General features: G+C 42.9%; 1 protein-coding gene and 1 long non-coding RNA gene across 5 annotated transcripts; one reads left to right on the plus strand and one right to left on the minus strand.

The window, feature by feature from the left end:
• Positions 1-40,772: 40,772 nt before the first annotated feature.
• On the minus strand, positions 40,773-44,452 carry LOC140195539 (uncharacterized). The gene is made up of 2 exons (XR_011885512.1): positions 43,858-44,452; positions 40,773-41,256 (listed from the first exon to the last, which is right to left on the minus strand). It is a non-coding gene; the product is annotated as an uncharacterized lncRNA (long non-coding RNA).
• On the plus strand, positions 43,715-242,625 carry vipr2 (vasoactive intestinal peptide receptor 2). 4 transcript variants are annotated; one of them, XM_072254019.1, is made up of 15 exons: positions 43,715-43,976; positions 44,360-44,496; positions 46,827-46,932; positions 85,972-86,079; positions 112,990-113,099; positions 158,501-158,598; positions 170,628-170,763; positions 196,342-196,492; positions 196,591-196,651; positions 197,690-197,749; positions 224,093-224,162; positions 225,378-225,469; positions 230,715-230,844; positions 230,934-230,975; positions 241,365-242,625. In XM_072254019.1, exons 2-15 carry the CDS (start codon positions 44,446-44,448, stop codon positions 241,521-241,523), a joined length of 1,374 nt encoding a protein of 457 aa, XP_072110120.1. In that variant the 5' UTR covers positions 43,715-43,976; positions 44,360-44,445; the 3' UTR covers positions 241,524-242,625. The 4 variants fall into 4 exon arrangements, with proteins under 4 accessions (XP_072110120.1, XP_072110119.1, XP_072110121.1 ...); XM_072254018.1 differs by lacking the exon at positions 43,715-43,976 and having other exon boundaries at positions 44,242-44,496; XM_072254020.1 differs by lacking the exons at positions 43,715-43,976; positions 197,690-197,749 and having other exon boundaries at positions 44,242-44,496.
• Positions 242,626-288,358: the final 45,733 nt, after the last annotated feature.

The raw sequence follows: 288,358 nt of genomic DNA on the forward strand, positions 1-288,358 counted from the left end.
CATTATTAAGTAGTGCTTGTAGGTCGTCTTCTGTTGTGGCTAGCAGGGCTGTGTCATCTGTGTACCTCAAGTTACTGATGTTTCTTCCTCCTATTTTAATGTCAGTGTTGCCTGGAATTGCCAGTCTCATGATCATCTCAGTGTAGATGTTAAAAAGGTGTGGAGAAAGGTTGCAGCCTTGGCGGACTGCTTTCCCATTGCAGAATGATTCAGTCTCGCCAGATGTGGTCCGAGGGTTGGAGGATTGTGTAGCATACAGTGTTTCTAGATGAGCCACTAGGTGTGGTGCCACCCCCAGCTGAATCATTGTCGTCCACAGTTTGGTGTATTGGACACAGTCAAATGCCTTTGAGTAGTCTGTGAAGCAGATGTACAGGGGGCTATTGACCTCTTTCATTTTCTCCACTATTAGGTGCATGTTGAAGAGCTGGTCCCTCGTACCTCGGCCACTCCTGAAGCCAGCCTGTTTGAGTGCAGTTTCTCTATCTACATAGTTCTTTAGTCTCCGAGATGATTATGAGTAGAACATTGCTGGAGTGTGATATCGATGCAATTGTTCTGTAATTACTGCACTGCAGGAGGTCCTCTTTCTTGGGAATTGGAATGTAGACAGATTTGCACCAGTCTATTGGCCATTTGCCAGACTTTAAGATGGTGCAGACAATGCGATGCAAGGTGTAGGCCATTGAGGTGCCTGTTGCTTTCAGTAGTTCTGTTGGGATGTTGTCTGGACCAGGTGCTTTATTCTTTTTAATCTTCTCGATTCCTCTTTCTACTTCTGACAATAGATTAGTTCCCTTATATAAGAGATATCTAAAGGCAGGTGTAATGTATTGTGTGAGTATTCGTAGCGTCAGAGTGCGTATGACGTCAGGATGTAGAGAGGTAAAAAACGGAAGTCTGTTGAATACATGTGGTTGTTCAATGTACAGCCGTGTCCGAGTCACATCAATATTACATGGTGTCAGAAGAAATTCTGAAGAAACAAAAAGGAAGAGAAGACACGTAAAAGATGTCACAGTTACAGCCACCGTCAAGTTTAAGCCTACAAGGTAATCTTGCCGAGAACTGGAAAATATGGATCCAGAAGTTTGAGCTGTTTTGCACCGCTAGTGGCGTAGCTGAAAAGACGGAGAAAGAGCAATGTGCTATGTTTCTGCATGTGGCGGGGGAAGAGGCAATAAAAGTATGCAACATGTTTGTCTTCCAAGATGATGAGCAAGATAAAATTGAAGTGTTGAAGAAAAAGTTTCAAGATTACTGCGAACCGAGAAAAAACCTACCGTAGATCCGACACGTTTTTCACGAGGGCTCAAGGACCAATAGAGACCATAGACGCCTATGTAACAGGTTTGAAGGACAAGGCAAAAGACTGTGAGTTCAGACAACTGCATGACTCTTTAATACGTGACAGGATTGTATGCGGCATACGAGATGATCAAGTGAGAGGCAAGCTATCGAGAGAGGCGGATCTTACTTTAGAAAAGGCGATTGATGTTTGCCGTGCCAGCGAGATCACATCAAGTCAGGTTAAAGTGCTCAATGAAGAGATTGAAGTGCACAAAATAAAAACTATGAAAACTGACAAGAGTAGGACAAAGTCAGCTCCACAGGATGATCAGAAGGAAGTTAACTGCAACAGATGTGGTTATAAACATGGATACAGAAAATGTCCAGCCTTTGGTCAGACATGCAAGTTATGCCAGAAAAGAAATCACTTTGCAAAGATGTGCAAATCAAAGGAGCATGCAAGGAAAATGCATGCTGTGGAACAGAGTGAGGGCAACAGTGACGTGTTCATTGGCACAGTTGAAGTGGAACAGGATGTATGCATCAAGAATATTGACAATGCAGAGATGGAGGATGAAGATGATTGGACTCAAGATCTGATAATAAACAGGAGGAATGTGACATTTAAGCTTGACACTGGGGCAAAGTGCAATGTAATGTCAGCAGAAACATTCAACTCACTGGACAGCAGAGGAAGACTAAGAAAATCCACCTGCAAGCTTGTTGCATATTTCGGCCACAAGACGGCGCCACTGGGCAAAAAAACACTCACCTGTGTGTACAAAGGACAAAAACACAAGATAGAGTTTTAAATAGTACAGCAACATGTTCCAGCAATACTGGGCAAAGCAACATGCACAAAGCTAGGCCTGGTGAAGCGAATCTATGGTGTTGAAAAAGAAAGTGACATTCTCAAAGACTTTGATGACTTGTTTTCTGGATTAGGATGTTTACCAGGGAAACACCATATCCAGATTGATCCAACTATTTCACCAGTCGTGCATGCCCCGAGAAATAATCCAGTAGTTCTCAGGGATCAAGTTGTGGAGAAGCTACACAGAATGGAACAGATGGGAGTCATAACAAGACAAATAGAACTGACCGACTGGGTGAATAGGATGGTGACAGTGGTCACAGAAAAAAAGACGAGGATTTGCATGGATCCACAAGATCTCAACCAAGCCATCAAAAGAGAGCACTATCCGCTGCTCACAGTTGAAGAGGTTGTCTCCCGCATGCCTAATGCAAAATACTTTTCAGTATTAGACGCAAATCAAGGTTTCTGGCAGATCAAGCGGGATGAAGAAAGTTCCAAATTATGCACTTTCAACACGCCCATAGGGAGATATCGTTTCCTGCATCTACTCTTTGGGATTTCTTCTGCATCAGAGGTATTCCAGAGATCTGTGGCACAAATGATTGAAGACCTGGACAGGGTGGTCAACATTATTGATGATTTGCTGATATGGGGTGATACAATTGAGGAACATGACCAGAGACGGAGGAAGCTCCTGGAGAGAGCATGTGAGTACAACCTAAAACTGAACAAAGGTAAATGTAAGATCAGAACTACAGAGATCAAATACATAGGTCATGTACTCAGCGCTGATGGGCTAAAACCGGATGATGAAAAGGTCAGAGCTGTGGTACAGCTACCACTACCTGAAGACAAGCAAGAACTATTGAGGTTCATGGGCGTGATACAGTATCTTGCCAAATTCATTCCCAACTTACCAGAGGTCAGCGCTCCACTCCGAAAGCTACTAGAGAGCAGCACTGAATGGCAGTGGGAAGACAAACAAAAGAAAAGTTTTGACACATTGAAGCAGTTGGTTACCAATGCACCAGCACTCAAGTTCTATGATGTCAATAAACCGGTAACGATGTCTGTGGATGCCAGTCCGGAGGGAATAGGAGCTGTTATACTGCAGGATGGGAGGCCTGTGGCATATGGATCATGAGCACTTATGGACTGTCAACGCCGATATGCTCAAATCGAGAAGGAATTACTCACCATAGTTTATGGGTGTGAGAAGTTCCACCAATATGTATATGGCAAAGAAATCCAGGTTGAGAGTGATCACAAACCACTTGACAGCATCTTCAAAAAGCCACTCGACCAAGCTCCTATGAGGCTGCAAAGGATGCTTCTCAGGCTACAGAGGTACACTCTCACAGTCACCTATAAGCCAGGAAAAGAACTGTACATCGCTGATGCTTCGAGCCGTGCTTACCTCAAAGAGCAAAAGGAATAGTTGCTAGGAAGATCTGGAGGTCAACTGGGTTACACCTCAGCTACCCATCTCTGAGGAGAAGTTGAACATGGTCAGGAAAGCGACTGCAGTTGATCCTGAAATGAAAATGCTAAGAGACATTACAATGAATGGATGGCCAACAGAAAGAAAAGATGTTCCAAAGGAAATGCAGAAATACTGGACATTTAAAGAGGAAATCAGCTATGCATCAGGACTAATGGTCAAAACGGCCAAACTCATCATACCAAACCAAATGAGACAGGAAATGCTCAACAGAATTCGTGAGTCACAGCTGGGGATAGTGAAATGTAAAGAAAGAGCAAGGGACATTCTCCATTGGCCAGGCATGTCAACTCAGATAGAGGACATTGTGTCTCAGTGTGCTGTCTGTAATGAAAACAAAAACAGCAGTCCAAGAGAGCCTCTGCTTCCCCACCCACTACCAGGAAGACCATGGGAGAAGATTGGCACAGATCTCTTTCACTACAATATCTGCTTTGTGTGGACTACTATTCAAAATATCCGGAGATCGCCAAGTTAAGTGACACGTCCAGTCGAGGTGTCATTACCACAATGAAGTCAACATTCGCAAGACATGGTATTCCAGATATTGTCGTTAGTGCCAGTGGTGAGTTCAGAGGGTTCTCGGAAAGCTGGGAATTTCAACACGTTACTTCCAGTCCAGGGCACGCTCAGTCTAATGGACAAACAGAGAGAACTGTACAAACTGTCAAGAACATGCTCAAGAAGGCACAAAGCAGCAACGGTGACCCTTACATTGAATACCGCAACACACTGATTGAGGGTGTGGGGTTCTCTCCTGCGCAGCTGTTGATGGGACGTCGTCTGAAGTCCAAATTGCCAACATCCACAACTCTACTGACTCCTGAAGGTAATGCTCAAGTACATGACAAGCAAAAGTACAAGCGAATAAAGCAAAGGAGCGACTATGACAGACGTACAAGACAGTTGCCAGATCTGCATACAGGTGAAAATGTCAGAATACAGAGAGGAGACACTTGGCAACCGGCTGTGGTTGTGAACAGACATCAGCAACCAAGATCCTTCATAGTTCGCACGCCGATGGAAGAGTCTACAGGAGGAACAGGAAGCATCTGCTGAAGACAGGCGAGAGGGAGTTTCCACGTACAGACGCACAGGACATTTCCACATATACAGACATGGAAACAAACGACACCAAGAGTGATGCAGAACGCAAAGACACAGAGGTCACTCGAGAGACTGACACTGATGAAGGACAAGCACAGTCACAGTTGTATCACACACGGTCTGGGAGACAAGTCAAACTTCCAGCTAGATACAGAGACTAGACATACACACAGTCTCACACAGCTGGAGGCAGTCACACATGTCATAAGTTCCAAGGTGTGAAATAAAAGGTTTATTAGTCTATGTTAGTAAAAGAAAATACACTGCTGTTAGTATTGTAAGATACAATGCAGTATACAGTACAAGAAGTTAAGACTTTTTCTAGTTTATCTCATGGTTGTTGCACTGTAAGAAGGGTACACCTAGAGGCATTGTTTTGGTAATTCACAGGGTTGTTAAAAAAAGTCCTGAGAAGCGGAGTGTAAGGTATTGTGTGAGTATTCGTAGCGTCAGAGTGTGTATGACGTCAGGATGTAGAGAGGTGAAAAATGGAAATCTGTTGAATAAACGTGGTTGTTCAATCTACAGCGGCGTCCGAGTCACATCAATATTACAGCAGGATTTCTAGCAACGAGGAGCAACAGAGGGATCTTGGGGTCCAAGTCCACAGATGCAAGTTGATACGGTTGTTAAGAAGGTGTGCTGGCTTTCATTAGTCAGTGGAATGAGTTCAAGTGCCAGAAGGTAATGTTCTAACACCATAAAACTCTGATTAGACCACACTTGGAGTATTGTAAAAACGCAAACAACAGGAATTCTGCAGACGCTGGAAATTCAAGCAACACACATCAAAGTTGCTGGCGAACGCAGCAGGCCAGGCAGCATCTCTAGGAAGAGGTACAGTCGACGTTTCAGGCTGAGACCCTTCGTCAGGACTAACTGAAGGAAGAGTGAGTAAGGGATTTGAAAGTTGGAGGGGGAGGGGGAGATCCAAAATGATAGGAGAAGACAGGAGGGGGAGGGATGGAGCCAAGAGCTGGGCAGGTGATTGGCAAAGGGGATATGAGAGGATCATGGGACAGGAGGTCCGGGGAGAAAGACAAGGGGGGGGGAACCAGAGGATGGGCAAGGGGTATAGTCAGAGGGACAGAAGGAGAAAAAGGAGAGTGATAGAAAGAATAAATAACGGATGGAGTACGAGGGGGAGGTGGGGCATTAGCGGAAGTTAGAGAAGTCGATGTTCATGCCATCAGGTTGGATGCTACCCAGACGGAATATAAGGTGTTGTTCCTCCAACCTGAGTGTGGCTTCATCTTTACAGTAGAGGAGGCCTTGGATAGACATGTCAGAATGGGAATGGGATGTGGAATTAAAATGTGTGGCCACTGGGAGATCCTGCTTTCTCTGGCGGACAGAGCATAGGTGTTCAGCAAAGCTGTCTCCCAATCTGCGTCGGGTCTCGTCAATATATAGAAGGCCACATCGGGAGCACCGGACGCAGTTTATCACCCCAGCCAACTCACAGGTGAAGTGTCGCCTCACCTGGAAGGACTGTTTGGGGCCCTGAATGGTGGTAAGGGAGGAAGTGTAAGGGCACGTGTAGCACTTGTTCCGCTTACAAGGATAAGTGCCAGGAGGGAGATCAGTAGGGAGGGATGGGGGGTACGAATGGACAAGGGAGTCGCGTAGGGAGCGATCCCTGCGGAAAGCAGAGAGGGGGGGGAGGGAAAGATGTGCTTAGTGGTGGGATCCCATTGGAGGTGGCGGAAGTTACGGAGAATAATATGTTGGACCTGGAGGCTGGTGGGGTGGTAGGTGAGGACCAGAGGAACCCTATTCCTAGTGGGGTGGCGAGAAGATAGAGTGAGAGCAGATGTACATGAAATGGGGGAGATGCGTTTAAGAGCGGAGTTGATAGTGGAGGAAGGGAAGCCCCTTTCTTTAAAAAAGGAAGACATCTCCCTCGTCCTGGAATGAAAAGCCTCATCCTGAGAGCAGATGCGGTGGAGACGGAGGAATTGCGAGAAGGGGATGGCATTTTTGCAAGAGACAGGGTGAGAAGAGGAATAGTCCAGATAGCTGTGAGAGTCCGTAGGCTTATAGTAGACATCAGTGGATAAGCTGTCTCCAGAGACAGAGACAGAAAGATCTAGAAAGGGGAGGGAGGTATCGGAAATGGACCAGGTAAACTTGAGGGCAGGGTGAAAGTTGGAGGCAAAGTTAATAAAGTCAACGAGCTGAGCATGCGTGCAGGAAGCAGTGCCAATGCAGTCATCGATGTTGCGAAAGAAAGGTGGGGGACAGATACCAGAATAGGTTTGGAACATAGATTGTTCCACAAAGCCAGCAAAAAGGCAGGCATAGCTAGGACCCATACGGGTGCCCATAGCTACACCTTTAGTTTGGAGGAAGTGAGAGGAGCCAAGGGAGAAATTATTAAGAGTAAGGACTAATTCCACTAGACGGAGCAGAGTGGTGGTAGAGGGAAACTGATTAGGTCTGAAATCCAAAAAGAAGTGTAGAGCTTTGAGACCTTCCTGATGGGGGATGGAAGTATATAAGGACTGGACATCCATGGTGAAAATAAAGCGGTGAGGGCCAGAGAACTTAAAATCATCGAAAAGTTTAAGAGTGTGAGAAGTGTCACGAACATAGGTAGGAAGGGATTGAACAAGGGGGGATAAAACCATGTCGAGGTATGCAGAAACGAGTTCGGTGGGGCAAGAGCAAGCTGAGACAATAGGTCAGCCAGGACAGGCAGGTTTGTGGATCTTGGATAGGAGGTAGAAACGGGAAGTGCGAGGTGTGGGAACTATAAGGTTGGTAGCAGTGGATGGGAGATCCCCGAGCGGATAAAGTCGGTGGTGGTGTGGGAGACAATGGCCTGGTGCTCCTTAGTGGGGTCACGATCGAGGGGTAAATAAGAGGAGGTATCCGCGAGTTGTTGCTGTGCCTCGGCAAGGTAGAGGTCAGTATGCCAGACTACAACAGCAACCCCCTCATCGGCGGGTTTAATAATAAGGTTAGGATTAGTGCGGAGAGAGTGGAGAGCAGAGCGAGGTTGGAATGGGAACAAGGTGCGGTGGAGTCGAGACGGTTGATGTCCCGTCGACAGTTAGCGATAAAGAGACCCAGAGCAGACAGAAAACCAGAGCGGGGTGTCCATGAAGAAGAGGAGGGTTGAAGACGGGAGAAGAGGTCATCGGTGGGGGTGGAAGAGTCCTTGCCGAAGAAGTAGGCTCGGAGACGGTGACAGCGGAAGAAGAGTTCCGCATCGAGGCGAACACGGAACTCGCTGAGGTGTGGGCGAAGGGGGACAAAGGTGAGGCCCTTACTGAGAACAGAGCGCTCTGCCTCCGACAGTTGAAGGTCGGAGGGGATGGTAAAGATCTGGCACGGATGAGAGCTGGGATCAGAGGGGGGAGGGGGGAGGCTGGGGGTGTCAATGGAGAGGGGAGGGTTGGGGTGAGAGGAAGATGGAGCCTCTGAGGACCCAGGAGCTGACGATGGGATCTGAAGGAGACGGGATTGCAGAGTATTGGTGGGGGAAGGGGAGACGGGAGTCACAATAGCAGCTCATAAAGACCCGGCCTGGAGTTCAAGGCTGGAGTCGCAGTTGGTTGCGCAATCGCTGTGAAGGTGTCCATGGTCGTTGCTGGAGTCCGGGTTTTGAATATGCCCTGAGGTGTTGGAGCCGGCGAGATCAATGGCAGAGGCCGCAATCTGAAGTTCATGCCTGCTAGTTTCAGGGCCAGCAGGCTCTGGAGTCCGTAGACGTAGGATCTTGCGATCTTTGCCTAACATGACTAAGTCAAAAAAACAGCGATTGCAGGCGTGAATCCGACGGAGGATGAAATAACGGTTGTGTTTAGCTCTGCTCGCCTTGTTTTAGGAATGATGTGGAAGTTCTAGGGAGGGTGCAGACAAGATTTACCAGGTTTTGCTCAGAGGAAATGTTAAAATAGCTTTTCTCTTTGGAACAAAGGAGGTGATTTTATAGAGATGAGTAAGATTATAAAATAACTAGATAGAGTGGACAATCAGCACCTATTTCCTAACGTGGCAATGTCTAATATCAGTAGATACCCTTTTAATAGAAGGAAGTTTAAGGGAGACGTCAGAGCTGTGCTTATTACGCAGAGAGTAGTGGGTACGTGAAACATGACTCCAGGGGTACTGGTTGAGTCAGATACATTAGGGGCATTTAAGAGTCTCTTTGATAGGCACATTAACGAAACATGGAAGACTATGTGGGAGGGAAGATTAAGCTGATCTTAGAACAGGTTAAAAGGTTGGCACAACATAGTGTGCCAACTGGTCTGTACTGTGCTGTGCCATTCTATGTTCTATAGGAGCTCCGGCCCATCGAGTCTGCTCCAACATTCGATCTGAGTGCTCTGCTTTCCTCCCAGGTTCCAAAGACGCACCGCTTAGTAGGTTAACCGGTCATTATAAATTGTGCTGTGAGTAAGCGAGAGGTTAAATATGTGGGGTGCTGGGTGGCATGGTTCGTTGGGCCAGAAAGGCCCGTTCCCCACTGTATCTCTAAATACATAAATTAATATTAATAGAGTGCAATGGTTCATCGACAGCGACGAACACTGCAACTCTTCTGAACAATCTTCTGAGACCTGTTGTTCTTCAACTCCCCCGAGCTAAACAGAACTATTGCCTGATTAACACTGAATGTTATTATTCTAACAAGTGAGGAGCAGGATTTTTGGCCTCAGTTCATATCCCTTGAGTTAATCCTCCATGAATCAATAAGTGGTGACCGTGGTAGAAACAGCCAAGAATGAACTGTATAAAAAACTTGTTTACATCTGTCATTGTCTGCAGTGTGTTTTGTTTGGCTTATTCGAAGATAAAGATTACAGTGAAAACGCAGCCTGGCTTCCAACATTAAAACTTGACAATGATAAGCAGATATTTTCCCATCCACCCGGAACACATCTGTGGAACTTCCATTTCTCATTAAAGGTTTTAAGGACTAACATCTGCAGGTATTTTTGACACATGAATTTATGCTTTGAAGTAAAAATAATAGATACATTTTTTAATGTAATTGATTTACTTACTTATATTTTTCTTTCCATATCATCACGTATTGTGTTGTACTGCTGCTAAGTTAAATTTCACAGAACATGTTAATGATAATTGCACCTACCCAGGACAGATCCTCTGAAAGGATCATACTGAAGAAGTTAAGGTTGCTGACCTTGTTCACCTCCGATCCCCTGATGAGGACTGGCTCCATTTTCCTGCTCCTGAGTTCAATAATCAGCTCCTTGTTCTTGCTGACACTGAGTGAGAGCCCTGTTGTTGCACCACCCCATGCTAATGGAGATTGTGGAAGAGAGATTAAAGAAGGGAGTGGTGGCATTACTAGGCAGGGAAAATGTCACGGCAGTGCTCAGTCAGGACAGACTGGAGAACTCATCTAGTGAGGCTTTATGGGTGGAACCGAGGAATAAGAAAGCTATGACTACATTCATGGGACTATATTATAGACCACCAAACAGTCCATGTGTCATGGTCCGGTCCGTGAAATCTGCATTCCGGTTCACGGTCCAGTTCATCAATCCTTATTCCAGAATTTCCTGTTTTCCCTTGGTCCACTGGGTGCCTTAATTGGGTGCCTGTGCTGGAGGTCCCATGTCCTGTGCTGGAGATCCCACATCCTGTCCAAGCCACATCCAAGAACCTCATCCTGTCCAAGCCACGTCCAGGAATCTCGCGTCCAGTCCAGGAGTCCCTCATCCCGTCCAAGCCACATCCGAGAACATCATCCTGTCCAAGCCATGTCCAAGAACCTCATCCTGTCCAAGTCAAGGCTTTATGTTCTCGATCTGTCCATGTGCCTCGTCCTGTGCAGGAGTTCCACGTCCAGTCCTGTAGCTACGTCTTGTCCTCGCCTAGATTCGGGGTCCAAGCCCAAGTCAAGACCCAGGTTCCGGGTCCCTGTCCAGTCTCTGGCTTGGAGTCCTAGCCCAGGCTCCTATTTTCAAGTTCCTTATCCCAATCCCGCTTTCCTTGTCTTAGTCCTAGCCTAGGTCCAGTGTCCTTGTCTCATCCAGGGCCTGTGTCCATGTCCAGCATTGTTTCTTCCTGACTCCCCTTCCTTTCTTGATAAACCTTGTCCTGTTCCTAGTCCTTCAGTGTCTGTGTTTTGCATTTGGGTCTGCTCCCATGCCCCCTTATGACAGAACAGCCCAGTCATACATGGACCCAGCAACACAGACACTGTCATTTAATTCCGCCATCCTGGGTTCCCTCCTGTTGAATACCAGCCCCCCACCCACCGGGGTCTTCCTTAGTCCTGGAGAGCCTGTTCGGTCGCCAGGAGGCTCCCATGGGGGATGGGGGGTGGTACCACCATGGTCCGATCTGTGAAATCCACATTCCGGTTCATCGATCCTTATTCTGGGTTTTCCTGTTTTCCCTTGTTCCAGTGGGTGCCTTAATTGAGGCACCTGATTCTTGTTTTGGGCTGGCACATAAATACCTCTGCAAACCAAGGATTCGCTGCTGGACTGTTCCCTTCCCCTCCCCATCTGAATCCCTGGCAGTTTCCTCAGCAGTTTCCTCAGTAGTTACCTCGGCAGTCACGTCAGCAAGTAACTTCGGCAGTCATCCTGGCCCTGCGTCCAAGAGAGGGTCCCGGCCCTGAGTCCAAGGGCCTAATCAAGCCGAGTCCAAGAACTGAGCCAAACCTAGTCCAAGAGCCTCGTCCTGTGCTGGAGATCCCTCGTCCAGTCCAAGCCATGTCCAAGAACCTCATCCAGTCCAAGCCAAGTCCTAGAACCTCGTCTTGTCTAAGCCTAGACCAAGAACCTCATCCAGTCCAAGTCAAGGCTTTGTCTTCTCATCCTGTCCATGTGCCTCATCCTGTGCAGGAGTTCCAGGTCCAGTCCTGTAGCCACGTCTTGTCCTCACCTTGATCTGGGATCCGAGCCCGAGTCAAGACCCAGATTCCAGGTCCCTGTCCAGTCTCTGGCTCGGAGTCCTAGCCCAGGCTCCTAGTTCCAAGTTCCTTGTCCTGGTCCTACTTTCCTAGTCTTAGTCTTAGCCCAGGCCCGGTGTTCTTGTCCCGTCCAGGGCCTGTGTCCATGTCCAGTGTCATTTCTTCCTGACTCCCCTTGCTTTCTTGATAAACCTTGTCCTGTTCCTAGTCCTTCAGTGTCGGTGTCTTGCATTTGGGTCCGCTCCCACACCCCTATGGGATTTAGAAGAAAAAATTTGTAGAGGGATCACAGACTGTTGCAGTAAACATAAGGTTGTTATAATAACCTTTTCACATATAGACTGGGTCTCTCATACTGTAAAAGGATTAGATGGGATAGAGTTTAGCAAATGTGTTCAAGAAAGTTTCCTTAATCAGTACGTCAAAGTCCCAATGAGAGAGTGTCCGATACTTGATCTGCTATTAGGGAAAGAGACTGCGCAGAAGGAAGGAGATTTTAGAAGGAAACATTTTGCATCTAGTGATCATAAAGCCATGAGTTGAAAGTCAATATGGAAGAGAAAAGGTCTAATCCGTGAGTTGAGATTCTAAATAGGAGAAAGGCCGCTTTTTATGGTATCCAGAAGAGCAAGCAAGTGTGCTTTGGGACAGGCTGTTTCTGGCAGAGGTGTGGGGGGCCGTCAAATATGAAATTTTGAGAGTACAAAGCTTGTAAGTGCCTATCAGAATAAAAGGTAAAAATGTCAGGTTTAGGAAACCTCGGTTTTCAAGAAATATTGAGGCTAAGTTAAGAAAAAAAGGAGACGCATAGCAGGTACGAGCAAATGAAGTGCTTGAGAAGCGTAAGAAATGCAAGAGAAAACTTAAGAAATGTGTCAGGGTGGCTAAAAGAAGGCATGAGGTTGCCCTAGCAGCCAAGGTGAAGGTGAATCCTAAGGGATTCAACAGATATGTTAAGAGCAAAAGGATTGCAAGGGATAAAATTGGTCCTCTGGAAGATCAGAATGGTAATCCATGCATTAAGCCAAAAAAGATGGGGGAGATCTTAGACGGTTTTTTTTTGCATCTGCATTTACTTGGGAAATAGACACAGAATCTATACAAGTGAATCAAAGCAGCAGTGAGGACATGGACTTTAAACAGATTACTGAGGAGGTGTCTCCTGTCCTTAGGGAAATTAGGGTGGAAAAATCCCTAGGGCCTGACACAGTGTTCTCTCAGACCTTGTGGGAGGCAAGTGCAGAAATTGCAGGGACCCTGGCAGAGATATTTAAATCATTCTTAGTGACAGGTGAGGCACCAGAGGATTTGAGAGCAGTTAATGTAGTTCCACTGTTTAAGAATGGCTCTAAAAATAAATCAGGAAGTTATAGGTTGGTGAGTCTGACATCAGTAGTGGGAAAGTTATTGGAAGGTAGTCTAAGGATATATAAGAATTTGGACAGACATGGGCAAATTGAGATAGTCAGCAAGGCTTTGTGCGTTGTATGTCAAGTCTAATCAGTGTTATAGAGTTTTTCGAGGAAGTTATCTCAAAAGTGGATAAAGGCAGTGGGTGTTAGCCACATGAAGTTTAGCAAGGCATTTGACAAGGTCCCACATGGGAGGTTGATCAATAAGGTTCGGTTGTCTGGCATTCAAGTTGAGGTAGTAAATTGGATTAGACATTGGCTTTGTGGGAGAAGCCAGAGAGTGGTAGTAGATGGTTGTGCCTCTGCCCAGTGACTGGTTGAGTGCCACAGGGATTGGTGCTGGGTCCATTGTTGTTGTCATCTATATCAATGATCTGGATGATAATATGGTTAACTGGATCAGCAAATCTGCAGATAACACCAAGATCGGGGGTGTATTGAACAGCGAGGAAGACTATCAAAGCTTGCAGCGAGATCTGGACCAGTTTGATAATGGGCTGAAACATGGCAGATGAAATTTAATGTAGATGAGTGCTGGTGTTGTATGTAGGTGGGACTAACCAGGGTAGGTCTTACACAGTGAGTGGTAGGGCACTGGGGAGTGTGGTAGAGCGAAGGGATCTAGGAATACAAGTCCATAATTCATTGAAAGTGGCAGCACAGGTAGATAGGGTCATAAAGAAAGCTTTTGGCACCTTGGCCTTCGTAAATGAAAGTAGTGAATACAGGAGATGGGCTGTTATATTGAAGTTGTATAAGACGTAGGTGGGGCCTAATTCAGAGTATTGTGTACAGTTTTGGTTACCAACCTGCAGGAAAGATGTAACTAAGGTAGAAAGAGTATAGAAAAAAAATTTACAAGGATGTTGCCAGGATTGGAGGACCTGAGTTATAAGGAAAGATTGAATAGGTTGGGACTTTATTCCTTGGAATGTAGAAGATTGAGGGGAAAATTGATAGTGGTATACACAATCATGAGGGGTATAGAAAGGGTAAGTGCAAGCAATTATTTTCCTCTGTGGGTGGGTGGGACTACAACTAGAAATCATAGCTTAAGGGTGAAAAGTGAGAAGTTTAAGGGGAACATGAGGGGGAAGTTCTCTCAGAGAGTTGTGAGAGTTTGGAATGAGCTGCCGACACAAGTGGTACATGCTAGCTCGATTTCAACGTTTAAGAGAAGTTTGGATAAGTACATGGATAGCAGGGGTATGGAGGGTTATGGTTCAGGTGCAGGTCAATGGGACTAGGCAGTTTATATGGTCCAGCAAGGATTAGATGGGCTGAATGACCTATTTCTGTAATGTACTTTCCTATGATTCTATGAGATATTATTGCCAATCCAAACTGACTGGGGTCTGCAAGAAAGGGAATCGAGGATCCAATTGCATAACAAGGCCAAGGTCTGAAGGTTATTGATAAGTTTTGATGGGATGATAGTATTGAGTGCTGAGCTGTAATCAATAAAGAACAACCTGATGCATGCAACTTTGTTGTCCTGATATTCCAGGGTTGAGTGAAGGACCAATGAAATGACATCTGCTGTAGAGTGGTTGTGTTGGTAGTCAAATTGAAACAGATCCAAGTTGCTTCTTAGGCAAGAGTTGATATGTTTCACCAGCAACCCCTCAAAGCACTTCATCAATTGCTTCCAGATAATCCTCATTGAGGCAGGTTACCACGTTCTTCTTCGGTACCCGTATAATTGAAGCCTGCTTGAAGCAGGTGGGTACCTCAGACTGCTGAAGCGAGATTTAAAGATGTCGGTGAATACTCCAGCCAGTTGATCAGCAGAGGTCTTTAGTACTTGGCCAGGCACCCCATTTGGGCCGGATGCTTTCTGTGGGTTCACCCTCCTAAAGGATGCTCTCTCATTGGCCTTAGATACTGAAACCAGAGTGTCATCTGGGGGGGCTGTGAGGGTTCATGAAGGTTTGTCCATGTTTTGATGGTCAAAGTGGGCATAGAAGGCAACACACACAAAATGCTGGAGGAACTCAGCAGGTCAGGTAGCACCTATAAAAATGAATTAACAGCTGACATTTTGGGCCAAGACCCTTCTTCAGGACTGGGAAGGAAGGGGGAAGATGCCAGAATAAAAAGGTGGAGGGAGGAGAAGGAGGATGTCTGGAAGTTGATAGGTGAAGCCAGGTGGATTGGAAAGGTAAAGGGCTAGAGAGGAAGGAATCTCATGGGAGAGGAAAACATTGAAGGCATTGAGCTCAGCTGGAAGCAAAGCCTTGTTGTCACTTAGGTTGTAAGAGGTAATAGCATTCAAGCCCTGCCGCAGCTGTTGAGCATTCTCCAGTGAGTTAAGTTTAGTCCAGAATTGCAACTTTGCCCATGAAAAATGCTGGAGGAACGTCAACTGTACCTCTTCCTATAGATGCTGCCTGGCCTGCTGCGTTCACCAGCATTCTTTATGTGTGTTGCTTGAATTTCCAGCATCTGCAGATTTCCTTGACTTTGCCCATGAGATAACACTCCGGAGAACGTAACTGGACCTCTTGGTCACAGATCTGAATGTCACTGAGCTGACCCTCAGCAGATTAAAGATCTCATGGTTTATCCAGGGCTTCTAATTGGGGAACTCATCTGCGACTGCATGTATAAAGGCCATGACAAGCATAGTGTATTCATTCAGATCCTTTTATGAGTGCTTGAACACAACCTATTCCACTATCTCGAAGCATTCGCATTGCCATTCCTCTTCCTTCTGCGACCACCTCTTTGTTGTTCTTATCTCTGGAGCCTTGATTTTTAGACTCTGCCTGTGTGCAGGTAGGAGAGGATTAGCCAAGTGATCAGATTTCCCAAAATATGGTTTAGGCATGGAATGGTAAGCATTTCTTATCGTAGTATAACAGTGGTCAAATGTGTTGGGACAATTGCGCAGAGGTTTCTTCAAACAAGCCTGATTGATGTCCTGGACTATGATTTGAAATGTGTTGGGGTGGGCTGTTTCTGATTGGTGATGGCAACATTCAATATCTTAAGTGCCTGATTACCAAGAAACACACAAAATGCTGGAGGAACTCAGCAGGCCAGGCAGCATCTATGAAAAAGAGTACAGTCGACATTTCGGGCCAAGACCCTTCATCAGTCCTGTAAGATATTCCAGTTTGCAGGAACAAGAATATGACAAAACTGCCACTTCATAGCACCACAAAGAGTTTATCATGGAACACAGACTTTTGCTTTCTCCGTATCAGCAGATGGTCCATCCTGCGTATCGAGAAGCCCTTGGTTCAGATTGCTGAATCCAGTTTGTCCGGAGTGAACCATGTCTCCATGAAATACAGGATGCAGCAATTCTTCATTTCCTTTCAAAACAGTAATCTTGCCCTTAAGCCCTCGGTCTTGTTCTCCAGCGACTGTAAATTTGCTAACAAGATGCTGGGTAGAGGAGGTCTCATCCCTCCTCCCTCTCTTCCAGTCATGGCGATGTACCTGCATTCACTTAAAGATGCCATACCTGCATGCTTGAGAGTTAAGTTCGCTGAGTCCTTCAGAAGATCATGAAATTCATTAATATGTATCAAAAGTACATTGCTTAAAGGGAAATTACATAGTTATTCAATAAAGGTATATTTAGAAGCTTTGTTAGCAGTCCACTGCACGTCACCATGGTTCACCAGCACCATCTTGGCTTGATCAGTGTAGTGCAGCTTTTAAAACAGTTATTGGACCAATGATTATATTTGTTCTTCCTTGTTCTGTTTAATGTCTTCACACACTTACACTACCTTGCTGCACTAACCTACTTCTCACTTCTATGGGCTAGATTGAACTTGATATCAATATGGGGAAAGGGTGAAGTAATAAAAACAGGAAAAAAGTGTGGAAATATGAAACAAAGCAGACAGCATCTACTTAGAGCTAAAGTTTCAGACTGAAGACCCTTCACCAGTTTTATCCCCTAGAGAAAAGATCAGAGGGATGTGTAAGACATAGGGGATAGAACTGAAAGGATGAGGCAAGAATTGTCATAGGGTGAAGATGTAGATGAAATCATCTGGTCGTAAGAGACAAAGAGCTAAAGATTCCAGGGCAGTTGACATTTCAGAAGGATAAGCTGAAAGGAGGAGCTCTGTTAATAAAAGATGAGATCAGTAATGAGTAATGATCTTGGCTCAGAATACCACCATACGGAGTTAGCTTGGGTGGAGTTGAAAAATAGCAAGGGAAGTAAATCACTAGTCGGAGTAATTTATTGGACCTCTTACAGAAAATGTGGAACACCGCTATATCAAGATAGAATGGGGGCTTTGCAAGAAAGATTATACAATGATTGTGAGGGACTTTTACCTTCAAGTCAAGTACAGTGAGGTAGAGGTTTAATGATAACTTGCTTGCAACAGCATGCAGAATGTAAATTATATGAAGATGGAGACATAAATAATAAGACTGTACAAAAACAAAACCTTAGTGCTAAAAAAACTGAAAACGCAGTGTTAAGTCCATGGCGGTGCAAGAAGTGGTCTGTAGCATTCTATTGCTGAGGTAGAGTTAGAGTTGTGCAGGTCACTTCAAGAACTTGATGTAGGGAAGTAGATGATTCTGAAACTGGTGGTATAGGACTTCAGATTTTTACACCTGCTTGATGATAAAATTGAAAGTAAATTTTATTATTGAAGTACATACAGCATAGGTCACCATATACAACCCTGAAAATCATTTTCTTGTGGGTATACTCAGGAGATTTATAGAATAGTAACTATGACAGGATCAATGAAGGATCAACCAGAGTGTAGAAGACAACAAACTGTGCAAATGCAAATATAAATAAATAGCAATAAATAACAAGAACATGAGATAATGAGATAAAGAGTCCTTGAAAGTGAGATCATTGGTTGTGGGAACATCAATGATGGGGCAACTGAAGTTGAATGTAGTCACCTCTTTTATTCAAGAGCCTGACGGTTGAGGGGTAGTAACTCTTCTTGAACCTGGTGGTCCTGAGGCTCTTGTACCTTCTACCTGATGGCAGCAGTGAGAAGAGAGCATGACTTGGGTGGTGATGATGGATGCTGATTTCCTACAGCCGTGTTTTATGTAGATATGCTCAATGGTTGGGACCGCTTTACCTGTGATGTACTGGGCTGAATCCACTAGTTCTCATAGGATTTTCCATTCAAAGGCAAAGGTGTTTCCATACCAGTCTGTGATGGAGCCAGTCAATACCCTTTCCACTCCACATCTATAGATATTTGTCAAAGTTTTAGATGTCATGTCGAATCTCCACAAACTCCTAAGGAAGTAGAGGCACTGTCGTGCTCTTTGCAAATCCACTTACGTGCTGGGTCCAGGGCAGGTCCTCTGACCTTTAGCACCTAGGAGTTTAGAGTTGCTAACCTTCTCCACCTCTGATCCTCTGATGAGGACTGGCTCATGGACCTCAGAGGACAGAATGTGAGCTGGATGGTAGGCATCCATAATAATAGATGCTACCTTCTTGAGCAGTGCCTGCTGTAACTGCTGTCAACAGTGGAAACAACTCTATCCATGATAGACCAGGCTGAGTCCACTACTCTTCAAAGACTCTTGCAATCTTGAGCATAGAATGCAAGAGGCTGAGGAGAGTAGTGGACAACCTGATCTCACAAAGGTTGTTTGGAGAACAAGTTCATAGAGTATATTCAAGGAACTCTCTGAACAATACACTGTGAACCCAACTACTGAACAGATTATTTGTGATCAGGTCATGCATAATAAGTCTAGACTTATTAATGATCTCATACTAAAGAGTTTTTACGAAGAGTGATCATAAAATGGTAACATTTTATATTCTATTTAACAGTGAGTAACATAACTTCTTTCACATGAAGCAGAGAAAATTGACCTGCAGGTACAACAAACGGCTAGACCTTCATCGCAAAGGAAGCGAAGCATATGGCCCTGTGTATAAGAAATAATATTAAATCATTAGAAAGGGATGACATAGGATCAGAAGGTGTAAGGTTTCTGTGGGTTGAGTTAAGAAATGGCAAGTGTAAAAGGACGCTAATGGCAGTTGTACACAGGCCTCCAAACTGCAGCCAGGATGTGGATTACAAATTACAACAGGAGATAGAAAAGGTGTGTCCGAAGGGCAGTGTCATCGTAATCGTTGAGGATTTTAACATGAAAGTGGATTGGGAAAACCAGGCCAGTACTGGACCTCAAGAGGGAGAATTTATAGAACATCGGGATGACTTTTTAGAACAGCTTGTTGTTGAGCCCACTAGGGGATCGGCTGTGCTGGATTGGGTATTGTGCAATGATCCGGAGGTGATAAGAGAGCTTAAGGTTAAGGAACCCTTAGGAAACAGTGATCACAATATGATCGAGTTCACTTTGAAATTTGAGAATGAGAAACTAAATTCCAATGTGTCTATATTTCAGTAGAATAAAGGAAATTACAATGGCATGAGAGGGGAACTGGCCAAGGTTGACTGGAAAGAGATACAAGCAGGAAGGACAGCAGAGTAGCAATGGTTGGAGTTTCTGTGAAAGATGAGGGAAGTGCAAGACAGATATATTCCAAATAAGAAGAAATTTTAGAATGGAAGAAAGACACCACCATGGCTGACAAGTGAAGTCAGAGCCAAAGTAAAAGCAAAAGAGAGAGCATAAAAGGAAGCCAAAATTAGTGGGAAGGTAGAGGATTGGGAAGCTTTTAAAAACTTGCAGAAAGAAACTAAGAAGGTCATTAGGAAGGAAAAGATGAATTATGAAAGGAAGCTGGTGACTAATATCAAAGAAGATACTAAAAGCTTTTTTAAGTATATAAAGGATAAAAGGGAGTTGAGGGTAGGTATAGGACCAATAGAAAATGACGCTGGAGATATTGTAATGAGAGATGCAGAAATGGCAGAGGAACTGTATGCATATTTTGCATCAATCTTCACAATGGACTCATCAGCAGATAACTAGACGTTCAAGAGTATCAGGGAAGTGAAGTATGTGCAGTGAAAATTATGACTGAAAAGCTGCTCAAGAAGCTTAATGGTCTGAGGGTGGATAAATCTCCTGGACCTGGTGAACTGCTACCTTGGGTTCTGAAGAAAGTAGCTGGAGAGATTGTGGAGGCATTAACGATGATCTTTCAACAATCGATAGATTCTGAAATTTTACTGGATGATTGGAAAATTGCAAATGTTACTCTGTTATTTAAGAAGGGTGGGTGGCAGCAGAAAGAAAACTATAGATCTGTTAGCCTAACATCAGTGGTTGGGAAGTTGTTGGGATCAATTGTTAGGGGTAAGATTACAGAATATCTGGAGGCACAAGATAGGCCAAAGCCAGCATGGTTTCCTGAAAGGAAAATTCTGCCTGACTAACGTACTGCAATTGTTTTAGAAAATTACAAGCAGGGTAGACAAAGGAGATGTAGTAGATGTGGTGTACTTGGATTTTCAGAATGCCTTTGACAAGGTGCTGCGCATGAGGCTGCTTAGCAAGATAAGAGTCCATGAAGTTACAGGGAAGTTATTTGCATGGGTGGAGCATTGGCTGATCGGCAGAAAACAGAGAGTGGGAATAAAGGGATCCTATTCTGGCTGGCTGCCGGTTACCAATTGAGTTCCTCAGGGGTCGGTGTTGGGACCACTGCTTTTTACGATGTATGTCAATGATTTGAACTATGGGATTAATTGATTTGTGGCTAAATTTACCGATGATACAAAGACAGGTGGAGGAGCAGGCAGTGTTGAGGAAACAGAGAGCCAGCAGAGAGATTTAGATAGTTTGGGGAATGGGCAAAGAAGTGGCAAATGAAATACAATGTTGGAAAGTGTATGGTCATGCACTTTGGTGGAAGAAATAAACAGGTGGACTATTATTTAGATGGGGAGAGAATTCAAAATGCAGAGGTGCAAAGGGACTTGGGAGTTCTTGTGCAGGATACCCTAAAGCTTAATCTCCAGGTTGAGTTAATGGTGAAGGCAGCAAATGCAATGTTGGCATTCATTTCTAGAGGCATATAATATAAGAGCAGAGATGTGATGTTGAGGCTCTAAAAGGCACTTGTGAGACCACACTTGGAGTATTGTGTGTAGTTTTGGGCTCCTTATTTTAGAAAGGATATACTGACATTGGAGAGGGTTCAGAGAAGATTCACAGAATGATTCCAGGAATGAAAAGGTTACCGTATGAGGAACATCTGGCAGCTCTTGGGCTGTATTCCCTGCAGTTCAGGAGAATGAGGGGGGATCTCATAGAAACATTCCGAATGTTAAAAGGCCTGAACAGATTAAATATGGCAAAGTTATTTGCCATAGTAGGCTAGTCTGGGACAAGAGGGCATGACTTCAGGATTGAAGGACATCCATTTAGAACAGAGATGCAAATAAATTACTTCAGTCAGGGGTGGTAAACCTGTGGAATTTGTTGCCATGAGTGGCTGTGGAGGCCAAGTCGCTGAGTGCATTTAAGGCAGAGATAGATAGGTTCTTGATCAGCCAAGACATCAAAGGGTATGGGGTGAAAGCAGGGGATTGGGATGGCTGGAAGAATTGGATCAGTCCATGATTAAGTCTTGGAACAGACACAATGGGCCAAATGGCCTGCTTCTACTGCTATATCTTATAAGACCTTATGGTCTTATAAAGGGGAAGATTAAACAAGGCATTGGTGAGAGAAGAGCTGGATACCTCATTTATTCTTTGTCTCTTCACTCAAGGTGTTAAAGACAACAGGAAAAGATTGATTTTTGAGACTATCTTATGAAGATAGGTTTTATAAGTTGGAGATATATTCATTGTGATATACAATTGGAATATTCAATTTATATTCCAATATTCCTCATTGAAATATATAGTATGTGATGTAATTAAACGTATAGCATTCTGAGGAGAATTGAGAAGGTAGTGTTATGTACCATACAGTTAGGTCTTCTAATATACAGTAGCAAACTACAACAAACTCAGGGTGGATCAAATTAATAGCACATTTATTAATTGCAAGGGAAAGTCTACCTCCACATGTTAAGTTGTTGACAGCTCAAAACACACCACTTTCATATATTTACAGAGTCCCATAATTCATCAACTTCATCCCTTTGAGGTCAGTCTATCCCATAATTCCATTTCTTCCTTATCTGCATCCATCTTAAAAGAGTCATATTTGTCCTTCATTAGTCCATTTGTCTCCTGAGGCTTCTCGTACCACACCCCTCCCCCCAGAACAGCTATGTCCTGTTTTTCTCTGTTGTCAAAACGCTCCCTTCTTGCAAGCCTTCCATCCAAACCACTCAACAACCCAGCAAAGCACTCTGGGATCGCACAGGTTCCATTTTGTCATATTACCTTGTACAAAAGTTATAAATTCATAAAGATTGCAGGGTTACAGATATATTTCCACAGTAGAGTCTGAAAGGATATTTCCTCATGTGGTTATAGAACCTATACTGAGGCAGCTTTGTTTTAAAATGAAGGGGGTCACCCACTTCTGGTGGAGTTGAAGAGGAATTTCTTCTCCCAGAGGATCATGAATCTTCATAATGTTCTACCCTAGGTATCTATGGAGGCTGATAGAAAATTAAACTTTAATTCATAGAATGTCAGTTGTTGCAGGGGATATACAAGAAGGTGAAGCTGAAGTCAAGATCAGGACACCAGTCATTGTATCGAATAATGGAGTCAGCCTGAAGGACCAAGTGACCTATCCTGTTTCTAATTATTTCATTCTCGTGGCTATCTGAGCCACACTTAACAACCGGTATTTGCACAGTAGAGTTAAACTCACATCACTTATGCAGCAGAATCTGGCCATGCAGCACATTTAAAAATAATCATTCAACACTCAACAAATGCACTTACTCAATATGAACGAGAAACGTCTGTAGGCTCGAATGAGCTGAAAGATCTTTTTTGTACATTGCAGTCTAAAGTAAAGTACAAAGGTTGTACTTGTATATTTTCCACGACTTTGCATTCAGAGCAAAATTAATCTCTTCTGGGAACAACCTGGTAGGACCTTTAAAAGACTAAAAAATGATTTCGAAACGGGGTCCAAAGGTATTAGTCTTCTTGTAGCTTTTAAAGGCATAAGGAATGGATCATTTCTGAGAGTCACTTTGACACACACTCTTGTTGTTTGTGGAAAAGCGATGGATTATGAGAACAGAACTCATCCATTTTACTAAGTCCTCAGGGGTGTATCTTGCACACCATGCCTTCCACCCCAAGAATATCAAGGCTTGTGAGACTTGTAAGACCCTTCCTAATACAATAGGATGCTTAAGGCTGAACAAAGTGTGAGCAGTTTGAAAACTCAGTGAAATTAAGCAGGATTTTCCTGTTTGTGTGACCTTATCTGAGAAGTATTGAACGTGCTCGGACTACAATGAAAATGGTACTTCAGTGAGCAGGGCACCCAATGCTGAAGTGTAATTTCGAACTGTTGAAAACAAAAATTGACCTTTCCCTGAATGTCTGCTGATGATATAAGAACAGGTACTGACTGTCCTGTTCTTATTGAATTATATTCATTCATTAGCATTAGTGAAGACCGTAAAAGTTTTAATTGGGTTTTCCCGCATCTACAGTAGGTATATATTTATAGGGCTTCCTAGAATTATGTTTAATAATTTTATATATTGACATATGAATACAAATGATAATATTAAACATATGTATCAGTAATTAACACTTAATTGCTATCTATTGTGAGGAACACCGGGATGTTGCTTGGTTTAGAGAATACTAACTGTAAGTAGAAGTTGGAGAAACATGGATTGCTCCCTCTGGAGTGTTGGAGGCAAAGTGGTAACCAGAGATAAGCTTATGAAATTGTGAGAGGCATAGATAGGGTAGTCAGAGGTCAGAAGAGTGTAATAAGTTAGAAGAGGGCATCCCCGAGGAGGAGTGCTGGAGAAGTGAACTAGGGTTATCAATAAAGTTCGAAGTTCAAAGTAAATTTACTATCAAAGTACATGTATGTCACCATGTACTACCTTGAGATTCATTTTCTTGTAGGCATTCACAGTAGAACAGAGAAATGCAATAGAATTGATGAAAAAGTACACAGACTGACAAGCAACCAATATGCAAAAGAAGACAAACAATGTAAATAAAAATTAATAAGTAGATAAAAAATACTAAGAAAATGACTTGTAGAGTCTTTGAAAGTAAGTCCAGGCAGAAGGTTATCAGAAAAGTTCAGTGTTGGGGTCAGTGAAGTTACCCATGCTGGTTCAGGAGCCTGATGGTTAAGCTGTTCCTCAGACTCCCCCCCTTCACCATTCCCATTCTGTTTCCCTCTCTCACCTCTTATCCTTACCTGCCCATCACCTCCCTCTAGTGCTCCTCCTCCTTCCCTTTCTTCCATGGACTTCTACCCTTTCCTACCAGATTCCCCTTTATCCATCCCTTTATCTTTTTCACCGATCAACTTCCCAGCTCTTTACTTCACCCCTTCCCCACCCTCCCGGTTTCACCTATCACCCACTACCTCGTTCTTCTTCCTCCCCTCCCCCCAACCTTCTTGTTCTAACTTCTCTTCTTTTTTTCCAGTCCTGATGAAAGATCTCAACCCGAAATGCCGGCTGTTGACTCTTTTCCATAGAGTAAACCCATAAGTGCCTGGCCTGCTGAGTTCCTCCAGCATTTTGTGTGTGCTGGTTGAGCTGTTCCTGAGCCTGCTGGGGTGGCACCTAAATTTCCTGTAGCTCCTCCCGATGGCAGCGGTGAGAAGAGTGCATGGCCTGCCATGTAGATTTGTAGTTCTGCTCTATGTTGTGCAAGGCCTTGCCCGTGACGGACTGGGCTGTGCCCACCACTTTTTGTAGGTTTGTCCGTTCATGGGCATTGATGTTTCCATACCAGGTGATGATACAGCCAGTACTGTCCACTGTGCATCTATAGAAGTTTGTCAAAGTTTTAGATGACATGCCAAATCTGCGCAAACTTCTATCGCAGTAGAGGAGTTCTTGTGCCTTCATTGAGATGGTATTTACATGTTGCCCTCAAGGCAGAGCCCCTGAAGTAATAACATTAAGATTTTTAAAGTTACTGACCCTGTCCACCTCTGATCCTCTGATGAGAGGGGAAAGTGTAAAGAAAACTTACAAGGCAAATTTTTTACACAAGTGTCAGCTGCCTGGTAGCACTGCTGAGGAAGTAGTGGAAGCAGATGAAATAGCAATGTTTAAGAGAAATCTGGAGACGTGAACAGGCGGAGAATAAAGGGATATGCACCACATGCATGCAGAAGGTATTATTTTAAACAGTGGTCAGCCCAGGCAGCGGCCTGTTCCTGTGCTGTACTGCTCACAGTCGAGTCTATTACCATCTGCACACATACTTGCTTACAGCAGCATCATCGGCTCAAAGCATCATATTAGCAGCATTCACAAATAAAATATAAATTACACTTAAATTGCACACAGTTTATACCAGAAAGGACACAACCACAACAAAAGGAAACAAAATCCATTTTAGTACAAGGGGATCAAGGTGTTGCTGAATTTTAGTAATTATGGTTTTGCTTGTTAGTCAAAGAATAGAATATTTGAAGGGAAGTAGCTGTTCTTGAACCTGGAATTCAAGCTTCTGTTTCTTCTGCTCGCTGGCAGCTGTGAGAAAATGGCTCTGATGGTGGGGATCTGCCCGATGGATGTCACCTTCTTGGGGCAGCACCTCTTGTAGAAGCTACCTATCATTTGCACGTGATATATTCATTGGGCAGGGTCCATTACTCTCTGCAGCTTTATATTCCTGTGCATTCAAATTGCCTTAACAGACCATGATGCAACCAGCCAGAATACTTGCAACAGTACATCTGTAGAATTTCTTTATATTCTACAGTTATGTAAACAGAATGAAGAATGTATTGGTCAATGAAAAGCTTCCAAGCATTTAGGAGGACATGTAATGACACTGGTAGAAATTGTTTAATAATTATTTAATTCCGGTCGGTCATCAATTTTGGATTGATTTACTTTCAAAAATCTAAACAGATAGTACTTTTAGTACAGATTTGAAAGTGATTCAATAATTAATGGCCAAATTAATCTTTCATGCTGACAGAATCACATGATACCCTCTAATCCAGCTCTCATGCAACCCACACATTTGTACATGGGATCAATCATTGCGCGTTTGCAAACATTGAAATGTTTGTCAGAAAGATCGGGTCACAGTCATACTGCACTGAAACTGGCCCTTCAGCTTCTCAGATAAACGCCACCCAAGATGAGCTTGTCCCATTTACCCGCTTTTGCCTCGTATCCATTTAATCCTTTCCTATCCATGTATCAGTCCAAGTGTCTTTTGAATGCTGTTAATCAGAGGCTAAATTCTACTGGGCCATTTTACAAAGAAATCTGGCTAATACAGAGAATTTATACATACTACAAGCAGACAAAATAGTCCAGCTTTAACAAAAAATATATCTCTGCAATTAGCACATATAAGATGCTGCAAGATTTCAGCAGGTCAGGCATCTATGGAAATGAATAAACTGTTGATATTTTGCGTTGAGACCATGCATCGGATGCAGTGGTCTTGTCACACTCTTGTTCCTCTGACCTGGGACATCCAATGATTAAGTGCTGATCATTCTACTTACCAAGAGAGTTCGTCTCCGTGATCCCGACCACAGTTTACAAGCCGATGTTAAGATGGCATTCGAGATACTGCCATCAGCAAACAAGAAACAGCCCATCCCAATGCCTCTCAAATCATTCAGGGATTTGTCTTGAAGACTTGTCTTGAAGAAACTTCTGCCCAATTATATATCACCTGCTGCACCAGGGGTCCCAACATGCTAGACCACTGCTATACTACAACAGGGAATGCTTACCGTCCCATGCCTTGATCGTGGCTGTCCTTCTCCGACCTGCATACAGGCGAAGCAAGAGAGCAAGGCTCGAGGGATAAGGACAACAAAGAGGGAGTTGCGGGAGGCAGAGGAACGGCTATGGATTGCTTTGAGTTGGCGGACTGGGCCGTGTTCAAGAACTCATCAGCGGATCTGAAAGGATACATCATGGTTGTCGCGGTCTTTATATAAAAGTTGTAGATGAGTGCATCCCCACAAAATGGTTCAGTTTTCCCCAACCAGAAGCCCTGGTTGAATCGTGAGATCCACAATCTGCCTGGATCAGTGATCACGGAGGTCCATGAGCCAGTCCTCATCGGCAAGCAGAGATGGAGAGGGTCGGCGACTTTAAATTCCTTAGTGTTATCATTTCAGATTCCTGGGTCCAGCATGAAATTTGCAATTGCAAAGAAAGCACATCAGCACCTCTACTTTCTTAGAAGTTTACCAAGATTCGGCATGTCATCTAAAACTTTGACAAACTTCCATATATGTGTGTGGTAGACAGTAGTTTGACTGGTTGCATCACAGGCTGGTATGGAAATACTGATGCCCTTGAATGGAAATGCTCACAAGTAGTGGATATGCCAACAGTTTTGGGCCCCACGTCTCAGAAAGGATGTGTTGGCATTGGAGAGAGTCCAGAGGAGGTTCACGAGGATGATTCTGGGAATGAAGGGGTTATCATATGAGGAACATTTGGCAGCTTTGGGCCTGTGCTCACTGGAATTTAGAAGAATGCGGGGGGGGGGGGATCTCATTGAAACCTGCCAAATGTTGAAAGGACTAAGGTGGATGTGGAGAGGATGTTTCCTATGCTGAGGGGTATCCAGAACTAGAGGTCACAGCCTCAAAATTGAGGGGTGACCCTTTAGAACAGAGGTGAGGAGGAATTTGTTTTAGCCAGAGAGCAGTAAATCTCTGGAATGTTCTGACACCTACTGCGGTGGAGGCCAAATCCGTGTATATATTTAAGGTGGAAGTTGATCGTTTCCTGATTGGTCAGGGCATCAAAAGGATATGGCGAGAAGGCAGGTGTATGGGGTTGAGTGGGATCCAGGATCAGCCATGATGGAATGGTGGAGCAGATTTGATGGGCTGAATGGCCTAATTATGCTCCTCTGTCTTATGATTTTGTGGTCTCATGGCCCAGTCTATCATGGGTAAAGCCCTCCCCACAACTGAGCACATCCGCTTGGAATGCTATCGCAGAAAAGCACCATCCACCATCAAGGACCCCAGGCCATGCTCTCCTCTTGTTGCTGCCATCAGGAAGAAGATACAGGAGCCTCAGAACCCACACCACCAGTTTCACAAAAAGTTATTATCCCTCAACCATCAGGCTCTTGTACCAGAGGGGATAACTTCACTTAACTTCAATCGCCCCATCACTGACCTTTTCCCACTACGTATGGATTCACTTTCAAGGACTCTTCATCTCATGTTCCATATATTTGTTGCTTATTTTATACTTTATACTTTATTGTCGCCAAACATACAATCATCACAGCGATATTTGATTCTGCGCTTCCCACTCCCTGGATTACAAATATTAAATATTAAAAATAGTAAAAATTAGTAAATATTAAAAATTTAAATTGTAAATCATAAATAGAAAATAGAAAAATGGAAAGTAAGGTAGTGCAAAAAAATCGAGAGGCAGGTCCAGATATTTGGAGAGTATGGCCCAAATCCGGATCAGGATCCGTTCAGCAGTCTTATCACAGTTGGAAAGAAACTGTTCCCAAATCTGGCCATACGAGCCTTCAAGCTCCTGAGCCTTCTCCCCGAAGGAGGAGGGACAAAAAGTGTGTTGGCTGGGTGGGTCGTGTCCTTGATTATCCTGGCAGCACTGCTCCGACAGCGTGCGGTGTAAAGTGAGTCCAAGGACGGAAGATTGGTTTGTGTGATGTGCTGCGCCGTGTTCACGATCTTCTGCAGCTTCTTTCGGTCTTGAACAGGACAGCTTCCATACCAGGTTGTGATGCACCCTAGAAGAATGCTTTCTACGGTGGATCTACAAAAATTAGTGAGGGTTTTAGGAGACAGGCCAAATTTCTTTAGTGTTCTCAGGAAGTAAAGGCGCTGGTGGGCCTTCTTGGCAGGGAACTCTGCTTGGTTGGACCAAGTCAGGTCATTTGTGATATTGACCCTGAGGAACTTAAAGCTTTTGACCTGTTCCACTTGCGCACCACCGATGTAAATTGGGTCGTGCGGTCCGCTACTCCTTCTGAAGTCAACGTATTTATATTTATATTTATTAATATTTATTTATTCTTATTAATTCTTCTGTTTTATAGTTACACAGTTTGTTGCCTCTTGCACATTCGTTGTTTAACCATCAGGTTGGATGTGATCTTTCATCGATTCTGTTGTGCTTTTTGTGTTTAGTGTGAAAGTTCACAAGAAAATGAATCTCAAAGTTATATATGGTGACGTATATGTACTCTGATCATAAGTTTACTTCAAACTCTGAGATTTGACTTTAATAGCTGGGAGCTACATTTCAGTCAGCAAATGGTCCGTTAGAAAATTAATTCCCTAAAATAACCTCCTCTGTAAAGTTTAGTATTTGCTGATCCAGTATACTTCATATTTCCTGTATACTTATAATAGTTTGAAAAGTCTGATATGTTGTTAGAGGACATAATAGAACAGAATAGCATTCTGATTATGACAGTGGGCAGATAGCACAAGAATGTAACAATCAACCAGAAAATTAAACTTTATTTAGGATGATCAATGTTAAGATTCTTTAGGACGTTAGGAATACCAGAGAACATTTTTTTATAGGTCAGAGGGGGTAAGTTTAAAGGCAATATGGAGGGGCAAGTTTGTTTAATACAGAGGGTGAGAGGTAACTGGAATGTGTACCAGGAGTACTAGTTGAAGCAGGCAGCTTGTTGGCGTTTAAGAGGCTTTTTGATAAACACAAGATAGATGAAGGGAATTGAGAACTATGGATGATATGTAGAAGGAGGGTACTTAGTATACTGTATATTGGCATCAGCAAGGGCATAATATTGTTGGCAAATGTTATGCCCGATGCTGTACTGTTCTATGTTCTAATATTAAATGCCTGCAAAATATAAGGTCTTCATTGGTCAGGGTCAACCATGGATATTGCATTCTCGCTGTCACACGCAAGTCAGTATGCAAGCCAGGGCAGTATGATATGGAAATCAAGCAGTCGCCCATGCAGCGGGCTCGCGCTCTCCACAAAGCTGCTGAATCCAAAGGAACAGCAGAGATGGATACAGTTCGGCACCAGCGACATCGAAGGAGTCGCCAGTCAGTGTTGAACTCAACGTAGAACTACCTTAGGGACTCCAGCTCCAGAGTTTTCCTCGGGGTTCACTCCTGAAGTCTTCCCCATGAGTGGGTACAGCCACAAGGCAGCGGAGTTTTGAGACCAGGGTTCTCTTTCTCCTGAATGAGCTGCCAACAATGGATGACAAGCCCAATCTGCCCAAAGTGACTGGTTTTAAGGTGCCAGTAACCTACCTTTGCCCCTTCTCCTGCTAAATACACCTTGTAGAACAACCTGATTTAAACAAACAAAAGTTCGTTCCAGATCCTACTAAAAAAAGCTGAACAAGAACTCCATTCATAAAGAAGAGCACAGCAAGTATGATTCATAGAACGAACTAAATTCTTGTAAAATCCAAGGATTAGAACTTCAAACTGAGCTCAGTGCAAGTTGACAGCTGTTGAAATTTGGAAGCAAATTTTCTGTGAGTGAACAAATTGGTACTTAAAGGCAGAAGAATTTAATGGAATTATTTTGAGGTATGAGATACTAAACTGTTATGTCGATTTCCAATGAACAATATTAGGAATACATTGTGATGTGGGAAGTTTACTGTTGTGAATCGAGCGCTGTAGCAATGTGATCAAAATAATCAGTCCTTGACTTTAAAGTCCTGTCAGGTTACTCACATTCAACACAATGTCAAAGTCGTTTTCATTATAACACAGTTGAACTATGCACTTGGCCAGTCAAGTTAGATCCTTACATTTTACAACTTGCTTGTAGTTTTGATTCAGCTGAATTTTGAAAATGCTACAAATAGTCCCTTACCAGAGAATATTACCAACAAAACCTACAGTGGAGTTAATTATGAAGATAAACAACTCTTATATTAATACTTATTGTGGTTTTTTACTGTGTTCTTTATGCTTACTGTGTGTTTTATGCTTCATCTAATCTGGATTAACAATCATTTTGTTCTCCTTTACACTGAAGAATAGCATTAAACAAACTTGAATCTTGATCTTGAATCTAAAGAGGAGCCAAAGCTTGCTGTGACTTGACCATTCTGTTCAGTTCATGCAATGCAAGCGGAGTGGTGCATTTTAGATGCAATTTCTCAACAATGCAACTCAACGTTTACCACACTCAGTAAATTGGAGAACAGGCATTCCTCTAATATTGTATGAGATATCAGTGTAACTTTGTGAGAGCTGGCTTGGTTGTATTGACAGATCCAAAAATGAGTGTATCATAAACCACAAGCTTGGAAGTGAAATTAACCAAAGCATATTTTCAGCTAGTATATACACAATGGGTCAAGTAGCCTCCTTCCATCCTATGAATGTTTATGATTCTGTACCTTGGCTCTGACAATTATAAGATAACCTTCATGACTTTGGCACCCTGTCCTCGCACTTACCTTACTAGCAGTCCAGTATTAAACATGAGGAAGTCTGTAGATGCTGGAAATCCAGAGCAACACACGCACACAATGTTGGAGGAACTCAGCAAATCAGGCAGTATCTATGGAGGTGAATAAACAGTCCAGACCCTTCTTCAGGTCTGGAAAGGAAGGGGGAAGAAGCCAGAATAAAAAAGGTGGGAGGAGGGGAAGGGGGATAGCTAGAAGGTGATGGTGAAGCCGGGTGGGTGGGAAAGGTCAAGGGCTGAGAGAAAGGAATCTGATAGGAGAGAAAAGTGGAACGTAGGAGAAAGGGAAGGAGGAGGGGATCCAGGATGAGGTGATGGGCAGGTAAGAGCCAGAGTGGGGAATAAAAGAAGAGAGGAGGTACAGAGATTTTTTTTTATCGGAAGTAGAAATCGATATTCATGCCACCATTAACTAAATAACATTCCCATGGACAATCTACTTTGTGTGAGCTGCAGCTCTGATAGTAATGGAAAGTTGGGAGTTCAAATCCTAGTCTGGAGACTTGTGGCAGAAATCTAGTCTAACACTTCAGTGTGATACAGGGTCCATTTTGCACTTCCACAGATAACATGTAGAGCAGGGGTTCCCAAACTTTTCTATGCCAAGGACCCCTACCATTAACTGAGGGGTCCATGGACCCCAGGTTGGGAACCCCTGATCTAGGGGATGATCAAATAATCGACAGATCGGAGCAACTGCAGTGTAGGAGACAGCTGGAGTTCCAAGTTAATAACAATGCTTATAGATCTTATTTTTGCTTTTTGATTAAATGTGAAGACTGTCTGCTCTCTCAGATTGTAATAGAAGCTTCTGGAATTCCTAAGGAAGAACAAGAGAGTTAGCCTCAGGGTCCTGTTGAATGAACGCCACTAAAACAAATCATTGTTGCGTATGGGAGCTTTGTGCATGTAAGGTTCTGTCATTTTTCCCACATTACAGCAGTGATAACATTTCAATAACTTCTTTATTAGCCTTAACATGTTTTCGGATTTTCCGAGTTCATGAAAACTTTACGTTACACGGTTACCTGCTTGGCAGTCAGAGCTAATCAGTGTATTTGTGGGCTGATAGCACCCTTTGGAATAAATATTGGATTTCGAACAGAAATACTGAGGATGTGTTTATTGATGGACTGATTGAATAATTCATCTTTTGAGACCGGGCAGAAAAGTGTGAACATTAACTCAGTCACCTGAGATGTGGGGGGGGCTCCATTCGAATCAGAGCTACTGAGGCAGTTACAAAAAGAAAACGTGAAAATGTACCCCAGCTCAGGAGAGTCCTCTTTAAATAAACATAGCCTCTAAATTAGACTGCAACTTCTTGATTTTAGACTGATGTATGAGCAATAAAACTGAGGTGTTTCTCTGCATAATTTACCACGGCATTCTCAATAAATTCCTGGACTGACAGCAAAAGCTCTAAACCACTGATCCAGAGTTCAAATCCCACTGAGATACCTGGGGAATTTGTATTCAAATCATAAAGTAAATCCGGATCTTTTTTAAAGTAGGGAGATTAGGACAAAACTATTGGATTCTTGCACTTTTGTTCATAATTGCCCTTAAGGGATGGAAATCTCTGCCCTGTATGCGATTCAGTGCCATCAGGATGGTTGACTCTCAGCTGGGAGTGGATGATAAATAAACATACAGTTTACTGATCATTTTGGAAATGGCTACAGGATTCATACACTCACATGGTCACACGGGAAGGGAAAGGGCCCTGTGATCCAAATGGTCCGTGCTGACAAAGTAAGCAAGGTGAAATAAGTTACTCGCCATTTTACGCCCTTAATGAGCTAGTGGTTAAGGATATCACAGTTTAGGATAATGAATGGAGTGCCAATCTAGCAGGTTCCTTTGTTCTGTTGACCTTTTTGAGTGTTGTTGCAGCTTCACTCATCCAGGCACAAAGAGAGTGTTCCATAATGCTCTTACTATTGTAGGCACATCCTCAAAATAATCAGGATGATTATCAGAACAGAGAATTTCCTTAGCCTTAGGGTAGGGAATCTGTGGAATTCAATACCACAGGTTGCAGGGAAGGTCAAGTTATTGGGTATATTTAAGGTGGAGATTGTTAGGTTCTGCATAGGTAAAACTTTTATGGAGAAGGCAGGAGAATGAGTTGAGAGGGATAATAAATCAGTCATGATAGAATGGGGGAGCAGACCCGATGGGTTGAATGGTCTACTTCTGCTCCTATGTCTTATGGTCTTGCTGTCCCACAATGATTTTGGGGTATCGGTAAATGAGCTTTTCACAGTACTCAGCATTCACAACAGACAAAGTTGACTTTGATAGCTGCCTCTATCAGTTTCATTATTATTGCATATTGAGAAACAGCACCTTAATTCTCCATGCTAATTGGTGTGCATTGACAGTCTGCTTGAGCCTTCCAGAAGGAATAAGTCAAATGTGATGTGTAAGCTCTCAGCCTTAGCTCAGCATTAGAGAATTTTGTCCTTCATGCTGAAGGTTATTGCTGAAGATGAAGTTTGATCTGTCAGTGAAATGTGAAGGAAGACTACACTTTCAGAGTTACTGGAGTATTAAACCCATGGTTTGCTCAGATCATTGCTGAATGCTCCAGTAATCACATGAATTGGAATAATAATTTTCTTTCTAGTACTTATACATATCCTTTCCTATCAGATTATCTAATTTTCTATATTCGAGCTCCATTGGGCCATTGCAGATTATATTTCAGTTGTTTTACTTTCAACATTCATTGTCAAAAAAATCATTTTTTAAACTGAGAATAACAAAAAAATCCGTATAAATCCAAATAACCAGTCATGGGCATATAAAGCACGGCAACAGGGCTTTTGGCCCAACAAATCCATGCTGACCCTCAAATACCCATGTAGACTGATCCTCATTTAATCCTCCCCACAATTCTGATCAGCTCCTCACACCTATGCACCAGGGGCAACTTAGAGTGGCAAGTTAACCTATCACCTCTTGTGCCTTTGAGATGTGGGAGGGGACCGGAGCATCTGGAGAAAACCTAGGGAGAACATGCAAACTCCACACATATAGCACCAGACGTTGGGACTGAATCCACTTTTCTGGTGCTACGAGGCAGACACTGTCTTACCTGTGCTGCCTCCTTCTTACATTCCTGGTTCCATGATTCACTGAAATTTCAAATACCAGAAACATTAATAGGATAGTTTTTTCCCACTAGCAATATGGTTTCCATTGTTTTTTTGCTCTCACTGGGTTCAATTAAGCTTACAGAGCAGAATAGTGTTTCTTCCCTCAGCTACAGTACGCATCTTCTCCTAAATTAAACTCCGGTATAAGATTTAAATTTTTTTTACAAATTAGAGATATAGCAGGGAATAGGTCCTTCGAGCCTACGAATGAGGGACGACTGCGCAAGCACGTTAAAGTTGGATCGTGAGGCAGCGGGAGAGTTAAAAAGTGAGCAGATTAATGGAGCGGACGACGGAGTAGTGGGAGACAGAGTAAGAAGGCTTTGGCTCAAGAGGCTTCAGCGAGCAGATGCTGAGGACCAACCTGCTCCCAGTGAGCTAAGGCCGGGTAAGTTCCTTTAATTAATTTAATTACCTTAAGAGTAGGTAATGGAGGCAGCAGTTAGGGCAGTTGAGTGCTCTGTTTGCGGTATATTGGAACTCAGGGAGAGCACAATTGTCCCTGATGATTACACCTGTAAAAGGTGCATCCAGCTGCAGCTCCTGACAAACCGAGTTAGGGAGCTGGAGCTCGATGAACTTCAGATCATTCGGGAGGCAGAGGCAGAAATAAACAGGAGTTACAGAGAGATAGTCACCCCTGAGAGTCAGGAGACAGGTAGCTGGGTGACTGTCAGGAGAGTGAAGGGGAATAGACAGAATGAGCAGAGCATCCCTGTGGCCGTTCCCATCAATAATAAGCATACCGTTTCGGATACTGTTGATGGGGACGACCTACCAGGGACAAGTTGCAGTGGTCGTGTCTCTGGCACCAAGACTGGACCCTCAGCTCAGAAGGGAAGGAGGGAAAAGAGGAGAGCAGTAGTGATAGGGGATTTGATCATTATGGGGACAGATAAGAGGTTCTGTGGAAGAGATCGAGAATCCTGGATGGTCTGTTGCCTCCCTGGTGCCAAAGTCTATAATAGCTCGGATTGAGTTGTCAGTATCTTCAGGAGGGAGGGTGAGCAGCCAGATATCGTGGTCCATGTAGGGACCAATGATGTGGGTAGGAAGAGTGAGGAGGTCCTGAAAGGTGAATTCAGGGAGTTAGGCGCCAAGTTAAAAGACAGGACCTCCAGGATAGCAGTCTCAGGATTGCTACCAGTGCCACGTGCAGGCGGGTTTAGAAATAGTAAGATAGCGCAGATCAACACATGGCTGAAGACATGGTGCAGGAGGGAGGACGTCAGATTTATAGATAATTGGGCAGTTTTCCAGGGAAGGTGGGACCTGTTCCGGCGGGACGGTTTACATCTGAACTGGAGGAGGACAAATATTCTTGCAGGTAGGTTTGCTAGAGAGGCTCCAGTGGATTTAAACTAGATACAAGGGGGGGAGGGGAACCAGAGTGTGGGAACAGATGTAGGAGAGAAGGAAGAAAAAGAAAATAGTAAAGTTGTTTGCACCGTTAGTGATAAACAGAGAGTAAGAGGTGGAAAATTTCTTAAATGCATTTATTTTAATGCTAGGAGCATTGTAAGAAAGGTGGATGAGCTTAGAGCATGGATTGATACCTGGAAGTATGATGTTGTAGCCATTAGTGAAATATGGTTGCAGGAGGGGTATGATTGGCAACTAAATATTGCTGGATTTCGTTGCTTCAGGTGTGATAGAATCAGAGGGACAAGAGGAGGAGGTGTTGCATTGCTTATCAGAGAAAATATTACAGCAGTGCTCTGGCAGGATAGATCAGAGGGCTCGTCTAGGGTGGCTATTTGGGTAGAATTGAGGAATGGGAAAGGTGTAGTAACACTTACAGAGGTATATTATAGACCACCTAATGGGGAGCGAGAATTGGAGGAGCAAATTTGTAAGGAGGTAGCGGATATTTGTAGTAAGCACAAGGTTGTCATTGTGGGAGATTTTACTTTTCCACACATAGACTGGGAAGCCCATACTGTAAAAGCACTGGATGGTTTGGAGTTTGTAAAATGTGTGCAGGATAGTTCCTTTGCAGCAATACATAGAGGTACCAACTAGAGAAGGGGCAGTGTTGGATCTCCTGTTAGGGAATGAGATGGGTCAGGTGACAGAGGTATGTGCTGGGGAGCACTTCGGGTCCAGTGATCACAATGCCATTAGTTTCAATATAATTATGGAGAAGGATAGGTCTGAACCCAGGGTTGAGATTTTTGATTGGAGAAAGGTTAACTTTAAGGGGATGCGAAAGGATTTAGAAGGAGTGGATTGGGACAAGATGTTTTATGGGAAGGATGTAATAGAGAAATGGAGGTCATTTAAAGGTGAAATTTTGAGGGTACAGAATCTCTATGTTCCTGTTAGGTTGAAAGGAAAGATTAAAAGTTTGAGAGAGCCATGGTTTTCAAGGGATATTGGAAACTTGGTTCGGAAAAAGAGAGATATCTACAATAAATATAGGCAGCATGGAGTAAATGAAGTGCTTGAGGAATATAAAGAATGTAAAAAGAATCTTAAGAAACAATTTAGAAAAGCTAAAAGAAGATACAAGGTTGCTTTGGCAAAGGGTTTCTACAGTTATATTAATAGCAAAAGGATAGTGAGGGATAAAATTGGTCCCTTAGAGAATCAGAGTGGACAGCTATGTGTGGAGCCAAAAGAGATGGGGGAGATTTTGAACGATTTCTTTTCTTCGGTATTCACTAAGGAGAAGGATATTGAATTGTGTAAGGTAAGGAAACAGGTAGGGAAGTTATGGAAACTGTGATGATTAAAGAAGAGGAAGTATTGGCACTTTTAAGGAATATAAAAGTGGATAAGTCCTGACAGGATATTCCCTAGGACCTTGAGGGAACTTAGTGTGGAAATAGCAGGGGCTCTGACAGAAATGTTTCAAATGTCATTAGAAACGGGGATGGTGCCAGAGGATTGGTGTATTGCTCATGTTGTTCCATTGTTTAAAAAGGGTCCTTAGAGTAAACATAGCAATTATCGGCCTGTAAGTTTGACGTCAGTGGTGGGTAAATTAATGGAAAGTATTCTTAGCGATGGTATATATAATCATCTGGATAGACGGAGTCTGATTAGGAACAGTCAACATGGATTTGTGCGTGGAAGATCATGTTTGACAAATCTTATTGAAGTTTTTGAAGTGGTTACTAGGAAAGTTGATGAGGGTAAAGCGGTGGATGTTGTCTATATGGACTTCAGTAAGGCCTTTGACAAGGTTCCACATGGAAGGTTAGTTAGGAAGGTTTAATCGTCAGGTATTAATATTGAAGTAGTAAAATGGATTCAACAGTGGCTGGATGGGAGACGCCAGAGAGTAGTGGTGGATAACTGTTTGTCAGTTTGGAGGTCAGTGACTAGTGATGTGCCTCAGGGACCTGTACTGGGTCCAATGTTGTTTGTCATATACATTAATGATCTGGATGATGGGGTGATAAATTGGATTAGTAATGATGCAGATGATACTAAGATAGGTGGAGTTGTGGATAATGAAGTAGGCTTTCAAAGCTTGCAGAGAGATTTAGGCCAGTTAGAAGAGTGGGCTGAAAGATGGCAAATGGAGTTTAATGCTGATAAGTGTGAGGTGCTACGTTTTGGTAGGACTAATCAAAATAGGACATGCATGGTAAATGGTAGAGCATTGAAGAATGCAGAACAGAGGAATGTAGGAATAATGGTGCATAGTTCCCTGAAGGTGGAATCTCATGTGGATAGGGTGGTGAAGAAAGTTTTTGGTATGTTGGCTTTTATAAATCAGAGCACTGAGTATAGGAGTTGGGATGTAATGTTAAAATTGTACAAGGCATTGGCAAGGCCAAATTTGGAGCATTGTGTACAGTTCTGGTCACCAAATTATAGGAAAGATGTCAACAAAATAGAGAGAGTACAGAGAAGATTTACTAGAATGTTACCTGGGTTTCAGCACCTGTTACAGAGAAAGGTTGAACAAGTTGGGTCTTTATTCTTTGGAGTGTAGAAGATTGAGGGGAGACTTGATAGAGGTATTTAAAATTATGAGGGGGATAGATAGAGTTGATGTGGATAGACTTTTTCCATTGAGAGTGGGGGAGATTCAAACAAGAGGACATGAGCTGAGAGCTAGGGCGCAAAAGTTTAGGTGTAACACGAGGGGGAGCTTCTTTACTCAGAGAGTGGTAGCTGTGTGGAACGAGCTTCCAGTAGAACTGGTTGAGGCAGGCTCAATACTGTCATTTAAGGTAAAATTGGACAGCTATATGGACAGGAAAGGAATGGAGGGTTATGGGCTGAGTGCAGGTCGGTGGGACAAGGTGAAAGTAAGCATTCGGCACGGACTAGAAGGGCCGAGGTGGCCTGTTTCTGTGCTGTAATTGTTATATGGTTATATGGTTACGCTGCTGTGGCATTCATTTTTCCATGTCAGGATGCTACAAGTCTTTCATTCCTCTTTGTATGCTGAAGTATTTTGCTGTTGAATGCTCTCCCCTAGTCCTCTATCCACATAACTCATTGAGTTGTGGTATAGAACATAGAGCATAGAAAACCTACAGCACAATACAGGCCCTTCGGCCCACAAAGTTGCGCTGAACATGTCCCTACCTTAGAAATTACAAGTCTTACCCATAGCCTTCTATTTTACTACGCTCCATGTGCCTATCTAAAAGTCTCCTAAAAGACCCTATCGTATCCGCCTCCACCACCGTTGCCGGCAGCCCATTCCACGCACTCACCACTCTCTGAGTAAAAAACTTACCCCTGACATCTCCTCTGTACCTACTCCCCAGCACCTTAAACCTGGGTCCTCTTGTGGCAACCATTTCAGCCCTGGGAAAAAGCCTCTGACTATCCACATGACCACTGCCTCTCATCATATTATACACCTCTATCAGGTCACCTCTCATCTTCCGTCGCTCCAAGGAGAAAAGGCCAAGTTCACTCAACCTATTCTCATAAGGCATGCTCCCCAATCCACGCAACATCCTTGTAAATCTCCTCTGCACCCTTTCTATGGCTTCTACATCCTTCCTGTAGTGAAGTGACCAGAACTGAGCACAGTACTCCAAGTGGGGTCTGACCAGGGTCCTATACAGCTGCAACATTACCTCTTGGCTCCTAAATTCAATACCACAATTGATGAAGGCCAATACACCGTACACCTTCTTAACCACAGGGTCAACCTGCGCAGCTGCTTTGAGTGTCCTATGGACTCGGACCCCAAGATCCCTCTGATCCTCCACATTGCCAAGAGTCTTACTATTAATGCTATATTCTGCCATCATATTTGACCTACCAAAATGAACCACTTCACACTTATCTGGGTTGAACTCCATTTGCGACTTCTCAGCCCAGTTTTGCATCCTATCAATGTCCCGCTGTAATTTCTGACAGCCCTCCACACTATCCACAACACCTCCAACCTTCGTGTCATCAGCAAACTTACTAACCTATCCCTCCACTTCCTCATCCAGGTCATTTATAAAAATCACGAAGAGTAAGGGTTCCAGAACAGATCCCTGAGGCACACCACTGGTGACTGACCTCCAAGCAGAATATGATCCATCTACAACCACTCTTCGCCTTCCATGGGCAAGCCAGTTCTGGATCCACAAAGCAATGTCCCCTTGGATCCCATGCCTCCTCACTTTCTCAATAAGCCTGGCATGGTGTACCTTATCAAATGCCTTGCTGAAATCCATATACACTACATCTACTGCTCTTCCTTTATCAATGTGTTTAGTCTCATCTTCAAAAAATTCAGTCGGGCTTGTAAGGCATGACCTGCCCTTGACAAAGCCATGCTGACTACTCCTAATCATATTATACCTCTCCAATTGTTCATAAATCCTGCCTCTCAGGATCTTGTCCAACAACTTACCAACCACTGAGGTAAGACTCACTGGTCTATAATTTCCTGGGCTATCTCTATTCCCTTTCTTGAATAAAAGAACAACATCCGCAACCCTCCAATGCTCTGGAACCTCTCCCCTCCTCATTAATGATGCAAAGATCATCACCAGAGGCTCAGCAATCTCGTCCCTCGCCTCTCACAATAGCCTGGGGTACATCCCATCCGGTCCCGGCAACTGTGATGGTCAATGTCTCCATTGTTTGTGACTGCAGAATTACAAAGCCAGGAATATAAAGTAGGTCAACAGAATATTACTCAATTATTATTAGTTCATAAATGACTGTCAGTGATATGATCAGAGAATGGCTTAAGTTCATTTGTTTGACACTCTTCCACTTGCAGTTCAAGCAACGATGTTCATCTGAAGTAATCCTTGCAAAATGGCATATTGTGCAATTATATTTTGCACTGGCGTCCTGATGTTAGCAATAATCATTTTCAGCTTCTGCCGCTCTTAAAGATGTGGATCAACAATTTGTAAAAGTCTTTCAGTTTCCTTAATTCATTTCTCAGAATGCAGTCACAGGCCCGGCATTATTACAACTCTATGTACCCTAGAGACATCGCTGGTGAGCTCCCTTCTGGGAAAGCTGAAGTTATTTTGGTTGCACTGAACCGATGGGCACTGAGTTCCAGGATTTAGTCAAGACGTTGGTGAGGACACATTTGGAATGTTGTGTTCGGTTTTGGTCACTCTGCTGTAGGAAGGATGCTATTAATCTAGAAAGGAAGCAGAGGAGATTTATGAGGATGTGGCCAGGACTCATGAATATCGATTTCTCCTTCCAGTATTTTTTTCCCTCCCCCTCCCTTTCTTCTATTCCCCACTCTGGCCTTTTACCTCTTCTCACTTGCCTATCGCCTCCCCCGGTGTCCTTCCTACTTCCCTCTCTCCTATCGGATTCTTTCATCTCCAGTCCTTGACCCTTCCCACCCCCTTGGCTTCACCTATCACCTAGCTATCCTTACTCCCCTCTTCCCACCTTTTTATTCCTGTGCCTTCCCATTTCGTTCAGTCCTGAAGAAGGATCTCGGCATGAACTATCAACTGCTTATTCATTTCCTTAGATGCTGCCTGACCTGCTGAGTTCCTCCAGCATTTTGTGTGGGTTGCTGTGGATTTCCAGCATCAGCAGAATCTCTTGTGTTTGTGACTACATGCAGTCCTTTTCCCAGGGAAGGGGAACTGAAAACTAGAGGACATCAGCTTAAAGTGAGAAGTGAAAGACATAAAAGGGACCTGAAAGATACTTATTCAAAAGGCGGTGCATATATGCACAGCACATATTGCCTAAAAGATGGCTTTTTAGAGCAGCTTGTGCTTGAACCCACTAGGGGAATTGCAATTCTGAGTTGGATGTTGTGTAATAGACCAGATTTGATTAAAGAAAAACAACCCTTGGTAGGCAGTGATCATAACCTGATAGATTTCACCCTGCAGTTTGAGAGGGAGAAGATAGTCAAATATATTAGTAATAAAGTGGAGTAAAGGGAATTACAGAAGCATGAGGGAGAAGCTGGCCAAAGTTGATTGGAAGAGGACAAAAGCAGGGATGATGGTAGAACAACAATGGCTGGAGTTTCTGGGGTCAATTTGGAAGTTAGGACAGATAAGTCCCAAAGGTGAAGAAGTAATCTAAAGGGTAGATAAACACCACCATGTCTGACAAGGGAAGTCAAGGACAGCATAAAAGTACAAGAGGGGGCATAAATATAGCAAAAATAGTGGGAAGTTAGAGATTTGGGAAGCTTTTAAAAACCAACGCAGGGCAACCAAAAAACCTATAAGGAGAGAAAAGTTGAAATATAATGTTAAACTAGCCAATAATATAAAAGAGGGTACCAACAGTTTTTTTTCCAGATATATAAGCGAATGGAACGTGGGCATTCATCTGGAGAGGACTAGAATATAAAAGCAAGGATGTAATGCTGAGGGTTTATGAAGCATTGGTCAGACCGCACTTGGAGTATTGTGAGCAGTTTTGGGCCCTTTATCTAAGAAAAAATGTGCTGGCTTTGATGAGGGTCCAGAGGAGGTTCACAAGAATGATACCAAGAGTGAAAGGATTAATGTATGAGAAGGTTTGATGGCTCTGGGCCTGTACTCACTGGAGTTTTAAAGGATGAAGGGTTATCTCATTGAGACCTATTGAATATTGAAAGGCCAATATAGAGTGGATGTGGAGAGGATGTTTCCTATAGTGGGGGAGTCTAGGACTGGAACAATCAGCCTCAGGAAAACAAGATGTCCATTTAGAACAGAGTTGAGGAGGAATACCTTTAGTCAAAGTGTGGTGAAGCAGCGGAATTAATCACCATAGATGGCTATGGAAGCCAGTAACTGGATATATTTAAAGTGGAGGTTGATAGGTTCTAGATTAGTCAGGGCATTACAAGGTTATGAGGAGAAGGCAGTTGAACGAGGTTGAGAGGGATACTAAATCAACTCTGATGGAATGGCGGAGCAGACTCGATCGCCAAATAGCCTAATTCTGCCCTGATGCCTTATGGTCTTATACGGAACAATGTGCAGCAGAAATACGTAGAGGAAAGCATGGATAGAAGGGTTTTAATGGTTATGGGCCAAATGCAGTCAGATGCGATCATCTTGGTGGGCATTATGATGGCATAGACAATTTGGGCCGAAAGGTCTGTTTCTGCGCTTTACTACTCTGAGTCTCTCAGCCATTTTGGCAGCCTCATTATCCAACAGGATGCTGTGTGTATCACTTTCTCTGATGGGACCACCTATATACTACTTCAGAAAACTTTCCTGGACACACTTAACAAATTCTCCCCCGTCTAATCCCTTAGCCCTTAGATGCAGTCCTGGACAATATTAGGGGAGTTAAAAATCATCTACTGTTACAATCAGATTGTTCCTATAGCTATCTGCGAACTCGCTGCATATTTGCTTTTTAATTCTCGTTGACTACTGGAAGGGCGTGCGGAATAACCCGTCCCTCCCGATAAAACAACAGTTCCTCGGAGGGGACAAAGCATCTCTCTCCGTCTTTCCCAAAGCTGATGTTATTCTCGATAGTAAACTGCCAGTGATGTGTTTCAGCGAGGGAGGCGCGAATGCCCGAAGATCGGCCAAGTATTGCGGTCGCGGCTCCCAGCTGACAGAGTGCTGGGGTGGTGCTTGGACTGGCTTTGATGTTGACTAGCATCTCGAAGCTCACGGCGCCCTATCCTGGACAGTTCCCTCCGCCTCCGAGACCGCAGCCCTCGGGGACTCGAGTGAAACTCGGCTGGCCGCGAGAGTGGACACACGCCCCGGGTTCAGAGAGGGATGGGGTTCGGGGGGATGAGACTCACCTACAGACGTGTCCCTGGTGCCTGATGCCGTGGAAGACAGCGCTCGGTCGAAATTGCCTGTGCTGAGGAGGACGGAAGGAGCCAAATTATTGCAAAGTGAAGGCGGCAAATCCGGAGAGGTGGGCGATGGCGGGAAGAGTGGGAATGAGGGTGGTAAGGAATAGAAGGAGACAGATGGAGAGGGAAACTAAGAAGAAAATGGACTGGGAAGAGGTAGGGAGGGGAGGAGGGCGAGAGGAGATGAAAAGAGAGTGGGAAGAAAGGAAGAGGTAGAGAGGGGAAGGAATGGGAGGATACAGACAGGAAGAAAGAGTATGAGGAGGCGGGGATTGGAAAAGAAAAGGGCAAGGCAGGGTGGGGTTAAGGAGCGGGGTGGGAGGGAGAAAATAGGGCGAGCCATGGACTTGTCTGAATGGATCACTGCTGAACTTTCCCTTCGCGAAGTTGCCCGGGGAGAGGTGAAGCGTCGGTTCGTTTCTGTAAACTCCCTCCTTCCCAACAGAGGTCTTCCTCAGCCGTGGGGTCGGGTAGTGTTGCGGCCAAGAGAAAGGAGAGACAGGACTCACGAAACAAGACCGAACCTTCGAAATGAGAGGCATCCTGCTGCACATCTCCCTCAGTCTCTGCTCTTTCCTTTCTGTGAGTATCAGGTCGAAACCGATGCACTTGTTGATAAGTCGTCACGGGCGCAGTGTTTAAACAGACATTGTCACCGAAAGTGAGAGAAGTTTGATCAGGAACGCGATTCCAACCCCCACCCCCCGCGTTTTACTGTCAACGTTGGTTAAATATATACATAGGTCTTCTTCCTGGTCAGTGTATTCCTAAATTTATCCACAACCTTATCCGTTTCCGTTGTGGATAATCTTCTAAAAACGGAAGAAATGCAGGAGCAAAATATCCGCTTTTTCAGCAAACAATTTTAAATCACCGAAATTTAATATTTCTCTCTTCACACGTACGAAGTAATTCAAGCATTTGTTGCTATGTATGTCTTTTTATTTCTCCGCCGCCCCCCCCACACCACCCGATCCTGTCTTTCGTACCGTTTCAACGTTGTTACATTTTGTGCGATTTCAGGTTATTTTGGGTCCCATTGTTGCAATTAAGCTAAATAGATAAGTTACAAAGATTCCAGCATCCTCGTATCTCCAGTTATTAATATATATTTGACAATCCCGTTCTGCGCTGCACTGTACAGGTCACGGCGATGACTGGCGTAATTTTTAGTTTGGTTCTGGAGACGCGGCAGCTTGTTCCCGGTGCAGAGTTAAACGTTCAGCCCGTTTTAGTCAGCTCCCCGTTTCCTTTGCAAACTGTTCCATCCCGGTCTAACCTCATTGCAACCACGCAGCTGTAAACTGTACACAGACAGGTCACTTTATTTACAAAGCATTGTGAATTCTTAGATCACCTGCTGAAATCATTTAATTGTGCGTATAAGACTGGGGAGCGAATGCGATTATTACGGGTGAGGGGAACTAAAACTTACACACCAGTGGAATTCCTTTGCATATAATGAATCCCAAATTAGGCAGATTGGGGATGTGCTGAGAGAGGGATATCAGAACCCTTTTATTTACTTGAAAAATATCACTGTGTGTTTGTGTGTGTGTGTGTGTGTGTGTGTGTGTGTGTCTGTGTGTGTGTGTGTGTGTGTGTTACCAGCGGGCAGGGTAGTGGGCTGATGCGTCGGAGTATCGATATACGGGTTAGACCATGCGACCCGACCATAGGACATAGTAGCAAAGTAGGCCATTCGGCCCGTCGCCTGTGGTCCGCCATTCGATCATGCCTGCTTTACTTTCCTTCTCAAATCCATTCTCCATCTCCCAGTAACCGTTCACGCCTCTACCAATCAAGAACCTATCAACCTCAGCTTTAAATATAAGACTATAAGCCATAGGAGCAGAATTAGGCCATTCGGCCCATCAAGTTTGGTCTGCCATTCCATCATGGCTGATGTATTATCCCTCTCAAGGTTCAAAGCAAATTTATTATCAAAGTACATATGTCTCGCCATATAAAACCTTGAGATTAATTTTCTTGTGGACATACTCACCAATTCTATAGAATAGTAACTATAACAGGATCAATGAAGGATCAACCAGAGTGCAGAAGACAACAAACTGTGCAATTGCAAATATAAACAAATACCAATAAATAACGAGAACATGAGATGAAGAGTCCTTGAAAGGACTTCTTTCCCCATAATCTTTATGAGTTGCTCCCCGTAACCTCTGACACCTTTGCAAATAAAGAACCCTTACCACACACGCAAAATGCTGGAGGAACTCAGCAGGCCGGGTAGCATCTATGGGAAAAAAAAGTACAGTCGACGTTTTGGGCCAAGAACTTTTGGCAGGACTCCAGCATTTGTTGGTTTTCTCTTGTCTGTGAAGAACTTGGCCTCGGCAGGCATCTGTGGCAATGAAACTCACCGATTCACTCCCTCTGGCTAAAGAAATTCCTCCCCATCTCTGTTCTAAAGGGAAGTCCTTCTATTCTGAGGCTGTGCCCTGTGGCTCCAGGCTCAACCACGAAAGGAAACATTCTCTCCACATCCACTCCATCGAGCCCTTTCGACATTCGATAGGTTTCAATGAGATCCCCCCCCCCCCCCGCCACCAATTCTTCCAAACTCCAGCAAGTACAAGCCCAGAACCATCAAGCTTTCCTTTCGTTCCCGGAATTACTCGTATGCCCAATAACTTGGCCTCCATAGCCATCTGTGGCAATGAATTCCACAGATTCCCCACTCTGGTTAAAGAAATTCATCCAAAATGTTAATAACTTGGCATATTAATCGCTTCGGAGAAAGTCTTTTGTTAACTCCGAGTCACCGGAGATATTCGTCTGGTGCGTAGACCCCCAGGCAGCCGCGGTACCCAGCTTGTGTGATGCGTGCGGGCTACAGTCTGCTCTTTGCGTGTGAAGTTTAACGATTCGTTCCCTCATCCTGTCCGCAGGTCAACGGGATCGTCAAGGATTGCCAGATAATGCTGGACATGCAGAGGGAGGAGCTTCGCTGTCTGACGAGACTGAAGCAGCTCAACGTTATAGATCTCTCTGAAGGTGAGGCGCTGTGTCTTTTTTACGGATCTGTGTCTGAAGTTCGGGAATTGATGAAAGGAAATGGAGGAAAGTTGGGAACAGGCCTTAATGTGACCCAAACGATGTAGAGTTTTACAGGAGCATTCCGAAAAACCAAAACTACATCACCGTCATAATCTGTAGACTCAGTAATGCCTAATATAACCGCAGAGATTAATTGTAACAATTATTTTAATAATTTTTAAAATATGGCCGGAGAGATAGCCGGTGATATTGGAATTTTCCCAAAGGTGGTGAGTAATGTAAATTTTAACAAGAACTAGCAGAGCAGTATTTGTGGGGAAAAAAACGCCCGCATTTAAGTCGCGCCATGTGCGGCCTTGAAAGACTCAATGTACTTACAACCAGTGAAGTTTTGTTTTCCAGTCAGTGTGTACTTATCAAATAATAAACTGGCTCTTTTTTTTTTAGTTGTCTTGCGTAAGTAAAAGGAAAAGGTGATCTCTTGGATTTTAAAGGTTTTACTGACAGACTTAAGTGCAGAGGAATAAAACCTTTGTCATCTTTATGACGATGTTCCTGATCTGTAGTTCAGGCACTGAACACCCACACAGACTGTGAAGCTCCGACTCCAGTGAGGGCTTGGGAGATGGCGTGGGTGTTAATTGTTCATACTTCCTCACATATTTTCCTCGGTATTCCACATGATCCGTTTGAGTGGCACAATACTGAAGACTCCCTTCACTTTGAACTGATGTAAGGATCAGTGCTGAGACCTTAACACACACAACATGATGGAGGAACTCAGCGATTCAGGCAGCATCTATGGACGGGAATAAACAGCCAACAATTTGGGCTCAGACCCTTCATCGGGACTGTTTGTGATAAATATTTAGATAAAAGTATAGGTTTCAGTAGGTACTTTTAATGTCAGAGAAATGTATACAATATACGCCCTGAAATTCTTTTTCTTCACAAACATCCATGAAAACAGAGGAGTGCCCCAAAGAATGAATGACAGTTAAAATGTTAGAACCCCAAAGATCCCCCTCACTTACAAGCAGCTGCAAGGCAACAACCGCCCCCCACCACCAGCAGCAAAAAAGCATCAGCACCCTCCACCAAGCACTGATGCGTGCAGCAAGGCATCAATAAAGATACAGACTTGCAGTACCCCAAAAACTACACGTTCATCCGGTCATTCGACATACCACTCTTTCCCAAATAAGGGAAAAAGAGATGTCCCCATTTCACAGCGGGAGGGGAGACATCACAAACAACTCGCTGATTTACGATGTTAAATGTCTGTTGTGTCACTTTTTCTGAGCTCTGCGCCCAGAGATTTGGCACCAAAAAGACTCAGATCTCCGGACACACGACCCCCAGCAGCTAACCCGCTGCTCCTGATGTTCCGTGTTCTCCCACGATGCTTCAGTCAGGGGCACCGCCTAGAATCAGCACGTTCCCAGACCCACAAAAATCTGCAACCCTGAAGGCGTGCTTTCCTTCCAGGTCGTGTCCTTGGGATATCAGGCCGCATCACAGTTGGTCTGATTAGTAGGTTTGTAGGCAACACAGAAGTTGGTGGAGTTGTGGACAGTGGGAAAGTTATCAAATGATGCAATAGGTTCCACTCCCCCCCATCTTCCATCCCCATTCTGGCTCCCCTTACCTCTTCTCTCCTTCTCATCTGCCCCTCCACCTTCCCTTTCTTTCACTATTCACTCCTCTCCTGTCAGATTTCTTTTCCTTCAGTGCTACCTTTTCCAACTATCACCAGCTTCTCACTTCATCCCCCTCCCCCACCCACCTACCTTCCCCCATACCAGGCTTCACATCATCTCCTAGCTTGTACTCCCTCTTCTCCCCCAATCTTTTTATTCTGGCTTCTTCCCACTTTTCACATCCTGATGAAGGGTCTTGGCCCGAAATGTCAACTGTTCATTCCTTTCCATAGATCAAAGTTCAAATTAAATGTTTTACCAAAGTACATATATGCCACCATATACAATCTTGAGATTCGTTGTTGTGCAGGCACACTCAATAAATCCATAGAATAATAACCATAACAGAATCAATGAAAGACCACATTGACCTGGGCATTCAACTGGTGTGCAAAAGACAACAAACTGTGCAAAGACAAAAAAAAAAGAAATAATAATCATAGATAAGTAAGCAATAAATATCAAGAACATGAGATGAAGAGTGAAGAGGTGAAAGTGAGTCCATAGGTTGTGGGAACATTTCAATGATGGGGCAAGTGAAGTTGAGTGAAGTTATTCCCTTTGATTCAAGAGCCTGATGGTTGAGGGGCAAAAACTGTTCCTGAACCTGGTTGTGTGAGTCTTGTACATTCTTCCTGAAGGCAGCAGTGAGAAGAATGCATATCCTTGCTGATGGGGGTCCCTGATGATGGATGCTGTTTTCCAGTGACAGCATTTCATGTGGATGTTCTCAATGGTGGGAAGGGCTTTTCCCTAGGATGAACTTCTTGTAGAATTTTCCGTTCCAGAGCATTGGTGTTCCCATAGCAGGCTGTGGTGCAGCCAGTCAATATACACTCCACTACACATCTATAAACGTTTGTAGAAGTGTTAGATGTCATGCTGAATCTTCGCAAACTCTGAAGGAAGTAAGAGCACCACCACAGTTTCTTCATAATTGTGCTTATGTGCTGGGCCCAGGCAGGTTGTCCAAAATAATGACAATTATTTAAGGTTGCTGACCCTCTTCATTTCTGATCCTTCAATGATACCTGGGTCGTGGACCTCTAGTTTCCTTCTCCTGATGCTGCCTGACCTTTTGAATTCCTCCACATTTTGTACATGTTACAATATACTACATAGATCAGATGGAAATTTGGGTGAAGAGGTGGCAGGTGTAATTTAATCCGGACGAGTGTGAAGTGCTGCACCTTGGCAGATCAAATGCAAGAGAAAGTATACAGTAAAAGGTAGGATCCTTGGGAGTGATCTTGGGTCTAAGTTCCCTGAAAGAGGCAAAGTCAAGTGGATATGGTGGTAAAGAAGGCTTGTGGAATGATTACCTTCATTGCTCAGGGCATTGGTAATAAAAGTTGGGAAGACACCTTGCTGATTTGGAGAGGCAGAAGCAGATGTTGACTGGTTTGGAGTGTATTAGCTTGAGGGAGGACTTGGATAAACTTGGATTGTTTTCATTGGAACAACCTAAGTAGAACTGAGTAAAGTTTTGAGATTCATAGATGGGGTAGGTAAACAGAATCTCTTTTTTCAGGTTGGGAATAGCAAAGACTAGAGTGCATAGCTTGAAGATGAGAGGGGAATGTTTAAAGGAAATGTGCAAGATGTTTTTTTTAAGCAGAGGGTGGTAGATGCCGGGAAGTGGTAGAAGCAAATAGTAGGGTAACATTTAAGAGGAATTTAGGCAGACTTGTAAACAGAAAAAGAATAGAACATAGAACAGCGAGGGCTGGTGACACACCACGTCGGCGAGTCCCCCCAGGCTGGCAATTCTCAGGATCAGAGGTCCGTGCAGTTAGAAGGCTCAGTAGCCAGTGACCCCTAGGTCAGTGGGTGCGAGGGAGAAAAGGGGCTTGTTTTTCTGTTGTTGTTTTGTCGTTGTTGCTCTGGTGGGTATGCTACGTCAGTGCCAGAATGTGTGGACATACTTGTGGGCCGCCCACGGCATTGCCTTGGGCTGCGTTGGTTGTTAATGCAAAACAACGCATTTCGCTGCACGTATAATAAGTAAGTGAATCTGAATCTGTACAGCACAGTATGGGCCTGAAGGCCCACATTGTTGTGCTGACCTATACAAACCTAGTCCATGAGCAATCTAACCCTGAACTCCTACACAGCCCCTAACCCTCCTTTTTTTAAAATCCCTATTTGTCACATGTGCGCTGGCAAAATCAGAACCCAAGTGCAGAGTAAAGTCAGAACACTGACGTATAGACGGCATCAAGAATTTATTCCGGAAGAACATCAAAGGCACAGTCGAGCGACAGTGTGATAAATAACATTCCCAAAACGTGCACTCTGCGATTAGCTGTCATGGTCCAGATCGGGGTCCCTTTAAATTTAGCTCATTTATGTTATGATCTGGACCGTTGGTTCCCTGTTTTCCTGTGTCCCTCGACTTTGCTGAATAGAGGCAATTAACACTGGACTGAACTGGTAGTTTATAGTCTCCGGCTTTCAGCCGTTCGGTGTGGGAGCGTCTACAAAGTCACGGCGTGCCAATGTCATCTGTCCGGAGCAAGCCTTGTCTCCGCCCAAAGTGCGTGCCGGTAATTCGCCTCTCCTCACTGGAGCAACCCTGTCCAGTTACCTCGCCGAAGTGAGCTTGCAAAGTTTCCTCATCAAGGTGGGTCCGTCAGTTAACCCACCGGAGAGAATCAAGAGCTGCTGTCTACTGTTCCCGGGCCGAGTCGAGAGCTCGCCACTACCCGGAGGCTCCAAGCACCACGTCCTGGCTCCAGCGGCATCCAAGTACCATGTCCACGTCCTGACTCCGGCGGCGTCCAAGTACCACGTCCACGTCCTGACTCCGGCGGTGTCCAAGTACCACGTCCACGTCCTGACTCCGGCGGCGTCCAAGTACCACGTCCACGTCCTGGCCCTGGCGGCGTCCAAGTACCACGTCCACGTCCTGGCTCTGGCGGCATCCAAGTACCACGTCCACGTCCTGGCTCCGGCGGTGTCCAAGTACCACATCAAGTTCTGGCCCGGCGGTCTGTGATTCCTGTCCTACCCCCTTGTCTGAATCCCTTTTCTGCCCCTCTCGCCTCTAGCCCTTGTCTGCAGCCCCCGCCTGCACTTCAGTCTAGTTCCATTACCGGAGCTAGATAGGTACTGTCTGGTGTTCATCCGTGTTGGTCTTGCCTTGTCTTGTCCTCGCCTCCGTGGGGTAAATCAGGCCGTCTTGCCGTTGCCCCGCAGAGGGTCATGAGTCCCAGCCCTATGACCTGTACCCAAGGAGGGGTCCCAGCTCTCTGTTCTGCGTGCGAGTCCCGGCCCTATGTCCTGTACCCAAGGAGGGGTCCTGACTCTGTGTTCTGTGTGTGAGTCCCGGCCCTATGTCCTGTACCCAAGGAAGGGTCCCGGCTCTCTGTTCTGTGTGTGAGTCCCAGCCCTATGTCCTGTACCCAAGAAGGGGTCCTGACTCTGTGTTCTGTGTATGTGTCCATAGTTTCATGTACTTGCTCTCCCGAGACCGAGGCTCTGTTTTCCATGTTCCTCCTCTCCCTAGCCTATGTCATGTCCATGCCTGGTTCTGGGGTCCGAGCCCGAGGCAAGACCCAGGTACTGGGTCCTTGCCCAGTCCCTGGCTTGGAGTCCATACCCTAGCCTCTTCATGTCTCCTCTAGTTCTGGGAGCCGATTCCGAGTCCTAGCCCAGACTCTTGGTCCCAGCCTAGTCATAGTCCTCAGTCCTTGTCCAGTTCACTACTCCTGCTCCTGCCTAGCTCTCCTGATATCAAACAATGAACTAAATTTAATTAACCTCACAAGAAGTGTCTTGCATTTGGGTCCACCCTTGCTCCCAATGCCCTGCCATTGTGACATTAGCGCTTATCGGGCATCCGGTTAAATAATACAAACACCAGGAATTCCTGAGCCTGTCAAAATAAATGTAACTAGCTTAAACTGAAGGTACCAGGAGACTGAATTACAAAGGGCAAGTCATTTGAGAAAAACACAAGGAACTCTGAATGATTAATGACTGTCATTAAATGACAATTAGCCAACTCAGGTGCTCAAAAAACCTTCAACCTCAGCACTCTCCAGTGCCCCCACAGGCCCAAAAAACTCATTACACTATGGTATCTACAACAGGGGGGTATTGACCACATGTGATGGGGTTAGTTTAGACTGGTATCATAATTGGCACAGACATAGTGGGCCATAAGTCCCTCTCTCGTGAGATACTGTTTAAGCAATAGGGTGGAGGTTTGAGCTGTACTCAATATTGCTGTTATCCACAAGGAACCCAGATTGTTAATTTTGTTTTAAGATCTTCATGCTATCAAGCTTGATAGTTCTGATGCTTTAGCTACATGTAAAATATATCTGGAGGGCAATTTCTTCGGTCTGGTACATTTGAAAATAATGCCAAGCAGGAAATGTAACAATTTAGTTACACAGAATTGGTTCTTCTTTCATATGGGGTGGGGGGGGGAGAAGGGGGAAGGGAGAGGGGGAGAGAGAGAGAGACAGAGAGAGAGAGAGCGAGAGAGACTGACTCAGAAAAACAGAGAGAAGGAGACCAGAGAGAGATACTGACAGAGAGAGACAGACAGAAAGAAAGAGAGACAGAAAGGGAGAGATGGAGAGAGACAGAGAGAGAAACCAAGAGAAAGATAGAGAGAGAAAGAGACAGAGAGGCAAAAGATTGGTTAAGACAAATGTAGGTCCCCTACAGACAGAAACAGGTGAATTGATTATGGGGAACAAGGACATGGCAGACCAATTGAATAATTACTTTGGTTCTGTCTTCACTAAGGAGGACATAAATAATCTTCTGGAAATAGTAGGGGACAGAAGGTCTAGTGAGATGGAGGAACTGAAGGAAATACATGTTAGTAGGGAAGTGGTGTTAGGTAAATTGAAGGGATTAAAGGCAGATAAATCCCCAGGGCCAGATGGTCTACATCCCAGAGTGCTTAAGGAAGTAGCCCAAGAAATAGTGGATGCATTAATGATAATTTTTCAAAACTTGTTAGATTCTGCACTAGTTCCTGAGGATTGGAAGGTGGCTAATGTAACCCCACTTTTTAAAAAAGGAGGGAGAGAGAAACTGGGGAATTATAGACCAGTTAGCCTAACGTCGGTGGTGGGGAAACTGCTGGAGTCAGTTATCAAAGATGTGATAACAGCACATTTGGAAAGCGGTGAAATCATCGGACAAAGTCAGCATGGATTTGTGAAAGGAAAGTCATGTCTGACGAATCTCATAGAATTTTTTGAGGATGTAACTAGTAGAGTGGATAGGGGAGAACCAGTGGATGTGGTATATTTGGATTTTCAAAAGGCTTTTGACAAGGTCCCACACAGGAGATTAGTGTGCAAACTTAAAGCACACGGTATTGGGGGTAAGGTATTGATGTGGATAGGGAATTGGTTAGCAGACAAGAAGCAAAGAGTGGGAATAAACGGGACCTTTTCAGAATGTCAGGCAGTGACTAGTGGGGTACCGCAAGGCTCAGTGCTGGGACCCCAGTTGTTTACAATATATATTAATGACTTGGATGAGGGAATTAAATGCAGCATCTCCAAGTTTGCGGATGACACGAAGCTGGGCGGCAGTGTTAGCTGTGAGGAGGATGCTAAGAGGATGCAGGGTGACTTGGATAGGTTGGGTGAGTGGGCAAATTCATGGCAGATGCAATTTAATGTGGATAAATGTGAAGTTATCCACTTTGGTGGCAAAAATAGGAAAACAGATTATTATCTGAATGGTGGCCGATTAGGAAAAGGGGAGGTGCAACGAGACCTGGGTATCATTATACACCAGTCATTGAAAGTGGGCATGCAGGTACAGCAGGCGGTGAAAAAGGCGAATGGTATGCTGGCATTTATAGTGAGAGGATTCAAGTACAGGAGCAGGGAAGTACTACTGCAGTTGTACAAGGCCTTGGTGAGACCACACCTGGAGTATTGTGTGCAGTTTTGGTCCCCTAATCTGAGGAAAGACATCCTTGCCATAGAGGGAGTACAAAGAAGGTTCACCAGATTGATTCCTGGGATGGCAGGACTTTCATATGAAGAAAGACTGGATGAACTAGGCTTGTACTCGTTGGAATTTAGAAGATTGAGGGTTGATATGATTGAAACGTATAAAATCCTAAAGGGATTTGACAGGCTAGATGCAGGAAGATTGTTCCCGATGTTGGGGCAGTCCAGAACGAGGGGTCACAGTTTGAGGATAAAGGGGAAGCCTTTTAGGACCGGGATGAGGAAAAACTTCTTCACACAGAGAGTGGTGAATCTGTGGAATTCTCTGCCACAGGAAACAGTTGAGGCCAGTTCATTGGCTATATTTAAGAGGGAGTTAGATATGGCCCTTGTGGCTACGGGGATCAGGGGGTACGGAAGGAAGGCTGGTGCAGGGTTCTGAGTTGGATGATCAGCCATGATCATAATAAATGGTGGTGCAGGCTCGAAGGGCCGAATGGCCGACTCCTGCACCTATTTTCTATGTTTCTATGTTTCTATGTTTAAATATTGAGAGCACGAGTTGTAGAGTTCTTGAAAGTGAGTCCATGGGTTATCAAATCAGTTCAATGTTGAGGTCAGTGAATTTATCCTCTCTGGTTCAAGAGCCTGAGGTGTAGTAACTGTTCCCAAACTTGGTGGTGTGGGAACCGGGGCTCTTGTAGCTCCATCCCGATGGCAGCAGTGAAAAGAGAGCATGGGCTGCGTGGTGGAGGATCCTTGATGATGGATGCTGCTTTTTTTGTGACAGCGCTCCGTCTAAGTGTGCTCAATGGTGTGGAGGGCTTACAGCAGGCTGTATCCACTACATTTTGTACGCTTTTCCATTCAAGGGCATGAGTGTTTCCATTCCAGGCTGTGATGCAAGCAGCTCGTATGCTCTTCAGTGCGCACTTACAGAAGTTCGTCAAAGTTTTAGATGGCATACCGAATCTTGGCAAACTTACAGGAAAGTAGAGGTGCTGCTGTGTCTTTGTAATGGTAGATAACTGTTGAACCCAGGACAGATTCTATGAAATGATAACTCTGAGGAATTTAAACTTGCTGACCCTCTCCACCTCCGATAAGGACTGGCTTTTGGACCTCTGGTTTCCTCCTCCTGCAGTCAACAATCAGCTCTTTTATTTTGCTGACGTTGAGTGAGATGTTGGTGTTGTGGCAACATTTAGCCAGATTTGCAATCTTCCTCCTACATACTGATTCGTCACCACCTTTAATTCAGCCTACAATCGTGGTGTCATCAGCAACCCTACGGACACATTAACGTGCAGAGAATAGAGTAATATGAATATTGTGTAGGCAGAATGGATTAATTTAATTAGGAATTTCATTGCTAATTAAATTAGTTCAGCACAACGTTGTAGGCCGAAGGGCCTATTCCAGTGCTGAACTGTTCTATGTTCGAAGATCTGAGGGAAACAAGAAGTCAAAGTAGAGTGGGAGGTTTAATAATGTGAGTAAAATTTCAGAAATTCAGCAGAAAAAAAGAGTGACCAATCCTCTTAAAACTGATGTTTCAAGTTGTATCTTTGCTTTGGACAGTGCAGCATGTACATTGACCAGTTTTATTTCCCTGGCCCCAAAGTAAAGATTGAACATAAAAATGCACCAGGGTGTTACAAACTGAGCGGAATGAGAAAAATGGAACAAAGGGTGTAAGATTCAAGTTTGTTATATTACACAATTTTTACTTGTATATATCTATGACAATCACCTTAATCAGTCCACAAGCAGTGACCACTTAGTGGAACCAAAATGTTTTCATTCAGGACTTGTCCTGTCTCACAAATCAGATTTTTCAGTTTTTTGAGGAGATATATAATAAGAAAGTTGATGAAATTAGGATGGTAGACATGGTTTACATGGACATTAGCGAGGCTTTTGATAAGTTTCCACGTAGGTTAGGGTACATGGGATCTGGGGTGTGTAATCATATTGGATCTCAAGATGCATTTGGTGATGGGAGGCAGAGGTTGTGGTAGAGGAGTGTTTTTCTAACTGGAAGCCTGTAACTAGTAGTGTACCACAGGCAAAGATGATGGGACCATGATTTTTTTTTGTCATTTATGTGCCTGACACCGGCCCCCTAGGCCTGAGTTGACGTAGTATTATTTATATAAGTTACTAAGATGAGAATGAAGCTAGGTCGCTGACAACACAAAACTTGGTGTGTGGTAGGTAGTGAAGAAGGTTGTGAAAAGATAAAAAGGGACATAGATCAATTGGAAAGTTTGGCAAAACAGTGGCAGACAAGTGTGAGTCAATGCATTGTGGGACATCAAGTATGAACAGCACATATACAACAAATGGCAGGGACCTTTGGAGTGTTGATGTACAGAAGGACCTTGGGATGCAAGTTCATCTCTTCCCGAAACTTGTGGCATATGTGGATAGCGTAGCAGAGGAGGTGTTGAACATGCTTGCCTTTGCATTCTGAGGCACTGAGTGTAAGGGGTGGGGTGGGACAATATGCTGCAACTGTACAAAAATGGTCCGTTTGCATATGGAGTGTTGTTTTCAGTTCTTCCCACTACAGGAGGAATGTGGCAGCATTAGAAAGAGTGCAGGAAAGATTCAGCATGAGGTTGCCTGGAATGGAGGGCTTTAATCTTAAGGAGAGATTGGATAGGCTGGGTTTATGGAAAAAGCCTGCTTTTGTTAACCCTATCTGTACCCCTCATAATTTTGTATACCTCTATCAAATCTCTATGCATTCTCCTATGCTTCATGGAGTAAAGACCTAACCTTTCCTTCTAACTCGTCCTTAAGTCCCTGCAACATCCTTGTAAATTTTCTCTGTACTCTTTCAATTTTATTGATATCTTGCTGTGGGTAGGTGATCAGAACAGTGCACAATACTCCAGATTTGTTTTCATCAATACCTTACAGAGCTTCAACATGACATCCCAACTCTTGTACTCAATACTTTGATTTATGAAGATCAATATGTCGAAAGCTCTCCTTACGACTCTGTCCACCTATGATGCCACTTTCAAGGAAAGTTTTCATTCCCTAGGAAACAAAAATTTTCTTCATCCAACTCTTAATCAAGATCCTCTGACCTTCAAGAGACCCTCACTTTCTCTGTCAAACTGTTGTGCCCATAATTCACTGAGATCTGTCTTAGAAATTTTGCCTGGAACTATGGGCATATTTACTGAGCTCATAACAATTGAAATCTTTAAGTCAGAATAATTGAATGATAAATATTATTTCCAGTTTTCAGCACACACTGCTGTTTCACTTTCCGCAAAGACAGGTAAAACAATATACATGAGTGTGCACATGCACACACTCACATTCTTACACAGATGGTTGTGCAAATTTATACACACATCATATGTTCATGTGCCTGCGTGCGCACACGCACACACACAAACATACAGAAAATTAAAAACACACTCATCCAATACACAATACAAATAGACTCATACAAACATATCACATGTCATTAGCGCATATCCATCCACCCAACAAAAACACAACAATAGCATTGATTTCAGTAACGCCTTTAATATAATGAAATGTCTCAAAAGCACTTAACAGGAGAATGATCAAGTAATGTTTGTCCAAATTTAACACTGATCCATGGAGAGAGGTTATCAGGTGACAATAGAATCAGGTTTATTATCGCTGACATATGTCATGAAATCTGTTGTTCGAGGCAGCGGTGCAATGCAAGAAGCGGAGTGAGATGGACAGAGCCGGAAAACTCCAGAATACAAAGCGAAGGCTGAAATATGTACAACCACATACCTCATACCCTATTGTCTACAAAAATGAAGTTCAGAAAATACTCCATTTCAAATGAGCACAGTTCAAACATCCAGTAGTCTAAACATTACATTATGGAATTGTGGAAACGAGTGGAGAATTAGAATTTGACCAAATAGGCACTGACATGAAAACAACAGAACTGAGGTTTTCGTACTCTATTTTTGTCAAAGCAGATGCTGCTTCAGAACTAGTCATGCCTAAGGGAGGATTTGCCATTTGTACCCATTATGTCCAAGACAGGCTGTTTAGCTGGCTACTCAGACCCTCTCTGGGCTTGACCACACAGAGAATGATCCTCATTAGAATTGATTAAGTGGCCATGCAGTTAATGTGTTTATTAATTTTCTCTTCCTACATGAAAATGTTACTCTTTCAGAATTATTGTACCATTTAGGAGAATAATTCAAGCATTTTGCCCCCCCCCCACCCCACAGAGTGGAAGGGTGATGATAATGTCTGCATCTTGGATGCAGGGAAAGTTGATCCTCCCCTTTGTTGGGTCCACAATTAAATCCTTTGTCTTACTGATGCTGAGTGCCAGGTTGTTGTTGAAACACCACTCAGCCAGATGATCTGTCTCTCTCCAGTACGCCTCCTCGTCGCCTTCTGAAATTCTGCCAGCTATAGTTGTTTCACTGGCAAATTTATAGATGGTGTTTGGGCTGTGCTTAGCCACACAGTCGAGAGTGTAGTGAGAGTGGGACTGTGGGCTAAGCATGCATTCTTGAGGTGCGCTGGTGCTGTTTGTCAGCGGGGAGGAGATGTTAGTTCTGATTCGCACTGACTGTGGTCTCCTAGTGAAGAAGACAAGGATCAAGTTGCAAAGGGAGGTACAGAGGCCTGCATTTTGAAGTTTGCTGATTAGAACTGAGGCTACGATTATGTTGTGCGCTGAGCTGTAATCAATAAATAGCAGCCTGACATAGGTGTTGCTGTTGTCCGGGTAATCCAAAACTGAGTGGAGAGCCAGTGGGATTGCATCTGCTGTAGACCTATTGTGGTAATTGGCAAATTGCATCAGGTCAAGGTCCTGGACCCATGAGCCAGGACATGCCCTCTTCTCTTTGCTAGCATCAAGAAGAGGTAGAGCAGCCTGAAGACACACACTCAATATTTGAGGAACGGCTTTTTCCCCTCTGCCATCAGATTTATGAATGGACAATGAATTCATGAACACTACCTCACTATTTTTTCTTTGCTTTTTTTTGCACTACTTAGTTAATTTTATTTTTTATATATATTCTTATTGTAATTCTTATCATTCTGCCAGCAAATTTTAGGAATTGGGAAAGGGGTTAAAATGAAGCACCTTAGAGGTGGTAATTTCAGGATTACTCCTAATGTTATGTGCTAACAAGTATAGGACATACAACATTACAGCACAGTACAGGCATTTTAGCCCACAGTATTATGCTGAACTTTTAACCTACTCTAACATTAATCTAACTCTTCCCTCCTACATAGATCTCCATTTTCCTATCGTCAATGTCTCATCGAAGAGTTTCTTAAATGCCCCTAATATATCTGCCTCTGCCACTAACCCGTCAGAGCGTATCACAGGCCCATCACTTTCTGTGTAAAAATATTACCTCTGACATTCACCCCCCCCCCCCAAACACTTTGCTCAAACTGCCTATATATGTTGTCTGAGCTCTGCCGAACGGTTTCAGCCTGGAACGTTGACTGTACTCTTTTCCATAGATGCTGCCTGGTCTGTTGAGTTCCTCCAGCATTTTGTTGCTTGGATTTCCAGCATCTGCAGATTTTCTCTTGTTTATGTATGTTGTCTACCTCTTAGCCATTTCTGCCCTGGGAAGAAGTCTCTTTCTATCCACTCTGTCTAAGCTTCCTATCATCTTGCATTTCTCTATCAAGTCACCTTAGATTTCAGTACAGAATATGGTCAGAGCCAATGAATTCATAGAAGATGCAGAAAGAAGTGCTTTGGATTTCTGAGACGCTCATCCCCTTCTTCAGCACTTGGGACCAATGTACTGTATTTCAGGTGGTTAACAGCTCAGGAGGAAGGACCAGGACCAATATCCTCACAGTGAGGTGGGTGTGCTCGTCCTTCGGGGAATGGGACCGCGTGAAAGCCAGGAAGGAGACAAAAGTGGAAGTGCAAGAAGAATGTAGGGGCCAAAAACTAAAGAGACATCAGAACAAAGGCAAACAGCAAATGTGGTCTGACTATAGGATAATGTCAAAGGGCCAGCTTTAAAGGCATTGTACCTGAATGTATGGCGCATCTATAAAGAGGTGGATGAATTAATGGCGCAAGTACTTGTAAATGGATGTCTAGTTGTCACTGCAGAAAAATGGCTTCATGGTAATCAACATGCTGGGAAACAAATTTTCCAGGGCATTTGATATTTTGAAAGTAAAATAATATGGAAAAGGAAGTGCTGTCGCTTTGTTATTAAGTGATGACATCAGTGCAATAGTTAGAAAGAATTTTGGCTTGGCAGATTGTAGTACTGAATTAGGATCAGTTATTTGCAGAGCTGAGAAGCCACAGGGAACAGAAAATAGACAGAATAGTTTATAAGCTTCCAAATGGCTGTACCATTGCAGAGTGATACAACCGATTCAATTAGAAAAGCATGTAATAGCGTAATGCAGTAACTTTGGAGGACTTATATCGAAACGTATCAACTGAACATATCAAATTAATGCTGACAATGTCGGAGATTAATTCTTGGAAGGCATACAAGATGTACTTCTGGATTAGCTACACTGAGGAACTGACTAGATGATATGTTATTTATAATTCAGTACTGAGAAAAGGATTCACTAATAATGTAAAGAGGCCTCCAGGTAAAAGCAATCCTAATGTGATAGAATTTTGCACTAATTTGAAAATGATGCAGTTCAGTTCAATCTGAAATAGGATTTTCAATCTAAGCAAAGAAACCTCTGGAGATATGAAAGGGAAATTATCTGGAGTTGCTGAAAGTAAAGAATAAATAAAAGAATAAATGGACTTGAAGGAAATATTATGTGATTTGCAACAAATACACTTTCCTTAAAGGCATAGGGACAATACAAAAAAATGTGGGTGAACTGTGCATTACATGAGAAATTAAATCAAATCTAGAGAATAGCTTGACAAAGTTGCCAGTGAAAGCAATAAGTCTGATGTTGAGAGTGCATTAGAATTCAGCAAGTAATGGTCTAGAAATTAATAAACAGAGAGAAGTAGAATATGGACCAACACACACAAAATGCTGTAGGAACTCAGCAGATCAGGCAACATCTATGGAAATGAATAGATAGTCAACGTTTCGGGCCGAGACCCTCCTTCAGGACTGAGAAGGAAAGCGTGGGGAAGGGAGGGAGGCTAGCTGGAAAGTGATAGGTGAATCCAGGTGGGCATGAAAGGTCAAGGGCTGGAGAAGAAGGAATCCAATAGGAGAGGAGAGTGGGCCATGGGAGAAAGGGAAGGAGGAGGGGATCCAGGGGGAAATAATTAGCAGGTGAGAAGCGAAAAGTCAGAATGGGGAACAGATGAATGGGGGGGGGGGGCAGAATTTGTTCACTGGAAGGAAAAAATTATGTTCATACCATCAGGTTGGAGGCTGCCCAGATGGAATATAAGGTGTTGCTCCTCCACCCTGAGGGTGAGAATAGAGAAGAAAACTAGCAAAAAACCTAACAACAGACTGATGACGCATAGGTTTGTAAAAGCAACAAGTCTAACAGTGGCAAATGCTGGGTCCCTGACTAACAGGGAATTTGGAGTATAAGACATTGAACAGAGCAGTACATGTAATGACCGTTCAGCCTACAATGTTGTGCCAAACTATTTAAGCACTAAGTAAATGCCTATCTAAACTCATCACTTCTCCCAATATAATGTCCATACCCTTCCGTTCTCTGCACATTGGGAGAGAGTTTTCTAAATGCCTCTATCTATTTACCTCTGCCACCCTGGCAGATCTTTCTTGCATGCTTGATTCACTGTGTAAAAAAAACTTGCCTCCACTCTCTTTAAATGTGCACCCTCATAGATTTAGATATTTCTACCCTGGGAAAAAGATACTGGCTGTCTGCTCTATTATTGCTTCCCGTATATTTATAAACTTCTATCAGGTCTCCCCTTACTCTAAAATTTATACTGATCATACAGATACAGCATGCAGGGGCAGTCCCTGATTAAGAAGAAAAATGGCAAGTTGGTATTTATTGTAGTAGGAGTTCCTTTTATCATTCATTTTTTTTTGTGATGAACAACATTGCCAACCAAGACTAGAATTTATTGCCCAGCCCTAATGTATCCATTTCAAAGGGCTTCCTTTCAGAAGTCAATAACATGGGGTGGCTATTCTGTAAGTCCATAAACCCATAAGACATTGGAACAGAATTAGTCTGTATGGTATATCGAGACTACTCTGCTATTCAATCATGTCTGATTTATTAAATTCAAGTTCAAATTCAACTTTAATCACCATCATCAAGCATACACATGAATTCATCCAAATGAAACCGTGTTTCTCCAGGGCTCTACGTCTTCCGGTGGTGAAATATGGCAATGCATTCCTCAGATTCACCAGCCTCTGGCTAAAGAAATTCCTCCTGATCTCTCTTCTAAAGGGACGTCCTTGTATTCTGAGGCTGTGCCCTCTGGTCTGAGATCCCCCAACTGTAGGAAACATCCTTTGCATGTCCACACCGTCCAGGCCTTTCAATATTCAATAGGTTTCAAATAGAATCACCCTCCCCACCACTTATTCTTCTAATCTCCAGCAAGTACACACCCAGAACCACCAACACTCCTCAAACATTAACCCTTTCATTCCTGGGATAATTCTTGTGAACCTACACTGGACCCTCTCCAATGCCAACACATCTTTTCAAAGATAAACAGCCCAAAACTGCTCACAATACTCTAAATTCAGTCTGACTAATGCCTTATAAAATCTCAGCTTTATGGGATTACTAATTTAAATTCCACAGTGGACTTGAACTTAGAATTGTAGCACAGTGATTTAACAACAGCACCACCAGCACAGAAGTGAGAGAATGTCTATCTATATTATAAAGGGATTGGGTAAGATCACACCTGAATCACCAGACTGATTCCAGGGATGAGTGCTTGAATAGGCTAGGCCCCAACTCTAGATTTACAACAATGACATACAGTAGAACCTCACTAAAACATAGACAGGATAGAACACATGTGCTGTGGATGTTTCAATGGCTGTGGAGACTATGGCATGGGGTCACAGACACAAATTACCTTCTAGGTCATGTAAGGTTCAGGGAAGGTTCAAAATGGTTCTTGAAGAGGTAGACATATGAAGAGAGGTTGAGTTAGTTGGGAGTTGAGAAGACTGAGAGATGATCCAATTGAGATGTATAAGATTCTGAGGGGATTGACCGGCTGAGTGCCAAGAGGAAGTTTCCCATCATTATGATATCAAGAACTAGTGGCCCACTTATGGTGAACATGGATAAATTGGTAAATTGATTTATTATTGTCATGTGTACTGAGTTGCAGTGAAAAACATCGTTTGCATACTGTTCATATAATTACATGAGCACATCAAAGTAGTACAGGAGGAAGCAAGAGCAGAATACAGATTAAAGTGTTACAATTACAGGGAAGGTGCAGTGCAGGTAGACAAAGAGACGCAAGATCATAACGAGATGGATTGTGAGGTCAAGAGTCCATCTTATTGTACAAGGGTTCAATAGTCTTTTCAATAGTGGGATAGAAGCTGTCTTTAAAGCTGGTGGTACAAGATTGTGGGTGTTTGTATCTTCTGTCATATAGTGAGAGGGAGAAGAGAGGAAGTCTGGGGTAGTTAGGGTATTTGGCTGCTTTACTCAGACAATGAGATGTATAAACAGTCCATGAGGGGAGGCTGGTTTCTGTGATGTGACGGGGTGGAATACCTTCCCTTACTTGCTCTTGACTCTTTGGAATTCACCTGACTGGCCTACTCCTGATCCCGTGTGTTTTTCGATTAGTTTGTTGTTTGTTGTTCTATTAGACCAAAGATGGATTTAATTGGGTTGAGTTGTTCTCTGATCTTGGCAACTTAAATTTTAATTGAGGTGTGTCCTCCGAATGTTTGGTCTTTATATACTTTTCAATCAGCTGATTAGTCGTCATTACAGAAACTCAGTTGTGATGTAGGGAGGAAGTCTCGTCGCCAATGTGTTGTGTGGCGAACTCTGTGCGCTGTGATCTGGAATTTTGCCTACATTGGCTCATAAATAGGTTGACTTCTCTTTGGCTGAGTGTTACAATATTATTGTATAAACTTCCTAAGGTGCAGCATACAGATTCAAAAACCCTTTTAGGTGAGTACTCCAGCAACAAGAAACAAAGCCTGACAGCTTTGCTTACCATTATTCAGTTTCTTTCTCTTGATTAGCCTTAAACTTGGACAAGATTCTTCATATAAATAAAGGCTCCATCAACAAACTGCCACTGAGTCAGCTAGTAGGCAGTGCTAAGCATGCTATTTACATCGTAAGGTGCCTCCAAAATTCATTCTCTGAAATGCCATAGTATGGATAGAGATTGATAGTACAGCACACTGACATGGCTGAATGGTGCCTGGACCACGACAGAGCAGGAACGATTCTAAGTTAATTGAACACAGATGATTCCTTCTAGAGTAAAACTGAGCAATGTAGTTGCAGTGGCTGTACCCTACAGTAACCACAAATCCAAATGATCTTTTGAGTTTATTTGATCACAGCACAATGAATTTTAGCCACAAGTTCTGGAATTCCCTTCCTGAATATTTGCTACCTGTATTTCCTTCTTTAAGAAGAGATGGAGTGAGCTAGGGCTTTTCTCTTTGGAGTGAAGCAGGGTGAGGGATGACTTGATAGAGGTGTACGAGAGAATAAAAGGCATGGATCAAGTGGACAGCCAGACTTTTTCCCAGATGGGAAATGGCTAATACAAGGGGGCATAATTTTAAGTTGATTGGAGGAAAGTATTGGGGGATGTCAGAGGTAAATTTTTACACAGAGTGGTAGGTGCATGGAATGTGCATCCTGGGATGATGGTTGGGGCAGATACATTAGGGACATTTACTAAACTCTTAAATCTACGAGTCTGTGGTGGCCATTGCTATCATGTTTGCTGTTGGGGGCTGGGGCAGCAGGCTGAGGGTGGCAGACACCAACAGAATCAACAAACTCATTAGAAAGGCCAGTGATGTTGTGGGGATGGAACTGGACTCTCTCACGGTGGTGTCTGAAAAGAGGATGCTGTCCAAGTTGCATGCCATCTTGGACAATGTCTCCCATCCACTACATAGTGTACTGGGTGGGCACAGGAGTACATTCAGCCAGAGACTCATTCCACCGAGATGCAACACTGAGCATCATAGGAAGTCATTCCTGCCCGTGGCCATCAAAGTTTACAACTCCTCCTTTGGAGGGTCAGACACCCTGAGGCAATAGGCTGGTCCTGGGCTTATTTCATAATTTACTGGCATAATTTACATATTACTATTTAACTATTTATGGTTCTATTACTATTTATTATTTATGGTGCAACTGTAACGAAAACCAATTTCCCCCGGGATCAATAAATTATGACTATGACTATGAAATGGGTATATGGATGAGAGAGAAATGAAGGACAATGGAGGATGGAAGGGTCAGATTGGGTTGAAAGGTCAGCCCAGCATCGTGAGCTCAAGCGCTTGTTTTATGCTGTAATGTTCTATGTTCTACGTTCCATGTTTTGTGTTAAGAAATTGAAGCATATCTCATGGACAAAACATATGGACAGTCTTCTTGATGTCTCTTGAAGTGACTGAATTTTTCCATTGTAACTCTTGGAACGTTTTCCCCTTTAAAAGTGCTTTATAAATATAAGCTGACAAAGAAAAAGCCCTACTTCATTAACATATCACTTTGTTAATTCAACTCATTACAAGCATCAGCAAGAAAAAAAAACATTTCAATAATTCAGTAGAGAAAGTTAGAATGCAGTATTGCCTGTAAACGCTTCAATGGCACTGTTTCAATTATCATCACAGATTATTAGTTTTGCATCATCACTTTCAAGAGTACTTCACTACAAATTTCTTCAGACATTCTGGGGAGGATTTGAAAAGCAGTAAATGAAGGTTGTTTTAACTTCTTGTTCTTTCTTGTGCACAATTATAAACGGCAATTTGATTTGTACCCTGCAAGATTTGCTCACATTTGTGCCCAAGCCCTGAGACCAACTTGCTGGAAAGTGCCAGCTCCAATGTCGGTGGCAAAATTCTGCACCGCAACAGCCCCCCACCCCCTGTGTTGAGATTGCATCACAGGTTGGACCAGGTCTGACCCTACCTACAGTATTGCTGACAAACATTGGCAGGGGGCTAAGCCACATCTCCTGCCTGTCAAAACAAGTGAATATCCCCGAATCTGATATTCTGACACATGGAATTATTATAAAATTAATCAAATGATTTAACAATACTATAACACTTAAATGTAGTTAAATTAACAATTCATAAAGTGTGAAAATATTAAAATTTGTATTTGGGCCTGTTATATTGAGTGGGCATGCTTCTCAGGTTCCTTTTAAATCTTTCCCCCTCTCAACCTAAATCTCTGTCCATATTCTGGATTCCCCTAATTTGGGTAAAAGTATGTTACCATCCACCTTATCTTTGCCCCTCATAAACCTCGATAAGGTCATCCCTTATTCTCCTACGTTCCAAAGAATAAAGACCTAGGCTGGCCAACCTCTCCCTGTAGCTCAGGCTCTCTAGTCTTGGCAACAAAGCCTATCAAACCTTTTAAAAATTTTGTAAGTTTTGATGTGATCCCCTATTCTTCTAACCTCTCCAGACAAAACATTCCCAAGCTGTTCAATCTCTCCACATTTGGTACGCCAGCCACCCTTGCAACTGGGCCTCAAGGTAGAGCAACTGGTTAGCACATTGCTTTACAGCACCTGCCTGATCAGTGTTCAATTCCTGCCACTGTCTGTAAGGAGTTTGTACGTTCTGCCCATGACCATGTGGGTTTCCACCAAGTGCTCTGGTTTCCTCCCACATTCCAAAGACATATGGGTTAGGGTTAGTGAGTTACGGGCATGCTATGGGCACTGGAAGCATGGCAAGATACTCCTCGCTGATTTGATTTTAAGCAAACAAATTGAATGCTTCAATGTACATGTGACGAATAAAGTTAACCTTTAGTCTTGCCTTTGAAGAACGAGTAATGAATCTTCCATTTTAATGTTTAATGTTATCTACTTAGAGTCAATTACCATGGCCTTGACTTGATGTTACAGAGGCTAGTGCACCCTCAAAATAGCAGTCTTACTGTCCCTTTGAGTACAGTAATGCAATCAGTTTCAATATGAAAGAGTTTTTCTTTTGATCTACCTGTTTTGGGCAATTAGACCTGTTTAATTTTCAAAATGAGATCTGTTGACCATAATAGAGTCCTGATGTCTGTTTTTTTTTAACTAAAAGCACAATAAAGATTTTGCTTAGATGAGGTTCTTCCCCAGAAATGACATCATCTGGATAAAAGTAATGGATAAGTCCAATAAAATAAGTACAGGAAGAGTGGGAGGCATTGTGATGTGACAACAAATTTAATGAAAATATTTCTTTGAGTTGAGTACTTGGTAAGCTGATCTTCTGCTTCCCCTTTCCTTGTATTCTTGAGCAAATGCTTTTTTTCTGACATACACTAATGCTCTTTCTGATGAAGTTCCAGCCCAGAACATCATAAATTTTCATAAATTCATCACTCTCCCCCCCCCAACTGAGTTATTGCCCATACTGCAACTGAGATACAAGAGACTGGAGATACTGGAATTTGGAGCTGCAAACAATGTTGACAGATACTCCCTCCTCACAGATGCTGCTTAAGCTGCTGAGTTCTTCCAGCAAATTGTTTGTTGTTCTTTCACAGCCATGCTACTCTGTTGATATCAGTGAAGAGACTCCTTATTCTAGTGATTTCTCTTTGACCGGATTCTCTGGAGTAGGTACCACAAACGTGTGCTGTACCCCTCGACTCCGTTTTCAACAAAGATTAATTCACAGGTCTGGGATTGCAATGCATTACAAGGCTAAATCCAATCAGTCAAGACTAATTGAAAAGTCCAAAAAGTTTCCAGAGTAGGACTGGACCAAAACATATGAGTTAAGGAAGCTATCTCCCTATGACATCTATCACAAAGAGGGTTCATATGAGGGTAAAAATGAGCTAATTTATCTTTAGACATATGTGCTCTATGAACAACTTTAAATTGAATTAGGGAATGTTTGGAATAGATAGAGGAAGTATTGACTAGTTGTAAAATATGCGCCCAGTCATCCGCCAAAATAGTAAAGCCCAATTCCTTTTCCCAGTTGGACCTAATCTTATCGAATGGAGCTAATGGACATTTTTAATATTATCTCAAAGGTATTGAATGCAGATATTTCTCCCCATCCTATTACTGCTATCTTTGGATTACCTAAACCCTCCAGTAATCTTTCCCCTTCAGCCCATAGAATGACTGCATTTCTTATTTTAATGGCGAAAAGATGTATTTTACAACAGTGGAAGGAGGTTAATGCCCCAACTACATTTTTTTGGTTTTCTCAAATGATACTATGTTTAAATTTGGAAAAAATCAGAAGTAATCTTTATGATACTTCAGTTAAATTTGAACAGACCTGGAGATCTTTTATTCAACATTTTCATTTAATGTAACTTTTTTTTTCTCTTTGACCATATTTACATTCCCTTCTTAGTTTTTAACTGTTATTAATGGAGGTCGGGTTTGAGGACGTGATTGTTTAAGTTATTTAGGTCTACTTGGTACCTAGTTAGCCCATTGCTTTGCTTTGCTTTTTAGGTTAGTTGCACGGTGGGTTTTTTTTGGGGTTTTTTCTTCTCTTTATTGATAGGAAGGTAGGCAGAGGGGGAGGCGTGGCTTTATTGGTAAGAAATGATATTAAATCATTAGACAGTGGTGATATAGGATCAGAAGGTGCAGAATCTTTATGGGTTGAGCTAAGAAATAGGGGTAAAAGGACCCTGATGGCAGTTATTTATAGGCCTCCAAACAGCTGCAGGGATGTGGACTACAGATTACAACTGGAAATAGAAAAGGCTTGTCAGAAGGGCAGTGTTATGATAATTGTGGGGGATTTTAACATGCGAGTGGATTGGGAAAATCAGGTCAGCACTGGATCTCAAGAGAGAGAATTTGTAGAATGTCTGCGAGATGGCTTTTTAGAACAGCTTGTTGTTGAGCCCACTAGGGGATCGGCTGTACTGGATTGGATATTGTGTAATGAACCAGAGGTGATTAGAGAGATTGAGGTGAAGGAACCCTTAGGAGGCAGTGATCATAACATGATTGAGTTCACTGTGAAATTAGTAAAAGAGAAGCCGAAATCTGATGTGTCGGTATTTCAGTGGAGTAAAGGAAACTACAGTGGCATGAGAGAGGAACTGGCCAAAGTTGACTGGAAAGGGACACTGGCGGGAAAGACACCAGAGCAGCAGTGGCTGGAGTTTATGCAAGAAATGAGGAAGGTGCAAGACAGGTGTATCCCATAAGACCATAAGACAAAGGAGCAGAAGCCGGCCATTCGGCCCATCGATTCTACTCCACCATTTTATCATGAGCTGATCCATTCTCCCATTTAGTCCCACTCCCCGCATTCTCACCATAACCTTTGATGCCCTGGCTACTCAGATACCTATCAATCTCTGCCTTAAGTACACCAAATGACTTGGCCTCCACTGCTGCCTGTGGCAACAAATTCCATAGATTCAGCACCCTCTGGCTAAAAAAATTTCTTTGCATTTCTGTTCTGAATGGGCGCCCTTCAATCCTTAAGTCATGCCCTCTCGTACTAGACTCCCCCATCATGGGAAACAACTTTGCCACATCCACTCTGTCCATGCCTTTCAATATTCGAAATGTTTCTATGAGGTCTCCCCTCATTCTTCTAAACTCCAAGGAATACAGTCCAAGAGTGGACAAGCATTCCTCATATGTTAACCCTCTTATTCCCAGAATCATTCTAGTGAAATCTTCTCTGTACCCTCTCCAAAGTCAGCACATCCTTTCTTAAATAAGAAGACCAAAACTGCCCACAGTACTCCAAGTGAGGTCTCACCAGTGCCTTATAGAGCCTCAACATCACATCCCTGCTCCTATACTCTATTCCTGTAGAAATGAGTGCCAACATTGCATTCGCCTTCTTCACGACGGACTCAACCTGGAGGTTAACTTTAAGGGTATCCTGTACGAGGACTCACAAGTCCCGTGGCATCTCAGAACTTTGAATTCTTTCCCCATTTAAATAATAGTCTGCCCATTTATTTCTTCTGCCAAAGTGCATAACCATACACTTTCCAACATTGTATTTCATTTGCCACTTCTTTGCCCATTCTTCCAATCTATGCAAGTCTCTCTGCAGACTCACTGTTTCCTCAGCACTATCGGCCCCTCCACCTATCTTCGTATCATCAGCAAATTTAGCCACAAAGCCATCTATTCCATAATCCGAATCGTTGATGTACAATGTAAAAAGAAGTGGCCCCAACACAGACCCCTGTGGAACACCACTGGTAACCTGCAGCCAACCAGAATAGGATCCCTTTATTCCCACTCTCTGTTTCCTGCCAATCAGCCAGTGCTCTATCCATGTATGTAACTTTCCTGTAATTCCATGGGCTCTTATCTTGTTAAGTAGCCTCATGTGTGACACCTTGTCAAAGGCCTTCTGAAAATCCAAATATACAACATCCACAGCATCTTCCTTGTCTAGCCTACTTGTAATTTCCTCAAAAAAATTGTAGTAGGTTTGTCAGGCAGGATTTTCCTTTAAGGAATCCATGCTGAGTTCTGCCTATCTTGTCATATGCCTCGAGGTACTCTGTAACCTCATCCTTGACAATCGACTCCAACAACTTCCCAACCACCGACGTCAAGCTAACAGGTCTAAAATTTCCGTCTTGCTTCCTTGCCCCCTTCTTAAATAGCGGAGTGACATTTGCAATCTTCCAGTCCTCCGGAACCTTGCCAGAATCTATCGACTTTTGAAATATCATCACTAATGCCTCTGCAATCTCCACAGCTACTTCCTTCAGAACACGAGGGTGCATTCCATCTGGTCCGGGAGATTATCTACCTTTAGACTATTCAGCTTCCTCAGTACTTTCTCTGTCGTAATTGTGACTGCGCACACTTCTCTTCCCTGACACCCTTGAGTGTCCGGTATACTGCTGATGTCTTCCTCAGTGAAGACTGACGCAAAATATTCATTCAGTTTCTCTGCCATCTCCTTATCCCCCATTACAATTTCTCCAGCATCATTTTCTATCGGTCCTATATCTACTCTCACCTGTCTTTTACTCTTTATATACTTGGAAAAGCTTTTAGTATCCTCTTTGATATTATTTGCTAGCTTCCTTTCATAGTCAATCTTTTCCCTCTTAATGACCTTCTTAGTTTCCTTTTGTAAGCTTTTAAAAACTTCCCAATCCTCTGTCTTCCCACTAATTTTTGCATCCTTGTATGCCCTCTCCTTTGCTTTAACTTTGGCTTTGACTTCTCTTGTCAGCCGCGGTTGCATCCTTTTTCCATTCGAAAATTTATTCTTTTTTTGGAATATACCTGTCTTGCACCTTCCTCACTTCTCGCATAAACTCCAGCCACTGCTGCTCTGCCGGCCTTCCCACTAGTGTCCCTTTACAGTCAACTTTGGCCAGTTCCTCTCTCATGCCACTGTAATTTCCTTTACTCCACTGAAATACCGACACATCAGATTTCGGCTTCTCTTTTACAAATTTCACAGTGAACTCAATCATGTTATGATCACTGTCTCCTAAGGGTTTCTTCACCTCAATTTTTCTAATTACCTCCGGTTCATTACACAATACCCAATCCAGTACAGCCGATCCCCTAGTGGGCTGAACAAGAAGCTGTTCTAAAAAGCCATCTCGCAGACATTCTACAAATTCTCTCTCTTGAGATCCAGTGCCGACCTAATTTTCCCAATCCACTCGCATGTTAAAATCTCCCACAGTTATCATATCACTGCCCTTCTGACAAGCCTTTTCTATTTCCTGTTGCAATTTGTAGTCCACATCACTGCAGCTGTTTGGAGACCTATAAATAACTGCCATCAGCGTCCTTTTACCCCTGTGATTTCTTAGCTCAACCCATAAAGATTCTGCACCTTCCGATCCTATATCACCTCTTTCTAATGATTTAATATCATTTCTTTCCAATAAAGCCACGCCTCCCCCTCTGCCTACCTTCCTATTCTTCCGGTACACCGTGTATCCTTGGACGTTCAGCTCCCAGAGACATGCATCCTTTAGCCACATCTCAGTGAGGGCCACAATATCATACCTGCCAATCTGTAGCTGTACGACAAGATCATCCACCTTTTTCCTTATGCTGCGTGCATTTAAGTATAACACCTTAAGACCAGTATTTGATACTTTTTGTTTTGATTTCACTGCAACTTTATTGCACTGCAACTCATCCCAATGGCTACAAATTTGCCCCACCACCTGCCTGTCTTTCCTGGCATCTTTACTGCTCACTATCTCAGATTTATTTTTGTTTTCCCCTTCCTCCGCTCGATCATTCCAGTTCCCATTCCCCTGCCAAATTAGTTTAAACCCTCCCTGACAGCTCTATTAAACCTTCCCGCGAGGATATTGGTCCCCTTCGGGTTTGGGTGTAACCTGTCCATTTTGAACAGGTCATACTTCCCCCAGAAGAGATCCCAATTACCCAAGAATCTGAAGCCCTGCCCCTCCACCAGTCTCTCAGCCACGCATTCATCTGCCTGATCCTACTATTCTTGCCCTCGCTAGCACGTGGCACATGTAGCAATCCCGAGATTACTACCCTGCTTCTCAGCTTCCTTCCTAACTCCCAGAAATCTCTCTTCAGGACCTCCTCCCTTCTCCTATCTATGTCATTGGTACCAACATGTACCAAGACAACTGGCTGCTCACCCTCCCCCTTTAGAATATTCTGGACCCGATCCGAGACATCCCGTACCCTGGCACCTGAGAGGCAACACACCATGCGGGTATCTCTATCAGGCTCACAAAATCTCCTGTCTGTTCCTCTGACTATGGAATCCCCTATGACTACCGCATTCCTCTTCTCCCTCCTTCCCTCCTGTACAACAGCGCCAGGCTCAGTGCCAGAGACCTAGTCACCGTGGGCATCCCCTGTCAGGTCACCCCCCTCAACAGCATCTAGAACAAGATATTTGTTGCTGAGGGGGACAGCCACAGGTGTGCTCTCCACTATCCGGGCATTTCCCTTCCCTCTCTTGACAGTCACTCAGTTTTGTGACCCCTGAAGCCTAGGGATGACTACCTCCCTGTAGCTCCTGTCTATCACCTCTTCACTTTCCCTGATAAGCAGTAGGTCATCAAGCTGCAGCTCCAGATCCCTAACACGGTCTCTGAGGAGCTGCATCTCGGTGCACCTGGCACAGATGTGGCCATCAGGGAGGCTGGAGGTCTCCCAGGATTCCCACATCTGACACCCTGAACAAAGCACTAACCCTGCAGACATGCCATCTAATTCTACAGGAATGAAACAGGAAAAATAAGTCTACTCACCCACTTACCTCGCCAAACAGACGAACTTTTTAAACCGTTAGCTGTGTGAACCCTGCTGTTCCTGTCTGTCCGGGCCGATTCGCGAAAGGTGGGGGGGGGGGGGAAGAAAAAAAAGAGTTGGTGCTTCGCTCTCGCCTCTTCCCATTACCGCTGAAGCCCATTGAAGCCAAAGCCCTACACTCTGCTACCGCTCACTTCACTGCCCGCTGTATAGGGTAGTCTCCTTTTTAAACTCTCTGCACTGTCCTATTACGTCACGCGCCTGCGCAGTCTCGTCCTTCTCGCACTCGAAGAAGTTTTTTAAAAAATTGCCTTCTTTCAGAATTCAGCTGTCACAAGGCTCTGTAGTCCCGATCCAAAGGACAGCTGTTGGTAGCAACCTACCTTTTTAAACTCTCCCCGCTGTCCTTTTACGTCACACGCCTGCGCAGTCTCGTCCTTGCATTCGAAGAAGTTTTTTTAAGAAACTGCCTTCCTTCAGAATTTAGCTCCCACGCTGCTCTGTAGTACCAATCCAAAAGAAATATCTTAAATGTCTAAACGTCTAAAGTCCTTAATATCTAAAGTCCAATTGATCTCTTGTGGCAGATGAGACCAGTGACTAAGCCTCCATAGCAGCCCTTCCACCCTTGGTACAGAATCCAAAGGTTCACCACTCTGTGCGAAGACATCTCTCATGTCTACCTCTCTGTTATTCCAAACTTGTGTCCCTTGGGAAACAAGGGAAAATACCCTCACAGTATCTAGTCATAGAGTCACAGATTCATGGGGTAATACAGCACGGATACAGACCCTTCAGCCCAACAAGTCCATGCACACCCAGCTAGTCCCAATTTCTGATGTTCACACCATATCCCTCTAAGCCCTGCCCTTTAACGTTCCTATCCAAGTGCTTATTAACTGACATTATTGTACCTACTTTACCTTAACCACTTCCACTGGCAGCTCATTCCATATATTCACCATCACTCCTCAGTTTCCTTTCAAATCTTTCATCTCAACTTAAATTGCTGCCACCTGGTACTGGATTCCCCTAAACTGGGTAAAACACTGTTACAATCCACCTTATCTTTGACCCTCATGATGTCATAAACCTCTATAAGGTCACTATTTATCCTCCTCTGCTTCAAGGAGTGAAGGCCTAGCCTGGGCAAACTCTGCCTATAACTCAGGCTGTCTAGCACTGGCAACAAAGTTTGTCAAACCTTTTGAGAAGTTAGTAAGTTTTGATGAGATCTCTCATCCTTCTAACCTCTAGAGAGAGCATACGTAACCTAATCAAGTTCTCCACATTTGGCAAACAGGCCGCCCTAGCAACCAGGTGGCATGGTAGTGAAGTAGTCAGAGCAACGCTTTACAGCAACAGCATCAGCAATCAATGTACAAATCCAGCCGCTGTCTGGAAGGAGGCTCTCCGTGACTGCGTGGGTTTCCTCTGGGTGCTCTGGTTTCCTCCCACATACCAAAGACATATGGGATAGGGTTAGTGAATTGTGGGCATGCTATGTTGATGACAGAAGTGTGGCGACACTTGCAGACTGCCCAGAACAATCCTTGCTGATCTGATTTGACACAAATGACACAATTTCCTATATGTTTTGATGTGCGTCTGGCAAATCAACCTATTCTTTAGTCTTGCCCATGAAGAACAAGGAATGGTTCTTCTGTTCTATTCTTCAATGTGATCAGTTAGAGACCATTATCAGGGTCTTTACTTGATGTTGCAGTGGTCAGCACACCCTCAAAACGAAAGACTTACTGTCCCTTTAAGTATGCAATGCAATCAGTTTCAATTTGAAAGGGGTTTCTTGTTGACCTACCTGTTTTAGGCAATTGGAACAGACCATCACGTCAAGTCAAGTCAAGTCAAGTCACTTTTTATTGTCATTTCGACCATAACTGCTGGTACAGTACACAGTAAAAACGAGACAACATTTTTCAGGACCATAGTACTACATGAAGAATACAAAACTACACTGACCTACGTAAAAAACAACACAAAACTACACTAGACTACTGACCTACCCAGAACTGCATAAAGTGCACAAACGGTGCAGGCATTACAATAAATAATAAACAAGACAATATGCACAGTAGAGGGCAGTAGGTTTATAATTATAAATAAATAGAGGTGTCAGTCCAGGCTCTGGGTATTGAGGAGTCTGATGACTTTGGGGAAGAAACTGTTACATAGTCTGGTCGCGAGAGCCCAAATGGCAGGAGGGAGATGAGGGGTGCGTGGGGTCCTTCATAATGCTGTTTGCTTTACGGATGCAGCGTGTGGTGTAAGTGTCTGTAATTGCGGGAAGAGAGACCCCGATGATCTTCTCAGCTGACCTCACTATCCGCTGCAGGGTCTTGCGATCTGAGGCGGTGCAATTTCCAAACCAGGCTGTGATGCAGTTGCTCAGGATGCTCTCAATACAACCTCTGCAGAATGTGGTGAGGATGGGGGGTGGGAGATGGACTTTTCTCAGCCTTCACAGAAAGTAGAGACGCTGCTGGGCTTTCTTTGCTATGGAGCTGGTGTTGAGGGACCAGGTGAGATTCTCCGCCAGGTGAACACCAAGAAATTTGGTGCTCTTAACGATCTCTACGGAGGAGTCGTTGATGTTCAGCGGAGAGTGGTCATTCCGTGTCCTCTTGAAGTCAACAAACATCTCTTTTGTTTTGTTCACATTCAGAGACAGGTTGTTGGCTCTGCACCAGTCCGTTAGCCGCTGCACCTCCTCTCTGTATGCTGACTCATCATTCTTGCTGATGAGACCCACCACAGTCGTGTCATCGGCGAACTTGGTGATGTGGTTCGAGCTGTGTGTTGCAGCACAGTCGTCAGTCAGCAGAGTGAACAGCAGTGGACTGAGCACACAGCCCTGGGGGGCCCCCGTGCTCAGTGTGATGGTGTTGGAGATGCTGCTCCTGATCCGGACTGACTGAGGTCTCCCAGTCAGGAAGTCTAGGATCCAGTTGCAGAGGGAGGTGTTCAGGCCCAGTAGGCTCAGCTTTCCAATTGGTTTCTGAGGAACTTAAAGTCCCCCCCCCACCACCACCACCACTGAGTGCATCTACACGGAGCATTGTCACAGGAAAGCAGCATCCATCTTCAGGAGCCCCCACCACCCAGGTCATGCTCTCTTCTCACTGCTACCATGAGAAAGCAGATACAGATGCCTCAGGTCTCACACCACTAGGTTCAGGAACAGTTATTATCCTTCAACCATTAGGCTCTTAAACCAAAGGGGAAAATGTCATTCAATTTCACTTGTCCCATCACTGAACTGCTCCCACAACATACGGACTCACTTTCAAGGACCCGTCATCTCATGTTCTTGATATTTATTACTTATTTATTTGTTATTATTATTGTTTCTTTCTTTTTGTATTTGCACAGTTTATTGTCTTTTGCACACTGGTTGTACACCCATTGACTCTGTTATAGTTATTAGATTTATTGAGTATGTATGTAAGAAAACAAATCTCAGAGTAGTATATTGTGACATATATGTACTTTGATAATAAATTTACTTTGAACTAATTTTGAAAATAAGAGCTGTTGACCAAAATAGGTCCCTGAATGTCTATCTTAATGAAGACCATAATGCTTAGATGAGGTCCTCCCCACTCTCTAGATAAAATTGTCTGGATAAAAAAAATCATTAAGTAGTAGGCAAGTCCAATAAAGCAAGTACAGGAAGAGTGGGAAAAGGCTCACTGTGATGTGAGCACGTTTATTGAAAACATTTCTTTGTGCAAGTGGGTTAACTATTTGGAGTACTGATCTCCCTTTTTTGCTCTTCCCCATATTCTTGAGCAAATGTTTTCTTTTCTGACATATGGTGACACTCCTTCTGATAAAGTTCCAACCCGGAAGATCGTAAACGTTCACTGATTCACCCTCCCCACCCTCCCCAACATCCCGAGTCATTGCCCATACTAAAACCAAAATATATGGCTGACTGAGTCTTTAATGAATGGTGTTGTGCCAAAAGTAAAAAGGTGAGGCTATATTTGACAAGGGTGGGATATGTTATTCTTACCTGGTAGATATCATGTTTGAATTTAATTTCACACACTACACAGTATCTACTGAAATGTTCTGTGTTAAAGTAGATCAACTTTTGCTTCTAATTTGCTGCAGAAATTCCACTGGTCTTTGAATTTTAACTTGTATATTAATTGCAGACAAAGCCAAAATTGTATTGCCTTTCCAATTATTTCCTTGAACCACTGCTGTCTATGTGATGTTGAGAAGGGAGTTATATGATCTTGTACTGTGAAAGAGCATATCTATACTTTTACAAGTAGGTATAGTATGTGATTAGAGAGGAACTGAAGGTGGTGGTGATGGTGATAGAGATCCCATGTGCTCACTGTACATTGCAATCATCACAACTTTGATAGGAGTTATTTAAATTTGGCAAGTTTGTCGATATCTTACTGAATTAGACCATGAACCTTACTCACCATTAAAGGTTAGTGAAAAATAATAGGAAAGGTATCAGAATCAGACTTAATATCACCAGCATATGTTGTGAAATGTGTTGTCTTTGTGGCAGCAGTACAATGCAATACATAGTAGAACTTGGCCAAGTGGTTAAGGCATTGAACTAGTGACACAAAGGTCGTGAGTTCGAGCCCCAGCCGAGGGAACGTGTTGTGTCCTTGAGCAAGACACTTAATCACACAGTGCTCTGTGACGACACTGGTGCCAAGCTGTATGGGTCCTAATGCCCTTCCCTTGGCTAACATTGGTGTCGTGGAGAGGGGAGACTTGCAACATGGGCAACTGCTGGTCTTCCATACAACCTTGCACAGGCCTGCGCCCTGGAGAGTGAAGACTTTCCAGGCGCAGATCCATGGTCTCGCAAGACTAATGGATGCCTTATATTTAGAAAAATCTGTGACTTATGTTAAGTGTTCATGGGTTCAATGCTCATTCAGAAATTGGATGGCAGAGGGGAAGAAACTGTTCCTGAATCACTGAGAATGTGCCTTTTGACTTCTGTACCTCCTTCCTGATGGTAGCAATGAAAACAAGGCATGACCTGGGTGATGGGGGTCCTTAATGATCGACACCGTTCTGAGGCATTACTCCGTGAATACTGTGGAGGCTAGTGCCCCCGATGGAGCTGACTGATTTTACAGCTTACTTTGATCCCGTGCAGTAGACACCCACCACGCGCACCGCGCCCCCCTTACCAGACGGTGATGCAGCCTGTTGGAATATTCTCCACGGTACATATGTAGAAGTTTGTGAATGCTTTTGATGGAGTTAGCAGAGTTCCTGCTCCACTGCTGCAGAGATCTGGGTTCAATACTGACCACCGGTGCTGCTCGTGTGCAGTTTGCAATTCTCCCTGTACAGAGTCATAGAGAAACACAGCACAGGTACCAGCCCTTCGGCCCATCGATTCCATGCCTACCCATCTGCTCCTAATTTCCTGTGTTCAGCCCATATCCTTCTCAGCCCCACTCTTGCATATACAAATCCAAGTACTTCTCAAATGACAATTCAAGGACAACATCCATACACAACTCTCCACCAACAACACACGCAGCTTATGGCAAGGTCTGCACACCACCGCAGACTTCAAAGCTAAACGCAGCGGTGTTTCCAACATTGTTGCCTCTCTCCCAGATGAGCTAAATCTTTTTGACTCTCGGTTCGATGTCGCCAACACTGAGCCCCCGAGGAGAGCCGCTGCAGCGACCTGCAGCTTGGTCATCTCTGAGGCTAGAGTACGCAGGCGCTTCCAATGAGTGAACAGTCGCAAGGCTGCAGGACCGGACAGCATCACAGGGCGCGTACTCAGATTGTGCGTGGCACAACTGGCTGGTGTGCTTGCAGACATTTTTAATCTCTCCATCTCCCAGTGTAGAGTGTCCTCCTGCTTCAAAACATCCACCATTGTCCCTGTACCTTAAAAAGACCAAGGTAACACGTCTGAACGACTGGCGTCCTGTTGCACTCACCTCGATAATAAGCAAGTGCTTTGAGAGGCTGGTCAAGGACTACATCTGCAGCATGCTGTCACCCACACTGGACCTCCTACAACTCGCCTACTGACACAACCGATCAACAGATGAAGCAATAGCCACAGCTCTACGCACCGTCCTTACACATTGGGAAAAGAAAGATGCTTCTGTGAGAATGCTGTTCTTGGACTACAATTCAGCGTTCAACACTATAATTCCCTCCAGGTTTGCTAAGAAGCTCAGAGACCTCGTCCTTCACCCTGCCTTGTGCAATTGGATCCTGGACTTCCTGTCAGATCGCCAGCAGGTGGTAAGAGTGGGCTCCCTCACCTCTGCCCCTCTGACCCTCAACACAGATGCCCTCAGGGATGTGACATCAATGGATCTGGGGTTGAGAAGGTGAACAGCTTTGAGTTCCTCGGCATAAACATCACCGAGGATCTCGCGTAGTCTGTACATACCGGCTGTGTGGTGAAGAAAGCACAAGAATGCCTCTTTCATCTCAGATGGTTGAAGAAGTTTGGTATGGGCCCCCAAAATCCTAAGAACTTTCTACGGGGGCATAGTTGAGAGCATCCTGAGTGGCTGCATCACTGCCTGGTATGGGAACTGTACCTCCTTTAATCGCAGGACTCTGCAGAGAGCCCAGCGCATCTGTAGGTGTGAACTTCCCACTATTCAGGACATTCATAAAGACAGGTGTGTAAAAAGGGCCTGTAGGATCATTGGGGTCCTGAGTCACCCCCAACCACAAACCGATCCAGCTGCTAACATCCCCGTAAACCTTCCCTGATTTCTTTCCAGTTTGACCTCAATTTTCCTATTTGGGTGACCAAAACTCGGTACAATACTCCAAGTACAACCTCATCAATGCAATATAATGTCGCAATTCCAATAATCAGTGCCCTCTCTGATGAAGGTCTGCATGCTGAACAGCTTTCTCAACATCCTGTCTACTTGCGATGCTGCTTTCAATAAACTGTGCTCCTTGTTCTCTCTTTGCCTAGTACTTCATCATTCGTAGCATAAGTCCAACACTGGTTTGACTTTCCAAAATGCGTCACCTTACACTTATCTGTATTGAAATTCATTTGCCACTCCTCAGACCACTCTCCTAACTGATCAAGATCTCCTTGTAATCTACAATGCCCTTCTTCACTATCAACAACATCTCCTAGTATCATATCATCCACAAATTTAATGATCAACCCTCGTGCCTGATACTAGTAGTAATTTAAAGCTGCAATATTCCCATAGCAGGGAACAATTCGATTGCACTTTTACTACGGCACACACATCACACGTTTTAGCAGTGATAATAACCATATAACAATTACAGCACGGAAACAGGCCATCTCGTCCGTGCCGAACTCTTACTCTCACCTAGTCCCACCAACCTGCACTCAGCTCATAACCTTCCATTCCTTTCCTGTCCATATATCTATCCAATTTAACTTTATAGTCATAGTCATACTTTATTGATCCCGGGGGAAAATTACAACATCGAACCTGCCTCAAACACTTCTGCCAGGAGCTCGTTCCACACAGCTACCACTCTCTGAGTAAAGAAGTTCCCCCTCATGTTACCCCTAATCTTTTGCCCTTTAACTCTCAACTTATGTCCTCTTGTTTGAATCTCCCCCATTCTCAATGGAAAAAGCCTATCCACATCAACTCTATCAATCCCCCTCATAATTTTAAACACCTCTATCAAGTCCCCCCTCAACCTTCTACGCTCCAAAGAATAAAGACCTTCTTGTTCAACCTTTCTCTGTAATTTAGGAGATGAAACCCAGGCAACATTTCAGTAATCCTCCTCTGTACTCTCTCAATTTTATTGACATCTTTCCTGTAATTCGGTGACCAGAACTGTACACAATACTCCAAATTTGGCCTTACCAATGCCTTATACAATTTCAACATTACATCCCAACTCCTATACTCAATCCTCTGATTAATAAAGGCCAGCATACCAAAAGCTTTCTTTACCACCCTATCCACATGAGATTCCACCTTCAGGGAACTATGCACCATTATTCCTAGATCCCTCTGTTCTGCTGCATTCTTCAAAGCCCTACCATTTACCATTTATGTCCTATTTTGATTAGTCCTACCAAAATGTAGCACCTCGCATTTATCAGCATTAAACTTCATCTGCCATCTTTCAGCCCACTCTTCTAACTGGCCTAAATCTCTCTGCAAGCTTTGATGAATGATAATAATGTGGTAATTATGTGATAAAATAGTGATAATGATGAACAGAAAAGCATAATCTGGTAACGTTTTACAAATTAAATCCGTGTGGGTTTTCTCGACGTCAAGGGTTGCCAACGCTTTTTTTAAGCGAGGTGTCTGAGGACCCCAGGTTGGGAACTTCTGCTCTAGGTGCTCCATTTTCTTCCGGCATTCCCAAGATGTGCAGGTTTGCAAGTTCATTGTCAGCTGTAGAATCCAGAGTGATTGATGTAAATGTGGGAAAATAAAATAGGATTATTGGATGGTTAGCTTAAATGGGCCCTCGATAGTCAACATGGACGCGATGGGCTGAAGAGCCTATTTTCGTGATGTATGAATCTATGATTCAGCCAATAAGTCAAGTAAAAATTGGTAGAACTTTGTCTGCGGGCTTCATAGGCAAAATAAATTTAAGGTCATGTCTACAGTTTCAGTAAGTCTAGAACTTTCAGTTTGGAGAGGTGGATGTGTGGGAATAAGAAATGTACACACCATTATTATCTGACAGGAAACATGGTGAAATCTCCTGAATCAGTCCTGTCATCCAAGGTAGATATTGTCTCCAAGCCTGATGGAGCTAATTAGCTTCTCAGTGCCTCTTTTTAATGTGCTCTCGCTCTCCTGTGTATCAATTAGATGGGTCTGTTGGAGTAACTTCATCACCCTGATGGCAGCAGCTCGACAAGTGTGACTCACAGATGTGTCAGGAGCAGCTGGCCTTGCCAATTATAAGCTGCATTGCAGCCTCCACACGCCCCGTCTCATTGCGGCCTGACTTAGGCGCAATGTTTCCCCAGCAGTGTTATATCAGCCAGCTGCTGGAGTGTGCTATTAAAGTAAATTTATTATCAAAATACATACTGTATATGTCATTGTGTTCTATTTTCAGATTCATTTTCTTCCAGGCATTTACAGGAAAATAAAATACAATAACACTCATGAAAAAGTATATAAAAGCAATGACTGACAATCATTGTGCAAAAGAAGGCACGTTATGCACGTAAAAAGATAATACTAGGGACATGAATCCTAGAGCCCTTGAAAGTGAGCCTGTAGGTCGTAGAATCAGTTCAGAGTCATAGTGAGTGAAGATATCCACGCTGGTATGGGAGCCTGATGGTTGTACGACCATAACTGTTCCTGAATCCTGTGCTACAGGCCTCTGTACCTCCTGCCCAATGGTAATAGCAAGAAGAGGCATAGCCTGGATGGTGGGGGTCTTTGATCACCTGGATGCTGCTTTCTTGTAAATGTGCTCAATGGTGGGGCAGGCTTTCCCTGTGATGGACTGGGCTGTATCTACCACTTGCTAGAGGTTACTCCATTTCTGGGCATTGGTGTTTGTGTACCAGGCCATTACGCAACTGGTCAGGAAACTCTTCACTGTGCATCTACAGAGGCTTGTCAAAGTTTTAGGTGACATGCTGAATTAACAATTACAGAATGGAAACGTCTGTGGTGGGAAAACTGTTGGAAAATATTCTTAGAGATAGGATCTATGGGCATTTAGAGAATCATGGTCTGATCAGGGACAGTCAGCATGGCTTTGTGAAGGGCAGATCGTGTCTAACAAGCCTGATAGAGTTCTTTGAGGAGGTGACCAGGCATATAGATAAGGGTAGTGCAGTGGATGTGATCTACGTGGATTTTAGTAAGGCATTTGACAAGGTTCCACATGGTAGACTTATTCAGAAAGTCAGAAGGCATGGGATCCAGGGAAGTTTGGCCAGGTGGATTCAGAATTGGCTCACCTACAGAAGGCAGAGGGTGGTGGTGGAGGGAGTACATTCGCATTGGAGGGATGTGACTAGTGGTATCCCACAAGGATCAGTTCTGGGACCTCTGATTTTCATGATTTTTATTAATGGCCTAGATGTGGGGGTAGAAGGGTGGGTTGGCAAGTTTGCAGATGACACAAAGGTAGGTGGTGTTGTGGATAGTGTAGAGGATTGTCAAAGATTGTAGAGAGACATTCATAGGATGCAGAAGTGGGCTGAGAAGTGGCAGATGGAGTTCAACGCGGAGAAGTGTGAGGTGGTACACTTTGGAAGGACAAACCCCAGGGCAGAGCACAAAGTAAGTGGCAGGATACTTGGTAGTGTGGAGGAGCAGAGGGATCTGGGGGTACATGTCCATAGATCCCTGAAAGTTGCGTCACTGGTAGATAGGGTAGTTAAGAAAGCTTATGGGCTTTTAGCTTTCATAAGTTGAGGGATAGAGTTTAAGAGTCGCGGGGTAATGATGCAGCTCTATAAAACTCTAGTTAGGCCACACTTGGAGTACTGTGTCCAGTTCTGGTTGCCTCACTATAGGAAGGATGTGGAAGTATTGGAAATGGTACAGAGGAGATTCACCAAGATGCTGCCTGGTTTAGAGAGTATGGATTATGATCAGAGATTAAGGGAGCTAGGGCTTTACACTTTGGAGAGAAGAAGGATGAGAGGAGACATGATAGAGGTATACAAGATATTAAGAGGAATAGATAGAGTGGACAGCCAGCGCCTCTGAGCACCATTGCTCAGTACAAGAGGACATGGCTTTAAGGTAAAGGGTGGGAAGTTCAAGCGGAATATTAGAGGAAGGTTTTTTACTCAGAGAGTGGTTGGTGCGTGGAATGCACTGCCTGAGTCAGTGGTGATGGCAGATACACTAGTGAAACTTAAGAGACTGCTAGACAGGTATATGGAGGAATTCAAGGTGGGAGGTTATATGGGAGGTAGGGTTTAAGAGTCAGCACAACATTGTGGGCTGAAGGGCCTGTACTGTGCTGTACTATTCTATGTTCTATGTTCAAGCCTCTCCATCAATCATAGCTGGTCTTGCCCAGCCATTACCTTATATCTAGAGACAAGAAACTGCAAAGGTTGAAATCTGGAGGAAAACACAAACTGCTTGATCAACTCAGTGGGTTGAGCTGTGGCTGATTCAATGTCTCTAATTAAACCATGAACCATCCCAAATTTACAAGGACTTGAGAACCTGAGTTATAGGGAAAAGTCGAATAGGCTAGGACTTGATTCCCTGGAGTGCAGGAGAATAACGGGAGATTTAATAGAGGAAAACAAAATAATGACAGGTATAAATAGGATAAGTGCAAGCAGGCTTTTCCTACTGAGCCTGGATGAGACTTGAACTAGATGTCATAGGTTAAGGGTGAAGGGTGAAATATTTAAGGGGAGCCTGAAGGGGAAATTCTTCACTCAGAGGGTGATGCAGGTGTGAAATGAGTTGCCAGCAGAAGTGGTGGGATGCAGGTTCAGTTGCAGCAATGAAGAGAAGTTTGGTTAAATGCCTGGATGGGAGGGGCATGGAAGGCTGTGAATCAGGTGCAGATCAATGGGACGAGGCAAAACAATAGTTCAGCATGAACTAGTTGGGCTGAAGGGCTTATGGTGCTCTATGACTCTATGACTGAGCCACAGACACTGCTTAGCCAGATGAATTTTCTTGTAGCAGAGACACAAGAGACTACAGGTGCTGGAATCTGGTGCAACAAATAAGATGCTGGAGGAACTCAGTGGGTCAGGCAGCATCTGTGGAAAGAAATGTGGATAGCTGAGGCTTTGGGTCAGGGTCTTTCATCCATATGGATAAACTACAGTAGTCTTCATTTTGCTGTCACCTCTTCTGTCAGACAATGAATTGAATGTTTAGAAGAGAAACTATAAATGACGTATATACTTCATCATTGATTTTCTGTCTGTTAATACTGAAAGATGTTTACACAAAAGAACCTTAATTACACAATGACACTAAAGGCGTGTTTGCTTTTCTTTTTGTTCCAGGATGTGCTGGGATTTGGGATAATTACACCTGCTGGATGCCAGCCAAGGTTGGAGAAACAGTCAGCTTGCCCTGTCCACTAATCTATAGGCACTTCAGCAGAGAACCAGGTCTTTATTAGAATCTGGATTGTTTCTTCTAATGCTAAAAATCTTAGGAATTTTTTTTAAAAAAAGACAAGGGGGAAGGCATTTGTGAATGGAGGAATTCATCCTAGGTGATGTTAAAATGTTTTTAGAGATGGATTCAAAAGGTTTGTCTAAATTGATAATAACCTGAATACGAATAAAATGTGACAAGTAAATCTACATTTTCCTCTCCCACTCTCCACACCACAATGTCTTTTTCCAGCAAACTTTCCGGAGCTGGTCTCCTTTAACCTGACCTAATAGCACATTCAATATGAGACCATAAAAGCTGCTAACAAACACTGCTGCACTTTAACATTGGTAATTTATAGTAATACCGTAATAATAATCTAAAGAAATGACATTCTGTGAGGTACTGTACACATTGTTTTGCATGAATCATCTATTTTCGTCAGTGAGGCCTTTTGTTCTGCATTAGGGTTCTGTCCAACGCTATTAATAAAAAATGCCAATTTTCTATTGACTTTCACCTGTGCAAACAATATCCCTGCCTATGTTGTGTAAGATGCTTTTAAGCCTTCAAGAATAGTGTTGACAATGCAACAGCCAGGGCCTTCCCATACTTAATGGGAGGGCCCTGGCTGTTGCCAGCACTAAGCAGTCACCATAGCATCATGTGTGGTGCTTCACTGGATTCAGTTAAGGTCCTGCTTGGAAGGCAAGTCCAGAAGGTGAAAGTACCCGGAATCCAAGGCAGGCTGGCTAATGGGATCCAAAGGTGTCTTGGTGATAGGAGGCAGAGGGTAAAGGATTGTCTGATTGTAAGTCTGTGATTGGGGGTATATCACAGAGACTGGTACTGGGATATTTGCTGTAAGTGGATGTTTATGTAGGAGGTATGATTACATATCTTTTAAGTAGGAGAATGATGAGAAGTTTACCTATGACACAACAACTGATGGGGTTGTGGATAGAAAGGTTGCATACATCCCACCTCTCCCAAAAATTTCAGGAGTCTCCCGCATTTTAGTAGTGGCTTCCTGATGCCTGCAAATTATATACAGTGTCCCGGAAATTGATTTTTTTGAGAGCAAGAGAGCGAGAGAGCGACCACAAGAGAGGGAGAGGGAGAGGGGGAGGGAGAGAGAGAGAGATGGGGAGGAAGGGGGGGAGAGAGAGAGAGAGAGAGAGAGAGAGCATGCGCACCATGGGAGAGTGTTCCAAAAGAAGAAAATATAAAACGTACGTCACCCCAGACTACCCTGAAGTGTACCCCTGCCTAATAGGGGTCAAAAATAATGACAATGTTGCTCGCTGCACTGTTTGCAACAGTGACTTTTCTGTTGCCCAAGTGACTGTAAGAGACATGTTGAGGTGAGTTTAACAGGTGTCATTCATTCATTAGCATAGCTAACGTTATTTAAACTACCTGGCTAGCTGCTAAGGAGCTACTCTATTGCAGACATCCCACCTCTCCTGGAAGTTCCGGGAGTCTCCCACAAATTGACGGTGCTACCTCCCTGAAACGAGTTTTTGCAGGGCGGGGTGTCTGAGGTTGTCCATGCAGTAACTGGTAAGTTACTAAAGAATGTTGACAAATTGAGTGACCTGAGGATCCAAGTCCACAGTTCACTGAAAATGGCACCATTAGTGGTGAAGAAAGCAAATGGTATGCTTGACTTCATAGATCAGGGCATAGAATATAAGAGTTAGGACGGCATATTGCAAGTTCACAAACACAGTTAGAGCGCACTTGGAATAATTTCTGAGGCCGTGCCCTCTGGTTCTAGACTTCCCCACTTTTGGAAACATCCTCTCTACATCCACTCTATCTAGGCCTTTCAATTTTTAATAGGTTTTGATGAGATCCCCCTTCATTCTTGTAAACTCCAGTGAGTACAGGCATTGAGAGGAAGAATGTGATTTCATTGAAGAGTCACTGGATGTGTCCTGGATTGGAGGATTTGAGTGATGTGGACAGATTTGATAAACAGGTTTGTATTCCCTGGAGCTGAATGAGGCAGAGGGATGACCAGCTGGAGTATATAAGATGATGAGAGGTTTAGATAGGGTTGATATTCCCATGGTACAAACAAGAGAGCATAGGTTTAAGGTGAGAGGAAAGAGTTTAAAGGGGATCTGAGGGGTAAGAGAATGGTGATAGCTGGAACATGCTGCCAGAGGAGATGGTGGAATAAAGAGACATTTAGATGAACACCAAAATAGACAAGACATGGAGGGCTATGGTTCTAAGTGCAGGCAAATGGGATGAGTGTAGATTGGCATGGACAGAGTCAATGGAAGAGCCCATTTCCATTCTATATGACTTTGCGTATGGATTTATATGTAGATATTAGGATATAATTTCAAACTAGTCTGCATGCAAACTCACTTGGTAGTTAAACTTAGATCACACCCTCTCTCTGTGAATTGTGAGGAGGACAGTACTGTAATAGATTGCAATGAGGTAAACACAGGGTAGTGGAATGGGCAGAGAAGTGAGAGTGTAAAGATTATTGCAATTATGTGATGAAGAGACCATTGTGCACAAGTATGGTCTCCCGGCTAAGGAAGGATTAGATTAGATTATGAGAACACTCAGTCCTCTTTTATTGTCATTTAGAAATGCATACATGCATTAAGAAATGATACAATGTTTCTCCAGAGAGATATCATAGAAGACAGGACAAACCAAAGACTAACACTGACAGAATCACATAATTATAACATATAGTTACAGCAGTGCAAAGCAATACCATAATTTGATAAAGAACAAACCATGGGCACGGTAAAAAGAAGTCTCAAATTCCACGAATCGATCGACTCCCGAGTCCCCGATAGCAGCCGGCAAAAGGGAGAAACTCCCTGCCATAAACCTCCAGGCACCGTCAACTTGCCGATGCCTTGGAAGCAGCCAACCACAGCTGACACTGAGTCCGTCCATCCGAAAACTTCAAGCCTCCAACCAGCCCCTCCGATACAGCCTCCCGAGCGCCATCCTCTGCCCAGCACCTTCGACCTCACCCTGGCCACTGAAATAAGCAAAGTCGAGGATTCGGGGCCTTCTGCTCCGGAGATTCCGGTTACCACACAGTTACAGTGGCAGCGAAGCGGGCATTTCAGAAGTTTCTCCAGATGTTCCTCCATACTCTCATGTCCATCTCCATCAAATCAGAATTGTGCACAGTCCTCTACTTGACAGGTTACAGATATTATTCACTGGAGGCCGCACCAGCTGCCGTCACGCCGCCATCTTCTCCTCCCTTTGTCCTCTGTGATAGAGGACAAAGTACAAAGGTTTACTATACTGACACATGTGATATGGATATTGTCCTATAAGGAGAGATTAAACAAACTAAGATGATAATTCTGTGGTTTATAAGAATTATCTAATTGAAATGCACAAATTGCTTTCTGGGGCTTGAATGGGCAGATGCGGATATGAGGCTTCTTCTGCCTGTGGCTATCTGGTACCAGTGAAAGCAATCTCAAAATAAAGAATCTGCTAATTGAGTCCGAGCATGAGATTGAAGATGTAAGGCTGAGGCTTTATAAAGCATTGGTCAGACCATATTGGAGTACTGTGAGCAGTTTTGAGTCCCTTACCTAAGACATGCCAAGGAGAGATGTTATGGATGCGATGGGAGGTGAGGACTTAGATACAACAGCTATCACTAATGAGATAGTGTTGAACAAACTTGAGGGCCTGAAGGTAGACAAGTCCCCTGCCCCTGATGAAATGCATCCCAGGGTACTGAAAGAAATAGCAGAAGTGATAGTAAAGGTTTTGGTGATAATTTACCAAAATTCATGGACTCTGAGCAGGTCCCAGTAGATTGCAAGATTGTGAATGTCACACCACTATTCAAAAATGGACGTAGGCAAAAGGGATGTAACCATAGGCCAGTTAGTTTAACATCTGTAGTTGAGAAAATGCTTGAAGCTATCATTAAAGAAGAAATAACGAGACATCTTGAAATAAATGGATCCATCATGCAGGTACAGCATGGATTCAGCAAAGGCAGGTCCTGTTTGACAAATTTAGTGGAGTTCTTTGAGGATATAATGAGTGCAGTGGATAGAGGGGAACAGATGGATGTTACTTGTATTTCCAGAAGGTGTTCAATAAGGTGCCGCATAAAAGACTTATCCATAAGATAAGGATGCAGAGTTTGGGGTGATGTATTATCATTGATAGAGGATTGGTTAACCAATAGAAAGCAGAGAGTTGGGATACATGGATGTTACTCTAGCTGGCAAACAGTGGTGAGCGGTGTGCCACAGGGGTCGGTGCTGGGCCTGCAACTGTTCACGATATGCATTAATGATCTGGAAGAGGGGACCGAGTGTAGTGTATCTAAGTCTGCTGATGATACTTAATTAAATGGAAGAGCAAATTTTGCAGAAGATACGGAGAGTCTGCAGAGAGATATAGTTAGGTTAAGTGAATGGGCAAGGGTCTGGAAGATGGAGTACAATGTTGGTAAATGCGAGGTCATCCATTTTGGAAGGAAAAATGAGAGAGCAGATTATTATTTAAATGGTAAAAAATTGCAGCATGCTGCCGTACAGAAGGATTTGGGAGTGCTTGTGCATGAATCACAAAAGGTTGGTTTGCAGGTGCAGCAGGCTATCGAGAAGGCAAATGGAATGTTGGCCTTCATTGCTAGAGGGATTGAATTTAAGAACAGGGAGTTATACAGGGCACTGGTGAGGCTGAACCTGGAGTACTGCATGCAGTTCTGGTCTCCTTACTTGAAGAAAGGTATACTGGCTTTGGAGGCGGTGCAGAAGAGGTTCACCAGGTTGATTCCAGAGATGAGGGGGTTAGACTATGAGGAGAGACTGAGTTGCCTGGAAATGTACTCGCAGGAATCCAGAAGAATGAAAGGAGATTGTATAGAAACATATAAAATTATGAAAAGGATAGATAAGATAGAGGCAGGAAAGTTGTTTCCACTAGTGGGTGAGATTATAACTAGGGGACATAGCCTCAGATTCAGGGGAGTAGAATTAGGATGGAGATGAAGAGGAGCTGCTTTTCCCAGAGAGTGGTGAATCTGTGGAATTCTCTACTCAATGAAGCAGTGGAGGCTACCTCAGTAAATATATTTAAGACAAGTTTGGATAGATTTTTTGCATAGTTGGGGAAAAGGCAGGTAGGTGGAGATGAGTCCATGGTTAGATTAGCCATGACCTTATTGAACGGCGGAACAGGCTCAACGGGCCAAATGGCCTACTCCTGCTCCTATTTCTTATGTTCTGTGTTCTTATGAAAGGATGTGATGGCATTAGAGAGGGTCCAGAGGAGAATTACTAAGAAAAATGTGCTTGGGAAGCAACAAGGCCAGAATGTAGATATGTCACCTGGACCAGATGGACACGAGAGTTCTGAGAGAGGTTGCTGAAGGGATTGTGGAGCCATTAGTAATGATCGTTCAATAATCAGTAGATTCTGGAATGGGTCTGGAGGACACAAAAATTGCAAATGTCATTCCACTCTAAGAAGGGAAAAAGGCAGAAGAAAACAAATTATAGCCAGTTAGCCTGACTTCAGTGGTGGTGGAAGTTTTTGGAGTCCATTATTAATGATGGTCTTTTAAGGTACTTGGAGGCATATGGTAACAGAGGCCATATTTGTCATGGTTTCCTTAAAGGGAAGTCTTGCCTTACTAACCTGTTTGAATTCCTTGAGGAAATAACAGGCAGGATAGACAAAGGAGAGTCAGTGGATTTCCAGGTGTTGCACATGAATTTGTTTAACAAGATAAGAGCCCAGATTATTTACAGGAAAGATACTAGCATGGATAAAAGATTGGCTTTTCTGGTTGGCTGTTCTTGACTATTGGTGTTCTGCAGGGGTCGGTGTTGGGACCCCTTCTTTTCACGTTATTCTGTACATCAATGACTTAGATGATGGAATTGATGGCTTTGTGGCCAAGTTTGTGGGAAAGGTAAATGGAGGGGCTTGGTAGATTGAGGAAGCAGGAGATTTTAGATAGATTGAGAGAATGGACAAATAAGTGGCAAATGGAATATAGGGAAGTGTATAGTCATTCATGTTGGTAGAAGGAATAAAGGCTAGACTATTTTACAAATGTGGAGAAAATTCAGAAATCAGAGGTGCAAAGGGAATTGGTAGTCCTGGTACAGGATTGCCTAAAGGTTAACTTGCAGGTTAATTTGGTGGTAAGGAAGCCAAATGTAATGTTAGCATTCATTTCAAGGGCACTGGAATATAAAACTCGTATGTAATGCAGAGAGCTTATAAGTTATTGGTCAGGCTGCACAAGGAGTATTGTGAGCAGCTTGGACCCCTTACCTGGGAAGAGATGTGCTCGCACTGGTGATGGTCAGAGAAGATTCACAAGATTGATCACAGGAATGGAAGGGTTGACGTTAAGGAGATTTTGATAGCTCTAGGTCTGTACTCACTGGCGTTTAGAAGTATGAAGCGGGATTTCGTTGAAACCTATTGAATATTGAAAGGCCTGGGTTAAGTGGATGTCAAGAGTATGGTTGCTATAGTGGAAAGCCTCTGACCAGAGGACACAGTCCCAGAATAGAGGGACATCTATTTAGAACAGAGGTGAGGAGGGATTTCTTTAGCCAGAGGGTAGAGAATGTGTGAAATTCATTGCCACAGACGGCTAAGTCATTGGATATACTTAAAGCTGGGGTTGATGGGTTCTTGATCAGTCTGGGCATCAAAGGATACAGAGAAAAGGCAGGAGAATGGGGTTGAGAGGAATAATAAGTAAGCCCTGATGGAATGGCCGAGCAGACTCAATGGACCAAATAGCCTAATTGTACTCCTATGTCTTAAGGTCTTATGGTCTAGGGTAAGGTTTTCTTGTATAAAAGCAATCCGAGGGATTTTAATTGGTTATTATTTAATGAAAGAACATAGATTACAGAACATAGAACAGTATGACACAAGAACAGGCCCTTTGGCCAACGATGTGGACCATAAGACGTAGGCGCAGTGGCAGGTGGAGGTCTACCTAGAGAAGTGTGAAGAGCTTTACTTTGGAAAGTCAAATTTGAAAGCAGAATATGGGATTTATTTCAGCGTTCTCCACAGTGTGGAGGAGCAGAGGGATCTTGGGGTCCATTTCCACAGATCACTCAAAGATGCCTTGCAAGTTGATAAGGTTGTTAAGAAGGCATATGGTGTGTCGGTCTTCATTAGTCGCGGAATTGAGCTCAAGAGCCACGAGGCAATATTGCAGTTCTATAAACCACACTTGGAATATTGAGTTCAGTTCAGGTCACCTTATTATAGGGAGGACGTGGAAGCTTTAGAGAGGGCACAGGGGAGATTTACCAAAATGCTGCCTCGATTAGAGAGCATGTTTTATGAGCAAGTTAGAGCTTATCTCTCCGGAGCAAAGAAGACTGAGAGGTGTCCTGACAAAGGTGACTTGACAGAGGCAAGATAATAAGAGCCATAGATCAAATGGATTTTCAGAGAATTTTTCCCAGGGCGGAAATAGATAATATCAAGAAACATAATTTTAAGGTGATTCGAAGGAAGTATACGTGGACTTCAGTGCGTAGAATGTGCTGACAGGTGTGGTAGTAGAGACAGATACATTAAGCTTCTAATACCTCCCCTGGCTGAGGCCTTAGACAACCATTTAAGAGACTCTTTGATAGGATGATGGGAAAATGGAGTGCTATATGGGAGGGAGCAGTGGATTGTGTAAAAAGTTCATCACAACATTGTGGGCTGAATCGCCTGTACTATGCTTTAATGCTCTATGTTCTATTTCTGCATCAGATACAGTGTCAAATTGAACTAAATCTCTTCTACCAGCACCAAGATCCATAGCCGTCCATTTCCTGCATACTTATACCCTCTTAAACACCATTATTGGAGCTACTTCCACCACTACCACTGGCAACCCATTCTAGACACATTTGCCACAAGCATCTCCTTAAAACATTGCCCTTCTCATCTTAAGTGTATATATTCTAGTTTTTGGCATTCTAACATGGAAACAAAATTTTGCTTCTCTATCCTGTCTATGTCTCTCCTCACTTTAAAAATATTTTGTCAGGTCTCCCTTCAGACACTGCCACTCTAAACAACCCAGGTTTGTCCACTCTTATAGCACATACACTTCAATCAAGGCAGCTTCCTAAGAACCTCTTCTACTCCTTTGCCAAAAACTCCATATCCTTTCTATTATTGGGCAACTAGAATTGGACACAATATTCCAAGCATGATCTAACCAAAGTTTTATATAGCTGCAACATGACTTCCTTACTCTTCTATTCAATACCCCAGCCAATAAAGGCATTGGAGAGAGTCCAGAGAAGGTTCATGAGAATGATTTTGGGAGTGAATGCAAAGAAATGGTGGATGAACTTAATAAATATTTTATCTCAGTCCTCACTGTAGAAGGCGCTGGCAGTGTGCCAGAAATTCAAGAGTGCCAAAGGGCAGAAGTGAGTATAGTTCTGTTACTAAGAAGAAGGTGCTTGGGAACCAGAAAGGAAGGAAGTTAGATCAAAATCAGAATCAGATTTAATATAATTGGTCTGGCATATGTCAATTTATTTTGTTTTGCTGCACTAGTGCATTGCAATACATAATAAAAACTATAAATTACTCAAATGTATATACAGACTTTTATATATACAACGCCTATAAAAATATTCACCCCCCCCAGAAGTTTTCATGTTTTATTATTTTACAACATTGAATCACAGTGGATTTAATGAGGCTTTTTTGACACTGACCGACAGAAGAAGACTCTTGTGTCACAGTGAAAACAGATCTCTGCAAAGTGATCTAAATTAATTACAAATATAAAACACAAAGTAATTGATTGTATCAGTATTCACCCCTGCCTCTTTAATATAACACACCAAGTCATCACTGGTGCAGCCAATTGGTTTTAGAAGTCACATGATTAGTTAAATGGAGAACTGTTTTTGGAGACCTGCGTGCAGTCAAGTTGTTTCAATTGATTGTAGTAAAAATACATTTCTATCTGGAAGGCCCAACTGTTGGTGAGTCAGAATCCTGGCAAAAATTACATCATGCAGACAAAAGAACACTCCAAGCAACTCCACAGAAAAGTTCTTGAAAAGCACAAGACAAGAGGTGGATACAAGGAAAGTTCCAAGTCACTGAATATCTTGGAATATCTTGAATAACTTGGAGTACAGTTAACTCAGTCATCAAGAAATGGAAAGAATATGGCACAGCTGTACATCTGCCTAGAGCAGGCCGTCCTCAAAAACTGAGTGACTGTGCAAGAAGAGGACTAGTGAGGGAGGCCACCATGACACCTATGACAAAAATGGAAGAGTTACAAGCTTCAGTGGACAAGCTGGGAGAGACTGCGCATACAACTTTTGCCCAGGTGCTTCACTAGTCGAAGCTTTATGGGAGAGTGGCAAAGAGAGATCCACTGTTGAAAAAAAAACCATGAAATCGCAGCTAAAGTTCCCCTGAAGGTATGTGAGAGACTCTGAAGTCAGCTGGAAGAAGGTTCTATAGTCTGATGAAACCAAAATTGAGCCTTTTTGGCCATCAAACTAAGTGCTATGTTTGGCATAAGCCAAGCACCTCACATCATCAAAAAAACACCTTTCTGATTGTGAAGCATACTGGTGGCCGCATCATGCTGTGTGGATGCTTCACTACAGTAAGCATTGGAAGGCTTGTGAAGAGAGAGAGTAAAATGAATGTAGCACAATACAGGGAAATCCTGGAGGAAACGTGATGCAGTCTGCAAGAGAAGTGCAACTTGGAAGAAGATTTGTTTTCCAGCAAGACAATGACCCCAAACATAAACCAAAGTTACACAGGAATGGCTTAAAAACAACAAAGTTAATGTCGTGGAATGGCCAAATCAGAGTCCAGACCTCAATCCAATTGAGAATTTGTGGCTGGACTTGAAAAGGGCTGTTCCCTTATGATCCCCATGCAACTTGACAGAGCTTGAGCAGTTTTGTAAAGAAGAATGGGGGGAAAATGCAGTGTCCAGATGTGCAAAGCTGATAGAGACCTATCCACACAGAGTCAAGGCTATAATTGCTGCCAGAGGTGCATCTACTAAATACTGACTTGAAAGGGGTGAATACTTGCGCAATCAATTATTTCCTGTTTAATAAATAGAATTTAACATAGAACATAGAATAGTACAGCACAGTACAGGCCCTTCGGCCCACATTGTTGAGCCGACCCTCAAACCCTGCCTCCCGTATAACCCCACACCTTAAATTCCTCCATATACCTGTCTAGTAGTCTCTTAAATTTCACTAGTGTATCTGCCTCCACCACTGACTCAGGTAGTGCATTCCACGCACCAACCACTCTCTGAGTAAAAAACCTTCCTCCAATATCCCCCTTGAACTTCCCACCCCTTACCTTAAAGCCATATCCCCTTGTATTGAGCAGTGGTGCCCTGGGGAAGAGGTGCTGGCTATCCACTCTATCTATTCCTCTTATTATCTTGTATACCCCTATCATGTCTCCTCTCATCCTCCTTCTCTCCAAAGAGTAAAGCCCTAGCTCCCGTAATCTCTGATCATAATCCATACTCTCTAAACCAGGCAGCATCCTGGTAAATTTCCTCTGTACCCTTTCCAATGCTTCCACATCCTTCCTATAGTGAGGTGACCAGAACTGGACACAAGTGTGGCCTAACCAGAGTTTTATAGAGCTGCATCACTACCTCGCAACTCTTAAACTCTATCCCTCGACTTATGAAAGCTAACACCTCATAAGCTTTCTTAACTACCCTATCTACCTGTGAGGCAACTTTCAGGGATCTGTGGACATGTACCCCCAGATCCCTCTGCTCCTCCATGCTACCAAGTACCCTGCCATTTACTTTGTACTCTGCTTTGGAGTTTGTCCTTCCAAAGTGTACCACCTCACTCTTCTCCGGGTTGAACTCCATCTGCCACTTCTCAGCCCACTTCTGCATCCTATCAATGTCTCTCTGCAATCTTTGACAATCCTCTACACTAGTGGTCACCAACCTTTTTAAGCCCAAGATCCCCTACCTTGACCTCAGTGAAAGGCAAGATCTACCTACTAAATAGATTAGAGAAAAAAAACCTCAGATTGTACTTCCAATTTGAGGCCTTTTATTTGGGTGAATTGTATTTGAATTACACAAAATACTTTTGTCAAACTTTCAAATTAATTCAAACAAGAAAACACTGCAACTAGCATATCAAACAGGCCATTGCTGTCTTTCTTTAGACAATAGACAGTAGGTGCAGAAGTAGGCCATTCGGCCCTTCGAGCCAGCACCACCATTAACTGTGATCATGGCTGATCATCCACTATCAGTATCCAGTTCCTGCCTTATCCCCATAACTTTTGATTCCGCGATCTTTAAGAGCTCTATCCATTTCTTTCTTGAAAGCATCCAGAGACTTGGCCTCCACAGCCTTCTGGGGCAGAGCATTCCATATATCCCCACTCTCTGGGTGAAAAAGTTTTTCCTCAACTCCGTTCTAAATGGCCTACCCCTAATTCTTAAATTGTGGCCTCTGGTTCTGGACTCGCCCATCAGCGGGAACATGCTTCCTGCCTGCAGCGTGTCCAATCCCTTAATAATCTTATATGTTTCAATAAGATCCCCTCTCAGCCTTCTAAATTCCAGAGTATACAAGCCCAGTCGCTCCAATCTTTCGACATATGACAGTCCCGCCATCCCGGGAATTAACCTTGTGAACCTACGCTGCACTCCCTCAATAGCAAGAATGTCCTTCCTCATATTTGGAGACCAAAACTGCACACAGTACTCCAGGTGCAGTCTTACCAGGGCCCTGTACAGCTGCAGAAGGACCTCTTTGCCCTTATACTCAATTCCCCTTGTTATGAAGGCCAGCATGCCATTAGCTTTTTTCACTACCTGCTGTACTTGCATGCTTGCTTTCAGTGACTGATGTACAAGAACACCTAGATCTCGTTGTGCTTCCCCTTTTCCTAACTTGACTCCATTTAGATAATAATCTGCCTTCCTGTTCTTACCACCAAAGTGGATAACCTCACATTTATCCACATTAAACTGCATCTGCCCACTCACCCAGCCTGTCCAAATCACCCTGCATTCTCATAACATCCTCCTCACATTTCACACTGCCTCCCAGCTTTGTGTCATCAGCAAATTTGCTAATGTTACTTTTAATTCCCTTATCTAAATCATTAATATATATTGTAAACAGCTGCGGTCCCAGCACTGAACCCTGCGGTACCCCACTGGTCACCGCCTGCCATTCCGAAAGGGACCCGTTAATCGCTATACTTTGTTTTCTGTCAGCCAGCCAATTTTCAGTCCATGTCCATGCCCCCAATACCATGTGCCCTAATTTTGCCCACTAATCTCCTATGTGGGACTTTATCAAAGGCTTTCTGAAAGTCCAGTTACACTACATCCACTGGCTCTCCCTTGTCCATTTTCATAGTTACATCCTCAAAAAATTCCAGAAGATTAGTCAAGCATGATTTCCCCTTCGTAAATCCATGCTGACTCGGACCAATCCTGTTACTACTATCCAGATGTGTCGTAATTTCATCTTTTATAATTGACTCCAGCATCTTTCCCACCACTGACGTCAGGCTAACAAGTCTATAATTCCCTGTTTTCTCTCCTCCTCCCTTCTTGAAGAGAAGGACAACATTAGCCACCCTCCAATCCACAGGAACTGATCCTGAATCTATAGAACATTGGAAAATGATTACCAATGCGTCCACGATTTCTAAAGCCACCTCCTTAAGTACCCCGGGATGCAGACCATCAGGTCCCGGGGACTTATCAGCCTTCAGACCCAACAGCCTATCCAACACCAATTCCTGCCTAATATAAATTTCCTTCAATTCATCCATTACCCTAGGTCTTTTGGCCACTATTACATCTGGGAAACTGTTTGTGTCTTCCCTAGTGAAGACAGATCCAAAGTACCTGTTCAACTCGTCTGCCATTTCCTTGTTCCCCATAATAAAGTCACCAGCTTCTGTCTTCAAGGGCCCAATTTTGGTCTTAACTATTTTTTTCCTTTTCACATACCTAAGGAAGCTTTTACTATCCTCCTTTATATTCCTGGCTAGTTTACCTTCGTACCTCATTTTTTCTCCGCATATTGCCCTTTTAGTTGAAGGTAACTAAACAGAAGGTTGCTCTTTAAAAGATTCCCAATCCTCCGGCTTCCCACTCGTCTTTGCTATGTTATACTTCTCTTTTATTTTTATGCTGTCCATTACTTCCCTTGTCAGCCATGGCCTCCCCTTACTCCCTTTAGGATCTTCCTTCCTCTTTGGAACGAACGGATCCTGCACCTTCCGCGTTATTCCCAGAAACACTTGCCATTGCTGTTCCACTGTCATCCCTGCTAGGGTATTGTTCCATTGAACTTTGGCCAGCTCCTCCCTCATAGCACCATAGTTCCCTTTGTTCAACTGTAATACTGACACTTCCAAGTTTCCCTTCTCCCTCTCAAATTGTAGATTAAAACTTATCATATTATGGTCACTACCTCCTAATGGCTCCTTTACCTTGAGGTCCCTGATCAAATCCGGTTCATTGCACAACACTAAATCTAGAATTGCGTTCTCTCTGGTAGGCTCCAGTACAAGCTGTTCTAAGAATCCATCTCGGAGGGACTCCACAAACTCCCCTTCTTGGGGTCCAGCACCAACCTGATTCCTCCAGTCTACCTGCATGTTGAAGTCCCCCATAACAACTGTAGCATTACCTTTGCGACATGCCAATTTTAACTCTTGATTCAACTTACACCCTGCATCTAGACTACTGTTTGAGGGCCTGTAGATAACTCCCATTAGGGTCTTTCTACCCTTAGAATTTCTCAGTTCTATCCATACTGACTCCACGGCTCCTGATTCTATGCCCCCCCTTGCAAGGGACTGAATATCATTGCTCACCAACAGAGCTACCCCACCCCCTCTGCCCATCAGCCTGTCCTTTCGATAGGACGTATACCCTTGAATATTCATTTCCCAGGCCCTGTCCGCTTGAAGCCATGTCTCTGTTATTCCCACAACATCATACTTACCAATTTCCAGCTGTGCCTCAAGATTGTCCACTTTATTTCTTATACTCCGTGCATTCATATACAATACTTTTAATTCATTACTCCCCTCACCTCCCATATCAGTTCCTATATCACTTGGCCATAATGTACGATCCCTTCTTGAGCTTTCTGCTCTGTTGATTCTGCTGTCTTTCTTAACTTTTCTTATTCTCTCTTTCCCTTTATCTCCATCCTTATGTTTCCAGTTCGTCCCCTCCCCCCCCACAACTTAGTTTAAACACACCTGTGCCGCAGATGCAAACCTGCCTGCCAGAATGCTGGTGCCCCACTTAGTAAGGTGCAACCCGTCCCTTTTGTACAATTGTTCTCCTTCACCCTTGAGGATTCCTTGTAATCAGTCCGTGACGTCCTGGGTCCCGGCACCAGGGAGGCAGCACACCATCCTTAAATCCCGCCTGTTGCCGCAGAAACCCCTTTCTGTACCTCTCACTATGGAGTCCCCTACTACCACGGCTCTGCCTGACGTCTGTCTCCTCGGGTTTGCCTCAGCGCCAATTGTTGACTCGCAGACCCGTCTGCCTCTCAGACTGGCACTGTCTTCTGTCTTTAAGAATGTTACAATACTTCACACCTTTAATTCTAAGTTTCATTATTTAATTTTATTTCAACACGAAAAATAAATGAATAAAAATTGACTGTTGCACTCAGTGTGATGACTAGGGCTGAATACTTTCTGCTAGTTCCCTGAAATTTGGCTCATAACTACAGACAGCCAGTCTGAGACAGTCTGTGAGCTGTAGGGTTGCCAACTGTCCCGTATTCCCCCCGCTAAGGTAGAGCGTTCCTATGGAACCTTTCGTGCTGAAATGCTTTATGCCGAAGAAGCAATTACCATTAGTTTATATGGAAAAAAATTTTGAGCGTTCCCAGACCCAAAAAAATAACCTATCAAATCAAACCAAATAACACATAAAACCTAAAATAACAGTAACATATAGTAAAAGCAGGAGTAATATGATAAATACACAGCCTATATAAAGTAGAAATAATGAAGATTAAGCCAAAACCGATTTGTGGGGTTAAAAAAATCGGCACATCACGCATGCGCACACAGGTGCCCGCGCAAGGCTTCATGGTCATGGCAGTCTTTCTCGGGGTAAATACATGCACACCGTGCATTGTTGGGCCCCATCCGTAGTAATTGCCACCAGTTTATGAATGAGGATGTCATTTTCACGGACATATTTTTTTAAAACTCATTGTAAAAATTAAAAAAGTCTTCCTTTGTTGTAAAATCCTGGAAAGCCATTCTCACAAATAGAACAAGCTGAGCTGTTTGCATTACATCCAGGGATTCATCAAACTGTAGTGAAAAATATTCACGTCCTCTGACGGTGACTCTACCCTCCTTGTCACTGTTGCAGGGCCATGCAGTATATTACGTATTGCGGTTGTGATGCCGTTTTTGTTTTTAAAGTCATTAAAACAGTCTCTGCAGTAATGACCATTGCTTCCTTGAATAAATTGCCATCTGTAAAAGGCTTCTTGTGTTTAGCCAAAAGGTGACTTACATGAAATGATGCTTCAATAGCAGCCTTATTTTGAGCAGCATGTTTTGTGGAAAACAGTTGCTGGGCCTTCAACCCCGATTTCAGCTCAACTTTCCAGCACGAATTGCGCTCTTTGGGGGGGGGGGGATAGGTGTCTTTAAATTCCTGGTGGTTGGTGTTGCGGTGCTCCTCCAGATTCCTTCTTTTAGTCAGTGCTTCTGTTTGGTGGCACAACGTACATACACACTTGTGTTTCACCAAGGTAAATAGAAATTCCTCTTCCCATTCTGGATGGAGTTTGTATGTTTTCGCCTTCTTTCGTGAAGCCTCCGTTATGCTATCAGGATATCACGAGCGATTGCCGATTGCGTCGCCTCTGATCTGAGCCGACATTTATGTGCTAGGCAGCACCTAATTAATTAGCTTGTTTATTTCGGCTTTTTTTCTTAAAAATGTGCTGTGTGCATCCCAACTACCGCTGCAGCACTGCCTGCTTCGCGGCCCGGAGGTTGGGGACACTGCCGTATATTGATGTTTGCGACAGACTGTACTCTTATCTAATCTCATTGGTCACTTTGATGCAGCACAGGCTACGCTGAAAACGCGGTGCATGGCGAGGGAACTACACACATGCGCACTGGGCAGAAAGGACAGAACTAAACCCCCGCAACCCAGAAACAATCTCCCTTTACAAACAGCTTTTTAGCAAAAATATTGCTATATTTCCATTATCCTAATTAGTATTACTTTTATAATGCTCACATTTCAACAGTATTTGTGTATTTATTTTTGATTTTACTTCGGGATCTACTGGGAAAGTCTCAAAGATCGACCGGTCGATCGCGATCGATGGGTTGGCGACCCCTACTCTACACTATCTACAACACCACAAACCTTTGTGTCGTCTGCAAACTTGCCAACCCACCCTTCTACCACCACATCCAAGTCATTAATAAAAATCACGAAAAGTAGAGGTCCCAGAACCGATCCTTGTGGGACACCACGAGTCACAACCCTCCAATCCGAATGTACTCCCTCCACCACGACCCTCTGCCTTCTGCAGGCAAGCCAATTTTGAATCCACTTGGCCAAACTTCCCTGGATCCCATGCCTTCTGACTTTCAGAATAAGCCTACCGTGTGGAACCTTGTCAAATGCCTTACTAAAATCCATGTAGATCACATCCACTGCACTACCCTCATCTATATGCCTGGTCACCTCCTCAAAGAACTCTATGAGGCTTGTTAGACACGATCTGCCCTTCACAAAGCCTTGCTGATTGTCCCTGATCAGACCATGATTCTCTAAATGCCCATAGATCCTATCTCTAAGAATCTTTTCCAACAGCTTTCCCACCACAGAGTAAGGCTCACTGGTCTATAATTACTCGGACTATCCCTACTACCTTTTTTGAACAAGGAGACAACATTCGCCTCCCTCCAATCCTCCGGTACCAAAACCCGTGGACAACGAGGACATAAAGATCCTAGCCAGAGGCTCAGCAATCTCTTCCCTCGCCTCGTGGAGCAGCCTGGGGAATATTCCATCTGGCCCCAGGGACTTATCCGTCTTAATGTATTTTAATAACTCCAACACCTCCTCTCCCTTAATATCAACATGCTCCAGAGCATCAACCTCACTCATATTGTCCTCACTGTCATCGTTCCCTCTCATTGGTGAATACCGAAGAGAAGTATTCATTGAGGATTTAGATCAAATTTAGATCAATTTGTAGAGATCTGTTTTCACTTTGACATGTAAGAGCCTTTTTCTGTTGAACAGTGTCAAAAAAAGCCAAATTAAATCCACTGTCATTCAATGTTGTAAAACAGTAAAACATGGAAACTGCCAAGGGAAGTGAACACTTTTTATAAACACTGTATATATAGAAGTATATATATATATACACATACACATACATATATATATACACACACACACACATATATATTTGTTTCCCTTCTCTTTTGACTACTTACTTAAATAAGAGGGGGAAACAAATACTGAGGTCATGTTTATGGGTTCATTGTCCATTTAGAAATCGGATGGTGGAGGGGAAGAAGCTGTTCCTGAAACACTTAGTGTGTCTCTTTAGGTTCTTATAGCTCTTCCTTGATGGCAGCAATGAGAAGAGAGCATGTCCTGGGTGATGGGGGTCCTTATTGATGATGCATACCACTTTTTTGAAGCATCACCTTTTGAAGGGGTCCGGATGCCAGGGAGGCTAATGCCCATGATGGAACTGGCTGAGCTTATAACTTTCTGCAACTTTTGCCAATCCTCTGCAGTGGCCCCTCCACACCATACGGTGATGCAATCAGTTAGAATACTCTCCATGGTACATCTGCAGAAATTTGCGAGTGTCTCCTCAAACTCCTAATGAAATATAGCCTTTGTAATTGCTTCAATGTGCTGGGCCCAGAATTGACCCTCACAGATGTTGACAGTCAGGAGCTTGAAACTGCTCACCCTTTCCACTTCTGATCGCTCAAAGAACACTGGTGTGTGTTCCCTTGACTTTCCCTTCCTGAAGTCCACAATCAATTCAATGTGTTAATGATGTTGAGTGCATGGTTATTACTGCGACACCACTCAACCAGCTGATCTATCTTGTTCTGGTATGCTTCGTGGTCACCATCTGAAATTCTGCCTATAGTAGTTGTGTGGACAATCTATTTATAGATGGCATTTGAGCACACAGTTGCGGGTGTAGAAAGAGTAGAAAAGCTGGCTAAGCAAGTATCCCTGAGGTGCACTAATATTGATTGTCAGGAAGGAGATGATCCCAGGTTTTGGAGCTTGTTGTTTAGAACTGAAGGTATGATTGTGTTGAAACCTGAGCCACAGTCAATAAACAGCAGCCTGACATATTACTATTGTCCAGGTGATCCAAGACCAAGTGGAGAGCCAGTGAGTTTGTGTCCGCTGTAGATCTATAATGGCAATATGGAAATTGCAGTGGGTCCAGGTACTTGCTTAGGCACGAGTTGATTCTATCCATGACCAACCTCTCAGAGCACTTGATAACCGTAGACCTGAATGGCACGAGCAATGGTCATTGAGGCAGATCAGGCTACCTTTCTTGTGCACTGGTATGATTGTTAACCCTTTTGAAGCAGGTGGGAACCTCCAAATGTAGAAGTGAGAAATTGAAGATGTCCTTGAACAGTGCAGCACAGGTTTTCTGAGCCCTACCAAGCACACCATCAGGGCCTGACGCCTTGTGATGGTTCACCTTCTTGAAAGATGTTTTAACGTTCCCTGAGGCAGATCATAGGGTCACCAAATGCTACAGGGATGTCCATTATGTTCTCGAAGGCACACACTCATCTACAAAGCTCTTGGAGACAACTGTGGAGTATTCATTCAGACTTGAAGATGAATCCATAAATATTGTCCAGTTGTCCAGTCCACCAACTCTAAGCAGTCCTGGAAGCGCTCCTTTGCCTCTCTTTACCAAACCTTTTTGTTCTTCATAACTGGTCCTACGGTTTTTAGTCTCTGCCTATATGCTAGAAATAGAAGTACAGCTGATGACTTTCAAAATTGTGTGTGTGAGATGGTATGGCAAATGTTCTTGGTGGTGGTATAAGAGTGGTCACGTATATTGGCTCCTCTGGTTCCACAGGTGATATGTTGGCGGTAGTTGTTCACTTCAAGCTGGCCTGGCTGAAATCTGCCACAATGATTGGGAGGGCATCAGGGTGCTCTGCTTCATGCCTGCTGATTACGTTGCTCAGCTCCTCCAGTAGCTGTCTGAGGCGGGATATACACCGCTACCAGAGTGAAGGCGGAAAATTCCCTGGGTGGATAAAATGGATGATGTTTGACCGCTAGGTGTTCCAGGTCATATGAACAGGACTGAGACAGAACCAGCATTTTGTGTGTGTTGCTCAGATTTCCAGGATCTGCAGATTTTCTCTTGTTTGTCATATGTAAACCTTTTCATTTCCTGAATCATTCTCGTGAACTTTGCTGGACCGTCTCCAGTGTCAGCACATCTTTTCTTAGATAAGGGGCCCAAAGCTGCTCACAATATCCAAGTGCGGTCTGACCAATGCCTTATAAAGCCTCAGCATCACATCCTTGCTCTTATATCCTAGTCCTCTGAAAATGAATACTAATATTTGCCTTTGTAAAACAGACTCAACCTACAAGTTAATCTTTAGAGAATCCTGTACAAGGGACTCCCAAGTCCTTTTACACCTCTGTTCTTTAAATTTTCTCCGCATTTATAAAATAGTCTAAGCCTTTATTTCTTCTACCAAACTGTGTGACCATACACTTCGCTACACTGTATTCCATCTGCCACTTCTTTGCTCATTCTCCTAATGTCGTAAATCCTTCTGTAGCCTCTCTACTTCCTCAAAACTGCTTGTCCCTCCTCCTATCTTTGTATCGTCTGCAAACATGGACACAAAGCCATCAATTCCATCATCCAAGACATTGACAAATAAGGTGAAAATAAGTGGTCCCAACACCGACCCCTCTGGAAATCCATTTGTCAGCGATAGCCAACAAGAAAAGGCCCCCCTTATTCTGATTATTTGCCTTCTGTAAATCAGCCAAACTTCTGTCCATGATATATCTTTCCTGTAGTACCATGGGCTCTTAACTTATTAAGCATTCTCATGTGCGGCACCTTGCCAATGGCTTTCTGGAAATCAAAGTAAACAGCACCCATTGACTGTCCTTTGTCTATTCTGCTTGTTATTTCCCCCTCAAGGAACCCATTCTGGCTTCGGCCCATTTGATCATAAGACCATAAGATACAGGAGCCGAATTAGGCCACTTGGCCTATTGAGTCTGTTCCGCCATTTCATCGTGGCTGATCCAATATTCCTCTTAGCCCCATATCCCTTCATGCCTTGACTAATCAAGCATCCATCAATCTCTGCCTTAAATATACATAAAAATTTGGCCTCCACAGCTGCCTGTGGCAAAGATTTCCACAGATTCACCACCCTCTGGCTGAAGAAATTCCTCTTCATCTCTGTTCTAATAGAATGGCCCTCTATTCTGAGGCTGTGTCCTCTAGTCTTAGACCCTCCCACAATAGGAAACATCCTCTCCACATCCACTCTGTCAAGGCCTTTCACCACTCGATAGGTTTCAATGAGGTCACCCCTCATTATTCTGAATTTGAATGAATGCAGGCCCAGAGCCATCAGACGCTCTTTGTATAACAAGCCGTTCAATACTGGAATCATTTTTGTGAACCTCCTTTGAACCTTCTCTAGTTTCAGCACATCCTTTCCAAGATAAGATGCCCAAACTGGCTCACAATACTCCAAGTGAGACCTCACCAGTGCTTTAAAAAGTCTCAACATTACATCCTTGCTTTTATATTCTAGTCCCCTTAAAATGATTGCTAACATTGCATTTGCCTTCCTCACCACAGACTCAACCTGCAAATTAACCTTTCGGGGAATCCTGCGCAAAGACTCGCAACTCCCTTTTCATTTCATAGAATCATAGAAATTTACAGCACATTACAGGCCCTTCAGCCCACAATGTTGTGCTGACTGTGTAACCTCCTGTAGAAACTGCTTAGAATTACCCTACCACCTAGCCCTCTATTTTCCTGGGGATGGAACTGGACTCTCTCATGGTGGTGTTTGAAAAGAGGATGCTGTCTAAGTTGCATGCCATCTTGGACAATGTCTCCCATCCACTACATAATGTACTGGGTGGGCACAGGAGTACGTTCAGCCAGAGACTCATTCCACCGAGATGCAACACAGTGTGTCATAGGAAGTCATTCCTGCCTGTAGCCATCAAACTTTACAACTCCTCCCTTGGAGAGTCAGACACCCTGAGCCAATAGGCTGGTCCTGGACTTATTTCATAATTTACTGGCAGAATTTACATATTACTATTTAACTATTTATGGTTTTATTACTATTAATTATTTATGGTGCAACTGTAACGAAAACCAATTTCCCCCGGGATCAATAAAGTATGAATATGACTATGACTATTCTAAGCTCCATGCACTTATCTAAGAGTCTCTTAAAAGATCTTATTGTATCCACCTCTACCACTGTTGCTGGCAGTGCATTTCACGCACCCACCACTGTCTGTATAAAAAAACTTACCTCTGACATCCCCCTTGTACCTACTTCCAAGCAGCACAAAACTATGCCCCCTCATGTTAGCCATTTTAGCCCTGGGAAAAAGCCTCTGGCTATCTACATGATCGATGCCTCTCATCATCTTATCAGGCCACATCTCATCCTCCTTCTCTCTAAGGAGAAAAGGTCAAGTTCACACAACTTATTCTCATAAGGCATGCTCTCCAATTCAGGCAACATCCTTGTAGATGTCCTCTGCACTCTGTCTATAGTATCCACATCCTTCCTATAGTGAGGTGACTAGAACTAAATTGAACTATTGAACTCAATGCCTTGGTTGATGAAAGCCATCACACCATACGCCTTCTTAACAACACTGTCAACCTGTGCAGCAGCTTTGAGTGTCCTATGCACATGGACCCCAAGATCTCGTTTATCCTCCACATTGCCAAGAGTCTTACCGTTAATATTATATTCTGTCTTCAGATTTGACCTACCAAAATGAACCACTTCACAATTACCTGGGTTGAAGTCCATCTGTCACTTTTCAGCCCCTTTCTGCATCCTATCGATATCCCACTGTAACCTCTGACGACCTTCAAGACTATCCACAACACCCCAAACTTTTTGTCTCAGTTGTTTGTATTTGCTTTCCATTTAGAAAATAGTCAACTATTTAATTTTTTCTATCAAAGTGCATGACCATACACTTCCCAACACAGTATTCCATCTGCCATTCCGTTGCCCATTCTCTAAATCTGTCTGTCCTTCTGTAGCCTCTCTACTTCCTCAAAACTACTAGCCCCTCTACCTATCTTCATATCTTCCGCAAACTTTGCAACAAAGCCATCAATTCCATCAACCAAATTATTGAGGTATAATATAAAAGAATCAGTCCCAACACAGAAGCCGATGGAACACTGCTAGTCTGTTCTGCTTGTTACTTCTTCAAAGCATTCCAGCAGATTTTTCAGACAAGGTTTTCCCTTGAGGAAACAATACTGACTACAGCCTATTTTATCATGTGCCCCCAAATAGCCTGAAACATCATCCTTAATAATCGACTCCAGCATCTTCCCAACCACTGAGGTCAGACTAACTGGCTTATAGTTTCCTTTCTTCTGCCTCCCTCCCTTCTTGAAGATTGGAGTGACATTTGCAATTTACCTGTCCTCTGGAACCATTCCAGAATCTAGTGATTCTTCAAAAATCATTACTAATATCACCATAATCTCTTCAGCTAACTCATTCAGATGATTTATCTACTGTATCTTCAGATCTTTCAGTTTTCCAAGCACCTTCTCCTTACTAATGGCAACCACACTCACCTCTGCTCACTGACACCCTTGAATTTCTGGCACACTGCTAGAGTCTTCTACAGTGAAGACTAATGTAAAATACTGATTAAGTTGTCAGGCGTTTCTTTGTCCTCCATTACAACCTCTCCAGCATCATTTTCCAGTGGTCCAATATCCACTCACATCTCTCTCTTACTCTTTATATACTTCAGATATATATACTGGTATACTCTTTTATATTACTGGCCAGCTTACCTTCATATTTCATCTTTTTTCTCTTATGGTTTTTTAGTTTCCCTCTATTGGCTTTTAAAAGCTTCCCAATCCTCTAACTTCCCACTAAATTTTGCTTTTATGCAAAGGATTTCCTTTATCTCCCATGGATGCGTCATCCTCCCTTTAGAATACTTCTTCATGTTCAGCCATTGCTGTTCTGTCATCATCCTTGCTAGTTTCCCCTTCCAATCAACTTTGGCCAATTCCTCTATCATGCCATGGTAATTTCCTTTACCCCACTGAAATACTGATACATCTGACTTTTTCTTTTCCCTCTCAAACTGCAGAGTGAATTATATCATATTATGATCACTGTCTCCTAAGGGTTCCTTTACCTTAAACTCCCTGATCAAATCTGGTTCATTATACAATACTCAATCCAGAATTGCTTTTCCTCCAGTGGAGTCGATCACAAGCTGCTCTAAAAATCCATCTCGTAGGCAGTCTACACGTCCACTCTCTTGGGATCCAACACCAACCTAATGTTCTCAATCTTTCTGCATATTGAAATTCCCCATGACTATCATAACATTGCCCTTATTACGTGCCTTTTCTATGTCTAATTGAAATTTATATCCCACATCCTGGCTACTGTTTGCGTGCCTGCACGTAACTCACATCAGGATCTAATAACCATAAAGCAGAGTGCACAGCATAAAGTGATCTTGTTCTGAGGCCTTCAGTTTTATTTTTCAGGGACTGTACATTCACCAGCATGATAATCAGGAGTGAAAGTCTAAAGCCTCTACTTTTCATTTGGACCAGGTGGACTACACTCCAGAGTTCTGAAAGAGGTAGCTAAAGAGATTGTGGAAGTATTAGTAATGACCTTGCAAGAATTTTCTGGAACGGTTCTGGAGGAATGGAACATTGCAAATGTCCCTCCACTCTTTAAGAAGGGAAGGAGGCAGAAGAAAGGAAACTATAGGCCAGTTAACCCGACGTTAATGGTTGGGAAGATTTTAGAGTCCATTATTAAGGATGAGTTTTTGGGGTACTTGAAGGCACAAGATAAAGTAGGCCAAAGTCCGCATGATTTCTTTTAACGGGAAAATCTTGCCTGAGGAAATGATGTGGAAGAAAGATGAAGAAAAATCAGTGGAAAAATATCCTTGGATTTTCAGAAGGCCTTTGACAAGGTACCAGACATGAGGCTGCTTAACAAGATAAGAGCCCATGGTTTTACAGGAAAGATACAAGATGGGCTGACTAAGCATAGGGCACAGAGTGGGAATAAAGGGAGCCCTTTCTGGTTGTCTGCCACTGATGTTCTGCAGGGGTCAGTATTAGGACTGCTTCTTTTTATGTTGTATGTCAGTGATTTGGATGAAGGAATGGATAGTTTTGTGGCCAGGTTTGTGGATGATACGGAGACAGGTGGAGGTAATGTTGATGGAGTCAGCAGAAGGACTTAGACAGATTGGGAGAATGGGCAAAGAAATGGCAGATAGAATATAATATAATGTAGGGAAATGTATGGTCATGCACTTTGATAGAAGGAGTAAAGACATAGAGTATTTTTTTAAATGGGGAGAACATTCAGAAATCAGAGGTGCAAAGGGACTTGGAAGTCCTTGGGCAGGATTCCTTAAGGTTAACTTGAAAGTTGAATCAGTGGTAAGGAAGGCAAATGCAATATAAGCATTCATTTTGAGAGAAATAGGATATTAAAGCAAGGATATGATGCTGAGGATTTATAAGGCATTACATTTGGAGTATCGTGAGCAATTTTGGGCCCCTTTACTAGGAAAGATATGTTGGCATTGCAGAAGGTCCAGAGGAAGTTCATAATAATGATTCTAGGAATGAAAGGGTTAACATATGAAGAGTGTTTAATGCCTCTAGGACTTTACTCGCTGGAGTTTAGAAGAATGAGGTGGATCCCGTTGAACCTATTCAATATTAAAATACCGAGATGGAGTGGGTATGGAGAGGATGTTACCTGTTGTGGAGGTGTGTAGGACCAGAGGGCACAGCCTCAGAATGGAGGGACATCCCTTAAGAGGAGAGCTGAGGAGGAACTTCTTTAGACAGGGAGTGGTAAATCTGTGCAATTCATTACCACAGATGCCTGTGGAGGCCAAGTCATTGGATATGTTTATAGCAGATGTTGGGAGATTCTTGATTAGTCAGGGCATCAAAGGTTATGGGGAGAAGGCAGAAAAATGGTAGAGAGGGATAATAAATCAGCCATGATGGAGTGTCGGAGCAGACTAGATGGGCTGAATGGCGTAATTCTACTCTGCTCCTCTATCTATCTTGTCATTCTAATTGCCTTCTTTCTCACAGTATCTACTTATGAGACTGCTTGCAAGGAGCTAGATTAGATTAGATTAGGAGGACACGCAGTCCTCTTTTATTGTCATTTAGTAATGCATGCATTAAGAAATGATACAATGTTCCTCCAGTGCGATATCACAGAAACACAAGACAGACCAAGACTGAAAAACTGACAAAAACCACATAATTATAACATATAGTTACAACAGTGCAAAGCAATAACGTAATTTGATAGAAGAACAGACCATGGGCACGGTAAAAAAAATCTCAAAGTCTCTCGAAAGTCCTAACGTCTCGCGCAAATGGTAGAAGGAAGAAAACTCTCCCTGCCATGAGCTTCCAGCGCCGCAAACTTGCCGATGCAGCAACCTGGAAGCACCCGACCACAGTCCGACTCTCAGTCCGTCTGAAAACTTCGAGCCTCCGACCAGCCCTCCGACACTGAGCACCATCTCTGCCGAGCGCTTCGGCCCCAGCCGCCAGCAACAGGCAAAGCCGAGGATTTGGGGCCTTCCCTCCAAAGATTCTCGATCGCACAGTAGCAGCAGCAGCGCCCCGAGCATTTCAGGAGTTTCTCCAGATTTTCACGTCCGTCTCCATCAAATCAGGATTGTGCACAAACCCTATTTAACAGATACGATATCATTTAACCGGAGAGGCCGCGCGCACTGCGTCGCGCCACCATCTTCTCCTCCCTCCTTATTTATGGACTGTACCTCAAGATTCCTCCTCTGTTAAGGGTCCTGCCATTAACTGTATATTTTCCCCTTACATTTGACATCCCAGAGTCCAACACTTCCCCAGATTGAACTTCATCTGCCATTTCTCTGCTCATATCTGGCTACAGCATTTGGCAATCCCTACAACGTCCACAGATCCATGAATCGTTTAGTCATTTGCAACCTTAACTACCCACCAATCTATATTTTCATCTCAGTCATTCACGTGTAACACAAACAAAAGTGGCTGCAGCACCATCCGCTTCATAACAGCACAACTCATAAGCCACATTACCACTCTTATACCACTACTCTCTGCTGCAATGGAGTCTCAAGGTGTATCTGTATAATTTACTAAGAGGGCAGACCGATACAAGGTTGACTGCTGCATCTGCATCGACTAAGCTTGAGATTATTTTGCACTCACAATTATTTAACACTGAAACCAAAAGGTAAATGTTGTGGTATATGACTCCTGGTCTGGAATATCATTCAATGGAAAGTCCTTTAAGAATCAAATTTAAAAATTTTGTGGAGGATCTTTATATACTTTTGCATGAAAATCATTTTCAAGTGCAAATTTGTTGCAATGTTTCAAAGAAAAGACTCTAAAATAAAATCTGAAGAAAATGTTCAAATTATTTACTCCACTTGGTATTGCTTTCAATATCCATGAACAGGAATAAATCCATTAATCTTTCTCTTCAAGGCAATGTAAGCAAGAAATGCATGGCTGACGGGTGGACAGAAACATTTCCAAGTTATGATGAAGCATGTGTATTAACCGCCGAATATAACATCAGTGAGGAAACTGAAAGGGTAAGCACACAAACCTATGTTTCTCACCTCCTCTGGTAAGCATCCATATGTGGACCTGCCTCTCCATCAGCTTCTGTCTTTACTATTAGCTGCATCCCACTGTGGGATGAACTTTGTCCTCATTCACACAAAGGCTCTTTAAAGTTGTCCTTTTGTTTTGAAAGAAAACAGAGTAGAAATGTTACTTCCTATTCTCTTATTTCATAACTGTTTAACCAGTTCTGTGAAAAAATAAATGAAAACTAAAATAATGTCTCATCGAAACTAATAGATCATCAGACTGATGAAGGGTCTTGGCCTGAAGCATCGACTGTTTATTCCTTTCCACAGATGCTGCCTGACATGCTGAGCTCCTCCAGTATTTTGTATGTGTTACTGTAGATCAGGGATTTGCAACCTAGGGTTCACAGACTCCACAATTAATGGTAGGGGTCCATTGCATAAAAGAAGGTTTTGACTCCCTGATCTAGATTATCATTCTGAAATTTTAATCCTGCTTCTCTTCACTAACCTGCCAAAAGCCTCCAGCATTCTTTTGTTGTTTTTTTTTTAAATTTTGGATTACCTGCACTTCTGTTTTTGGGTTTATTTCACAGTTTGAGTTAAATATTTCAGTAAAACTAGGGTCTACCTTGAGTAACTGAAGTTCACAGAAAGGTAGATTGTGATGGAGAGTGGCTCCAGTTTGAGCAGTTCATGTAAAGGAGGCAGCTTTTTGTTATTTAATTCATAGCTAAAATGTTTAAGAAACAGATAAACAATTGAAGTGTATGATGAAGGGGTCTCTGCCCAAAACACCAACTGTTTATTCCTCTCCATAGATGCTGCCAGACCAACTGAGTTCCTCCAGTGTTTTGTGTATATACTAGAAATGGTTTTGTTACTTTGGAGAATATGTTTGGATGCTGGAGTTCCTTAGTTTACTACTGTTCTATATACAAATCAACTCTGAAGATTATAAATGGATATTAGTTGTATCGATTGTATCTCTCTTTGCCTTATTAAACCGTTGTCTCTTGCCACAAAAGGTGCAAGGTAAAAGGTAAAAAAGTAACAGGTTTATGGATAGAAAAGATTTAGAGAGATCTGGATGAAACTGAGGCAAATGGGATTAGCTTGGATGGGAATCTTCATCAACATGGACCATTTGGGCAAAGGGCCGGTTTCCATTCTGTATGACCCTATAACCTCTAATTACTGCCTAATGTCCCTTGCTCCTGCAATACTTGACGTTGATGCCTATCTTTCAGTGCATTAGTCTGAGTGGCACAGCCAGCACGTAGGCAGTGCATTTCAGAGACTCCACCTGAGAAATATTAACAAAAACTTTGACAGACTGTGACGCTCCACCTTCACCTATATCAATGGGGGAGTTTAATGGTATTCTGAATTTTCCAATAGTCAACAATATTAAAACTTAATAAAATTGAAATAACTATTCAAAAACTAAAAGTTAGTCAAATGTTTGTAAGACATGAAGTTTTGTCCAAAACACCATAAACATAAATGATTTAAAATATTAATGCAAGGCAAATCATTCAAAGAATATAATATTCAATTTGCTTTGCTTCCCAATTCACTTTTAAAAATCCATATTGAGATCAACATGTTTGTGGACCCTGCACCAGGTCTGACTTGGTCCACAGAATTGGCCAAGATGCCTGCATTCAATAGGGCTGAGGCTTAACTCACTGTTATTTACATGGCTAAACACCAATGGTTCTCTTTAGAAACATCGACAAAACCAGCCCAACCTACATCTGTATTGAAGTAAAATGAACAAAATTAACTTTTATGAAAAGAACATGCTAAAACTTCTCAAAAATCAGCAGCGACTGGTGAGTGAAACCCTTTCAAATCATGTACGAAAATTTTAATGCAGTTACAGTTTACAATCTTTTCTATAACATTTTCTATAGCTCCCGATATTTTAAAAACAGTTTCTTATATTGTATACAAAAATGAGTAGTGAGGTGTATTCACAGGTACATGGATTGTTCATAAATCAGGTGGCAGAGGGGAGGAAACTGTTTATAAAACATCGAGTGTGCGTCTTCAAGTTCCGGCACCTCCTCCCTGATGGTAGCAATATGACGATGGCAAGTGAACTGCAGAATATTGTTGATGTGGGACTTTTGTTATGACATGGCCATCATGACATATAAATACACATACATAAATATATATATACATACATGCACACACACACATACAGCTCAAGCTGGGTATTCTGCACTGAGTTACTCACTTCCTTTCTACCATCAACAAAATACAAATTAATGGTGTGATGGAATACTTCCCACTTGTCTGGATGACTGCCACTCCATTATCTCTTAAAAGCTTGAAACAAAAATAACTATGATTCTTTGAGTCATGGAGTTTTTATGACTGAGTGGAATCCCAGAGAGAGCAGCTCACCAAACCGTTATCCCTTCCACTATTTTAAAGATTAATTCTATCCACCAACCCCACACCATGGCCGCAGTGTCCCCCTTCAAAATGTGCTACACCAGGCAGCTATCAAGGCTACGTTCTCTGTCACCAATACGAATGTGGGCAGCAGGCTCATGGGAACACTACGACCTCCTTGCTCCTCACAGTCTCACACCATCCTTGTTGAAAATTCTTCACTATTGCTGCCCATTTGAAGTCCCAGAATTCCCTCTCCTACAACAGAATGGGATTACCTTCACTAGCAGGATGACAGCAGCTCAAGGAGGAGAGTTAGCGTCATCTTAGCTACCAGGGATAGCTAATACACCCTGGCCTTGCCTATAATGCCAGTGAGTGTAGAAAAAGAAAATAGTATTTCAACATCATTGGCGGCTTGGTAGTGCAAGACTTTACAGTACAAGCAGCCCAGGATCAATTCCTGCCACTGTCTGTAAGAAACATAGAAACATAGAAAACCTACAGCACCATACAGGCCCTTCAGCCTGCAATGCTCTGCCGAACAGATGCTTACCTTAGAAATTACCTAAGGCTACCCATAGCCCCTTATTTTTCTAAGCTCCATGTACCTTCCAGGAGTCTCTTAAAAGCCCCTATCGTTTCCGTCTCCACCACTTGCGCTGGCAGCCCATTCCATGCACTCACCACTCTCTGCATAAAAAAACTTACCCCTGACATCTCCTCCGTACCTACTTCCAAGCACGTTAAAACTGTGCACTCTCATGTTAGCCAAGAAGGTTATACAATCTCCCCATAACCATGTGGGTTTCCTCCGGGTGCTCCAGTGTCCTCCCATATTCCAAAGGGTTAGTAGGTTAATTGGTTGCATGGGTGTAATAGGCCAGATGGGCCTGTTGCCGTGCTGTATCTCTAAATAAATAAAATAACTGCTGCCTAGAATCCCATATAAAAAGTCAATGATGTTTCAATTTGACTGCTGAACGGTTTTAATGGAAGTCATCACTCTAAAATACTAACACTTTCTCTCTCCAAGGCTGCTGCCTGATCTGATATTTCCTGCACAGTGTAGTTTTTTTTTCCCTTTACAAGGAAGTTTCTTAGATAAGCGTCATGTAAATGCTGTTCACCTCACTGGCTCATTTCAGCAGCAGGTCACTGCACAGACCATTGTAATCCACAGAACAAAATCAAGTCAGCACGTCGGCGATTCAAACTCACTGAAGTATGCCCAGGAGGTCACCTGAAAGGTGAAACAACATCAGGTAGAATGAGAGGCACATTATTGCACCTCATGATCAAAATTCAGACTTATTATCAGTAGTCCAGAGACAGTCCCCTCCTGTTCGGTGATGAAATCTAAGCAACACATACACAATGCTGGAGGAACTCAGCAGGCCAGGTAGCATCTATGGAAAAGAGTAAACAGTTGATGTTTGGGGCAGAGACCTTTGGGATGGGAATGGGATGGTCCTTTGGGATGGTCAGAATGGGAATGGGATGCCACACATTTGAATTTCACATCCCATTCCCATTCTGACATGTCTATCCACGGCCTCCTCTACTGTAAAGATGAAGCCACACTCAGGTTGGAGGAACAACACCTTATATTCCGTCTGGGTAGCCTCCAACCTGATGGCATGAACATCGACTTCTCTAACTTCCGCTAATTCCCCACCTCCCCCTCGTACCCCATCTGTTACTTATTTTTATACACACATTCTTTCTCTCACTCTCCTTTTTCTCCCTCTGTCCCTCTGAATATACCCCTTGCCCATCCTCTGGGTTTCCCCCCTTGTCTTTCTTCCCGGACCTCCTGTCCCATGATCCTCTCGTATCCCTTTTGCCAATCACCTGTCCGGCTCTTGGCTCCATCCCTCCCCCTCCTGTCTTCTCCTATCATTTTGGATCTCCCCCTCCCCCTCCAACTTTCAAATCTCTTACTCACTCTTCCTTCAGTTAGTCCTGACGAAGGGTCTCGGCCTGAAACGTCGACTGTACCTCTTCCTAGAGATGCTGCCTGGCCTGCTGCGTTCACCAGCAACTTTGATGTGTGTTGCAAGATATTGATGGGGCCTGATTTGGAGTATTGCATGCAGTTTTGGTCACCAACCTACAGGAAAGATGTGAATAAGTTTGAAAGAATGCAGAAAAAATTTACAAGGATGTTGCCAGGACTTGAGGACTTGAGTTATAGGGAACTGTTGAGTAGGTTAGGACTGTATTCCATAGAAGGTAGAAGACTGAGGGGAGATTTGGTAGAGGTATACGAAATTATGAGGAATAGCATTATGGCAAATGCATATAACCATATAACAATTACAGCATAGAAACAGGCCATCTCGGCCCTTCTAGTCTGTGCCGAACTCCTACTCTCACCTAGTCCCACCGACTAGGTGGGACTATGCAAGTAGGCTTTTTTCCCCCACAGAGGTTGGGTGAGATTACAACTAGTGATAATGGGTTAAGGGTGAAAAGTGAAATGTTTAAGAGCAACATGAGGCCATTAAAGTAAGAAATGCAATCATCCTACGTGATGAAGAGGTTAAATTATTTAAATCTATCATTGGTAATCCAAAGATAGCAGTAATTGGATGAGGTTGTAAGTCTATATTTAAGACCGTTGAATTAATATCAAAAATATCTTTCCAATATTTCTCCAACAAAGGACATGACCAAAACACGTGGGTTAAAGAAGCTATCTCGGAATGACATCTGTCACATATTGGATTAATATAAGAATAATAACGAGATAGTTTATCTTTGGACATATGAGCCATTTTGTTGAATTGGAAAGAGATTAACCCTCCTACTGTATTTCATTGGTTTTCACAAACTATGGTGTGTTTGAATTTGGAGAAAATTAGAAGTGCGGTTTATGACCCTTCCATTAAGTTTGAAAAAACTTGGAGGCCATTCATTCAGCATTTTCACTTGATGTAATTTGATCATTTCCAAACTTGTTTTATCTCTCTGTACTGTTGGTGGAGAGGATTGGAGTCGTCGACACTAAGGTTTTCTTCTTTCCCATTTTTAAGTTCTTAGTACCACCCAAGTCTTTTAGTTTAGTTGATTAACTCTGCTTTTCTTTGGGGATGGGGTTTGTTTTGTTTTGTTTTCTTTTTCATGTTTTTTTCCAGTTTTTTTTTTTTGCTTTGTATTATCCATTGTTAGTTCTATATGATTGGGAGCTTTGTTAATTTACACTATTTGGTTTTGCAATTACTTTTTTAAGTGTAACAATATATCTCCTACTATTTGTATTATTGCTATGTTTTGTTTCTATGTTTTGAAATTAATAAAAAGATTGAAAAAGAAAAGAGCAACATGAGGGAGAACTTCTTCACTCAGAGGGTGGTGAGAGTGTAGAACAAACTGCCAGCGCAAGTGTTGGATGCAGGCTCAATTTCACCGTTTAAGAGAAATTTGGGAAGGTACATGGATGGGAGTGGGATGGAGGGCTTCGGTCTAGCTGCTGGTAAATGGAACTAGTCAGATTATTGGCTTGGTACAGACTAGATGGGCCAAAGGGCCTGTTTCTGTGCTGTAATGTTCTTGGCCTCTATGATTCTATAACACAACATACATCAAAATAATAACAACAAAACAAGCCTGTTCCTCTCTACCACCCATCCAGCCCAACATAGACATTCCTCCAACCCCAGGACAGGCCTCCGGGTCTCCAGCAAACTCATGGAAAACAGACCTCCAACAGTGAACTTCAGATTCAGAGCTTGGGCTTTGGCAATCGGGCTTTGACTACCAGACTTCTGATCAACCTTGTTTGTCAAGGGTAAGACTCAGTCTTCAAGGATTCTCGATAGGCTAGGCCTGTAAGTGGAAAGGATGCACCAGGAGTATCTGCCCTATGTTGTGAGCAGTTTGATAGAAGCTCAGCCTCTGATAGATTGAGTGCTGGTGATCTCCATTCGTGTCACAGCAAAAGTCAATATGAGGATTGTGAAGGGTGGGGAAGGAGTGGGACAAAAGTCAGTCTGAGAGCTATTGTGGAGCCTGAGAGTTTGGAAGATTTAGAAAAGAATTTATCATGGTCAACTTAGCAGAGATATTCATAGTTTAATGGGGCTTCAACAGTGTAAGAAAAAAATAACTATTCCCATTGACAGGAGGATTGACAGCCAAGTAGCAGAGTTTCTAAATAACTAATGAAAAGAACTAAATGGAATTTACAAATATCTTCTCACTCAACAAGTTCTTGTGGAATGCTTTGGCTGGAAGTCTGTTGGGAACTCATTCAATCTCAACATTTCGGAGGAGAACTGGATATAAATTACAAAGTAATGACACTAATCAGATAGATAAGAGCTGTCAAAAATCATGATGGGTTGAACAGCCTTCTTTGGTGCTCTGTGATTCTATTTAAACACTCAAGGACACAAGATTGTTTTAGAAAAATATTTCACTGGGCAAAAGATCAGATCTGTGTTAGTTAGATTTCCCAGAGAAACTATACTGTACTTCACTATACTTCTGTCAAATTTGCCTTGGGCAGACAGGATAACCCCCATAGATGCTTAGTCCCTTTTATGTCAACGTGCTTATGCCAATTATAACTGAATTTCTTTTGCTTCATTGTCTATTTTATTTCAGGAAGCATCAACATTTAATAGTTTAATTCACTTTTTATCTTGTTTTTAATATTTTTGAATGGTTATTTTTGCTGCGATGTCATAACCCAAAGATATGACCCTAGATAAGATGGAAAAAAAACGAGGGGGAGAGGAGGGTTGAATCAAAGGATCTATTTTGGCTCCAAAATGCACTAATAAAAGATAGTTTTTTTTTTGCTGAACAGCCAGGTTCACAGGCTTGGTGAAAGAAAAGAGCAAGAGTTTTTATCTTTGGATATATGTATCTAAACAATCAACCTGTTCAACTTTCCCAGTTATACTAATTTTTGATCCATCAGTAAAAATGGTTAATACCTCATATATCATAATTTTCCTTAACATGTGATGAGCCTCAGGCATACCAAGATCCTTAGACTATTAAATCATGTAACCCAAAATCAACTAAGGTCATTGGAAAAAACCAAGGTGGGGTTACCGAGAAAGCTACAATGGGACATATTACGTAAACCAGTAAACCCATATTCCTCGCGTGATAAGAACCCAGCCACCCAAACCTAAAAGCACTCTTCTTGTGATGTTCCCAACAGTCTTCCAACACACTTAACAGGGTGATCATTTCTCTGGCCCCTCAAATTTAAGTGATTAATCCTGTATCTGAATATCAACTTCAACCTCTGCAACTGTAAAGGTAATTGTCCCATTTCCATCAGTAAAGTCGAAACAGAAGACTACCTTACTGCACCACAAAACAGTCCTAAAGCCTGTGCTTGTGTCACGTCCAAACATTGTAACTTTGAAGATGAAGCGGGTATTTAGTGCTCCTTTACATTTATCAATTATTTTGCTGGTATGGTGCTTCCATATCAGCTTATTATCCAGCCACATGATGAGAAATCTTACCACTGACACATTAAGAGTTTGACCATACAATTTCCAAATTCAAATGCAGGTCTATTGATCCCCTTTGTAAAACACATAACTTGGGTTTTAGCTTCCGAAAGTTTAAAACCCCACAGTTTAACCTGATTGATTACTAATTGCATCCTATATACATTTAAATTGAAATTTCTACTACGAATCCATTATCTACAAAATAAATTAAATTAAAGCTCCATTATCTACAAAAGTGATTCACCCACCCCAGTACCTATCTCAAAGAAAATATCATTAAATTATAATATTAAGCAACAAAGGGCTACAAATACTGCCTTGCAGGGTCCCATTCTCTATCTCATAGGAGCCCGAATATACCTTACCCATCCTTACCTGCATAGACCGTCCAAATAAAAAAGTTCAAAATTATATAACCTTCCTCTCACTCCCAATTTCCTTAATTTAAGGTAAGGACCTTCCCTCCATAGCACATCATATGCTTTTTCAGTATCAAAATTACTGCTATTACAACTTATTGACCTGGGCTTTCTTAATATCATCTTCCAAACACAAAACTGAATCCAATGTCATTCTATCTTTCTGAAATCTGCTCTGATATATCGCTGTATCACCTCTCTTTTCCAAAATATAACTGCTCTATTACCTTACATTCCATAAGTTTACAGAACTGGGACATTAATGATATTGGTCTATAACTAAAAGGATCCAATGGGGTTTTCCCAGATTTTAGTATAGGTACTACTACTGCTTTTTTCCATGAAGGGAAAAGATGGTTTAAGTTCCAAATATGAATCAAAAAATTTATTATCTTGAGAGTTGTCAGACATATGTTTAACCATACAATAACATATATCATCATTTCCTGGAGCCATGTGGCCTGTACTATCAATAACTTTCTTAAATTCACACAAAGAAAACTCTACAACACTGATACTATCATTGCTACAGCTGCTTCCAACACATCAGGGTATTCACTTAGAACCTTATTCCTACATTGTTTAACTCCTTTAGTTAAATTTTCTTGATTATGAATTACAGCAAATGACTGAGCTAGTAACTCAACCTTCTCTATTTCAGTAACAATTGTATTACAATCTTTCATCAATACTGGAATGTTATTACCCTATGAATCCTCCCCGCCACCCCCCAAACAGCTCCAAGTTTAATATCCCTACTAATACTATCACAATATGACCTCCAGGAAACCTTTCTCGCAATTTTCACCACTTTTCTTACCACGGCCTGTGTCCTTTTATACACAATAAGATCACTTGAAGAGTGATATTTCTTAACTTTCCTAAATGCCTTATTTCTCTCCATAATTGCCCCTGCACACCCCTCCGTCCACCATGATACGGCCTTTCTCCTATTAATGCCATTTTTAATAGGAATCACTTCCAACGCAGTTTGAAAAATAATGTGACATAATCGTTCATTACAGAAATTCACATCTTCCTCAACATTCAGCCCTGACAGACATTCATCACATAAAACCTTAAACTTTGCCCAATTTGCATTACCAAAATTCCGCCTCCTAAAAGTAGCCTCCTGTCCTCTAAATAAATCCAAACCCAAAGTTATATATATAGGAAAATTATCACTCCTGGAGGTTTCATCTGCCATGACGTCCCACTCATTCACACCAGAATGTTCAAAACTAAAGTTAAATCTACAGCAATTTCAGAACTATTATGAACATTAAATCTCATACCCCTCCCATCATTAAGACCACAAGATGAGAATTATCTACAAGTTCTTCTACAATCGAAACATTACCATCATTTTTCAAATAGCCCCACAGTGAATTATGTTAAAATCCCCACAACATACAACCCTTAGTGAGCTAGAGCTACATATATTTTCTGACAAAATCAAAAACTTTCCACAAGGGTTGTAAAAATTTACCACTTTAATACCCCTAACTGTTGAATCGAATATTTCTACTGCAAGTGCCTCATTGTACTTCATTCACATCCACAACTCTTATCCCTTCCCTTATAAAACTTGCAACGCCACCCCCTTTACCAACTAACGTATCATGCCTAATTACAAAATAATCCTGCAAAGAAAAACAAATGTGGCAACAACCGGTTTCCTGAATACATATAATAACAGGAGGATTTGATAAACCAAAAACAAACTTGAAGTCTTAACCATTGGGAATCAGGCTTCCAACATTCCACTGCAATATTCTTAATCCCATGACGTACATTTACAAGGAGACTGAAATACAGATACCCCATCCATCAAAGCTTCAATTACAGCTTCCCATGTAACTAGACATACCAAGATACTTATCAGTAGCTTTCACAATAGTTTTAATCTTCTCAATATGACTAGATGTCTGAGCAGTACAATTCACCACATTATATACATTACAAACTTCATTTTATCAACTAGTAAAGTATCTTTAGTAAGAGAACTGTGATGTTGACATGAAGCCACTGACTTCACTTTCTGTTCTCTGACTGGTAACATTTGGTTTAACTTTTTACAAGGCCTCTGCATACGAGGCACCTAACTGTACTTTAACCTGTTGAACTTCAGCTGCCTTCTTAAGCACTTCACATCCTCTAAGCTGCTTTATGTTCTCCTCCACAATTACAACAATTAAACTTTACACCTTCTTCACAGTCTTCATACTTACGTTCCCTCAACCTACTACCACAACATGCCCCAAATCTCTGACATTTGTAACATCTAAACAGTGGTGGAATATAAACATACCCCAAACTAACTTTATCAGGAAGCTTTACCTCAGCAAAATATTTCAATACTGATAGCTATTCATCTTTTCCCCATTTCTGACCACTTGCAATCTCTTTACTTCCTAACCTTGCCTCCAATAAATGAGATTTAACCTCTATCAAAATTTCCACTATAACGCCCGTGATAACACCCCTAGTACCTCTAATTTCATTTGGCAACATAGATGTCATCTTTTTGCCAAGTAAAGTCATCAGTCATAATGCTTTCTCACACTGGTTCTTATCCTTACAAACGATTAACACATTCCTTCATCTTAAAGTACAAGCACAATCTATATTCCTGATAGCAGATTTTAACTATGTAGTTAATTTAATGGGATTAATAAAAGAAGGCTGTTTTGGGATAAATTTAAACAATAACAAAGTCTCCTTTCTTTTATTCAAAATATCCCACTCTTCCTCTCCCATGACTTGAAATCATTCCAATATTTTTCCATTTTCCAGATTTAGATTCAACTTCGTTCTAACCTCCTCCCACACTCTCCATTTGCAGTTCATTTTTCAGATCCTCCCCACTACCTGAAACTACACCATTTCCCACCATTCACAGCCTGCACCACCAATCAACAGTTCAAATCCCTCCTTCAACTGAAGCTCTTAACCATGTCTACATGCTTTTACGCATTGAGTTGCTGCCACATGATTGGTTGATTAAATATTTGCATTAACGAGGTGTACAGATGCACCTAATAAAGTGGTCACTGATTGTACCTTCAATTACTGTGTCTCCACATTCTCGGGGATAGAGGATTCCAAAGATCTATGAGAGAAGAAATCTCCATCTGCAAGGGGAAACCTCACAGAACACAGAAGATAAAACAGAGTAGCTCAGGAACACGCCTTTCAGTCCACAATGTTGTGTCAAAGTATTTAAACTAGCAATTAGTCACCAAACTAGATGAAACCCTTCTCTCTACACAACGTCTGTATTTTCCATTCTCTGCACATTCATGTGCCTTTCTAGGAACCTCTTAACCACCTCTGTCATATTTGCCACCACCACCATCCTGGCAACGCACTCCAAGCACCCGGAACTCTCCGAATAAAAAACTTGCCCTGCTCTGCACATCTTTTTTGAACTGGTTCCCTCTCATCTTAAATGCATGCTCTCTAAGATGAGACATTTGAACCTGGGGAAAAGATATCAACAGGATACTCGATCTGTGCCTCTCTTAACCTCATAAACTTCTATCAGGTCTTCACTCAGCCTCTGGTGCTCCAGAGAAAATGACCCTAATTTGTCCAAACTCTCTGTATGCTGTAGCTCGTGCCCTTTAATCCAGGTAAACCTCTTCTACACCCTCACCAAAGCTTCCACACCTTTCCTGTAATGGGGTGACAGAAATAAAGGCAGTACTCCAAATCAGCCCAACCAGAGTTTTATAAAGATGTAATATAACTTCCTGGCTCATGAACCCATTGCCACGTTAACATAAGTAAGCATGCCATACGCCTTCCTTACCACCCTATCAACCAGTGTAGCACCTTCAGGGAGCTATCGACTTGGACCCCTAGATTTTTACCACACATCCCCACCCCCCGCCCACTCAATCTGCACTTCTTAAACTCTTGGTTATAGTTCACTACAATCAAACTGGTTTTTCGCTGGGACCAGAGACTTATCTCAAGTCATTCACATAGTTTGGGACACGTTGTAGCAGGTGTCAAATGGAAGTAGGTTTACTTAGCAGCCTCTTTTCACATCTGATCCCTCTGTTAGTCTCCCTGGCCCAGTGACACAATCTGTCTTGCATCACGGCTTTGTGATTATTGTGGCTGGAATACATACAGCCCTTTACTGAAGGTTTGGCTGACATTTTCGTGATAGTGTGTGATCCTCAGTTAAAAAAACTTTGGCAGACAGTTAGAACGTAGACCTCCATTCATTTGGACAACCACTGGGTTGCTTTGAAATGCATAATTAATTGGTTTTCAGCAGATACCATCACAGACTGGAAAATCTGGCCATCATTTGCAGTAGTTGCAGTTGCACAATACAAGAAACTAAAAAAAAATAGAATCAGGAGTTGATGCCTCATTCTGCTTGCTATTTCATCATCTCATTATCTTTTACCTCAGCTCCACTTTCCTGCATAAGCTCCATATCCCTCTTTCCCTTGATTTCTAAAAATATATTGATCATCCATCTTCAGTGTACTCGGTTAACAAGCTTTCACAGTCCTCCTGGGTAAAGACTTAGAAAATTCGCCCAGCCTTGAAGGAAGTTGCTTTGACCCCAGCATCTGCAGATTATTTTATGTCTTGGACGAAGTTTCTTCTCACTTGTTTCAAATGGCCAATCACTTATTTTTCAACTTTCTATGTAATGGCAGCAGAGCCCTGTGCTCAATTAATAAACATAGATTCTATTACCTTCATTTGAATTGAACTATGCACAATGGAATGGATGATGGAGATGGTGGCCATATTTGCAATGATCAGGGCTTAATCTTTTGCCCTTTTTTTGTTCATTTTTTTCCCCATTCTCTGTTGTTGTTTAGAAATTTTCCCTAATTAAGAAGTGATTGCATCAGAGGTGCCTAAGTTTCAGTTAAATTGAAGAGGTAATAACAATTACAGGTTCATTGTGGACCTTCGTTAATTACATCTGTGACAAAATCAATATTTTTACTTCGGTGATCATGATCACTTTTTGGGTTTTACCCCATACTGAGCAGAGAACAAAGTGGTCTTTGCATTCTTGTGCATGAATTACAAAAATTAGCATGTAAGTGCAACTGGCATTTAGCAATGCAAGTGGAATATTGGCCTTTGTTTGGAGATTAGAAATAGAGGATGGGACCAGGGCATGGACTAGATGGGCTGAAGGGCCTGTTTATGTGCTGTCATGTTCTATGACTCTGTGAGGAGTCCATAATAATTGGACCGGGGGTTGATGAAGTTGTATGTAGAGTACTGTGCATAGTTTTTGAAACATAAATGATCTGCTGGGGGGGCTTGACTAGGTAGATATTGCAATGTTTCTCCCTTTGTGAAAGTCTCTAACAAAAGGACATACAGAACTGTGTAAATCTCTTAGGCACCCTAGATTTTTTACAGGATTTCAGATGGTATGGCCTCCACTGAGACCTGATCTCAACATCATTGAGTCTGTCTGGGATTACCTAGAGAAAGAGAAGCAAGCAAGATAGCAAAAGTCTCCAGAAGAACTGTACAAGTTCTCCAAGATGTTTGGAACAACCTACCAGCTGATTTTCTTATAAAACTGCATGATAGTGTACCTTACAGAATTGATGAATTGAAGGTTTAAAGCAAAGGGTGGTCTCAGCAAATAATTATTTGATTTAGATTTTTTTTACTGTTTACAGCTCCTTATTGTAATTTTTTTTGATATTTAGTAACTTTTCATTATTTTTGAAAGCATCTTCACTTTACTGAATTTTTTATTACATGTGCATAAGACTTATACAAAATACTGTAGTTACAAGATGAGGGGTTGGATAAGTGCGGTGAATCTCTGAAATTCTCCGCACCGGATGGTTATGGAGGCAAGATCTTTTGGTGTATTTGGACTTAAAATTTCTGAACGGTTTCAGAAATAGGGGCTGCTTTGAACTATCACAGAAGTGGTGAGGCCTGGGGAAGGTCAGCCAGCTGAATAGCTGAGCAGGTTTGAGGGATTTGGTGACCTACTCCTGCTCCTGTTTTCTTTTATTCCGGGGCTTATGCTTATTCCTTTTGTATTGATTTTAATCCAGCCTTTTCCACTTCAGATCCATGACTGACATCGACATCCCACAAACAGGACAAGTCCGTGCTCTCTAAGAACACTTTAAAAGATCAAATTTCAAAGTAACTTTATTATTAAAGTGTATGTGCATCATTCCTTAAGCATAATGACTGAAAACATAAATTCTGCACAGTTGGAGTATAGTATCAGCATAGTTTTATTGGTGAAAATAATTTTAAATTATTTTCCAGGTAGAACTTCAGGGATCCTTTGAAGCTTTTATTTGTTAAAAGGGAAAGTATCAAACATATCAATGTGTTAATTTAATGTCAATGAGAGGATAAATGCTGGACTCCTTCATGAGAATGTAACAAAAGAACACCCTTTTTTAAAGATTAGCAAGTAGATGTGGTGCATAGAGTCACAGAGTCACTGAAACGGGCACTTTGGTCCATCTAGTCCATGCTGAAACATTTAAAGCATTTAAACTGCCTTCTCTCATCAATCTGCACCCGAATCATAGCCCTCTATAACCCTGCCATCTATGTACCCTAGGCAAATTTCATGTAAACGTCAAGATCAAGCTCGCATGCACCACTTGTGCTGACAACTCATTCTACACTCTCACCCACCCTCTGAGTAAAGAAGATCCCCCTCATGTTCCCCTTAAACTTTTCAGCTTTCACCCTTAACTCATTTGCCTCTAGTTTCAGTCCCACCCAACCTCAGTAGAAAAAGCTTGCTTGCTTTTACCCTATCTATACCGTTCATAATTTTGTATACCTCTATCGAATCTCCTCTCAATCTTCTACAGTCCAGGGAAAAATGTGCTAACCTATTCCATCTTTCCTTATAATTAAGGTCCTCTAGTCCCAGTAACATCCTTGTAAATTTTCTCTGTACTCTTTCAATCTTGCCTGCAGGTGGATGACCAAAAGTGCACATAATACTCCAAGTTAGGCCTCGCCAAAATCTTATAGACCCCATCTCTTGTACTCAGTACTGTGATTTATGAAGGCCAATGTCCAAAAGCTTTCTTTATGACCCTATGCCACCACTTTCAATGAATTATGGACCTATGTTTCTCAGTGCCCTACCATTCACTGTCTAGACCTACCCGGACTGGTCCTGCCAAAGTGCAATGCCTCGCACTTGTCTGCATTAAATTCCATCTGCCATTTTTCAGTCCATTTCTCCAGCTGATCCAGAACCTACTACGAGCTCTGATGGTCTTCCTCGCTGTGCACTACGCCCCCAATCTTGGTGTCAATCTTGCTGCATCTGGATGTCCAGAAGGTTGATTAGCACATGTAGTGGCACGAGCAGAGGAGTGGATTATTAGTCAGGGTGCCAAGCTGTGATTAGTGAGTTATCATCGTGATCAGTGCTGAGGACCTAGCTATTTACGATCTATTTTAAGCATTTGTCTGAGGGGACGAAATGTCAGAATTCCAAGTTTGCTGACAACGTTAGATTAAGTAGGATTGTGGATAGTGAGGAAGGTGTAAAGAGATTTCGAAAGGTGAAAGAATGTGAGGTCACCCACCTTGGTGCACGTAAATGTAAAATACTTGCTAAACAGTGGAAGACTGCGTAGTGGTGATTGTTAAAGGAATCTGAGTATGATTATACACACGTCACATGAGATGTGGTAAGCAATTATGGAAAGAGACAATAGAGCACTATGGTACTGAACGGGACCTTCAGCCCGTCTAGTCTTTGCTGAACTGCCCCATCGACCCACACCGGTACCATAATCCTCCATGTCCCACAAATCCATGCAGTTATCCAAACTTCTCAATCAAATCCACATCCACACTTTCCACTGGCAGCTTGTTCCACACTTGCACCACCCTCTGAGTGAAGAAGTTCTCCCTGAGGTTCCCCTTAAATATTTTACCTTTCACCTTTAACTTATGACCTCTAGTTCGAGTCTCACCCAACCTCAGTGGAAAAAGCCTGCTTGCATTTACCCTATCTGTACCCCTCATAATTTTGTATACTGCTATCAAATCTCTCCTCATCCTCCTGCTCCCTTGGGAATGAAGTATTAACCTATTGAACCTTTCCCTTTAACTCAGGTCCTTGTAAATTTTCCATGTCTCTTTCAATCTTATTGATAACTTTCCTCTAAGTAAGTGGCCAGAATTTTACACAATACTTCAAATTTGGCCTCACCAATGTCTTATACAACATCAGCCTAACATCCCAACTCCTGTACTCAATGCCTTGATTTATGAACTAGAGAGCAGGCCATTCTAGACTAGGTATTGAGCAACGAGGAAGGGTTAGTTAGCAATCTTGTTGTGTGCAGCCCCTTGGGTAAGAGTGACCATAATATGGTGGAATTCTTCATTAGGATGGAGGGTGATATAGTTAATTCAGTAACAAACGTTCTGAACTTAAAGAAGGGTAACTTTGAAGGCATGAGACGTGAATTAGCTAAGATAGACTGGCAAATGATACTTAAAGGGTTGACGGTGGATATGCAATGGCAAGCATTTAAAGATCGCATGGATGAACTACAACAATTGTTCATCCCAGTTTGGCAAAAGAATAAACCAGGGAAGGTAGTGCACCCATGGCTGACAAGGGAAATTAGGGGTAGTATCAATTCCAAAGAAGAAACATACAAATTAGCCAGAAAAAGTGGCACACCTGAAGACTAGGAGAAATTCAGAGTCCAGCAGAGGAGGGCAAAGGGCTTAATTAGGAAAGGGAAAAAAGATTATGAGAGAAAGCTGGCAGGGAACATAAAAACTGACTGTAAAAGCTTTTATAGATATGTGAAAAGAAAAAGATTGGTTAAGACAAATGTAGGTCCCTTATAGTCAGAAACAGGTGAATTGATCATGGGGAACAAGGACATGGCAGACCAATTGAGTAACTACTTTGGTTCTGTCTTCACTAAAGAGGACATAAATAATCTTCCGGAAATAGTAGGGGACTGAGGGTCTAGTGAGATGGAGGAACTGAGGGAAATACATGTTAGTAGGGAAATGGTGTTAGGTAGATTGAGGGGATTAAAGACAGATAAATCCCCAGGGCCAGATGGTCTGCATCACAGAGTGCTTAAGGAAGTAGCCCAAGAAATAGTGGATGCATTAGTGATAAATTTTCAACACTCTTTAGATTCTGAGGATTGGAGGGTGGCTAATGTAACCCCACGTTTTAAAAAAGGAGGGAGAGAGAAACCAGGGAATTATAGACCGGTTAGCCTGACATCAGTGGTGGGGAAAATGCTAGAGTCAGTTATCAAAGATGTGATAACTGCACATTTTGAAAGCGGTGAAATCATTGGACAAAGTCAGCATGGATTTGTGAAAGGAAAATCATGTCTGACGAATCTCATAGAATTTTTTGAGGATGTAACTAGTAGAGTGGATGGGGGGGAGCCAGTGGATGTGGTATATTTGGATTTTCAAAAGGCTTTTGACAAGGTCCCACACAGGAGATTAGTGTGCAAACTTAAAGCACACGGTATTGGGGGTATGGTATTGATGTGGATAGAGAATTGGTTAGCAGACAGGAAGCAAAGAGTGGGAATAAACGGGACCTTTTCAGAATGTCAGGCAGTGAATAGTGGGGTACCGCAAGGCTCAGTGCTGGGACCCCAGTTGTTTACAATATATATTAATGACTTAGACGAGGGAATTAAATGCAGCATCTCCAAGTTTGCGGATGACACAAAGCTGGGTGGCAGTGTTAGCTGTGAGGAGGATGCTAAGAGGATGCAGGGTGACTTGGATAGGTTAGGTGAGTGGGCAAATTCATGGCAGATGCAATTTAATGTGGATAAATGTGAGGTTATCCACTTTGGTGGCAATAACAGGAAAACAGATTATTATCTGAATGGTGGCCGATTAGGAAAAGGGGAGGTACAACGAGATCTGGGTGTCATTGTACACCAGTCATTGAAAGTGGGCATGCAGGTACAGCAGGTGGTGAAAAAGGCGAATGGTATGCTGGCATTCATAGCAAGAGGTTTCGAGTACAGGAGCAGGGAGGTACTACTGCAGTTGTACAAGGCCTTGGTGAGACCACACCTGGAGTATTGTGTGCAGTTTTGGTCCCCTAATCTGAGGAAAGATATTCTTGCCATAGAGAGTGTACAAAGAAGGTTCACCAGATTGATTCCTGGGATGGCAGGACTTTCATATGATGAAAGACTGGATCGACTAGGCTTATATTCATTGGATTTTAGAAGATTGAGGGGGGATCTGATTGAAACGTATAAAATTCTAAAGGGATTGGACAGGCTAGATGCAGGAAGATTGTTCCCGATGTTGGGGAAGTCCAGAACGAGGGGTCACAGTTTGAGGATAAAGGGGAAGCCTTTTAGGACCGAGATGAGGAAAAACTTCTTCACACAGAGAGTGGTGAATCTGTGGAATTCTCTGCCACAGGAAACAGTTGAGGCCAGTTCATTGGCTATATTTAAGAGGGAGTTAGATATGGCCCTTGTGGCTAAAGGGATCAGGGGGTATGGAGAGAAGGCAGGTACAGGGTTCTGAGTTGGATGATCAGCCATGATCGTACTTAATGGCGGTGCAGGTTGGAAGGGCCGAATGGCCTACTCCTGCACCTATTTTCTATGTTTCTATGTTTCTCTGAAGGCTGATGTGCCAAAAGCTCTCTTTGTAATGCTATCTATCTACACTTACAAGGAATTATGGATCTATATTCCCAGATCCCGTTGTTCTTCTGCACTCTTCAGTGCCTGGCTGTTCATTGTGTAAATTCTACCCTGATTGGCTCTTTCCACATGCAACACCTCACACTTGTCTGCATTAAATTCCATCTGCTATTTTTTAGCCCTTTTTTTCTAGCTGGTCCAGATCATGCTGCAGGCTTTGAAAACCTTCCTTGCTATCCACTACACCCTCAAGCTCTGGTTAACCACATTATCATCCAGATTGTTGATATCGTTGACAAACTACAATAGACCCAGCACCATTCCCTGTGGCACTCCACTAGTCCCTAGTCAGAGAGACAACCATCTGCTACCACTCTATGGCTTCTCCTGCTAAACTAATCTTGAATCTCATTAACAACTACATCCTAAAGTGATGTTAGCCTTCATTATGCGAGGAATGATAGGAGGAGGGAGGAAATTTTGCATTTGCATATTGCCTTGGTGAAACTACACATGGAATAGTTTTGATCTCCTTACCCAAAAGACGGGAGTAACTGCCATAAGGGGAAGGCAGTGAAGATTCACATGACTGGGTCCAGGGATGACAGTTCTGAAGATGAGCAGAGGTTACACTCATTAGAATTTAGAAGGATTGAGTAGATATATATGATGTTTACAAGAATATGGGGAGATCTCATAGAAACTTACTAAACTTTACACTTCCTCGCCTATTCCATCCATCTGTTATCCACATACTCAACCCATTGGGTCCCCTATCTGATTCCCCATTGTTCCTATCTAGTCCCCATTCTTTCATTTCCACTTCCCAGATTCCGTAACTCTTCCAACAGCCACCTTACTCCATCTGTCGATCTAGATTTCCTCACCTGGATCCACCTGTCACTTGCCTTACCCCATTCCTCCTTATAGTGATTATCTCCCCTTACAGTCTCAGTCAGTCCTGACCTGAAACATCGGCTATCCCTTTGCCTCCACAATTGCTGCCTGACTGGCTGTGTTCCTCAAGCAGCTTGTTTTAGATTCATACAGTTATGGAGCTATTTAGCACAGAAACAGGCCCTTCGGCCCAACTCGCCCAAACTGATCAAGTTGCCTACCTGAGCCTCATGATCCCTCAATGGGAGAATATCCCAGATGCCAGTGCTTGGAGTCTGGATGTTGCCTTGACATCTTGTGCTTGTACCTCTGAAGAAACGGGAAGCTCATCATGATAAGTCTATGATCAAGGGTAGAAGCCCATTAGAGTTAGTTTCCCCAACTTATTCCTTGCCAATCTCACCATACATCCTTTCTAACCCGGCACTGATGCCAATGACGGCAATCAGTGTGTCGCTTTTCATCAAGGTGGGAGTAGGTCAGGGGTTTCCAATCTTCTTTATGACATGGATCAACACCATTAAGCAAAGAGTCTATGGACATCAGGTTGGGAACCTTTGGAGTACTCCTTGGCCTCCACTGAAGTTTGCAGTGCTCTGACACTTTGTGGCATTTTCTGCATCAGAGGTGCGACACAGAGACAAGCTATTATTGCATCTGGAAATCTGAAATCCCTCACCATAACTATCTGATGATTGAAGGAGGTTTAAATATTTGGAAATGGTTCATAAATTAAAAGCATTCTTTGAAAAAAGATCACTCAAACTATAAGTAAATGAATGGATTTATTACAGGATGCCCACACAAGAGAAAGTAAAAATCACACACTGCTAAAACTACTCAGAGTTAATCCAAATTCACTGGAGCCGTACGTTAGCTGTCTCAATGTAAGAATATATAATAGGTTCTATTTAGAACACCAAAAAACGGAACGGAACAGCACAGGAATACGGAATGTGGTGCCCCTAAATGAAAAACATTGTCCTGCTCCTTGCATCATTTATGCTGTTTGAACTCTTAACTGAGAATAAGTTGAAATAACTGACCTACATGTTTAACGTAGTGAAAAAAAATGACAAAAAAAACATTTAGCACCTTGCATAATCTTGGAACGTTCAAAAGTGCTTTGCAGCCAGCAGAGTGTTTTATTGAAGTTTAGCTTGTGTTGTAATCGAGGAAATGCAGCAGCCAATTGGATGAGAACAAGATCCCAATGTGGCCTAGCGGCAAGCTCATGACATTTATGAAATACATATTGGCTTGGATATAAACATTCAATATAAATTTATCAAGACATAAAATCCATCGAGTCTATCCCAGCTCCCTTAAGTAGGCCATATATTCTCTTTTCCACACTCTGCATAAAGCCCTGTAAATTATTTTCAGTTTTGTTTATTCAGTTTCTGGAATGTAAGCATTGCTGGAAAAGCCAGCACTTTTGTCTCTACTGATTGTAAATGAAGTGGTGGTAAACTGCATCCTTGAACCACTGGCTCCCTGTGGTGCATTAACTCAAACAATGCTGCTCAGAAGGGAGTTCCACAAGAAGAGAGGGAAATAGGAGCACGAATAGACCCCCTGGACCCTCCAGCCCGTCCCACCACTCAGTGTCATCATGGTTGATCTACTCCACCCTAAACCTCATCTCCTCCTCTTTGTCTGACCCCAATGGTCTTCAGCCCCCCCAACTTTTTAAAAATATGTCCATCTTTACTTTAAATGCTTCTAACGGGCCAAGACCCTGCGGTAAAAAAATTTCCAGTAAATGCAATCCTCAACCCTAAAACTTCATGGACCATCTGATAATATTGGCAGTTTCAAATAGAAATTATATTTGTAGGGTTGTTCACCGAACCTGGGGATTAGGTCGTAAACATGATGTCACCAGCCGAGGTGACATCATCAGTGCGTATTTGAGTGTTGTTTCTGCCGAGTGCTCATGTAATTCTAACAACTTTCTACAGGGGCACAATTGAGAGCACGCTGACTGGCTGCATCACTGCCTGGTATGGGAACTGTACCTCCCTCAATCGCGGGACACTAACCCCAACAAAGCCCAATAACAGTCTGCCCAGCACAAAGTGACACAAAACATGGAGGAAGTAATTACTCAGAGCAGCAACTCTAAGTCATTTTATTTCAAAACCACACAGAAGTACTGAAAACACCCCACAGGTTTAAGGAGAGGGAGACAGAGTTAATGTTACAGATGGTGATCTGGCATCTAATAAACCTTATTAACCAGAAATATTAATATTGTACCTCGCTTCACAGATTTCCATCACTTGTGTTCTAAATTTCACATGCAGCAGTCTTTGAAAGCTTATGTTGTGAAGACAGCAGATTGTCACAGAATATGAATAGAAATGTATTTCTTGACGCAGAGCACACACAAAGGGTGACAAAGGAAATGGCACAGTATGGGCAACAAATGACACGACTGCATTGACTCAGTTTAAGGTGTATCAAAATATTCAGACTAAAAATCTTTGGTAAAGCAATGAAAAGAAGTTTATGTATGCATATATTGCCAACATCAATCCAAGATGTTCCATTAGTGACGGATAGAAACAATAGTTAGAAAATCCTCTGGCTTAGATGTTGGATAAGAGCTTTGCAATTTATTGGACTGGATCCCAGGAAAAGGAAATTGCCACTTTATGCAGCATTTACAAAATTTGCCATGATTAATAATTTATCAAAAGATGTAGGATCTTGGCGTTTGTTTCCATTTTCATCAGGAATGTGGATACCAAATGCCAAGACAAAGGTAAGTGGTAACAAAAGTGAAAGGAGATAGAATGCCCTGCGGGTGTGTTCTAAACCACAATATTGCTGGATGATATTAGAAAATGCCCAAACAAGTCAAAGTGGTTTGTGACCTTAATATTTCTACCAATAAGATAATCTATCTGTAAAAGCCTTTATATAACAAGTAATGTGTAGGTTTATGAAAGAAAATAAAAACAATATTATCATTATGGCTTGGAGCTATACAGACTTCATCACTTCTGGACCCAGAGAGGAACACTGTCCTTGCAGGCAGGTTTTCTAGAGTTGCCGGGGAGAGTTTAAACTGATTTGGTGGGGATGGGAACCAGAGTGATGGAGCTGCTGGATTACAAACAGAGACAGTGTGTAGTGAGACCGTGAGGAAAGACAGGCAAACGCTAGGGCAAAATTACAGTCAAAGGGATGAGTTGCAATGTAAAAAAAAAGTGGGACAAAATCGAAAAATAGTGATGAATACAGGACTGAAGGTGTTACATTTCATTGCACGCAGCATGCAGAGTAAGGTAGATGAATTTGTAGCACAGTTACAGATTGTCGTGTATGATGTTGTGGGAATCACTGAGCTATGGCTGAAAGAAGATTATAGCTGGAAGCTTAATGTCCAAGGATACAGATTGTATTGAATGGACAGGCAGGTAGACAGAGGAGCTGGCGTAGTTCTGTTGGTAAATAATGAAATCAAATCCTTAAAAAAAAGGTGATATAGAATTGGAAGATGTAGAATCCTTGTGGGTACAGTTAAGAAACTGCAAGGGTAAAAGGACCCTGATGGGAGTCATATACAGGCCTCTGATAATAGCCAGGATGTGGGGTACAAGTTACAACGAAGATAGAAAAGTCAGGTCAAAAAAGCAGGATTACAATAGTCATGGGGGATTTCAATGTGCAGGTAGATTGGGAAAATCAGGTTGATGTTGAATCCCAAGAGAGGGAATTTGTAGAATGCCTGCAAGATAGTTTTTTAGAGCAGCTTGTGGTTGAGCCCACCAGGGGATCAGCGATTTTGTTGTGTAATGAAATGGATTCAATTAGGGCAGGGATCCCCAACCTTTTTTGCACCGCGGACCAGTTTATTATTGACAATATTCTTGCGGACTGGGAGGGTGTTGCCAAGGGGCAAGAGTAACCGTCAAATACGCTGTGTTTACCCTGAGAAGACTACAATTACCATGAAGCCTTGCGCGGGCACCTTGGTGTGCATGCGTGTACATGCCGGTTTTTTTTCTACAAATCGTTTTTGGCGATTCTGTTCAGTGGGGGGGGTGTTAGTCACGACTAGAATATAGAAGATCAGTCAACTATAAGTCACTTTTTAGTGGCTAATACACTCAATTTCGTTTCTAAAAGGGTTTATCTAATGAATTTAATATTAAACACACAGCGCATATTTTCCTCACATGAATATAGTGATAAGTCAATTATTGTATAAGTCACTTATAAGTCAATAGCATCATAACATTTTAAATAACGATTAGATATTAAACACACAGCACATATTTTCCCCATATGAACATATAAAATCATTGCAACACACCAATATCGCTGAATCAGTGGGAGCCCTGGGCTTGTTTTCCTGCAACAAGACGGTCCTATCGAGGGGTGATGGGAGACAGCGATACTCGAACGGGGTTCCTTATGTCCGGTCTATTCTGCAATTTAGTTTTCGTTGCATCATTGCAGAGATATGTTGGAAATGGAAGCAACGTTTTCAGTGCTTTCGTGGCTATCTCAGGATATTTAGCCTTGACTTTGATCCAGAATGCCGGCAGAGATGTTATGTCAAACATACTTTTCAGCCCGCCGTCATTTGAAAGCTCGAGGAGTTGATCTTCTTCCCGCGCTGACATGGATGACGCATGCGTATTGACCGCGCGTGCGTTCAAGCTCAACAGAGGGCGTGACAGGGAATGAGGAAAGGTGCAGCTGACTCATATCGCCAAATCATAACGTTCCCTTGCAGCCCGGCACCGGTCCACGGCCCGGTGGTTGGGGACCGCTGATTTAGGGAGCTTAAAGTAAAGGAACCCTAAGGAGACAGTGATCATAATATGATAGAATTCACTCTGCAGTTTGAGAGGGAGCAGGTAAGGTCAGATGTAACAGCATTACTGTGGAGTAAAAGGAATTACAGAGGCATCAGAGAGGAGCTGGCCAAAGTGATTGGAAGGGAATGTTAGCTGGGATGATGGTAGAGCAGCAATGGCTGGAGTTTATAGGAGCAATTCGGATGGTGTAGGATAGCTACATCCCGAAGAAGAAGTAGTATTCTAAAAGCAGGATGATGTAACTATACCTGACAAGGGAAGTCAAAGCCAACATAAAAGCAAAAGGGAGGGCATATAATTGAGCAAAAATTAATGGGAAGTTAGAGTATTGGGAAACTTTTAAACACCAACAGAAGGCAAATAAAAAGCCATAAAGGGGGAAGAATGAAATATTAAGATAAGCTAATCAATAATATCAAGGACGATATCTAAAGATTTTTCGGATACATAAAGAATAAAAGAGAGGCAAGGGTAGATATTGGACTGCTGGAACATGACCCTGGAGAGGTGACCAGGAAATAGAAAAAAGAATGTAGTGCTTTCCCGGCGAAGATGATGAATAAACTCTTCTGGGGCTTCCAGCCAGGTACAGGTATCAATTATAACTGATGTTTCAATGACAAACTCTGCCATCTTCATTAGGGAAATAGCAGGTGAACTGAATAAGGATTTTGTTTCAGTCTTTACAGTGGAAGGCATTAACAGTATGCTGGAAGTTTGAGAGTGACAGTAAGCAGAAGTGAGTGCAGTTGCTATTACTGGGGAGAAGGTGCTTGGGAAACTGAAAGGTCTGAAGGTAGACAAGTCAGCTGGTCCAGATGGATAGACTCAGGTTCTGAAAGAGGTAGCTGAAGTGATTGTGGAGGAATTAGTAATGATCTTTCAAGAAACAATAGATTCTTGCATAATTCTGGAGGCCTGAACAATTGTAAATGTCACTCCACTCTTCAAGAAAGGAGGAAGGAAGATGAAAGGAAATTATAGGTCAGTTAGCCTGACCTCAGTGGTAGGGAAGATGTCGCAGTCATTTGTTAAGGATGTGGTTTAGAGGTACTTGAAGGCACATGATAAACTAGGCCAAAATCAGCACGGTTTCCTCAAGGGACAATCTTGCTGACAAATCTATTGGAATTCTTTGAGGAAATAGTAGGCAGGATAGACAAAGGAGAATCAGTGAATGATGTGTACTTGGATTTTCGAATGCCTTTGACACGGTGACACACATGAGACTGCTTAACAATATCAGAGCCCATGATATTACAGGAAAGATACTAGCATGGAAGAAGGGTTAGCTGATTGGCAGGAGGCAAAGAGTGGGAATAAAGGGAGCCTTTTCTGACTGGTTGTCAGTGACTAGTGATGTTCCACAGGGTCAGTGTTGGGACCACTTCTTTTTACATTGTATGTCAATGATTTGGATGATAGAATTGATGGCTTTGGGGCCAAATTTATGGATGATGTGAAGATAGGTGGGGGGGGCAGGTAGTTTTGAGGAAGTAAGGAGGCTACAGAAGGACTTAGACAGATTAGGAGAATGGGCAAAGAAATGGCAGATGGAATACAGGGTCGGGAAGTGTATGGTCATGCACTTTGGTAGAAGAAGAAAAAGCATGGACTATTTTCTAATCGGGGAGAAAATTCTAAAATTTGTTGTGCAAAGGGACTTGGAAGTCCTTATGCAGGATTCCCTGATGGTTAACTTGCAGATTGTGGTGAGGAAGGCAAGTTCAATGTTAGATTCATTTAGGGTGGACTAGAATATAAAATAGCTGGCCAGTGGTGTAGTGGCATGCACACTGGACTTTGAGGCGAGTGGTCCCAGGTTCGAATCTGGCTGGCTCCTTGTGTGCTTTCCATCCGTACTGGGTTGAGCATCGAACTAGCAACTTGGCCTTGTAAAAAACAGGCAAAGTGCTGAAGAAATGGCAAGTTTGCTGCCTGGTGCACCATAAGGCGCAGAAAGGAACGACAGAATATAAAAGCAAGGTTGTCATTCTGAGGCTTTATAAGGCATAGTGATGCCTCACTTGGAGTAATGCAGCCAGTGAAGACACTTTCTACCACACACCTAGAGAAGTTTGCCAAGGTTTTTGATGACATGCCAAATCTCCGCAGACTCCTGAGGAAGTCAAGGCACCGTCGTGCTTTATTCACAATTATATTTATATGGTGGGTCCAGGACAGATCTTCTGAGATAGTGACACCCAGGAATTTAAAGTTATTGACCCTCTCCACCTCTGATCCTCCGAAGGCTTTGTGCCTTTACTGGCTGGAATTTAGAAGAACAAAGTGGGATCTCGTTGAAACCTGTTGACTGTGGATGTGGAGAGTATGTTCCCTGTGGTGGGTGAGTCCAGCACCAGAGGGGAACTCCTCAGAATAGAAGGGCATCCATTTAGAATGGAGATGAGGAGGAAAGTCCTTAGCCAGAGGGTTGCGAATCTGTGGACTTCATTGCCATAGACACCCATGGAGGCCAGGTCATTGGGTGTATTTAAAGTGGAGGTTGATAGGTTCTTGGTTAGTCAGGTTGAGAAAGGTAGAAGAATGGGGTTGAGAGGGAAATGGATCAGCCATGATGCAATGGTGGAGCAGACTCGATGGGCTGAATGGCCTAATTCTGCTCCTTACTGTTTTATGGATCTAAATTCTGGAACATTGTATCCAGCTGCATTGTGAAAGGATTCTGCCAGCAGTACTGCACTGCAGCAGTTCAACAAGGTGCCTCTCATCACCAACTTCTAGAGGGCTTTTAGGACTGAGCATTAAATGCCAACTACACTGAATTCTGAAAAATGAATTTAAATAATTGATACATTCTTCAATATTCACCATATACCACCTTGAGATTCATTTTCTTGTAGGCATTCACAGTAGAACAAAGAAATAGAACAGAATCAATTAAAAACTACATACAAACAGCCGATGTGCAAAAGGAGGCAAACTGTACAAATAATAATAATCATAATAATAAGTATTTGATTCTGTTCTACATGCATGGTTAATAAAAGCTCTTAATATATATCAACTATAGCCAATGGTTCTGAAATTCTTATAACATCCAATGGAGCATTGGCCCACTATAATCACCCTAACTATTAAGAACCAAAAAAGAATAAGCAAGGCATTTTCCGGGGCAACCCTAAGTCTACTGTGGTTTAGTATAGCTTTAAACCCGCTCTCTAACTTACTGAATTGCATGAAAGTTGGGTATCAAATCAGAGACAACCAAACGAATCATACCTTGACACACTTTCTATACATGAATTAATTTGAAATTATACACTCCATCAGTAAAGCTAAAGCAATTAATTCAAACAGTAGAACTATTTTCAAAAGATATAAATATGAACTTTGGACTAGATTAGTGCAGAATTTTAAACATAAAGGAAGGTGCAATAGAGCTAGTAGAATAAAAACCAGAGTAGCAGAATACAATACAATCAATGGATGAATATGGAACATATAGGTAGCTGGGATACCAACAAGCAAATAAAATAGATCGTAGTGCGATAAATCGAAAACATTCAGCAGAATTTACTTTTAAGACTTGAGAAAATCTGCCAAGCAGAAGCAGAACTCAACAGTAAAAATGAAACAAAGGCAATAAAAGCTTTCACTATACTGATTTTAACGTATTCTTTTGGCATAATATCTTGATCCGAAACCAGTCTGGAACACTTACAAAGAAAAATTTGCAAAGACTTAGGAGTCCTCATGCAAGACTCCCAGAAGACTAATTTACAGATTGAGTCTGTGGTAAAGAAGGCCAATGCAATGTTGGCATTTATTTCAGGTGGAATAGAACATAAAAAACAAGGAGATAATGCTGAAGCTTTATAAGACACTAGTCAAGCTGCACTTGGAGTATTGTTAACAGTTTTGGGCCCCTTATGTCATAGTCATAGTCATACTTTATTGATCCCGGGGGAAATTGGTTTTCATTACGGTTGCACCTCAGAAAGGATGTGTTGTCATTGGAGAGAGTCCAGAGGAGGTTCATCAAGATAATTCCAGGAACAAAGTGGTTAACATATGAAGAGCATTTAGCAGCACTGGGCCTGTACTTGCTGGAATTTAGAAGAATGCAGGGGATCTCATTGAAACCTACTGAATGTTGGAAGGACTAGGGTGAATGTGGAGAGGACGTTTCCTATGGTGGGGTTATCCAGAAGTCGTGGGCACAGCCTCAAAATTGAGGGGTGACCCTTTAAAGCAGAGTTAAGGAGAATTTCTTTTAGCCAAAGAGTGGTAAATCTATGGTTTGCACTGCCACAGTCTGCAGTGGAGGTCAAGTCCGTGAGTATATTCAAAGCAAAATTTGGTAGTTTCCTGAATGACAAGCAACATACACAAAATGCTGGAGGAACTCAGCAGGCCAGGCATCATTTATGGAAAAGAGATCAGTCGACGCTTCGGGCCGGGACCCTTCAGCAGGACTCATGAAAAAAGACGATGAGTAGAGTTAAAAGCTGTGGGGAGGGAAAAGAGAAAGACAAGGTGATAGGTGAAACCAGGAGGGGAAGGGTGAAGCTAAATGCTGGGGAGTTTATTGGTGAAAGAGATACAGGGCTGGAGAAGAGGAATCTAATAGAGGACGGCAGAAGGCCAAGGAGGGGAGAAAAGTGGGGGGGTGGAGGAGCACTAAAGGGAGGCAATGGGCAGGCAAGGAGATAAGGTGAGAGAGGCAAAAGGGGGTGGGAATGGTGAAGGGAATGGGGCCATTACCGGTGGTTCGAGAAAGCGATGTTCATGCCATCAGGTTGAAGGGTGTTGTTCCTTCAAGATGAGTGTGGCTTCCATGACAGTAGAGGAGGCCATAGATTGACATATCAGAATAGAAACATAGAAAATAGGTGCAGGAGTAGGCCATTTGGCCCTTCGAGCCTGCACCGCCATTTATTATGATCATGGCTGATCATCCAACTCAGAACCCTGCCTGCCCCAGCCTTCCCTCCATACCCCCTGACCCCCGTAGCCACAAGGGCCATATCTAACTCCCTCTTAAATATAGCCAATGAACTGGCCTCAACTGTTTCCTATGGCAGAGAATTCCACAGATTCACCACTCTCTGTGTGAAGTTTTTCCTAATCTCGGTCCTAAAAGGCTTCCCCTCTATCCTCAAACTGTGGCCCCTCGTTCTGGACTTCCCCAACATCGGGAACAATCTTCCTGCATCTAGCCTGTCCAATCCCTTTAGGATCTTATACGTTTCAATCAGATCCCCCCTCAATCTTCTAAATTCCAACTAGTACAAGCCCAGTTCATCCAGTCTTTCTTCATATGAAAGTCCTGCCATCCCAGGAATCAATCTGGTGAACCTTCTTTGTACTCCCTCTATGGCAAGGATGTCTTTCCTCAGATTAGGGGACCAAAACTGCACACAATACTCCAGGTGTGGTCTCACCAAGGCCTTGTACAACTGCAGTAGTACCTCCCTGCTCCTGTACTCGAATCCTCTCACTATAAATGTGAGCATACCATTTGCCTTTTTCACCGCCTGCTGTACCTGCATGCCCACTTTCAATGACTGGTGTATAATGACACCCAGGTCTCGTTGCACCTCCCCTTTTCCTAATCGGCCACCATTCAGATAATAATCTGTTTTCCTATTTTTGCCACCAAAGTGGATAACTTCACATTTATCCACATTAAATTGCATCTGCCATGAATTTGCCCACTCACCCAACCTATCCAAGTCACCCTGCATCCTCTTAGCATCCTCCTCACAGCTAACACTGCCACCCAGCTTCGTGTCATCCGCAAACTTGGAGATGCTGCATTTAATTCCCTCATCCAAGTCATTAATATATATTGTAAACAACTATTGTAAACAGTTAGATATATTGTAGGAATGGGAAGTGGAATTAAAATGGGTGGCCACTGGGAGATTCTGTTTTTTCTGGTGGATGGGGGTTAGGTGCTTGGTGAAGCAGTCTTCCAGTCTTCGCCAGGTCTCACCGATACTGGCAGCACTGGACACAGTATGACCCCAGCAGACTCACGAGTGAAGTATCACCTCACCTGGAAGGACTGTTTGGGGCCCTGAATAGTAGTGAGGGAGGAGGTGTAGCACTTGTTCCGCTAGCAAGGGGATGTGCCAGGAGGGAGGTCAGTGGGGAGGGACGAATGGACAAGAGAGTCGCGTAGAGAGTGATCCCTGTGGAAAGCAGAAAGTAGGGGAGAGGGAAAGATGCGCTTAGTGGTCAGGGCATCAGCGATATGGTGAGAATGGGGTTATTGGCATGCGGGATCAGCCATGATGAAATGGCAGAGGGGACTCAATGGGCTGAATGGCCTTTTTCTGCTCCTATGTTTTGTGGTCATATGGTCTAAAAATAAGAACTGTAATGACAAATTTTAGATAACATTACGTACATTTGAATGTATTGGATTAACACCACCTGGGATGAAAGGTGGAAGAAGAATAACAGACATTAAAAAAATTACATAACAGTTAGATAAAACTTTTAAGGATATGTTTTCTTCAACGAAAACAGGGTTTAGCACTCCAAGCGAGCATTTGCAATTCTGATAAGAAGTACATACCACTCAACTTAAATGAAAACAACTAAACTTAAGCGAAAGCACAACCCACAATCTGAGCAGACTAAATGTTGACAAGGAAGCATTGAACGCCTGGCTTAGAGTTGGAGACCTCTTCCCAGAATCAGAAGGGTTCCTTGTGGCTTTACAGGACCAGGTGGTTAACACAAAAATATTATCAAAATACATAATAAAAGGCAAACAAATTGAAGATGATAAATATAGAAAATGCCAAGAGAAACCAGGAACAATCTAACACCTTCCAGAATCCAGCAGCAGTTTAACTCGATCTGATTACTTGCGCAGGCGCAATCAAGTGGCAAACATCATTCACCAAAATCTTGCTTTAAAATGCAAACTCATAAAAGATACCATACCTTACTATAAATACAAGCCTGATCTAGTTTTAGTCAGAATACTAAAAATTATATTATGACTTATCCATTATTACAGATAGGACAACCTATAGTAACTGTTCGGACATAATATTACAGGATAAGCAAACAAGAATAACTTACTTAATAGATACACCCATTCCAAGCTCATAACATAACCATCAATAAGTGAAAACCACCAGAAATGTGCTAAATTAAAAGAGGAATTTGAAATACTATGGATCATAAGCAGGGTATACATTGTCCCAACAATAATGTCTGCAACTAGTATTAACAAGTGTAAAACACCAGAAATATGCTAAAATTAAAAGAGGAAATTGAAAGACTTCGGAACATGAACAGGTTATACATTTCCCAATAGAAATATCTGTAACTGGTATCACCCAAAAGTCACAAAATTATTAAACAACTAGGCCGTACACAGCAATATTTATGTAAATCTCCAGATAGCCACTAGTCTACATTTTCCTAGCAATTGAGAAATGAGTGTGCTTGGCTATGCCCGCACCTCAGATTTTACTAGCTGAAAAAAATTTTAAAATATATAATAATAAAAAAAAAAACCAAAATAAATAAATAAATAAATATACTGAGAATACGAGTTGTAGAGTCCTTGAGAGTGAGTCCATAGGTTGTGTAGTAAGTTCAGGGATGAGGTAACTGAAGTTATCCATGCTGGTTCAAGAGCCTGATGGTTGAAGGGTGATGACTATTCCTGAACCTGATTGTATGGGAACTGAGGCTCCTGTACCTCCTTTACAATGGTAGCAGTGAGAAGGGAGATGGTGGTGGTTCCTGATGACGGGTGCTACTTTGTTGTGGCAGCACTCGCAGTAGGTGTTCTCAGTGGTGGGGAGGGCTTTTCCTGCGATGGACCTGGCTGTGCCAATCACTTTTTGTAGGCTTTTCCATTCCTGGGCATCGTCGTTTCTGTACCAGGATGTGATGCAAGCAGTCAGGATACTCTATAGAAGTTTGTTAAAGTTTTAGGTGACATGTCAAATCTGTGCAAACCTCTAAGAAAGTGGAGGCACTGTCTTGCCTGCTTAGTGATGGCACTTCTGTACTGGTCCCAGGACCTGTCTTCTGATATGATAACAAGGAACTTAACATTACTGACGCTAGTGTGTAGTATTAGTAGTATAATGGAATAGAGCCAATGCAGCCCAATAGTGTAGAGTGAACCATTATATTTATGTTGCCCAGTTAATTATGCCTCATTAACAAAGCCTAAATTAAGCTACACAAACAAATTTTGCACTGTACTATTTATATTCAATTATTTACACATGCTGACATTTGTTTAGTTGAAGGATTACATTTGAAAGTCACCGTGATTGCTGACAATCAAAGAAAACTGGAGATGCTGGAGGTCAGAATTAAAGGCAGAACGTGTTGGAAGTACCCAGATTGTGGAAAGAGAAACAGGGCTACAAAATTTCAGCAAAACCGTCTTCTGATGTATTGGAACAATGCAAGACTGGTTCATGATAAATTTCAACAAAGCTTTTCTGTACCACACACCTATAAAAATCCAGGGATGTAACTGCACACTGAAGAAATGATGTTTGGTTCAGAGAGTGTTGGCAGTACTATACATGACCAGAGCACAGCAGCCAGAGGGTGTAATGGCTACAGTTTGACCCTCAGATTTCTCCCTACTGCCTGGTTTGCTTAAGATAATAACAAAAGTATTTCCAAAAAGAACAAGAATGGGTTTGAATTAGTCTTTAAAGTTGCTGCAAGTGAATCACTTCAAGAATCACTGAGAGTTGAGTTAATTCATTAGCTATCGAGACTATTTTATAACAATCTGGTTAAACAGCCGATCCAACCAAGGGAAATGATTTGTCCTGACAGACTGGTGTCTGCATGGACAATTAGTTTCTGGATGGCAGGTTGTCTCCACATTAAACAAAACTTAAGGACAGTACTAAATGAGAGTTAAGCAACTGCACCTTTCCTCAGTTGGGAACTCCTACGCTGAGCACTAATTCTTTGAGTATCTTCCTGAGTGTACTATAAAGCTTTCTGACTGGAACATTCTCGTGTCACTTAAAATGCAGTTACTTTGCTGTAGTATGTCAGTATCCACATGATCCCTGGATTAGGTTTGATCATCTAGAAAAAACAGACTTCGTAGATTTAATTGCGCAAGTTGACCGAATTTATTCATCCTTTTGCCCCTCCAAGACTAGTCTGGAGTAGCAAGTGTCTGTGCAGTGATGTATCACTGCTTTGAAGGCCAGGCTGGATGGAATTGTTGGTATCTTCTGTAGTGTTACAAAGCTTTCCTTATCAATGAGACCATAAGACCATAAGTTATAGGAGCAGAATTAGGCCATTTGGCCCATCAAGTCTGCTCCGCAAGGTGTTACAGTTTCTTCCCCCAAGCCATCAGACTCCTCAATACCCAGAGCCTGGACTAACACCAACCTACTGCCCTCTACTGTGCCTATTGTCTTGTTTATTATTTATTGTAATACTGCACTGTTTTGTGCACTTTATGCAGTTCTGGATAGGTCTGTAGTCTCGTGTAGTTTTGTGTTGTTTTTTACGTAGTTCAGTGTAGTTTTGTATTGTTCATGTAGCACCATGGTCCTGAAAAATGTTGTCTCATTTTTACTGTGTACTGTACCAGCAGTTATGGTCGAAATGACAATAAAAAGTGACTTGACTTGACTTGACTTGTTAGCTTATTAAATTGTATGAATCTATATCATGTGACATGTCCATGCGAATAACTAAAATTATTGCCACAAACTGTATGGACAAAAATCAAACTATTCTTTGGTCCCCCATTCCACTCATTAAGTGTGAACTGAATCATCTGAGGCCACCTTTAACGATCCCAATAAATAAAATCAAAAGAATGGTTTCTTAATAAGACGGAAGATTCCAGCTATTCCCTTCAGTCTGGTTTGCAGAGCCATGCACATGGACTGTAAAATATAAGGGGTGGCTGGAATTTAGAAGTAGGAAAATAATATTATAGTTATGCAAGACGTTAGTGAGGTTGCACTTAGACTACTGTGTAGAGTTTAGCCCCCCTATTTAAGAAACTGGATAATTGCATTCAAGGTAGTCCAGAATAAGTTCATTAGATAATTCCAGGAAAGAGAAGATTGGCTTTCAAAGTTAGATCAATATTCTTTTGAAATTGAGAAGAATGAGGGATAATCTTTTTGAAATCTACAAGATTCCAAATATGATTATCTACAAAAAAATAAAAATAATCTTTAATACCTCTTACCTACGATTATATTATGCTTTGCAAGTTGGTGCTGGCATATTTAGCACAATGTCAGAATTTACTTGTTTGTATGATCTACTGATGAACAAGTTTCAATGTAAATTCTATCTATGCTGTTAAGTGATTCATTGTTTATCTTGATATCAAAGAGAGGCACAGGAAGAAAGATTTCGAGGTGCTGTAGTTACTTACCCCATTATCTTACCCTGTGACTGTTGGCAGGGTATTTAGTTCTAAAATAAAAACAGAAAATGCTAGAGATACTTGGCAGGTCAGGCAACATCAGAGAAAAAAGTGAACAAATATCAATGATCTTTCATCAAGTCAGGAATAATGAGGAAAAAATGTGTTTTAATTTAAATGTTTTAAATGTGTCTGTGAAATGGTGCAGACCAAGTAAATTCTCATGGTAGAATCATCCAAGAGAGGGTGATGAATTCTCATTAGTTCAATCTGCTCTGTATGGAGAAGTATAAATAGTGGGAGATGATATAACAAGCATATAATTAACACTGGAGAACGTCAGCATATAACTAAATATTATTTCCATCACAATCACAAAAGTAGCAGTAACACGCAAACTGATGAGGTTGAAGGTTGCTAAGTTCCCTGGCTGGCCTCAATGGTTTACAGCCTAGGAGTCTAAAAGAAGTGGATACATGGAAATTGATACTGTACATAGAATACGTAGAAAACCTACAGCACAATACAGGCCCTTCAGCCCACAAAGCTGTACCGAACATGTCCTTACCTTAGAACTACCTAGGCTTTACCCATAGCCCTCTATTTTTCTAAGCTCCATGTATCCATCCAGGAGTCTCTTAAAAGACTGTTCCCGTCTCCACCACCGCCGCCGGCAGCCCATTCCACGCACTCACCACTCTCTGCATGAAAAACATACCCTTGACATCTCCTCTGTACCTACTTCCAAGCACCTTAAAACTATATCCCCTTGTGCTAGCCATTTTAGCCCAAGGGAAAAGTCTCTGACTATCCACACAATCAATGCCTCTCATTATCTTGTACACCTCTATCAGGTCACCTCTCATCCTCCATTGCTCCAAGGAGAAAAGGCTGAGTTCACTCAACCTATTCTCATAAGGCATGCTCCCCAATCCAGGCAACATCCTTGTAAATCTCCTCTGCACCCTTTCTATGGTTTCCACGTCCTTCCTATAGTGAGGCGACCAGAATTGAGCACAGTACTCCTAGTGGGGTCTGACCTATATAGCTGCAACATTACCTCTCAGCTCTTAAACTCAATCCCATCGTTGATGAAGGCCAATGCATTGTATGCCCTCTTAACCGCAGAGTCAACCTGCATAGCAGCTTTGAGTGTCCTATAGACTCGGACCCCAAGATCCCTCTGATCCTCCACACTGCCAAGAATCTTACCATTAATGCTATATTCTGCCATCATATTTGGCCTACCAAAATGAACCACTTCATACTTATCTGGGTTGAACTCTATCTGCCACTTCTCAGCCCAGTTTTGCATCCTATCAATGTCCCGTTGTAACCTCTGACAGCTCTCCACCCTACCCACAACACCCCCAACCTTTGTGTCATCAGCAAATTTACTAACCCATCCATCCACTTCCTCATCCAGGTCATTTATAAAAATCACAAAGAGCAGAGGTCCCAGAACAGATCAGATATTAGTTATAATCTAGCAGAAAATCCTCAGATACCTAAGAAGTGCTAGGAGATCAGAAGAAGATGAGACTTCTGGTCACCAAAGTAACATCTATAGTTAGAAAAATGTTGGAGTTAATTGTTAAGGAAATAATGACAACAACTATGGAAATTCACAATCTAATCAAACAGGATCAGCGTGATTTCATGAAGGGGAAATAGTTTCTGAAGAATTTATTAATGTTTTCGTTCCGGAAAACCTCCAAGAGGATCACAACCTTGTCATAGGGTTTGGAGACTTGCGTTCCTCAGTGACCCAGAGAGATATGGGTGGCTGGAGTTGGGGCCTTGTGCTTTGACTCTTGGTCGGGTCACCTATGGCAAACAGCTGTAAGAATAGAGGCCAGACTAAGAGTGGCTCACTGGTCCTCCAGGTTCAGGCATTTGACTTAGGGATAACTTGTTAAAAAATTGTTATGAAAACAGCAACGAAGAATCCTTCTGTATCTATGTGCGATGTTATGGACAGACAGAGATGGAGAACCTTCATGCTGCAATAAATGGCAACAGCATAAAGGGTAGTTAGTGAGTAAGTTTAGGACATCTAGAGCAGAAAAGACAAAGGGAAATATATATTTTAAAATGAGATTTTGGAAATCCAAAACCAAAACAGAAAAAAAAAGCACTGAGTTCTGGTTGCAAACCCGGAAATGCTGGCTGTTTCTTTACCCACAGATGCTGCCTGAACTTCTGAGTTACAAATGGCATTTATGGGTTTTTTTTTGATAGATGGGGTCCAATGATTGTACTTGGAGTTGCAGAAGGCACTCAGCAAGGCCCCTTATAAAACGCTAAGCCATATAACATGGAGGTGGCACACCTGCATGGATGAAGAATAATCCAACAGGCAGAAATCAGTGAGTCGGAATAAGGGGATCATTTTCACACTGACAATGAGTGACCAGTGGGGTACCACATGGATAAGTACTGTGATCGCAACTGTGTACAGTAAATGCTGTAGAAAGTCTACAGTTGCCAGATATGCAGACAATATAAAAGCAGGTAAGACAGCAAGTTGTGAAGAGGATGCTGATAGTTCATAGAGATATATTAATTTGTTAGGGGAATAGGACAAAAATGGCATATGGAGGGTCAGATAGGAAAGGGTGAGAACAAAGATGAGGGGTGCAAGGGAGGAATATTTTGTGAACAGAATAACACTGGAGAAAGCTGCGCCATGAAGGGGCAATGGGCCTCCTCAGTAATCTCAGATTTCTCTTCTTCTGGATGTTTACATCTTGTCACATATTTAACCACCTAGTTAGGTTTTATCAGAAGAGCACCCCTGTGGCTGTCCACCTCAGCAACAAATATCTTCTTCTGGATGCCGTTGAGGGGGATGACCTGACAGGGGACGCCCACGGTGACCAGGTCTCTGGCACTGAGCCTGGTGCTGTTGTGCAGGAGAGAAGGAGGGAGAAGAGGAATGCGGTAGTCATAGGGGATTCCATTGTCAGGGGAACAGACAGGAGATTCTGTGAGCCTGATAGAGATACCCGCATGATGTGTTGCCTCCCAGGTGCCCTGGTACGGGATCTCTCGGATCGGGTCCAGAATATTCTGAAGGGAGAGGGCAATCAACCAGTTGCTTGGTACATGTTGGTACCAATGACATAGATAGGACAAAGGAAGAGGTCCTGAAGGGAGGTTTCCGGGAGTTAGGAAGGAAACTGAGAAGCAGGACCTCCAGAGTAGTAATCTCGGGATTGCTACCTGTGCCACGTGCTAGCGAGGGCAAGAATAGTAGGATCAGGCAGATGAATGTGTGGCTGAGAGACTGGTGCAGGGGGCAGGGCTTCAGATTCTTGGATCATTAGGATCTCTTCTGGGGGAAGTATGACCTGTTCAAAATGGACAGGTTACACCTGAACCCGATGGGGACCAATATCCTGGCAGGAAGGTTTAATACAGCTGTTAGGAAGGGTTTAAGCTAATTTAGCAGGGGAATGGGAACTGGAATGATAGAGCGGAGGAAGGGGAAAACAGAAATAAATATCTAAGATAGAGAGCAGTAAAAATGTCAGGAAGGACAGGCAGGTGATGGGGCAGATTTGTAGCCATTCAGATGAGTTGCAGTGCAATAAAGTTGCAGTGAAATCAAAGCAAGAAGTACCAAATACTGGTCTTAAGGTGTTATACTTAAGTGCACGCAGCATAAGGAATAAGGTGGATGATCTTGTCGTACAGCTACAGATTGGCAGGTATGATATTGTGGCCATCACTGAGACATGGCTAAAGGATGCATGTCTCTGGGAGCTGAATGTCCAAGGATACACGGTGTATTGGAAGGATAGGAAGGTAGGCAGCGAGGGTGGTGTGGCTTTATTGGTAAGAAATGATATTAAATCATTAGAAAGAGCTGACATAGGATCGGAAGGTGCAGAATCTTTATGGGTTGAGCTAAGAAATCACAGGGGTAAAAGGACCCTGATGGCAGTTATCTATAGGCCTCCAAACAGCTGCAGTGATGTGGACTACAAATTGCAACAGGAAATAGAAAAGGCTTGTCAGAAGGGCAGTGTTATGATAATTGTGGGGGATTTTAACATGCGAGTGGATTGGGAAAATCAGATCAGCACTGGATCTCAAGAGAGAGAATTTGTAGAATGTCTGCGAGATGGCTTTTTAGAACAGCTTGTTGTTCAGCCCACTAGGGGATCGGCTGTACTGGATTGGGTATTGTGTAATGAACCGGAGGTGGTTAGAGAGATTGAGGTGAAGGAACCCTTAGGAGGCAGTGATCATAACATGATTGAGTTCACTGTGAAATTTGAAAAAGAGAAGCCGAAATCTGATGTGTTGGTGTTTCAGTGGAGTAAAGGAAATTATAGTGGCATGAGAGAGGAACTGGCCAAAGTTGACTGGAAAGAGACACTGGCGGGAAAGACAGTAGAGCAGCAGTGGCTGGAGTTTATGCGAGAAGTGAGGAAGGTGCAAGACAGGTATATTCCAAAAAAAGAATAAATTTTCGAATGGAAAAAGGATGCAACCATGGCTGACAAGGGAAGTCAAACCCAAAGTTAAGGCAAAGGAGAGGGCATACAAGGGAGCAAAAATTAGTGGGAAGACAGAGGATTGGGAAGTTTTTAAAAGCTTGCAAAAGGAAACTAAGAAGGTCATTAAGAGGGAAAAGATGAACTATGAAAGGAAGCTAGCAAATAATATCAAAGAGGATACTAAAAGCTTTTTCAAGTATATAAAGAGTAAAAGAAAGGTGAGAGTAGATATATGACCGATAGAGAATGATGCTGGAGAAATTGTAATGGGAGATAAGGAGATGGCGGAGGAACTGAACGAGTATTTTGCATCAGTTTTCACTGAGGAAGACCTCAGCAGTATACCGGACACTCAAACGTGGCAGGGAAGTGAAGTGTGCGCAGTCACAATTACGACAGAGAAAGTACTCAGGAAGCTGAATAGTCTAAAGGTAGATAAATCTCCCAGACCAGATGGAATGCACCCTCGTGTTCTGAAGGAAGTAGCTGTGGAGATTGCAGAGGCATTAGCGATGATCTTTCAAAAGTCGATAGATTCTGGCATGGTTCCAGAGGACTGGAAGATTTCAAATGTCACTCCGCTATTTAAGAAGGAGGCAAGGAAGCAAAAAGGAAATTTTAGACCTGTTAGCTTGACATTGGTGGTTGGGAAGTTGTTGGAGTTGATTGTCAAAGATGAGGTTACAGAGTACCTGGAGGCATATGACAAGATAGGCAGAACTCAGCATGGATTCCTTAAAGGAAAACCTGCCTGATAAACCTATTACAATTTTTTGAGGAAATTACAAGTAGGCTAGACAAGGGAGATGCAGTGGATGTTGTATATTCGGATTTTCAGAAGGCCTTTGACAAGATGCCACACATGAGGATACTTAACAAGATAAGAGCCCATGGAATTACAGGAAAGTTACATACATGGATAGGGCGTTGGCTGATTGGCAGCAAACAGAGAGTGGGAATAAAGGGATCCTATTCTGGTTGGCTGCCTGTTACCAGTGGTGTTCAACAGGGGTCTGTGTTGGGGCCGCTTCTTTTTACATTGTACATCAACGATCTGGATTATGGAATAGATGGCTTTGTGGCTAAGTTTGTTGATGATATGAAGATAGGTGGAGGGGCCAGTAGTGTTGAGGAAACAGAGAGTCTGCAGAGAGATTTGGATAGATTGGAAGAATAGGCAAAGAAATGGCAAATGAAATACAATGTTGGAAAGTGTATGGTTATGCACATTGGCAGAAGAAATAAATGGGCAGACTATTATTTAAATGGGGAGAGAATTCAAAGTTCTGAGATGCAACGGGACTTGGGAGTCCTCATGCAGGATGCCCTTAAGGTTAACCTCCAGGTTGAGTCGGTGGTGAAGAAGGCGAATGCAATGTTGGCATTCATTTCTAGAGGAATAGAGTATAGGAGCAGGGATGTGATGTTGAGGCTCTATGAGGTGCTGGTGAGACCTCACTTGGAGTATTGTGGGCAGTTTTGGTCTCCTTATTTAAGAAAGGATGTGCTGACGTTGGAGAGGGTGCAGAGAAGATTCACTAGAATGATTCCGGGAATGAGAGGGTTAACATATGAGGAACATTTGTCCACTCTTGGACTGTACTCCTTGGAGTTTAGAAGAATGAGGGGGGACCTCATAGAAACATTTCGAATGTTGAAAGGCATGGATAGAGTGGATGTGGCAAAGTTGTTTCCCATAATGGGGGAGTCTAGTAGAAGAGGGCTTGACTTCAGGATTGAAGGGCGCCCATTCAGAACAGAGATGCGAAGAAATTTTTTTAACCAGAGGGTGGTGAATCTATGGAGTTTGTTGCCACGGGCAGCAGTGGAGGCCAAGTCATTTGGTGTATTTAAGGCAGAGATTGATAGGTATCTGAGTAGCCAGGGCATCAAAGGTTATGGTGAGAAGGTGGCGGAGTGGGACTAGATGGGAGAGTGGATCAGCTCATGATAAAATGGCGGAGCAGACTCAATGGGCTGAATAGCCGACTTCTGCTCCTTTGTCTTATGGTCTTATGATCTTAACTGTTCAGATTCATAGAGTTTTTCAGCATTGCCAACTTGTCTTTGCCAACCTTAAGATGGCCTACAGGTAACAGGATTTGGTATTGGTGACTGAGTCAGACTGCTCTTTGTTGCCTCTAATTACTGTACTTTAAAGATTTCCAGCTTTTCTTTTTGATTAACCTGTACCTCAATTTTAAAAAGACAACACTGAAATTCAAATGTAAGAGGATAAAAAGTGTATGTTTAGGTCATCTGGCCAGTCAATCTTTCTTCACCACTCATTAAGATTGTGGCTGATCTGACCACTCTCAAGTTCTTTCAGATCAAGTCAGTGTTGTATCTAAGCAAGTATCGCTTGATATTCACATTGGGAAACTGTTGTAACCCACTTCCCCTCTGCTGCATCTCCCACAAGATCTGCTTAATAAATAATATCTATAGCAGAATCATTGGCTGTTTGTTCGTTTACATGGTAGCTGCCTGGCCTGTTGAGTTTTCCAGCCATCTTGTGGGTGTTGTTTTGATTTCCAGCATCTGCAAACTTTCTTGTGTTTATCTGTAACAGCTGTTTTTTTTTGAGTTTATATCATAGATAGATGAAGTATTGGAATTACAAATCTGTTTGTGATGATGCTAGAGATAATGTGAGGCAATGAGTTGAAAGGAACACCAAAGAAGCACATTGGTTTACATTTAATATTATGAACAGTACATCATAGAGACATTACAGTTATTTGGGTCTGTGCTGCTCCCTTTCAGGCAATCTATAATGTGACCCAACTTGTTCGAGGCAGCTCTGCAAATTATGCTCTCTCAAATGCTTGTCCAGTTCCCTTTGGGAATCCAAACTAACTAAGGTCCCCTCGCCACGCTTAAAGGCTATGAATTCCTCATGGTACCTGCCCTTTGCTCAAAAGGTTTTTCCCGCATTCCCCATAAAGTCCTTGCCTTTCACTTTAGATCTTGGCACTTGAATCATCTGAATGTTTCATCTTCTAGAATGTGGGTACCATTGGTAAGGCTCCCATTTATTACTCATCCCCAATTGCACTGTATTCCCTCTTGTGAAGTTGTTCCCACAATGCTATTAGGGAGAGAGTTCCAGGATTAAGTTACAGTGTGACTTAATTGTGGTACTTTTCCCAATTCAGGATGGAGTGTGACTTGTAGGGGAACTTGCAAATGAAGATGTCCCATGCCCCTGAATCCCTTCTCCTTCTCGGTGATACAGATTATTGGAATGGGAACTCCTGGTCAAGTAACCTAGGAAAGCAAAAGTGCATGTGGAACAGTTCTTTTATACTTATCCTTTAATCTCTTCAAAATCTTGGAAATTTCTATCAACTCTCCTCTCACTATTGTTTAGACCATAAGACAGGGGTCCCCAACCTTTTCGCACTGCGGACCGGTTTAATATTGACAATATTCTTGCAGACCGGCCGACCCAGGGGGTGGGGGGGTGGTAGGGTTGCCAACGGACAAGAGTAGCAGTCAAATATGTTGTGTTTACCCAGAGAAAGACTACAATGACCATGAAGCCTTGCATGGGCACCAGTGCGCACGCGGGACCTGCGCATGCGTGTATCTGCCGATTTTTTTTCTGCAAATCGTTTTTGGTGATTCTGTTCGGGGAGTGGGGGTGTTAATCACGACCGGAATATAGGTGATAAGTGGCTAATACACTCAATTTCATTTCTAAAAGGGTTTAGCTAACGAATTTAATATAAAACACACAGCGCATATTTTCCTCGCATGAATATAGTGATAAGTCAATTATCAGGGGAGGACAGGGGAGCTTGAAGTAAGTGTTGAATGAACTTCCAGTAGAAGTGGTAGAGGCAGGTTCGATATTATTATTTAAAGAAAAGTTAGATAGGTATATGGACAGGAAAGGAATGGAGGGTTGTGGGCTGAGTGCAAGTCGGTGGGACTAGGTGATAGTAGCATTCGGCACGGACTAGAAGGGCGGAGATGGCCTGTTTCCGTGCTGTAATTGTTATATGGTTATATAAGTAAGTCAATAGCATCATAACATTTTAAGTAACGTTTGGATATTAAACACACAGCACATATTTTCCCCGTATGAACATATAAAATCATTGCAACACATCAATATTGCTGAATCAGTGGGAGCCCTGGGCTTGTTTTCCTGTAACAAGACGGTCATATCGAGGGGTGATGGGAGACAGCGATACTTGAAGGGGGTTCCTTATGTCCGGTCTATTCCGCAATTTAGTTTTCGTTGCATTCATTGCAGAAAAATATTGGACATGGATGATGCGTGGGTAATGACATGGATGACGTGTGGGTAATGACTTTGCGTGCGTTCAAGCTCAACAGTGGGCGTGACAGGGAATGAGGAAAGGTGCAGCTGACTCATAACGTTTCCTCGCGGCCTGGTAACACATGCTTTGCAGTCCGGTACCGGTCCACGGCCCAGTGCTTGGGGACCACTGCTGTAAGACTGTAAGACCATAAGACAAAGGAGCAGAAGTCGGCCATTCGGCCCATTGAGTCTGCCCGCCATTTTATCATGAGCTGATCCATTCTCCTATTTAGTCCCACTCCCCCGCCTTCTCACCATAACCTTTGATGCCCTGGCTACTCAGATATCTATCAATCTCTGCCTTAATTACACCCAATGACTTGGCCTCCACTGCCACCCGTGGCAACAAGATCCATAGATTCACCGTCCTCTGGCTAAAAATTGGTTTACCAATAAACCAAACCTATATCAGACCAAAGGATGGTTTGCCAACCAGAATAGATCATTTCGCAGTCACAGTAAGTTCAGAGCCTGAAACCATTCTGAATTTTGTTCTAATACAGGTACCCACTGGAGAGTTATACAGGATAGAAGTGTTGTTATTCATAGTTACCTGCAGTAATTCCATTTACCTGCATTAATTTCATACCCCTCTATGCCTTGTTCATTTAAGTACCTGTCAAGGTGCTTTTTAAAGCAATTTGCTTCCATCTGACATTTTATAGCAAATTCCAGTAACTGTGTATGCATTGCCCTTCCTGGGGTGTTGTCACATCAACTAGACAGTCAGCCAAATTTCATTCAAAACTGGCATGAGAGTCAAGGTGTAGCAGTCTGGCTCTTTGGTTTTATTGCAGACTCAGTGGCATGACATAGTGAATTAAGACTGAAAATGAAAACAAGCAAAATACAGTGCAATTATCATATTGTTCCATGTGCACAAGTAAATATACACAGATAAATAAGAACTTAGTTAAGTTTCTTGCAGGTAAATGTTATGTGTAAACCATTCGCATCTAAGTTAATGTCTAATAGACTCAAAAACAACATACTATTTCAGCAAAATCTTCTTGATACCTTTAAATTAACTTCTAAATAATATAACATCAACTTACAAGCAATGCTTCTGCTGGGGAAACAACAAGGTAGCTTTAGATAGAAACGTCTTTTGCTCCTAACATAAACCTCTGGCCTACTGCCAGCCAATGTGCTTTTCTACTTACTTCCTGACTGCGTAGGAAGTGACCAAATACAGATCTGAAACTTCTCCTTAGAATGAAAGTGTAATGTGCTTAACATAAATCAATTGCCTGAATGGCAAAACGATGTGAAAAATTACCCTACAGATCACCTTTAAAACCTCCTCCCTCTCCCCTTAAACATATGCCTTCAAGCTTTAGACTCTATCTGTCTATCCCTCTAATGTTTTTATATACTTATATGACTATTGATAATGTTGTTCCTTTATATTTGTCTATTATTTTTCAATTTATCTCTGAATTCTTTTGTTTCAAAAGACTGATTTTTACATGTCGGTGAAGATTATTTACACTCTGGGACACAGTTTCTCCTTGGTTGCTCTCACGACTGGATCAGCTATCCTTTGCTTCTGTAGGTGAGAAACGTTTATTCAGACTCACAGTAATTGCTTTCACGGTCAATGGGTGGAGGTGGGAGGAAGTAGGGTAAGTGAATGGGGGTAGACATCTTCAATAGAAGTACCTTTCTTGAGTTTGATGTGTCAAGTGGCCTTATCTTAAAAGAAAGCTTCCTTATACTCACCAAATTCATTTCCTTTTTGTTGAAAAATCTCTCCTTGCAACACAGATGTTTCATGTGTAATGTTTTGATCAACTGACGCATGCTTTTAATAATCAAGTGAAACACCTCGATCTAATGTTCAACGGTACTGGATGCAGATACATTAGGGGCATTTAAGAAACTATTAGATAGCCACATGAATGACAGGAAAATGGTGGGTTACGCAGGATAGAAGGGTTAGATTTATTTTAGAGTAGGCCCAACGTCGTGGGCCGAAGAGGCTATACTGTGCTGTAATGTCCTCTGTATTCTATGCATCTACAAATTATCCAAAAAACATGTACATTGGGATAAAAGTGATTGGCCACTTTTTTTCAGTGAATAAGGAGTGGGAGTGGGTGTAACACTCTAATTGATTCAATCATTATCCTAACGGGAGAGGAAGGTCATTTCATTGGGACACAATGTACAGTAATGCCTTAACAGCTACTGCTGGACTCTGATTGAAAATAGCCAAGGTTACTATGTCCCACATTTCAAAAGGTGAACGCTGAACCTGCTGCCAAACAAGAAAACTGTAGCTGTGAATGTGAACTTATGCAATGAACTGGAAAGGAAGAAATAAAATAATCAAAATAAGGATTAGAACAAATTTTCTCTAGTATGGCAATTTCCACCAAGCCCTGATAGCAACTAGTGGTGTAAATAAAGTTAGACCCTACAGTAAACCATTACTGTTCACTGCCTACAGTGGGACTTCAATATACAGTACTGTGCTAAAGTCTTAGGCACATATATATAGCTAAGGTGCTTAAGATTTCTGCACAATGCTGCAGTAATTTTATGCATTGCACTGTGTTGCTGCCACAAAGAAAAAGAACTAATTTCTTGACATATGTGAGTGATGATAAATCTGATTCTGATATGGGTCTCTATTGTGGATTGAGAGTGGGAAGGGGACAGAGAGAAGGGAATCATGATTGGGTAAAGGGGAAGGGAGAGCGGAGAAAGAGCGGAAAGCACCAGAGAGACACTATGTAACGATCAATAAACCAATTGTTTGGAATCAAATGACCTTGCCCGGTGCTCAGGGCTAGGTGTGTCTACAATGCACCCTCCTAGCAACCCCCCACCCCCGGCACACTCCTTCTCTGCCACCTGACCCACACTCCTCCTGTACAGCTCCACCCTAGTTTTTCCCAATATTGTTTGCTCCTGCGAGATTTACAAAGTCACTCTCCAATCCATGTGGACAAATACAGTCCCGTGCAAAAGTCTTAGGCACCCTGGCTATATATATATATATATATGTGTGCCTAACACTTTTGCACAGAAAGATACCTGCATCCAATAGCCATTTTTAAATAACTCAGCTGCCTTTTTGGGGATGAATTTATTGTTACACTGCCTTTGACTTCTGAATGGCTCCATTTGGTGAACAAACAAGTTAGAAAGGTTGTGTAGAAGCAGTAAGAAAAGTGTAAGCCAAAAGCACGCTGACTAACATTTCTTAATAATTTCAAAACTCACCAAATACTGCAGTGAGATTCATTTTCATGCGTACATTCACAGTAGTTACGTAGAAACACAATAGAGTCAATGAAATGTTGTATATTTGGACTTTCAGAAGGCCTTTAATAAGGTGCCAAGCATGAGGCTGCTTACCAAGTTACAAGCCCATGGCATTACAGAAAAGCTACTGGCATGGTTAGAGCATTTGGTGATTGGTAGGAGACGGCAAGTGGGAATAAAAGGATCCTTTTCTGATTGGTTGCCGGTGACTAGCGGTGCTCCACAGGGGTTGGTGTTGGAACCGCCTTTTTTAATGCTGTATATCAATGATTTAGATGATGGAATAGCTGACTTTGTTGCCAAGTTTGCAGATGATATGAAGATTGGTGGAGGGGGAGGTAGTGTTGAGGAAACAGGAAGGCTGCAGAAGCACCTAAGCAGATTAGGAGAATGGGCAAGACAGCGGCAAATGAAATACAATGTTGGAAAATGCATGGTCATGCACTTTGGTAGGAGAAATGAATGCACAGACTATTTTCTAAACAGGAAGAAAATCCAAAAATCTGAGATGTAAAGGGTTTTGGGAGTCCTGGTGCATAACACCCTAAAGGTTAATTTGCAGGTAGGGTTGGTGCTGAGGAAGACAAATGCAGTGTTAGCATTCATTTCAAGAGGTCTGGAATGCAAGAGCAGGGATGTAATGCTGAGGCTTTATAAGGTACTGGTGACGCCTCATCTTGAGTATTTTGAACAGTTTTGGGCTCCTCATCTTAGAAAAGATGTGCTGGCATTGGAGAGGGTTCAGAGGAGGTTCACAAGGATGATTCTGGGAATGAAAGGGTCATCATACAAGAAACGCTTGATAGCTCTGGGTCTGTTCTCGCTGGAATTTGGAAGGATGAGGGGGGATCTCATTGAAACCTTTTGAATATTGGAAGACCAAGGTAGAATACACGTGGAAAGGATATTTCCCATTGTGGGGCGGGATGGGGCCTAGGACAAGAGGGCAAAGCCTCGAGATAGAAGGGTGTCCATTGAAAACAGAGATGTGGAGAAATTCCTTTAGCTAGAGGGTGGAAAATTTGTGAAATTTATTACCACAGGCATCTGTGGAAGCCAGGGCATTGGGTGCATTTATGGCAGAGCTTGATGGTTCTTGATTGGACACAGCATCAAAAGTTACGGGGAGAAAGCTGGTGAGTGGGGTTGAAGAGGGCTAAAAAGGATTAACCATGATTAAATGGTGGAGCAGACTCCATGGCCAAATGATCAAATTCTGCTCCTATGTCTTATGGTCAAAGTACACAAAGATGGACAAATAATGTGCAAATCAAGACAAACTGTGCAAATACAAAAAATGATGATGCTGAATAGATAAATAATCCTGAAAATATGAGTTGTAGAGTCCTTGAAAGTAAGTCCATAAATTGCGGAATCAGTTCAACGTTAAGGTGAGTGAAGTTGCCCACGCTAAATGTCACCATGTATCACCAGTACCATCTTTGAATAGCTTCCCATAAGATGACCTATTACCCTGGGTCCAATTCCGACTCATTTTATGTTGTTGAGAAATCTCACCTTGCAACACTAATGTTTCATATGCAATTATTGAATAGATTTAAACATGCTTCTAATAATTGAGCGAGACACCTCAACCAAATGTTACAAAAACAGATATAGAACACGGTACAGTAGAAGAACAGTGATCAGCCAGTGTTGCCAGTGAATATGGGAAAAAAGCTTTCTGTTTGCTTTGATTCATAATCCTAACAACAAGAGCTGCATGCAATATCCTGATCAAGGGCTGATCCTTTGAGCATGTATAAGTAAGCTGAGAAGCACATGCCTTATGTTCTCGAGACTTTGAGGTCCAAGTTCAAAGTTCAAATCTAATTTTAGATGAATACTTCACAAGGCTTCTAAAACCCTTTAATCCTCATAAGAGGCAAATAACAAATTCCATTGTGGCATCTTCTTTCACTCACCTTAAAAAAAATACCATATTTTGCAATCCCTCTCCTCTCCCCAACATTTCTGATGTAGCAGTTACATTTCCCTTTTTGGCTGTATGGTCTGTTTCATGTAGATAAGAACCAGCTGCTTCCTTTACAGCTATAAGCAAGTAAAAGGAAATAAGACTATTAGATCATAAGAGTTAGGAGCAGTATTAGGCCATTCGACCTATCGAGTCTGTTCTAACATTCCATCATGGCTGATTTATTATCTTTCTCAACCACTTTCTCCTTCCTTCTCCCTGTAACCCTTGACACCCTGACTAATCAAGAACCTATCAACCTCCACTTTAATTATACTCAATGACTTGGCCTCCACAGTTCTCCATGGCAATTGATTCCACGGACTCATCACCTTCGAGCTAAAGAATCTCTCTATTCTGAGACTGTTCTCTGGACCCAGATTCACCCACTATAGCAAACATCCTCTCCATATCCTCTCAATCTAGGCCTTTCAATAACCGAACTCGTTTCTGCATACCTCGACACTGTTTTATCCCCCTTGTTCAATCCCTTCCTACCTATATTCGTGACACTTCTCATGCTCATAAACTTTTCGATGATTTTAAGTTCCCTGGCCCCCACCGCTTTATTTTCACCATGGATGTCCAGTCCCTATATACTTCCATCCCCCATCAGGAAGGTCTCAAAGCTCTTCGCTTCTTTTTGGATTCCAGACCCAATCAGTTCCCCTCCACCACCACTCTGCTCCGTCAAGCGGAATAAGTCCTTACGCTTAATAATTTCTCCTTTGGCTCCTCCCACTTCCTCCAAACTAAAGGTGTAGCTGTGGGCACCCGTATGAGTCCTAGCTATGCCTACCTTTTTGTTGGCTTTGTGGAACAATCTATGTTCCGTGCCTATCCTGGTATCTGTCCCCCACTTTTTCTTCGCTACATCGATGACTGCATTGGCGCTACTTCCTGCACGTATGCTGAGCTCGTTGACTTCATTAACTTTGCCTCCAACTTTCACCCTGCCCTCAAGTTTACCTGGTCCATTTCCGACACCTCCCTCCCCTTTCTAGATCTTTCTGTCTCTGTCTCTGGAGACAGCTTATCCACTGATGCCTGCTATAAGCCTACTAACTCTCACAGCTATCTGGACTATTCCTCTTCTCACCCTGTCTCTTGCAAAAATGCCATCCCCTTCTCGCAATTCCTCCATCTCTGCTGCATCTGCTCTCAGGATGAGGCTTTTCATTCTAGGACGAGGGAGATGTCTTCCTTTTTTAAAGAAAGGGGCTTCCCTTCCTCCACTATCAACTCTGTTCTCAAACGCATCTCCCCCATTTCACGCACATCTGCTCTCACTCCATCCTCCCGCCACCCCACTAGGAATAGGGTTCCCCTGGTCCTCACCTACCACCCCACCAGCCTCCAGGTCCAATATATTATTCTCCATAACTTCCGCCACCTCCAACGGGATCCCACCACTAAGCACATCTTTCCCTCCCCCACTCTGCTTTCCGCAGGGATCGCTCCCTACACAACTCCCTTGTCCATTCGTCCCCCCCATCCCTCCCCACTGATCTCCCTCCTGGCACTTATCCGTGTAAGCGGAACAAGTGCTACACATGCCCTTACACTTCCTCCCTTACCACCATTCAGGGCCCCAGACAGTCCTTCCAGGTGAGGCGACACTTCACCTGTGAGTCGGCTGGGGTGATATACTGCGTCCGGTGCTCCCGATGTGGCCTTTTGTATATTGGCGAGACCTGACACAGGCTGGGAGACCGCTTTGCTGAACACCTACGCTCTGTCTGCCAGAGAAAGCAGGATCTCCCAGTGGCCACACATTTTAATTCCACATCCCATTCCCATTCTGACATGTCTATCCACGGCCTCCTCTACTGTAAAGATGAAGCCACACTCAGGTTGGAGGAACAACACCTTATATTCCGTTTGGGTAGCCTCCAACCTGATGGCATGAACATCGACTTCTCTAACTTCCGCTAATTCCCCACCTCCCTCTCGTACCCCATCCGTTATTTATTTTTATACACACATTCTTTCTCTCACTCTCCTTTTTCTCCCTCTGTCCCTCTGAATATACCCCTTGCCCATCCTCTGGGTTCCCCCCCCCTTGTCTTTCTCCCCGGACCTCCTGTCCCATGATCCTCTCAGATCCCCTTTGCCAATCACCTGTCCAGCTCTTGGCTCCATCCCTCCCCCTCCTGTCTTCTCCTATCATTTTGGATCTCCCCCTCCCCCTCTCACTTTCAAATCTCTTACCAACTCTTCCTTCAGTTAGTCCTGACGAAGGGTCTCGGCCTGAAACGTCGACTGTACCTCTTCCTAGAGATGCTGCCTGGCCTGCTGCGTTCACCAGCAACTTTGATGTGTGTTGCTTCTATCTACGATAGTACCTTTCCAGTAATTCCATGGGTTCTTCTTTTGCTGGGTAAAATTCCAACAGATTTGTCAAGCAAGATTTCCCCTGATGGAAACCATGCTGATTTTGTTATCATGTACCTCCTAGTTCCCTGAAACCACCCATTTCCTTAATAATGGATTACAACAGAGAGACTTGGATAGATTGGGAGAATGGGCAAAGAAGTGGCAAATGAAATATAATGTTGGAAATTGTATGGTTATGCACTTTGGTAGAAGAAATAAACAGGCAGACTATTATTTAAATGGGGAGAGAATTCAAAGTTCTGAAATGCAACGGGACTTGAGAGTCCTCGTGCAGGATACCCTTAAGGTTAACCTCCAGGTTGAGTCAGTGGTGAAGAAGGTGAATGCAATGTTGGCATTCATTTCTAGAGGAATAAAGTAAAGGAGCAGGGATGTGATGTTGAGGCTCTATAAGGCACTGGTAAGACCTCACTTGGAGTACTGTGTGCAGTTTTGGGCTCCTTATTTAGGAAAGGATGTGCTGACCTAGGAGAGGGTTCAGAGAAGATTCACTAGAATGATTCTGGGAATGAGAGGGTTAACATATGAAGAAAGTTTGTCCGCTCTTGGACTGTACTCCTTGGAGTTTAGAAGAGTGAGGGGGGACCTCATAGAAACATTTTGAATGTTGAAAGTCATGGACAGAGTGGATGTGGCAAAATTGTTTCCCATGGTGGGGGAGTCTAATATGAGGGGGCATGACTTACAGATTGAAGGGTACCCATTCAGAACAGAAATGCGAAGAAATTTTTTTAGCCAGAGGGTGGTGAATCTGTGGGATTTGTTGCCATGGGCAGCAGTGGAGGCCAAGTCATTGGATGTATTTAAGGCAGAGATTAGCCAAGGCACCAAAGGTTATGGTGAGAACGCGGGGGAGTGGGACTAAATGGGAGAATGGATCAGCTCATGATAAAATGGTGGAGCAGTCTCGATGGGCCGAATGGCCAACTTCTGCTCCTTTGTCTTATGGTCTAACATCTTCTCAGCCACTGAATTCAGGTTAACTGGCCTATAATTTCCTATCATCTGCCTCCCTCCCTTCTTAAAGAGTGGAGTTACATTTGTAATTTTTCTTTTCCTCTGGCACCGTTGCAGAATCTAGTGACTCATGAAAGATCATTTTAAATGCCTTACAATCTCTTCAGCTAGCTCTTTCACAACCCTAGGGTGTAGTCTATCTGGTAGATTTATGACTTAACTGTAGTCAGATCTTTCACCTTCCCAAGCAACTTCTCCTTGGTAATAGTAATTATACTCACTTCTGCCCCCAACACTGTAGAATTTCTGGCATATTTCTGGATAGTGTCTTCCATAATGAAGATTGATGCAAAATACTTATTAAGTTCATCCACCATTTGTTTGTCCCAGCGTCATTTTCCAGTGGTCCAATATCTATTCTTTCCCCTTTTTTATATCTTTACACATCTGAAAAGACTTTTCATATCCTCTTTGATATGCTTGGCTTCATGTTCCTTTTTTTCAGTTGCCTTCTGCTGGTTTTTAAAAGCTTCCCAACCCTCTAACTTCCCACTAATTTTTGCTATATTATATGTCCTGTCTTTTGTTTTTGTGCTGCTTTTGACTTAACTTGGCATGGATTTATCCTGCACTTTCCGAATTGCCCCCAGAAATTCCAGCCATTGTTGTTCTGCCATCATCCCTTCTAGTGTCGCCTTCCAATGAGCTTTGACCAGATCCTCTCTCATACCTCTGTAATTCCTTTTACTCCACTATTAGACTGATACATCTGATCTGAAGTTTGCTTTTGATACTAAATTGAGTGGAAAAGCAAATTGTGCCGAGGACACGGAGAGTCTGCAGAGAGATATATAGATAGGTGAAGTGAGTGGGTAAATGTCTGGCAGATGGAATACAATATTGGTAAATGCAAGGTCATCCACTTTGGAAGGAAAATGAGAGAGCAGATTATTATTTAAATGGTAAAAAATTACAGTGTGCTGTTTTGCAGAGGGACTTGGGAGTGCTTGTACATGAATCCCAAAAGGTTGGTTTGCAGGTGCAGCAGGCTATCAGGAAGGCAAATGGAATGTTGGCCTTCATTGCTAGAGGGATTGAATTTAAGAGCAGGGAGGTTATGCTGTAGCTGTATAGGGTACTGGTGAGGCCATATCTGGAGTACTGCATGCAGTTCTGGTCTCTTTAATGAGGAAGGATATACTGGCTTTGGAGGCAGTGCAGAGGAGGTTCACCAGGTTGAGGTTAGACTATGAGGAGAGACTGAGTCGTTTGGAACTGTACTGGTTGGAATTCAGAAGGTTGGGAGGAGGTCTTATAGAAACGTATAAAATTATGAAAGGGATAGATAAGATAGAGGCAGGAAAGTTGTTTCCACTGGTAGGTGAGACTAGAACTAGGGGACAGAGTCTCAAGATTTAGGGGAGTAGATTTAGGATGGAGATGAGGAGGAACTGCTTTTCCCAGAGAGTGGTGAATGTGTGGAATTCTCTGCCCAATGAAGCAGTGGAGGCTACCTCAGTAAATATATTTAAGACAAGGTTGGATAAATGTTTGCATTGTAAGGGAATTAGGGTGATGGAGAAAAGACAGGTAGGTGGAGGTGAATCCATGGCCAGATCAGCTGTGATCTTATTGAATGGTGGAGCAGGCTCGACGGGCCAGATGGCCTACTCCTGCTCCTATGTTCTTAGGTTCTTATCACCTAGTCGAAGGAAATATGGAGAGTTTAACGTCTTGCGGTAGCAAAAATTATTGTATGCGACTTAATCATCTGGTCATTAACTTTAGAACAACTCTTTTGACAGCACTGTGTTTTAATTCAGAAAGGGCCATGAGCTGCTTTAACTTCCAACATCCAGAACACATAATTTTATTTTGTTTAGATATCCATCACCAGGCAGACCAACTTCACCATCTGTTAAAAGAAAATCAGTCCTTTGATCAAAAAGTCTCAATCTATGCCAGGCCACCAGAGCTGAAAATGCAGTGAATATTTCTGAGTGGTGCACTCAGCAAGATTATTTCATTATATTAAGGACTAAAATGGTTTTATTGTTATCTACAGTGGGGGGAAATTTTTAAATTTCTAGAAATGAATTTTATAAAGTGAAAGAAATAGCACAAACCAGAGAAGCTCTGCAGATGCTGGAAATACAAAGCAACATACACAAAATGCTGGAGGAACTCAGCAGGCCAGGCAGCATCTGTGGGAAAAAGTTTTGGGCCGAAACCGTTCAGCAGGACTGGAAAAATAAAGATGAGGAGTCGATTTAAAAGGTGAGGAGAGGGAGGGAGAAACACAAGGTGATAGGTTTTGGATCCAATTAGGCAGTCTGGATTGGACCCCATTTGCTTAACCATCAGGACAGACCTATATGTTGTACCAAGTGGAATTTCTTATTAATATCAATGAAAATGTTTACCACCTTGCCTTCATCAATCTTCTTAGTTACTTCCTTGAAAAATCTCAGAGAAATAGTTGGAACAGGATTTCCAAACCCGACTATTCCTGATCAGCTCCTACTTTCCCAAATGAACATAAGTTCGATCCCTTAGTATTTTCTCCAGTAAGTTCCCGATCTTGATGTAATGCTCACTAGCCCAAGTTATCTGGCTTATCAGAATCATAATCAAAGTCAGGTTTCGTGTCACCAGCATATGTCATGAAATTTGTTGATTTTGTGGCAGCAGTACAATGCAATGCATAATAATTTTTAAAAATCTGTGAATTACAGTAAGTATTAAATAGTTAAATAAAATAAGTAGGTCAAAAATAGAAATAAAGTAGTCATGAGGTAGTGGTCATGTGTTCAATATCCGTTCAGAAAATCTGATGGCAGAGGGGAAGAAGCTGTTCCTGATTCATTGAGAGTGTGCCTTTAGGCTTCTGTACCTCCTTCCTGATGGCAGCAATGAGAACAAGGTATGACATGGGTGATGGGGGTCCTTAATGATGAATGCCACCTTTTTGAGGCATCGCTCCTTGAAGATGTCCTGGATACTATGGAGGCTAGTGTCCATGAAGGAGCTGACTAAGTTCACAACTTTCCACAGCTTTCTTCAATCCTGCGCAGTAGCACCCCCCGCCCCCCATATCAGACAGTGATGCAGCCAGTTAGAATGCTCTTCATGGTACATCTGTAGAAATTTTCAAACGTTTTTGGAGACATACCAAATCTTCTCAAACTCTGAATGAAATATAGCTACTGTTGTGCCTCCTTTGTAGCTGCATCGATATGTTGGGTGCAGGTTAGGTCCTCAGAGATATTGACACCCAGGAACTTGAAATTGCTCACTCTTTCCACTTCTGATCCCTCTATGAGGATAGGTGTAGAATCCCTTATCTTACCTTTTCTGAAGTCCACAATCAGTTCTTTGACCTTACTGACGTTGAGTGCAAGGTTGTTGCTATGACGACCCTCAACCAGCTGATATATCTCACTCGTGTATGCCCTCTTACCACCGGCCGAAATTCTGCTGGCAGTGGTTGTATCAAGAACAAATTTATAGATGGCACTTGAGCTGTGCCCAGCCACACAGTCAAGGGTTTAGAGAGAGTAGAGCAGCGGGATATGTACACATCCCCGAGGTGTGTCAGTGACGAAGAGATACTGTTTTCGATCCACACAGATTCTGGTCTACCAGTTAGGAAGCTGAGGATCCTGTTGCAGAGGGAGCTTTTTGATCAGAATTCCTTCAGAATTGAAGGAATGATTGTATTAAATACTGAGCTGTAGTCCTGCTGCCCTTCTTATATAAAGAACACTCATTTTGGAACCTCATTACAAAAATCCTCATCAGTGTCCCGGGTATCTCCCTCCTTGCCTCCAATAGTAACCCAGTGGTTCTTACACTCAGTGGCTACTTTATTAGGTAATTCCTGTACCTAATAAAGTGGACACTGAGTGTACATTCATGAAATTCTGCTGATGTAGCCCATCCTCTTCAAAGTTCGATGTGTTGTGCATTCAGAGATGCTATTTTGCACATCACTGTTGTAATGCTCGGTCATTTGAGTTACTGTCACCTTCCTGTCAGATTAAAGCAGTCTGGCCATTCTCATCTGACCTCTCTCATTAACAAGGCATTTTCACCTACAGAACTGCCACGCACAGGTTGTTTTTTTTAAAATACATTTTTCACGCCATTCTCTGTAAACTCTAGCGACTGTTGAGCGTGAAAATCCCAGGAGATCAGCAGTTTCAGGGATACTCATTTCACAGTCAAAGTCACTTAGATCGTATCTCTGCCCCATTGTCTTGTCTGGTCTGAACAACAACTGAGCTTTTTCACCATGTCTGCATGCTTTTGTGCATTGAGTAGCTGCCGCTTGATTAGGTATTTGCATTAATGAGCAGGCGTATTTAATAAATGTAAGTTTGTCGTGCAGAGATATTGGCTACCAATTTTCCTGTTTAGAAAGATTCTTAAACTACGCTTTGGTGTTTCTAATATGCTGTGGCACATCCTGAAGTCATGGAAGGTGCTACGCAAATGCAAGATCTATTTCCTTGTTTTTTGAGATCGATTAAAAATGACAATTTCTGTTGCATTATTTGTAACCTATTTAATGTAAATTGGCTAACGCCTCAGTTAAAATGAAGTACAAAGGAATGGCATATAATGTGTTAAGTGTTAGCTCATTATTGTGGCGGTTAATGATTTTGGTCAATAATTTATGTAACATAATTCTCCCATTTAAATCTGATTTATAAGCCTGTGTGCCATTTGGCACTTAATTCCCGAGTTAAAAATAGTACTTGCTGCAGGTGATCAAAATTATGGCTGTTGCTGTTCATCACGTAACATCAAATGTTGCAGATCTGTATTTATAGAGCCCTTTTAGCACCACAAATCTCAGTGACAATTGTTTTAATTTTGGCAGTAATCAACTTAAATGTAATTGCCATTGGAAAAACAAGGTTAAAGGAATACCCTTCAGCTAACCAATTTCTTTCTGCATTTTCTGCCCCTCAATACAGGAAACTTCATTGCACACGGAATTACATCCACCTGAATATGTTTTTATCATTCATTTTCCGGGCAGTGTTTGTTTTATTGAAGGACAGGATACTGTATTCAGGTCATACTACTGATCAATGTAATGAAATAATACTGGTGAGTCACAGCAAATCTTTGTTAACATTCTTTTAAGTATAATGGGTGATAAACTCTCTCTATGGGGCAATGAGCTAATTGGTAGAATTTTGCCATGAATCTTGATGCAAATCATGCTCATTCAACTTCCCACATGCTTGCTTCATGGAAGTGCACCATAACTCTGCAGGTATATGATCGCCTCCCTTCAGAATTCTGAAAGGCCTAAATAGGATGGATGTGGAGAGGATGTTTCCAATAGTGGGAGAGTCTATGGAGGGAGTGCAGCGTCAGTTCACGAGGTTAATTCCCAGGATGGCGGGACTGTCATATGTTGAAAGATTGGAGCGACTGGGGTTGTATACATTGGAATTTAGAAGGATGAGAGGGGATCTGATTGAAACATACAAGATTATTAAGGGATTCCACACGCGAGAGGCAGGAAACATGTTCCCAATGTTGGGGGAGTCCAGAACCAGAGGCCACAGTTTAAGAATAAGGGGTAGACAATTTAGAACGGAGTTGAGGAAAGACTTTTTCACACAGAGGGTTGTGGTTCTGTGGAATACTCTGCCTCAGAAGGCAGTGGAGGCCAATTCTCTGGATTCTTTCAAGAAAGAGTTAGATAGAGCTCTTAAAGATAACGGAGTGAAAGGATATGGGGAGAAGGCAGGAAAAGGGTACTGATTGTGGATGATCAGCCATGATCACAGTGAATGGTGGTGCTGGCTCGAAGGGCTGAATGGTCTACTCCTATTGTCTATTGTCTATTGAGCCTTGGACCAGAGCACACAGCCTCAGAATAGAATGACATCCCTTTAGAATAGACAAGGAGGTATTTGTTTAGCCCGAGGGTGCTTAATCTGTGAAATTCAGTGCCACAGATGGCTGTGGAGGCCAAATCATTGAGTATATTTAAAATGAAGGTTGATAGGTTCTTGATTAGTAAGGGCATCAAAGATTATGGGGAGAAGCCAGGAGAGTGGGGTTGAGAGTGAAAATAAATCAGCTCTGATTGAATGGGGGAGCAGACTCGATGGGTCAAATGGCCTAATTCTGATCCTATGTATTACGGTCTTACGGACTTTCTCTATATGGAGGCTGCTGTTCGTTTGCACCAATGATGTCAAGCACCATGGAGGATATGTTGATGCACAAGCCCAACACTATATTTTTGCCTATGGCATGGGACTCAGAGGATGAAGATCCTGATCCAGTCTTATTCAGACTGCACATCTCTCCCCAGTTAAGGAAGAGCAATTGAGTCCATCACCGTCCATCGGGGTCACTTCTGACCTCTGTTACAAGTCAGGGTTCAGTCATCATGACCCCAACCCTCGGGTGCTCACGTCCAATGTTACAGTGTCCTCTCAACCTTCACAGGCACCATCATTCTCTCATCTTTGAGAGCATATCTGCCCAAAGCAGAGTCCTACTGCACTCTGAGGCCATGCTATAGTGGAGCAAAATTTCCCAGTACAGTGCAAGGCTTTAAAAATTACTATTAAGTTACAATAATAAATAAACTAATAGTTCAAAAGCTAAATGGTGCGTTAGTGTTTGTGGGTTCATGGACCTTTCAGGGGGAACAAGCTGTTCCTAAAACATTGAATATGTGTCTTCAGGTTCCTGTACCTCCTGTGAGTGATATGTTGATCTAACCTTGGCCCAACATATTGATACAATTACAAAGAAGGCACGCCAATGACTGTATTTCATTAGGTGTTTGAGAAGAATTGGTGTGTCACCAAAGACACTTGCAAGTTTCTACAGATGTACCATGGAGAGTCGCCCTACCAGGAGAAGCCACAGCAACAAGTTCTCTGGTACTGAGAAGAGGAGTGCCATAGTGGTAGAGGATTCCATAATCAAAGGAGCAGAAAGCAGATTCTGTAGACATGACAGAGCCACCTTAATGGTATATTGCCTCCCAGGTGCCAGGGTCAGGGATGTCTCGGATCAGATCCACGGCATTCTAAAGGGGGAGGGTGAACAGCCGGAAGTCGTGGTACATATTGGTACCACTGACATAGGTAGGAAAAGGGAGGAGGTCCTGAAGAGAGAATATAGGGAGTTGGGTAGAAATCTGAAGGACAGGACCTCCTGGGTAGTCAGCTCTGGCCTGAGCCAGTGAGAGTAAGAATAGGACGACTTGGCAGATGAATTTGTGGCTCGGGACAGGGTTTCAGATTCCTAGATCATTGGGATCTCTTCTGGGGAAGGTATGACGTCTACAAAAAGGACGCGTTGCACCTGAACCCAAGGGGATCCAATATCGTTGTGGGAAAGTTTTCTAGAGCTGTTTAGGACAGTTTGAACTAATATGGCAGTGGGATGCAATCAGGAGTGATACAGCTGAGTATGGGGCAATTGGAATACAACTCCAGTGGATGCAGTGTGTGGTGATACTGTGAGGAAGGACGGGCAGATAATAGGGCAAAATTGCAGTCAGTAGGGTGAGCTAAGCTGTAACGGGGGGGGGGGCAAAAGCAGAAAAAAAGGACGGAAGGTGTTACATTTGAATGCATGCAGTATACAGAATAAGGTAGATGATCTTCAAGCACAGTGATAGAAATTGACAAGTATGATGCTGTGGGCATCACTAATACGTAGCTAAAAGAGTATTAGAGTTGGGAGCTTAACATCCAAGGATACACCTTGTACTGAAAGGACAGGCAGGCAGGCTGAGCGGGTGGGGTGGCTCTGTTGTTAAAAATTCAAATCCTTAGAAAGAGGTGACATAAGATCAGAAGATGTAGAATCCTCCAAACCGTAACCAGGATGTGGACTAGAAATTACAACGGGAGATAGAAAAGACATATAAAGAGGGAAATGTTGCAATAATCATGGGGGGTATCGATATGGAGGTAGATTGGGAAACTCAGTTTGGTGCCGGACCACAAGAGAGGGAAGGTGTAAAATGCTTAGAAGATCGCTGTTTTATAGAGCAGCCTACCAGGGGAACGGCAGTTCTGGATTGGATGTTATGAAATGACCCAGATTTGATTTGTGAGATTAAGGTTAAGGACCCCTTAGGAGACAGTGATCATATAATGATAGGATTCACCCTGTAGTTTGAGCAGGAGGAACTAAAATTGAATGTATCAGTATTAAGTGGAGTAAAGGAAATAACAGAGGCATGGAAGAGGAGCTGGTCAAAGTTGATTGGAAGGGGACACTAGTGGGGATGACAACAGAATAACATTGGCTGGAGTTTCTGGGGTAAATTCGGAAGGCACAGGAAAGATACATCCCAAAGAGTTCTAAGGGAGGATGAGGCTACTGTGGCTGACAAGGGAAGTCAAAACAGCATAAAAGCCAAAGAAATGTCATATAACATAACAATAATAGTTGGAAAGTGGAGGATTGGGAATCTTCTAAAAACCAACAAAAGGCAACTAAAAAGCCATTAGGACAGAAAAGATGAAATATGAAGATAACCTAGCCAATAATATAAAAGAGGATACCAAAAAAAATTTGATATATAAAGAGAGCCAAAATTAGATATCAGATCGCTGGAAAATTACGCTGGAGAGGTAGTACTGGGAGACAAAGAAATGTCATTGCTATTACTAAAGAGCACGTGCTTGGGAAGCTGAAAAGTCTGAAGGTAGGTAAGTCACCTGGACCAGATGGACCTCACCCCAGGGTCCTGACACAGATAGCTGAAGAGATTGTTGTGTCATTAATAATGATCTTTCAAGAATCACAAGATTCTGGAATGGTTCCGGAGGACTGAGAAATTATACATGTCACTCCACTCTTTAAGAAGGGAGGGAGGCAGAACAAAAGAAATTATAGGCCAGTTCACCTGACTTCAGTGGTTGGAAAGATACTGGAGTCAATTATTAAGGATGTGGTTTCAGGGTACTTGGAGTCTCATTGATGCCAAGAGTTAAAAGTAAGATACAAGCTGAAATAGGTAAAGAACAATGTGGTTTTGTGAAAGACAAAGGTACAAGAATGTTAAGGATACTATCAGGACAGGCTATTCAAGTGTAAAAAGGTTTGTTTGTTTTATCAACCACAAAAGCATAAGATAAAGTGAAGCACAATAAGTTATTTGAAATATCACAGGAAACTCTCGATCTAGATTTGAAAGACCTCCACCTAATCAGAAATCTGTACTGGGAACAAACTGCCGGTGTAAGGATAGATGGAGAAGTGAGTCAGTTTACAAAAATAAAGAGAGGCGTTAGGGCAAGGGTGTGTTTTCTCCCGATTTGTTTAATGTGTACAGTGTGTTACGTAACCGGCAACAATGAATATCAACTGAGACAGGTTATATAAAAACAACCAAATATTTATTAAACACAGATAAACGATAAAAAAGTACAAACGAAAACCTTAACCGGAAGTTAACCGCTATGCAGCTGTTCAACAAATCGTTACTCGGCACTGTTCTTAAAGCGTTAAATGCAAAAACAGTTCTTAAAGCGGTAAAGTCAGATATAGTTCTTAAAATGGTAAATTCGAAAGTCCAACAAATTTATACGTTCAATTGGGAGAGACTTCTCTGGAGAAGGATTTCTTCATAGAGGTGACTTTCCTGCTGGTTCTGCCCAAAGGATTCACGATGCAGGGAATAAACAGTTTAAAACAACTGACCTTAATTTCTTTTAGAGAGAGCAAACCTTTGCATGAACTTTTCTCTCTTTTGGCAAGAGTTATCTTCGATGCAGGTCACTACTCCTTCAACGAAGACTCAATAAGGTCGATCCTTTGTTAAACTGTCGAATGAAACCGACTCCTCTCAATCCTTCGGGTACTGTACTTTGATAAAATCTTCACTCTCCCGTATTACTGCTGGAATAAGGTACATCAACACATCTAGCAAAAATTACCAATCCAGCACTATTGTACCTTGCAACAGAATGCAATACTCCGTTTTTTAAAAAATGAAACTGCGTCATAAAAACAAATACGCAACAGAAACGGAGACACAGACGCACGTTCTAGCTGGAAAACTAAAAACTAAGAAACTTATATACCCGTGGTGCACATGTCATCATGTGACCTCACATCGGCAGGAAAATTACATCAGGTGACCTCCAAAAGACCATTACATCATTCTAACAAAAAAAATCACAGATCTCCTTTAGGTATGTAACAAGTGAAACATTATTACAAAAAATAAGAGACATCTTGGGAATCAAAGTTGGCAGTGAAAACATCAATAATTTCAGATATGCAGATGACACTGTGTTAATTGCAAGTACGGAGGAAGAACTACAGAATTTAATTGATACAGTTGTTGAAGAAAGTGCAAAAATGGGTCTATCTATCAATTGCAAAAAGACAAAATGTATGGTGATATCCAAAAAGCAGGAGAATCCTATCTGCAGGCTGAAAATAAACGGGGAAGACATAAAACAAGTACAGAACTTTTCTACTTAGGAAGCTGGGTGACATCAGATGGCAGGTGCGACATGGACATCAAAAGAAGAATAGGGATGTCAAAAGACACCTTTAGAAGAATGAAGAGTATATTGACCAACACTAAACTAGGCATGACAACCTGCCTCAAAGTACTGAAATGTTATGTTTATCCAGTTATGTTATATGGCTCAGAATGTTGGACAATATCTAGTAACATGAGGAAAAGAATTGAAGCAGCAGAGATGTGGTTTTTGAGGAGGATGCAAAGAATATCATGGATGAAACGAATATCTAATGAGGATGTCATGAACAGAGCAAGCACAAAAAGAGAAATAATGTATGAGATCATGAAAAGGCAACATAACTTCATTGGACATGTGATAAGGAAAGATGAGTTAGAATGCATGGTAATTATGGGAAAGATTGAAAGAAAGAAAGCAAAAGGAAGGCAAAGACAAATGATAATGGAGACAGCAGCCAGAGAACTGGAAATGAATACCAATGAATTGATGCAGTTGACCTGAAACAGGAGTGTGTGGGCCATGGCAGTCAAAGCTCAAACTGGACACGGCACCTGATGATGGAGTCCCATGATAATATAGGCCAAAGTCAATATGTTTTTCTAAAGGGGAAATCTTGCCTGACAAATCTGTTGGAATTCTTTGAGGAAATAACAGGCAGGATAGACAAAGGAGGGTCAGTGGATGTTTATTTGGATTTTCAGAAGGCCTTTGACAAGGTGCCACACATACCATATAAGTCTGCTGAGCAAAATCTTGTGAGGTGTCCATTAAGAACAGAGAAGAGGAAAAATTTCTTTTGCCAGAGGATGGTGAGTTTGTGAAATTCATAGCCACGGATGGCTGTGCATGCCAAGTCAGGGCATCAAAGGTTACGGAGAGCAGGCAGGAGAATGGGGTTGAGAGAGATGATAAATCAGCTACGGTGGACTGGTGGAGCGGACACGATGGCCCATACAGTCTAACTCTGCTGCAATGTCCTATGGTCTTTTGGTCTTATAAGAGCTTTCTAACTGGTTGCTATGGAGAAACCACTGCATAGGATCAGAAAAAGGTGCGGAAAGTTGTAAACTCTGCTAGCTCCATCACTGATACTAGCCTCCCGAGCATTCAGGACAGCTTCAAAAGGCGATGCGTCAAAAAGGCAGCACCCGTCATTAAGGACCTCCATCACCCAGGACGTGCCCTCTTCTCATTGCTACCATCAAGGAGGAGGTACAGGAGCCTGAAGGCGCACACTCAACATTTCAGGAACAGCTTCTTCCCCTCTGCCATCAGATTTCTGAATGGACAATGAACCTATGAATACTACATCATTATTTCTGTGTCCTCTCTGGTGGTAATAAGAGAATATGTCCCAGATGGCGAGAGTCCTCATTGATGGGAGCTGCCTTCTTATTCAAGGTACCCTCGATGAGGGGGAGGTTTTTGCCCATGATGGATCTAGCTGAATCTACAACCCTCTGCAGCCTCTTACCGTTCTGTGCATCAGCAACTCCATACCAGGCAGTGACACACTTAGTCAGAAAGCTCTCCATAGTACATCTGTAGAAATTTGCTAGAGGCTTTGGTGACATACGAAACCTCTTTAACATTACATGACCTTTAAAATCTATTTTGTACAGCCGATCTGGGATTCACTATTTGAATAACACATGCTGCATCGTACTACAAGTATATTAGCGTATCATTACTTGCAACTTCCATGGAAATTAGCACAAGTCCCCCACGCAACACCATTTTAATATGTAATTTTACAAGTAAGGTAAACTTCTTATAAAGTGACTATTCACATGTTATTAGCAGAAGGAATGAGCAGAGGGTTGCCACCGTTAGTAAAACTCTTCAGCTGAGGCAGCTAGATTACATTGAAATACTCCCAAGTTCTTTGTCTATAATGAATTAATTTGATATGAAATGATAGATGTGTAAACTTGACCTACACTGCAGATTTGAAATGCCATGCTTAAAGAACAAATTTCGCACACTTAAGTAGTTACTTTCATTCCAAAAGGAATAAATATTTATCTATGTATCTTAATCAACTTAAAAACTGCATTTAGATATTAGTTCTGAGCCAAATTACCCTTGCTGTGCTGAGGTCATCTATAACATTGGCAATGTAAGCCTACGCCGGTTGTTCATTTTCTAGGTCAGAACAATCCCCTGTGGGACTTAATGTCCACAGTAGCCCACCTCTCTGGTCTGGGGCTCTCTGGTGTAGGTAAACACAGCCACAGAATGTGAACACTGGCAAGTCCCGTGGAGAGTAATGACTTACTTGAACACTTCCAATCTTCACTTTGGAGTTTTATTTGAAAGTGGGGTGTTGCGAACTGCTTACATGTATTCAGTTTCAGGTGTATGATCCACTGAACAGCTAGTCAGGGTTTAGCGCCTTCTTTGAAAGACAAATAAACCAGCAGGGAAACAAACTCATTGTGAAATTTTGAAGAATCAGGCCTCTCAAACCTATTCAGCAAATTGAGCCCTGCCGAGGGGTTTTGGCCCGTAACGTCAACTGTACTTATTCCGTAGATGCTGCCTGCCCTGCCGAGTTGCTCCAGCATTTTGCGTTGGTAGCTCGGATTTCCAGCAACTGCAGACGTTCTCTTGTCAGCAAATTATTTATTTAATAGGTTATAGAAAAGAAAGTATAGAATATAAGCACCAAAGTGAAGATGTGTAAGACCTTAAATAGACCTCATTTGGAGTATTACATAAAGTTTGTTACATCTTTGTACGAAGGTCTCTAGTTATTAAGGCTTGAACAGTGAGAGGTTGTCTACAAGAAGTGAGGGATGTGAGAGCCGTCTCTATTTCCTGAGGAGACTGAGGTCCTTTAACATCTGCCGGACGATGCTGAGGATGTTCTACGAGTCTGTGGTGGCCAGTGCTATCATGTTTGCTGTTGTGTGCTGGGGCAGCAGGCTGAGGGTAGCAGACACCAACAGGATCAACAAACTCATTCGTAAGGCCAGTGCTGTTGTGGGGATGGAACTGGACTCTCCGATGGTGGTGTCTGAAAAGAGGATGCTGTCTAAGTTGCATGCCATCTTGGACAATGTCTCCCATCCACTACATAATGTACTGGTTGGACACAGGAGTACATTCGGCCAGAGACTCATTCCACCGAGATGCAACACAAAGCGTCATAGGAAGTCATTCCTGCCTGTGGCCATCAAACTTTACAACTCCTCCCTTGGAGGGTCAGACACCCTGAGCCAATAGGCTGGTCCTGGACTTATTTCCTGGCATAATCTACATATTAGTATTTAACTATTTATGGTTTTATTATTACTATTTAATTATTTATGGTGCAACTGTAACAAAAAACAATTTCCCCCAGGATCAATAAAGTATGACTATAATTATGACTATATATATATATACACACACATACATACATACATATATATATATAAAAAGTTAAATGAAGTAGGTAGTGCAAAAAGAGAGCAACAAAAAATTAGCGAGGTGGTGTTCATGGGCTCCTTGTTCATTAGAAATCTGAGGACAACATTGAGGGTAGTACAAGGGAAAAGCAGTAACAGAATGCAGAACACAGAGTTAGAATTGCAGAGAAGGTGCAGTTCAGGGAGAATGTAAGATACAAGGTCAAGGCAGGGTATATTGTGAGATTAAGAGTTCATCATTCAACTTTACTCTCCAACAGGTCCATTCAATAGTCTTACGACAGTGGGATATAAACTACCCTTGAGCCTAGTGGGGCTTCAAGCTTCTGTAGCTTCGCCAGGGGATGAAGGGGGGGAGAACAAAGAATGCTGCGTGGCAGAAGACTGTCAAGTCAAACTGGAGTTTCTAGGAAGTACTGAGTCCTAGAGGCAAAAGAAAATGAAATTTAAAAGTGGTAGCAAGAATCCACTGATAGACCGGATGGAACCCACTGCCTGAGCGCTGCCTCTGCCCGCAACATCGGGAGGACCCGGCAGCATCACAGCGGCAGTCCGGGAGCAGCGTTGGAATCTGCGGTAAGACGCTGAACTTTAAATAACTTGAGAGACTGTTTCATGGAGAAGAGCACTGCTGTCACTGCGTTTTGGGTTAGCGCTAGCTTCACGTCACGGGGATCATCACGCGCAGGCGCTTCTGGGAGATGATAAACACGAGGAATTCTGCAGATGCTGGAAATTCAAGCAACACACATCAAAGTTGCTGGTGAACACAGCAGGCCAGGCAGTATCTCTAGAAAGAGGTACAGTCGGCGTTTCAGGCCGAGACCCTTCGTCAGGACTAACTGAAGGAAGAGTGAGTAAGGGATTTGAAAGTTGGAGGGGGAGGGGGAGATCCAAAATGATAGGAGAAGACAGGAGGGGGAGGGATGGAGCCAAGAGCTGGACAGGTGATTGGCAAAGGGGATATGAGAGGATCATGGGACAGGAGGCCCAGGGAGAAAGAAAAGGGGGAGGGGGGGGAACCCAGAGGATGGGCAAGGGGTATAGTGAGAGGGACAGAGGGAGAAAAAGGAGAGAGAGAGAAAGAATGTGTGTACATAAATAAATAACGAATGGGGTATGAGGGGGAGGTGGGGCATTAGCGGAAGTTTGAGAAGTCAGTGTTCATGCCATCAGGTTGGAGGCTGCCCAGACGGGATATAAGGTGTTGTTCCTCCCACCTGAGTGTGGCTTCATCTTTACAGTAGAAGAGGCCGTGGATAGACCTATCGGAATGGGAATGGAATGTGGAATTAAAATGTGTGGCCACTGGGAGATCCTGCTTTCTCTGGCGGACAGAGCGTTGGTGTTCAGCAAAACAACGCAGACTGGGAGATCGTTTTGTTGAACACCTATGCTAACATTGAATCCTCAAACTTCCACTAATGCCCCACCTCCCCCTCGTACCCCATCCGTTATTTATTTATATACACACATTCTTTCTCTCTCTCTCCTTTTTCTTCCCCTGTCCCTCTGACTATACCCCTTGCCCAATCTCTGGGGTTTCCCCCCGTCCCCCTTTTCCTTCTCCCTGGGCCTCCTGTCCCATGATCCTCTCATATCCCTTCTGGCAATCACCTGTCCAGCTCTTGGCTCCATCCCTCCTCCTCCTCCTATCATTTTGGATCTCCCCCTCCCCCTCCCACTTTCAAATCTCTTACTAGCTCTTCCTTCAGTTAGTCCTGACGAAGGGTCTCGGCCTGAAACGTCGACTGTACCTCTTCCTACAGATGCTGCCTGGCCTGCTGCGTTCACCAGCAACTTTGATGAGTGTTGTCTGGGAAATGGCGCGAGGTTTAAGAAGAGCTCGGGAACCTTCAGGAAGGGTCGCCCGGTTTGAAAACATAACAGTTTATTAGGGAGCAGAGAGGTGCAGGTCGGAATCCGTCTACAAAGTCCAGAGAGGTAGCCAGTTTTTTCACCTTGTTTGTTATGACTAGTGTCTTATGACTTATGACTAATGACTAGTGTCTAGTGACTAACGTCTAATGGCTAATGGTTGATGGAACTAATGGAACTATCAAACTGCCACACTTGCGAAAAATAAAAGGAGGAAAAAGGAAAAGTTGTTTGGTCATTGAGTGGAATCTAGTTTAAAAAAACCTTCGGGTAGACGCATTCAATCCCTTTCAAGTGAGGAAGTTGCACATGTTCAAAGAAGAAAAAGAAATGCTACTTGAAGGTGGAAAAACTGGTTGACTGGGAAACTGGAGAACCAGGAAACAGAAATCTGGGAGCTTTGAGCTGGAACAGCAGGAGCAATAACCAGGAATCCTGAAAAAGGAAGAAAGTCAAGTTAAGATAAAACAACATCAAAGCATCATTAAAAAGTTGTACTTACCTTTTCACCTGTGAACAGCCTGCAGAGGGAATCAAACATGGCTGATCAAGCTGTTGGGAAATCAGTTGAGCAACTCAAGGTAGAGTGAACGACAGCAAAAAGATTATTTTCTCGTCTGGTCAACAGTATTACCAGGACCTATGAAGACACGTCTGAAGAGGAGCTCAGAGTCAGTTTCAATAAACTCACAATAGAAGCCGAGAAAGCCATGGAAGCCAGTGATGATGTGGCGGCCGGATTCATTGCAGAACTGGAGGTGGAGCTGAACACAGAAGAAGTAGCTGTGTTAACTGAACATTAAAAAGCCAACCTGGCAAAGATGGCAAATGAGTGTGAGTTGAAACTAAAGGAGGTCAGAAGCCTAATCCAGGAGACTCTTTGGACCAACTTTGGAAATGTTGAATTGCTCACAGCACTACAAGCAGCAGAGGATGAATGTAAAAACGTCACTGCTGTACAACCCGATCGCCACCAGGAGGCGTATGAGTTCATGCTTAACCACCTGCAAGGACTGGTAAAGCCAGCAAAGGAGGTGCATGGTCAGTGGAAACGATGGATCCCACCAGGGGATCAGAAGGACCTTCAGAATCACCTAAAGGGGCTCGAACTCCACATCCCCAAGTTGGTTTCCAAGAAGGCCCACTTCATACAGGCAGGGAGAAAGGAGGATGCTGAAAGACTAACACCAACAGCGTTAGGCTTTTCCTCCAATTTCCCCACGCCAGCCATCAGATTGAAACTGACAGCCCTTCCCAAGTTTACTGGCAGCAAACGTGATTTTCACAGGTGGAGAAAGGACTGGGAAGCACTTCAGAGGCAGGGAGAGCCAACCGGTTCAAGAGAGGTGAAAAAGGTTCAACTACTGGACAGTCTTGACGACAAAATCAGAAGAAACCTTCCCCTCACTACTTATAACACTGCAGATGACATCTTCCGTGTTCTAGAAAACCGCTATGAAAATCAAACATGCATTGCTATTGAAATAGTGGAAGAGTTACAGAAAATGCCAGCTGTCAGAAGTCATCAGTCATGGAAAATAGTGGAATTAATTCAAGCTGTGGAGAAGGCACTTCAAGACTTGAGTGACCCTGGAGACACGGGTGCTATCAAAAATCCGCTGGTGACAAAATCAATTTAAAGTAAACTTCTAGAAACTCTCAAAAGGGAATGGCAGGTCTACATTGCTGACAGGAATAATGCTGTGGCACCATCTAATCGGTTTGACAGTCTCTTGGAATTCCTCAAAGGGCAAGAGAGCATATATGAGCAGCTCGAGCAACTGAGGGATGAAGAACCAGGTAGAAGAGAAGCCAGGGCTGAGCCAAGACATGCCAGAACCAAGTCTACCAAGTCAGGTGACGACCATGCAGGGTGTGTGGTCTGCGGTGATGGAAAGCACAAAAGGAAGCTCTACTTTTGCGAACAGTTTCAAGCGCTAAAGCTACCAGAGAAAAAGGCTGCAGTAAGAAAGTTGGGGGCATGCAAGAGGTGTCTCGAGGTTCATGATGACATCCGTTAGTCTTGTAAGACCATGGATCTTCACTCTCCAGGGTGCAGGCCTGGGCAAGATTGTATGGAAGACCAGCAGTTGCCCATGCTGCAAGTCTCCCCTCTCCCCGACACCAATGTTGTCCAAGGGAAGGGCATTAGGACCCATACAGCTTGGCACCAGTGCCGTCGCAGAGCAATGTGTGATTAAGTGTCTTGCTCAAGGACACAACACGTTCCCTCGGCTGGGGCTCAAACTCAAGACCTTCAGGTCGCTAGTCCAATGCCTTAACCACCTGGCCACGTGCCCACACACATGATGATAGTTCATACTGCAAACCCACCTATCTGTGTAAAAACCAAGGCTGCAAGGATGCGCATACTCCTGAGCATCATTACTATCTGTGCCCCAATGCTGAAATAAAGAAAAGCAGCGCAGGTCAGAAAAAGAGCAGATTTGGTCCAGAGGAAGATAAAGGCAGGAAGAAATATACAGAGGATCAAGAGGAGTTCTTCAGCAAACTTTCACCAGAATTGGCCAAACAATGTTGCGATGTATTTTCAAACACTGCATCCAGAGCCTTCAGCACTGTGAAAGATAAACTGGGCCTTCTAGTGGAAAGTGGATTGCAAGAGCTGCCAGTGATTATGATGCTTCTCGAGGTCACAGCTAACGCTGGGCAAAAAATCGGGACGTTAATTGACTTGGCTTCAGACACCAATTATATAACCCACAAGGCTGCAAGCAGAGGTGTGGAAATCACTTTCGTTGTCTATGGAGTTGGGGGGATGAAGATTCAGGTGAAGATAAAGTGGTACCTTCTAAAAATCAGAGTAAACACTCCCAAGGGCACTCGCAAATCACACCAGTTGGTTTGCTATGGACTAGACAGCATTGCAAATGTCCACAAATATGTGCCACCGAAGCAACTGCAGAAATTCTTCCCAGACACACCGCTTGATGAACTTGTGAGACCCAGAGAAATAGATTTACTCAAAAACCATAGGGAAGGTCAGCTAGCGCCTCAGAGAACCAGAGCTGTGGAGACCTCGTGCTGTGGGACAGACCACTGGGGAAGACGGTCGGAGGAGCACACCGGCTCCTCTTTGAGGAGCTGTCTGTGTCGGCCCACATGTCCAAGACACATTTTGCAAAGTCAATGAGAGCGGCTGCTGTAAAGTATGAGGAGCTCACCAGCAGAGTCCCAGAGCAACTTCCGCCAAACAAACAGGATGGCATCAAGCTCCAGGAGTCAGGTACTTCAAGCACCAACCGGGACTTCCTAGAGTGGTGGAAGTGGGATAGTATTGGTGCAGCATGCGAGCCAAAATGTGGAGGTTGCCGCTGCGGAAACCGTCAGCCGGGCGTCAAAGGAATGACTCTTGCTGAGGAGAGGAAACTTGAAGTTGTAAGAAGAGGCCTCACCTATGTCACAGGTGACTGCCACAGCAAGGAACCACATTGGCACGCCAGATATCCTTGGTTAGACGATCCAGTTTCCTTGCCAAGCAATAAGAGAACAGTCGAGGCTACATTTCTCAGGACAGAAAGGCAACTAGCCAAAGAACCCGAATGGAAAGCTGTCTACACTGCTCAAGTGCCTGACATGGTTGATCGAAGGGCTGCAATGAAATTGTCCAAAGACACAATCATCAACTGGAACGGGCCAGTCTGCTACGTGAGTCACCTTATTGCTCCAAACCCGCACTCTGTCACGTCCCAGTGAGACTCGTGTGGAACAGCAGCCAAAAGTTCAGAGGTGTGAGCTTGAACGACCTGCTAATGAAAGGTCCAGATGTCCTCAACCAGACCCGCACTGTCCTACTCAGATTCAGGGGTGGAGTATACGCTGCTCTGGGTGACATAAAAAAGATGTATAATTCGGTTTGGTTGGAAGACCGAGAAGTGCACCTGCATAGATTCCTCTGGCGAGACTCCGAGGATGAGGAGCTGGGGGAATATGCAATCACAAGAGTGAACATCGGAGAGAAACCAACAGGGTGCATTGCGCAGCTAGCAATGTGCGAAACTGCTAACCTCCCTCCTTTCACCCACCTCAAAGAGGAGCGGCAGGTGCTCCAACACCACAGCTACATTGATGACATTCTCACATCCCACAACGACCTTGACCAGCAGAAATCCATCACAGCAAATGTGGAGCAGGTCCTGAAGGCCAGAGGTTTCAAGCTCAAGCCTTGGGTCTTTTCTGGGCAAAGTGGGAGGAAAGAGTGCAATGACAAGCTGGAGAAGTCCAAGGCAGAAACCATGGTCTTGCCAAACCAAATGCGCGATGATGACAACAAGGCACTTGGCCTGGGCCACATGGTAGAAGAGGGCAAGCTCCGTGTCATGATTGCAATCAATTTCTCGAAGAGAAAGAAAAAATGAGACTTGGCCAAGATCTTCCACAAGAGCAAATCAGAGACCAGACGCCAAACCCCCTGACACAAAGAGAACTGCTCAGCCAAGTATCAGGGCTGTATGACCCAGTTGGCCTGGTAACTCCTGCTAAGCAAAAGGGAGCTATTCTGGTACGAAGGGCGTTCCAAGAGGCAAAGGGCGAAAGGTGTCCAGTCAAAGACACATGGGACATAGCTCTCTCAGCTGGCCTCAGGGAGGATGCAATTAAGCTCTTCGAGGAGTACGTTCAACTTGGCAAGGTAAAGTTCACCAGGGCACTGACTCCCCCATGCTTCACTGAGGGACCCTGGGCAATCACGTTCTCTGATGGAAGCGAGTACGCCTATGGAGCAGTGAGGTACCTAAGGTGGAACTCGGACCAGGGCTCAATCGTCAGGCTGGTGGAATCTAAAGCCAAATTAACTCTCTTGGATCACAAAGGTGATGCTGTCAAAGCAGAGATGTGTGGAGCAGTGTTTGCCTCACGCCTGAGAAAGTACTTTGAGCTGCATAGCCGAATCCAAATTGGGAGGTGGTACCGTTTCGTTGATAGCCAAATAGTCCTTGGTGCAGTACAGCGAGAAAGTTATGGCTATCAAACATTCTTTGCAAATAGGATCAGAGGGATTCAAAACAGCACAGGGATCCAGGACTGGCAGTGGATTCCTGGTCCACAAAATATTGCTGACATAATCACCAGAGGAGCCAGCCCTCAAGACCTGGATGAAGACTCAGAGTGGCAAAATGAGCCAAAGTTTTTGAGTTTACCAGTGAATGAGTGGCTGATGAAATCAGCCAAAGAACTAGCAGCCACTGCCAAGGAAAGCATCAACAAGTTGCAAAAGAAGGCATTTGTTGCTGCTTTGACAAGGGCCAAGGCAAAGAAACAAGAACCAGCACAAAAACAGTACCAGGTCAAATCAGAACAATGGAGACCACCTGCAGCGTCAGCCATCCAAAGCTTTGTGGACGTCAAGTGGTTCAGTGTTCTAACTCGAACACTGATCTGGAGAGCAGCAAAACAGCTCATTGGACGAAATCAAGCCGTGGACAGTCCAAAGCGGGAGGCAGTTTCTTTGGCAGGAGTCATATCAATAAGGGAACGAAAAGATGCTCTAAGAGACATTTTTCTAGCAGCACAGAAGGGCGCAACCTTCCCAAGCACCACTCGAGACAGGCTGGTAGTCTACAAAAACCAAGGCTCTGGGCTGTTGGTTTGCAGTGGCCGAACGCAGATCTTCAAAGAAGATCAAGTTGGTGCCCCCATCTTGCCCTATGATGCCTGGGTGTCCACACTGTTAACTTGGGAGGCCCACAACGAGAGTCATGACGGAGTGGCTGGAACAGTGCTCAAGATGAGAAGAAAGGCATGGGCCATAAGGGGAGGAAAATTGACCAAAAAGTTGTCGATGGCTACATGCTCTGCAGGAAGGCAAAAGCAAGGAAGTGTCAACAAGTAATGAGTGACTTGCCACCAGAAAGAACTGAACCTGCTGCACTGTTCCAGTTCACAACGGTGGACCTCTTCGGACCCTACCAAGTAAAAGATGACATCAAGAGAAGAGTAACACTGAAAGTCTGGGGGGTGGTCTTTTGCAGCATGGCCAGCAGAGCCATCCACACAGAGTTGGTAAATGCCCTATCAACTGGAGGATTCCTGATGGCCTATCTAAGGTTCACAGCAATCAGGGGACATCATTAGAAAGATCTGGTCAGATCCAGGCACCAATTTCATTAGAGCAAAACCAGTCTTGGAGGAGCTGTACAAATTCTTCGGCGGCCTGAACGAAGCAGCCCTGCAGGAGACCGCAGCAAAAAATGGAACAGAGTGGATGTGGAAAATCCATCCGCCTGATTCTCCACACAGGAATGGTGCTGCAGAAGCCGCTGTACACATTGTAAAGAGAGCACTCCAGAGTCTTGGGAAGGAGTCTGGGCTCAGTTACAGCGAGTTCCAGACAACTCTTCACATAGCAGCCAACCTTGCCAATGAGCGCCCAATCGACGCCAGGGTACAGAGCCGGGAAGACTATTCCGTATGTCACACCCAACACTCTTCTACTCGGTCGAGCATCTCAAAGCGGGTATTTCCAAACCTTTGACTTTTCCAGCTACCCCTACAAAAGACTCCGAGCAATGCAGTCAGAGGTGGCCAACTCGCTGGTCCTAATTTGTTTGTCAGGAGCAAGTGACATACCGCACAGAGAAACGTCACTGTTGGGGACGTCGTCTGGTTAAGCGACCAAAATGCACTGAGAGGACATTGCAAGCTTGGCAGAGTTGTCAATACTAACCCAGACAGCAAAGGCATCGTGAGGGACGTCAACATCAGGATCTTCCCAAACTACGGTGTTCCTGTGACAAAAGCTCTGAAAGTAACAACAAAGCATCCAATCTCTGATAGGGAAAAAAGACAGGATTCAAGTCATCATCCTTCACAGGGACGTCAGGCGGCTGGTTGTCTTACTACCTGCTGAGGAACAGATGGAAAGTCAAGTCAACAATACATCATATGAACACCAAACTGGGACCACCAAGTTTGTCTTTGAAGCTGGCGATCTCCCCAGTGTTTCCGTGGGAAGATTGAGTAGGGGGTGTCAAGTCAAACTAGAGTTCCTAGAAAGTATTGGGAACTAGAGGCAAAAGAAAATAAAATTTAAAAGTAGTAGCAAGGATCCACTGATAGACGGGATGGAACCCACTGCCTGAGTGCTGCTTCTGCCCGGAACATCGGGAGGACCCGGCAGCATCACAGCGGCAGTCCGGGAGCAGCGTTGGAATCTGCGGTAAGATGCTGAACTTTAAATAACTTGAGAGACTGTTTCATGGAAAAGAGCACTGCTATCACTGCGTTTTGGGTTAGCGCTAGCTTCGTGTCACGGGGATCATCACGCGCAGGCACTTCTGGGAAATGGCGTGAGGTTTAAGAGGACCTTGGGAACCTTCCGGAAGGGTCACCCAGTTTGAAAACATAACGGTCTATTAGGGAGCGGAGAAGTGCAGGTCGGAATCTGTCTACAAAGTCCAGAGAGGTAGCCAGTTTTTCACCTTACGTCTTATGACTTATGACTAATGACTAGACTAGTGTCTAGTGACTAACGTCTAATACCTAGTGACTAATGTCTAATGGCAAATGGTTGATGGAACTATCAAACTGCTGCACTTGCAAAACATAAAAGGAGGAAAAAGGAAAAGTTGTTTGGTCATTGAGTGGAATCTAGTTAAAAAACCTTTGGGTAGACGCATTCAATCCCTTTCAAGTGGGGAAGCTGCACATTTTCAAAGAAGAAAAAGAAATCCGACTTGACAGAGACTTTGATTATGTTGGCTGCTTTTTTGAGTCAGAAGGAAGTGTAGGCAGAGTCCATGGAGGGGAGTGTGGTTTCTGTGATGTGCTAGGCTGTGTCCACAACTCTCTGCAATTTCTTGCGGTATTGAGTAGAGCAGTTTTCATATCAAGCCAACATCAGAATAAGAATCAGATTCATTATTGCTGACATTTGTCATGAAATGTATTGTTTAGCAGCAGCAAGACTTACAATTAATGTAAGTTACAAAAATAATAGGACATCAGACGAATGACGAAGAGGTGTTCATGGTGAAGCACCTTCAATAATTCCAAAAGACTGAAATAGGGTAAATACTGAAAGGCTTTCATTTGCAGTAAGACGTGACCTCCATGCTGAGTGTCTGCCCCTGGTCTGAGGCAGAGGAGCAGGGCAAAATCGCCTTTATTCTTGGATCTGTGGGAGAAGCCACAGGGGCAGTCAGCAAAGGGGCGTGTCCAGACATGTAACCCAGTTACAACATATAATTGGTTTACCACACATGGGTTCATGGACTGTTCAGGCATCTGATGGTGGAGGGGAGGAAGCTATTCTTAAAATGTTGCTGTGTGTCTTCAGCATCCTATACCTCTACCTCAACCTCAATGGTAGTAAGGCAAACAGGTTTCAATGAGATCCTCCCTCATCCTACTAAATTCCAGTGAGGACAGGCCCAGAGCCATCAAACCTTCCTCATATGATAACACAGAATCATCGTTGTGAACCTCCTCTGGACACTCTCCAATACCAGCATATCTTTTCTTAGATAAGGAGCCCAAAACTGTTCAAAATACTCAAGGTGAGGCCTCATCAGTGCCTTATAAAGCCTCAGCAGCACATCCCTGCTCTTATATTCTAGGCCTCTTGAAATGAATGCTAACACTGTATTTGCCTTCCTCACCACCTACTCAACCTACAAGTTAACCCTTAGGGTGTTCTGCACAAGGACTCCCAAGTCCCTCTGCATCTTAAAAATAACGATGGGTGTGTTTAATTTAGGCAGCGCGTTTGGAGAAAGCTTGATGGACAGATAAGTGAGTTCTAAGTCAGTGTTTTCACACGTTAATTTGTTCAACATTTAATTTTAGAAATTTTAGAAATTATTTAAAAATAATGCAAACTCAACCTTGAGAAGTTATGCTTATTGTTAGAAGTACAAAATACTTCAAAATCAGAAATGATTATAGTTGGAAGGGATTTAATCAAGTAAATGTCTTCCCAAGGAGACAAATACTATACATACAGAATCTGAATCAGGTTTCCTATTCCTGACATTATGTCATGAAATGCCTTGTTTGGAGACCGCCTGCAGTATCAGCCATCCAAAGCCTTGTGCACATCAAGCGGTTCAGTGTTCTAACTCGAACACTGATCTGGAGAGCAGCAAAAAAGTTTATTGGACAAAATCAAGCCGTGGACAGTCCAAAGCGGGGGGCAGTTTCTTTGACAGGAGTCATCTCAGTAAGGGAACGAAAAGATGCTCTAAAGGGACATTTTTCGAGCAGCACAAGAGGGCGCAACCTTCCCAAGCACTACTCGAGGCAGGCTGATAGTCTACAAAAACCAAGACTCTGGGCTATTGGTTTGCAGTGGCTGAATGCAAATCTTCAAAGAAGATCAAGTTCGTGCCTCCATCTTGCCCTATGACGCCTGGTTGTTTTGTGGCAGCTGTACATGGCCGTACATAAAAAGTACCACAAGTTGCAATAAGAACTATTAAAAAATCAATAAATAGTGTGAAAAGAGTGCAAAATAGTGAGATAGTGTTCATGGGTTCATGACCCGTTCCGAAATCTGATGGTGAGGGGGAAGAAGCTGTTCCTGAAATGTCAAATACGCATCTTCAGGCACCTGTGCCTCCCTGATGGTTGTAATGAGAAGAGGGCATGTCCTGGATGGTCCTGGAGGGTTCTCATTGACGGGTGCCACGTTCTTGAGGCATCCCCTTTAGAAGATGTCCTCGGTGGTGCAGAGGCTAGTGCCTATAGTGGAGCTGGCTGAGCCTACAACCATCTGCAGCTTTAAATTATTTTAAAATTGCTGGTAAGGGATGTTTACACAATACACAGTCTGTTTCTTCAGCTTCTGCACATGATGATGAGTGACTTTAGCTAGAGAATGAATACAAAGCAGCTTATCACCATCAAAGCGATGGTGAGAATCATTCAACTCCGTCTCATAGGAAGCATGTCTGCATCTATCATGCCACAGCTCAAATGGATGAACCTTGACCTTTTCAGTTTTTAATGATTTAAAATCTTTTAATTGCTAAATCCATTACATGGTAGATAGTTCTAAGTTTTAATCAACTTCAATGCTAAAATCTGCACTTTCAGACTATTTCTGTAAATCAGATACTTATCACTATGAAGTGGATTAAGGACCCACTGGAGCTTTCGGATTATAGGAGATATTAATGTGGGTGAACAAAACTAAGCTGAACAGATTGTGAACACGAGGAATTCTGCAGATGCTGGAAATTCAAGCAACACACATAAAAGTTGCTGGTGAACGCAGCAGGCCAGGCAGCATCTCTAGGAAGAGGTACAGTCGACATTTTGGGCCGAGACCCTTCGTCAGGACTAACTGAAAGTAGAGCTAGTAAGAGATTTGAAAGTGGGAGGGGGTGGGGGAGATCCAAAATGATAGGAGAAGACAGGAGGGGGAGGGATGGAGCCAAGAGCTGGACAGTTGATTGGTAAAAGTGATATGAGAGGATCATGAGACAGGAGGCCTAGCGAGAAAGAAAATGGTGGGGGGGGAGCCCAGAGGATGGGCAAGGGGTATAGTGAGAGGGACAGAGGGAGAAAAAGGAGAGAGAGAAAAAGAATATGTGTGTATAAATAAATAAATAACAGATGGGGTACGAAGGGGAGGTGGGGCATTAGCGGAAGTTATTTATATGCACACATTCTTTTCACATACATAAATTCCCATTTATCCAAGCTAAATTCCATCTGCCATTCCTTGGCCCACTTTCTCAGTTGATCTAGATTCCGGCCTAGATCCTAGAACACTGTCCTAAATCCTGACCCGGATCTGGGCCGTACCCTCCAAATATCTGGACCTGCCTCTCGGTTTTTTTGCACTACCTTACTTTCCCTTTTCTATTTTCTACTTATGATTTATAATTTAAATTTATAATTTAAATTTTTAATATTTACTATTGATTTGTACTCCAGGGAGTGCGAAGCGCAGAATCAAATATCGCTGTGATGATCGTACGCTCTAGTATCAATTGGTTGGCGACAATAAAGTATAAAGTATAAAGCTTTCAATCTCTTCACTGTCTACCATGGCACCAATTGTGGAGTCAGTCATTTGCAAAGTTACTAACTTGGCTGTGCCCTTGTGAACTTGCAGTGAATATTTTCCTTGTGTACAGGATTTTTTTGGTTTGTTTTCCGGGAAAGCTGACGTTATGTTGTATATGAGCTGGTAGACTGCATAGATCTTTTCCTTGATCTCTGTGTTTGTTTTTGTAGTGGCTTAGACCAAGTTAATTTCATTGGTTTACAATGGGTAGCTTGTGTCCTTTAATAGTCACAGTAAAACATGGGCTGCCCCACATGTGCTACGTGTTTGCAAGGAGCCAGTAGAGTTTATGCTGTGCTCTGTTAGAACCAAAAAAGAGCAATAACCTTTAAAGAGTGAAAGCTGGTAAATGGAAAGTCACTTTATTGCAGGTAACATTGACAGAGAAATGTGTAGACCGTTTATTATAATGTCAGTGTTAAATCATTTATAGAAGTAACTTCCCGGATTGATCAGGGGCCCTTCCATTAATCACAGTGTGAATAATTGTTGAATGCACTCCCAACCTGTCAAACACATGACAGGATAGACTGACATGTTGGTCACTGAACTAGACCATAGCAGTGACATGGCAGAAAAACCAAACCTAAACTAGACTTGACTACAGCATTAAAACCAAAGACAACTGCTGTTCAAAGTTCAAAGTGTAGTTTTTCATTGATTCTATTGTATTTCTTTGGTCTACTGTGATTGCCTAAAAGAAAGTGAATCTCAGTATAATACTTGTGACATATATATTCTTGGAAAATAAATTTACTTTGTACTTCATACTTATCGATGGTGACCAGCAAGTACCTATCTACGAGTAAACACAAAATACTCTGCAGATGCTGGGGTCAAAGCAACACTCACAACACGCTGGACGAACTCAGCAGGTCGGGCAGCATCCATGGAAAAGATCGGTTGACGTTTCGGGCCGGAACTCTTCATCAGGACTGTAGGGGGAAGGGGCAGAGGCCCTATAAAGAAGGTGGGGGGAGGGTGGGAAGGATGGTAGGTTCCAGGTGAAAAACAGTAAGGGGAAAGATAAAGGAGTGGGGGAGGGGAAGCAGGGAGATGATAGGCAGGAAAGGTGAAGAAGGAATAGGGGAAAACACAATGGGGTAGTAGAAGGAGGCAGAACCAAGAGGGAGGTGGTAGGCAGCTGGGGGAGGGGGCAGAGTGACATAGGGATAGGGGAAGGGAGGGGGAGGGATTTACTGGAAGTTGGAGAATTCTATGTTTGTACCAAGAAGCTGGAGACTACCTACACGGTATATGAGGTGTTGCTCCTCCAACCTGAGTTTAACCTCATCATGGCAGTAGAGGAGGCCATGTATGGACATATCTGAATGGGAGTGGGAAGCAGAGTTGAAGTGGGGGCAACTGGGAGATCCTGTCTGTTGTAGCGGACAGAGCAGAGGTGCTCAACGGAGCAGTCCTATCTACAGTGTACCAATATTGGTTCCTAGCTGGCACTCCATAGCCTTCCATGTCGTAGCATTTCAAATTCTCATAAAAATATTTCTTACAATAATTAGGGACCCTGAATACATACAAGATGACGGAAGCCTAGGGTAGTTCTAGTTCAAGACAGTAGCTCATTTGGCCTGCCACAGATATAAACAGTACATCTAAAATGACAGTAGAAGGTGCTGGAAATATTCAGCCACCGTGTGTGGTGAGAAAAACCGTTCATCAGAACATTCCCTTGTGTGGTCTTGGAGTTATGGGATCATAGATCACAGAAGTGTGTCCTTCATCTCACCCACTCACTGCCGATAATCAAACACACATTGATGCTAATCCTGTATTAATCCCATTTTTTTTTCTCCCAACCCTTCCCGGGTTCTATCACTAATACTTATCTCAACCAGACGCTATGGGTAAGTTACGTTGACCGATGGAGTCATAGATTGGTATAGCACAGAAAATAGGCCCTTCAGCCCCAATCATGCATGTCAACCAAGTGCCCTAACTGAGCTACTCTCGTGACACGTGTCTCTTTAAACCTGTACAAGTGTCTTTTAAATGTTATGATTGTACCCGCCCCTGCCAGCTCATTCCATATGCACACCACTCCGTGCCTGGCTGGTCGCATCACAGCCTCGCCTGGAAACAACAACGCCCTAATGTGGAAAAGCCTACAAAAAGTAGTAGGTGCTGCCCAGTCCATCACAGGACAAGCCCTCCCCACTACTGAGCACATTGCTGCCTCGAGAAAGCAGCATCTATCATACAGGGCCGCCACCATCCAGGTAACGCTCTCTTCACGCCGCAGCCATCGGGCAGGAGATACTGGAGCCTCAGATCCACAACATTAGGTTCAACGACAATTATTACCCCTCAACCATGAGTTTCCTAAACTTCATAACTTCACTCGCCTCATCACTAAACTAATTCCACAGCCTAGGGACTCACTTTGAAGGACTCTTACAACTCATGTTCTCAGTCTTTGTCTCTCTATCTATTTACTTATCTATTGTATTTGCACAGTTTGTCATCTTTCGCATATTGGTTGTCAGTCAGTCTTTGAAAGTAGCTTTACATTGATTCTATTGTATTTGTTTGTTCCTGAGAATGCCTACAAGAAAATAAATCTCAGAGCAGTATATGGTGACATGTAGGTACTTTGATAATATTTACTTTGAATTTTGAACTTCGAACTAATAAATTTACTTTGAACCCTCTGTGTGAAAAAGTTGCCCCTCATAACCCTTTTAAATCTTTCCCCTTTGACTTAAAGCCGTGTCTTCTTGTGTCAGACTCCCTTCTTCTAGGGAAAAAGACTGTGGCTAGTCACCTTAATACCACTGGCATGTGTTATAAAATGTGTTATTTTGCAGCAGCAGTACATAGCAATGTGTTGTCGTGTGGCCAAGTGGTTAAGGCGTCGGTCTAGTGACCTGAAGGTCGCAAGTTCGAGTCTTGGCTGAGGGAGCGTGTTGTGTCCTTGAGCAAGGCACTTAACCACACATTGCTCTGAGACGACACTGGTGCCAAGCTGTATCGGCCCTAGTGCCCTTCCCTTGGACAACATCGATGTTGTGGAGGAGGGAGACTTCCAGCATGGGCAACTGCCAGTCTTCCATACAACCTTGCCCAGGCCTGCACCCTGGAAACCTTCCAAGACTCATGCGACTGCCTATAAAAAAAACATAGCAATACATAATAATAAAAGCTAGGAATTACAATATAAAGTATATATATAAAAAAAGAAAATTAAGTTAAGCAAGTGGTGCATATAGAGAGGAAAAAATACTGAGGTAATGTTAATGGATTCATTCTCCATTCTGAAATCTGATGGCGGAGGGGAAGAAGCTGTTCCTGAAATGTTGAGTGTATGTCTTCTGGCTTCTGTACGTCCTCCTTGATGGTGGCAATGAGAAGAGGGCATGTCCTGGGTGAGGGGGCTCCTTAATGATGGAACTCACTGAGTTTACAACTTTCAACAGTTTATTTTTCCAATACTATGCAGTGGCTCTTCCACACCAGACAGTGATGCAACCAGTTAGAATGCTCTCCACGATACACCTGTAGAATACCAGTAAGATTCTCATTAAAAAGCAATCCGCCTACCTATACTTCTCTATCGCACTGAAAGAAACCAGAGCAATTAGAGAAAACCCAAAAGTTTACGGTGAGAACAAAGAAACTGCAGAGCAGAAGTTGCAATGGAACCCACGTCACTGGAACTGTGAGACAGGTGCTCTGTTAGCAGCAGTACTAGGTCTTTGAGATGAAGCTATAACCCTGTTTATCTCTCTCCATGGATGTGGCCTGACTTAAGAAGCATGCCATTTCCAACATGCACAATGTAATTTTAATTCTACATGTTTAAAAAGTATCTTTTTCTGATCGCAGCTCAGGGTGATGCCTGTCTGTTTCATTGTAGGTTGGCTGTAAGATTATTCTGGTTTTTTTCCATTACTTCATCACAGCAAACTTCTACTGGTTGATGGTGGAAGGTTTGTACCTGCACACACTGCTCACGGTCTTTTTCTCTGAAAACAAATATTTTGTACTCTACATGCTGATCGGCTGGGGTAAGTCATTTTCTGAATTAATTAGAAAACACTGTCAACAGATGAAATCCATCTTCAACCTATTTCGACCTTAATTGAATGCATGGTATCTTCTGCAGGTATGCCAACGTTCATCACAATTATATGGATTATTCTGAGAATCTACTTGGATGACGTTCAGTGAGTATGAACTGTGGTATAGAAAAAATGATTGATTGCTGTCAGGTTTCTGCTTAAATTCTAAACCTTGCTCTTGGTCTGAGCAAAGTATCATATAAGGAAATGAAAATGCATCTCTCTCTCTCTCTCTCAGTTTATCTATCCATCTATCTCTGTCTGTCTGTCTATCCAATATATCTATCTATCCATCTGTCTCTCTGTCTATGTGACCTCTTCATTCCTCTCTCTATGTCTTTCACCATCTCCCTGTCTCTCCTTCTCTCTTCCCCCCATCACTCTCCTTCTCTCTCAGTTTCTGTCTCTCGCTCTCTCTCTCACACACACACACACACACACACACACACACACACACACACCTTAGCTTTTTCTTCTTTCTGCTTTTATTTATCTAGTTAGTTGACACCTATCAAGTTAAGAAGAAAAGAAAAGGTATGCTCAGCCTCTCACTAGCAAATATAATTGCTGCTTGTAACTAGGGAAAGGAAGACTTGTACTTAAATGATCATAGTTTATTGCAGGCAATTAGGTTCTTTTTCTAGCTTTTTGAGGACCTTTTAAATCCACTTAAGAGGAAGTTCAGATTAACATGATACCCATAAGGCAACACCTCCAACAATACAGCACAGCCTCTACACCGCACTGATCAACCAATGCTATGGACTTGAGAATGGGTCTTGATTTCACCATATTACAACCCAAAGGCAAGTATACCACGCACAGGGCTAGGTGCCTTAGCCTGTTTTATTCTGGACTGGCCAGATGTTTATAGTAATATTAATCACCATACCATAAAAGGCAACAGGAATTCCAACAGGGACTTTCAGAATCAGAACCAGGCTGACGATCACTGATATGTCATTAAGAGTGTTATTCCATAGCAACAGTATAGTGCAACACATGAGAATTACAATAGGTTATCAAAATAAATGAACATTCAAGAGACAAATAGCGAGGTAGTGTTTACAGGTTCATGGACTGTTCAGAAATCTGATGAAAGAGGGGAAGAGCTTTTCCTAATAAACTCATTGCTTGTTTTAGGAGCAGCTCTTGTACCTTCTCACCAACGTTATTAACACGAAGAAGGGATATCCCAAAAAGGTGAGGGTTTTTGTTGATGGATGCCAACTTCTTCAGGCACCTCCTCTTGATGATGTCCCTGGTGGTGGGGAGGCCTGTGCTCCTGAAGGTGGGGAGGCCTGTGTCCCTGATGGTGGGGAGGTCTGTGTCCCTGGTGGTGGGGAGGCCTGTGTCTCTGCAGGTGGGGAGGCCTGTGTCCCTGATGGTGGGGAGGCCTGTGTCCCTGAAGGTGGGGAGGCCGGTGTCCCTGATGGTGAGGAGGCCTGTCTCTCTGATGGTGGGGAGGCCTGTGCCCCTGATGGTGGGGAGGCCTGTGTCTCTGATGGTAGGAAGGCCTGTATCCCTGAAGGTGGGGAGGCCTGTGTCCTTGATGGTGGGGAGGCCTGTGCTCTTGAAGGTGGGGAGGCCTGTATCCCTGGTGTTGGGGAGTCCTGTGTCTCTGAAGGTGGGGAGGCCTGTGCCCCTGGTGGTGGGGAGGCCTGTGTTCCTGAAGGTGGGGAGGCCTGTGTATCTGATGGTGAGGAGGCCTGTGTCTCTGATGTTGGAGAGGCCTGTGTCCCTGGTGGTGGGGAGGCCTGTGCCCCTGGTGGTGGGGAGGCCTGTGTTCCTGAAGGTGGGGAGGCCTGTGTCCCTGATGGTGGGGAGGCTTGTGTCTCTGATGGTGGGGAGGTCTGTGTCCCTGATGGTAGCGAGGGCTGTGTCCCTGATGGTGGGAAGGCCTGTGTCCCTCCCTGATGGTGGGGAGGCCTGTGTCTCTGATGGTAGGGAGGCCTCTGTCCCTGATGGTGGGGAGTCCTGTGTCCCTGGTGGACACTGAAGGAGCTGGCACAGTATATGACCCTCTGCAGCCTCTTGTAATCCTGTGTAATGGAAGCCCCATACCAGGCACTGCTACAACTAACCCAAATGCGCTCCACAGCACATCTGCAGAAGATTGCAAGAGTCTTTTGTGACATATCAAATCTTTCCCTCTGGAGTTGGGAGTGAGGGTGCAAGAAACTACAGCAGATGTGATCTCACTGCCCCTTCAGTCAGACCTAGAATATCTGGGCAGCAAAAATGCATACATCAGGATGCATTTGATCAACTACAGTTCAGCATTCAACAACATCATCCCCTCAAAACTAAGCTCCAAGACCTTGGCCTTACTACTTCCTTGTGTAATTGGATGCTCAATATCCTCACTTATAGACCCAGTCATTTCAGATTGGCAACAGCATCTCCTCCACAATCTCAATCAGCACAGGTGCACCACAAGGCTGTGTGCTTACCCCCCTGTTCTACTTGCTTTATACTTCTCACAGTTCCAACGCCATATTCAAGTTTGCTGATGACACCGCTGTCTTTGGCCGAATCAAAGGCAGTGACGAACATGCATAGAGGAGTGAGATTGAAAATCAGGCTGAGTGGTGCCATAACAACAGTTTACTCGCAAGACCAAGGAGCTGATTATCAACTTCGGGAGAAGAAAACCAGAGGTCCTTGAGCCAGTTCATTGGAAGATCAGAAGTGGAGAGGGTCAGCAAATTTAAATTCCATCGAGGGGTACGTAAGCGTGTTAGTGCAAGAAGTACAGCAGTATCTTTACTTCCTTAGGAGTTTGCCAAGATTCAGCATGACGTATCAAACGCTGACAAACTTTTATAGATGTGCAGTGGAAAGTATATTGACTGGTTGCATCACAGCCTGGTATGGAAACACCAATGCCCTTGAAGGGAAAATCATACAAAAAGTAGTGGATATGGCCCAGTCCATCATGGGGAAAGCCCTCTCCACCATTGAGCACATCTCCACCTCAGGGCTCACACCAGCAAGTTCTGGAACAGTTATTACCCCTTAACCATCATGCTCTTGAACCAACTTTACTCAACTTCACTTACACCATCGTTGAAACGTCCCCAGAACCTGTGGACTCACTTTCTAAGACTCTTCATCTCATGCTCGCGATATTTATTGCTTATTTATTTATTATTTCTTTCTTTTGTATTTGTGTAGCTTGTTGTCTTTTGACACTGGTTGAACTCCCAAGCTGGTACATCTTTCATTGATTCTGTTGTGCTTATGGATTTATTGAGTACGCCCACAAGAAAATGAATCCCAGTGTTGTATATGGTGATATCTATGTACTTTGATCATAAATTTACTTTGAACTTAAAGCCCCTGCCTCGACGCAGCCCAGAATGGTACGGTATAAGTTACTTATACCAGGTATATCTAGCCGAGATAAGTTACTTGCCCTTTAACAAGGGGCATGGGTAACCACACTAGACACTAGTTCAAATCCCATTGTTACAAGTAGAATTTCATATTAAAGTAATTAATACCATCTGCAATGTTAAAAAGCTTGTCTCAGAAATGATGAATGTGAAATTACTGGATTGTTGTTAAAGACTAATGGGATTTTTATGGCTTCATGGAAGGAAATATGTGTCATTACTCATCGGGCCTACATGTGACTCAACTCTCGCTGCAGTCTGGGTTTCTCTTAACAGAAGACCGGGCAAGAGACTCAATTTAGGGTCAATTATGAGTGGGCAGCATTAATCATAACAGTGAATAATTTAGTCTTTTTCCCACTTAGCAAAGTAACAGGACGTACTGGGTTAACAAAGCCTCTGCTGCCCAATTACACCCATGTGACCAATTAGCCTGTGAACCCCTATGCCTTTGAAAGGTGAGAGGAAAGAAGAGCACCATGTGGTTTCAGGGAGAATGTACATACTCCTTACAGTGGCAGGAATTCAACCCGGGTTGCTAGCACCGTAATAGCGTTATTCTAACTGCTTCTTTACCATGTGCCCAGGAAACAGAAACTGCTCAGAGCTGATGGAAACTTAATCTCTGAGACTTCATTTGGCATTGAACTACAGTAGGAGCTGACAGTGTGCTCTTACCCTGCTCCCTGTCGGGCTTAAGGTCCCAGCTTCACTTTCTCTTAACAGATCCTGTGACATAAATAGAGTGTGAAGTAAAGCAAATGCTTCAGGTCCAGGTTGACTCTGTGGTTAAGAAGGCATACAGTGCATTGGCCTTCATCAATTGTGGGATTGAGTTTAAGAGCAGGGAGGTAATGTTGCAGCTATATTGGACCCAGGTCAGACCCCAGAGCACAGTTCTGGTCGCCTCACTACAGGAAGGATGTGGAAGCCATAGAAAGGGTGCAGAGGAGATTTACAAGGATGTTGCCTGGATTGGGGAGCATGCCTTATGAAAACAGGTTGAGTGAACTTAGCCTTTTCTCCTTGGAGCAACGGAGGATGAGAGGTGACCTGATAGAGGTGTACAAGATGATGAGAAGCATTGATCGTGTGGATAGTCAGAGGCTTTTCCCAGGGCTGAAATGGCTAGCACGAGAGGGCATAGTTTTAAGGTGTTTGGAAGTAGGTACAGAGGAGATGTCAGGGGTAAGTTTTTGACACAGAGAATGGTGAGAGTGTGGAATGGGCTGCTGGCAACGGTGGTGGAGGTGGAAACGATAGGGTCTTTTATAAGACTCCTGGATAGGTACATAGAGCTTAGTAAAACAGAGGGCTATGGGTAACCCTAGGTGATTTCTAAGGTAGGGACATGTTCGGCACAGCTTTGTTGGCCGAAGAGCCTGTATTGTGCTGTAGGCTTTCTATGTTTCTATGTTTCTAAGATGTTTTTTTAGAGCAGCTTGTAGTTGTGGCCACTCGCAGATCTGCTATTCTGGATTGGGTGTTCCACAATGAACCAGTATCAATTAAAGAGCTTAAGGCAAAGGAACCTTTAGGAGTCAGTGATCATTCTATGATAGAATTCACTCTTCAATTTGAGAAGGAGAAGCTAAAATCAAATTACAGTGGAATAAAGAGAATAACAGAGGCATGAGAGAGGAGCTGGCCAAAATGGATTGAAAGAGAACAGTAGCAGGCATGACAGCAGAGAAACAATGGCCAGAATTTCTGGGATCAATTCATAAAATGCAAGATAGATAGTTCCTAAAGATGAACATATATTCTAAAGGGAGGATGAGGCAACCATGACTAACAAGAGAAATCACACTCAATTTAAAAACCAAAGCGAGGGCATATAAGAGAACAAAAATTGGAGGAACTTAATGGATTGGGAAGTTTTTAAAAACGAACAGAAGGCAACTAAAAAAGTCAGAAAGTAGGAAAAGATGGAATATGAAAGTAAGTTAGCTAATAATATTTAAGAGGATACAAAAAGTTTCTTCATATATACAAGGTGTAAAAGAGAGGCAAGAGTAGATATCAAACGCTGGAAAATGTTGCTGGTGAGGTAGTAGTGGGGGACAAGGAAATGGCAAAAAACTGAATAAGTATTTTACATCTGTCTTCACTGTGGAAGACACTAGCAGTATGCCAGAGGTTTGAGAGTTTTAGGGGGCAGAAGTGTGTAAAATTGCCATTACTAGGGAAAAGGTGCTTGGGAAACTGAAAGGTCTGAAAGTAGATATGTAAATCACCTGGACCAGATGTACTCCCCAGGGTTCTGAAAGAGATGGCTGAAGAGATTTTGGAGGCATTATTAATGATCTTTCAACCATTAATGGATCCTGGCATGGTTTTGGAGGACTGGAAAATTGCAAAAGTCATTCCACTCTTCAAGAAGGGAGAGAAGCAGAAGAAATGAAATTATAGGCTAGTTAGTATAAGTGGTTAGAAAGATGTTGGAGCTGATTGTTAAGGATGTGGTTTTGGGTCTTGGAGGCACATAATAAGATAAGCCGTGGTCGGCACAGTTTCCTTAAGGGAAAATCTTGCACACAAATCTGTTGGAATTCTTTGAAGAAATAACAAGCAGGAGGGACAATGGAGATTTGGTGGACATTGTGTGCTTGGATTTTCAGAAGGCCTTTGACAAGATGCCACACATGTGGCCGCTTAACAAGTTAAGGGCCCATGGTATTAAGGAAAAATGCTAGCATAGATAAAGCAATTACTGATTGGCAGGAGGCAAAGAGTGGGAATAAAGCAAGCCATTTCTGGTTGGCTGATGGTGACTAGTGGGTTTCCACAGGGGTGTTGCAAGGAGAAAGGGTGAACTCAAACACAGGACACTGACATGGAGGTAGCGTAATCTGAAGAGTGTTTATTAATGGTTGCAGGGAAGGCTGGGGAACAAGGATTAGGCAGAGGAAAGCCAAGGAGTGAGCAAGGCTGGACCAGGGATCGAACCCAGGTCACTGTGGTGAGAACATGGCGTTTAACCACTGAGCCAGCGGAGAGTGTAAACAGATGGCGGGATGAGGCAAAGCAGGGATGCGGACAAGGGGATGAGCGTGGCTGGGAGAGAACAGCGGGTGGCATGCCATGCTCCTGTTAACACGGCAAGACAGAGTTAACACGGAAGAAACAGTGCGGAAACAAAACTTAGAATACACAATTCTAAGCAGCTGAGCGACAGGGCTAACACAGGCAAACAGTGTGGAAACAAAACTTAGAATACGCAATTCTAAGCGGTTGAGAGACAGGGTTAACACAGGCAAACAGCATGGGAACAGGGCTTAGAATACACAATTCTAAGCGGTCGAGAGACAGAGTTAACACAGGCAGACGGCGCCGATGAACAGACGAGCAGGAGGCAGGCAAGACTTTTCTTCACACAGGGCGCTGCTGGAGCTGAACGGCAAACAGGAGACTGGCGGCAGGCAACACTTATCTTAACATGGAGTGTTAAATGGAAAGGCAAACGGCAGGCAATACTTATCTTGACACAGAGCGGCAAATGGAAAGGCAAACGGCAGGCAATACTTATCTTGACACGGACAGACAGAGTTACACAGGTAAACCTCGGTACTGAAGTAGAACTTAGAATACACCATTCTAAGTGGCCGGGAACATGAATTACCACACTGGCTGAAGCCACGGTCTGGCAACAAGTGGATGCAAAGCCAGGGTTTTTATGCTGCAGGTTTAGATGAGAATCAGGTGCCGCAATCAAGGAGCCCAGCAGAACACAGGGAAAAGGGAATTAGGAAAATAAGAGGAATTAACGGTCGGGACCGTGACAAGGCGTCTTTGTTGGAACTGCTTCTTTTTACGTAACATGTCAATGATTTAGACGATGGATTGATGACCAGCTTTGGGGACGATACAAAGATAGGTGGAGAGGGAGGTAGTTTTGAGGAAACAGAGAGGCTACAGAGGGACTTAGATTAAGAGAATGGGCAAAGAAGTGGCAGGAAGTCATGCACCTTGGTAGAAGAAATAAACATATCAATTATTTTCTAGATGGAGAGAAAATTCAAAAATCTGAGGTGCAAATCTTGGAGGTCTTGTGCAGGATTCCCTAAAGATTAATTTGCAGCTTTAGTCATGGAAGAAGGCAAATGAAATGTCAGCATTCATTTTAAGAGGACTAGAATATAAAAGCAGGGATGTAATGCTGAGGCTTTTTAAGCACTGGTGAGGCCTCACAGAGTATTGTGAGCAGTTTTTGGCCCCTTACCTAAGAAAGCACATGCTGACATTAGAGAGGGTACAAAGGAGGTTCACGAAAATGATTCCAGGATTGAAAAGCTTGTCACATGAGGAGCATTTGATGGCTCTGGGTCTGTACTCACTGGAATTCAGAAGATTGAAAACTATCAAAAATTGAAGGGCCTTGGTAGAGTGGATATGGAGAGAATGTTTCCTGTGGTAGGGGAGTTTAAGAACAGAGAGCACAGCCTCAAAATAAAGGGGCCACCTTTTAGATGAGGAGGAACATCTTTACCCGGAGAGTGGTAAATCTGAGGAATTCATTGCCCCAGGCTATCACAGTGGCGGGGCATTGGGAGCAAGGGTGGACCCAAATTAAGACACATCTTGTGAGGTTAATTAAATTTAGTTTATTGTTCGATATCAGGACAGCTAGGCAGGAGCAGGAGTAGCGAACTAGACAAGGACTGAGGACTACGACTAGGCTGGGACCAAGAGTCTGGGCTAGGACTCGGAATTGGCTCCCAGAGCTAGAGGAGACATGAAGAGGCTAGGGTATGGACTCCGAGCCCGAGACTGGGCAAGGACCCAGTACCTGGGTCTTGCCTCAGACTCGGACCCCAGAACTGGGATCAGACCCCAGAACCAGGCATGGACATGACATGGGCTAGGGAGAAGAGGAACATGGAAAACAGAACCTCAGTCTTGGGAGAGCAGGTACATGGAACCATGGACACATACACAGAACGGAGAGCTGGGACCCCTCCTTGGGTACAGGACATAGGGCCGGGACTCATTACCCTCCACAGGGCAACGGCAAGACGGCCTGACTTACCCCACGGAGGCGAGGACAAGACAAGACAAGACCAATACGAATGAACACCAGACAGTACCTATCTAGCTCCGGTAATGGAACTAGACCGAGTGCAGGCGGGGGCTGCAGACAAGGGCTAGAGGCGAGAGGGGCAGAGAAGGGATTCAGACAGTGGGATAGGACAGGAATCACAGACCGCCAGGGCCAGGACCTGACTCGGAACTGGGAAGCCACTAGGGCCAGGACGTGGACGTGGTACTTGGATGCCGCCAGAGCCAGGACGTGAACGTGGTACTTGGATGCCGCCAGAGCCAGGACGTGGACGTGGTACTTGGATGCCGCCAGAGCCAGGACGTGGACGTGGTACTTGGATGCCGCCGGAGCCAGGACTTGACTTGGAACCTCCGGGTAGTGGCGAGCTCTCGACTCGGCCCGGGAACAGTAGACAGCAGCTCTTGATTCCCTCTGGCGGGTTAACTGACGGACCCAACTCGGTGAGGAAATTTTGCAGGCTCGCTTCAGCGAGGTAACTGGACAGGGTTGCTCCGGTGAGGAAGGGCGAACTACCGGCACTCGCTTCGGCAGAGACAAGGCTTGCTCCGGCCAGATGCCATTGGCATGCCGTGACTTTGCAGATGCTCCCGCACCGAACGGCTGAAAGCCGGAGACTATAAACTACCGGTTCAGCCGAGTGTTAATTGCCTCTAATCACCAAAGCCGAGGGACACGGGAAAACAGGGAATCAATGGTCCGGATCTAACATAAACAAGCTAAATTTAAAGGGACCCCGATCCGGACCATGACACAGGCAGCCATGGAGGCCAAGTCATTGGGTATATTTAAGGCAGAGGATGGTAGATCCTTGATTATTCCAGGCATGAATAGATACAGGGAGAAGGCAGGAGATTGGGTCTGAGAGGGATGATAGATCAGCCATGATGAAATGGTGGAGCAGACTCAATGGGCCAAATGGCCTAATTCCGCTCCTTTATCTTATGGTCTTTAAATTCTTTGAGCCAACCACTAATGGAAACAACATGCTTCTGCCTACCCTTCTCAACCACTTATCTTCTTGTGCACTTCTCATCTTCAGTGAGAACCACTTTTCCAGTCATGGAACCTCTCCCATGGTCTAATCTCTCTAAGGGGAGAAGACAAGGGACTGGGGCTGAAAGGGAAATGGATGAGCCATGATGAAATGGTGGAGCAGACTTGATAGGCTAAATAGCCTAATTTTGCTCCTATGCCTTATGGTCTTAAGGAGTACATTGAGGGGAGGTTGATTTCTGTGATATGCTGAGCGGTGCCCACAACTCTGTGCAGTTTCTTGCAGTCATGTACAGAGCAGTTGCCATACAAAGGTGTTGTGCATTCTAAGCACAAGCGATTCTGCAGATGCTGGAAATCCAGTGCAACACACACAACATGTTAGAGGAACTCAGCAGGTCTGGCAGCGTCTATGGAAGGGAATAAAGAGTTGATGATTCAGGCAGAGAGCCTCCATGGGGATGGTCAACTCTTCATTCCTTTCTGTAGATGCTGCCTGACCTGCTGAGTTGCTCTAGCATTTTGTGTGTGTTGTATGCACACTGGTAGGGTGCTTTCTATGGTGCATCGATAATAAATGGCAGGAAGTGGGTGAGAGGAAATACCAGTAATGAGGATGTTTGGAAATTGGTGGTAAGGGACAAGAAAAGAAATGAAAGATGGGTCCAGAGAAACTCTCATGAATAAAACAGAATAATTATCATGAAATAGCAGCAGCAATTCTCTTCTAAATTGTTGAGCTCAATGTTAAGGCTCAAAAGCTGTAAACTGAGTATGTGAGAAATGAAGTGTTTTTCCTCATGCTTTCCTTAAGCTTTGTTTCTTTTCCATTAGTTAATTGATAAATTCCCATCAATCCAGTAAATAAAAGACAACGTGAATTAAGCTAAAACAAACTCATGGCCCATTACTTCTAAAGGCTTTGTGGCTGTCCATCAATCATCAGACCCGGAATTAAAAATGAGGTTAGTGTCAGGGTAGTAAGAATTGATGGAAGTAATATGCTGATCTTCCTGAAGACAGATATTGACAGGGGCACTCAGAGATCACCATAGAGATTGAATACTACCAGCTTATCTCATCAGTTTAAGCACTGCTGAGCCTTGGCAAAGGGATGATCCATTGTGAATGTTACTCAGTATCATTATAAAAGAGCAAAAGATCTAACTGGCTGCAAATGGAGCAGTTGGTCTAAAGTTAAAGTAGTAAAGCAGAATAACAGAACTAGTTGGCAATCTCACTCCAGCTTGTCAAATACCAAGTACAGAGGGTCCGCTGCTAGGCTGGTACCATAATAGGACATTTCTGTCCCTTAAGTTAGAAATGAACACTTTTAAAAGTTTTATTAGGTGTTAAACTGATGTTTCTATGTTGCTATTACTTCAGACAGAGACTAATCCTAAAAGCTGGATTAATTTCCACTTTCACTAGTTGGCAAAATGCCATCTGCATCAGTAATAAGACCATAAGGCCATAAAACCATAAAACACAGGAGCAGAATTAGGCCACACGGCCCACTGAGTCTGTTTCACCATTCCATCATGGCCAATTTATTATCCCTCTCAACTCCATTTTCCTGCCTCCTCCCAATAAACTCTGATGCCCTGACTAACCAATAACCTATCAACCTCTGTTGTAAATATACTCAATGACGTTCCATCCACCAAGTCTGTGGCAGGGAATTCTACAGATTCACCACCCTCTGGTTAAAGAGATTCCTTCTCATCTCTGTTCTAAATGGAGGTCTCTCTATTTTGAGGCTGTGCCCGCTGGTCCTACACTCAATAACGATAGGAAACATCCTCTCCACATTCACTCTGTCTAGACGTTTCAATATTCGATAGGTTTCAATGAGATCTCCCATCATTCTTCTAAACCCCAGAGGGGACAGGCCCAGAGCTGTCAAACTCTCCTCGCAAGATAACTCTTTCATTCCCAAAATCATTCTCGTGAACCTCCTCTTGATTCTCTCCAATGCCAGCATATCTTTTTTTAGATAAGGGACCCAAAACTGCTTGCAGTAGTCCAGATGTAGTCTGACCAGTGGCTCATTAAGCCTTAGCGTCACGTCCTTGCTCTTATATTCTAGTTCTCTCAAAATGAATGCTAACATTGCATTTATCTTCCTTACCACTGACTCAACCCAGAAGTTAACCTTTAAGGAATCCTACACAAGGACTCCCAATTCCCTTTACACCTCTGATTCTTGAATTTTCTTCCCATTCAGAAAATAGTCTGTGCTTTAATTCCTTCTACCAAAGTGCATGACCATACATAGTCATAGTCATAGTCATAGTCATACTTTATTAATCCCGGGGGAAATTGGTTTTCGTTACAGTTGCTCCATAAATAATAAATCATAATAGAACCATAAATAGTTAAATAGTAATGTGTAATTTATGCCAGTAAATTATGAAATAAGTCCAGGACCAGCCTATTGGCTCAGGATGTCTGACCCTCCAAGGGAGGAGTTGTAAAGTTTGATGACCACAGGCAGGAATGACTTCCTATGACGCTCAGTGCTGCATCTCGGTGGAATGAGTCTCTGGCTGAATGTACTCCTGTGCCCACCCAGTACACTATGTAGTGGATGGGAGACATTGACCAAGATGGCATGCAACTTAGACAGCATCCTCTTTTCAGACACCACCATAAGAGAGTCCAGTTCCATCCCCACAACATGACTGGCCTTACGAATGAGCTTGTTGATTCTGTTGGTGTCTGCCACCCTCAGCCTGCTGCCTCAGCACACAACAGCAAACATGATAGCATTGGCCATCACAGACTCGTGGAATTCCCCTCTATATTCCATCTGCCACTTCTTTGCCCATTTTCCCATCCAAGTCCTCTTCAGACTCCCTGCTTCCTCAAAACTGCCCACCCCTCCACCTATCTTTGTATCATCTGCAAACTTGGCCACAAAGCCATCAATTATGTCATCCAAATCATTGATATGTAACACGAAAAAAAGTGGTCCCAATACCAACCCCAGCGGCACACCAGTTGTCAACAGCAGTCAACCAGAACAGGCCCTCTTTATTCCAACTCTTTGCCTCCTACCAATCAGCCAATCTTCCAGTATCTTTCCTGTAATAGAATGGACACTTATCTCGTTAAGCAGCCTCATCTGCAGCATCTTGTCAAGACCTTCTGAAAACCCAAGGAAGCAACATCCAAACACTCTCCTTGCTCTATCCTGCCTGTTATTTCCTCAAAGAATTCCAACAGATATATCAAGCAAGATTTCCCCTTAAGGAAACAATGCTAACTTTGGCCTACTTTATCATGCGCACGTAAATATCCTGAAATCTTATACCTAATAATAGACTCCAACATCCTCCCAACCACTGAAGTCAGGATAACTGGCCTAAAATTTCCTTTCTTCTGCTTTCCTCCTTTCTTAAAGAGTAGAGTGACATGTGCAATTTCCAGCCCTCCAGAAACATTCCAGAACCTGGGGATTCTTGAAAGATCATTATCAATATCTCCACAATTTTTACATCTACCTCCTTCAGAACTCTGGGGTGTAGTCCATCCAGTCGAGGTGACTTATCTGCCTTCAGACCTTTCAGCTTCCCAAGCTCCTTCTCCTTAGTAATAGCAACTACCCTCACTTCTGCCCCCTTACATTGGAATTTCTGGCATACTGCATGCTGCTGGTGTCTTCCACAGTGAAGACTGATGCAAAATACTTTTTGTCCACCATTTCTTTGTCCCCCATTACTACCTCTCCAGCATCATTTCTCAGCGGTCCGATATCCACTTCCACCTCTTTTACTCTTTGCATATCTGTAAAATGTTTTGGTATCTTCTTTAATATTTTTATGTAGTATACCTTCATATTTCATCTTTTCTCACCTTACAGTTTTCTCTTAGTTACCTTCTGGTGGCATTTAAAAGCTTCCCTATCCTCTAACTTCCCACTAATTTTCAATATATTATTTGCCCTCTCTTTTGCTTTCATGTGTCTTCGACTTACCTTGTCACCCAAGGTTACCTCACCCTCCCTTTAGAATACTTCATTTTGGAATGTATCTATCCTGTGACTTCCAAGTTGCCCCTGAAAACTCCAGACATTGCTGTTCTGCCTTCAATTCTGCTCATGAGCCCTTCCAATCAGCATTGGCCAGCTCCTCTCTCGTGACTCTGTACTTCCCTTTACTCCACTGTAATACTGATACATCTGACTTTATCTTCTCCTTCTCAAACTGCAAGGTGCGTTCTATCATATTATCACCACCTCCCAGGGGCTCGTTTACCTTAAGCTCCCTAATCAAATCTGGTTCATTACATAACATCCAACCCAGAATTGCCTTTTCCCTAATGAGTTCAACCACAAGCTGCTCTAAAAAGCCGCCTCATAGGCATTCCCTCTCTTGGGATCCAGTTTCAATCTGATTTTCCCAGTATACTTGCAAAATGAAACCCCCCATGACTGACTGTCATAACATTGCCCTTATTACAGGTCTTTTCTATTTCCCATTGAAATTTATATGCTACATTCTGGCTAATGTTTGGGGGCCCATGTATAACACCCTTCAGTTTCTTAACTCTACCCACAAAGATTCTACATCTTCCGATCCTTTGTCACCTCTTCCTAAGGACTTGATTTCATTTTTTACCAACGGAGCCACCTCTTCTTACAGGATCATCTACATTATTCCATATACTGTGTGCATGAAATATAAGATCTTCAGTCCTGTATTCATCACCTTTTTTGATTTTGACTCCATGTTACACTTCACCCATCATCCCTCTGGCTGCAATTTTGCTGTATCGTCCATCCTCACTGTCCCAATGATCCAGAAATCTGAAACCCTGCCCCCTGCACCACTTCTTCAGTCACTCGTTCATTTCTACCATCATCCTATCCTTGCCCTGATTAGCACATGGAGTAATCCAGAGATTACAATCTTGGAGGACTTGTTCTCCTGCCTTTTCCTAACTCCTTATACTTGTCTCTATCTCCTTTCTACCTATCTCATGGATGCCAACGTGCACCGTGATGTCTGACTGCTCACCCTTCCTCCTGGGAATCTTCTGCAGCCGGTCTGAGACATCCTGGACCCTCGCACATGGAAGGCTTCCTTTTCGCAGCCACAAAACCGCCTGTCTGTCCCCCTAACTATCAAGTCTCCTATCACAATTGCTCTGCTGACTTTACTCTTCCCAGCTGAGCCTCAGAGCTGGCCATACTGTCACTGCCCTGTCTGCTGATGCTGGGTCCTGATGGGTCATATCCCGAAGCCATATCCAAAGGGATATATTTGTTGCTGAGGGGAATGGTCCCGGGGGAACCATACACCATACATAATAGTGGGTATCATTTTTCATTGGAGCAATCAGACGAGAAGAGCAAACGGGGCAGATGTGATTTAACAATGGCTACCAAAAATAAACAGTTTTGCCAATAGAACATGGAAACATTTATAACAGCAGTACCTAGTCACTGGACCAAAAGCCACATTCCAGACATAATGAGACAGAAGAAGAGATAAAACAGAAAGTAGCTGCTAGAAGGAATTGAGCTCGGGGTTTATACCCAACAGCAACTCGTGTCAGAGGATACTTTCGTCTCTTGCCTTAATTCAATACAAACTGAGGTCCCAGAGGGGAAGTCATAACTGGTTGTTTTACAACCTGGATGGTGAGTGGACTGTGTGTTGATCCTTACCTTTGTAAACAATAATCCATAACCAACAGGTTAAAACATACCACGTATGTGCTTCTAGAACCAAAAGCAAATAGAGTAGACAGTGTAACAGGTCCAACAAACTGTACAGTTTGATACATTTGAATTTATATAATTTACCTTGAATTTATAGCCTGGCTCAAAACTTGAAATGTGTAATGTGCAGCATGTGGGTGTTCATGCATTCCTTTTCACTGACTCGTTGAATACAATGTATATAAAGAAACATGAAGTGTCACGGAAAGCTGCTAGAATGATTAGTACTGATTTATTCAAACCTCCAAATTTAAGATGGATATTTGCAGGTACTTGCAGGATATTTCCTCCTTTCAAAAAGACAGTGGTTCATGTATTCGCCTCACGACAGACGTAACATTCAGATTTCTTTGATATTCTCGAAGAAGCATACATTAGCATAGTGTCTACATCTTGAATAAGGAGCAACTTCATGACTCTGTTTAGTTATCCTTGTGTTATTTCTTCCACAGTCTCCACTGGATCAACTTCAGAATGTACTCATTATCCCATAAGTCTTTGATATTTTCTTCCACGTTTCTTGCAGGAATTTAGTGAACACTTCCAAGTACAGTATATCCTATTTCCACATGACATCGCTTTGTACCACAGGGTTCAGCTATCATTCTGAAATTCCAGCTAACTGTCAGATGACATTAGCATGCAAACTTGCTCACATTGTTTAAATGTCTTCTCTCCATAGCTTGAATCCTAATTTCCTTTCTCTTTCAGCTGCCCTTTTATCTTGCCCTCCACGATATTTTACTGAACCACAATTGTTCTCTGAATCTTTCACGCCTTAGTAAATCAGCAGGAATAATTGTGGAATGTGGAATTGTTCTGTACGTTAGCAAAAAGTTTACTGATTAATATTTGACTGTTAAGCTTTTCTAATTGGTAATACCTATTTGTTGTATCATTTCCTTGGCTCTTCAACTGTTTTCCCCATTTTCCCAACCACACCAGTTAATAGTGAATGATGTGAGGTTTACTATACCCTGACATGTAAATACCGACATAATGAAATTAAACACTCTTGCAGGGATCTTTGCATATTTTCCCAATACGTTGTCCATAGTTGATTTGCTTGCATCGACTCTTTGTCAATTAACATTGGCTGATTAGTTTAATCTGTAATTCATATTATTAATTCTATTTACTGATCATCCTGACAAACTAAACATTTCACCTGCCTTCATGTCTTAATAATGCATTGAAATACAGGTTTCCCCCGCCATCCAAAGGTAGAGCGTTCCTATAAAACAGTTCGTAAGCCAAAATGTCGTAAAGCGAAGAAGCAATTACCATTTATTTATATGGGAAAATGTTGTGAGTGTTCGCAGACCCAAAAATAACCTACCAAATCATGCCAAATAACACATAAAACCTAAAATAACAGTAACATATAGTAAAAGCAGGAATTATATGATAAATACACAGCCTATATAAAGTAGAAATACTTTTCCACAATCATTGCCGGCACTGTTCTCCGAAGCGAAAATCTCACGCAAGCGCTGTTGACAAAAACATTCTCTCCAATAACGTTTAAGCAATGAAGCTGCCAAATCTACCAAATAACACGTAAAAATACACAGCCTATATAAAGTAGAAATAATGTATGTACAGTGTAGTATCACTTACCGGAATTGGGAAGACAGCACCGAGCACACTGATGATGGTGTGTTAGACTGAGTCGTCGCAGGTTGGAGTGGTGCAGTGGCCCCCAACCTCCAGGCCGCCGACCGATACATTGCCGCGAAGCATGCAGCGGTAGCCGGGAGGCACACAGCATATCTTTAAGAAAAAAGCCGAAATAAACATGCTAATTAATTAGGTGCCGCCCGACACGTAATTGTCGGCCCAGATCAGTGCCGATTGCCGATTGCATCACCTCTGATCTGGGCCAACATTTACGTGTGGGGCGGCACCTAATTAATTAGCATGTTTATTTCGGCTTTTTTTTAAAAATGTGCTGTGTGCCTCCCGGCTACTGCTGCATTCTCCGCGAATCGACATCTGTCCGGGGCCTGGGGGTTGGGGTGGTAGGACACTGGGGTGTCATCTCATCGTCGTCTTTTTCCATTAGAGCAGGCGGCTCATCTTCTCCTATGACTACCTGCCTCGATGTCGAAGGTTGAGGTCCATCGTCTGCTGTGGCTGATGTGGAAGGCTTGCTTGACTGCCTCGCCTCGCGCATTTTTCTATCATACAGTTCTTTGTAAGCACTCAAACCATCCTGCAAATATCCCCTAAACCTATGTACCCTTTCAAAATTAAAGTCGTACTTTATCATTGCAGCGAAAATCTCACACAGTTTCTTCACGTTCATTTCGCTACTGCATTCGGTTTCGATTGTTATCCTTTCCTCTTCCAATTGCATCAGCTCTTCATCTATCAGTTCTTGGTCATGGGATGCCAAAACCTCTTCAACATCATCTTCGTCAGCTTCCACAAGCCAAACTCACGTTGTCCTTACTTCGTTCACCACGATCGAGACGGTTAATTATGTCTAGTTTTACGCTAAGTGTAACACCCTTATGAGCTCTTTTAGGCTTTTCCAATACCTTATAACTCATCTTGCAAACGGCTGCTCACAGGCACGTGTTTCAGCAATGCCGTTCCGAATCTGGGGGAGGGCCACTGCTCGGGGCGCGCGCTGCCTTTTATCGCACGCTGATTTTATCGCACGCTGATTTTTTTCGTAACAGTGAAAACACCTTCTGTTAGCGAAAACAGGGTACCAATGTAGGTCTCTCGTAACAGTGAGGTTTCGTAAAGCGAACGTTCGAAAAGCGGGGGACACCTGCATGTTTTCAATGTCATTGTAATCTTCATTAAAGATGACTAGCTGAACTGTTTTAAATACATATTCTTGGTTCTAACATTTCCATTACTGACATACACCGATACCTCCTGTACCTAATAAAGTGGCCACTGAGTGTATGTTCATGGTCTTCTGCTGCTGTACCTATCCACTTCAAGGTTCAACATGTTGTGCATTCTGCACACCACTGTTGTAACACATAATTTGAGTCAGCTTTCTGTCAGCTTGAGCCAGTCTGGCCATTCTCCTCTGATCTCTCCCATTAACAAGGTGTTTTTGCCCACAGAACTGCAGCTCACTGGATTTTTTTTTTTTGTTTTTTGCACCATTCTCTATAAACTTTGTGTATGAAAAATCCTTGGAGATCAGCAGTTTCTGAGATACTCGAAGCACCCCAAATGTCACCAACGATCATTCTGTAGTCAAAGTCACTACGATCACATTTCTTCCCCATTCTGATGTTTAGTGTGAACAATAACTGAACCTTTTGACCATGTCTGCATGCTTTTTCATGATCAGCAATCATGTGTCGCTGCCACATGATTGGCTGATTAGATATTTGCATTAACAAGCAGGTGTACAGGTGCACCTAATAAAGTGGCCACTGAGTGTATGTCCCATCCTACACATTGGCTTCACTAGCACAGAAATGTCCTTTATGTGTGCGGCTCCTTACCAAGAAAACTTCGCTCCTATGGAAAACGACACCACAAGAAATGTCCCTACTTCATTATCTTGGTGTTATACTTGCACGCTGAGGAAATACATCCTTTTTCTGGAAATTAAAATGTGTTACCTTTTCATAAATTGGCCTTCATGTGGATGACTTCCATCAGATGTACAGCAGATCTAAAACACTGGTTTTAACCGAGTGGCCTCATTTTCAATGTGGGACTTCAGCTTTCAGTCTATGGCTATAAAGCCCATTCAGATCTGTAATCTGCACTGGACAAAATGCTTTGCTATTCTGAAATACTACCTCCATTGATACTGTAGTTCAGTGCTGTGATAAGTTCTTCAACTCTACAGTATACTTTCTGGAGCCACAATGCCTTCTGTATCCTAATTTCACATTCATTGCTTTCCACAACTTCAGACATTGAGAGTTGTTCCAATTCAGCATAGAAAATTTCTTACACGGCGTTAAGATTTGTCACTGTGAAGTACATTTGGAACCATTTTGGAACCATTTCAGCTAGGATAGTATTTTATTTGTTTCTTTACGAGATAGCTACACCATCGGTGTCACTTATTATGAAAAGCAATTCCATGCATTCTTTCTATGAACTGAAAAGCTTACATACACAATCAGGGATTCTTGTGTAATTGGTACATATATAGAAACATAGAAAACCTACAGCACAATACAGGCCCTTCGGCCCACAAAGTTGTGACGAACATGTCCCTACTTTAGAAATTACTAGACTTACCCATTGCCCTCTATTTTTCTAAGCTTCATGTACCTATCCAAAAGTCTCTTAAAAGACCCTACCGTATCCGCCTCCACCACAGTTGCTGGCAGCCCATTCCATGCACCCACCACTCGCTGAGTAAAAAACTTACCCCTGACATCTCCTCTGTACCTACTCCCCAGCACCTTAAACCTGTGTCCTCTTGTGGCAACCATTTCAGCTCTGGGAAACTGCCTCTGACTATCCACACAATCAATGCCTCTCATCATCCTATACACCTCTATCAGGTCACCTCTCATCCTTCATCACTCCAAGGAGAAAAGGCCGAGTTCACTCAACCTATTCTCATAAGGTATGCTCCCCGATCCAGGCAACATCCTTGTAAATCTCCTCTGCACCCTTTCAGTAGCTTCCACATCCTTCCTGTAGTGAGGCGACCAGAACTGAACACAGTACTCCAGGTGGGGTCTGACCAGGGTCCTAAATAGCTGCAACATTACCTCTCGACTCCTAAATTCAGTTCCACGATTGATGAAGACCAATACACTGTACGCCTTCTTAACCTGTCAACCTGTGCAGCTGCTTTGTGTGTCCTATGGACTCGGACTCCAAGATCCCTCTGATCCTCCACACTGCCAAGAGTCTTACCATTAATACAATATTCTGCCATCATATTTGACCTACCAAAATGAACCACTTCACACTTATCTGGGTTGAACTCCAACTGTCACTTCTCAGCTCAGTTTTGCATCCTATCAATGTCCCTCTGTAACTTCTGACAGCCCTCCACACTATCCCCAACACCTCCAACCTTTGTGTCATCAGCAAACTTACTAACCTATCCCTCCACTTCTTCATCCAGGTCACTTATAAAAATCATGAAGAGTAAGGGTCCCAGAACAGATCCCTGAGGCACTCCACTGGTGACTGATCTCCATGCAGAATATGACCCGGCTACAACGACTCTTTGCCTTCTGTGGGCAAGCCAGTTCTGGATCCACAAGGCAATGTCTCCTTGGATCCCATGCCTCCATATGGTCCTGCTCCCCTCTCACAATGATTCAATTTGAGAAATATTTTCCCAGCAGGAGATAAAAGTCATCACTTGCTCCACACTGTGAACCCCTGTAAATAAAACGGTGCATTTTTCACTGAAACAGCACACATCAAAGTTGCTGGTGAATGCAGCAGGCCAGGCACCTAGTCCTGACGAAGGGTCTCGGCCCAAAACGTCGACTGTACCTCTTCCTAGAGATGCTGCCCGGCCTGCTGCGTTCACCAGCAACTTTGATGTGTGTTGCTTGAATTTCCAGCATTCGCAGAATTCCCCGTGTTTGCATTTTTCACTGAGATCATTTCGTCATCGTCTTTTAATCCAGAAAGCATAGATCCAGTCTAGTTACATTCTCCTCATGTATCCTTGAGCATCTTCGTAGCACTCAAACTACTAGAAGCCCTCAAGAAGGTGTCAAGTGATGTGTGTGTGTGTGTGTGTGTGTGTGTGTGTGTGTGTGTGTGTGGGGGGGGTGCAGGGCTGGATGGTGAGGGAAGAATGATAGGTTCTGAGGATGAGGAATTTTATAAAGTTCAAGACAAAAAACAGGATAGTGTGCACGGGAGCAAAATAGACCATTTTAACCAACATCTTTCGGAAAAAAATGGTCTGAGCAGATATTTTCAAGTCAATAGTAAAATGAAAAAAAATTAAAGGCTCATTATCTAACTGCACGCAATGTTCATAGCAAGGCAGACAAATTAATAGCACAAATATAAATGGGTACAGTTAAAGACACGCTGCAAGGTTGGAAATTAAATATTCCAGGGTACTTTTAGATGAGATAGGCCAAATGGAAAATTGCAAGGATTATTTTCATAATAACAGATTAGATAAAGACAATAAGGAAGGTCTTAGCTTGGAAAATCAAAACATAGAATCAGTTTAAGTGGAGTTAAAAATTAGCAAGGTTCAGAAAGCAATAGTGAGTGTTGTATAGAAGTCACCGAACAGTAATAGTAATGCACATTATCAATCAGGAAATAAGAAGTGCATCTAGCAAGGTTAGAAGATTTTAATCTATTTCATAGGCAGTGCAAATGAGATGAGCAAGAATGGATGAACTTATGAAGCGTTTGAGAGATGGTCTGCCTTATCTCTGCATTGAGGAACCAAAAAGAGAACAGGTCATTTTAGAGCTCATATAATAGGAAATAGCTAAATTGGTAAATTAAGGGGATTATAGGGAAGAATGATGATAATACAATAGGGGCTTATGTAACCTTCAATCTGAAATGATGTTTACTCCAAATTTGATGCAGCATGGACAATAAGCATAAAGAACACGATAAAAATATAAATACATAAGATTAGCTTATATACATAATCTGAATGTACAGAAAGTGACACTAGGTACAGGAGTATCTATACATAAGGTGAGTCCGACAGGAAATGATAAAGAGGTGGTGCTAGAGTAGGTTCATGGCAGAAGGTGTTGATCAGCTGGATGGCCTGTGGGAAGTAACTGTAATAAATTGGACAGAATCCAACAACCAAGGTGGCTATCAAAAGGAAAAGGCAGTTAAAATATCAAGAGATTGGACTTCACCCTCTTTAAGCAGAGTATGTGTGTGTGTTTTATTCAAGATTCAAGATTGCTTCATGTCATTCCCTGTAAAGGAGGACAGAATAATTGTTACTCCGGGTCTGATGCAGCACAAAAAAGCTCCACAAAAGATAAAGAACATAGTAATAATTTTAAGAACACAATAAATATAAATACATAAGATACCTTATATGCATAGTTTGTCTATAAAGTGAGACTAGGCTGTGCATAAGGTGACTGACAGGAAATAATAAAGTGGTGGTGGAGTTAGTGGGTGGAGGCGTTGATCAGCCTTACTGCTTGGGGAAAGGGTAACTATTTTTGGGTCTGGTGGTCCTGGCGAAGTTGCTACATAGCCTCATCCAAGGTGGGAGTGGAAACCAGACCATGAGTAGGATGGCTGGGGTCCTTCATGACGCTAGTTGCTCCCTTTCCAGCACCTTTCTGTATATATGTCCTTGCTGATGGGGAGGCTGATGCCAGTGGTATGTTGGGTAGTCTTGACTACCCATTGTAGAGCCTTCCTGTCTGCCACAGTGCAGCTTCCACTCCAAGCAGTGATGCATCTTATTAGGATGCTCTCTACTGCCAGTCTGTAGAATGACGTGAGTATGGATGTGCAAAGTCCAGCTCTCTTCAGCCTCCTCAGAAAGTAAAGGCATTGGTGAGCTTTCTTGACTGTGTAGGGTGTGTTCTGGGATCATGAGAGGCTGTGCGAAGATGTGCACTCCTTGGAGTTTGAAACTGCTTCCAGTTTCCTCTGGTGTGTCGCCGACTTAAAGCAGAGTATGAGTGGCACAAATTCTCCTGAAGCCGATAACCATCTCCTATGTCTTGTTGACATTAAGGAAGAGGCTATTTGCCTGGCACCAGGACTTGAGCTCCTCCACGTCCACTTGGTGGGCCATCTCATCATTGTTGGTGATGAGCCCCAGTCGCATCACCAGCGAACCTGATGATGTGATTGCTCAGGTGTTTGGCCGTGCAGCCGTGTGTGAGCAGAGTGTACAGCAGTGGATTCAGCACACAGCCCTTGGGGGGGGTGGGGGGTGGGCACCAATGTTGAGGATGATGGGAAAGGAGGAGTGGTTGTGCATTCTGGCTGTCTGAGGTCTGTTTGTTAGGAAGTCCAACACCCACAATGGTGTATTTAGACCGAGGAGTAGGAGTTTGTTCTCCAAGCTCTGTGGGACAATACTGTTGAATGCCAAAAAATGCAGAAACAGCATTTACAAGGAGGTATTGAGGCCAAGGTAAGTGTCTTTGTTTTCTAGGTGTGTCAGGGCCAGGTACATGACAGATGCTATGGCATCTGTTGTAAAGTGGGCCTGTTGGTAAGCATATTGGTGAGCATCCAATATGGCAAGAATGGAGTTTTTGATATGTGTCATTATCAGTGATTCAAAACACTTCAGGATGATTGGCATCAGTGCCACTGGCAGTAGTTGTTTAGTTCTGAAGGTGTAAAGTTCTTCACTACAGTGATGATGGTGGTTGATCTGAAGCTTGTGGAGACTGCAGCCAGGATGAGTATTGAAGATGTCCATGAAGATGTCACAAAACTGGTATTCCCTGAGTACTCAGCCTGAGATGTTGACTGGCCCAGCTGCTTTATGAGGATGACTTTCTGCAGACACCTTCTCGTATATGCTGCTGTTGCAGACAGTGGTTGTTCAGCTGGGGGGCGGGGAGAGGAGGGGTTGATTAGGGCAGCTTTGTGGCTGGTGATGTGTTGCATGCCTCAAAGTGTGCATAAACGTTGTTCAGAGTGTCGGGGGGGTGGGGGGTGTCGATGCCATAGTCACAACCACTCCCCCATTCCCCTCATCCTCAACATTGGCTGTGCCTGGGCAGTCTTTGCCTTTTTAATGCCTAAGATGAGGTTTCTTCTGGTTGCTTTGATAGCTGTTTTGTCACCGGACCTGAAGGCAGTATCCCAGCCTCTGCAATCAGCAGTGCTTCTGGTTTATTTGTGTATGGCACTTGCCAACTGCAAATACCACTTGCATTATAGCTATGATCGCACAACAATATTTTATTTTTATTTGTTCATGGCACGCAAATATTTCAGGATTGATTCCTCATTCTTACATGCTCCTAAACTAAGGAGATATTTTGGAATCTACTACACTACCACATTTGTGCTCCTGGAGTTAATTATAGGCTAAGGAGGTCTTATTTCCTTCCCTGAAGAACACTTCAATTTTGATTCTGACATATTGGTACATGGTCTTCTCTTTTGCCAAGGTGAGGCTACCTTCAGGGTGGAGGAGCAACACGTTGTTTTCCATCTGGGTAGTCTCAAATCTGATGGTACAAATATCAATTTCTCCTTCTGGTAAACAAATGTTCCCTCACCCCTCTTCCTCTGTTACCCCCTCTAACCTTTTACTGCTTCTCAACTACCTATCACTTCCCCCTGGGTCCCCTCCTCCTTCCCTTTCTCCTATGGTCCACTCTCCTCTCCTATCAGATTCCTTCTTCTCTAGCGCTTGACTGTTCCCACCCACCTGGCTTCACCTACCACCTTCCACTCCCCCCAACTTTTTATTCTAGTATCATCCCCCTTCCTTTCCAGTCCTGAAGAAGAGCCACTACACAAAATATTGGCTGTTTATTCCTTTCTTAGATGCTGCCTGAGCTGCTGAGTTCCTCCAGACTTTTGTGTACGTTCCATTCTTTAATTTGTTAGGATTTTATATCAACTTTGTGGTTTGTGGCTATAATAACTGAAACTAGCCTTTTCCTAAATGCCTGTTTTTAGTTCATTCCTCAAACTTAAATTACCAAGCACCATGCCAGACTTCAAACACACACCACTTCATCAATGGTCCAGAATCCTAGCTGCTTGTCCAGAAGTTTAAACATTCCAGAATGGCCTAAGATGTAAAAGGCACTAAATAAATCCAATATTAGTTTCTCGTCCTTGCTTTCATGTTCAAACCATGGAGAAACCTTCACAGCCCCTGAAGACCCTGTGATTTCAGTCTCTGAGGCAGACCTGAGGGCACCCTTCGGGAGGGTGAACCCATGGAAATCATCTGGCCCAGATGGAGTACCTGACCGCGTACTAAACACCTGTGCTGATCAACTGGCTGGAGTGTTCGTTGATATCTTTAACACTCACTTCAGCACTCTGAGCTACCCATCTGCTTCAAACAGGCTTCAGTTATACCAGTACTTAAGAAGAACACGGTAACCTGCCTCAATGACTCTCGTTCAGTTGCACTTACATCTACTCTGATGAAGTGCTTTGAGGGGTTGGTGATGAAACATATCATATCCTGTCTGAGAAGTGACTTGGATCTTCTCCAATTTGCTTCTGGTACAACAGATCAACAGTACTTGCCATTTCGTTGGCTCTTCACTCAACCCAGTCCTCTTTATTGGCTACAGCTTGGCATCACTACCATCAACCCTTCAAAACGAATCAATAAACTTCAGGACCTTGGCCTCAATACCTCCTTGTAAAACTGGATCCTCAATTTCCTCTCTTGCAGACTCCAGTCAGGTTGGATTGGCAACAACATCTCCTCCACAATCTCCAACAGTACAGATGCATCACAAGGCTGTGTGCTTAACCCCCACTTCATTCACTTTATAGTTATGATTGAGAGTCTAAGCACAGCTCCAGTGCCATATTTGCGTTTGCTGATGACACCACTGTCATTGGCCAAATCAAAGGTGATGATGAATTAGCATATAGGAGGGAGATTGAAAGTCTGGCTGAGTGGTGCTAAAACAACATTCTCTCTCTCAATATCAGCAAGACCAAGAGCTGATTATTGACTTCGAGAGAAAGGAAGCAAAGGTCCATGAGCCAGTCTTCATTAGGGGATCAGAAGTGCAAAGGGTCAGCAACTTTGAATTTCTTGGTGTTTTCATTTCAGAGGATCTATAATGGGTTCAGTATGTATGTACCGTTACAAAAAAAAAGCACACTGGCACCTCTACTTTCTTAGAAGTTTGCAAAGATTCAGAATGTCATTTAAAACATTGAAAATTTTCTATAGAGGTGTGGTGCAGAGTATATTGACTGGACACATCACGGCCTGGTATAGAAACACCAATACCCTTGAACAGAATATCCTACAAAGTGTAGTGGATATGGCCCAGTCCATCACAGGTAAAGCCCTCCCAATTATTGAGCATATCTACATGGCGTCCTGTCACAAGAAAGCAGCGTTCACCTCAGGGACCTCCACCATCCAGGCAATGTTCTCTTCTTGATGTTGCCATCAGGAAGAAGGTACAGGAGCCTCAGGACCTACAGCACCAGGTTCAGGAACAGTTATTACCCTTCAACCATCAGACTCTTGAATCCGAGGGGATAACTTCATTCAACTTCACTTGCCCCATGTCTGAACTGTTCCCATGCCCTATGGACTTCAAAGGTTCTTCATCTCATGTACTCAATATTTTTTGCTTAATTATTCAGAATCAGAATCAGATTTATTATCACTGTGTCATGAAATTTCATATTATTATGATTTTTTCCTTTTTGTATTTGCACAATTTGTTGTCTTGTTGTTTATCTGCCCTGCTGGGTGTGGTCTTTCATTGATTCTATTGTGTTTCTTGGGTTTACAGTGTATGCCTGCAAGAAAATGCATCTCAGTATTGTATATGTTGACATACATGTATTTTGACAATGAATTTACTTTGAACTTTGACCTTTGGTGGACTTTTGTAACAAATGTGTAATATACTTTACTTATCAGGCACTGACCCATTTTTAAAGTAATGCTTAATTATCCATATGTTGGCATAGAAAGACCAGTCATGTGAGTATATAACATGACTTTGCCAATTAGAAGTTCTTTCCTAAGTAACAAGAGGGCAATTCACTCCAGGCAGTCTCTACTTTGCAAGTTAATCTTTCTATTCAGATAAATGTGAGTAGAATCTCTGATGTGTGCTTCTAAGTTTATTTCCATTGAAGTCAAAATACCTTAATATGACTATCTCCTATTCCATGCCAAAGCAAATTTCAATTGCTCTGAGTCAGATGTGAAAGAAGTTCTGAGGGATCTTAATACAGTAAACAGGAAGAAATTGTTTTTGTCTCGTGGGTGAGGTCAAAGTTTAGGGGGCACTTGTACATTTATAAATTAACTTGTGGAATGAGAAGGGGGGAGAAATATTTCAGCCATTGGGTGATGGATCGGGAACTCACTCCCCGTAAGGCCAGTAGATCTAGAGCACAGCAGTTAGCATAATTCTATCACAGCACGGTGGACGCTAATTCAATCCACTCACGGTCGTTAAGGAGTTTATTTATTCTCCCCATAACGACATGGGTTTCTTCCAGGGGCTCTGGCTTCCTCCCACATTCCAAAGATGTAGAAGTTAGTAGGTTAATTGGGTGTAATAGGGCAGTGTGGGCTCATTGGGCCAGAAGGCATTCCGCTACAGATGTCGTGCGTAGGATTAGAACTGGACTGGGTAACTCTTTCTTGACTGGCAAAGGCATAATAAGCAGAATGGCATAACTCTATTGTAAATATTATACTATTCTTCTATAAAATGCATGTATTTCTTTGGATTTAGATGCTGGGATACGAATAATCACCCCATTCCATGGACAACACTCCGAGTATTCATCATGGTATCGATCGCGGTAAGTTCATGAATTAAATCTTGCATCTCATCAAACAATCTTATCTTTAGCTGATTCTTTTCACATCAGTGTGTGCCACTGATTGTTCTAAGAATAACAGAGAATGATATAGTCTTTACGTCATTGTATTTTGAGGCCCAGTGCTAAAATACAGGTTAAAAATTGAACAGAAGTTATCAATACCATGTTCTCACCATCTGTGATTTACTGTATAATATAGCACATGGTGACAATCTGGTATTGAGATGGCACTTACTATAAGCTTGCGTTGGATAGGTAGAAAGATTGCAGTAAGGGCTCAAACCATTGGTCCTTGTACTCTTCTACCACCACAATGAGGCCGCCCTCAGGTTGGAGGAGCAACATCCTCCAGCCTAGATAGCCTCCAACCCGATGGCGTGAACATTGATTTCTCTAATTTTTTCCCCTCCACCTTCCGTCTTCTTCAATTCCCCACTCTGGTTCCCCTCTTACCTCTTCTCTTCTCCTCACCTGCTTATCACCACCCCATGGTTCCCTTCTTCCATGGTCTCCTCACCTCTTCTATCAGATTCCTTCTTCTCCAGCTCTTTACATCTTTCACTATCTCTTCTCAGCTTCCTACTTAACTTCCCCACCCACTTGGCTTTACTATCACCTTGTATCTTGTATTCCATCCCCTCTGCCCACCTCCTCATTCTGGTTTCTACCTCCTTCCTTTCCAGTCCTGATCAAGGATCTCAGCCTAAAACACGGACTGTCTATTCATTTTCAACGACTCTGCCTAACCTGCTGAGTTCCTCCAGCATTTTGTATTATAATCATTATTTGTTTATTTTTGTATTTACACCATTTGTCTTCTTTCGCACATTGGTTGTTTGTCAGTCTTTGTGTGTAGTTTTTCATCGATTCTACTGTATTTCTTTGTTCTACTGTGAATGCCTGCAAAAAAAGAATTGCAGGGTAGTATTTGGTGGCATTCACGCACATTGATAATAAATTCACTTGGAACTTTTGAACTTTGAACTTTTAAATTGCAAGTTTGAAGTACAAATGAGTTCAATGTATGCCGAGTGTTAAATGTAGCAATGTTATAGCATTTTGTTGTACAAGCTTAATATTGTGAAGTACTAAATAACATGCTTGACATTTAAAGTTAGAAAAAGCCAAAAAAAAGCACCTTTACATCCTCGGGAGTGAATGCAGTTCATCTGTTATTTCTTATTTAATTCACAGGTAACCTTCCTCCTATTTACTAATATTACACGAATACTGATGCAGAAGCTCAAGTCCCCGGATGTTAGTAGCAAGAGCAACTCACAATACGTGTAAGAAAGTTACCTGGTCTTTCATGCTGAGCTCGCAGTAGAAAATATTGAGTTGCACATTCTAGGGTTGTACCTCTGTATCATAAACATCAAAATCAGAATCAGCAGCTGTGCTACAGGAGGTCGACCTCTGCTGTGCCACCGACAACAGGCTGCAGCTGTGAAAGGAGAGACTGAGCAGTCAAAAGGCCCAACCACTAACCACAGTTTCCACTTTCTCTTGACCACACTGCACTAGAATACGTTCAAAGTTCAAAGACCATTTATTATCAAAGTACGTATGAGATTTGCCTTCCCACAGACAGCCATGAAACAATCTGGATCCTGGATCAGCCTCTGCAGCCACTTGAGGACCCACCAATAGAAAATCCCTTAGGAGAACATCATCCTCGACTCGAGTGATTACATTACTGCTATTAACACCATTACTGTCTTACATGGCATGACATTCGTTGTTTTGTGGCAAAGTACCGTGCAAAGTACCGTGCAAAGTTACTAAAAACTGCAAAATAGGTAGATAGTGCAAAATAGAAAGGACTAGTGAAGTATTGGTCATGGATTCATGGACCATTCAGAAATCCAATATCAGAGAGTAAGACACACTATTCCTCAAGATAAAAAAAAATCCATGGACTAACAAAGCATATCCTTTTATTGTACTGACGATATCAAAATTAGTTGTTGTTGTCATAACATTGTTGGAAAATTAAATGCAATATTCTAGTATTCTGGCAAACAAATCTGTTCTTGGCTAGTGGTGCCTTATTTGGTTGCCTGGTGGGCACAGGACTATTGTTGGCCGTACCATTAACTTTATCAAGACGATGGGACATAAGGACAGAGTGTTTAGTTCAGCTCCCAATAAAGGTGCTAGCATTCAATAGTGTTTCAAAGTTTCCAGGCAGGCATTTCAGTCATCCAGCACCCCAGGAATACAGCGCTGCTGAACGTCTAGTCCTCCGGCAGCAGAGTCAATGGTGGTGCTCAGTGGACTAGGGGCTCGACCTGACCCGGAGTCAGTGACCTGGCTGAAGTGGCTCAGCAGAGGCAGGCAGTGAGAGAGGAAGCAGAAATGTGGAAGTGTGCTAGGGCACTAGCTAGGCTGAGAGCTAACCTGACTAGGCTGGCGGGACCATCATTGTCTCCTGGCACAACATCCGCTCACTAGCAAATAAAATGGATTCACTGAGACTGAGAATGAATGCACAGAAAGACACGAGAAACTGCTGCACTGCGGTGCCCACCGAGACGTGGTTAAACAACAACACACCCGACTCGGCATTTCAGTTCGACGGGATGACACAGACAAGATCTCCCTGTCAGGGAACTGCAAAGAAGGTGGACTCTGTGTGTACATTAACGACGACTGGTGCACAAACTCATCTGTAGCTAGCAGTCACTGTTCTGGGACAGTTGAACATCTTACCAGCCACATTCCCCCCTCAGTGAGTTTACTGCTGTGCTCATTACCACTGACTACATCCCTCCAAGCACGAATGCCAAGGATGCACTGGTAGAGCTTTACACTCTCATCATCTCTCTACAAAATAAGCATCCAAAAGGTCTCTTCATAATTGCCGGAGACTTCAATCATGTTAACCCACAGAGCATTTTACCCAAATTCCACCAAAACGTCACCATGGTCACCAGGGGAGAAAACAGACCGGACCGTGCATATACAAACTGATGTGGTACTTACAAAGCCATCCCATGCCCTCTCCATGGCCTCTCTGACCATATCTCCACAATGCCAATCCTAGCATACCAACCGCTGATGAAAATGGAGAAACCAATCAAGACAACCGTCACTGTACGGCTTAATGAGGCAGTCTCTATGCTTCAGGTCTGCTTTTGAATGGACGAACTGGCAGATGTTCAAGGAGGCCGCCACAAATGGAGTAGACACAGATCTTGAGGAATATGCCTCACCTGTCATCGGCTACCTCAGTAAGTGTGTAGACAACGCTGGTACCTCAAGACCGGTCATCTCATAGCCCAATCAGAAACCCTGGTTGGACTCGGACGTACACTCCCTACTAAAAGCCCGAGACACTGCCTTCAATTCAGTTACAGAACAGAGCAACGAGGCAAAGCCTCATTTTAGGCATCAAGAGGGCAAAGACTGCCAACAGACAAAAAATCCAGGAACACCTGTCCGATAGTGATCCCCGGTGTATGTGGCTGGGCATCAAGCACATTACTGACTAGGCAAGGAAAAAGAGCGTCGACTGTACCAACGATGCCTCCCTAATGCTCTAAACAACTTCTATGCACACGTCCAGGTAAGTGACACAACACCGGCCACCAAAACAACTCCTTCCCCCCAGGTGAGCAGCTGCTTTCTGGAAGAGCAGCAGATGTGAGAAAGACTCTGCAGAGAGTCAAACCCCATAAGGCAGCCAGGCCAGACAAAATTCCAGGCCAAGCACTTTGGGAATGTGCACACCAGCTTACCGCCGTCTTCATGGACATCTTCAACACATTAGTCATCTAGGCTTCTGTTCTCAAATGCCTCAAATAAGCCACCATCAACCCTGTACCAAAGAACTCCACACCTTCAGAACTAAACGACTCTACCCAGTGGCGCTGACACCAATCATCATGAAGTGCCTTGAAAGGCCAATAATAATCAAAAACTCCATTCCATAAGAGACCATAAGATATAGGAGCAGAAGTAGGCCATTTGGCTCATCGAGTCTGCTCTGCCATTCAATCATGGGCTGATCCAATTCTTCCAGTCATCCGCACTCCCCTACCTTCTCCCCATTCCCATTGATGCCCTGGCTAATCAATAACCTATCTATCTCTGCCTTAAATGCACCCAATGACTTGGCCTCCACAACCACTCGTGGCAACAAATTCCACAGATTTACCACCCTCTGACTAAAGATTTATGACCGTCTGACGTTGGAGATGGTACAGAGAAGATTCGCTAGAATGATTCCAGGAATGAGAGGGTTAACATATGAGGAACGTTTGACCGCTCTTGGACTGTATTCCTTGGAGTTTAGAAGATTGAGGGGGGACATCATAGAAACATTTCGAATGTTGAAAGGCATGGACAGAGTGGATGTGGCAAAGCTGTTTCCCATGATGGGGGAGTCTAGTACGAGAGGGCATGACTTAAGGATTGAAGGGCGCCCATTCAGAACAGAGATGCGGAGAAATCTTTTTAGCCAGAGGGTGGTGAATCTGTGGAATTTGTTGCCACGGGCAGCAGTGGAGGCCAAGTCATTGGGTGTATTTAAGGCAGAGATTGATAGGTATCTGAGTAGCCAGGGCATCAAAGGTTATGGTGAGAAGGCGGGGGAGTGGGATTAAATCGGAGAATGGATCAGCTCATGATAAAATGGCGGAGCAGACTCGATGGGCCGAATGGCCGACTTCTGCTCCTTTGTCTTACGGTCTAAGGTAATTTCTCTGCATCTCTGTTCTAAATGGACGTCCTTCAATCCTGAAGTTGTGCCCTCTTGTCCTAGACTCCCCTACCATGGGAAATAACTTCCTGCCACACTGGACAGTATGCTTACTGATAGAACAGCTCTATGGCAGATGCTCTGACTGGTTGTATCACCATCTGGTAGGGAGAAGCCACTGCAGAGGATTGAAAAAAGCTGCAGAAATTGTAAACTCAGCCAGCTCCATCCTTGGGACCTAGCCTCCCCAGCATTGAGGATGCCTTCAAAAGTTGATGCCTCAAAATGGTGGCATCCATCATTAAGAACCCCCACCACCCAGGATAGGTTTCAAATTTCACAACGTATGCCAGTGATATTAAACCTGATTCTGACTATAAGAACAGCCCAGACAGAAAAATTAGGTCTTTGGTGTGGTCACAAGCACACAGATGATCGGTATAGTCTTCAGATCTGGGTAACAACTCTTAGAAGAGAATACTAATTTGTTATTTGTGTTCCACTCCCATCAGCGAGGAGGCCACCTAACTCCATACCAGGACCACCAGACTTAAAAACTGCTATTTTTCCCAAGTCGTCAGGCTGATCAACACCCCCACTCGTTAATCCACCCCTCCACTGCTACTTTATCATTTCCTGTCAGAGTCACCTTACGTACATACATTCCTATGCCTAGCATCACTCTATGGATATACAATTAATCTATGTATATAAGCTATCTTATATATTTACATTTATTGTGTATTTTAATTATTGTATTCTTTATCTTATTGGGTTATTTCCTGCTGCATCAGATTCAGAGTAACAATTATTTTGTTCTTTGCACTTATGTACTGAAAATGACATTTAAGTGATCTTGAATCTTACTAATCTTTAAGCAAATTAAAACAGAATGCCAATATCAACCGAGTCATTGTTGATTGCCATCCATCAAAGTATTAATGAGGTTTTACTTGATTGCAGAAGTATTTGGATTAACCTTGAGAAAATATTGGAACAGTTTGTGCTCCTGCACTGTGCACATGAATTAACCTGTAAATTTAGGGTAGTGTCCAAAAACCAAAAGCAGGCAATATTAAAAATCATACTGAATCATTCTTTCCTCTGTTGTGGGTAACTCAAAGACTGTTCTTATCTGCTGATCATTTAGTAAATGTTGGTCATGCATAAATCCCCTCCCAACTAACAGTCAAACAACAGACCATGTTGGAGAGGGTTTAGAATCATTCCATTGCAACAGCAACCAGGCGATAAAGGACTTCAGTTAAATTATTTTCCTTCCCCACAGTTACCTCTGCATGACCGCTCAAGTTAGGTTAAAATGGATTATGTTTCACAGACAATTGTGCGTGAATAGATGTTGATATCATTGCAGAAATTGGAGTGGTTCTCCACGAGACACCACAAAATACTGCACTATTGGTTCAACTGTCCGAGCTGCCTTCCCAAAATGTTCACAAGGCGTCTTCATCAGCCCCCACAACAACTCCTCTTGTTACTCCCATGGGCAGACAGAGCCTTGTTAAAACTGAAACAGACCAATCTTGGAGAGGTGCCCAAAGACAGTTGCTAGGGACGGAGTGCTCGACTACACTATTTAAGGTCTTCTCTCTCTGTGGCAGCTACCTGTCCTACCAGCTGATGTAACATTCCCAGTAGAATATTTGAATATCAGCCAATTTATTGACCTTAGTCCTGAAGACTTATAACAGTGAACAAGTGTTTGCTGTTTTCTCTGCTGTGAGCAATTCTTTTCCTAAAGTGTGCCACTGCTGCCAGTTTAATCTTCGTCAAACTGATGATTGTTTCTCTTCTCCCCAATTAACCAGGAGACTTGCCAAATCCTTGCTGCTCCTGATCCTGTTACTAGGAATCCATTACATCATATTTGTCTTTCTCCCAGACGAGATTAATCCGAAGTTTAAGATCGTATTTGAATTATGTCTTGGATCTTTTCAGGTAAAAATCATTTCTTTCCCCTTCTATTATTTAAATTATTATGTCAACAGACTTCATATGTTTTTAAAACTAATTTGTTCCTTTTGCAGGGCTTTTTTGTTGCTGTTTGGTACTGTTTTTTAAATAGTGAGGTGAGTTAACCTGCTGATTTGAGATATTGCTGCTCTAAAATTTCTCAGTAATTCATTTGAAGAATCTACTGGCAAAGTTACGGAAGGACGTATGTCAATGACAGAGCCTTAAACCATTGGCTTATTGAATATCTTGAAGAGGTAAAAATCTCAAACAAAACATGACATTTTAATGTTTAGGTTGGGTATCTTTTTAACTAGTTATTGCTCATTTCAATAGAAGCAATGAACTATACAAATCATTTGAAGTTCAAAGTAAGCTTATTGTCAAAATACATACATACTACCTGAGATTTGTTTTTATTTATGTGTTTATTTATTTATTATTTATTGAGATACAGTGCAAAATAGGCCCTTTCAGCCCTTTGAGCCACGCTGCCCAGCAATCCCCCGATTTAACCCGAGCCTAATCATGGGACAATTTACAATGATCAACTAACCTACCAATTAGTACATCTTTGGACTGTGGGAGGAAACCGGAGCACCCAGAGGAAACCCACACAGTCACGGGGAGAACATACAAATTCCTCACACTCAGCGGCAGGAATTTACTGTAGAACAACAAAAAAACAATAGAAAAAATGGAAAATTACATATAAATAAGGACAGACAACCAGTGTGCAAAGACAAAAGAATAACAATCATATACAAAAAAAGTAAATAAATATGAGCAGTGGAGACTTTGAAAGAGAGTCTATAGGTTGTGGAATCAGTTCAGTGTGGAGGTGAGTGAAGATAGTCCTTGAAAGTTAGTCCATAAAAGGAAGATAAATGATTTCATAGCGGTTTGAATATTGTTATTTCAGTCCAGCAATCAGGGACCTAATTCTCCACCAATACCAAATCTGGAATATCATATTGACACACTTATTCTCCCAGGCAGTGCTCCCAGCCTGGATCCATACCATAAACAAATAAGAACAATACTTTTCATTTTGTCACAGCATTCCTGGGCAGGGAACACAATGCCCTTTGATCTCACCTGCATTTGAAAGTTCTGGCATGCACATTGTGTGATCCTCTGTCCACTGAATTTAATGGTCTTCAGGACCTCCCCCATAATCACCAGTCTGCACTGGAGGTTCTGCGTTGTTGAATCGTGCACAAGAATTCCTCCCAAATGTGATCATAAACGTTTTACCAGTGTCATATTTGTGATTAATTATACAGACTGGCTGCTGAGCACAATATTAAACAATGGCTTTCCTTTGCGTCTATACACTAGACAAAGGGCTTGCTCACAATTATACATGGTCTCAGAGAAAAAGAATTACAGAGTGCTCTTAAAAGAGGAATATAAAAACATAGCATAACAAAAATATATCTTAAGAACTCCACTGAGAATTCACTGTACAAAAATGATCACTATTGATAAAATTGGTAGCATTCTTAATTCCAACATTTTGTTTCAAAAAAATAGCAATCTATATATGAATTAGTAGCATATTCTCTTACGATTAAGCCAATATTCCTGTCACATTAATGGTTCAAGTTGTTCTATTGAAATATCTTCTTTCAGGATATTAACTCAATTTCTTTGTTTCCCTCTCAGTGATGCTCTATAACTACTGACTATTTCTAACTTTTTTTTCAGATTTCCGGCCCATAATTTGTAACTTTCTACCATTCATTGAACTTTCCTGGGCAAACTGCCCTGCATTTACTAGATGAATTAGGTGTAGTTTTTCTTCCTCTCTGTTCATGAAAAACATACTGCTTTCCAAATAAATTGATCATTCTTCAATAAGGGACATTTTGCTGTATATCATACGGGATGACCCACCTCCAGCAAGTTAGCAGGGATGGTTTTGTCAACAAAAATAAACAAATTTACATTGACTTCTCAAACTTCCGCAAATGCCCCACCTCCCCCTTGTACCCCATCTGTTATTTATTTATTTATATACACACATTCTTTTTCCTTCTCTCCTTTTTCTCCCTCTGTCCCTCTCACTATACCCCTTGCCCATCCTCTGGGCTTCACCCCTCCCCCTTTTCTTTCTCCCTGGGCCTCCTGTCCCATGATCTTCTCATATCCCTTTTGCCAATCACCTGCCCAACTCTTGGCTCCATCCCTCCCCCTCCTGTCTTCTCCTATCATTTTGGATCTCCCCCTCCCCCTCCCACTTTCAAATCTCTTACTCACTCTTCCTTCAGTTAGTCCTGATGAAGGCTCTCGGCCCGAAACGTCAACAGTACCTCTTCCTAGAGATGCTGCCTGGCCTGCTGCGTTCACCAGCAACTTTGATGTGTGTTGCTGGAAATTTACCAAATTACCAGTTTTAGTGAACAATTTGGTAAATTTGTTTACTTTTGTCCCATGTATTGAGGTGCAGTGAAAGACTTTGCTTTGCATGTCATCCGTGCTGATCATCTATTACGATAATCCATTGAGGTAGTTTATGGGAAAACAACAGCAGAATACAGAATAAAGTGTGATGCAGGCAGGAAATCAATAAGATGCAAAATCCATAACAGGTTTCTTGATCGTGTGATCAAGAATCCATCCTCATTACACTAGGGTGTCATTCAATAGCCTTATAACAGTGGAACTGAAGCTGTCCTTGAGCTTGGCTGTATGTGCTTTCAGGTTTCCTGTGTTGTGCAGACCTAAATCCACAATTCTCTGCAGCTTCCTGAGGTCCCATGCAGAGCCTCAAGTAGCAAGTATTGTATCTGCATATGCGTTTCAGAAAGAGCTGTTAAATTGGAAATGAAATTGGTCTATCATTGTTGCATGTACTGAGGTACAGTGAAAAGTTTGACTTGCGTACTATTTATTAGGGTCAGACAATTACACAATGCATCCAGGCAATACAAGGTAAAACAATAATGGAATGCAGAATAATGTATAAGAGCTAAAGGGAAAGTACAGTGCAGATAGACACTAAAGTGCAAGATTATAACGAAGTCAAGAGTACCACCTTATCATATTAGGGAACTGTTCAATACCTTTATTACAGTGGGAAAGAAGGTGCCCCTGGGCCTACTGGTACAAGCTGTCAGACTTTTGTATCTTCTGCCCGATGGAAGATGGGAGAAGAGGGAATGTTCATAGTGAGTGATGTCTTTGATTATGCTTGGCTGCTTTACTGAGGTGGCCATAGGCAAGGCCAGAGTCCATAGAGGGAAGGATGACTTATGTGATATGCTGAGCTTACTGCAGTTTCGTGCAGTTACATGCAATTGATAGGGGTCAACGGCAATATGCCAGATTTCATTATGCCCCTGAGCAGGTAGAGGCACTGCTGAGCTTTCTCAATAAATATCACCTCTCTCAATAAATATCACCTCTCTCTAATAAGTATCACCTCTCTCAATAAATATCACCTCCCTCAATAAATATCACCTCCCTACAAATTCAAATACAAAACTGGTGTACTCTCTAAAGGAAGTTATCTACTCATTTAGAGTTTTACAATATTCCATCAAGTCCTCTAGTAAAAAGAGAAAATGGTGGAAATGCTCAACAGGTCAGGCAGTATCTGTTGAATTAACATTGAAGACCGATATTTTACTTTACTTTATATACTTTATTCGCCAAACAATTGATACTAGAGCGTACAATCATCACAGCGATATTTGATTCTGCTCTTCATGCTCCCTGGAGTACAAATCGATAGTAAATATTAAAAATTTAAATTATAAATCATAAATAGAAAATAGAAAAGGGGAAGTAAAGTAGTGCAAAAAAAAACCGAGAGGCAGGTCCGGATATTTGGAGGGTACGGCCCAGATCCGGGTCAGGATCCAGCATCTACTGATCTTTTTTCCTTGATTTTCACAGTCACAATTTGTATTCCACTCTCTCCAGCCCACCCAATCTTACACAATCCAGGATGTGAAATTACGGTTTCAAAATACTAAATGCAGTAAAGGGGGAGGGGGTGGTGATTTTAGAAAGGTAACTTTGGAGCAGGAAGAGCAAAGGGAAGAGTTAATATAGGGGTGTGCTGCAGCAAGGGCATGGGATGGAATGGCAACTCTGTTTGAAAAGATGAGGCTTTTGCATTGGTCATAGGTTCTACTGGCGCTCAGTGAGCTTAAAGTTAATATGGTGATCTAAAATGGGCAAGATGAAGGCAGAAGCAGTTGAATTCAGGATGAGGGAGCTTTGGTGGCTGGTGTAGACAATGTCATACCAAGAAACAATGGATATCAGCTTCACTTCTAGGAATGACAACAAATGTGTTGTACAGACCTGTAAACTGACTGAACCATGTGGATTTCAGCCCTAATCTCCTCAGACTTTTTTTCTTCCGTGTCTATAATTGGGTCATCCCAGTATGCTGATTTGAAATGATTTGTCCTATTCGGAAAGTTCTTACGTATTTATTTAGAGATACCGGATGGAACAAGCCCTTCCAGCCCAATGAGCCGCAGTACCCAGCAACCCACCTATTTAACCCTAGCTTAATCACAGGACAATTTACAATGGCCAATAAACTGACTAACCGGTATATCATTGGACTGTGGGATGAAACCAGAACACCACATTCTCCCCATGAACTCCCAGGCAGAACGTATAAACTCCTTTCAGACAGCGCCGGATCACTCTCAGATATTGAAATCGTAAGACCATAAACCTATCAGACATAGGAGCAGAATTAGATTATTCATAAGGGTCTGAATCTTCTCTAGGATTCCATCATGGCTGATTTATTATCCTTCTCAACCCCATTCTCCTGCCTTCTCCTTTGACACCTTTATGAATCAAGAATCTATTAACCTCCATATAACCGTATAACCATATAACCATATAACAATTACAGCACGGAAACAGGCCATGTCGGCCCTTCTAGTCCGTGCCGAACTCCTACTCTCACCTAGTCCCACCGACCTGCACTCGGTCCATGACACTCTATTCCCTTCCTGTCCATATATCTATCCAATTTAACTTTAAACGACAACATCGAACCTGCCTCAACCATTTCTGCTGGAAGCTCGTTCCACACAGCCACAACTCTCTGAGTAAAGAAGTTCCCCCTCATGTTATCCCTAAACTTTTGCCCTTTAACTCTCAACTCATGTCCTCTTGTTTGAATCTCCCCCACTCTCAATGGAAAAAGCCTATCCACGTCAACTCTATCAATCCCCCTCATAATTTTAAACACCTCTATCAAGTCCTCTCTCAACCTTCTACACTCCAAAGAATAAAGACCTAACTTGTTCAACCTTTCTCTGTAACTTAGGAGATGAAACCCAGGCAACATTTTAGTAAACCTCCTCTGTACTCTCTCAATTTTATTGACATCTTTCCTATAATTCGGTGACCAGAACTGTACACAATACTCCAAATTTGGCCTTACCAATGCCTTATACAATTTCAACATTACATCCCAACTCCTATACTCAATGCTCTGATTTATAAAGGCCAGCATACCAAAAGCTTTCTTCACCACCCTATCCACATGAGATTCCACCTTCAGGGAACTATGCACCATTATTCCTAGATCCCTCTGTTCTACAGCATTCTTCAATGCCCTATCATTTACCATGTATGTCCTATTTTGATTAGTCCTACCAAAATGTAGCACCTCACATTTTTCAGCATTAAACCCCATCTGCCATCTTTCAGCCCACTCTTCTAATTGGCCTACATCCACTGCTTTACCCTTGTCAACTTTCCCAGTAACCTCATCAAAAAATTCAATAAGATTTGTCAAACATGACCTTCCACGCACAAAGCCATGTTGACTGTTCCTAATCAGATCCTGTCTATCCAGGTAATTATATATACCATCTCTAAGAATACTTTCCATCAATTTACCTACCACTGACGTCAAACTCACAGGCCGATAATTGCTAGGTTTACTCTTGGAACCCTTTTTAAACAATGGAACTACATGAGTAATATGCCAATCCTCCGGCACCATCCCCGTTTCTAATGACATTTGAAATATTTCTGTCAGAGCCCTGCTATTTCCACACTAACTTCCCTCAAGTTCCTAGGGAATATCCTGCCAGGACCTGTAGACTTATCCATTTTATATTCCTTAAAAGCGCCAGTACTTCCTCTTCTTTAATCATCATACTTTCATAACTACCCTTCTTGTTTCCTTTACCTTACACAATTCAATATCCTTCTCCTTAGTGAATACCGAAGAAAAGAAATTGTTCAAAATCTCCCCCATCTCTTTTGGCTCCACACATAGCCGTCCACTCTGATTCTCTAAGGGACCAATTTTATCCCTCACTATCCTTTTGACATTTATATAACTGTAGAAACCCTTTGGATTTATTTTCACCTTACTTGCTAAAGCTGCCTCGTATCTTCTTTTAGCTTTTCTAATTTCTTTCTTAAGGTTCTTTTTACGTTCTTTATATTCCTCAAGCACCTCATTAACTCCAAGCTGCCTATCTTTATTGTAAATCCCTCTCTTTTTCCAAACCAAGTTTCCTATATCCCTTGGAAAACCATGGTTCTCTCAAACTTTTAACCTTTCCTTACAACCTAACAGGAACATAAAGATCCTGTACCCTCAAAATTTCACCTTTAAATGACCTTCATTTCTCTAATACATCCTTCTCATAAAACAAATTGTCCCAATCTACTCCTTCTAAATCCTTTCGCATCTCCTCAAAGTTAGCCTTTATCCAATCAAAAATCTCAACCCTGGGTCCAGTCCTATCCTTCTCCATAATTATATTGAAACTAATGGTATTGTGATCACCAGACCCGAAGTGCTCCCCAACACATACCTCCGTCACCTGCCCTATCTCATTCCCTAACAGGAGATCCAACACTGCTCGCACACATTTGACAAACTCAAAACCATCCAGCCCTTTTACAGAATGGGCTTCCCAGTCTATGTGCGGAAAATTAAAATCTCCCACAATCACAACCTTGTGCTTACTACAAATATCTGTTACCTCCTTACAAATTTGCTCCTCCAGTTCTCAGTCCCCATTAGGTGGTCTATAATACACCCCTATAAGCGTCACTACACTTTTCCTATTCCTCAATTCCACCCAAATAGCCTCCCTGGACAAGTCCACTAATCTATCCTGCCAGAGGGCCGCTGTTATATTTTCTCTGACAAGCAATGCAACACCTCCCCCTCTTGCCCCTCCTATTCTATCACACCTGAAGCAATGGAATCCTGGAATATTTAGTTGCCAATCATACCCCTCCTGCAACCACGTTTCACTAATAGCTACAACATCATATTTCCAGGTATCAATCCATGCTCTAAGCTCATCCACCTTTCTTACAATGCTCCTAGCATTAAAATAGATGCATTTAGGAAACTCTCCACCTCTTACTCTCTTTTTATCCTTAATGGAGCAAACAACTTTGTTATCTTTTTCTTCCTTGTCCCCTACATCTTTGGTCTGAGTGCTCCTGATCTCTGTCCCCTGCCTATCCTCCCTCACACACTGCCTACTAGCTTTCTCTTTGAATATAGCCTATGACTTGGCTATTATAAACCTTCACCAGTCACAATAGACAATTCAAATTCCATTTGAACTGCAGTATTTTATTAACCATAATGCTAATGACTGGAGACTTTAGATCAAGGTCAGGGAGACCAACTCCAAGTACAGAACTTATTTATTCTTGTGCATTGGAACATAGATCAGGACCACACAGGAATAAGCCCCTCAGCTAACAAACTCAATGCTGCCATGATGCCAAATTAATCGGAATCTTTATATACCTCTATGAGATCTCCCCTCATTCTCCTACACTCCAGATTGTAAAGTCCTAACCTGTTTAGCCTTTCCTCAACTCCTGGTAACATCCATGTAACTATTCTCTCCATTCTTTCAAGCTTATTTCTAGAAGGTAGGTGACCACACCTGCACACAATACTCTAAATTCACCAAGATCTTGCACAACTTCAACATAACATCCCAACTCCTGTCCTCAGTGCCCTGATTTACGAAGGCCAATAAGCCAAAGCTCTCTTTATAATCCTATCTACCTATGATGCCACTTACAAGAAATTATGGATCTATACTCCCAAGTCCCTTTGAGCTATGGCACACCTAAGTGCCCGCCCATTCACTGTGTATATCTTAAATCCAAAAGTTTCTCTAGACGCTGCAAATCCAGAGCAGCACACCTGCCTGAACTCAGTAGGCCAAGCAGCATCCATGGAAATGGATAAACAGTCAATGTTTCAGGCCGAGTCCTGATGAGTCTCTGGTGAGGAAGGCAATGGAGTGTTGTGAGCAGTTTCAGGTCTCTTATCTTAGAAAGAATGTGTTGACATTGGAGAGGGTTCAAAGGAGGTTCACAAAAATGCTTCCAGAATTGAATGGCTTGTCATATAAAAAGCAATTGATGGCTCTGGGCCGTATTTACCAGAACTTAGATGAATAAAGGGTAACCTCATTGAAGGCTATCGAATGGTGAAAGGCCGTGACAGAGTGGATGTGGAGAGGATGTTTCTTATGGTGGGAGAGTCTAAGACCAGAGGACACAGCCTCAGAATAAAGGTGAGGAGGAATTTCTTTAGCCAGAGAATCGTGAATCTGTGGAATTCATTGCCGCAGGCATCTATGGAGGCTAAATCTTTATGTATATTTAAGGCAGAGATTGATAGATTCTTGATTAACCAGCACATGAAGGGATATGGGGAGAAAGCAGGAGATTGGGGATGAGAGGAAAGATAGACCAGCCATGATGAAATGGCAGAGTAGACTCAAGGGGCCAAATGGCCTAATTCTGCTCCTGCATCTTATGGTCTATTGGTGTAAGACCTACCCTGATTTGTCCTTCCAAAATGTAACAGCTCACATTAGTTTGCATTAAATTCTATCTGCCATTTCTCAGCCCAATTTCCCAGCTAATCAAAATCACCTTGCAAGCTTTGATACACTCAATCACTGTCCACTATGCCCCCAATATAGTGTCATCAACAACTTCATTGTTCCAATTTACCATAATAGTAACTAAATCACTAATATAGATGATGAAGAGTTATAGACCCAGCACTGATCCCTGAAATGTAGCCGTCCAATCACAGAGACAACCATCTCCTATTGCTACTCTCTCCCTTCTCAGGGTAAGCCAATGTTGAATTCAGTTGACTACTTTATCCTGAAGATCGAGTGAGTTAACCTTCTGCATCAGAATCCTATGTGTGATTTTGTCAAAGGCCTTGTAGACAATATGGACCACCTTTCCTTCATCAACCTTCTTGGTGACCTCCTTGAAATACTCTACAAGATTGGTTAGATATGACCAACCATGCCCAAAGCCATGTTGACTGTCACTAATCATGCCTTCTCTATCCAAATACTTATATATCCTGCCCCTTAGTATATCTTCCAATAATTTAGCTACAACTAACATCAGCCTCTCCAGCCCATAATATCTCCTGGATTATTCTGAGAGCCTTTCTTGAACAATGGAAAGACATTAGCTATACTCCATTCCTCCAGCACTTCACACATGGCTAAGGACGCTTTGAAAATCTCTGCAGCGCTCCTGCAGTTGCTGCACCAGCCTCCCACAAGGTCAAAATGGACACCATGTCAAGCCCTGGGGATTTATGCACCCTAATTCTTCTCCATAAAGCCAGTATCTACTCTTCTACAATCTGGATACGCTCAATGACCTCACTATCCTTTTGCCTCATTTCCATAATGTCTGTGTCTGTCTCCCACAGCTAAAAGACTATTTCAGATCTGGTTTGAAGTTATAATTGAGCATTTTAACACTGGTGTCAGTTCAATTGGTACCTTTGGAAATATTGCACTCGGTCTTAGCTCCTGTAATGTCAGACAACTAAGCTTCACCTCGAACTGTTCTTCACTAAACTGAGGAAGCATTGTTAAAGTTGACAGGTGTACGAATAATAATTGTTTAAACAGTGTAACGCAGCAGTCAGCGTAACACTATTGCAGCTCCTACAAGGTCAATTCCTGCCACTGTCTGCAAGGAGTTTGTTGTTCTTCCCACGACCAGATGGGTTTCCTCTCGGTGCTCCAGTTTTCTCCCGCCCCCCGAATACGTATGGGTTCACAACTTAATTGGTCACATGGGTGTAATTAGACAGTTTGGGTTCTTTGGGCCAGAAAGACCTGCTACTGTGCTTTATCTTCAAAAAATATATATGATTATGACAAATATTGAGAGAGAAGATAAGGATTCATCCAGTTTGTTCCCACAGTCCAAAGACTGCGGTAGGTTAATTGGTCATTGTATATTGTCCCTTGATTAGGCTAGGATTAAATCGAGGCTTTGCTGAGCGGTGTGGTTCGAAGGGCCAGAAGGGCCATGCTGTATATCAATAAATAAGTAAATACAGCTCAAATACAAATTGAATTTATGTGTTTGTATTTTTTTAAATACATAGTATATTCAATGTTATAATAAGAACCATGAAAATAGGTGTATTGTATTGTATCAGGAGATTCTCCATTCTTCATCTACAGGTTCAGGTTGAACTGAAAAAGAAATGGCGAATTCTGACTTCATGCAGTCAACTAAGATCCAATTACACTCTGCACAGTGGGTCAGTAACTGGGAATGGCACTGCCCACAGGAATATCCGAGCACAGTCCATCCTCCAGACAGAAACGTCTTTGGTATAAATGACTATGTGGAATCCAGAAGCTTATTATATCTGTGTGGTTTGTCAGGAAGCTCGTGGGAAATTCTGGCACATTTTTTTTCTAGAGTCGCAACATGTGAATTTTGGAACATGTCTGTTTATGAGAAGTATATCAAAAGGTTTACAGCTAAGCAAATTGTCTTCAAGTGTAATGCCTTTTAAGGATTCCTTGAAAGCAGTTTTAATATGTTTTTCTGTATGCCTAATAAGCTGCTTGAACATTGCATTTGCTAAGTCCTTCAAGTTCAGGTTCTAGTTCAAGATCAAGCTTATTGTCATTCAACTGTATACATGTATACCACCAAATGAAACAACTCTCCTCCAGACCACAGTTTACAACACAGCACATATAACTCACACACAACATATAAAGTAATATTTACACAAGTAAATTAACAAATAATAAAATATATTCCAGAAGATTGACATGTAGCAAAAGGTGTATTTATGACACAAGTTAGAAAGTAAACAGTATAACACTGCTGACACTTCATACGTGATGGTAGAGAGTTCAGTAGTCCCCTGGTCTGGGGGTAGGAAGTTGTTTCCCATCCAATTAGTTCTTGTCCTAATGCTGCTGTGATGTTGACTGCATTTGCCACCTAGAAAATAGCGGTAGATCACCAGTTCCTAGAAGCTACAGCTTCCTGGCATCAGAAACCCTAAGCACTCATAACTTTGAATATGACTTTCACTGATCCCTATCAATTTCGCTCAATGGAATTCTGCCATGTTGCATGTATTAAATATGTGGGATTTTTTTTCAAACATTCCCATATTTCAGGTTGGTTAAAGTTGTGTTCTACTGGTACGGTAACTTGTTGTTTCTGTAAGTGAATTTTTAGCAATAAAATTGTGCAGAACTATGTGGCAATGAGAGAGAAGTGCTGAATTCAGTGAGAATTTAGTACTGGGTGGGGAACTTAAGCCTGGAAATAACTGTGGCCGATCTCTCTAACAGCTCCCCTCTTTTTTCCCCACCTCATCCCCTGTTTTCCTCAAGTCCTGCCCATTGCCTTCATCTTCTTTTCTCTGGTTCCTCACCTCTCAAATCAGTTTCCTTCTTCAGCCCTTTTGCCTTCTCCACCTATTACCTCCCAAATTATCATCATATTCCTTTTCTGTCCGTTTCCCCTTTCCACACCCTCCTGCCTTGCCCCATGACCTGGAATCACCTATCACCCACCAGTTCCAGATCCTCTCCCTCCCACTGTCCTTTTATTCTAGCTTCTGTCCCCTTCCTTCCCAAGCCTGGTGAAGGGTCGCTGTTCGAAATATCAATTATACTGTCTGACCCGCTGAGTTCCTTTTGCATTTTGTACGTCTTGATTGAGTTAAGAGATAAAAATTATAGGATTTGGAGGTGTTGAGTTCATATCTTAACACAATAGCTCAGGATCTTATACTCAGTGATCACTTCATTAGATACACCTGTACACCTGTTCATTATTGCAAATTATCTGATCAGCCAATCTCATGGTAGCAACGCAATGCATAAAAGCATACAGACATTGTCAAGAGGTTCAGTTGTTGTTCAGACCAAACATCAGAATGGGAAAGAAATTTGATCTAAGTGACTTTGACCACTGTTGCGAGGTGGATCTCCTAGGATTTCACACACAGCAGTGGTACTGATAAGCATCCAATGCTTTGTGGGTAAAAACACCCTGATAATGAGAGAGGTTAGAGGAGAATAGCCAGACTAGTTCAAGCTAACTGGAAGGTGACAGTAACTCAAGTAACCATGCATTACAACAATGGTGTGTAAGTGTGAGGTGGTTCATTTTGGTAGCTAAAATATGATGGCAGAATATAGTATTAATGGTAAGACTCTTGGCAGTGTGGAGGATCAGAGGGATCTTGGGGTCTGAGTCCATAGGACACTCAAAGCAGCTTCACAGTTTGACTCCGTGGTTAAGAAGGCATATGGTGCATTGGCCTTCATCAACCATGGGATTGAGTTCAAGAACCGAGAGGTAATAATACAACTTTATAGGACCCTGGTCAGAGCCCACTTGGAGTACTGTGCTCAGCTCTGGTCACCTCACTACAGGAAGGATGTGGAAACCATAGAAAGGGTGCAGCATATAGTATTAATAGTAAGACTCTTGGCAGTGTTGAAGATCAGAGGGTTATTGAGAGCCGAGTCCATAGGACACTCAAAGCTGCTGCACAGGTTGACTCTGTGATTAAGAAGGCATACAGTGCACTGGCCTTCATCAATCATGGGACTGAGTTTAGGAGCTGAGACGTAATGCTGCAGCTATATAGGACCCTGGTCAGACCCCACTTGGAGTACTGTGCTCAGTTCTGGTCGCCTCACTACAGAAAAAATGTGGAAACCATAGAAAGGGTGCAGGGGAGATTTACAAGGATGTTGCCTGGATTGGGGAGCATGCCTTATGAGAATAGGTTGAGTGAACTCAGCCTTTTCTCCTTGGAGCAATGGAGGATGAGAGGTGACCTGATAGATGTGTATAAGATGATGAGAGGCATTGATCATGTTGATAGACAGAGGCTTTTTTCCCAGGGCTGAAATGGCTAGCACGAGAGGGCACAGTTTTAAAGTGCTTGGAAGTAGGTGCAGAGGAGATGTCAGGGGTATGTTTTTTACGCAGAGAGTGGTGAGTGTGTGGAATGGGCTGCCGGCGACGGTGGTGGAGGCGGATACAATAGGGTCTTTTAAGAGACTCCTGGATAGGTAATGGAGCTTAGAAAAATAGAGGGCTATGGGTAACCCTAGGTAATTTCTAAAGTAAGCGCGCATTTAGCACGACATTGTGGGCCAAAAGGCCTGTATTGTGCTGTAGATTTTCTATGTTTCTATGTTTCTAATGGTGTGCAGAAGAACATCTCTGAACACACAGCATTTCAAACCTCAAAGTGAATGGGCTACAGCAGTAGAAGATCACAAACATACACTCAGTGGGTCAGAGTGTCAGAAGCTGTTGAATTGTTGTGAATAGAGCTAAGGAACTGCAAGGGTAAAAATTCCCTGATGGGAGTTATATACACACCACCAAACAGTAGTAAGGATGTGGCGTACAATTTTCAACAGGAGGTAGAAAATATATGCCAAAAGGGCAACGTTACAATAGTCATGGGGGATTTCAATGTACAGATAGATTGGGAAAATCAGGTTGGTGTGGGATTCCAAAAGGGAGAATTTCTATAATGCCTATGAGATGGCTTTTTAGAGTAACTCATGGTTGAGACGACTAGGGGATCAGCTATTCTGGATTGGGTATTGATCTTTCAAGGGGGAGGGAACATCGACTCAGACCATGAGAGGCCTGCATCAGGCATTTTCATGCCTTACAAGGCGCATATTGGAAGTCTATGTGGGGCTCCACTCCTTGCACAGACTAGAGCAATGTGTGATTAAATGCCTTGCTTAAGGGCACAAACACGCTGCCACAGCTGAGGTTCGAACTAGCGACCTTGAGGTAACTAGACGAATGCCTTAACCACTCGGCCACATGCCCAACACTTTCAAGAATCACTAGAATCTGGAATGGTTCTGGAAGATTGGAAAATTGCAAATGTTACTCCACTCTTTAAGAAAGGAGGGAGGCAAAAGAAAGGAAGCTATAGGCCAGTTAGTCTGACCTCGGTGACGGGATCATGTTGGAGTCAACTGTTAAGGATGTAGTTTTGGAGTCCTTCGAGGCACATGATAAAAGAATAGTCAGCATGGTTTCCTCAAGGGGAAATCTTGCCTTACAAGCCTGTTGGAATTCTTTGAAGAAGTAACAAGCAGGATAGACGAAGGAGAATCAGTTGATGTTGTGTACGTGGATTTTCAGAAGGCCTTTGACAAGGTGCTGCACATGGGACTGCTTACCAAGCTACAAGCTCATGGTATTACAGGAAAGATTCTAGCATGGATGAAGCAGTGGCTGATTGGCAGGAGGCAAAGAGTGGAAATAAGGAGAGCCTTTTCTGGTTAGCTGCTAGTTACTAGTGGTTTTCTACAGGGGTTTGTGTTTGGACTGATTCTTTCTACATTATATGTCAATGATTTGGATGATGGAATTGATGGCTTTGTTGCAGTTTGCAGATGATATGAGGATATATGGAGGTAGTTTTGAGGAAGTAGAGAGACAACAAAAGGATTAGGAGAATGGGCAACGAAGTGACAGATGGAATATAGTTTTGGGGAGTGTATGCTCTTGCACTTTGGTAGAAGAAATGAAAGGGTTGGCTATTTTATAAATGGAGAGAAAATACAAAAATCCGAGACACAAAGGGATTTGGGAGACCTCGTACAGGATTCCCTAAAGGATAATTTGCAGGTTGAGGCTTCGGTGAGGAAGGCAAATGTGATGTCTAGAAATGTGAGGACTAGAACATAAAAGCAAGGATGTGCTTTTGAGACTTGTGATGCTTCACTTGGAGTATTCTGAGCAGTTTTGGGCCCCTTATCTCAGAAAGGATGTGCTGAAACTGGAGAGGGTCCAACGAATGTTCACAAAAATGATTCCAGGCTCTGGGCCTGTATTCACTAGAATTAAGAAGAATGAGGGGTGACCTCATTGAAACCTATTGAATGGTGAAAAACCTTGATAGAATGGATGTGGAGAGGAAGTTTCCAATGGTTTGAGTGCCTAAGACTCGAAATAGAGGGGCCTCCTTTTTGAATAGAGATGAGGAGGAATTTCATTAGCCAGAGAATGGTGAATCTGTGGAATTTGTTGCCATAGGCAGCTGTGGAGGCCATGTATACTTAAGGCAGAGTTTGATAGATTCTTGATTGGTCAGGGAAGGTAGGGATATGGGGCAGGAGGTGGAGGGGAAGACAGGAGACTGAGACTGAAAGGAAAAATGGATCAGCTATAAAGAAATGGTAGAGCAGACTCGATGGGCCAAATGGCCTAATTCTGCTCCTATATCTTCTGGTCTTACGGCCACTTTATTAGGTGAACTGGCACCTGAGTGTACATTTCATCAATTATGTGCTCTGGAATAAAATTGCAATGAGCAACCTGAAGCTTCTCAGTTTCTGGAATCAGTACTGTCTTTTAGAAAAGGAAATCCACCATCCTTTTTAGGCTGCCACTGATCTTGTGCAGGGCTCTCAATTGCACTTTGAAATGGCCCACTAGATCATTCACTTCAGTGACAATCAGGAAGGGCAACAAACCAGAGACAAGAAGGGATATGGAGAGAAGGCAGGAGATCAGGGCTGAGAGGGAAATGCGGATCAGACAAAATAGGCCAATGGTTTAATTCTGCTCCTATACATATCTTACGGTTTTATGGACATATCCAACCACCCCCATGGAATCTAAAATTCGAAGTATTCTGGCTCTGTACCTCCCACAGCACTCTCTCTGTACCTATGCAGTTTCATTTCCTAAGCTGAGTTGAATTAGAACTACTTCTATGATAGGATTATCGACATACTGTCCCATAGAAATGACAAAATATAATTTGGCATCCATAGCCATTTGTAATCCTGAATTCCACAGATTCACCACCTCGCTTCTCCACATCTCAGTCCTAAACGTTTTGTGCTGAATCCTCAAATATACCCCTGGTTCTAAGCACCTCCAATCTAAAGATGTATCCTCCTCACATTCCGTCTCGTGAACCCTGTCAGGATTTTGCACATTTCCATTTAGGGTCTTGCATGTTTCAGCCAAATGCTTTTGTCCTGACAATATGATTCTTAGTTCTGTTCTAGGTGAAACTACCTGTCAACAGTTAACCTAAAATGCCAGCAATTTGCCATTATGTTACTTTACCAAAATGAGAATGTACAAGCCGTTCTTGGGGGTAAGAACACCTGACTTGTTGGCACTTCCACATGCCAATGGGATCCCATAATATTATTCAAATGTCTAAAATATTTGCATATACTTGTTCTGAAATTAGTTTCTTCTCTCACCCCACTTTTGGTAATTATTATTTCTTAGCAATCATATGCCTTTTTAATGCATTTTATTACAACATTGTGGAAATATAGACACTGAGGCCACTTTATTAGCTATACCTGTACACTTGCTCGTTAATGCAGATACTAATCAGCCAATCAGCAGCAATTCAATGCATAAAAACCATGCAGGTATGATCCAGAGGTTCAGTTGCTGTTCAGACCAAGCATCAGAATGGGGAAGAAATGTGATCTAAGTGACTTTGACTGTGGAATGATTGTTGGCACGAGACGGGATGGTTTGAGTATCTCAGAAATTGCTGATCTCCTGGGATTTTGTGCACAACAGTCTCTAGAGTTGACAGAAACGTGTGAGAAACAAAAATCCCATGAGTGGCAGTTCTGTGGGTGAAAACACCTTGTCAATGAGAGAGATCAAAGGAGAATGGCCAAATTGGTTCAAGCAGACAGGAAGGTAACAGTAACTCAAATATCCACGCATTGTGACAGTGGTGTGCAGGAGAGCATCTCTGAACACACAACATATTGAACCTTGAAGTGAATGGGCTGCAGCAGCAGAAAGCCACAAGCAGACACTCAGTGGCAACTTATTATGTACAGGAGGTATCTACTTAAGTGGCCTCTGAATGTGGTTACCATCCCAAGTAATTTTTGTGTTTTATGCAAAAGATCACCTTAGGGACGCCTGTGAAAATGTAACTCATTCATCACCTGGGACCATTCTATATAATGTTTTTTTCTTCTGTAGCATTGTTATAGTCCATGTCTTTCATTAGGGCTAAACAGTGACCTAATGAAGTGTTATTTTCTATGATTACATTTATCTCCTTCATAAATTATCTAAAATGGCTCCTACTACCACTCCATTCCAAGGACGTCCCCACAAAATGGAATTTGAAATGATAATCCTGTTTTAATTAGAAGTTCCTGAAGCATTTCCAGGCAGCCCAACCATTCCTAAAAAGGTGACTGAAATGCATTAAAGCTGTTTCCTGGAAGGATATTTACCAAAAGTTTATTTAGGTAGTGGGAATGTTTTATTGGACTGCAAAATGGAAAGTATCATTTGAGCAGATAAAAACTGATTTGCCTTGTGTCTACAATGTAGTTCCTTGCAATTAAGAGACTTTATACAGAATAAAGTAACATAATGCTAGAACTTCATTTCGCAGAGACAGAAAAATATGAATTGTCAACAGACTGTTCACACAGTATACAGAGATTGTTAATCTTTGTGAGTTGGTTGCCTAGCTGAAATATAACATTAAACAAATGAACAGGCCTCCTCTACTGATCATAGAATAAAATGGAGTGTCTGTGTTAAATGGGAAATAAGTACAATAGCTTTAATTAGACTATTACCTGATCTAAGTATTTACAGTTGTCAAATAAGTCACATACACTGATATAAAGAGTTTGGGATCACAAATGAAGATTGTATTTTATTCTTAAGCAGCGCCCACTTACTTTTTAAGTAATGTTCACATTGCCAGCTGTTTATCTTTATTAAGACCTTGGTGGTCTTAATAAAGAGTAAGCCTTGGGATTGACATCATTCCTACTTATTGGAGACTAGGGAATCATAATCATCACAATTCTTGATTAGTCAAGCCATGAAGGAAAATTGGATCAGCTATGATGAAATGGTGGAGCTGACTCGATGGGCCAAATGGCCTAATTCTGCTCCTATATCTTATGGTCTTATGGAACCTCTGAGAAATGAGACTGGGTACAAGTCTACAGCTCAACACTGTTACAGATTTTGAACATAGGACAGTACAGCACAGGAAAAGGTCAATCAGCCTGCGATGTTGTGTCGAACCAATTAAATCAGTAATCAAATGATCAGCTAAACTAAGAAACACACACAAAATGCTGGAAGAACTCAGCATTTTATGCATGTTGCTCAGATTTCCAGCATCTGCAGGTTTTTTCTTGTTTGTGATCAACTAATCTTTTTTTGCCTACCAAATGTCTATATCCATCCATTTCCTTCACATTCCTGTGCCTATCTAAATGTCTCTTAAAAGTCCCTGATGTATCTGCCTCTGCCACCATTCCAGGCAGCACATCCCAGGCACCCACCACATTCTATGTAAAAAAAAACTTGCCCCTTACATCGCCTTTCAATTTACCCCCACTCACCTTAAATGCATGCCCTCTGGTATTAGACATTTCAACTGAATCAGATTTACATTTACCAACCCTTCCTTCCTCCGTGAGCATCTCCAGCTCTGGAAGACTGCAAGGTATCTTCCTCTCCATCTCTGGAAGATCTGGCCCTGATATTGCATTAGTATGTTACATCAGTTACAAAATGTAATTCTCTAAAAAGCCAAGGAGAAGGATGTGGGGACAAGGAACAGTATCAGGGGAAACCATCTGTTCCTTCAACCCTGCTCCACCATTCAGCAAGATCATAGGTGATCTTCTACCTCATTTTCCTATACCATCCACACATCCCTTGACTTAAGACCTATCTAGCGTTTGATGGCTCCAGCCCTGTAGTCACTGGAATTTAGAAGAATGGGGGAGAGTGGAATCTCGTTGAAAGCTATCAAATATTGAAAGGTCTATATAGAGTAGGTGTGGAGAGGAGCCTTAAAATAGAAGGACGTCCCTTTAGAATAGTGATGAGGAGGAATTTCCTTGGCCAGATGTTGGTGAATCTCTGGAATTAATTTGCACAGATGGCTGTGGAGGCCAAGTCACTAGGTATATTTAAAGCAAAGTTTGATAGGTTCTTGGTTTGTAAGGGTGTGAAAGGATACAGGAAGAAGACAGGAGAATGGGTTGAGAGGGAAGATAAATCAGCCATGATGGAATAGTGGAGCAGACTTGATGAGCTGAATGGCCTAATACTGCCCCTGTGTTTTTAGATCCAATGAACTTGTCTGTCTCTAGTTTGAAAGAAATCAGTGACTGAACCTCTATAGCCCTCAGGGTAAAAAAATTTCTAACGTTTCTCCTCGTACGTGTCCTGAATGGCCTATAACTTTTCCTGAGATTGCAACCCCTTTGCTAGACTCCTCAGGCAGGAAAAACTTTCACCCTGTATCTCGCCTGTCAAGTCCTATGATCAGAATCAGAATCAGGTTTATTATCACTGGCATATGTTGTGGAAAAATATATAAGACCATAAGCCCACATGTTATAGGAGCAGAATTAGGCCTTTTGCCCTTTCAAGTCTGCTCCACCACTTCATTATGGCTGATTCAACTTGCTTGTCAGCCACAATCTCCTGCCTTCTCCCCATATCCCATTGTGCCCTGACCAATCAAGAATCTATCAACGTCTGTCTTAAATATGCATGAAGACTTGGCATGCACAGCTGCCTGTGGCAAAGAATTCCACAGATTCACCACTCTCTGGCTAAGGAAATACCTCCTCATTTCCATTCTAAAAGGACGCCTCTCTGTTCTGAGGCTGTGTCCTCTGGTCTTAGACTCTCCCACCATAGGAAACATCCTCTCCACATCCACTCTATCAAGGCCTTTCACCATTTGATAGGTTTCAATGAGGTCACCCCTCATCCTTCTGAATTCCAGTGAATACAGGCCCAGAGCCATCAAACACTCTTCATATGAAATGCCATTCAATCCTGGAATCATTTTTCTGAATCTCCTTTGAACCCTCTCCAGTGTCAATACATCCTTTCTAAGATAAGGGGCTGGAAACTGCTCATAATACTCCAAGTGAGGCCTCATCAGTGCTTTATAAAGTTTCAACATTACATCCTTGCTTTTATATTCTAGTCTTCTTGAAATGAATGCTAACATTGCTTTTGCTTCCTTCCCACAGACTCAACCAGCAAATTAACCTTTAGGGGAGCCTGCACAAGGGCTCCCGAGTCCCTTTGTACCTTGGTTTTTGTAATTTCTTTCCAGCTAGAAAATAGTCAACCCTTTCATTTTTTCTACTAAAGTGCATGACCATACACTTCCCGACACTGTATTCCATATTCCATTTATTTGCCCATTCTCCTAATCCATCTAAATCCTTCTGTAGTCTCTCAAATTTGTCTGCCCTTCCACCTATCTTCATATCATCTGCAAACTTTGCAATAAAATCATCAATCCATCATCAAAATCATTGACATACTATGTAAAAAGAATCAATCCCAACACAGACTCCGTTTATTCCCACTCTTTGCCTCCTGCCAATCAGCCATTGCTTTACCCATGCTGGAATCTTTACTGTAATACCATGGACTCATTGCTTGTTAAGCAGCCTCATGTGTGACACCCTGTTGAAGGCCTTTTAAAAATCTAAGTACACAACATCAGCTGATTCTCCTTTGTCTATCCTGCTTGTTATTTCTTCAAAGAATTCCAACAGATTCGTCAGGCAAGGTTTTCCCTTGAGGAAACCTATTTTATCATGTGCCTCCAAGTACAGTGAAAACACATCCTTCATAATCGATTCCAACATCTTCCCAACCAGACTAACTGGCCTATAATTTCCTCCCTTCTGCCTTTCGCAAAGTGTCGAGATGTGATCAAGTAATGTAACAGTTTCAAGTTCCTGGGTGACAAGATCTCTAAGGATCTAACCTGGTCCCAACATATCGATGCAGCTATAAAGAAGGCAAGACAGCAGCTATATTTCATCAGGAGCTTGAGGAGACTTGGTTTGTTACCTAAAACACTCAAAAACGTCTACAGATGTACTGTGGAGAGCATTCTGACTGGATGCATCACTGTCTAGTATGGGAGTTGGAGGCGGGGTGGGGGGGAACTGCACAGAATTGAAGTTGCAGAAAGTTGTAAAATTAGTCAACTCCATTGTGGGTACTAGCCTTTGTAGTATTCAAGGCATCATCAAGGAGTGGAGCCTCAGGAAAGTGACATCCATCATTAAGGGCCTCGACCACCCAGCCTATGCTTTCTTCTCATTTTTACCACAAGGAACAAGGTACAGGAGCCTGAAGGCACACACTCAGTGATTCAGGAACAGCTTCCTTCCCTCTGCCATCCGACATCGAATGGACACTGAACCTATAAAACACTACCTCACTACTTTTTAAAATTTATTTTTGTTTTTTTGCACTACTTATGTTAACTTTACTATTTAATATTCATATATATAATTACATATAACTCAGTTCTTTTTTTCTATATTTATCATGTAATACACTGTACTGCTGCTGCAAAGTTAACAAATTCATGACATGACAATGATACTAGATCTGATGCTGATTCTCAGTAGTTTCACGATACATGCAATGGTTATGCACAGAGGGTGGTGGGGCAGGTAGAATTATAATTTGTAAAAGATATTTAGATAGGTACATGGTTAAGGATGGTTTCAAGGGATATATGGCAAATGGTGGCAAATAGGACTAGCATAGGAAGGTAGGAATGAACAAGTTGGCTGATTCCTGGTTCCATGGAATCTATGACTCCAGTTACAGAGACTTGATGATACCCAGGTTTCATATTACAATCCACATAGCCATCAATACTCCATTGGCTTCAGAGCTTAATCTGATAATGATAGAAAGCTCATTTGTGGTACGAATATGCCAAAAAATGGAAGTAGGCAAATCTCACGAGGTGGAATCTAGAATACAGATCTGAATGGGCAAAGAAAACAAGTTCATTATAACTCACCAGAGAACACCAGTTAGAAGAAGAAAGATATGCAAAGTTAAGGAGAAAGAACGGGTTGGGAATAATTTGTACTTTTTTCCAAAAAGCTAGCACAGGTATGATGGGTCAAAAGAATTCTTATGTCACTGTGTGTTCAGGATTGCAGTTTTCATGGTTTATGTTAAAGGTTTGTATCCTATTCGACACCTTATATTTTAGCACTGTAAAGTAGTGACCTGGAGTACTAGCATCACACAGTCATAAAAGAGCTTTGACCAGCGGCCAATCTGGACAACAGAAGTTTAGAGAGGAGGGGACTTCAATCAGGTCCACTGCTCGAGTAACAAAAGGCAGCAGTGGGTCAGTACGGCGATAAAAGAGCAATGCCTAATCAGCATTTGTGATTGATTAGCAAGAGCAAATTAAAGGAAGGCAGTGACAAGGGCAGGGCCATCATCTGAGTGGGCAAAGTCAAGAGTGGTGATCTTGAGGCTTCAGTCAAAGAAGGCAAATGAAAGAAAAGCTTGAGGTTAAGTTTTTTATATTCCCTTCTTTATATCTGCTCAGCTAGCATAGTAAAGATGCCAGGTGGGTAGTTGAATGCTCCTCTTGTGCGATGTGAGAAGGCAGGGAGACTTCCTGTGTCCCTGACGACTACAACTGCAAGAAGTGCTGTATTTAAATGCACGTAGCATTTGGAATAAGGTGGACGAACTCGAGGCGTAATTAAAGATTTGTTGGTATGACATTGTGGGCATCACTGAGTCATGGCTGAGAGATGGCCACTGTTGGGAGCTTAACATCAAAGGGTACATTTTGTATCAAAAGGACTGACAGGAAGGCGTTGGCGGTGGTGTGACTCTGCTGGTAAGAGATGGAATTACATCTTTAGAAAGAGGTGATATAGGGCCAGAGAATGTCGGGTGGAGTTAAGAAATTGCAAGGGTAAAAAAAAACATTATGGGAATCATATATAGGCCTCCAAGTAGTAGCTAACATATGGGGTTGAGATTGCAAAGGGAGCTGGAAAGGGCATGTAATAAGGGTAATGACACAATTGTAAGGGGGGACTTCAATATGCAAGGGGATTGGGAAAATCAGGTTGGTGTTGTATCGCAAGAGAGGGAATTTGTTGGATCCCTATGAGATGGCTTTTTAGAGCAGCTTTTCCTTGAGCTGACTCAGGGAAAGAGTATCTTAGACTGAGTGTTGTGTAATAAACCACATGTTATTAGGAAGCTTAATGTAAAGGAACCCTTAGTAGCAGTGATCATAATACGATTGAATTCATACTGCAATTTGAGAGGGAGAAGCAGAACTCACATGTATCAGTATCGCAATGGAATAAAGGGAATTACAGAGGCGTGAGCGAGGAGCTTGCCCAGGTGAATTGGAGGAGGATTCTGGTGGGAATGACAGCAGAGCAGAGGTGGATGAATTCCTGGAAATAGTTCATAAGGTGTAAGATAGATATGTCCCACAGAGGAAGAAGTTCTCAAATGGCCGGGGTAGGCAACCATGACGGACCAAGGATGTTAAGAACGGCACAAAAGCCAAGGAAAGGCCATATGAGGTAGCATAAGTGAGTAGGATGATTGGGAAGCTTTTGAAATCCAACAAAATGCAACTAAGGAAGCTAACAGAAGGGAAGAGATGAAGTATGAAGACAGACTAGCCAATAATATAAAGAAGGATACCAAAAGTTTTTTCAGTTATATAAAGAGCAAAAGGGAGGTGAGAGTTGATACTGGACCACTGGAAAATGATGCTGATGAGATAGTAATGGGGGACAATGAAATGGCAGATGAACATAATGGGTACTTTGCATCTGTCTTCACTGTAAAAGACACTAGCAGTGTGCCAGTAGTCCATGAGTGTCAGGGAGCAGGAGTGAGTGCCATTGCTATTACAAAAGAAAAAGTGCTCAGCAAACTCACAGGTCTTAAGGTGGATAAATCACCTGGACCAGATGGACTACATCCCAGAGACCTGAGAGAGGTCATTGAAGAGATAATAGATGCATTGGTCATGATCTTTCAAGAATCACTTGATTCTGGTATGGTCTCAAAGAACAGGAAGATTGCAACTGTCACTCCATTCTTTAAGAAGGTAGGAGGGGAAAAGAAAGGAAATTATAGGCCGGTTAGTCTAACCTCTGTGGTTGGGAAAATGTTGGAATCCATCACTAAGGATGAGGTTTTGAGGTACTTGGAGACTAACGATAAAATAAGTCGAAGTTAGCATGGTTTCTGTATAGGGAAACCTTGCCTGACAAATCCGTTCTTCAAGGAAGTAAAAGCAGGGTGGACAAAGGAGAGGCAGTGGATGTTATTTACTTGGATAAGGTGCCACACATGAGGCTGCCTAACAAGATAGAATCCTATGGCGTTACAGGAAAGATACTGGCATGGATAGCAGAATAGCTGACAGGCAGAAGGCAGTGAGTGGGAATGAAAGGGGTCTTTTCTGGTTGGTTGCCAGTGATAGTGCTGTTCCTCAGGGGTCAGTATTGGGACCACTGCTTTTTACATTTTTTGTCAATGGAATTGATGGCTTTGTGGCAAAGTTTGTGGATGATATAAAGATAGGTGGAGGGGTAGGTAGTGCTGAGGAAGCAATGCGATTGCAGCAGGTCTTAGACAAATTGGAAGAATGGGCAAAAAAGTGGCAGATGGAATCCAGTGTTGGGAAATGTATGATAATGCATTGTGGAAAAAGGAACAACAGTGCAGATTATTATCTAAATGGGGAGAAGGCTCAAATATCAGAGGTGCAGAGGAACTTAGGAGTCTTCATGCAAGACTCCCAGAAGGTTAATTTACAGATTGAGTCTGTGGTGAAGAAGGCAAGTGCAATGTTGGCATTTATTTCAAGGGGAATAGAATATAAAAGCAAGAAGATAATGCTGAGCCTTTATTAAGACACTAGTCAGGCCACACTTGGAGTATTGCCAACAGTTTTTTGCCCCATATCTCAGAAAGGATGTGTTGTCATTGGAGAGAGTCCAGAGGAGGTTCATGAGGATGATTCCAGGAATGAAGGGGTTAACATATGAGGAACATTTGGCAGCTTTGGCCTGTACTCACCGGAATTTTGAAGAATGTGTGGGGATCTCATTGAAACCTATTGAATATTGAAAGGACTAGATAGGGTGGATGTGGAGAGGATGTTTCCTGTGGTGGGGGTATCCAGAACTAGAGGGCACAGCCTAAATATTGAGGGGCAACCCTTTAGAACAGAAGTAAGAAGGAATTTTTTTAACAAGAGAGTAGTAAATCTGTGGAATGCTCTAACACAGACAGTGGTGGAGGCCAAGTCTGTGTGTGTATTTAAAGGCAGAAGATTATCATTCCTGATTGGCCAGGGCATTAAAGGATACCGTAAGAACCATATAACAATTACAGCACGGAAACAGACCATCTCAGCCCTTCTAGTCCGTGCCGAACTCTTACTCTCACCTAGTCCCACCAACCTGCACTCAGCCCATAACCCTCCATTCCTTTCCTGTCCATATATCTATCCAATTTAACTTTAAGTGACAGCATCGAACCTGCCTCAACCACTTCTGCTGGATACTCGTTCCGCACAGCTACCACTCTCTGAGTAAAGAAGTTCCCCCTCATGATACCCCTAAACTTTTGCCCTTTAACTCTCAACTCATGTCCTCTTGTTTGAATCTCCCCCACTCTCAATGGAAAAAGCCTATCCACGTCAACTCTATCTATCCCCCTCATAATTTTAAATACCTCTATCCAGTCCCCCCTCAACCTTCTACACTCCAAAGAATAAAGACCCAACTTGTTCAACCTTTCTCTGTAACTTAGGTGCTGAAACCCAGGTAACATTCTAGTAAATCTTCTCTGTGCTCTCTCTATTTTGTTGACATCTTTCCTATAATTCAGTGACCAGAACTGTACAAAATACTCCAAATTTGGCCTTACCAATACCTTATACAATTTCAACACTACATCCAAACTCATATACTCAATGCTCTGATTTATAAAGGCCAGCATACCAAAAGCTTTCTTCACCACCCTATCCACATGAGATTCCACCTTCAGGGAACTATGCACCATTATTCCTAGATCCCTCTGCTCTACTGCATTCTTCAATGCCCTACCATTTACCATGTATGTACTGTATTGATTAGTCCTACCAAAATGTAACACCTCACACTTATCAGCATTAAACTCCATTTGCCATCTTTCAGCCCACTCTTCTAACTGGCCTAAATCTCTCTGCAAGCTTTGAAAACCTACTTCATTATCCACAACTCCACCTATTTTAGTATCTTCTGCATACTTACTAATCCAATTTACCACCCCATCATCCAGATCATTAATGTATATGACAAACAACATTGGACCCAGTACAGATCCCTGAGGCACACCACTAGTCACCAGCCTCCAATCTGACACACAGTTATCCACCACTACTCTCTGGCGTCTCCCATCCAGCCACTGCTGAATCCATTTCACTACTTCAATATTAATACCTAACAATTGAACCTTCCTAACTAACCTTCCATGTGGAACCTTGTCAAAAGCCTTACTGAAGTCCATATAGACAACATCCACTGCTTTACCCTCGTCAACTTTCCTAGTAACCTCTTCAAAAAATTCAATAAGATTTGTCAAACATGACCTTCCACGCACAAATCCATGTTGACTGTTCCTGATCAGACCCTGTCTATCCAGATAATTATATATACCATCTCTAAGAATACTTTCCATCAATTTACCCACCACTGACGTCAAACTCACAGGCCTATAATTGCTGGAACAACATGAGCAATACACCAATCCTCCAGCACCATCCCCGTTTCTAATGACATTTGAAACATTTCTGTCAGAGCCCCTACTATTTCCACACTAACTTCCCTCAAGGTCCTAGGGAATATCCTGCCAGAACCCAGAGACTTATCCACTTTTATATTCCTTAAAAGCGCCAGTACTTCCTCTTCTTTCGTCATCATACTTTCCATAACTTCCCTACCTGTTTCCCTTACCTTACACAATTCAATATCCTTCTCCTTAGTGAATACCAAAGAAAACAAATTGTTCAGAATCTCCCCCATCTCTTTTGGCTCCACACATAGCCATCAACTCTGATTCTCTAAGGGACCAATTTTATCCCTCACTATCCTTTTGCCATTTATATAACTATAGAAACCCTTTGGATTTATTTTCACCTTACTTGCTAAAGCTGCCTCGTATCTTCTTTTAGCTTTTCTAATTTCTTTCTTAAGATTCTTTTTACATTCTTTATATTCCTCGAGCACCTCATTTACTCCATGCTGCCTATATTTATTGCAAATCCCTCTCTTTTTCTGAACCAAGTTTCCGATATCCCTTGAAAACCATGGTTCTCTCAAATTTTTAACCTTTCCTTTCAACCTAACAGGAACATAAAGATCCTGTACCCTCAAAATTTCACCTTTAAATGACATCCATTTCTCTAATACATCCTTCCCATAAAACAAATTGTTCCAATCCACTCCTTCTAAATCCTTTTCCATCTCCTTAAAGTTAATCTTTCTCCTATCAAAAATCTCAACCCTGGGGTCCAGACCTATCCTTCTCCACAATTATATTGAAACTAATGGCATTGTGATCAGTGGACCCAAAGTGCTCCCCAACACAAACCTCCATCACCTGCCCTATCTCATTCCCTAACAGGAGATCCAACACTGCCCCTTCTCTCATTGGTACCTCTATGTATTGCTGCAAAAAACTAACCTGCACACATTTTACGAACTCCAAACCATCCAGCCCTTTTATAGTATGGGCTTCCCAGTCTATGTGTGGAAAATTAAAATCTCCCACAATCACAACCTTGTACTTACTATAGATGCTATCTCCTTACAAATTTGCTCCTCCAATTCTCGCTCCCCATTTGGTGGTCTATAATACACCCCCATAAGTGTTACTACACCTTTCCCATTCCTCAATTCCACCCAAATAGCCTCCCTAGACAAGCCCTCTAATCTATCCTGGCAGAGCACCGCTGTAATATTTTCTCTGACAAGTAATGCAACACCTCCCCCTCTTGTCCCTCCGATTCTATCACACCTGAAGCAATTAAATCCAGGAATATTTAGTTGCCAATCTAGTAGTTGCCATACACAAGAAGACAGGTGTATGGGGTTGAGTGGGATCTGGGATCAGGCATGATGGAATGGCAGAGCAGACTCGATGGGTTGAATGGCTTAATTCTGCTAAGGGCATCCAAATGCAGCCTTTAACAATCCGCTTTAAGGAGTTGGAGCTGGAACTGAATGGACTCTGGATCATTCGAGAGGCTCAGGCAGTGATAGATAAGACATATAGAGAAGTAGTTACTCCCAAGGTGCAGGACACAAGAGACTGGGTGACAGTCAGGAAAGGGAAAGGGTTTAAGGGGCCAGTGCAGAGTACCCCTGTTGCCATCTCTCTCAACAACAGGCATAACACTTTGGGTACTGTCAGGGGAAATGACCGAACAGTGGACAGTCACAGTGGTCAGGTCTCCGGCACTGCGGCTGCGTCTGTGACTCAGAAGGGAAGGTGGGATGAACAGGCATGCTGTGGTGATAAGTGATTCGTTAGGGTAACAGACAGGTTCTGTGGGTTAGGACTAGATTCCCAGATGGTACATTGCCTCCCAGGTGCCAGGGTCCGGGATATCTCCAATTGAGCCCTCAGCATTCTTAAGTGGGAGGGTGAACATCCAGAAATTGTGGTCCATGTAGGTACCATTAGTTCTGCATAGGGAGCTCAGGGAGTTAGGTGTTAAGTTAAAGGGCAGGACTTTCAGGGTGGTGATCTCAGAATTGCTACCCATGCCACATGTTAGTGAGGCCAGAACTAGGAAGATTATACAGTTTAATATCTGGCGAAGGAATTGGTGTAGGAGGAAGGGCAAAATAGTTTAGAACCATTGAGCTCTTTTCCAGGGAAGGTGGACCAGTACAGAAGGGACGGTTTGCACCTGAACTGGAGGTGGACTAATATCCTAGTGGGAAGGTTTGTTAATGCTGCACAGTGGAGTTTAAACTAGAGTCGCAGGGGGATGGGAACTAGGGTGTAGTACAATTAGTGGAGAGGTTGTGGAGACGTGTCTGTGGTAAGACCTCAGACAAAGTTAGGAAACAGAAGGTTTAGCCATGTGTGGCTAGTATCCTGAGCTGCATATACTTCAATGCAAGAAGTATCGTAGAAAAGGTGGGTAATAGTGCTGAAGATGAGGTAGCTGGTTTACAAACAGAGGCAACGCATAGTGAGGAGAGGCTGTTGATAGGGCAAAATTGCAGTCAACAGGATGAGTTGCCACATATTTATTGATTTAATTTGTCTACTCATCCTCACATCCCAGGAGTGTGAGGGCTGACGAATTGCTGATTGAAAACATTTATAAACTAACTTTGATCATTGTTGTATGATATAATAATTAGCTTTTAATACGCTATCGAAGTACTGCATTTTAATCTGTACAATCAAAAGACTTGAATGAAATGTAAGAAGCATAGATGTGTTGTTGAGTTTTGGCCGTAGGTCAGTGAGAGGCAGTGACAGTTCCCTTAGACTGGAGCCTGGCTTACAGGGTGCGCACTTTCGAAAAGGACTAAATAGGGGGTGGCATGATAGTGCAGCAGATAGTATAACGCTATTACATCGACAGCGACCAGGTTCAATTCCCGTCACTACCTGTAAGGAGCTTGTACATTCTCCTCGTGACCACGTGGGTTTCCTCTGGGTGCTCCGGTTTCCTCCCCCAGTCCAAAGACCTACTGGTTGGTAGGTTAACTGGCCATTTTTTAAATTGTACCATGATTAAGCTCAAATTAAATCAGGAGATTGCTGGCAGTATGGCTCGAAGATCCAGAAGGGCATATCTCAACAAGCAATAAGTAAATTACCGTGTTTTATCATTAAAAAAATAAATCAGAGCCAATTAATCTATCAGCCTGACATCTACCATTGAGAGGGAGCATGAAGGTGGTTGAAATCCCCTTCATTAAAATGGTGAAGAAGATTTTAAGTTTCCAGACAGGAGGATTGACTGGAGTGTTTGAGAAGTTGTTGGTATAGTTGATGAGGGAAAAAAAAAATCCTTTAATATGATGCCTCAATCTATGCTACTTCACAAGGTCCTTATGGTATTAGCGGGAGTTGATAGCTATTGGATTCGAACCACCACTGAAACATTTCAATCAACAGCCACGGTTAGCAGAAGACAGATTAAGCCTGCTACTGTTCTCTGTTATTATTAACGACCAGGATAGTTGTTAGAAGCATTTTAAAAGGCTTAACAATGAACAATGATATTAATATTGTGCAAGTTTTAAGACAGTGGAGGCAATATATAGAGAGTATATGCATGTGTGTGTGTGTCTGTATGTACATTAATACAAAAAGACTTATATGCATTATGGAATAAGGCCAGTCAATGACAAGTTGGATTTAACCTATCTAAATATAGGGTAATGGAAGTTGGTGCAGCCAACAAAGAATGAAACTATCATTTACAGAAAGCAGCTGCAAGGGGAGTGAATCTTGGTTTTGCTTCGCATTGATCAGCAAAGATTCATGAGCAATCCAAAGGAGTATTAAGTACAGGAATCTGAATCATGTTTAATATCACCAGCATATGTCATGAAATTTGTTGTTTTGCCCCAGCAGTGTATTACAATATATAATGATAAAAACAATAAATTACTATTAGAAGTATACTGTATATTATTCAGTTACACCTGAACTCAAAAGGGTCCAATTTCCTAGCTGACAGGTTAGGCTATTAGGGCTGTTAGGGAAGTTTTAAACTAATTTGGCAGGGGGATGGGAACCAGAGTGATAGGGCTGAGGAAGGGCATAACAAATAAATCAAAGATAGCCTGCAACAGATATGATAGAAAGGACAGGCAGGAGGTGAGGCTTAATCACAGCCAGTGGGATGAGTTACAGGGCGATAGAGGCATGGTGCTGTTAAGACAGAATGCAACAAACACTGGACTGAAAGTGTTATACTTGAATGGACGCAGCATAAGAAATAAAATGGACGATCTTGAAATTCAGCTACGGACTGGCAAGTATGATGTTGTGGCCACCTCTAAAACTTGGCTAAAGGATGGCTGCCATTGGGAGCTGAATACCCAAGGATATACGGTGTGTTGGAAAGATTGCTTAGTAGGCAGAGGGGATGATATGGCCCTGTGCATAAAAAAAATTAAATCATTAGAAAGGGATAACATGGGATCGGAAAGTGTAGGATCTCTATGGGTTGAGTTCAGAAATGACAAGGGTAAAAGGACCCTAATGGCAGTTGTATACAGGCCTCCAAACAGCAGCCGGGATGTGGATTACAAATTACAGCAGGAGGTAGAAAGGCGTGTCAGAAAGGCAATGTCATGATACATGTTGGGGATTTTAACATGAAAGTGGATTGGGAAAACTAGGTCAGTACTGGACCTCAAGAGAGAGAATTTGTAGAATGTCTAAGGGATGTTGTTGAGCCCACTAGGGGATCGGCTGTACTGAACTGGGTGTTGTACAATGGTCCGGAGTTGATAAGAGAGCTAAGGGAACAGTGATCACAATATAACTGAGTTCACTTTGAAATTTGAGAAGGAGAAACCAAAATCCAATGTGTCAGTATTTTAGTGGAATAAAGTTAATTACAATGGCATGAGAGGGGAACTGGCCAAAGTTGACTGGAAAGGGACACTAGCAGGAAGGACAGCAGAGCAGCAATGGCTGGAGTTTCTGTGAAAAATGAGGGAAGTGCAAGAATGATATATTCCAAATAAGAAGAAATTTTTGAATGGAAAAAGGACACTACCATGGCTGACAAGTGAAGTCAGAGCCAAAGTGAAAGCAAAATAGAGGGCATACAAGGAAGCCAAAGCTAGTGGGAAGGTAGAGGATTTGGGAAGCTTTTAAAAACTTGCAGAAGGAAACTAAGAAGGTCATTAGGAAGGAAAAGATGAATTATGAAAGGAAGCTGCTGACTAATATCAAAGAAGATACTAAAAGCTATTATAAATATATAAAGGGTAAATGAGAGTCGAGGATAGATATAGGACCAATACAAATTGATGCTGGAGATATTGTAATGAGAGATGGCAGAGGAACTGAATGTGTATTTTGCATCAATCTTCACAGTAGAAGACATCTTCTGTATACCGGACATTCAAGAGTGTCAGGGAAGTGAAGTATGTGCAGTGAAAATTACAACTGACAAGGTGCTCCGGAAGCTTAATGGTCTGAGGGTGGATAAATCACCTGGACCTGATGGAATGCACCCTTGGGTTCTGAAGGAAGTAGCTGGAGAGATTGCGGAGGCATTAACAATGATCTTTCGATTGTACCGGATGACTGGAAAATTGCAAATGTTACTCCGCTATTTAAGAAGGGTGGGAGGCAGCAGAAAGGAAACTGTAGACCTGTTAGCCTGACATCAGTGGTTGGGAAATTGTTGGGATCAATTGTTAGGGATGAGGTTATGGAGTACCTGGAGGCTAAAGCCAGCATAGTTTCCTGAAAGGAAAATCCTGCCTGACTAAACTACTGCAATTTCTTTGAGGAAATGACAAACAGAATAGACAAAGGAGATGCAGTAGATGTGGTGTACTTGGATTTTCAGATGGTCTTTGAAAAGGTGCCACACATGAGGCTGCTTAGCAAGATAAGAGAGATGAGGTATTAACTTCAAAACTTTCTGCATAATCGTTCAAAGAGTTGAACTGCATGTGCATGTAACGAGAGCTGTATAACTCATCTCCGTCTCCCTTAGGCCACGAACTTATCAATCACCCCTGCCGTGGACACTTTCTGGAGGCCCAGGATCCGTATGCTCCACGACCGCTGGACTAAGTGTGTAAATATAGGAGGGGACTACATTGAAAAATAAATGTGCTAGGTTTTCTAAAATTGACCCCTTCTACCTTAGGCCATGAACTTATCAATCACCCCTCATATTCCACGTGTGTCTTCTGGCTCCTGTTCCTCCTCCCTGATGGTAGCAATGAGAAGGGGGCATGTCCTGGGTGATGGAGGTCCTTAATGATGGATACCGCCTTTTTGAGGCATTGCCTTTTGAGGGTGTCCCGGATGCTGGTGAGGCTGGTGCCCATGATGAAGCAGGTTGGGTTTACAATCTTGTGCTGCTTTTTTGACCTGCGCAGTGACCCCTTCATAACAGATAGTGATGCCACTAGTTAGGATGTTCTCCACCGTACAGCTGTAGAGATGTGCGAGTGCCTTTAGTGATGTACCAGTTCTCCTCAAATTGCTGACGAAATATAGCCACTGTCATGCCTTCTTTGCAATTGCATCAATATGTTGGGACCAGGAGAGATCCTCAGAGATGTTGACACACAGGAAGTTGAAACTGCTCACCCTTTTCACTTTTGATTCCTTGATGAGAACTGCTGTGTGTACCTTTGACTTCTCCTTTGTGAAGTCCACAATCAATTCTTTGGTCTTACTGATGCTGAATGCAACTCGTTGCTGCAACATAACTCAACCAGCTGATCTATCTCAGTCCTTTTCACCCCCTCGTCACTGTCTGATATTCTGTCAGCAAAAGTAGTATCATCGGCAATTTTATAGATGGCATTTGAGCTGTGCCCAGCACACAATTGTGAGTGTTGAGAGAGTAGAGCAGTTGGGTTAAGCACACATCCTTGAGGTGCACTAGTGCTCATTGTCAGCGAGGAGGAGATGTTATTTCCCATCCACACAGAGTATGCATTAATAAAAAGATCAAGCACAAATTGGAGCATTGGTGGTGCAAACGTCAATTGTTAAAGCAATGCTGGAGTACTGCACCCTGTTTTTCTCTTGCACTTGATAGTTCAGATGGGAGCTGTACAAACGACTGCTAACTAAAGATCTTCAGTCCAATTGTCTTCAAAAGCTAGGTTTATTTCCTGAAACATAAAACAGGTGTGGAGTCATATAAACGAAATGGGAGGACTGATAGTATGTCAACGGACTGCTGGTCTTGGTTTGCTGTCTACACAAAAGCTGGAGTGGACCAGCTAACAAGTGGGTCTGAAGTCAAGGGAATCAAACTGCAATTGAAACTTTTAAATAATCATCCGCCTCAGCATATTGTGCAGTTTGAATAGAGAAGGCTCTTGTCCTGAAATGTCGGCTCTTCATTATTCTCCATAGATTCTGCCTGACGTGCTGAGTTCCTCCAGCTTTCTGTGCACGTTAATCTGGATTTCCAGCATCAGCAGAATCTCTCATGTTTAAAATTAATTCCTTGCTTTGCTGAGGCCTTACTTGAAGTGAGTAATGATTCAAGGAATCGTCAGACACTGGGATCTGCAATTTCCACGTGAGGGAGGATGGAATGTCCCACAGCTTTCACACTGCCTGAAGTGCTTGTGGAAGGGTTGCAGTTCAACAAATTAATGTTTCAGTGTTTGCTTGGGTGTAGCAATCGGAGCAAAGTTCATGCTGAAGAGATGCACTACCATCGATTTTTATGGATGTTTGTTGAGTTCATTCTGGTTCACCAATTGAGCTTATTCGAGGCTATTTTAATTTCCTCCCATATATTTCTCTCTAAAGGCTCATTAGTTAGGCTTAAATAAACAACTTTGGGCTCTTGTTTAAATCTCATTGCTAATTTTGCCTTCCCTTAAATGAAAAAAAAATAGGAAATAAGGTAGAAATGGAAAAAGCAACACACACAAAATGCTGGAGGAACTCAGCAGGTCAGGCAGCATCTATGGAAAAGAATATAGTCAATGTTTTGGGCCAAGGCCCTTCAGCAGGACTGAAGAAAAAAAGATGAGGAGTCGATGGGAGAGGGGAGAAGAGAGAATATCTGGGGTAGGTGGAGTCTTTGACTATGCTGCCTGCTTTACTGGGTCAGAAGGGATAATTAGATTATGAGAACACTCAGTCCTCTTTTATTGTCATTTAGAAATGCATACGTGCATTAAGAAATGATACAATGTTTCTCCGGAGTGACATCACAGAAAACAGGACGGACCAAAGACTAACACTGACAAAACTACATAATTATAACAGCAGTGCAAAGCAATACCATAATTTGATGAAGAACAGACCATGGGCACAGTAAAAAAAAGTCTCAAAGTCACAAGTTGATCGAATCCCGAGTCCCCGATAGCAGGCGGCAAAAAGGAGAAACTCCCTGCCATAAACCTCCAGGCACCGTCAATTTGCCGATGCCTTGGAAGCAGCCGACCACAGCCAACCCCGAGTCCATCCATCCGAAAACTCAGAGCTTCTGACCAGCCTCTCCGATACAGCCTCCCGAGCGCCATCCTCTGCTGAGCGCCTTCCACCTCTCCCGGCTGCTGAAACATGCAAAGCCGAGGATTTTGAGGCCTTCAGCTCCGGGGATTCCGGTTACCACACAGTAGCAGTGGCAGCAAAGGGGGCATTTCAGAAGTTTTCCAGATGTTCCTCCACACTCTCACGTCTGTCTCCATCAAATCAGAATTGTGCACGGTCCCCTACTTGACAGATAACAGATATTCATCACCGAAGTGGACATGCGCACTGCCGTTGTGCCGCCATCTTCTCCCCCCTCCTGGGAGGATTATAATTAGAATCTAAAGAATATAATATGATCAGCTGTGTCCACAACTCTGGGTAGTTTTTTTGTGGTCACTTACAGAACAGTTGCCATACCAAGCTGTTTTGAATCCAGATGGGATGCTTTCTATGGTGCGATAAAAATCAAGAAACATTGGGAAGAACCAACAAGGACACGGCAAATTTCTTTAGCCTCCTGAGGAGTTAAAGGTAAGGATGAGCTTTCTTGACCTTGACATCTACATTGTTGTTCCAGGGAAAGGTATTGATGATATTCACTACTAGGAACTTGAAGATCTCAACCTCAACACTTTACATGAATACTGCACTTTACCCTTTCCTGAAGTCAATAGCCAACTCTTTTGTTGATATTGAGAGAAAGGTTGTTGTCATGACACCATGTTACTAAACTCTCTATCTCCTTCCTGTAGTCCGACTCATCCTTATTTGAGATGTGGCCCACTACACTAGTACCACCTGCAAACTTGTAGATGGAGGTGGAGCTGATTCTGGTCACCCAGTCATTAGCAAACAAGGAGGGGGCTGAGGAGACAGTGGAGGACCAGTGCTTGGAATAATCATGGCAGGAATGTTAATGAAGTTAATGCTTAACAAGCATTATATTTGCAGCAGAAGTGTGTTATATTTCCATTCATCCAACTAAACTGAATGAATTTTGCACCATGAAGAAAGTAAAGATTGCTTACCTTGCAAAATGTTGCAGTAGAAAATAAATACAGTATGTTTCCATTTCTTTTTTTTAACCATATAACCATATAACAATTACAGCATGGAAACAGGCCATCTTGGCCCTTCTAGTCTGTGCCGAACTCTTACTCTCACCTAGTCCCACTAACCTGCACTCAGCCCATAACCCTCCATTCCTTTCCTGTCCATATAGCTATCCAATTTAACTTTAAATGACAACACCAAACCTGCCTCAACCACTTCTGCTGGAAGCTCGTTCCACACAGCTACCACTCTCTGAGTAAAGAAGTTCCCCCTCATGTTACCTCTAAACTTTTGCCTTTTAACTCTCAACTTATGTCCTCTTGTCTGAATCTCCCCCACTCTCAATGGAAAAAGCCTATCCACGTCAACTCTATCAATCCCCCTCATAATTTTAAATACCTCTATCAAGTCCCCCCCTTTTAATGCAAGTTTGGTTGTGTAGCAGTACTCCAGTGATCTAGAACGATTAAATGGTCATTTGCCAAAGCTGAGAAGCTGACAGCTTCAAGTTCCAGGGGTGTCAACATCCCTGAGTATATCGATTCAAGTACAAAGAAGGCATGACAGTGGCTATTTTTCATTTGCAGTTTGAAGAGAATTGGTATGGCACCAAAGACGCTCGCAAATTTCGACAGATGTACCGCAGAGAGCATTCTAACATCGTTGCCTGGTATGGAGGGACCACTGCACAGGATCAAAAAAGGATGCAGGAAGTCGGAAACTCTGCCAGCTCCATCACAGGCACTGGCCTCCGCAGCATCAAGGACACATTCAAAACGCAATGCTTCAAAAAGGTGACATCCATCGTTAAGGACTCCCGTCATCCAGAACATGCCCTCTTCTCCTCAATACCTTCATGGAGGAGGTAAAAGAGCGTGAAGACACACACTCAACAGCTCCTTCCCCTCCATCACAAAATTTCTGAGTAGACAATTCAGAAATACTTCCTCAGTACTTTTTCCTAGCTTTTTGCAGTACCTATTTAATTTAATTTTTTTTAAAGATATGTTTTCTTCCTACTGTAATTTAGTTTTTATTATTATGTATTGCAATGTACTGCTGCTGCTGCTGCATAACAACAAATTTCACCACATATGTCAGTGATATTAAACCTGTCTCAAATTCTGATCTTGAATATCCCAGAGAGGATTCTTAATGAGGAGTATGCAGTGATTACCATCACCTCATCAAACGTTGTTATCTTGAAATGCTCACTGAAGATGGCACCAAAGACTTCTGACTATTGTGTTGGGAGGGTCAGAATGAATCATGGAAAGAGTCTCATACACAAATAGTGCTGACTATCCACTTTGTCTCTATACATTTTATGTCTGGCCTTGGGTCACATATACTCATGCTGCAACTGCTTCACTAACTCCAGAGCATAAAGTTAATTTGTCTATTTCTATCCATTACGTCGTACATTCTTCTGTTACTTGACCAATTCTTTTAAGGATAATGATGAGATTTGGTCTCCATCATAGATTTACCTGCTAATTTAAAAACTCTACCTTAAGTTGGAAGAGAAATGCTGTTCAAATACTTAATTGATACTATTCCACATTCAAAATTATAAACTTGGACAGTGACCATAGTGTGTAGCAATGTTCCCTCTAATTTGTAAGGACCAATGTGCACAAAAATCTTGGGCTGTGCAATTTTTGTTTGGTCAGTGACAACAACCTATGCACACTGAATTTGATACGTGGAGGTATTCATTTTAATAGCGAGCAAATCACTGTCAAAAGAACTTTGATCTCCTCTGGGTTTGATTGTTTTCGCTCTTGTTCATCTGCCCTCACAAAACATACAAAACAGGCCTGTAGTGGGTAATGAAGGATTTTCTTGTTGGAGCTTTTGCACACTGTCCATATGTGATTTGCTTGTTAAATGACACTTTAAAAGTTCAAGTTTTCAAATATCACTCCACTTCTTCCCACTTGCAAATTCTCCAGCAACTTTTCCATCGTGACAATACACACCACAGGCAACACCAGTTTCTCTATTGTACATTAATATATCTCGTGGCTGCACGTTCCTGACCTCATGAGCTTTCGGTGTAGCAGTTTCTACTGTTTCATTAAGCCATTCTGCTTTAAATGAACTGGTAGCTCTTTTGCGCTTCACGCCCTTTGCTTCTTTGGAATTCATCATATTGAATCAATAATTTATTCAATAAAAATACTATAAATAAGCCAGTTATAAAATCAACATCATCCGCGTCAGAAACTGGAAGAGGAAATGTGATTGTGTACAGTTGTGAAATATACTTAACATGCTAACGAGGTAGAGGGTGACAATCTTCCTTCGTGCTCTAGTAGCAAAAAATATGTGCATGTGCACTTGTGCACACCTCAGAGGGAACACTGGTGTGTAAATCTGAAACAATACTAACTGGAACCATTTGAGATTTATTTTCCTAAGAATTGCAATAGAATCTGGCATTGTGGGGTTCTGAACTCATCTGTGTCAGATTTTAATATCGTCCTAAACAGGAAAAATCTACCTTGCATTTGCAAGGATATTTGTACTCAAGGTCCAATTATGCTCGAAGTTCAAAATAAACCTATTTTCGAAGTACACGTATGTCACCATATACTATCCTCAGATTTATTTTCTTGTAGGCATTCACAATAGAGCTGCGCCTACCTTCACCTTTTGCCTCACCCAAACAGCAGTTAATTCTTATTTTTTAAGTGACTGAAGTAGGTTGTAACGGGCTGAACGAAATGACGAAGCCAGGTAAAGGGAAGAAACAAGAAAAGGGCGTTAAAGTAGAAGATTCTGGCAAGGGCTCCACGAAGTTAGCGGGCCCAGAAGAAGCTAAAGCCAATGCTTCTAGGGCCCCGGTCCCAACTACCATTGAAGAAGTCCTTGTGGCGGTAAACAAACTGTACAGTTTGGTAGACGGAAGACATGCAGAGGATAATCCTCGGTTAGAGGATGCAAAGGCTCTAGCCGAAATCAGTAAGCATGTTTCTTTAATGAAGGATGCCGCCGAATCGTATGAAAGATGAATCGAAGAGTTGGAGAGGCGGCTTGAAAGCCTGATATCCCAAAACATGCAGCTACAGGCTAAGGTGGATGACCTTGAAGCTCGGTCTTGCCATCAAAACATTCGCATTATCGGGAAGAATAAGCCGATGGAACTTGTAGCCACGTTGCTTCCGAAGTTGCTGGGGGAAGAACATTTCAATCAGCCGATTGAAGTGGACCGTGCCCACCGGAGCCTAGCACCTGCTAAAAATGGTAGGCCAAGAGCTATTATTGCGAGGCTACACCACTACCAGGTTAAAGAGCTGGTGCTACGGAGAGAGCTCCACTGCTATATGATGGGCATCCGGTGTTCATTTACCCGGATTTAACCTCGGCTACGTCAGGATTTTCAGCACATTAAGGAGAAATGCAAAGCCAGGAAAATTAGGTGTGGGTTCCGGTATCCGGAGAGGTTTGTGGTTACAGTTAACAATACCACCAGTACATTCAGCACTGCAGCCGTAGCAGAGGAGTTCCTGAGCCGAGAAGTTAAAGATTGGCATTCGGACACCGTATCAACCTAAAAACAGATAAACGCTGGGTTACTGGATTTGTCGTTGATCGATAGCTGCTTCATCTGGAGACTGTTCGTTATGTTCAGCGCATGAGGAACTGAAAAATAAGCTCACACTAAGATGTGGGTGAGGACTGACTGTTATTGTTTATTTTTATATTTCAGAGTGTATTTGTGAAGAGGTGTTTCTCGAGTGTTTAGTGAGTAATGGGTAGTTATCTCACTATTCCGGGCCATGTGTTGGCTCTTGGATATAGCTTTGACTCTAGATTAGGAGTATGGAAGTACTACTCCCAGTGTGTTTTTATTTTTGGGAGGGTTTTTTGTGTTTCTCAACGGGTTGTTACAGCACATCTATTTGTTTGAGTTACAGTTTGTGTTATGCCACGACCATACAGCATATTTTTTTGTTAAGCAGCAGATATGACATCTAATTTGCATATGCACAGCACTGGTGAGACTAAACTTGTCAGCTGGAATGTATGGGGGATGAATAGTCCGCTGAAGAGAGGGAAGGTGTATGCACATCTTCATACACTCAAAGCTGATATTTGTTTTCTTCAAGAAACACACGTTAGGAAAACAGCAGCGAAAGTGTTTTGTCCCCCCTGGGCATCTCAGGTCTACCAGTCGAATTTTAGTACTAAAACTAGAGGTGTGCAGTCCTAATAAAAAAAATATACTGTTTATTCACACACAAACTATCGCTGACCAGAGCAACAGATATGTAATAGTAAGTGGAATATTAAATTCTATACCATTGACACTAGTGAATGTGTATGGGCCCAACTTTTATGATCCAATTTTTTTTCAGAACCTCTTTAAGGTCATGCCAAATCTGTCTGACTCTAACATAATTGTAGGTGGAGACTTTAATTGCATCTTAAACTCCCTCTTAGATAGACAATGTCCCCAAGTTTGTTCACTTAAAAAGTGTAACACTTAATAATCTCATGCAATCATATAACATAGTGGATATTTGGAGACTCCTTAATCCCACGAAGAAGGATTTTTCATATTTCTCCGCAGTACATAAATCCTACTCTAGGATTGATTATTTTCTGTTAGATTCGAAATTGGTCTCGTCAGTAGTCGGTTGCACCTACCATAATATACTTGTATCAGATCATGCTCCTGTCTCCCTTATACTCAAACTGAACCACAAAAGAGGTGAATATAGTTGGCATTTAAATAACGCTTTGCTAAAGGATAAGGATTTTTTGCTCTGATCTTTCACGTAAGATAGATCTATACTTAAACACCAATGATGTGGGCGGTGTTGATGATTCCACTCTTTGGGAGGCCATGAAGGTGGTTATTAGAGGTTGCATAATAGCATATGAGACAGCGGAAAAAAGAAGATTCAAAAAAAGGTTAACTGAAATAGATGATCAGTTGGCAAATCTGGAAGCTTCTTACAAAATAAACCAGGAAGCAGAATTACTTAATAAGATTACTGCCTTACGGTATGAGTATAAGTCTATAATGTCCAAGAGTGTCTCAAAACTACTGACAAAAGTCAGACAGAGGTGTTTTGAGCTTCGTGAAAAGCCCCATAAGTTATTAGCCCGTCAGTTAAGACAGATGCAGGCCTCCAGGGCTATACATCGTATAAAGGCGAAAGATGGCTTTTTATGGACGGACCCGGAAAAAATTAATGTGTTTTGCGGAGTTCTATGCTAATGTTTACCAATCACAAGGCGGTCCGGACGTTGAAGCTATGGAAGCATTTTTTGATAATCTGAATCTGCCCACACCGTCAACAGATTCAGTAAATTCACTTGATGCTGATATAAGCCGAGATGAGATCAAGAAGGTCATCTCTTCCCTCCCCAATAATAAGGCAGTGGGTCCTGATGGTTTCAGCTTGGAATTCTTTAATGTATTTGTTCAAAATTGTCATCTCTTCTCTTACGAATGTTTAATCACTCTAGGACAGCTTCCAGATTGCTACCCACTTTATGTAAAACCAATGTTTCTCTGATTCCAAAAGCAGGCCGTGATCCCGAGGTGATTTCATCATATCGCCCCATTTCGCTGCTGCCCATTGAAACCAAAATTCTTGGGAAAGTCCTGGCCAATAGGTTAAAAGAATGCATTTGTTCTATTATTCATCCGGATCAAACTGGTTTTATGCCAGGTAGACATATGCATTTTAATTTGCATCATCTTTTCAATATTTTATATACAAAACATGCAGAAGAGGCTGTAGTCATTTCATTAGATGCGCAACGTGCGTTTGACCAAGTGGAATGGCCATATATGATGTTTGCACTTAAGAAATTTGGATTTGGACCATCTTTCATTAAATGGATTTAGATAATTTATTCACACCAATCTGCTTCTATTATCACTAAACAGAATATTTCCCCCCCTTTTGCAGTTCATCGTGGGACTCGTCAAGGCTGCCCCCTTCCTCTGTTTTTGTTTGCAGTTATCATTGAGCCACTGGCTGTTAGCATCAGACAGGACCCTTTGATATCTCCCATTGATATGCATGGACATAAACATCACATTTCGTTATACGCTGATGATGTCCTTTTATATATCTCCAGCCCACAAACATCAACACCCGCCCTTCTGACTCTAATTAATAATTTTGGTAGTTTCTCAGGTTTCTCTATTAATTGGGATAAGAGTGAACCAATGCCAGTCACTGCAGTGGTTAATACAGCGTATTTACAGTCCATTCCCTTTAAAATAATTTTTCCCATCTTGGTGTGACTATTACAAAAAACCCAGATGACTTTTTACAAGTGAATTGGCGAAACAAAGTTCAGCAGGTTAAACGCAATATTGACTTTTGGAAAACCCTTCCAATTTCTTTAGTGGGGAGGGTTAACGCAATCAAAATGATTTTACTGCCACGATTTCTTCATCTTTTCCAGTCAATTCCATGTTTTATTCCTCTGTCATATTTTAAGCAATTGGATTCAATTATTATACCCTTCATTTGGAATTATAAAGCCATTAGAATTACTAAAAAGCACTTGTCAAAGCCCAAGGAAGCAGGTGGTTTTGCCCTATTGGACGTTAAAATGTATTACTGGGCTGCCCACCTATCCATTCTTGCATGGTGGAAAAAAGGCCCACCTTCTACCTCAGACTCGTGCCCAGCATGGTTACTCATAGAGCGGGTGCTTTGTAAGAAGACTTCCTTACCAGCTCTCCTTAATAGCCCCACTGCAGTTAATGAGTCGCGTTTTAGTAACAGCTTCGTGGTTGGCAGCACTATAAGAATTTGGAAGCAGATTCAACACACATTAAGGCCCCAAAAATTTATATTAACACTCCGATTTGTGACAATCATTCCTTTTTGCCTGGCCTGAATGATACTGTTTTTCCTACCTGGAAACAAAGAGGCATCTGTAGTGTAGGTGACCTATATATTAAAGGAAACTTTGCCTCATTTACACAGTTACAAGCAGTTTACAATATCCCTGCATCTAGTTTTTTTAGATATTTACAAATTTGAGATTATGTAAGGAGATATATACCTAACTTTGAAGTTTTAGACAAACATGAGTCCCTGGAGGCAATAAATAAATTTGATCCTGATACTCGTAGTGCGGTTTCCTATTTTTACCAGATCCTACATAACAGAGCTTGGGTGAATACTGCAGGTCTTAAACAGGCATGGGTGGATGCACTGGGTAAAGAACTGACAGAGGAGGTCTGGGATGAGTGTTTAAAGAGTATGCATGATTGTTCGGTCAACGTCAGACACAGATTTATACAGTTTAAAACAATACATAGACTTCATTATTCCAAAGAAAAGTTGCACGGTTTCTACCTTGATGTTTCACCAGTTTGTAATAGATGTAAATCTGTGAACAGTAACTTACCACATTCATTCTGGTCATGTGGTAAGCTTAATGCATACTGGAAAAGTATTTTTCACTGTTTCTCTGAGGCTTATGGGAAGCGACGGGAACCAGACCCGCTTATAGCCATCCTTGGAGCAACAAGCTCCCTATCTTCAGCCAATAAGTATGGAAAAAAGGCTGCATTGTTTGGCACAGTGATTGCTAAGAAGTTAATCCTGCAAATGTGGAAAATGGACTCTGTGCCTACGTACGATCTGTGGCTGAGAGAACTGGCAAATACTTTACATTTGGAGAGACTGAGACTATGTATATAGAAACATACATAGAAAATAGGTGCAGGAGTAGGCCATTCGGCCCTTCGAGCCTGCACCGCCATTTATTATGATCATGGCTGATCATCCAACTCAGAACCCCGCCCCAGCCTTCCCTCCATACCCCCTGACCCCCGTAGCCACAAGGGCCATATCTAACTCCCTCTTAAATATAGCCAATGAACTGGCCTCAACTGTTTCCTGTGGCAGAGAATTCCACAGATTCACCACTCTCTGTGTGAAGAAGTTTTTCCTAATCTCGGTCCTAAAAGGCTTCCCCTCTATCCTCAAACTGTGGCCCCTCGTTCTGGACTTCCCCAACATCGGGAACAATCTTCCTGCATCTAGCCTGTCCAATCCCTTTAGGATCTTATACGTTTCAATCAGATCCCCCCTCAATCTTCTAAATTCCAATGAGTACAAGCCCAGTTCATCCAGTCTTTCTTCATATGAAAGTCCTGCCATCCCAGGAATCAATCTGGTGAACCTTCTTTGTACTCCCTCTATGGCAAGGATGTCTTTCCTCAGATTAGGGGACCAAAACTGCACACAATACTCCAGGTGTGGTCTCACCAAGGCCTTGTACAACTGCAATAGTACCTCCCTGCTCCTGTACTCGAATCCTCTCGCTATAAATGCCAGCATACCATTCACCTTTTTCACCGCCTGCTGTACCTGCATGCCCACTTTCAATGACTGGTGTATAATGACACCCAGGTCTCGTTGCACCTCCCCTTTTCCTAATCGGCCACCATTCAGATAATAATCTGTCTTCCTATTTTTGCCACCAAAGTGGATAACTTCACATTTATCCACATTAAATTGCATCTGCCATGAATTTGCCCACTCACCCAACCTATCCAAGTCACCCTGCATCCTCTTAGCATCCTCCTCACAGCTAATGCTGCCACCCAGCTTCGTGTCATCCGCAAACTTGGAGATGCTGCATTTAATTCCCTCATCCAAGTCATTAATATATATTGTAAACAACTGGGGTCCCAGCACTGAGCCTTGCGGTACCCCACTAGTCACCGCCTGCCATTCTGAAAAGGTCCCGTTTATTCCCACTCTTTGCTTCCTGTCTGCTAACCAACTCTCCACCCACACCAATACCTTACCCCCAATACCGTGTGCTTTAAGTTTGCACACTAATCTCCTGTGTGGGACCTTGTCAAAAGCCTTCTGAAAATCCAAATATACCACATCCACTGATTCTCCCCTATCCACTCTACTAGTTACATCCTCAAAAAATTCTATGAGATTTGTCAGATATGATTTTCCTTTCACAAATCCATGCTGACTTTGTCCGATCATTTCACCGCTTTCCAAATGTGCTGTTATCAAATCCTTGATAACTGACTCCAGCAGTTACCCCACCACCGACGTTAGGCTAACCAGTCTATAATTCCCCAGTTTCTCTCTCCCTCCTTTTTTAAAAAGTGGAGTTACATTAGCCACCCTCCAATCCTCAGGAACTAGTCCAGAATCTAATGAGTTTTGAAAAATTATCACTAATGCATCCACTATTTCTTGGGCCACTTCCTTAAGCACCCTGGGATGCAGACCATCTGGCCCTGGGGATTTATCTGCCTTCAATCCCTTCAATTTACCTAACACCACTTCCCTACTAACATGTATTTCGCTCAGTTCCTCCATCTCACTGGACCCTCTGTCCCCTACTATTTCTGGAAGATTATTTATGTCCTCCTTAGTGAAGACAGAACCAAAGTAATTATTCAATTGGTCTGCCATGTCCTTGCTCCCCATAATCAACTCACCTGTTTCTGTCTGCAGGGGACCTACATTTGTCTTTACCAGTCTTTTCCTTTTTACATATCTATAAAAGCTTTTACAGTCCGTTTTTATGTTTCCTGCCAGTTTTCTCTCATAATCTTTTTTCCCCTTCCTAATTAAGCCCTTTGTCCTCCTCTGCTGAACTCTGAATTTCTCCCAGTCCTCAGGTGATCCACTTTCTCTGGCTAATTTGTATGCTTCTTCTTTGGAATTGATACTATCCCTAATTTCTTTTGTCAGCCACGGGTGCACTACCTTCCTTGATTTATTCTTTTGCCAAACTGGGATGAACAATTGTTGTAGTTCATCCATGCAACCTTTAAATGCTTGCCATTGCATATCCACCGTCAATCCTTTAAGTGTCATTTGCCAGTCTATCTTAGCTAATTCACGTCTCATACCTTCAAAGTTACCCCTCTTTAAGTTCAGAACCTTTGTTTCTGAATTAACTATGTCACTCTCCACCTTAATGAAGAATTCCACCATATTATGGTCACTCTTACCCAAGGGGCCTCTCACAACAAGATCGCTAATTAACCCTTCCTCATTGCTCAAAACCCAGTCCAGAATAGCCTGCTCTCTAGTTGGTTCCTTGACATGTTGGTTCAAAAAACCATCCCGCATACATTCCAAGAAATCCTCTTCCTCAGCACCTTTACCAATTTGGTTCACCCAATCTACATGTAGATTGAAGTCACCCATTATAACTGCTGTTCCTTTATTGCACACATTTCTAATTTCCTGTTTAATACCATCTCCGACCTCACTACTACTGTTAGGTGGCCTGTACACAACTCCCACCAGCGTCTTCTGCCCCTTAGTGTTACGCAGCTCTACCCATATCGATTCCACATCTTCCCGGCTTATGTCCTTCCTTTCTATTGCGTTAATCTCTTCTTTAACCAGCAACGCCACCCCACCTCCCCACCTCCCCTTCCTTCATGTCTATCCCTCCTGAATATTGAATATCCCTGAACGTTGAGCTCCCATCCCTGGTCACCCTGGAGCCATGTCTCTGTGATCCCAACTATATCATAATCATTAATAACAATCTGCACTTTCAATTCATCCACCTTATTACGAATGCTCCTTGCATTGACACACAAAGCCTTCAGGCGCTCTTTTACAACTCTCTTTGCCCTTATACAATTATGCTGAAAAGTGGCCCTCTTTAATGCTTGCCCTGGATTTGTCGGCCTGCCACTTTTACTTTTCTCCATAGTACTTTTTGTTTCTACCCTCACTTTACACCCCTTTGTCTCTCTGCACTGGTTCCCATCCCCCTGTTGTGAACTAACCTCCTCACACCTAGCCTCTTTAATTTGATTCCCACCCCCCAACCATTCTAGTTTAAAGTCACCTCAGTAGCCCCCGCTAATCTCCCTGCCAGGATATTGGTCCCCCTAGGATTCAGGTGCAACCCGTCCTTTTTGTACAGGTCACGCCTGCGCCAAAAGAGGTCCCAATGATCCAAGAACTTGAATCCCTGCCCCCTGCTCCAATCCCTCAGCCACGCATTTATCCTCCACCTCATCGCATTCCTACTCTCACTGTCGCGTGGCACAGGCAGTAATCCCGAGATTACTACCTTTGCGGTCCTTTTTCTCAACTCCCTTCCTAGCTCCCTATATTCTCCTTTCAGGACCTCATCCCTTTTCCTACCTATGTCATTGGTACCTATATGTACCACGACCTCTGGCTCCTCACCCTCCCACTTCAGGATATCTTGGACACGATCAGAAATATCCCGGACCCTGGCACCAGGGAGGCAAACTACCATCCGGGTCTCTGGACTGCGTCCACAGAATCGCCTATCTGACCCCCTTACTATCGAGTCCCCTATCACAACTGCCCTCCTCTTCCTTGCCCTACCCTTCTGAGCTACAGGGCCGGACTCTGTGCCGGAGGCACGGCCACTGTCGCTTCCCCCAGGTAAGCCGTCCCCCCCAACAGTACTCAAACAGGAGTACTTGTTGTTAAAGGGCACAGCCACCGGGGTACTCCCTATTACCTGACTTTTCCCCTTCCCCCTCCTAACCGTGACCCACTTGTCTGCCTCCCGTGGCCCCGGCGTGACCACCTGCCTGCAACTCCTCTCTATCGCCTCCTCATTCTCCCTGACCAGACGAAGGTCATTGAGCTCTATGTAATGAGGACAGAGGGGACATCTTTGAAAGGATATGGGGCCCTGTATTGGACTTTCTCACAGGGTGAGGACTGAGGTTTTTTGGTGCAGTGCACCTCTGCTGTGTATGTTTACTTTTGCCTTTTGCTGCTCAATATTTAATTAGATTTTGTTAAGGTCGTGGTTTTTGTAGATGTGCTTTTTTTTTGTTTTTTTGTTTGTAATAAAAAATAAATAAAAAGAATATTAAAAAAAATGAACAGACAGTCAATATGCATAAGAAGATAGTGGGAGGAGGAGAAGATGGCACGAGGGCAGCGCCAGCAGCCACTTCAGTGGTGATGTCTGTTATCTGTCAAGTAGGGTACCCTGCACAATTCTGATTTGATGGAGACGGACATTAGAGTATGGAGGAACATCTGGAAAACTTCTGAAATGCCTGCATCGCTGCCGCTGCTACTGTGTGGTAACCGGAATCTCCGGAGCAGAAGGCCCCGATATCCTCGGCTTTGCGTGTTTCAGCGGCCGGGGCGAGGTCAAAGGCGTTCGGCAGAGGATGGTGCTCGGGAGGTTGTATCGGAGAGGCTGGTTGGAAGCTCGAAGTTTTCGGACAGATGGACTCAGTGTCAGCTGTGGTCGGCTGCTTCCAAGGCATCGGCAAGTTGACGGTGCCTGGAGGTTTATGGCAGGGAGTTTCTCCTTTTTGCCGCCTGCTATCGGGGACTTGGGAGTCGATTGACTCGGGGACTTTTGAGACTTTATTTACCGTGCCCATAGTTTGTTCTTCATCAAATTATGGTATTGCTTTGCACTGCTGTAACTATATGTTATAATTATGTGGTTCTGTCAGTGTTAGTCTTTGGTTTGTCTTGTTTTCTGTGATATCACTCTGGAGAAACGTTGTAGCATTTCTTAATGCATGTATGCATTTCTAAATGACAATAAAAGAGGACTGAGTGTTCTCATAATCTAATCTAAAACAAACTATGCAATTACAAAAAAAAATCAATAAACAAATAATTAATAATGGGAGTTGTAGAGTCCTTGAAAGGCAGTCCATACAGTAAGTTGTGGAACCAGTTCAGTGTTGAGGTGAGCAAAGTTATCCATGTTGGTTCAGAAGCCTGGTGGTTGAAGGGTAATAACTATTCCTGAGCCTGGTGATGTGGGACCAAAGGCTCCAGTATGTCCTTCCCAAATGGCAGCAGCGGGAAGAGAGCACAGCCTGAATGACGGGGGACCTTGTGGATGTGCTCAGTGGTGGGGAAGGATCTTCCTGTCATGGTCTGAGTAAATAAACGCACACTTTCAAATTAACAAGGTTTGCAAGATATTTGCAATGTGACCTCTTGAAAGATTTGGGAGGAAAACAAGCACCATTTAAGCACTATTTCACTTACAGCCAATAAACTATGAGTTAGTACTTTGAGAGAAGAAATCTTTTGAATTGACATGAAATCCAAACAGAAAGCAATACATAAATATACTACAATTCTTCATGCCAATCAGTAACCCACAAGAAAAACAATTTGTTTGTAAAAACTATTTGAGTTATCCATCCAATCAGACTGTTTATAGAAACTGAGCAAGGATAAGAAAATTATGAAACACATAAACATGAGATCAGATGTGTCTCTATTGCAAACATGCTTTTTTCAGATAACTGAGACACGAGAGAAACAGCAGATGCTGGAAATCTGGATCCACACAGACACAAAGTACTGGAGGAGCTCAGTGGATCAGGTAGAATCAATGAAAGCAAACAAATAGATAATACTTCAGGCCAAGGTGCTTCATCAGACTGGAAATGAAGAGGGTAAAAGGCGGAATAGGAGAAGGGGGAGGAGTAGGAGGTTAACAACAGGAATCTGCAGATGCTGGAAATTCAAGCAACACACATCAAAGTTGCTGGTGAACGCAGCAGGTCAGGCAGCATCTGTAGGAAGAGGTGCAGTCGACGTTTCAGGCCGAGACCCTTCGTCAGGACTAACTGAAGGAAGAGTGAGTAAGGGATTTGAAAGTTGGAGGGGGAGGGGGAGATCCAAAATGATAGGAGAAGAAGGGAGGGGGAGGGATGGAGCCAAGAGCTGGACAGGTGATAGGCAAAAGGGGATACGAGAGGATCATGGGACAGGAGGTCCGGGAAGAAAGACAAGGGGGGGGGGACCCAGAGGATGGGCAAGAGGTATATTCAGAGGGACAGAGGGAGAAAAAGGAGAGTGAGAGAAAGAACGTGTGTATAAAAATAAGTAACAGATGGGGTACGAGGGGGAGGTGGGACCTAGCGGAAGTTAGAGAAGTCGATGTTCATGCCATCAGGTTGGAGGCTACCCAGACAGAATATAAGGTGTTGTTCCTCCAATCTGAGTTGGCTTCATCTTTACAGTAGAGGAGGCCGTGGATAGACATGTCAGAATGGGAATGGGATGTGGAATTAAAATGTGTGGCCACTGGGAGATCCTGCTTTCTCTGGCGGACAGAGCGTAGGTGTTCAGCAAAGCGGTCTCCCAGTCTGCGTCGGGTCTCGCCAATATATAAAAGGCCACATCGGGAGCACCGGACGCAGTATATCACCCCAGCCGACTCACAGGTGAAGTGTTGCCTCACCTGGAAGGACTGTTTGGGGCCCTGAATGGTGGTAAGGGAGGAAGTGTAAGGGCATGTGTAGCACTTGTTCTGCTTACACGGATAAGTGCCAGGAGGGAGATCAGTGGGGAGGGATGGGGGGAAGAATGGACAAGGGAGTTGTGTAGGGAGCAATCCTTGCGGAATGTGGGGGGGGGGAGGGAAAGATGTGCTTAGTGGTGGGATCCCGTTGGAGGTGGAGTAGGAGGTTGTTGTGTATTTAGTATTTCAGTAATATTGTAAATATATTGTTTGACTAAGCATTCTTTGTTGTTTACATAATGCATTGCTGGTTATCTAGAAAAGTACGCAATGGCATATGTCATCACGCCCCCATATGACACAGGCTTACCTCACTTAAAGTAAACACGAACTAAGACTCACATCTCTCAGTTCTCTTGTTTAGCTTTCAATTATATTTAATGTTCTGGAGTTACAAAGCATAACAGGGGTGACAAGGTATTTTTAAAATGAACCCAAGATGGCCACCAACCTGTTGAAATGCAGCAAGACGGTCGAATTTTTTAAAAAGCATAGTCAGGTTTAAAAAAAAAGTGCAGCGTGCAGAGACAGCCAAGTTTAATAAAAAGGCAGAAAATGGACAAATTCACAGGTTCATAAACAGTGAATATTGGGTGATAATAATCAAAAAAAAAGAGCAAAGATGGCTGACTACATCAGAAAGATTGACCTATTTGATTTCACAACAGATAACTGGATTTTGTACACTGAATGGATTGAGTAGTATCCTAAATCAAATGAAATAATCAATGAGAAATAATTTTACTGAGTGCATTGGGTTAAAAGGCATACAGTTTGCTTAGGAGTTTGACTGCTCCAACCAAATCAGCTGAAATTAGCTTTGCTGATATCAGGAAAGCAATGCAGGAATATTTAGAACCGAAACCATTGTTGGTTGCAGGATGCTTTAGTTTTCATAAGCATTGTGGGGTCATGAGTAGCCGAGACAATTACAACTTGATTGGAGATCCATCCTCCATTTGCATGCCACATGTCCTGTAAGAGAGTCAACTAAAAGTGATTTGTGAAAGGTACTAGATTATGTAATGGCTGTGTGCATGCTGCACACCATGAATGGAGGGACCTAACAAAGGGCAAACAGATCTCTGTGCCTCTGATTGGGAAGCATGTTGACCAAGGAAGGACTATGCTGTTCAGAGGAATCGTGAAATGGTCTGACTACAACAGTTTTTGTAAGCATCATATCTGAGAAATCAATCAGATAGTTAGTTTTAAAATGTGGTTTGGTTTTAAACTGGAAGAGAGTTCAAGGAGCTTCAGGAAGAGTGATGCAAGCATTCAACTTTTGTGAGTATAAAGAACCAGAATTTACTCTGCGTGTGTTAAGGTTTATGCATGAACTTTAAGTGGGAGACCAAAAGCTACTTGTAAAGGTAGATGCAAAGACCAAAGCCCAGCTGGATGAATGGAAGGCCAAGGAGAGAGGAGTCAAAGGAGATACGAAAACAGAGGATATAATGTTGTGGATGAGGAAACCAAGAGGAGAGATCAGATCGTAAAGGGAGCAAAAGAAGGATTAATATGAAAATACTCCAGTGAACTAAATGCGCCTTCCCAAGATCAAGATGCACATCCTAGAAAGAAGAAAATGGAAAAGAAAGAGAAAGACATGAAAGAGAGAAGGAACATGAGGAAGAAAAAGAGCGGGAATGGGAGCATGAGTGGTATCAGGACTGTAGTTGAGACCATGATAGGGACCAGGAAAAAAGCCAGGATTGAAATAGATCCAGAGAGAAAAGCCAAGAAAAAGAGAAGTGTCCAGGGCTGTCAGATCCACTTCCTGCAGTCTCAACGTCAACTGTAACCACCATAGAGGGGGCCCCAGAAACTGAGATTGTTTCACAGCCGCAAGTCTCACCTGCCAAGCAGAGTGACCTCCACTGTCAGTAAAGATGTTATCCTACAGGAATAAGAAATCCTCCACGATGATTAAATCTTTAAGCCTGAATGGGACAATTTAAAATTTATTAAGCTGTGGATAACTGTACAGTAGTTGTATTATATCATAGTGTGTATATAGTTAAGATGCATTCTATATTGAGTTGGCATTTATAGCTAGCCTGGGAGGAGCATTGTGTATTTAGTATTCCAGTAATATATTGTAAATATATTGTTTGATTAATCATTCTTAGTTGTTTACATAATGCATTGCTGGTTATCTGGGAAAGCACATAATGACAGGCAGTATGTTATTGCACCACCACGTGATGCAGGCGCGCCTCTCTTAAAGTAAACACGAACTAAGTCTCACAACTCTTGGCTCTCTAGTTTTTTCTATAATTGGTTGTAATGTTCTGGAGTTACAAAACCTAACAGGGATGACAGGCGAGAGATGAATCCAGGTGGGGGCGGGGGGGGGGCGGTGAGTTGGAGGCAGCAGGTTGGGGAGTTGAGAGAAAAGGAACAATGTGAGAAACTGGGAGGTGATAGGTGGGAGGGCAAAGGACTGAAGACCAAATGTGAAGGGAGAGAACAGTAGACCACAGAATAAAGGGAAGGAGGTGGGAACCAGAGGGAGGAAGGTGAAGTGATAGGCAAGTCATGAGGACAGATGGGGGAGAAAGAGAAGAGTTAATGGTTCCTTAAGGTTGTTAAAGCCAGGGGTGGTAATGGGGACAAACTCCCACTACCTGTTAAATGCTGTCAATGGCTTGTGTCTCAAATAGCCTCTGACAATCGAGTCCAGCTCCTGACCCTCACACGAGGCTTAGCTACTAAACCGGGTGGAACTGTTTCTACCGACTGAAGGACAAAGGCGGGTTACTGGAGCCTGAAAACCAGTCGCTGCGGGCAGACGGGCCTGGTCAGCTGTGGTTGGCAGCTCACCCAGGAGAAGTTAAACTCCGATCTCAAACTTCGGCTACCTTGAGGCTATACCCACCCCATGGGGAAGACTTCAGAAGTAAGCCACGAGGAAAAGATCCAGAGCTGGAGTCCCTAAGGCAGTCCCAGGTCGAGTTCAACACTGACTGGCAACTCCTGTGAGGCTGCTGGTACCAAACTGTAGCGGTCTCTGCTGTTCCTTTAGGTTCATCAGATGCATGGAGAGGGGGATCTTGCTACATAGGCAACAGCTCACTCTCCATATCGTCCTGCCCAGGCTTGCGTATCCAGACCGCTAGGACGTAACACCCATGGTCGGCCCTAACTGATGGAGGCCTCACTCACTCACTCACTCAATGGGCCATAGGAATAAGGGGAAATGAAGAGAGGAGCTGGGAGGAAGTAGCCAAATAGTCCTTAGAATTCAGCAAAATTGATGTTGATGCCATCAGTCTGGAATGCAGAATATGAGGTGTTGCTCTTTCAATCTGCGCCTGGCTTTCACATGGGAATGCAGGAGGCCGTGGTCAATGTGAGTGGGAATGGGAAGTGAATTAAAATAGTTGTCTGCAGGGAGATCCTGACTGTTTCAGCAGACAGAGTGAAGGTGCTGAACAAAGAGGTGCCCCAAACTGTGTTGGGTCTCACTGTCACAGAGGAGGCTGCACCAGAAACAGCAGATACAGTGAATGTCATCAGTGGATTCATCACGTGAAGCACTGCCTCACCTGCAAGGGTCCTGAATGGTGGTGAGGGAGAAGATGTAGGAAGAGGTGTAATTCTTAACATGGTTGCAGGGATGAGGGCTCGAAGGTTGATCGGTGAGGAGGGGCGAGGGGACAAGGGAGTCACAGAGAGTGATCCCTGTGGAAAATATGGAAAGGAGATGAGTGGAAGATGGGCCTTGTGGTGCGATCCCTTTAGTAATGGTGGAGGTTGTGGAGAATGGTGGTCTGGATACTGAGGCGAGTGGGATGGTAGGTGAAGAGAAGGAGAACCCTGTCTCTGTTATGCCAGAAGTAAGAAGAGGTAACAGCAGACATATGGGAAATGGAGGAGATATGGTTGAGGATTGTATATTTATACTTGATTTTAATATTGATATTTCTTCAGATGACTGTCTCTTTGAAAGTTAAGTCATATGCTCTACCATGAATGAAGAGGCTATTTGTAAACACTCGGTGACTCATTCTGGTTGAGTTCAAGTTTTATGACTGCCTGGTACCCATCCAGGCTACTTCAAGGTGCCAAATAGTCTTATGAAGGGGTGGAGAGGTCCATATCTCTCTTTCTAGACGGGCAATTGAAGCCAAATCCATCATCGTATATAAACTGTATGTCAAGTGCATCAACCCATAAGACTATGCACCAAAATCTTGGAAGAAGATGGGCTATGACACGAAGCTGGGCGGCAGTGTTAGCTGTGAGGAGGATGCTAAGAGGATGCAGAGTGACTCGGATAGGTTGGGTGAGTGGGCAAATTCATGGCAGATGCAATTTAATGTGGATAAATGTGAAGTTATCCATTTTGGTGGCAAAAATAGGAAAACAGATTATTATCTGAATGGTGGCCGATTAGGAAAAGGGGAGGTGCAACAAGACCTGGGTGTCATTGTACACCAGTCATTGAAAGTGGGCATGCAGGTACAGCAGGCGGTGAAAAAGGCGAATGGTATGCTGGCATTTATAGCAAGAGGATTCGAGTATAGGAGCAGGGAGGTACTACTGCAGTTGTACAAGGCCTTGGTGAGACCACACCTGGAGTATTGTGTGCAGTTTTGGTCCCCTAATCTGAGGAAAGACATCCTTGCCATAGAGGGAGTACAAAGAAGGTTCACCAGATTGATTCCTGGGATGGCAGGACTTTCATATGAAGAAAGACTGGATGAACTGGGCTTGTACTCGTTGGAATTTAGAAGATTGAGGGGAGATCTGATTGAAACGTATAAAATCCTAAAGGGATTGGACAGGCTAGATGCAGGAAGATTGTTCCCGATGTTGGGGAAGTCCAGAACGAGGGGTCACAGTTTGAGGATAAAGGGGAAGCCTCTTAGGACCGAGATTAGGAAAAACTTCTTCACACAGAGAGTGGTGAATCTGTGGAATTCTCTGCCACAGGAAACAGTTGAGGCCAGTTCATTGGCTATATTTAAGAGGGAGTTAGATATGGCTCCTGTGGCTACCGGGATCAGGGGGTATGGAGGGAAGGCTGGGGCGGGGTTCTGAGTTGGATGATCAGCCATGATCATAATAAATGGCGGTGCAGGCTCGAAGGGCCGAATGGCCTACTCCTGCACCTATTTTCTATGTTTCTATGTTTCTAAATCTTCTTCTTTACCAAAACTTTTATGATTAAATTTCATCACTGAGTATCAAAATTTTAAATAGTTATCATCTCAGTCAATTACTGAGCCAGATGGAAGTTTCCAGAAGGTAGAGAGAATAAAATAGGTTAGGGTAGGAAAAGTGTAAATGTGAGCAGTGATGATCAGTTTGCATAGAACATTGAAAAGAGAACAGTACAGCACAACACAGGAACAGGGCCTTTGGCCATTAACACTACCTCATTAATCACTGTTTACATTATTTATTTATCTTCCTAACCTACAGTAATTTTTATGTCTTGCTCTGTACTGCGGCCACAAAACAGCACATTTCACAACATATGTCAGTGATAATAAAGCTGATTCTGAATTAATCACTGATGCCGAATTAAACAAATTCCTTCTGCCGGAACAACGTCCAGACAGACAGACATACTTTATTGATCCCATGGGAAATTGGCTTTTGTTGCAGTTGCACCAACCATGAATAGAGTATAAAGTCCATATCCTTTCTTGGCATTCAAGTGCCTAAGAGCCTTGAAAATACTTCTATCTTATTTGTCTCCAAAATCACTGGAGACAGTACACTCCAAGCACCCACCACCTATTATGTAAAATACCTGCCCCACCCATCTCCTTTGAAACGTCCCCTTTCACCTTAAATGCATGCCCCCTGGTATTATATATTTTAACGCTGGGAAAAGATACCAGCTGCTTACTCTATCTTATCCTCTCATATTTTTCCCCTCAGCCTCCACTGCTTCAGGTAAGACAAATTTACTTTGTCCAACCTTTCCTTATAGTACATGCCCTCAAATCCAGGCAGAATCTTTGTAAGTCTCTTCTGCACCCCCTCTGAAGCCTCCACATGATTCCTATAGTGGGGCAACCAGAAGATAATGCCTTGACCAATTGAAGTAGACATGCCATACACTTTCTTTGCCACTCCATTAACTTGTGCAGGCACTTGCAGGAAGTGCTCTATATTTTTATGATTCTCTAAGCCCTAGAACACAGTTCCATCAGAATATTATCCAGGTTTAAGGACAGATTATACAAACATCCCGAGAACTCTTTGCAACTCCCTTGTCCACTCAGCTTTAGAAGGTCTATAGGTAACCTTAATGAGGGGTTCAAAACCACAGTGGGTTATGGTAAGGCAAAGGACTGACTCTCATAGCAGAATCAAGAATGAATTAGAATAAACTTAAGTTAGTGCTTGCCAGAGTTAGCATTGAACCAGGAAATGCTTTTCACATTTGTGGTAATGGAAACCTGGAATCGACTTTACCACAGGGCTCGATTAAAATTTGCAGTTTTAATATGTTTTGACAATGTGGTAAAATGTGGAACATCGACCTTGGTACACAATGGCAGAGTATTTTTTAAATGATGGGAGATTAGACAATGTTGATGTTGAGAGGAATCCGGGTGTCTAAAAGGAATAGAGTACAAGATGCAAGATGTCTCAGTATACTTACACTGGGCCTTAATGAGACCACAACTGGAGTACTGTCTGGAGATTTACTCTCCTTTCTTAAATGAATATACTGTGCAGCAAAGATTCACGAGGTTGGTTCCAAAGATGGTAGGATTGTTTTATAAGGAGAGATTAAATA

This window comes from Mobula birostris, chromosome 3, assembly GCF_030028105.1.
Source record: "Mobula birostris isolate sMobBir1 chromosome 3, sMobBir1.hap1, whole genome shotgun sequence".
NCBI classification, from domain to species: Eukaryota; Metazoa; Chordata; class Chondrichthyes; order Myliobatiformes; family Myliobatidae; genus Mobula; species Mobula birostris.

What these genes read in the sequence shown, in the direction of transcription:
- vipr2 (XM_072254019.1), top strand. Translation starts at nt 44,446, where the DNA reads ATGAGAGGCATCCTGCTGCACATCTCCCTCAGTCTCTGCTCTTTCCTT. An exon ending in GCTATCCTTTGCTTCTGTAG is followed by an intron (nt 158,599 to 170,627) that starts GTGAGAAACGTT and finishes CCCTCAATACAG; the next exon opens with GAAACTTCATTGCACACGGA. An exon ending in AGAAGGGATATCCCAAAAAG is followed by an intron (nt 197,750 to 224,092) that starts GTGAGGGTTTTT and finishes CTTTGGATTTAG; the next exon opens with ATGCTGGGATACGAATAATC.